General features: G+C 38.8%; 1 protein-coding gene across 2 annotated transcripts; it reads left to right on the plus strand.

The window, feature by feature from the left end:
- The first annotated feature begins 59322 nt into the window (after window positions 1-59322).
- On the plus strand, window positions 59323-230572 carry ntrk3a (neurotrophic tyrosine kinase, receptor, type 3a). 2 transcript variants are annotated; one of them, XM_018678568.2, is made up of 18 exons: window positions 59323-60131; window positions 89615-89689; window positions 92350-92421; window positions 114004-114075; window positions 139656-139810; window positions 140060-140202; window positions 140921-141065; window positions 148253-148365; window positions 148504-148687; window positions 149869-149889; window positions 151195-151241; window positions 155189-155291; window positions 183927-184115; window positions 194759-194889; window positions 206170-206342; window positions 212098-212341; window positions 218088-218246; window positions 224174-230572. In XM_018678568.2, the coding sequence occupies exons 1-18, from the start codon at window positions 59854-59856 to the stop codon at window positions 224357-224359; spliced, it is 2490 nt and encodes an 829-aa protein (XP_018534084.1). In that variant the 5' UTR covers window positions 59323-59853; the 3' UTR covers window positions 224360-230572. The 2 variants fall into 2 exon arrangements, with proteins under 2 accessions (XP_018534084.1, XP_018534085.1); XM_018678569.2 differs by lacking the exon at window positions 149869-149889.
- Window positions 230573-285267: the final 54695 nt, after the last annotated feature.

Consider the following 285267-nt stretch of genomic DNA (forward strand, 5'->3'; position numbering starts at 1 on the left):
GGAGTAAGGGTCACTGAGTATTAAAATAGAATGGGTTTATCCAAGAAGCAAAAGTGTGCTCAGTCAATTTCAAGACAATCCCTGTTAGTTTACATTTTGTGGACTGGAGTACATTTTAGCCTGATGGTGATCAGAGGTGACCAGGATATTTAGAAATCATCCTCTGACCATCCACAGCACATTTCAGGGCAGACTGACCAGAAGTTGCTCTGAAAACTGTAACGTATTCTGTGACTTCTGTGACCAGAATAGAGGTACTTTCTGGAAAAGGCACACTGCTGTTGTTTTCTGTAGATGTCACCAACGTTCAATATCGACTGAAATAGGGTCTTAAGGCTTGACATGTATTGTTATTTCTAATCTGTAGACTTACCCTGTCTCACAGTTCAATTTTTTAAACCTTTATTACATCTGACTGATATGTACTCACACTTTTTTGTAAATACATTTGTGCTTGATTGAATTCCTACAAACTTAGTTAGTATTCCAGCATGGGAGTTCTAGTTGTTTTTTTGACAGCCTGGTTAAAAATAATAAAGCTTGCACATGTGTTACATGTGCAGTCTGTCATGTGCACTATACGTGATAAGTGCTTTAAAGAGTTCTAGTGATTCATAATTCTATTCAATAACACTGGAAGACTCACATGACACACATTTTTTTAGATACTTTTCCACCTTTATTGAGTCATCTTTAGAGAATACAGACAGGGAACCTATGGTGAGAGAGAGGGAGATGATGCTCAACAAAAGGCTCTGACCTTTCACCAGGACACTAAAGGCCAGGCAATAGAGACAGATTAGAGGATGGTCAAAGATATCCAGACTTACAGTTTCTAGTATGAGTCCAATTTAAAACAAACATTTAGATACATTTAATGTACTAACCCACCCAGATAATGTTTTCATTAGGTTTTAATTGAGTTATTTTCTCAGACTTAACAAAGCTCCTCCAGAGTCAAAGAAGAAAGTAGTAGTAGTAGTAGTAGTAGTAGTAGTAATAGTAGCATGACTGGTAAACTGACTTTGGCATGTAAAATTGGTGGAATGTCACTTTAAAAGTTACAGGACACACACATACAAACAATCAGCCAACAGTGTGGGAGGAATGGAGGCAAAATTAGTTTATGGCCCCCTTGCACGTTAATCTGACCCTGAGTTTAAGACTGCAGCATCTACCATAGCCATGGACAGAAACTGTGTTACCACTGTTCTTACTACTATGATTCATAGACAAATACTATGTCAACAGCTTGCACCAATATATAGGCCTATGAATCAGCCACAAACTGGTTGCTGGTTTTAATGTCATAGCTGGATGGGTTATATATTCAGTACACATACAGTATAATGTATACTGAAAAACCAGCGATTTTAATGTTATGGCTGATGAGTGTATGTGTGTGTGTGATGAGACAGAGAGGTACTGTATGTGACTGTGACTCTACTAACCTACAGCCACACCCAGGAAACCAGCTAACTCAGGCTTAATGAATTCAAACCTGACACACACCTCAACTCAATCCCTCTGCTTTCCTGCTTCTCCCTCTAGGGAGAGTGAGACAGAGATAGAGAGAAGTGTGTATGTGAGCAGGAATGTCAGCTATGTGAACCAGTCAAGTTAGTGAGCCAACCTGTTCATGCTTTTAATCTAATGCTCTTCTCTTCTCTTCTCTTCTCTTCTCTCTTCTTCTCTTCTCTTCTCTTCTCTTCTCTTCTCTTCTCTTCCAGCTTTTTACAATGTATCACTAATTTATTTAGTATTTTCATATGACGTTTTTGTTTCCTTTAGCCTGACTTGTGATTCCCACTCCACACTTCTCTTTGGCCTCCTGAAGCTGATATTACAGTCACTGCTCAAAATGGAAACCACTATTCTATTACAAAGACAATATCTGGCATACTTGAACGAGGCGAGACTTTATGAAGACTTTATTTAGTCCTGTGAGTCACACGCCTCTCTCTGCAAGGTGCATTACATCAAGTCCACCTCACGTATGTCTGTTATGTGTGGTATGTCCTGGCCTCTAGTCGGGGTAGGTTTGTTTTGTGTGTAGGGGTGTGACAGGTGGTGATGCTGAAGGACAGGTTTTTATCTGTGTCAGGTGGCTTCATTCATTTCTGGCTGGCCTCCAGTATAACAATACAGGGTGGATCTCTCTCTCTCTCTCTCTCTGTCCCTTGTCTGCTTGTCACAGCAGGGACTGCATACCAGTGTGTCTGCCTGATTGAATGATTGTTTTATTGGTTGTTTGGAGGAACAGTGATCATTTACAGCCTAAAACCCATGTTTATGATCACACCAGTGTGAGCTTCAAGTTCATCAAAAATACACTGTTCAGCCACAGCACTAAAACCAATTAGGGATTTTAATGTTATGGCTGAATGGTGTGTATAGATATACAGTATATAGAATCTATATAGAAAATAAGAGCTGGTATAGTGCCTCTTCATATTAAAACAGGTCCCTTCAGAGAGAGATGAATTTTCCAGTGTGTGATGGGGGAAATAGAAAATGGCTATGACTTTTTTAAAAGGTTTACATTTTCTTCAATACACATTCCCATGTGCACACTGAAGCTGTTTTTGGTCAGTGTAACTGTACCTCCCGTCTGACTGTGAAGAGATCCCTTCTATGAGTGTAAGAGATGGGGAAAAAAATCCAAATCACTAAGCCATGTAAAAATGCATTCACAAGTGTAGCTGAAACTGATACGAGGAGACTGTCAACTGTAAAGATGAGCCCATAGATCATCTGCGCAAGCAACTTATTATTATGACCCACAGTTACCTTTTATTGTTGGCAATGAGAGCAAAAGAGGAAGTCAGGTGATGTAGTATTAAGACCTACAGAGCATATGTTAGGGGGAAGAGGTTGGGGTCGATTGATGCGTTGACAGAACACAGGACTGTCACACATAGGTTATATAGATGACCAATGTTTGTTTCTCATTTGGAAACAGTAGTCATCATTGTTTGTTCTAATCATGACCTTTCACAAACTTAGATACGTGTTTACTACCCTAACCATGATATGAAGGTCCTAACCCTAACTTTAACCCAAATCATGACATTTCCCTAAACCTCACCAAGTTGTTTTTGTACTTAAGCTTAACAGAACAGGACTGTTTCATAAGCTTAACCACATGTTTATTATTGTAACCATGGCAACAAAGGTCCGGTATGCCTGCCACTATTTCAGGAGACGTTCCTATAGGTCGTATCAGAGGGTAGGAACAAAGGACCTACATGGCTGTCCTGAGGCTTCACCAGTCCATGTTGGTCAAATCACGTGCAGAGCCTCAAAAGTAATAGTCTTCTTCCAGTCTGCAGCCAGTTTGGACATGAGAAACAATTACAGCCACTAGTATATCTTTTAATGTACATATGGGCATTTGAGTCTTATATTATTGTAAGTGTAAATGTGAACCTATCCTTTAATCTCCTTTGTAGGGGAAATTTCATCATCTTTTGTGCAGTGATATAAAAGATATGAATGAGCTGGTGGATATGAACAACTCACAAAAAGCGAATAATTGTTTGAGAAAGATATCTTCAAATTGACCATGCTGGTGAGTGTGGAAGATTAGGAGATAATCCTTGTATCAGTAATCAATTACTGTTATTAGTAATTATTTCCCTTATCACTTGTTTTCTAATGTTTTTTAAAAGAAGCTTGTAATATTTAGCTGTTTTCATTTTCACTTTTATTTCTCTTGTAAAGTGAGATGATTACTGTAATTGGTAGACGGCAAAAAACAAACAAACAAAAAAACTCCACTCTGATGATAGCAGAGTAATTGAAATGTTTGGGGGACAAAGTGTTGTACTGTACAGCGCGGTACAGTAGTTACGCTTTTGAAAACCAACTATTGAGACAAAGTAGTTTACATTTTACACCTGAGAACACCAGCTGGTCACATGATCCAGATACACATTCCATGCAGTCAAAACATGGGAGTCTGGAATGTCGACGAGCTTGTCTGACACCCCCACCCACTGTTAAAAGACTCACAAAGTACTACAAAGAATACAGATTTGTATGACAAATAATAATTTTTTTTTTTTTTTAAAGTACGACAAAGTCCATGAAAAATATGACAAAATAATGAGTAATAATCAACAGTAATGAATGAAAGTGGACCACAAGGTGCCACAAATAGCCTCTTTCCACTCCAGAAGTTCAACAAAACATATTCTAGGGCATCCCATAGCCTGACCTAATAAGAACTTTGTGAGATCCCGGTGAGATGTTCTTCCTTGAGTTTCAATCTTTTGAAAAAGTAAATGCAGGACTGACTATGTCTTTTTCATGGCTTGACTGATATGAGGGAAGCTAAGAAATCTGAGCCATGATGTTAAAATATCATATTACAACAATACAGTCCTCTGGTTGCTTCAGAAAAAAACAAGTATGAGAAAGGAAACAGTTCAAACACTAACTGGGGATTGTAACCTGCTGTCTTGGCCCATCTTGTTTCATCGCTGTGGTTATACTAACTGATTGTTGTTCCACATAGGTTTGATCAGAGTCAAGTCAAATTTTGATGTATCAGTAATCTAAGATGTATTATTTAACTGATTATTGTAATTCATACAACATAGTATATTATTCATATTGATTATTGTCAAAAACAACAACAGCAACAACAACAACAAGGAACCTCAAACTAAGTTGCAAACAAGCCCCTAAAATATCTCAGGTTTGTTGAAGCCCCTTCATTAATTACATTATACACAGTTGCACCTCTTGCAGAGCTGGTGCCCTTCCATGGATCTGGCTCCTGTAGTCAACCTCAGTCCACACACTATTCTCTGGTGACATCTGCTGGTCAGAGTGGTCAATGTGCAGTGTCAGTGTTATGAGATGTAAGTAGCTTGGTGAATATCTCTGAGTATTATGACATTTCATTTTACACAAATCTGAAAAAAAAGTGTTACTGATAAAGTGAAAGATGGATGGTTGTCTTACAAAATCTGTCTTTCTCTGGTCCTCTAAAGCCATCACATATAGTTCATCAATCAATTTTGTATATTCTGTATATTCTATTCTCTTTTCAAGCTCAGGTTAAGGGGTAGAGATGGTGTACACCTTATCTACACCTTATAGGACACATTATCACTGGGCTGACACCTATGCAATAAACAGCCACTCACATTCAGTCTCCAATCTTTAGACTGTGAAGGAGTTCTGTCTTGTACACAGATGAATCATAATCATAACATTTGTCCTTCTTATCAAAATGATCACATTTATCATTAACATCATAATCATAATTATCATTATTACCATTATCAAAATTTTCAGCATTTCCACCATTAACCATGACCATAATTACTGGCATCCCTGTCCATAATCGTCATCTACACTATAATCAGGATAATCTTCATCGCTTCTTTGCTGTTTTAACAGATTCCACCTCTGGTCCACCTTGAAGTCAAGTCAGTTTTATTTATATAGTGCCAATTCACAACAGAAGTTATCTCATATATAGCAGGTCTAGATTGTACTCTTTTAAAATTTACAAAGAGAGACCCAACAAATCCCACCATGAGCAGTACTAGGCGACAGTGGCAAGGAAAAACTTTCTTTTAAGAGGCAGAAACCTTGAGCAGAACTGGACTCCGGGAGGGTGGCCATCTGCCTTCAACCACACAGTGGCACCAACAGCACACAGATCTACCAGCAAAGTTACTCCACAGTCATCGGTCAATGATACAGCATTAAGATTTTTTAAAATTTATTTTTCCTTACTTGACCTCTGCGCATAATTTACAAAGACACCCTTTAATATGGTGTAGTGATACTTGCTGTAGGTTTCTATACAAATGGGATGATTTGTTATCAACCCATGGAATAGTAAGCACTGTCAGTACTGTTTGTTAATAAAACCATCCAGAATAAATGACAAGAAAACCGTTGGTTCTATTTTTCCTCCACACCCTTCACAGACAGCAAGTGAAGAGCACAGCTCATCTTGTCATATTGATTCAGCAGCCGTTTACTTTAGTGAATACTAAAAGCTCTCCAATTGCTTGTTGTAAACAGGAATAGAATCCAGGATGCATTTATCAGAGAGTAAAACCTTGTCTGTTTTTACCCTGTGTTAACATTAATTCACAGCCACAATAGCTGCTCAGTGCCAATGTTTCAACTGAAATCAGATCACAGAAAAAGAATTGTGAAAGTTTATATGAGGACATCCATTCTGCTGCTGATGCCCATGAGGAAGCACATTCTCAAAGTAAATCGAAATTCAAGCTGCTGTAGACAACAACAGTTAAGATAATTGTTTTCTCGAGTAAGAGCTGGCTGTTATTTCTGCAAAATTACTGTGAAATAAAAACAATGCATCTGTACCAAACATACTCAATAAAAACAGTGTGTACATACTGTTGTGATATAAAGGAAATCACATTCTGTTTGACATTAAAACATTTGATTTATGCCTTTTATAAACCATACAAAAAAGCTATTGTTTTTCAATTATTTTTCTCAATATGTCTTTATTCCAGCTTCTCAAATAGTAAGGATTTCACACTTTTCTTTGATATACATGGCATTAGATTATATTTAAATGCAATGCACAAGATGTAATGTTAGTCTGGCACACAGGTCATATGTAGCTACAGTGTATCTGAATAAATCAGTTAGTTTACTACTAATTTACTTTTTTTTTTAAAGAAACAAAACCATTATGTTTTCATCAACATAATAAAAAAATTGCTGTATACACAAAGCAGTAGCTGAAATATTTATATTGTAAAATATGTTAAATTCTCATTGTAAATGTTTTTCAGTAATGTTTTAGATTACAGCCTGCAAATTACAATGAAAATAATTTGTTTTACTTACAAGTAATTATAGCTATTGTTGTAAATCATTTTCCCAAATCAAATCAAACTGTGATAAAGCAGTTTAATGAAAGTGCAGCCCCATATTGTCAAAATTTATCTGGATCTATCTATCCCGCAGTAATACTCAGCTGCCTGGATGCTGTCAGTTGTTCAGGATGGTTGGTGGCGGTACATTAACATTATCTTCTTGAATGTGATAAATATAACGTCTGTGTAGGTGTGAATAGTGTACATAAATAGCTTGACAATATTTTCCCCAGAGGTTCAGCAAGGAGTAATTGGTATGATGACTGTGGGGAATCAAACAAATGTGCTGCAGTACTGACTGTTAGCTGGTATTACTCCACCAATAAAAACAATGTTGACTGTTAAAATCTATCTGAAAAGTTTTTCATTTAGTTTAGCTGAAGACTGGGGCAGATAGAAAATGGGTCAATGAACATTCTGTTTCCATGGCAACCTAGTATGCCAGAGTCCTCTAACTGGACCTCCTGACAATTATCCAAAGATCAGACTGCATTTGTTTGTTTAACTGGACTTTGGAGCCTTTGGAGACTAAACAAGGCTGAGATGGATCTCACTGCCTTTTCTCCTTGCCCCCCAGCCTCAGCCTGTCTGCTTTTTAGCATTTAGTAAAGTTAGATAATATTATAAACAAAATACCACAAAAGAAGAACTAATCTGATGTCATAAACACTGTAGTGATAACATCCTTATTTCTCTGGTTCAATATGTCAATATATCAATATGTGGAATCATGCATCCATCTATCCATTATCTATGCTGCTTATCTATTAAGGGTCGTGGGGGGCTGGAGCCTATCCCAGCTGACATTGGGCAAGAGGCAGGGTACACCCTGTACAGATCACCAGTCCATCACAGGGCCAACACATATAAACAAACAACCATTCACACTCACATTCACACCTACGGGTAATTTAGAGTCACCAATTAACCTGCATGTCTTTGGACTGTGGGAGGACCTAGAGAAAACCCACACAAGACACAGGGAGAATGTGCGAACATGCAAGCTCAACCCGGGCCCTTCTTGCTGTGAAGTGACAGTGCTTACCACTGCACCACCATGACACCCCAATCTGTAGACTCATATACAGTATGAAGAATACACATTCTTGTCCAGTTTATACCATGGCCACTTGCCAACAAAATGCAACATGTAATCGCTTCAAGAATATCAGTTGTTAATTTACACATATAACTAATGATCACACTTTCCTATTCTAAAGTACATGAAAACCAATTCCGGAGTGTCAGAATTTCTGTTGTTGGAAATCCAAAAAGAGAAATTTTACTGATTGCCATCAGTCTCAGGAAGAGACAACATGTGCTCTTGCTCACAGACACAGGCTGCCTGTCTCCCTCCCACAGACATGTTGCGCCCTTGCTGTCCCTTCGTCACTGTAACTCTTACCCATAACTTCGTATCTCTATATTATCTGTGCTTTTGGTTTTGGTCGCATTTCCTCTCTGGTCTTCTTTCCTTTCCCCTGCAGCTGTCTCTCAGATTCAGGCTTCCAGCTTCACCGTGGCTAACTTTATTTAGCTCCTCTGTTTAAGTCCTCTTTTCTCTTTCTATACTCCTAGTTGATTTGGACTTGCAGAGTCCTGCAAATATGATACACACTGAAACAAACATGCATTCATTTTTTCAGAATCTTCCAGCGGTAGGGCACCTCCTCCAAAGAGGACTCATTGATACATTCATTTTTATATTAATATCAATAAGCATGTTAATGTAGCAAATCCAATCAGTATACTATCTGAAGTCGTAATATCTGATTCGAGGGCTCTGGTTCTCACACAGCGACTGGGGCTAAATATATGTGACTTTACTAACATGGAATAAATGATAAAACAAAAATAAAGCTGTAAAGATGATCAAACTAACATGGTTAACTGACAACTGGTAAAATTATGAAAGCGATATATTAGAAGCAAATATGTTTAGGCTGTATGTATTGTATGACCATATTATTACTGAATCCTGGGATGTCTATGAATGACATTTACAGATTAAATTTACTAACTTTGGAATCAACCCAGTCATGAGCAGGTACTGGAATCTTTAGCCTATTGGAGCTGTCTTCTTCGCTGGAGACTGCTGGTGGAAAACAGAACAGTGATCTGTGTCAGCAGTGTATGGAGCCGGGCAGTTTGTAACAATCACTTCAGGTGGAGCTCCCATAGCGTATCTTATGGTTACCTAGCGACAATTCTATCAGTTTTTCACCTGCCTCTGGATGTCAAAGGCTGTCCACTCCGTTGAGCTCGGTCAGGCATTCTTTGTTAGACGAACAGCCTGCCTGGTTTTCATGCTGGTTGATGACAGAATAAGCACACTAATTACTGCACTAAATGTTTGCTGGATAACTTTAGAAAATTTGATGTTGACTAAATAAGTGAAAGTGAAATGCAGGATTATTAAAAAGAAATTGTAACAGCATAATCACACACTTTTGTTCTTCTGGCTTAATTTGTTGCTGCTTGGCTTGTAGAATACAACAAATCACTTGTGTGCATAGACAAAAGAAAAAGTTACTGGCATGTGGTGAAAGAAAGAACAAAGACAAGAGGACAGAATGACAGGGATAAATTGCCCGGCTAACGGCTGAAAGGGAAACTCAGGCCCTGTACTGTTCTATCCCTTGGGAATAATGTCACATTTCAGGGCATGTTGCAGTGATCCTTTTCTGATCCTCTCCCCTTCTTTGTCTCAGTTGGAACAAAAAAATATTTTCTTATTAGATTCTAAATGATTTAATTTAGAGTTCCCACACATAATTTGCATATTCGCCTTCCACCATAATCAATTAAGACATTACACAAGATGAGATATGGAACTAAACGGCGCTATTACTGGCAATAAAGAAACAATAAGTGAAAACAAACATGGATCATGTGTCAGCACATCAATCACAAACCTTTAAGGCGGTTAACTGATTAGACAAAATAATTAATTGTTTTGTTAATAAATGACTGGTTGTATAGAATAGTTCTTCAATTTCTCATTAAGATAGAATGATGCCTGATGGCCAGATTGCTCCATGACAGATATTAAAAACTGAAATCAAAGGTAACACTCAAATATCCCATGTAGAGATAAGGTCTTGTTGTGTAGTATAATGAACTCATTTTTATTCTGGAGTTTTGGATTGTTATTCCTATGTTGGCCTTGTGTCCATTAGGACTGATCTTTTAGAACTGGCCATTTGACCTTTGAACTGGTCATACATTCCTTGATGTGCTAATGGATAATCTGGTTTGGGAAGAAAGGCTCTTTCGTCTCTGTTTCCTGTCCAGTGGATGGGGAAGCAGGAGTGGATGCTGCTTTAGGCCATAATATTTTTGTGGCCTGTGGACTTTTAACCTAATCCAGTCTCTAGTACATGCCCGTGTACATCTCCCCCTCTATGAACTCATCGATGATTGATGCCAGACTTGTTGCTACAGCATTAGTTACATTTGTATGGTCCTCACTGAAATTATTTGTCCTTTTTCTGTTTAGCTTGGGGAAGGATAAAATGAGATGGAATCACTGTTTTTGACAAAATTCACCATATGTTTGATACTTCAGTAATTACATGTTTCATAGAACCACACTGAACCACACCTGTCCTTTCTCCGGCTAATATCTCTCACACACACACCTATGTGTGTGTGTTAACAGTGGATTTACAGAGGAGAAGTGCTACAGAGCCCTTGCACAAAAGATCTCCAGATCAGTGGCAAAACAATGTGGGAAGTGAATGTTCAAAGCCATGGTCTAAAGATAAATCTGCATCAGTAGAAGCCAAGACCTCCCCCACAACTAGCCTGCAGCCATGAGCCTAGCTGCACAGCATTACATGCTGTTTACAGCTCCTACATTTCTGTAGCTTTGAGCATCGCCTCTTCTCTGTTTCATTCTTTTACATTCTTCATGTGCTCAGCTGTTCTGTGACATCTGGAGACACTGGGGTCTGACACACAGTTTACAGTGAGAAAGGCAGTGTTGAAATCCAGGACTTAGAAAAGGAAGAGGTAGGAAACAATTCCTAGACAAAACTTAATTATCATCAGGTAGAAAATTGTTAGACTGCTGTTAAAAATATTTGATCAGTATTAACAGGATAACAGGATACAACAAAGGATGGTATGCCTATTATCAAGTCTGTGTTGATTAAAATGTGTTTTCCAATCACTCCACCAAAATGTTGCAGATAAATTAAACACAAAACAGGTCAGCTATATTCACTCAGAGGTACGTGTAAAAGCTTTAGGAAGAATACAGAGAAAGTGATAATTCCACCTTAGTATTACACTTTATTAGAAAGCAAGTCAAAGACATTAAAATATCTCAGAGAGCTGAACAATGTAGCAGGTGATGACACAGACGTGCTAAAGTCTCTACTGAGTTTCACATGACTTTCCTCCTCCCTCATATCACACGCAACATGGAGTGCCACCAGATGACAGCCTCACGTGTGTGCCTAAATACATAATGTTACCCCGTTTGTTTACTCAGTGACTGCTGATAACAAACAATAATGATATAATATGATAAAGCCTTGGCAAAAGCCTTTTGTGTTGAATGTTTGTGTTGTACATCCAAGTCCATTGGTTTATTTGTCAGCAGGATTAATGCAAAAAGAACTAAACCAATTCATATCAAACTTGGTGGAGGGATGGGGTATAGGCCAGAGAAGATATTCAATATTTCCATCATTTTCTCAGAAAATAATGTGGATATGAGAAGATCAGACATATTTATGATGTCCACATCTATGAGTTTGTACAAGTTGGTGCAGGACTGTTTGGCCTTGGTGGTGGTATGTGCAATTCAAGTTTTAATTTGGATTACTTTTAACCTAATCCAGTCTCTAGTACATGCCCGTGTACATCTCCCCCTCTATGAACTCATCGATGATTGATGCCAGACTTGTTGCTACAGCATTAGTTACATTTGTATGGTCCTCACTGAAATTATTTGTCCTTTTTCTGTTTAGCTCGGGGAAGGATAAAATGAGATGGAATCACTGTTTTTGACAAAATTCACCATATGTTTGATACTTCAGTAATTACATGTTTCATAGAACCACACTGAACCACACCTGTCCTTTCTCCGGCTAATATCTCTCACACATGACATCTTAGATGTTTCAAATGAAATCTTAATAGAGTTAAACAATGTGTAAGTGACTGATCTTAGAATGTTCAGGATGAATTTCTGTCCTTCAGCACAACATTGAACCTCAGTTGCTCCCAATGACCAGACCAGTGCCTTGCATCACAGCTCCACCACCATCATTGTGTGAGTCAGATGTGTCATGCAAATTCAAACTAAGAGGAGGCCATGTGCCCCACCAGATTTTTGATATCTAGATTTTTAATTTATTATTATTATTTTATGATATGCTGTTACAGTTACTGTACAGGTAATGTCATTTGACATTAGGAGTCAAACAAATTCTTCTAATTAGATGATTCCTCTGAAAGTGACACACCCTCTCTTCCTATGGTACGTACCAGTTGCTAATGTCCCAGAAAATAGAGCTCACAGGGTCAGTGGGACTTGCAAACCAAAAGCCAGTAAGAGTGACAATTTATCTGGATGGATAGGTGTACTGTCCCTTTAAGTACCCATAAACCTTTGTTTATTGCATTCGCTGGCAGATCCATTTTCTTTATCTTATTTGATTAAGTATCACAAGATGGGATCTGAAATTATGAGTCAAACAGTGGCTGAGAGGGTCCTGTTTCTGTCAGCATGTGACAGCATGGTCGTATGTCTTAATAAGGTGAGTCCCACGATGAGTGAATGTCTCCCACACTGTAAGATTAACAGCTCCTTTTCTCAGAGAGTTGCCTCGGATTCATCATGCATCATGATGGGCACTAAGACATACTGGATAGTAAAATAAGTGAATTAGTGTTTGATAATTAATAATAATACATTTAATGTAGGCTTTTTACCCACTCTTATAGGGAAGATAAAAACTATCAGTAATATTTAATTGTATTAATCATTGTTTAATCAATTTGTGGGGAAAGTAAAGAGACATTTTTCGGGGAAAATCATCTTCGGGGGAAAAAGGTGCTTATAAAACTACTGGTAAAACTTGGAAGGAAAAGGGATTGTGTTGTATACTATAGATGATCTTTAAATAGGTCAGTTTTGCTTAGAGTGAACACATTTTTTCTCTCTTTTAAAGATTATATTCTGTGTATTACCCCTCATTACATAGCTGAGCCAGAAACTTGTTTTCTGAAACGCTGCTTTTTCAGCAATTTTGTTGTGTTTTTTTGAAATGTGGTTGTGCTTTGTGATTTTTTCTACACATGAATACAGTTGAAAGTTGGCCACTATAGAGCCCTCAAAGATTTCAGTATAAATAGATACAACATTATGGACTAAATGTCATATGAATAAATACAATGGAATACATAAATAAAGCAAGAGAATGAAATAATTATTCAGGAATGATACAAACTCTTTCCTTTTTTCTTATTTGATCTCTTATATTTTCATTAGTCTCAAATATTCACATGGTTTTCTAAGTTATCAATAGACACATCCAGTCCACACTTGGCAACCTTGGACTTTTCAGACATGACAACAACAAGAGTTCATGTTAGTTCTAGGGTTAGGGCATGGTTACATTCAAAAGCTGATATTCTTAAATTCTATGTTTATGAGATGCTTTTTATCATGTCAATGATAATGTCAGCGATCTGCAGATTTAACTTTGAAACATAGTGTTTTCAGATACCAGAACCAAGTTTGAAATATCTGTTCCAATTTATATTCATGTCTCTGTTTCATATTGATGTTGTATCAGTGATTTTTTTAAGACAGAGGAGAGATCAGTAATCAGTAAGTAAAAAAAAGGACCAACTGTAAGACTTTAATGTTGTCTGGAGTCAAAGACAACATATAATTCAGACAAAGAAAAATATGCTCCCCCTCACCCTCCCCCTCCCCCTATAAAGACCATGGAGGCATAATTGAATTGAAGTCTTTTTTTCTGTTCTGTTCTTTTGTTTTGCTGAGCAGACAGAGACAGAGAGAAATCCCATTTCAAATTAAAATTGAATGACCCCCTCAAGCACTGCAACACACACACACACACACACACACACATACACACAGACAACCTCCTGATGGTTTGAATAGTGTTTCAATTGTAACAAAGCTCCAGGGCTTACAGTGAGTGATACATGGGACGCAGGAAAAGGCTTATATCACCGGAGAGCTGTGTGCTGCACTTTGATTTGCTCCACCCCTCCTTGCCTCTCTCTCTCACACACCGACACAAACACAATGTATCTACCTGCCAAAGGGATTGTCCTGAGGATGTGCAGGACAGGGGTAGCAAAACATAGTATCCATAAACTGAACACTCTGAACATCGTGATTACTTATCCAATCAGTTTATTTTGAATATTTCAAGGTTTCAACTGGTGCTGCTGTGGCAGCTGAAGCAGAGGAATAATAGTGTTAACACCAGATAAAGTTGATTAATATTTTCTGCCAATCATGATTGGATTCTTTACAATTACTTTTCCTGGGTAACAGATTTTAGCCATTTCTCCTCAGTGAACTGCCTCCTTGGTGGAGGTCTGAGAGCATTTTCTAGTTAGGTCTAATGTCTAGTTATAATGGATTTCCCATGTTTTTTGTGTATCTATCTAGGCAAATAAATAATTCAAAATCACATTAATATTGTAAGAAAGTGAAAATATTCAACAAGAATAGGTTAATTAGACCTAAATAAAGGTAATTCTTTTTATTTGAAATTCTGGCCCCAGAGTGTCTGCTTAGTAAAATTCTGGCTCTCGGACAGATGATGACCCCTGCCATAGAACTATGCGAAGTGTGACCTGAAGGTGGCAGTTCACAGATGCCCTAACCCTAACCCAACAAGATTTTAAGCTATAATTGCTGCCAAAGGGCTTCTGCAAAGTACTGAATTAAGGGTCTGAATACTTAATTGTCATGAGATATTTCAGATTTTGATTTTCCATCAATTTGCAAGATTTCTTAAGTGATGTTTTCACTTTGTCATTATGGGTTACTGAGTGTGGACAACACAACACAGTAAACTGTAAAAAAACATGAATGGGTTTGATTACTATATAGTGTATAATCAATGTCTTTGTCAAGCGCGTCACTGCTAAAGTGTGTCCAAATATTAACATATCTAAAACTGTCAGTGCTGAGTCTTAGGATCTGACTAGAATATCTGATAGAAGAGTTTCCAAGCTTAGTATTTACTATTTCAACTTGTGGCTCTTAGATTAATAGCTGGTAACCCTTAAACTACACACCATTACAGGTAGGATAAAAAGGCTAGTTATTCCTTTACTTGAATCTTCATACTTTCAAATAATTAAGAAAATGGTTCACTAATATATTATTTCATATTAGACTGTCCTTCCATAAAAAAACAAACATGTAGGTCATTTGTGCAAGCAGCTTATTATGGCTCATAGTTAAATTGTACTGTTAAGAGATATGTAGTGGTCATGTAAGACAGCAAATGCCCTAAAACATGTTTATGTTCGAGTGACCAAGACTTCTAGTGGCCATAGTAATTATTACAGATGCAAAAGGAGGAAGTCAGGTGAAATTATAGAGTCACAAAGTCCACAGAGGGAGGAGGTTGGGATGGATGGATGGATCTACAAAACACTGTACTTTAACACAGGAGACACTGTTTGTTTCCTGTTTCAAACAAATACTCAACGTTTTTTGTATTAACGATGACCATGATCATTCTACATCCCTACAAAAATCTTTCCCTAATCTTAACTGGGTTGTTTTTGTGCCTAAACCCAACCTAAACATTCCCAGAGCATTGTCACATCATAAAATGGTTAATTATTATTTTTCATTGATAGTGATTTTTACTAACAGTTTATCTGTGGCATTTCTGCCATAGTCTGCTTTTTATTTGTTGGTATGACAATAAAGCAAAGAGTGTTCAGCCATGCCAGTAGATCTCTGAGGTTATACTTAAACACAGGGCTTTGAGCTACATGCTAAAATCAGAATACATGATAAGATATGTTTACATGCTAACATACATGCTAACATTCTGATATTATGCATGTTTAATTATGACTATGTTTCCCATCTTAGTTTAACATGATAGCATACCAAGTAAATGGATTTGATGAGGTCGTCAGAGGTTATGCATTTCATTAGGTAGTAATTGTTCCTTTTTCCTTTTTCCTTGTTACCTTTAGGGCTTCTCTCTTCCTTCCTTTGTATCTTTGCATTTTGCTTCTTCACCTTTCATCATCATCATCACCATTGCTTTTATTTAAACTCAAATAAATAAATAAATAAATAAAAATAAATGGGTGAGGGCTCATTTAGGATTATGTAAAATAAAGTTTAAAATAACTAAAAGATACAGAGTTTAAAAGACACAAGGGTTTCATTAGCAGCCACTTCTTACACACACCCCACACAATTAACAGTCATATGGCCCAGCACAAGGACAGTTGCTCATTGCTGCTTAAATATTCATAAGGATAGTTTATGAACTGAGGTTAAAAGGTATTTCATCAGTAAACCTGCTTGTCTTAATGTGTGTGTGTGTGTGTGTGTGTGTGTGAGTGCGAGTGAGAGAGAGAGAGTCTCTAAGAGTGACCTTAACCTAATCAATAATGAAGTTCAAAGACCACATCTGGTGATGAAGTACCATGATGTGTGTGTGCACATCATGGTTTGTAATTGAAGCACAGGACAGTAGCCATGGGCAGACATCATGCAGTCACAGGGTCAGCAGTCTGAGTATTATATGGCTGTCTCCTACATGACTAAGTGCCAACAACTGGGACTTCACATATCGACAGTGGAGCCATAACCAGACAAGCCATAATCTGCTGCTGAGCAGAAGGTCACACTGCAACGATTTACTTTTTGCTTCTTTAGCTCCATTTACATGTTCACTCTGTATACTGGATGCTCATAGAGATTGTAAGCAACAAAAAAAATTATGATTTAGAAGTCTCTTCCTTCCTTAACTGAAGCAGTACTTAAGATTACATTTTTTTTCATAAATATAATTTTCATCTTATCATTTTTCATATATTTCAATGCATTAAACTAGATTAGCTAAAACATCACTCAAAATGATACATGGTAATTAGTTAGCATGTCCTATAACAGATGGAAGAAGAGGGACTGCTCCAGGTAAGGCTGGAACTCACAGCCTTGGCATTGCTTTACATGTACTATTGTATACTTCAAGTACCACGCACTAACGAATTGCACCAGTGGAACTCACATTTGAGAGCAAATTTGATATTGTAGAGTTAGAGAAGAAAAAAAAAATTAAAAAAGCTTTTACTTACTAACAGGGGCTACTTTATTTTATTTTATTTTTTATCTTAGATCACTGTATATCCTAAAGTCCATATAGTCAGGAGGGACAATAGACAAGTAAAAATCACTGCAGAGTAAATGGATACACTGTCTTACAATAAAGCTTTCCACATCAGCATTAAGTATTTCACTTTTTGTGTCACTTATATTTGGGCCTGGGGAATGACTGCAATTTAGCTGAAATTTACACAGCACATTCATTCTTCCTAAAGGATAAACTATTTCAATTTTATGTTTAATATGAGCATAGGGGCATACAGTTTAAGACTAAACCTAATGTATTCTTGCTGCAGGTTTAAGCCAAAATAAAATATATACATGTTTCTATATTTTCCCCTCATCAATCTACACTCAGTATCCCATAATAGCAAAACCAACACTGAAATTCAGAAACATTTGTATGTTTATTAAAAAAGGGAAAAACTGAAATATCACATTGACATAAATATTCAGACTCTTTGCTATGACACTTGACCATCTTTGAGATGTTTCTACACCTTGACTGGAGTCCACATGTGGTAAATTCAATTGACTGGACATGATTTGGAAAGGCATACACCTGTCTGTACAAGGTCTCACAGCTGGCACTACATATCAGAGCAAAAACCAAGCAATGAGGTCGGAGGAACTGCCTTCAGAGCTCAGAGACAGGATTGTGTTAAGGCATAGATCTGGGGAAGGCTACAAAAAAATCTACTGTATTGTGTTAGTTCCCAAGAACACAGTGGCCTCCATAATTCAGAGCTCCGGAGAGCTTCTAAAATTCTGTTTTTGCTTTGTTATTACTGGATAATAAGTGTAGATTGATGAGGGATATTTTTTGGCATATGGCTGAAACAAAATGTGAAATGAAGGGGTGTGAACACTTTTTGAATAAACTGTATTTATAAAAGTTTCCTTTTATCCCTCACCCTGCAGTGATAATGAATTCATGTGATGCCAACTTCAGTGTGGTCCAGTCTGTTCTCAGTGGATCTTATCATTGAAATAAGATCACTGAATAGCTGAAACCTAGAGCTCCTCGACAGATGATGAAGGTCAAGGGCTGAGAGTTCTCATGTGAAAGCGGCTCAGTGGTGCTCCTATTAGTTAGCTGATGATCTGTTAGTGATCCTAACAGGGTGTCAGTGTCTCTGTCGCCAGCAGCAGCCCCGGCAGATGCCATGGGTCATGGCCCTCAGGACCTGCACCTTGCTACATGTGACCTGCAGACTCTCTGAGGCTGCTGGCAGACCTCACATCCATTACAGACAGTTTTGTTATTTCTAGCATTGTCACGGGTGTATTGCTCATGTATTTTTACATGTCTTTTGAAAAGGAGAAATTTCTGCAGTTGGACAAATAAATGCTGGGTCACATGTAGGTATATTACAGTCTGCGGGGGAGAAACAGTCATCTTTATTGCATCTTTAACAGAGCAGGTTGTTCAGGTCAGCAGCAGCAGATGGTCTCAGCTGCCTGTTTGTCCAGATGGAGATACCAGATCCCTTGAAAAAAGAAACATGTGATCCTCTCTCACTTACTGGGAGCAGTGTGTTCTGATTACAACAATAAAACACTCCATTAGCATTATACAAGTTCAGTACTGCGGTATGTTCTTTTGTTTATTTCCAGATTGTTTAGTTTTTACTCATTTTGTTGTTGCAGTAGGCTTCACTGCTGTAATTAAGATACATTCGGTTATTTAGCCCATCCCATTTATCAATGAGGGTAGCCTGAACAACATACAGTGGCAAGAAAAAGTGTGTGAACCTTTTGGAATTTCATAGTTTTCTGCATTAATTTGTCATAAAATGTGATCTGATCATCATCTAAGTCAAAGGTATTGACAAATATAATGTGCCTAAAATAATAACACAAAGAAAATTCTGATCATTCATGTTTTTATTGAGAGCAACCATAAAAACCTCATAGTGCTAGTGGAAAAAGTATGTGAACCCTTGAATTAATGACCTCCAAAAAGCTAATTGGAGTCAGGTGTTAGCATACCTAGCCTTGTTAAAAAAATTAGTTAGACTAGACTAGACTAGAGCTACTTCGACTGATAAAAACCACTCAAACTTTTTGAGTTTGCTCTGCACAAGAAGAATACACTTATGTGAGCCATGCCTTGCCAAAAAGAGCTTTCAGAGGATCTACGATTGTTGATTTACATAAAGCTGGAAAGGGATATAAAGTAATTTCAAAGACTTTAGAAATTCACCAGTCTACCGTTAGGTAAACAATCTACAAATGGAGACACTTTGGGACTGTGGCTACTCTACAGAGAAGTGGGCGCACAATAACCGCAAGAGCACAATGAAGACTCATCAATGAGGTAAAGAAACAACCCCAAGTGACACCCAAAGATTTGAAGGTGTCATTGGAGCTGGCTAACATCTGTGTTCATGAGTCTACAGTATGTAAAACATTGAACAAGCAGGGTGTCTATGGCAGGACACCACGAAGGAAGCCGCTGCTTGCTAAAAAAAACATTGCTGCATGCCTGAAATTTGCGAAAGAGCACAGTGACACTCCACAGTAGTATTGGCAAAATGTTTTGTGGACTGATGAAACTAAGATTGAACTATTTGGAAAGAAGTGGAGTGGCCAAGTCAGAGCCCAGACCTCAATCCAATAGAGATGCTATAGAATGACTTGAAGAGAGCCATACACATAAGACGTCCAAAGAATATGACAGAGCTAAAGCAGTTCTGCCAGGAAGGATGGTCTAAAATTCCTCCTGAACGATGCACAGGTCTGATCCACACCTACAGGAAGTACCTGGTTGAAGTTATTGCTGCCGGGGGGGGGGTCAACCAGCTATTAATTCCAAGGGTTCACTTACTTTTTCCACTACCATTTTGAATGTTGAATGAGTGTGGTCAATAAAGACATGAAAGATCAAAAAATGTGTTATAATACCCTTGACTTAGATGAAGATCAGATCACATTTTATGACAAATTAATGCAGAAAACCATGAAATTCCAAAAGGTTCACATACTTTGTCTTGCCACTGTATACATCTCTCAATGCTATACATACAGTTCAACAGCACCACTGTCCTCCAAAATGATCATACAGTTGATTCAACACCACTCTAAAACAGTTTGCACAAAAACTGAACATTATAACCTTCATGAAGAAGGATTTATTGAAGGACTGCTGGATTAAACTGACTGAGTTTTAGCATGGTGTGACTAATAAACTGCCAACTGAGTGTATATATCATCTAAATATGTAGACCTGTAGAAGTGAAGAGCAGTTACATCCTGTTGTAGCTCTCTGAATCCAGGCAATAAGATGTTAACGTTAACATCACTCTTGCTTTGGCTGGGAACCAAACTGAGGTCAATTGCTTGGAGAGAAAACATACTAGCCACTGTATCACAGTTTCTAACAAAAGTGTCCTATTGCACACCATGCCTTATGAAGTAAAGGATGCAGGAATGTAGGTTATATCATAATGCTGCAACATTTTCTATGATTTGCTAGTAATTACAGTGATGAATCTGACAATATCAGTGTGGAAAACAAAAAGTTCAACTTTGTTTCTTGTTGCCTATGTAGGCTCTCAGTCATCCAGGATGGATGCAGGATCATAAAGGTATGTTTGGCTAAGATGAATGTAAGTTAATTAATGATTCACTTTTGTTGTGATTTCCCTTTCATCAGCGGTAGAGACAGACAGGAAACATGAGAAGGGAATGACATACAACAAAAGATTGTTATTAGTCTACCGAGAAGCCTTGTGTGTTCACCTTCTTTATAGTAAAACAACAAGAACAAAAACAAAACAAAAAAGCAACAAACTTTGGCTGAATTCATACATTCTGTTTCCATACATGTTAACATCTAATGTCCAGGAATGCTACTTGCAGTTTATAAAATCACTGAGACCTGACAAGTGTCTATGTTTGGGTCCTCCCTGCCTGTGCTCCACGCATTTGTTGTGACAACCAGTGTTCCAAAATTTTACTTCCTGAAGTTTGATAAATACAGGCCCTGTTTTGCAAGCTACTTGTGTCTGCTTAACTGAGTGGTTTAATATGCAAATGTCATAATGTTCTGATTCTGTGTGCACTTCTGTCTACACTTTTGAAAATGCAGCTCATCTCAAGTTGTTGTTGCAATAAATGTATCACATGTGTTATTGCTGTTACTGTGTTTGTTTATTTGTTTCTGATGTGCCTGCAAGCCAGTCCCTCACTAGAATAGGTCTGCATTGTCTTTTCTTAATTAACATCTTCTGCGTGTGAACAGATCTTTTTGCAGCTGGCTGAAAAGTCACATGTGTACCTGAAAGGATCAACATACCTGTTGTTTTTATCACAGTATACATTAGATTAACATCTTATCACATGCTCAAATACAAGCTGTAAGGCAAAAAATACACCCCCATTAGGTGTGGTATATATACATTTAGCCACTTTCTTTTACAATTTTAATTATGGCAACAAAATGCAGTATCTCTAGGTCATTACTACACAACAGATTAAACAAAGAAAAGAAAACTAGAGAGAGGAAGAGTCATATATAAGGGGAGGAGGGAGGGAGTAATAGTGACAGAGCAGAATATTAAGGGCAGAATGAATGAGGAGATAGAGAAAAAAAATAATAATAAGAGAGAGATTTAAGATAAATTATAGCACTAAAGGCCATCCTCTCTTCCACATACATCACATCTGGTGTGTGTGTGTGTGTAAGTGTGTGTGTGTGTGTGTGTGTGTGTGTGTGTGTGTGTGTGTGTTTGTAATGGATAGGCCACAGGGCTTTGTCCCTTATTAAAGTCATTACAAGGACATCTCCTATCCAGCTCACCACAGAAATCTAATGGTCATATTATTTGGAATACACACACACACACACACACACACACACACACACATCCTCTTGTTCCCTCTAGTTAAGATAAACCACAGCAACTGGTGCAGGAAAGAAAGTGATAAGAAAGTGATAATTAGAATTTTATAAGACAGTGGCTGAATGCATATAAACTCACCTAATGGGGATATATTTCTGGCCTTCTGGTTTGAATTTGAGTATGTGATAAGATGGCAATCAGATGTATACTTCAATACATAGAGAGAAGACGGTGATAAAGTGCAGCATCTGTTTTCAGCCAACATCTGGAAAAAAACGGAAAATTTGATAATTTTTTTTCAACAAATTGATACTGCCTCCCTCTGATCCCTCCCAATCTTCTACCACACAGATAATGTAGACATCTTTATTAAATATGCAAAGTAAGTTGTCCCAACACACCACTGTAGATATTCCTTGGTCCATGGCAACTTTTTCAAGTGTGCACCAGTTTTCCACAGTGTCTAAAGTAAGAAAAGGTTCTACTTAGTATCATGAGAGAGGACCTTCACTTTTGACAGAAACATCTTCCATGCATTGGCCTATGCCTTGCAACTGTAGGTTCAGCATGTTGAGATGTTCTGTAACCTTCGACAGTAAGCTGAGTTTCACTGGCCTTAACCAGGTCAGAATAGCTCAGCTCCTTTTCAGTCAGAAAGACTTCCAGTCATGGCAACACAATGACAAGCAGAAGCAGTGCTGAGACTTTTTCCTGACGTTTTTCTCTGCCTGTCCTGGTATTGGTATGGTATTTTGGTGCCCAACACAGATTGCAGAGTGCACATGTGGGAGGAGAGGAACAAACAAGTGGGAGTTCATTCTAATGAGTTATTGGTATTTTGGTGGAATATGTGTCTTAAATGTTGCTTAGAATATATGTCTGACAGCTATGTCTGTTTCTTGCTCTCTTTGGTGCCATTTTGGTGATTTCTTTAAAAGAAAATAATGTTTGAAATAAAAAAAAAAAACACTCCTGGATGAAGTGTGATTGTCAGCATGAAAAAGCAATGCTTAATGTGGTGAAACCAGGAATTAATAATTGGTTCTGTCCAAAAGTATGTTGACAAGTCTGCCACTTCTTATAGAAATACCCTGCCAGAGCAGAGTGCCATCACTAGTACTTGTGGACAGGTGCAAGTGAATATTATGGTGTCTTTATTCAGAAGTCCACCAGATAAACCCTGTTGAGGAAAGTATTGTTTATGTATTTTCTGACTCTGAATTGTTTCCCATGTTTAGCAAAACTCACTGAAAGGTTATAACTGCCCTCTGTAATCTAACTTTAAGTGTTAAACTTACTACTTCATTGAACTTATTTTGACACTGCCCTGGTGCAGTATGGTCTCAAACCGGTTATATTCTGATGTAATTATTCTGATGACATTCTTTCAAAACCTATTCCTTCAGTTAGTGTTTTAATGTTGGTGGAAGAAATCAGTGTCTAACATTCATCCATCCATACCAATTATCCTTAAGGGTTGTCAGTGGGCTGGAGCCAATATCAGCTGACACTGGGTGAAAGGCAGGGTACACCTTGAACAGATCGACAGTCTAATTATGTCTGACATATCACTCAACTCCATGTCTGGTGAATGTGAAGGCAGCCATCATGAGGCCATTACATTACATTCATTTATTCAGGTTTTTTCTTTTTATTCATCACTGGTCTATATGTTTGCATTGTTCACTGACTGGCTGTTTCTCATTGCTTTACCAACAATGAGATTCTTTTGAACAACTGAGTCAGAGGATGACACAGTGTCTCATACATACTACTCTGCTCTTGGGCTTCAGCAAAACAAGCCCAAGAGCATATATATATATATATATATATATCTATATATATATATATATATATATATATATATATATATATATATATATAACCTCCTTAACAAATAAATTAAGGAGGTTTGACAGTAATGATGAGAGGGGACAACAAGAAACAGGTGAACTGGGAAGCACGGGACAGCCAGGTGAGTGGTGAGGCCTGGTGGTTTGAGAGAGTAATGGAGGAGACTGAGTGGCAGTTTGCAGGTGATGAGGAGGGGAGTAATGGAGCCTGCATCACGCCTCTGCATGAGAGAACGCACAGACAGAGGGGAGGAGACAGTGGGGAAGACAGACAGGGCACGGGACAAAGGAAACACTAGGAGAATCTTGAGGTCATAGGGTGGGCTTTGACATTCGTCTGGTTATATTATTTCTTATACTCATCAAATCCCATGTGCCGACCCAACAGTTAATGTTTCCTGCTAATAAGTAATGTGTGTGCATGCAGACATGTTTTATATTAAAAACATATCAGTAAGCCACACTGTTGCATTGAGTGATATGTTTCCTCATTACAAACAAAAAAACATGACTCTGAACAAAGTGATGTATTTGAAATATATTTTGATGGAAGTTACCCATTGTATGGCAAAGTCACAGTGACACAGAATAGAAAAAGCAGGTAAGCAGGCAAACAGGCAAGTACAGAGAGTGACAAATTCAGGGGAAAAGAGAGGGCTCCTGGTAATGGTCTGCAGTATGCTATAATATTGTGACCAGTGCATTAGTGGTGGTTTGTGATGTGAAACATGCGGTGAGACTTAGAGTCTTACAGGGTGACTGTGGAATGCTACTGCGGTGCCATGAAGTCAGAATAAACCACCAGAAAGAGGTTCTAATGCCACTTAATGGGCCACAGCGGCCTCTGTGTGTATGTTTGTGTGTGTGTGTGTGTGTGTGTGTGTTTGTGTGTAAGGATGGGGCTTTTGAGGGTTGCTGACTCGTAGGCTATTGTGGTGAAGGAGCATTAGTAAATTGGGGGAAAGCATTAGTGAACAGTTAGAACTTAACAGTGGGATTTAAAACAGCGCTGGATCTGTGGTCTGCCTCCATTAACATGGCTGAATGGGGAGAGATAAGTTATAAAGTTGGTTTGGGAATGTGTGTAGGTGTGTGTGTGTGTGTGTTTGTGTGCGCGCTATGGGACATTGGAGGGTATGAAATTTGAATGTGTGTGTGTTTGTATTCCAGTGAGATGTAGGGTGGACTGCAGGCATCAATATAACAACATGTTATCTTTTTCCAACCAATAACAGCAGGGATAAAATGCCTTGTATTGATGACTTAAAAGATAAAATGACCACAGATAATCAGGTTGTCCAGGATTATTTTCCGCCTCCCTCTGCACTTTGGTCAAATTATCCAAAAATGAGAGATCCATTTAAATTAGGCAAAAACTGCTAGCTAATATATTTGAAAATCAGCAAGAAACTGAATACATTAATGGATGGGAATTAGGTTGTAGTTGTCCATTAATGTGTTGAGATAAGAAAAAAATCCATTAGAAAAGAGAAAGATTGAGTTGTTTTTACTGCAAAAATGGCTGACAGTGTCATGATTAAGGAAATGGCTGCTTCCGAACTCAAAAATTATGATTGAAGGATTAACAGTCTACAGCAGAGATGTTGCTACAGTGCAAGTTCTGTTGGTGTTTTGCCGCCCTACTGTTCTTTTGAACAATTCTGTAGCATTTCAGGGTGTAATAGGTGTGTAAAGATGCCTCCCAGCATGCACTGGGGACACAAACTAATGGATATGGTGTCCACCATATCTGTGATCCACCCAAGGACTTTGTCATTGATGGCCTAAGACCATGGGATTTGGCACCCATTAAGCATCACAGATATGCCAGAATAGAAGGAAGAATGTCCCATCCAGATGGTCCTCCATGACATTATCTCCGGGTACACAGCCCTACTTTTCATGTCCATCAGTACAATGCAATTCTCAGGATAGACCCACCCTGCACTCACATGGTTCCTTACAGTGGTGCCATGATGGCCGCATAGGATAAGTTAAGGAATGTAGACATAGCAAAAACTAGCTAGGCCCTTGTGTCTTCTTCCTTTTTTTCAAAATACATGAATAACCAACCAGCTTTTCTTCTCCAGAACAATCACAGTTGAAGGACCTTTCTGGATTCAAAGCAGGTCCCTCAACTGAAACAGACCTCCTTATAGACCTCCTTACAGTGACAGAGGCACTGCTAGAATACACTCCTTCTCATGTGCCCTTATACTCCAGGACCTCTCTGTCCACACAATTAGCTATCAGATTCTCCTCTCAATCATTAGGGGTTGGATGTCTCTACATTTCCTCTGTTTGGGTTGCCCCTGTCAGGTGACATAAAACTGGTTGTGAGAGCCAGATAGCCTAGTGGCAGTGTTTCCACAAGGCTCAGTTCTGGACCCCCTCCACATCTCAGTCTACACTAGGACATTGTGCTGCCATAAACTTTCCATTCTTTTCATTCCAAAGGTATGTAGGACATACAGCAATTTGGTAACATAATTGCTTCAGTCAATTACTGTGACAGGATGTTTCTTTATGCAGAGGTGAATGACTGATTAAGGAGACATTTTGGTCACTGTCAAGGTGAAACATGTTAGATCATTTTCACTATCTATTAAGAGGCTCATGTCAGTGTGTAATTGTTTGTTACTTTAGTCATGCTGACTGCTGTTTTGCCCCTGTCTCACACCTTCCCTTCCTGCGGAATAAAGGAACAACCCTTTACATAGCACCTTGGGGTGCTTCCACAGAAAAGCGAGGCATGAAAAATAGGGTTTGGGAGATGAAGGATGCAGATGGGTTATGAAGGAGGGAATAAAAAGGATAAAAAGACATTGTGAAATAACATAAGGAAGCCTAGAAGTGAGTGATGTAGAATGTACAGATCTGTGCTGAAAATGACCAGCTGACTGTGACTGGCTGATTTATGTATTTTTGGGATAAGCTGCCTGAAAGGGTGAGACTGCGCTCCAGCAGCAGTCCTATTCAATGCATCTGTGGCCTGTATTATTGGTCCATCTCTCTTTATAGCGATCTAAGAACTGCACTAAAGGCTCTGTGTGTCAATACTGAGATGGGCCCCCCGGGAGCATTCAAACTGCAATTTATGGATCAGGGAAAAGGCAGCGCACACTCATGTCACTATACTTGTGTGGACCTTCTAATGACTAATATCTTTATTTCCACTTTTAACCTAAGATACCTACAGTTTATGAAATAGAAAGTATCTTAATAGGTAAGGAATATAAAACTCCAAAAATATCAAATAAGTAAATAGATATATGAAAAAGTATTTAAGTATGTTAAGAACCCAGCAGTAGCAGCAGTGGCAGAGGGTGCATGGTGAGATAGTTGAAGAAACAGTAAAGTGATGGTTAAAGTTCATGTTGATCATGGGGGCTGAGGGTGGTTGGGTGGAGGTTGGCAGTGGTGGTGTAATGGAGGAAATCAGTTAGAGGCAGAATTTCCTGTTTTCTTCATCATAATGGAGGGATTCTTTCCTTTGTAGCAGACTTGTAGTCCCTCCACCTCCTGCAAACTCAGCACTACTGTTGTGTCATCTCCAAAGTTCCCAATATGATTGCTTCATATCTGGCACAGTAGTCATAAGTCAGCAATGTGCACAATAGGGTGTTCAGGACACACCCTGGGGGCCACCAGTGTTGAGAATGAAGGGGAAGGATGTAATGTTATGAAATTTGATAGACTGAGATCTTTTTGTTAAAAAAAAAAACAAAAAAAAAACCTGGCACCCAGTTGCACAGAGATGAGCTGAGTGAAAGAAATGAGAATTGTTTGTCGGGGTATGTGTAATTATCCTATTGAGCACAGGACCTAAGTCATCTATTTTTATTGAAGGCATCGCAAAAACTCAGTAAAAACAAAGACAGCGAAAAATAAGGTAGAAACAAATTCAAGTTTGAAATGAAATGAAATCACTTATGAAACAAGTTGGTCATAGTTTTTAAAGACGCAACTGACACAGATAATCCCAGTGAATTAATCAGCAAAAATATTTCAAACATTTAAATTTGCTAAAAGTTCATCTTTATTAACTTTTAGCAAAATTTTAAGTGAATCTGTGCAGTTCTATTAGTTACTGTCTACACTGTGCTTTCTCATCAGTGTAATTAGAAGCTCTCAGCTGTTAACTGAGTGATAACAGCTCTCTACACTGTGTACTGAGTGATGAAAACTGATTACATTGAAGAAAAAATTATGTGTAACTGTCTAAGTATCAGTGGAGACAAGTCAAAAATGTCTCCCTTTGGATTATGTGTGTGTGTGTGTGTGTGTGTGTGTGTGTGTTTGCAACCTAATGAAATAGATGCTGACCTAGGCTCCAGGAAAAGCTCCCACAGGGAGGAAATTGATCTTAATGGGAAGAGAAGGATGTTTACTGGGAAAAAATATTCTTGATTATGGGTATAATGCAGTCAGCATAGTTGCTACTTTATGAATCAATCTGACAGAAATCCTTTGACAATGTACATTGTTGGGAGACAAATCAGAACTCTGTTCATCTTCTTCCTCTTCTTTGACTAATCTAGTGCCATCGTCAGCTCACAATTTGAATTTGTCCAAGTCATGTTTATGACCAAATCCCTGCAACACTAAAGACATTATCATCAGCTACGGCTGTGCTTTTTGTGAAGAGCTAATTAGTAAAAGCTAGCTTTAATGCTAACATGATCATACAGCATTGTCACTGTGAGCACATTAGCATGCTGATGGTACCATTTAGCTCAAAATGATGTTATGCCTAGACTCAGCTCGCTAGCACTGCATGCTAGCATGACTGTCTGAAATCAGTCCCATCATTTCATCTGAATGTCCAAATTTTAAGTGTGAAAATATGTCCACTATACGGAGCCTCAAAATTTCCACAATGGAACAAAAAGAGTCTTTACAGTCTGAGTCTTTACACCACTTTCTGCCAACAGTCCCACAGTGCAATGCTCTGCACAATAAAAGCAGCATTGTGCAGCGATACAATGGCCCATTATTATGCAAGATGATGATGATGATTAATAGGTGTCCAGAAATTTAATAGTTCCTGTTTTATGAGGAGAGGTGGATGAATGAATGAAGGCTTGATCTTCAGTCTTCTTAGAATAGGTTTTTTGCTGATTATTTTGTTTGGCTGATTCATTCCCAATTTAACATCCAGTTCATTCTGTTACACAGATTGTAATTTGTGACTGCAACAAATGAGTACCAACTGACTCTGTGTCCAGTTACGTGGTTCATATCAATAAACCTTATTATCCTACAAAGCCCTGCTGCACAGTCTGTGCTGCACAGTATATGTGGCCTTTGACCACAGCTCAGCACAGCGCAACAACCTCTCAGGGTATATTTTTTCCTTTTGTGAATTATTGTGTGATTGAAATGCCTGCTGTAGGGTTATGGCTGGAAACAGCTCGAGGGAGGAGTGCATAAAGAGGAAAAGGAAGAGGAGGAGGATGAGGGATGAAGGAAGAGATGAGTGGAGTTGGCTGAGGCTGGAGGGGACATGGATGATGATGAAAAAAATGAAAACTAACCTGGAGCAGATTAAAACATTACAGGAATGGATGCGGTAGATGTGTGAGGAGAGGATGAGAGAGGCATTAAGAGATCTGGTTGATGAAGATGATGATGATAATTAGGGGCGGAGGAGGAAGAGCCGAGGCTGGGAGAGGAAGGCGCAGAGAAAACGAAGAAGACAAAAATGTTTCTGTGTGTGTGTGTTTGTGATTTTGTCAGGAGAGCTCTCTGGTTAGTGGTCTGGTCCATAAAAACCCTGTTAATGGCTAAAGGCTGATGGCTTTTACCGCCAGGGGCACAACACAGTCAGTAATGGAGTTCTTATATGTTTGTGTGTGTCAGTGCTGGTGTGTATGTGTCTGTTCTTTTTGATAGAACAAATCACAACAAGCATAAGTCCATTACGCACTCAATGGACTCATCTGTCCCTCTGGCTCTTTGGGGTCCCAGATAGAGAGTGAAATAATCCAATAGGCTGGATATAAATATATTTGTTTGGGCTAAAAGTACGAAGAGAGCTAAACAGATAATAGACTCTCTGGCTCTATCCCACTACCAACTAACTGGATCCCCTTAAAGGAGCACTGTGTCAAAACCAGAGTTCAACCTGCTGAGCTGTTATGGACTGAGGCTGAATGTGTCCAGTAATATCATTTGCACCGTATCTAATACTTTTATCTTGTACCATTTTGGAAAGCAGAGGTTTTCCATCTTCTGAGATGGTTCTAATGTTAATCAAATTTTTTTGTTGTTGAAACACAGCATCTCAACATTGCATTTTCAGATTCCCTGTAAGAGTTTTATAGTTGTTTTTTAAAATGTGTATTGAATAAACCACTTTTTATAGGAGCGCATTACATTGTCATATTTTACATTTGGACCTTTTCTGGAATCACCTTTGTGTATTGTTAATACATGGGTCAATAAATCCATAAATAATATACTGAAGCTTCATGCAGCAGGGCTCAGACAATTAGTTTTATTACTATGTTTAATTTTTTATTGCCATATGTAATTTTATTGAAGGCCCAGGATTCAGGTTGTATTTATTTATTTATTAAAAACAATAAATAACCAACTAGTAACTAAATAACTAATAATAACTGACAGCTCAGCAGGGACTTGCACACATAGTCTTACAGTGGCCTCCCCATTTGACGACTTGGCTGAAATGCTGCTCTGGACAATGTTAATAAACATAATGTATGTTATCAGAACATTGTAATGATTTTATAATATTTTTTATAATTGTACTAACTAACTATATACTTATTTATTTTCACATGGTGAAATAAAGTATAATGACTGAGGGGAACTCTGAAGCTGAGGATATACCAGTTGGCTCACTTCACGGGAGAACTTGACAGACTCACAGCTTTAAACAGCAGTAACAGAGTTAGCTGTTGGAATATTTTGAACTTCAAACCCATAAATCCTGTAAAGTGATGTCAGTAAATTGCAGAAAATGTCCTGCTGGGCATTTTACAACATCCTATAATAACAAATGCAAGCCAAGCTGTGAGCAGGGATATATTCACTGTACACTGTATCAGAGAGGAAGAGATGAAGCGACCAAGAGGGTGAACAAGAGAAAACAATGAAGAAAAACAAAAACTCATCATCTCCCATTCCACCCTGTTGCTTGTGTGTTTTTGATAAATGCTGCTCTCCTGAAGACTCACGTGTGCACACACAAGAGCACTTACAGATAAGGAAGGGAAATATTATTTCAAGTGATGTATCTCTCAGGTGTGATGTATCTCTCAGTATTTTTTGATTAACCTTTGTTCAACTTTAAAAGTGCATAGTTATTTATCTGTATAGTCACAGAGATAAACCGACAACAACACTGCCTGCTTGAGCTTCATTCATTAAACACACAGAAATTATTTTCCTGTTCTCGCTGAGAAACGGATTTTAAAGACACAAGAACACATATAAATATTGTGAACACATAGTAGAAGACACCAGGCTTATTAGATCAGTATTTAAAATAGGTTCTGTGATCATACAGTATATATAGAAAATGAAGGATCTAGTCAAAACAAAGAAACTAAATGGAGGTTAGAGAACCTGGGGAATTTAAAGTGAATGAAACTGAGGTAAACCTTTTCTGTTCAGGTTTTAATATATTTTGTTTTGGACCCCAGAGCAGACACAGACACCAGCTTGGAGAAAAGGTAAGTCATATTTAATGGAGACTTTAGGAGGTTTAGGGGAATGATAAGGGGGGATGAAGAAAACAGGAGAGCAGGTGGCAGCCAGGTTAGGCGGGGTTAGGTGAGGTTAGGCCAGGGAATGGTGATGAGCAGGTGAGTGGTGAGGGAGAGAGGGGCTGAGGAACCTCTAGGTGGTGAACAAGTGAATAGTGAAGAGGAGAGAGACTGGCAGGCAGTTTGCACGAGTATGGTGTGGCAGAGGGAGATAGCGAAGACTACAGGTGGTGTGCAGGTGAATGGCGAGGCTGGGGAGTGGTGACAAACAAGTAAGCAGCGGAGGCAGGCAGCAGCACTGGTAGAGGTGAGCATGCAGAACAAGAAAGACATGAAACATAAACACCAATCAGCCGTAAGTGAATAACATTGATCATCTCATTCTCATCCCACAGATGCTGGGTCAGACTGGGACCTGGGAGTCTAGAGGGGCTCTTTGTCGTGTTCCTGGAGACATTTCTGAACAGTTTTTGTGTTGTGCTGGGAACATTATCCTGCTGGGGGAGGCCCCTGACATTGGGGAGTGTTGTTGCCATTGGAGGCGTGTGCTTGGTCTAAATTATGATGAATGTTATTCATTTCAGCTGTCAGTGGTTTTAATGTTATGGCTGATAGGTGTATATATACTGCTGGCTCTTTAAGAAATGACACCCAATCGAACAGAGGGGTGCAGTGAACACTGTGGGTGAAGATAATGAAACTTCATTCTTTGAGGACAATCTCTTTTTTTTACCACAGGATGGGATAGCACATAAATGAAGGCAGGGAGATGCTCCTGGCTTGTTGCTTTACAGCAGATGGTGGAGGACTGTTGCTAGCAGTAGGCAGCCTCATTGGAAGAACAAACACACATGTAGAGACAGAGAAGTCCACTCTGTAGCATTCCAGTGTTTCCACGCTGGGCACTGTGTGCACTCCACTGCCCCTGTTAGCTGGTGTGTGTGTGTCAGACACGTCTATGTGGGTTACTGCCAGCATGAGTGGAGCTATGTGCCTTTGTATGTGTGCTCTTTAACCAGGTGAAGGGAAATGGAAATTTGTATTTAGCTGATCTCTGTGTGAAGTCTGGTTGGAAGGGACTGGTGCATTTAAAAAGCCAAAACAACAGACTGAGGAGCTGTTTTTAGAATGTACTTACTCATTTGATTTATTTATTGCACAAGATAATTTGGCCATGCACCAGCATTTTAAATTTGATTACACAACATTGCAATGCAGCTGAGTTGATCAAGGTGAGATGACTTGAAGACAGACTGTAACCCATGATGCTAAGCCAGTTAAAGTCCTGGACATGGTGCAGCACACCGGAAATCTATGATATGATGTTGCAGTGGTGGAAACAAACACAGTGAAATTCATTAGAAGCAAACATTAAAAGACAGATAATAAATGATATGTTCACAACTGTAGCAAGAGAGGGAAATTCATCAGTTTGGGAGAACCCTGTTGAGTAATCAGATTGGCTGAAAAGCCTCTATGAAGAGGTACTGGGGTGAGGTCTTACCAAAAAACCCACTATAGCTATATATAGTGAGTTATAATATTGTAATATTTTGCTCATAGAATATTTTTGCTTTTGTCAACCTTTGATGAACACCATTCACTAGTGCAAATGTGTGTAACAACAAAAAAAAAACTTTAACTATGTGAGATTACATTTAAAAAGCTGCAAAGATGACAGCTGTGACAGACACCCACTGTGCTGGTAAAATTTTATGGGAGCTTTCTTTTTCTTTTGTATGCTGACAAATTATTGATCACAAAAATTGTGTTAGACCATCACATATCTTGGTATATGGATAACAAACATCAGGAACATTTTTTTTTTCAGAAAGACAAATGAAAGAAAGCTTAAAAAAGATTCCACTGAGTTAGAGAAGCCAGCCTGGAGGCAAATTTTTCTAACTTTTGCTCTCTATATAACAGTAGAAGTAATGGTTGTCACGTCAGTAACTGTTAGTAAAGTAGCTATCAGTCTTTGACAGGTAAAGATAAAAAACTAAGGCACATTTTGGGATAACTGCCATATTGGAGGTATTCTGTGGACACAGACATTTTGCAGTAACCTCGGAAGACTTTTCTTTCATTCTCTTCCTTTTATTGGGGAAATAATATGATGTTGTTGTGTGAGCAAGTTTTTTTCAGCTTTCCCACCTGAAAAAATGGCCAAGGATTGCAGATAGAGGAGAAAGAGGTGTCAAATAACATGGGTTGCAGCAGTGAGACACAAAAACACCACTTTTCCCATTACATATCCATTCAAAACAACAGAAACCCCAAGGGGGGAAGGAGAAACAGCTCAATCTGGTCTTGTTAACACCTTGCAAAATGCCATGCAATCCCCATATCCCAACCACACAAACATTACACCCTCAGACACTGCATGCTCTGCAAGACAAAGTAAGCAGAAGAAGCCAATGAAAAACACTGCAACCAGCTGGAGAAAGTGATCACCTTGAGGAGGGGGGCACACAGCACCAGTCAGGAGCTGGCACAGACTGGATGTAACTCATGAGCTCAATGAGTACAGGATGTCTGATGGTTTCTGTAAAGATGATGATAATAAGGTAAAGTACTATATGAGTCTGCCAAATCTGAGAACCCTAATAGCAGTGTTCCATTTTTGGAGTGTTTCACACTGTTGTAAACGCAACAGTTTATTAGTTATTGTTTAGCAGAAATTAATAAAATATGAATATTAAAAATATCAATGTTTAATTATAATTAATTAATATTACAGTTTCTCACAGACCTATTCCTGAAAAGGAAAATGAGAGCCAATTCACTAATTCAGTCTTATTAAGTGTACTAACCATCAGTTTGGAAACTTGAACCTTGGAACCTTACCCTATCAATAGTTAGTAGAGGTTGAGGGATTTGAAATTCTGGTTGGCTATACTTAGTCTTGTGCAACATTAAATAGACCAGCAAAATATTGACTATTACTTCTACTACTCAGCCTGTGAAAACACTTGAAGAGTATTTTCTGTGGGTCTGGAGGAGCTCTGTCAACAGAAAGTTATATATTGGCACTGAGTTTGAAAGACAGAAAAATCTACCAGGCACAGAGGATCACGCAACATGGGGATTGTAGTAATTTGCTTGACCCAACAAGGAAATGAAAAAAAAAGAAAAAAAAGACCACTCCTGCTTTAATTTTGACCATTAAGTCTTTCTCAGGCCCCCAAGTTGATGGAGGAAAAATGCTAAATCACTGGAGGGCCCCTTTATCTCTCACTGGAGAAATGAACCAAGCTACTGATTAAATCAAGTAAAGACTATTAAAATACAAATTATGACAGTTTGAATACAGCCCATCTTTTCTTCCTTTGGTATGTAGCCATGGTGTAATCAAGATATTTAACTCTTAAGCATCTGAATATACACAAGAAAATGATAGCTCCACCTCAACCTTTAATTTCATACATCGAGACACCTTCCATTATTGGTTGAACTAAGAGTATTGACAGTGTTGATTTTCTTTCTATATGCTTGGTGGAATTCACATGAGGACAGACTACAGCACTGCAATCACCCCACTGTGTATGTGTATGTAAGTGCGAGTGTGTGTATTAATGTGCTTGTGTGTGTACTATATATGTGTTGGACAGGTTTATATTTAGACTAGTGTAGCTGCTGTGAAGCCTGCTAAGTAGCTCACTAATTGATGCAGTCAGAAGAGAATAAATGTGCTCCTACAACTGCTTCTATTACTGCTGCTTCTAGTTTTAAATTTTGCATCATGATGAATCATACAGCATTGATGTTAACATGTAAACTGTGTAAAGCTGTTATAAAGCAGTTTGATAAATGCAGCTGAAGTAATTACTAACATAACTGTAGCTTAGGTAATTATCTGTGATAATGTCCACTTCAACAGAAAAAAACTGCTTAAATGTGTCCATATACCAGTCTTAGCATTTGACTATGCAGTACAAATGAATCCAAGTAACTATCACTGCTGAAAGAACAGAACAGTCCATATACTGCAGCATTAAGGTATATTTACATTATACCTTTATATGGATAGGTAGTAGTTATTTTCTCTGAGGGTTATTTGTTTTAAACAGCCTGTATATCTCTCACAGCAACATACAGATATCTACACCACCAACATACTGATATGCATAATACAGGAAATATTGGTCACATCTGTATATGCATTCATGCCCCTGCTTGTATCCCAGCTCCCACCTACATGTATACAGTCACACAGGTATGTGTTCATCTATACAATAGTGTATGTGTGTAGATCTATACAATAGTGGCACATGGGGGACAAAGCTCCTGCTACAGTGATCTCTTCACCGTCTCAAAGAGAGACCAGATTGCAGTAGTATGAAGTTGATACATTGACTTTGTGCATAACCTGGAGTCTTTGCTGGGACTTTTTTGTGGATCATAGTAATGTATTGACCAAAACTTGTCGGTAATGACTATACCTTGATGTGCCCCAGTGAGACTGATATTTCCTGTTTTTATTTTTAAACTTCTTTTCTTAGAATACAATAGGCTTCATTGTCACTGTACAGTTAAGTACAGTGAACTTGTGGGTGCTCCACAGAGACAAACAGTACACTATAGAAGAAATTATATACAATAAGAAATACAAAATGTACACAAATAATACAAGTAATACAAAAAAATACATTAATTGTCACAATTTACATACATACAGCACACGATTGTGCAATAAACCGACTAGGACACTTTAAGGTGCGAGGTAGGATGGATTGTGTCCTTGGTTTTGTGTGTGTGTGTGTGTGAGAGGTGTGGTGAGGTGAGGGGAGCGGGTGGGGGGTGGGGTGTATGGTCAGTGTTTGTTTGCAGTCCAAATGGCCCAGGGGAAGAAGCTGTTGGTGATTCTGGTGGTGTGGGACTTGATTGACCTGAAGCACCATCAGGAGGGCAACAGGTGGTGGGTGGGGTGTGAGAGGTCTCCTGTGATGGCCCTGGTTTTCCTGAGGCAGCAGGATCTGGATATTTCAGCCTGTACAGGGAGGGCAGAGGGCAGCCGATGATTTTTTGGGTGGTGCTGATGACCCTCTGCACAGCCTTCCTGTTCTCAGCTGTGGAGCCTGTGTACCACACGCTCAGGCAGTATGTTAGTACACTCTCCACAGAGGAGTGATAGAAGGCCAGCAGCAGCTTCTCCTCCAGATTGTTTTTCCTGAGCACACGCAGGAAGTGCAGCCGCTGCTGAGCCTTCTTCACTAAGGCCTTGGTGTTGAGTCCAGGAGAGATGTGCCTGTTGTGGTTTTACTTTATGTCTTTGTGTTCTTCCCACAGTTTTGCTCTGTTTTTCCTGTCTTTTCCTGCCTTCCTCACCTGCCTGTAAGCCTTTTGTTCCTCTTGTGATATTTAATAAATCACTGAATGACTTAAGCCTTGTCTCTGTGCCTGCATTTGGGTGTATTTTCCCAGTGTTCTGGGCATCAGCTATGACAATACTGTCCTGCCATAGGGTTCAGTCAAGTGTGGGGTGTGGTTGATGTGCAAATGACCAGTTCTTTAGCTGTTGTCTGTGCATGAAATGACAAACTAGGTATTGACATGCTGTAACAGAATTCCTGGCATTAAGTCGTCTGAATATAGCTGTAGCATAAGAGTATTGGTGTGGTGCTGGTTGAAGGCCTGGTCCACTAATTTGTATTTGGTGTGAATGGGGAGACTAATGACAAAGCCCTGAGGGGCCCCAGTGTTAGTGGGTGATGTTTTATTGTATATTTAATGTTTGTGGTCTGTTGCTGAGGAAGTTGTGAACCCAATGGATGAGTAGTGGAGGATGTTAAGATCATCTGAGGCCACTGAATTGTGTTACATTTTTGTTTTGACACCACGGGGGATACTTACTGTAACAATCAATGGCAACTGCACAATTTGCTTTGATGAGACTTATGTTAAAAATATTTATTTTATATGAACCCATGCTGTGTGCTAATATAATATAAACCTGTATTATGATATATTCCATATGAAGCAGCTGGGATTTGTCTGGATTTGAAAGTCAAGTCAAGGAAATTTAAAAAGTGTTTATTCCACCAATAGTTTAGTTAGTTTCAGCACAGCTCAGTTCAGCACTGAATACTATTTAAAACTCAGAACACTGTCTGATACTGACATAATCAGCTTTTAAGTAACAACACAGAAAAGCAGAACCAATGTGAATGAACCAACCTATTATATGGGTCACCCATTTTTAGACTATTACCTGCAAATCTGGTATTTATTGGCTTATCTTCCATTACACAGACTCAGGAAGGCTTAGGCAACATTAAATAGATTTTTTTTTTCTTGCAACCTCCCCAAGAATGGTATGCCCTATAATCCCTACATTTGACCTATGGCTGATTTTTAAAAAAAAAGAAGAAGAAGAAGAGGACGAAAGCTAGATACAGCAATGGCATTTCCATTTACTAAATAACCTGAACAGTAACTGCTGTTACACAAATGCAAAAACACAACCATGCGCCACTGTCACACTGATATTAATCTGTTTTTGACACCACATTTTGGAGCAGAGATACAGTTGTGAGCAGCTTCAGCAGAGATCTCTAAAAGATGTTTTTGGAAATCTCTGACTTGTTACTGAAAATAAAATATTTGGAATCGAGTTAAACATTAAACAGTTCAAATATCTTAACTCATATGGAAAGAATTGTTAGGGCCAGAAACTTGACATATATTACATATGTATATTACATATGAATATTATTTCCACATTCACTGAGTTATTTTTTTTTTAATGATCATAGCTACCAAATATTTATTCATTTTCAGGACTTTAACCCTTTAAATGATAGTTTGTTTAAATAATGTGTCTGTTGATTTTCAGACTATTACTATCTAGGGTATGCAAATGATTAGTAACAATGTTGATTCTGATGCATTATTGTCAGGGCCCAAAAAACTGCCATAAAAATATACATTAATATGATTTTCCACTTGTACTAATTCAAACTAAATCCCAATTTCTTTACCCGATGATACTGTTTATTAATGGATCATTTTCCACACACTAAATTTTATGGAGACTTTTTTTTCTTGGATTATCACCAAAAATTATGCCATGCAAATCACTTGTTGTTGGCTCATATGGACATGCAAATATGTACACTCGCAAGTAGGGACTGGTTGGATTGGAGCGGCTGTGGCTCAGGAGGTAGAGCAGTCGCCCACCAATCAGAAGGTCGGTGGTTCGATTTCCGGCTCCTCCAGTCCATGTGCCGAAGTATCCTTGGGCAAGATACTGAACCCCAAATTGCCTCCGATGTGTCATCGGTGTGTGAATGTGTGTGCATGTGTTAGAAAGCACTTATATATAGAACAAGTGCTGTATGAATGTGTGTGAATGGGGTGAATGTGATCTGTAGTGTGAAGCGCTTTGAGTGGTCGAAAAGACTAGAAAAGCGCTATATAAGTACAGTCCATTTATTTACTCAAGTACACCCCCCCCCACACACACACCTTTGGAGCTCAATAGCCTTCCATAACAAAATATATAATATACTGTACTTTTTAGGTATAATATATTCAGATGTGTTTGAAGGCCTGTGCCTACATGTGCACGTGTGAGAGGATAGCTAGATGTATGTGTGTGTACACAGTTCTAAGGAGTAGTTTCTGAATTTCTGAATGGGGCATGTTTAAGTTAAAAAGGGATGTTAAGCTTACCCAAAGGGAAAAGGGGGAGACAGGGCAGTGCCATGCTCAGTCTGACAAAACCAGGTACTAAATACCTGGTTTTATCCTTAAGCGTTCTCTTCAGATGTAAATTTTTCTCAGACAGGCAGACAGGCAATCTAGATAAGTCCAAATACAATACTGGATTAACTTCAGTCCCATAGCAGAGCATTAAGTATGAACCTACCTCCAAGGGGGAAATAAACCCTAAGACAAAACAGCAGTTAGTGCAGATGGGTGCGACAATAAGCATTAGTGACTGATACTCATAAAGTCACATAATTCAACCAACTGTGCAACATTAAAATGTCGTGCCTTTTTTGATGTTGTAGGTTATCAAGCCATAATGCTAAGACTGATACAAGTAGACATGCAGACAATCTGTATGTTTTCATTCAAACCAAAGACTCACCAGCTCATTATCACTCCATGTTGAGGGGACAAACTCTTTAGTGATGAGAATGGTTGGGAAAAAAAACCCCTGCAGACTCTGGCCATCCCTGCTTACATTAGGCGATATGTTCAGATCAAAAATGTAAAAAAAAAAAAAATCAAAAAAAAAAAATATCACCAAATTAATTTTACAAAAGTGATTAAATATACATATGTAACATATTTAATACAACTACAGTATCTACTTTTTTGTTACAAACTACAAAAATGTCTTTCAGTGACATTTTTTTCGCCGCTAGTCTGAGGTGCGTTGTTGATGAGTGGGGTTTGGGAGGTAAAGTTAGTGCATCTGTACACTATGCTGCAAAAAACATCACTTGAGATGACAACATATTATTACTTTGGGTGGAGGGCACGTCTGAGAGATGTCGTCACGACTAATTGATTAATTGACTTTAATTGCCTTGATTAATTGACTTCAAAAAGTCATCAAAATGCCCATCCCTAGTTTTTGTCTGTGGGCTGAACAATTTTGTGAATACCATAAATTATCCTCAGATCTACATTATTGTCATACAAGTCAACATAAAAGGAGTACTCATATTTCACCATTATGTAACCAGATGAAAGTATCATAATACACAGGTCAACAAGAAGTAATCTCAGTCACTGTGAGAAACTGACAATTTATACCAGTTCAAATGCAGCAGTGATTAGATGTCAGAGACATAAGAGCAGAAATTAGCAACCAGCAGACACCAGGCTCACTCTGCCTCTTTAGAAATATGAAATGCAGTAGATGCATAGATTAGATGCAGTAGATTACATCTTTAAGGGTCGTAATGCATCAGGCCTGACATTTGGTAGACATACAACGAATAAACAGATGCTGGTTACTACAGTTTCTAAGCTGTGTCTTTTTTTAAATACTCACTGTGGAAGAAAACAAACTGAATGTTCTTTGCATCTTAAATGAGTGTGTTTACCACCATGGCTTACAGTGCATTAAGCCAGTTCTACATTAAGTCAGGAATGCTCCTGGGCTGCTGCTGGTGGTTTTAGATGCATGTGGTTTGGCCACACCCTGATGTTTTTAGCTTTTTAGCAGGCCGCAGTCCATTGGAGCAGAGCCATAGAAGGCCCCGAGGACAGATGGAATGCCCAGGACAGGCAGGAAATTAATGTTTTACTGCTCCTTTAAAAGGAAATGGACATCTATTAAAAACATTGTGTGATTTTTTTGTGCTTTCTATGCCTGTATGTGGGTGTGTGTGTTGTGGTGGTTTAGATAGAGATAGTGAGCTAGTGTCTTACAATAGGAACAACACTGGGAGCAACAAAACCTGATCCTTGTTTGTTTCTAATGTAAAATGTAACTTTTCAAATAAATAAAAATACAAGTACAAAACAATTTTAGTCAGAAACATTAATAGAATCTGTAGACTCTAAAATCTATATATCTATTTTTCTCTCGAACAAAAAGCAAACTTACCATGATTTGTTTGTAGTATCTGTAAAGCACATTAATTATTATGGTGTCAGGCAGGTCCATGACTTATTGATAAATATTTACAATTAACAGACTAGTTCCAGAAAATTGTTCTGCATTTTTTATTCATCACTGAAACAGATGGAGATATTATTACATTCTTTTCATCAGTTTTAATGTTTCTTTAGTGTCTTGCGAAAAAAACAAACAAACATCTAATTGCTGCCTTCAACAAGCTTACTTCGTTTGTTTTAACACCATTAGAATGTTCATCTGCAACCTGCTGAAATGTGTTGAAACAGTAGGATAAGTAGATAAGAGTCATAAGGTCAGTAAATTGACTCAGTAATGTCAGGTATCACAATGAATTAAAGTGTAATGAACTTAGAACAGGTGTATAATGTTGCCTACCAATTCAAACTGTTTTTGTCAGAGGAAAAATGTGTCACTTATGCTTCGGAAAGTAACACAGTCTTGCTTTAAGTTTGGATGTAGCCCACTAATCTCTCTTCTTGAGACAGGTTGAAGAGAAAACAATGCTCTAGTTCAGAGGATTGAGGTTGTTTGGACGGAAAAGAAGAAGCTCATCTGATTGCAGCCCCCATTTCCTACTCCCGTCTCTCTTTCTGCCCTTTCTCTATATACAGTACACTTCTTTCTCCCACTCTTTCTTGGCAGTATTAGTATCAGTAAGTGCTAGAGGTCTTCATGGATTTGACCCACCATCTGGAGTATAGAGTAGTATTATGCTCACACACAAACACACACGCATACACACTCACTTGTACAGACTACACAGAGTCTGGCATTGCAGGTTGTGGAGTGGGATAAAAGGAGGGATATATGAAGGCAGAGTGAAGTGAATGAATGATTTTCTCACAGTGTTGTGACTAGATTTGCAACCCCAAAGTCAGTATTAATTAAAAAGTAAAAGAAAAAAGTAATTACCCAAAGAATTACATTTTACTAGCTTACAGACTGTTTAAATAATTTAGTTGTGTCACAATTTAAATCTTGTATCAAATTATATTGTACTGCATTGTTTTTGACTGTTAATCACTATATTACTGTATAAATAAAAGTCAGTATTGGTAAATAGCAGTCTGGTGTAATTACCTGTACTCTAAAGCTCACATGGCAGATCAATGTAATGTAACAGAGTGGTGTTATACTCATCAAGTTTCTCTTTTTAACATACTGTTTTCAATCACCAATTGTTTTCCTCTTGGGCATTTTTATTTGTTTGATGTTAAGCTACCATCAACAAGCTTCCTACACATGTCTCACATTAAAAGTGTGACTTGATTAGTTCATACATAGTTTGGTTCTGCCAAATTCTTTCCCCTGTTCTAGCTTTGACAAAATAAACAAGACCCTGTGTTGACCCCACCAATTGTGGCTGCACTGCTGCACCAGGTATTAATAGCTTGCAAACCCAGTTTCTGCCTCTCAAACATAGCTGCTGTTTGCATTAGCATTAGTAAACCTGATATGTGGCAATAAACACTGATTGTATATGAACAAGATTAATTTCTCTGTGGTGTCAGTAAACACAACATGTGCCTGATGATAACTGTGATATATGAGCTTAAGAAGCTATTTAGGGATGAACAGTGTCACTGACAATAAACAGAAAGGCATTAAGGCTATGTACTGACTCTCCACTGACTCTCCTCCACGTACTGATGGGAGTTGCTAGCTCAGCTACAGAACAGATGCCAACACAGCTATATATTTTTGTATATACCCCAGGCTGGGAGAAAGTTCTAGCAGAATTTGAGGGTGTACTTGAGAGTGTTAAAAGTAATGATGGTCCAAAGTAATGGGACTTGGTCTACTACTTCAGCTCAGACTCAAATATCTCAGCAACTATTGGATGTGCAACCCATGTTACCAACAGTGCAATAAGTAGTCATAAATGATGACTTTCATAACAATAAATAGATAAACAGAAATAGATCGTTGATGACAATAAATAATCTTTCTTATCAAATTCTTTTGGTTTCTAGCAGGTTTTATATGAAATAAGAAGGATTGTCAGTCTCATTAATTGAAATGTGGGCATAACAATAAACTCAGACTGTGGTGGAGAAACAAAGAGCTGTAGTTGACAATGGTCAGAGAAAGGTTTGCATTCATCAGTGTCACTTTTATCCCCAGTCCTGGATTAATCTGGTTGGAATCTCAAGTTTCCCTTTTAATCATTTGTCTGCTCACTCACTCACTCATTATAATTAGCTAATAATAAAGCTAATTTTGCTGGATTTTCTGTTTAATTTGTTAATTTTAATTATTAATTAACATTCCAAAATTTGTTGTTAATCATTTATGAAACTGATTTTATAAGACTGTTCTGAATACCACTGTTGCATCTAAAATTCAATCTTTGCATTTCCTACTTTGCTCCAGCATGCTCAGTGGGTCAAAGTTCACCTATGTCCAACTGCTGTTGCATCTCATTTGTGTTTTAATGATGGATGACTCTATATCAGTGTATTGCAATAAGCAATACACTGATATAGAGTGCTTATTTTATATTTCATTTCACTGGCTGACTACAAACACCAGGCTACCTGTTCTGCTGCAGTTGTGAGGCAGGAATGTATGGTAATTAAACTGTACTTAGCTGTAACATTAGCTACAACAATTAATGTGCTGGTAATCAAAAAATATATACAGTATTGTGGGAGTTCAGTAATAGTTTCCACTATTGTCTGGTCTGATTTTCACTGATCTTTGTTAAATAGTTCATCCTCCTTTCTATTATTTTTATATGTATCACATGTATGATTCTAATACTGTAATACTACACACAGAGACAATGGCCAGCAGCTGCTTCATGACTTTTGAATGAATGACAAACATATTCAGAATTTATATAATTTATACACATCAAAATCTTCATTGGTTTGCAACAGTGGTTGTTGCATTTTCTATCACAAAAGTAACATTAACATTTTTTTCCCCCCAATGCACAGATGAGGAAAATGGGAGGGGACGGCATAGGTGAGAAAAAAAGCTCTTCAGATTAGCTCCACTAATCATGATAAATAGTACCTCAGTAGATACAGATGGCAAGATGCTCAGCTGGACTGATGGCCTCATGAAATTTAGTTGTCTGTCTTTGCAGCCTTGGTGCAGTTCTTTCCTGGAGCATGTCAAATTGTTTGATGTCCATCCTCGAATACTGCCTGAAGTGCTCTTTGTCCTGTCTGAGCTCTTAAATGGGAATCAGGAATCACATTTTTATGCCATTGTGGGCAACTATAATGTTGATCTTTCAGCCTGAGGTCACCCTCTGTAGTCCCTTGTCACAGCAGAGGATGACCCAGCGAAAATTTTGCATTTACTGCAAAAAAGCTGGTGCTGGAAGTTCAGTGAGATAGTGGCTACTTGCAGGTCTGGTGTAGTGTTTTAAGGTAAGTAAAAACTAATCAAAATTCATTAAGGTATTATGTCTTCTCAATGGCACTGCATGAACTAACTTCAGCTGTGCAAAAAACAGGCATTTCCTTAGGTGTATTAGCAAATTCATCAGCAGATTCTATGCACAGTTCATTATTTTATTACAGAACAGTAGCTGAGCAACACTCACAGTGACAACGTTTTTCAATATGAGATTAAGGTTAGACTCTTGTTTCACAATGGTAAAATACAGATGACAGAAGACAGATGTAATGCAAAAAGCAAAGGAATGACTGAAGAGGTAAGAGGTGAGCAATGGATATGACCTGAAGGTGAAACAAGTAGTCAGGTAATAAGAATAAATGACCAGGTTCCCTGTTTCCCTTTTTACAGTTTTTCTGTTAAGCTAAACTAACCAGCTGTTGACTGTAGCCTTACACCAGACATGAGAGTAGTATTAACATTGTCATCAAAGTGTTTTTCCAATTTTCTCACAATGGACTAGCTGAGGCTGAGATGTCATTGGTACTCATTAAAAGATGAGTATTAAAATTGCTGTGTCATCTGATTTACTGTAAACACAACCTCTCCACTCACCTTTGTGCAGTCAGGTTTGCTTGCACCAGAAGGAAAAAAGAGCCCATAATGTTTTACTAAAACCTATGAATCCCTTTACTTGAAATGAACTTACTCACATTAACATATTAGGTGGTTAATTAATTCATTCAACTTTAATGGCCTTAAAGAATGTAAAAATAATGAATGTATTGCCAACAGAGGACACAGGATCGTTCTCTCTACTCTGCAGTACTGCTGTATATAGGATGCTTTGCATCATTTTTACTTGTGTGTGCCCTTGCTTTCTCTGTGTCCCTGTTTTACATTGCCACCTGAGATGACTGAGGGATCCTTGAGGATTTTATGTTGATGCTTAATTTACTTCCTCTCGGTCAACCCCAGCTGAGACTGATGCCAAACCAGCTTATGCAAGCTGACTTCAGCCAGCAGCAGTGTGAACAACATCAGAGACGTGCTGTCAAGCAAGCACATGAAATGTGCCTCTAAAGTTTCAAGGCCACAACACTGATTCGCACCTAATGCTCTGACACAAATATAGCTTGAGTATGTTTTTCCTCTCCAGGTATGAGCCAAGACATGACACTGTTATAGACCAGCCTCTCCCAGCTGGTAAGCACTATAGCTGGAATGAAGCTGGAGTGACAGCAAACCAGCCTGACCAACTATGGGAAGTTAAAACTCCCTTCTGAGCACAGTGCAAATATATGTTTTGGTGTTAGCATAAAATAAACTAATGTGGCCATACTGTTTGCTTGTGAAAATTAAGAGCACTGGTGTTCTCATTCTGGTTATTAGCATGTATGAAAATCCTTCTCTTTCCTCAAAATACATAAGACACTGGATATGTGCCAGTGTGTCAGCACAGGATTTAATCAGTATTATTGATCAGCAATGAAGGATCACGAGAGAAGAATTTTTGTCTGGAAAATTAGACGCACCACAACATGACACATTTTCCATCATTAGCCATCAGTCTACTCTTGTATCACCAGGCACAGATACCCAAACTGAAATTCTAAACGCATGTCAAACACAGGGCCTTAGCAACAATCACACAGCTTGCTAAAATTCACCTCTATCTAAACAGAACTGTCCAAGATGCTGAATAAACTGACATAAAGTGTTTTGACCTACAACTCCATCAATCAATCTGTGGATATTACTGATAATGAGCTTCTACTTATTACTTATCCCAGATAGAGTAAAACAGTACTAGTTTTTATATCAACAGGTTGAACACGTTAAGTGCTGCATAGACAGCCATATAATGGTGAGGCTGCTGATGCTGTAACTGGATGATGTCAGTGTACTGTGCTTCAATTACAAACCTGTGTTTGTGTGTGTGTGTGTGTGTGGAGTTCTTTCTGAGAACTTGTGAGATGTTTGACTTTCTTTTGGCCATCATCAGTTATCAATACACAGTAAAATGGGCAACAAGTTGGATGAGCATACCTTTGGACTAGCAGAATACATGTTAAATGATGCTTTCTCTATCATTAGGCCCTGCAGTAGGTATCAGGCAGCGCTGTCATAAATCTATGCAGCCCTCTGCCAGGTGATTCTCTTACAATGTACCTTTAAATCCTACAGTCATCTGAGCAAAGAGCAAATTCTCTGCAACCTAAAACAACATTTTATCTGCTAAGGCTAAACTGTGGTTGCTGGCCCCACCGACTTGAATGTCTTCACCCAAGCAAAGAGCAGATTCTCTGTGGCTTGACCTCATCTTCATTGTATCTGCTGAGGTTATACTAGACCTCTGCATTTAAAATTAACTTTGTTGTTTTGTATGATGTGTCATCTGGTCACATCTAAAGTTAGAAGTGTACCTGCTCTGAATGTCCACACACAAAAGCAGAGCCAAAACTCTATTGTCATATCCTTCCCCTGGATGAACCCCACTGTCTCCCTGATCTCTCTACAACAACACTGTCTTTGTGTCTTTGTAGTCTTGATACCATGAATTGTACAAATGGAGACAGTGACCCACACTTCTGGACAGTTTCTCTTCAAAGGCTGTTCTATTAGGAAAGAGTAACTGAAAGACGGGTTTAAAGGTTGGTTGGTTAAACTGAAATTTTCTGGATTGGGCTGGAGGTGGAAAAAAGAAAAGAAATAGAGAACCTTCCTACAGATGAACTTTTACCAAACTACATTTGTTGCACTCAATTGTTCACATGAAAAAGTGACAAAGTAGCTGGTAGTACTTTCTCACCCCACACACATGGCAAGTCAGCGCATAGTGGGAGTCAGTGTCAGACTGTTTCAGAAAGTCCAAGAAGCACTATTGAGGCCAGTCTTAATCTGGTGTCCTACAGATTATGCTTGTATGTAACTAATTAAGCTAATTTGTGAGAGGGTTCTATTTTTATTAATTTAATGAGGACATATTATTAATTAAACATTTGGCAAGTCACAAATATTGATCTTGCAGTTCAGTATCCACCTGTGGTGACTACAGCATTATTTGATTTTTTTATGATTATGTTCAGACTGTCTCAGCACGTGGTTAAGATTAGGGAATGATTATGTGATGGTTCAAATTAGAAAAGGTTCACAGTGACTCAAGGGAAACTTTTGTTAATTGCTCATTTGAAACTGAGAAACCCAAAACTCCTTTTTAATGTCATACCAACATTTGTTCCTGCAAAACTGAACTGAAACACACAGTCATGTTCTTTACCAAATAATTTTATTTAAGCAGGACACAGTGATGCAAGTCTACACAGCAGAAACTGGGAACTACCTCACTTAAAACAGCTAATGAAAACAATTCTTACATTAGCATTTCACATTTACTGTATTGTTATTTTATTTATAATTTTTGCACTCATATCAACAACTAGTAAAAGTTTATGTATAGGTTAAACACTGGTTACACCATAATAAGTTTGCAAAATGAAAATGTTATTATGTTATTATGCAGATGTGGTCAGTCCATTGGAGAGGTCTCCCCATTGAATCAATTAGCTAGAAAGAAGTGAAATACAGTGCTGGAGGAGGTTTTTTAAACAACCTAGCAACCCAAAAGCTGTTTTTGTTAATGACTTATAACGGATCTATAAAGCATTAATACATTATTTATTAACCATGAATAAATCCATTAATTTTATCTTATGAACCCTTTATAAATAATGCCTATTTGTACTAATAACCATAATAGCCATATTTGCTTTGTCATAATGAGAAAGTAAATGTAATTGTTACTTAATAAATAAGTAATAACTAAAGTCTCTGCATTCCATAGTGCATAATCCTCTGCAGTCTTACCAAAGCTTTCACTTATTATTTTGTCTTTCTGTTAAATAATGGCACACTGTATTCTTTATGGCTGCTTTAAAGCCATTATTTTCAACTTTTCTCCTGATGACAGGCCGTGTGTTGTCAGCTCCACCCTCCTCCCTCACAAAGCGTCTTGTTCCTGTCCCAGCACTTGTCAGTCATCTTGATGAGCCGTCAGCTCTACTGAGGATGCCGTGAGCAGCGCCCATTCAGTAAAGCCCTCACAGGTCATTCTGTTGTTTGTGTGTTTAACTTTAGCAGGATAGAGTCAATCTCTGTCCCACGATTCCTCGGCTTCTTGTATCTTTCCCCCATCTCTATCTGTTCTCTGTTGTCATGGTAACCTCACTTGTACATAGCTATTGGAGTGCTGGCTTTGCTGACAGCCAGTATCCTCGTTCACAACTGATGACTGATCAATCACACTGTGTCTCTAATGACCAGTCTTTTCTCTCTCTGTCACTGTCATGTTGTCACACACATACACACGCGCACACACACACGTACACATCCTTTACGTTACAACACATACAGTTTTTTCATAGTTTGAACTTAACTGTGACTCTACGGTAGAAAAAGATGCATGAAGAGTCTATGAAGTCATCCATAGGTTTTTGTTTTGGTGACTGTATGTGGGTTTACCACTTATCATTGGAACCAGGAAATCCAAAAAGATATTTAAGGTGTCTATTGAATCCTCAGCTTCTCTCTCTGTTTTAGTTAGTTTGTGACCATTTGACTGAAATATTGAAGATATTAGAACCAGTTTTCACACAGGAGATAGTACGTCAACATAAGGCAGTCTGGGGTCACAAAAGCTAGCCTAGCCAGGACGTTTGAGTTTACCAGAAAGATGTGTCTGCATCAATTAATTGCCTATGGTTCCTATGGTTCCTGACCCATGTGGGGTAATGATGAATGATGTGTAGCAGGCTAACTTCAAAGAACCAAGAAAGTGTATCTTCACATTGTCATGTGTGTGGGCCACCAAATATTTCTAATGAAATTGTACATGTCTCATTGCAAATAACACTTCATTTATCACAAACTTGTACTGATAACTCCAGGCTCCTTTCATTGCAGCCACAGGCCCTATTGAAAATTGTACCAGTGACTTCAACATAACTCTGTCTAGTCTCCTAAATTCAGTTGCACCTCTGACCACAAAAACTAGACAGTCAAAGTGGTCCATGCCCTGGTTTGCCAAGGAAATACATGGTGAGTCCTAGATACTTATCTAACAAGTTTTGATATTGTATCTCTTGAATCATTGTCTAAACTAGTGTTGGCTTCTAAACCAAGACAAGGTGAATGGGACTTGGGATGGGAATACTGATGTTTTTGTCCTCATTTCCCTCTTGGCAGGGTCTTGCAGTTAACACACCTGGACACATAATTGTTACTAATGTTACAACTAATATTACTATTATCACTACTGCTTATCATTAATATGAAGCAATAGGCAACCAGGAGGTTAGATTACCAGATCTGCTGCCTTTGCCTGGCTTGAGGACAGGATCTTGCTCCAGTTTCCATATCTGTAATGGTTGGAGCCCAGTAGCTCTTCAGGCTGTCCTCACATCTGTGCCTAGTCACAGATATTATCTCCCTACTCTCAAGATCAGCCTGAGAAAGGAGTTGAACATCTGTGCTCCTCCTGTGATTGGTGCACCTCCTTGAAGGCCCAGCTGTCTGGCTGATTTAAGGTAATATTTGCCTGAGGAATCTGGTGGTTTAGCAGCTTCTTCAAGCTGTTAAGATTAATAACATCTTTGATAAATTTAAATCCAGCTCTTGCCAAAACTACAGTAGTGAAACTACTTTTTCACAATTCACTAATTACATCCTTGTGCAGACTCATTTAGGGGCACTATTTCATCTTGGAGTGAGTGCTACCTTTTGATCATTCCATCCTCATAAATTGACTAAATACATGTGTCCATAAAGAGCTAGAGTAGTTTGTGTCTTACGTGTCAAATACTTTTTTTGGTCTCTATGGGCAACTATGTGTCCTTATCTGCTCCACTGTTATGTGTGGTGCCTGAGGAGTCAGTCCCCAGTCCTATTCTTTTCTCTTTGTGTATCTGATTATCTGGGCCAGATAATCAGTTAGTTTGGTTGTTTATCACTGTTATACAAATGACACTCGCTATATTTTTCAGTAAAACCAGATGATTTTAGAAACCTAGATATTCTCCACAGACACAATGAAGGACTGATAACCTTTCTTCAACTAAATTCTGACAAAACATACCTCATCATTAGACTTAACAATGCTTAAAATTGATTTTTCACCATATTGTCCCTCTTGCCCTCTATGCCAAAATTATATTAATTAACTAATAAAATCTTGGCATTATTTTTGATCCTAAATTTAAATTCAAACTCTATGTCAACACACTGCTTCAATCCTGTGTTTTCAACTAAAGAACACTACAAAAATCAGACCACTATTATCTACCTCTGACTTAGAACATATCCATGCCTCAACTTTTTATTCACCTTGACAATTATAATGCCTTTTTCACTTGCCTTAGTCAAGCTACCCAGGTATGTCATCAGCTTGTATGAAATGCAGCAACTGGACTATTTATTAGGACTGGCTGTAGATCTCATATCACTCCTATTTTAGCCTCACTGCACTGGCTGCCAGTGAGGTTCAGGATCAATTTTAGGATTCCTCTAATCATTTAGAAGGTCCTACACAGCTTATCTCCTGCATATATTTCCAAGCTACGCGGCACTGACACTACTGAGTCGTCACTACCACCTGCCAAACTAAAAAACAAAGGTGACTGTGCTTTTGCTGCCCTGGCACCCAGACTTTAGAAAAATATACCAATGCTGTTGACTGTTTTAAACAACATTTAAAAACCCACTTTTTAAAGATGGAAACTGGTGACTGGTTGCTGTACATGTGTTATATCTGCATCTACTGACTGAGTTTAAATGCAATGTTGGTGTAAAGCACTTTGTAACCTGTGTTTAAAAAAAACTACATAAATAAAGATTTACTTACTCACTATTAACCTTTTAGGTATGTATAAAATGTGTAAAGGTAAGGTATACTTATATACATAAAAACTAGAAACAAATAGAAACAACATTGGTACTTGAACTGTTTGTGTGTGTGTGTGAATGTAAAGGGGAAGACAGTGAAAGGAAGAGAGAGGGACACAGAGAGAGAGAGGGAGAAAGGATTGTTTCTATCCATCTATCATGAAACCACAGCCTGGTCACATGCAGTACATTAACTGGCCATTAGGAATCAATGGTTCATCCATAATGCATTATGGTCATAGGTACATTAAGAAGTCATGACATTAACATCTGATTGATGCCATCTGAATGGGTGGGACTAAACCCTTTTAGCCAAAAAGGATAGTAGAACAAATATAGCTGCTGCAGCAGTGTAGTGCTTTACAGTAAAAAAAAAAATGAACTGACAACTGAGTTCTTATTTTGAGTTTTGGCCATCATTCCTTTTGGTATGACAACATGTTACTCGACAGATTAATTGCTGGGATACCAGAAAACAGTGACATTACTAATAGAGAGTTCAACAGACCCATAAGCAGTAATCACATGTATGACCACAAAATGGGAATTTAAACTTGACAGAAATGAAGGCATGATAGTCACTATGATGGAGAAGTTATCTCATGTACCATTACCTGCTGGTAGATGGCTGGATCAGCTTGGATAAAGACAAGGACATGTGTCTCACTACTCTTATGTGTGTTTTGGATCTTGTGCCATAAATTAAGTACTTCTTAATAGTAGTGGTAATTCTTAAGTCTCAGATATATCAGCTGCCAATCAGCACTGCAATGCACCACAATGCCACCTCTCAGTCTCAACTTTCAACTGTCTGCACACAATCATAGTACTGTATGACTTGCAAAAATTGGTGACTCTGTGCTAGTGTAAAAATGTAGCTAGACATTTGAATACACAAAGACAATCAATTGATTTGATTTCAAGTCTAGACCTAGGTGACCTTTTAGCCCCATATGAGCCAGTGGGCCAAAGTCTTTAGAAAATTATGCTTTTTTTAAAAAAAATATATAAATCAAGGCTGAATATTTATCATGAAGAGATCTTGTAATGTGCTCCTGGATGAGCCAATAAGCAAGATGATTTCTCAGCATTCCTTTAATTTCACAAATAACATGAGCGGGCAGCTAGAAACAGAAGTCAGCTGCAGCTTAGATACTTGTGCAAAAGAGAGGGTTTATTTTCATGATGGCTTAAAACAGAAAAAACAGGTATGAAACCATTTTTAAATCCATTTGACATAAATGTGTGTGGTAATACCATTAAACAGAAGGGCTATTATCAGTCTTCGACTCTAAAATTGATATTCACTGCTATCAGAGAATAATACCTATTCTGTATTATGCTAAACAATAAGCTATTTTACTATAGAATAAGCTGGCTTTTGCCTTGTTCTCTTTGTCCTGCAATGTGCCTCTGGTGAAACGGCTCCCATTGGAGCACCCATGGGTGTTCCACATCATGAAAGGAGGGATGCTTTAAAGCCCAGTGTGTTGCTGCAGCCTGTTGCTCTGCTGTAATGTTAGTTCAGATAGCCGTCAGTCATTTTTGATGCTCTGAAATGCAGATATGATCAAATGGTCTGGCAGCAAGCATTGGATCTGAGGCTGTGGTTTGCTTCCATTCTTAAAAGCTATAAGAATTGGAGTCAAATAGAGCTGGCTGAATTAATGGTGGACTATAAAAATGCCATATGTGTGTCAAACTCATGTGTGAAAGTCAATAGTGGTTCCAAATGACATTGAGAAGTCAGTGTTTGAAAGGTTGAAGTTGACATTCCCAGAGTACCACAGGATGACTTAACTGCACACATCTACTTTACATTTGTGAGCTGTTTTTAAAGATTTATGTCATGTCTTTAGTAAGAACCAGTGGAGTTAAGTGACAGAGAGTAGGGAAGTCAGATTGTATTGAGAGGTGCACTAACACTGTGTAGGTCCCCTTCGTGCCACCAAAGCAGCTCTGACCCATTGGGGCATGGACACAAGACCTCTGAGCGTGTCCTGTGGTGTCTAGCACTAGCACCTGTAATGAGTGTGTAATGTGTAATGAAAATGTGCCAGTCACATCAGTGAGGAAGCAAATGTAATGTTAGACCCGTGGATGAAATAATGTGTGCTGAAGTGTTGAAGAAACAGCTTGCTAAATTATTTTTGCCTCAAAATCCAAATCAGAATCGGTCAGCCAAAACAGTACCAACAGCTGACAATCATTTTATTTTAGTCTGGTTGACCACCTTGCCTGTGGTAAAAAAAAAAAAAATTAATATAATTTATCTAATTTATTTTGAAGATGACACTTCTAACACGTCTGGTCTGTCCCCATGTCTGGTCTGTTTCAAATTTTAAAACAATTGAATACAATTTGTGTCCCCATCTGTGTTGTCAGGCTGTTTGGGAGAGGCCTCTGCTCACAGAAATCTGCCGATGTTTAAAATGTGAGAAAAAGAAAAAGTTGGAGACAACAGAAAGTTATCCTTGTTGCTGCCACACAACCCCTGCCTGTGATTGCAGGCTACACAAACACAGTTGGTTACTTTGCTGAGTGATAGCCCATTACAACTCCACTCAGTCTCCTCCTGCAGTCTGTGGTCACCTTCACTGTATTTTCATGCACCCGCAATCATGTATAGTTGCTCTCATACATATTTTATCACACATCTTTCTGTTTCTGTTCTCAGACAACTGAATGAGTATGAAATTAATTGCAGCCCATAAATGCTACATGTTAACCAGCAGTCATTCCCAGGGTCCTGTGATGCTGGTGAAATCATCATCACACTGAAACACCAAGCAAGCATTTTACAAGAGTCTGGAGGCAGTTGTGGAAAAGCTCTGTTTCAAGGAGAGAGAAACATGGTTTTAGTCTGGGTGAAGGGCTGAGACTGAGAGAAAAAGATATATTTGAAAAGTTAACCTGCTTAATGCAGGCAGGTTTGTGTGTCTGACCTCACAGTGCAGCTCGCTGCGTCAGAGCATGTAGCAACATGATGCATCATGCTTGGAGGGCAAGTACCCAAACATATTTCTGATATCTAGACTCTTTTTTCTTTTTCAAAAGTATGCATTTGTGATTATTATATTAGGAGTCAATCCGTGTATCATTCGTTCATTCGTTTTTCAAAATAAAACCAAAACTAAAATCACAAAATAATGACTCGTTTTTTCAATATTTGTTTCCAGAACCAAGATGAAAAAACAGATAAGGACTTGTTTTTCCGATTTCCGATTTTGTGCACAAATGGAAAATGGAAATATCGGATACTGCAGGTGGAGGTGGTGCAGGTCCTCCATTACTACAAGTAGTAGTAGTAGTCTTTGTTTAATCCACGGTAGTGTAGATCAGATCCCTCCGCATCACCAGCACCTCAGCTGGAGGGGGTTTAATAAAAAAAAAAAAACTTCTCTGAACAAACCTCTTCTACTCTTCTACTCTTCTACTATGCCTATGCTTTATTAAGAAAATATTAATTAAATTAAAAAATAAATAAAGATTATACAATTGGTCTTCTGTTTATTTCCCCCTTTCTAGTCTTCCACAGCAGGCTGCTAAGGGGAATCCTCAAGCAGATTATTTATATGCGAGATATCATCTAGTCCCAAAATTCCAAGTTCTCAAATTCAAATTCTCATGTTCTAATTTTCTCACCATCATTACTGGCAATTCCCCTGCTTTAACTGCTAGTGATTCCCTCTGCTCCAGGTAACAGATGCCCTATCACTTTCCAAGTTCTGCTTCTGTCCTGCTTAGAGAGGGTCATGTTTTAACCTCAGGCAATCACCCCATGTTAAGCATGGTTTAATCATCGCTCATAAGGTTCTTCACAAGTGTAATCTATTTCCTCAGCATATTCAGGTTATTCATTTAGAATAGGTACTGTCAACTCAGTTCCAATGCAAAGAATCCCCTCTGCCTCTCTTCAACAATAGGCCTCTGCTCCTCCTGCACCTACTCCTCATTGCAGTCTAGATTCTGCCTCAGCTTTGGCTGCTCAGCTAGCTTCGTAGGCCGATTACATGTAAGTCTTGCATAAACTGGTGGTGGTAGTGGTGTGACAAACATTCTCTGTGGCCCTTTGCATGCTCCCCATTTCACTTTGCATTTCCTGCATCATGGCATTCCTGCATTCCAGTTGCATTTCCCATTATGGCCTTTCCTGCATTATTGCATTTTCCCACATCCCTTTTGCATTCCCCGCAGCATGGCCTCTCCCCAGAATTTCTCCTGCATCACTCCTGCATTTCCCGCATAATGGCATAATGGGGCAGTGTTGGTTCAGGAGGTAGAGCAGTCGCCCACCTACTGAGGTTGGTGGTCGTTCCCCGGCTCCTCCAGTCTGTATGCCGAAGTATCCTTGGGCAAGATGCTGAACCCCAAAATCGCCCCCGATGTCTGCGTGCATTGGGGTGTGTGTTTGTGTTAAGAAGAGCACCATGTTCATAATAAGTTCCCTATGAATGTGCGTGTGATTAGGTGAATGTGACATGAAGCGCTGCAAGTGGTCCTGACTAGAAAAGCGCTTTATGAGTTACAGTCCATTTACCATTCCACGCATTTCTCCAGCATCATTCCCACATTCCCTGCAGAATGGCCATCCCTGCATTTCTCCCGCATTCCCCACATTCCCTGCATAATGGCCATCCCTGCCTTTCTCCAGCTATCATTCCCCGGATACTGGCCATCCCTGCATTTCTCCTGCATCATTCCCGCATTCCCTGCACAATGCCATCCCTGCATTCCTCCCGTATCACTCCCACATTCCCCTCTTAATAGCCATCCCTGCATTTCTCCTGCATCTCTGCTGCATTCTCGCATCTCTTGCATCCCTGTTGCATTCCCGCATTATGGCCATCTCCCAGCAACTGCTTTCCCTGTGCATCACTATTGCACTCCCCTGCTTCATGGTACTCCCCCTTTTTTGCTTCCTTTCCTCTGATTTAGGTTGCTCATCAGGTACAGTACACCTTACTTTTGGGGGGAGATTCTTCTGCGCAGTAAAGGGTGCAGGCCACACCTTACTACTCTTTGTTGCAGTCTTCTTCCATGCTCAAGTCTATTATTCCATGCTCAGGAAAACTATCCCCCACTCTAATGACCTTTGACCTCTTTATTTTCACCAGCCCCTTAATCCCTAATAGCTCGCCTTTCTTGCCAGCATAGCTACCACTCTTTCCACCTTACCTTTCCATTGTAGCTGCTTTTTTGTGCGGATCTAAAAAGTTTGCTCCTTCTCCCATTTAACATGATGCGTCAGGTATGGTTTACCTTAATTTTTGGGAGGTAGTTTCCTATATATTGGAAGCACCACTTAAAATCTGAATGCTTCCCATGGTGATCTACTTCCTGCTGGGGTCTAAGCGCCAAATCTCTGTTTCTCCTGTGCACAATAAAATTCTATTCCAATCCAGATTCATGCATATTTTTCTTCTAAGTCTCTCCTGATTGAAATCAGTGATGAGTGTAAAGATAGGGGTGGTGTGTGTGTGTGTGTGTGTGTGTGTGTACCTAACCTCCCTAAACTGAACATCAAACTGTTTGCTGAGCCTACAGGAGGTCCTTAACCAGTACAGATTCCTCAGTGCTTTGTAGTGTGGAGGATTTTGCCTTTATTCTGAGTTTAAGTGGAGCTTTTAAAAAGCAGCAGCATCCTGAGGAGAAAAACATACACAGAGAGAAAGACAGACAAAGTCAGAGGGAGGGGAGGAGGAGGGAGTGCATGTTATGATGCAATGACTCACATCTCTCTCTCTCTCTCTGTTTTTTAGGGATTACTGACCATTACTTTACTCAAATATTTCAGCTTTTTGGACCAGAGAAAGTATGGATGAGTCTGTCAATTCTGCAGATATTATAGAATTTATTTAAAACATTCAGGAGTGAGGCTACACTCAAGTACAGAAGTCATGGGGTCTGTGATATATTGAACCTTTCCTAGCCTCTAGGTCATTAGATTTATTTGTTCATTTATTTTTGATTTTTTGTGCAAAGTTGCTAGTTTGGCCTGAGGATGGTGGTAGAGAAAAAGCTAATGGAGTGTCCAATTATTTTTGTACATTTGTCATTCATTTTTGTCAGTAATAATACAAATGTATTCAGCATGACAGCATAGTGACATTACTAAAAAGAAGTCTGACAGTGCATGTGCAGTGAAACTTGAGTAGACTGGCTTTCACTCAGACATTCTGACTTGTTAAACTAAGATGTATCTAAGAAATTGCTGAATTGCATTGCTATAACTGCCAGAGCCATCATTAATGTCACCTGTGCTTTTCCTACTATAACAAGTCAAAAAGGTGTGCTGTCAAAAAGGTCTCTGAATCCCAAGCTGGTATTTATCAGGATTTAGCAAGATTTATTTCAAAAGCAAAACATCCAGAGGTGGATTAGATAGTTATGGTAATCTGGATAAACTGTTGGCTGTTTTCTAACCAGTTCAATGGTCTGACTGTTGGTCTTGCTTGACCAAAAACAGAACTTAAGGAGAGTGAGTAATAAAAAAAAAAATAACAATGCTATCATGGAATTACATTTTCTTTTTCAAGTGTGGTATATTTGATGGTGATGATGTGAAGATGATGAAGAGAAGATCTCCGCTGACACTGTCTTACTTGCATATAGAAGTTTATTGCAAAGAAGTCCAGCATCAAAACAAGCACTGCAGTAGCTTGTGAGAGGATCCGAGCCAATATGGATCTCTCTCCCAACAGCTCTCAACATCAGTATATATATGTTAGTCGTCTTTATGATTTACAGCAAGACATTGGGCTCTCACTCAATGACCTCACTTTTTCCAAGAGACAGAGAGAAGGGAGGACAGACCCTCTCCCTGTTCCTTATATGTATATGTTCATGGCTACTAACTTAAACATGAACCCAAAGAATAGAAAGACATACATGGAGCTTCAGGCATTGCAAAAGAGTAAAAACCATATATGGAACGTCAGACACTACACAAGTTTACATGATCATTTTAATATAGTCTTGCATACAAATCCATATCTATGATTATGCTGCTCTGTGTCTGCTGGTTGTCTAAATTGTCAACATTTTGCTGTGCACCATACCAACTTCATAAGATGGTATTATGCCAATATTCTAATTGCAGTCTGTTCTGCTGCCACCAAGTGGTTATTACTGCTTTAAGATTTATCCTTTGGGGACCGGGACTATTGGATACAAATTTCACCTGAGTATCAACATAGATATATGGCTGTGGACAAAAGTGTGAAACTAGGCAGACAGATAAACAGACCATGACCAGCATTTCACTCAAAAGTTAGAAAGTCTTTCATCATGTCCCACAATCTCTGCTCCCTATCATATAAGATGTGTGGGTTTTCTGTGTGACAGAAAGCTCAAGGCAGCTTAGACCTGCAGTTAATCAAATGACATGAAATCAGATTATATACAATAAAGCTTGGGCTTTTGGGTTGTGTGGCTTCAGGACAATTATCCATTGCACTCTGCCTGGTTGGTATCCAGGTTGGTCATTTTTACAGAAGTGATGTTACAACAGACATGATTGAATGTGTGTGTGTGTGTGTTTGGACATGATTATCCATTGCGTTTTGTTCCTTATATTTCTGTGGGGTTACTGACATCACACAGTGTTCGTGTGTGCGCCCCTATTTGCACGTGCATCTGTGTCAGTTTCCACTCTGCCCAGTAGGTGGGACTTGAGGCTCGGAGGATCGAGTCTTTCTCTCTCTCTCTGCCTCCTTGCCTCTCAAAGTCTCTCCACCATTCTCACCACCTGGTACCAGCAACAGCGCTGGAGAGAAAGAGAGCGAGAGAGAGAGGTGTGTGTGAGAGAGAGAGAGAGGGAGAGAGATGGAGGGATGACATAAAGCGAAGCATAAAGAGGAAGACAAGAGAAAGGAAACCGGACTGCACGCGCTCACACCCCTTCATGTATATACTTGGAATATATTTGGGATTTTTTGCCCCTCTTGTATTCCTTCCCAACGGCGTTTTTTAATCGAGCAGGAAATCCGTGACTGGCTTCATCAAAATCTCTGACATACCCACACACACACACACACACACACACTCACATACACACACTCACATATATGGATACGCATGTACATAAAGGGGAATGTGTGGCTTTTATTTTAACATTTGGACTCCACTGAGAGAAATAAGGTGAGAACACCGGTTACGCATTTACACACCCACCTACGCGCGGAGCGGACTTTGGAGAGGATTTGAGTCATCATCTTTTTTCATTATTGCTGCGCTGCAAAGTTACGAAGAAATCTGGGGACTTGAGTCGTGACAGTATGGATGGATCTGGTGGGTTATTTGGCGCATTCGGCGCCCGTCGCCTTCCCAGGATATGGTGCTGCTGGAAGGTTTTCTTTCTGGTCAGCGTTTTCTTTCACAACTACTTGAGCTCCTTGCTGGACTGTCCGCCCACCTGCACCTGCTCGCCCACAGAGATCTACTGCAATAAGTCTGACAACAGCAAATTCTTCCCGCTGCTGTCCTTCCAGGTAACCGGGAGCGCCGGGAACAGTACCGGGAGCATTGAGGACCTTTTCCAGAACATCACCTCCATGTAAGTGCTCCTGCTGCTTTAGATTAATAGCTCTCAGGGATATAGGGATATGTTATAGCCGTGTGTCGGTCGTGTTTATTAGAGCTGTTTGTGGAAACATTCCAGCTGAGGGCACCATGATTTTGTTTGCCCATTTTTATGTTTTTAAATCAGTTTTTGGACAGAAAAATCATCTGCTCCCTCCAGTTTATCTATAGAAGAGAACAAATAATATCAAACCGGTGTCAGTAATGAGAAAAGGTTCCTTGGTTGGGTAAAAGGGAGAGATTCATGTTTTTTTAAAATATTTATTTATTTTAGTTGCTCTTTAAATTTAGGGAATTTATTGAAAAATCTACTTTAAATTACAATATGTACAAAAATTATTGTCTGTGGTGAGGTGGCCACAACCTAGGCTTTATTTTAATACTTAAATATAACTGTGGAACCATGGATTACCTTCAACCCAGAAAAACTCTGCCAAAACTCCTTATATAATGAAGTATGATGGTAATTTGGTTTTTATGTTACTAAATTACAAAGTAATGTTAAGGAAAACCAAACCATTATCTTTGTAATGCACAATGAAATAGGTCAAGTTCAGAGTGAGAATACATGAGAATGATTCAACAAGTCAGGGGTTAAATCCCGTAATCATTCACAGGAAATCAAACCGGTTTACCTTTGGTCTGTCAAGGATCTTATGAGGTTGTTTTAATCCCTCTAGTCACTCATCCCATGTAATTTTATCTTAATTTGAAATTTTAAGGAAGGTTTTAAAGGTAAGGGGTCCTGTTCCTTCGTCAGGGTTGAATATTTAGGGAGATACAGCTGAGATCTCAGTGGTCAATAAAGGGTAAACCATGACCCTAGCCATCAGTGCCAGCAAAAAATCTATTTTGCTGTCAGAAAAGTACGCAGTCATTTCTTGGTCAGGTTGAAAGCAGCCTGACCCAAAATTACTTGGTATATTCCAGTTGACATCATGTTAATCAGCTGACATATAAAACAAGATACTAGAAAAAAAGTTGGCCATTTTACTTTGGAAGATGATTAGAGAGGCTCAAGCAGCAGGAAAATAATTTCTTGACTTTGTCCCTTTAAATCATAATTTCTCCTCCCCGTCACTTGGTGCAGTATCTTCCTAAATACCTTCTTTTTTATTCTTGGATGACAGAGAGCAGCACAGCCCAAGCGCTAATAAGCCAAATAGCTTTTTCATTGGATGATAAAAGCAGTCATGACTCACTTGCTCATGAGCACAAATCTAAGTTTAAATGTTAGTTTTTTTGGGATGAACCTCCAACCAGTCATCCAGATATCCATGAAAGCCTGACATCCCCTGGTTGGGCACTGAATAAAAACCACCACAGACCTAAATCACTTCAGATATCCTATTTTCTTTGGGAAACCAACCTGAGAACCACAGACAGTTGATCTTATCTCCAGAAATCCTCCTGCCTTTGGATGAGAATGGCACAAAAACAACACTGAATAATACTGAACAGTTTGACATGTATCATGTATTTCTGTACTTTTCAGTCAGTCATTTCCAATATATAATACCCAGCTGAACACAGCGCATCTGTATTTAGTAAAGTTACAACTACTAACTAAACTATTAAATTTCATTTCATCTTTGTACCTTCCTATGCAGATGCAAATTTCCTCTACGCTGGTCAAGTTGTTAAATCAGATTATTAAAAAAATCATTTTAAGACATATTGATAACATTGACCCAACAGCACCATGATAATGTCCAATATTTTGTAATAATTATGGCGATTGTCTGTGATTTTACTGTCTAGCACTCCTGCAGTTTCAGTGTCTCCTATAAGATGTTTCCAGGCAGCATCAGCAGCATCAGTGGATGTTCACAGTAGTAAACTGATTCTGGTGCTGATACTTTCTGAAGTTAATAATCATTGAGTAGTTTTACCTGATAATAAATGTTGCCTTGAAGTGGGATCCAAAATATACAGATCAGCTACATTTTTTATGTTGCTGACACACACACACACACACACACACACATCTATATATAGATCTATATGCTATCTATAAATGCACTATTCAGCCACAACATTAAAACTGGTAACTGGTTTTAATGTTATGACTGATCAGTGTAATTGTGGTGAACTGTCCCATCATATTCCCATTGCTCCCCAGTATCTTCACTTACCATATTAAAGCTAGCTTATGTTCAGATTTATTTAAAAAAAGAAAAAAATCTGCAGTCTCTGTGTCTTCATCCTTACTGTTGTGTGTAGGATTATTGCCAATGTTTTGTCTACAGAGAAGTTTCTCTCGGCCACAGCTCACCAAGGTAACAGAGTCTATGGAAACACAGAGACAGAATTTCAAACTAAAAACATCAATTTTGGAAGATTCATACCTTATTTGACTAATTCAGACAGTGGAAGCCTTATTCTACATTATATTACATACATACATACATTATACACATGCATGAGTGTGAGTGTGTTCTTCTGCTCTGAGAGATTTTCTTATAACATCTCAACCAGCACTTGGAGGTTGTAGACCATCAGATCTTAGAGCTTGCTGCCGCCACCACACACACACACACCCTGTCTCTACTCTTCATTTTTCTATATAACTGCAATTATGTGTTAATGCACCTTTTACAATGGACAGTAAAGGCAGACAAGATGATCACCATAATGTATTCTCATGCTAGAGTCAAGTTTGTGTTGTAAAAGTGATTTGTAGAAAATGAATGACAGCATTAAGAGCCAGTATTCTTAGTCAGTAGTCTTTTGTGTGCAGTGAGATAACTGAGGCCCTTTATACTCTATAACTATATTATTAATCTATATGAAGACTTGCACCCTGGTGTTTAAAGTTCTTTGTGCTGGCTGCAAGGGTTTCTTGCTCAATTGAGAGCAGGGATTCACTTCTGCCGTCCTCCTCAGTGTCCCTCCCTTTGATACTGTCTGAAGTCTTTCAGCTGGCAGCAGTCAACACATCACTATGCATTAGGATCACACAGCACAGCAACAATTGGAAATAAAATGGCAAAATACCAAGAGCTGTACATGCAAAATTGCTGCTTGGATAAGGAGATCAGTTACATTGTCAATAAGTCTTTACAACAGGGGTGGAGAGAAAACGAAGCAGAAAAAATAGAGAACTTTGAGAGATTTTATGTGTGATAGACACTAATTATTTTGTGAGAACAAAACCTCACTTGATTATTGATCGTTTTGCTGTGAGAATTTTGAGAGAAAAAAGAAGCTGCTGCAGCAGTGATTCCTCACTCCTGTTTCCACCCACCACTGTGTGTAGGAGAGAGTAACACAGGGCTGCTTCCACACTGAGTGCTTGTTTTTCACGCTAGTCACAGAGAATCTGCTGAAATGAGTGGAAAAAACAGAAAATGAGAGGTATTCTGTGATAAGGAAGGTTTGTTTTCATTTAATGTCTTGAGAGGAAAAAGTAGGAGAGTGGTATGAAAGAGAGAGAGACAGTGAGTACTGAAGGACACAAAAACTGTGGGAGCAAATGAAAGAGAGGGTGAAAGAGAGAGGAGGTGGTATACCCTAGAAAAAAAAGATCAAAGATAAGGGAGAAATGGTGAACAGCAAGAGGGAAAGCACTGTACTGTTTGAAATCAGGACTACATACGTGGACAGCTCCGTTTTAGACACACACACACACAAACACGCACACAACCACACGCATGCACACACGCAGTGTTTCTCCATCACTTCCTTTTCACAGACTGAAACAAATAGCTGCTCTTTATTTTGTGCCTCCATTAAGGTTTGACATTTAGCAGTGAGAATGTTCAGTGGGGTGCTGCGGTCTCTGGGTTAACACATTTCCATTTGTCAGTGTAACCTCTCTCTAACCCTCACTGCTTAATATAAATAACAAGTTCAGTTTGTTTGTTTATGCTGCAGTGGGAACACGCAAGTGGTAGGCTTCCCAGAATTCTTTAATACAGCTCCCCATACACCCAAACTGTTCAGTCCTTGAACAGTGATCTGATTTAATGGTTCAACTCATTCTAACACTTACCCTCAGCCATGCAGGTAGCTTGCCAAGATTGTAGAGATACTGTAAATTCCATGGTGTCTGACTGATACAAAGGCATGGTTGATATTATCAAGTATTTGTTTAAAAAAAAAGTTTAGTCCATTAATCATTTGGCCAGCCAACAAGCAAGCAAAAATGCCAACCTTCTGCTGTTTCCGGTTTTCTCATTGTTAGGATTTTCTGCTTTTGTCATCACATCATTGCAAACTTAATTTGGATTTTGAGTGAAGACATTATCCATTTTCCACTATTATTTGACATTCCATGGATGAGCACCAGTGGATTAAAAAAGCCTAAATAATTCATTCATAGAAGAAATAATCAGTAGACTAATCAATAATGAAAATAATTCTTAGTTGCAGTCCCACTTCTTTTGTGAGATGAAATTCAATTAGAAAAAGCTTCTATGTAAAGCAACTTAGAGTAAGTAGATTTAACTTCCTTAGGATGCAGCATGACCTCTCTTAATCTTCTCTGAATTTTATAACAAAATACACCATTTGTCTGAACCCCTGACAACAATGTTGTTCAGCCCCTAGTACAGTGGGGCTGAATGGACCTCTGGTTGTGAGGCTTAAATCATTACAAAATATGTTTGAACTTAGAATTTCACTGGAACCTCAGTATGTCCGACTGCAAGTAAGAAACAATGAAAACTGGAGAGCTACACACAAGTCACATATATATTGAGTTTTACATATATAATTCTAACAGTGAGCAGCTCAGATGAAATTCTCTTTCTTTGTGTTGAGGTGTCAGAAAGTCAGAGATCTCAAAATGTGCAGAAAATAAAATACATCATTTTTGTCAGTCAGTAAACTCTTTGCACCGTATACACTTAAGCTTAAGATGTTTGACGTATTTGATGATGATAAAAGTGAGTTCAAAATGATGTTCAAATACATTTTCACTTTGTGTTGCCGCCTTATTGTTATCACAAAAAAGAAAAAAAATTACAAGTGCAAAAAAAGGCTGACCACCCTACCATTCAGCGCCTGCCACAGTAAATAATAATGTTAGCTCAGCAAAGCATGAAAGCTTCATAAGCTGTTACATAATTCAAGTTAAGTGTGTTCATAACTCATGTATTTTTAAATGATTACTATCAGAATGGTCTATAATGTAATTAACCTTATGATATTAAACAAGGTGAGTGTTCAGTGTTGTGACCTAGCCAGTCACCTTGGCTCTGTTAAGAAAATAAATAGCATGCCCCTGTCTTTTTTTGCCTTTAGGCCTAAGCAGAATGAATGAGCCAGTGCTCTTACACTATGTTAAAATATCCAATAACATTAGCAGCCATTATGCACCACGTCAATGTGACAGCCCACATCATGTCAGCTACAGAGCTCTGTGTGTGTGTGTGTGTGTGTGTGTGTGTGTGTGAAGGATTAGACAGGCTGGGTTGAGATGCTGTTAAGGCGATAATGTGACACCCAGTTTTAGTTGTCTGTTTCCTTCCTTTGGGCTCAACAGCACTTAGTGGGGAGCAGACTGAAATAATCAAAAAGACATTTTAGAATCATCTGAACCATGTGTGTCATTGTTACTTAATTTTTCATTTGATTAGGGAATTAAGAGCAAGAAAACATTCCAAAGAAGCCATAAAATGCATAACATTCAGGACCTTATTAGGGCTCCATATGGGGGCATCAGCAGTGTATGGGCCTTGTCAATATCCAAATATATATGTTAAAGTACATGTGGATGTGTTTGTCTGTCTGTGTTTGCCATGAACCATATCTCACTTGATGCATACTGGGATATGCTTTAGCCCCCTCATGACCCAGGCTAAATTAGAAATGGATGGATCGATGGAAGCTCAATTTCCAACAGATCATCCCCTATCAGATACCAAATGATGCCAGGTGTTGCTGCTGCTGTGTCGCTGCGTCAGTGCATTAATGATAATTAGCAACGTGCAACCAGTGGAGCGGGAGGAAGGAACACTGAGTGCCTGAAAGGGGCCACCATTGGCTGAATGGTAGATGAAAATGTAGATGTAGGATTGGTTTCAAAGGTGTAGGGGATGGCCATGGGTCTTTTTGCTCACTAATGCTCACATATCTTAGGAGGTCACCCATGTACACAGTGGAAAATATGACACTGAATTCATTTTTAATAATAATTATTGCTTGTATAAGAAAGAACTCGCCACATTGATGCCTAAGATGCTGTTACTGATGTCAGCTCTTTCTATGTCAGGTGTGAGTCTTGACTGGCCTTGAAGAGTATAATGATGCTGCTGCATGATCTTATAGCTTTGCTTTTTCCGATTAAAACCACTGCAACCTGCTCACACACTTAAATGACCTACAGCATGTCTGTCACACTGAGCAAATCTGTCATCTGTCACATTCTGTGGGTATCAGGTAGGAAAGTCTGGGTTACTCAGTATCTATAGAGTTTGCCATAGTTTGTGAAATATTAAATCAGTGCACTAAAGCCTATGCTATTCAGCGTCTGTGTATTCAATATTATTTGACACAGAACCTTTAAATACGCTGACATCCACTGAATATCTTACTGAGGCCATTTGATCAGATGGAACACTGTGCTGAGGTTGCTGATGTTTTTCTGTGAATTTATGTTTTGCAACGTTTTTAAAAGCTAGATGCAGTGAATTCTGGTGAGTTTTACTGATGTTGCTATATTCTCTTCACTGAAAGACAAAAAATCCCTTCACTTGAAGCAGGATTTGACTGAGAGGTTCAGGAACCATTTGTATCTATATCTGTGTTTTAGCATTATATTTCACACACAGTTGTGGGATTTGGCCCATTATTAACTCAGTCTCAGACTAAAGTCTCATTAAGAGTTACTATTTCCATTGTCAAAAATGAACCTTCCCTTTGTTTTTGTTTGTTTCTCTTTCAAGGCAACCACATTTTGGATGCTGAACTAATAACTGTGTGTGTACCAAACATCTTTTGTTTGATCACAAGTATTATTATTTTTTTTATCTACAATAAGATGCATACCATATATGACTCTTCCATAGCCAAATAACATTTTAATATTTATCATTTGCAGTGAAGAAACTATCACCTTGAAATTCATGTTAAACTGTGTCATCCAGCACCTGCTGACCAAGGCCAAACAGTCCGACTAATATAAAACACTGCAAACAAGAATGTGTCCTCCTTTTCATCTTCATGCGTTTGACAGAGGTGTTTATGAAACACATTATGACAGAATGTCAATGTCTGAGGATCAATGCTGTGCTGATCAATATTAAAATGCTGTCAATTATGAACATTTTTAAAAATTCAATGTTTTTTTTAGTAATGCACTAATGCTGTCTGAGGATATCAATAATTTCCAGAATTATAGATGACAAACAGGTCAGTGAGATGTCTGATGTGTTAGTGTTTACAAGGCCAATAGCACAGACCGCAACTCAAGGTGAGCTTTTACTGTAATTACCCATTTCTATTATATGAGCAGTTTTTGGTTGAAAACAACCTTCAAACAGAGCAGACACATTTGCAGTGCTAAACTGCTGTTATATTCACAGTCTGTGTGATTGTCTGTGTTTTTTTGCCTAAATTTGGCTTCAGTGTAGCAATGTTGTCATGTTCCCAGATCTTAGAGAAATAATGGGCAAAACTATGTGAAGTAGATGTTGTTGTAATCTGGAATTTTCCCCTGACCTTTCCCGTCACTGTATTGACACTGTACAGTGTTTGGATTGTTAGTGGTGGATTCTTTAATCTGTCAACGTGCATTTGCTCACGTTTGTAATTGAAGTGTGTCACAGCATGACTTTGCATGTGTGTGTGTGTGTGTGTGTGTAAGCATAACATAAAGCAATTAATTTTAAGGTGAAGGCTTGTTTTTAAGTCAGGAGGTTAGTTTTAGGTTACGGTAAGCATTTGGCAAGTTGTGTTTATGGATAGGGTTAGGATAATCTGTGTGTGTGTGTGTGTGTGTGTGTGGTCTATGTATTATTCATGTTGTGGGGACCTAAATCTGTATACACACTCACATTATGGAGACTTATCTTCCTTAAGCAAGCAAAAAGCAAATCCCCATGATTGAAATCATTAAATTCTAAGGCGAAGACATTTTTTATGGTTGGGATGAGGTTGGGTTTAGGTTATGGTTAGGGAAAGGGTTAGGGTAAGGCAAGTAGTAGTTAAAGTGAAGGTTAATAAGTCTCTAGGAAATGAATATAAGTCGATATAATGTTCCCTATAGGAAACTAGAGATGGAGAGAGAGAGAAAGAGAGAGAGAGATGGAAAGTGTATGTGTTTAGGTTACACTGATGTATGAATCTTTGCCTTTCATGTCAATTACTCAGTTACCCCTGCAGCCCACACATAATGAGGTCACACACACATACTGTTTCTATCACATCAGAGGACATTACATTGACTTACATTGATTATAGTGTTTCAGTCTGTGCTATCACTTCAGTGTTAATAATGGAGAATAGTTTATAGTGTTGTAATGTAAAGCAAACCATAAAGCTTCCATTATCAGCCAGGTTAGTGTATTGTTCCACAGGGTAAATATCGATTATCTTGTTCACTATAGATACCCAAGGGGCAAGTGAAAACAACGCCCCCTGTTGGGTGTGAATATTGATTGATGCTGATAGGGGGCTTACTCTTCCTTATTTTGGATTGTTTGAAACTGTGCAGACAAGTTGTGTCTTTTCTTTCAAAATAAAGTTCCACTACTCAAGCACGCAGGAATGAAATGATGAATTAAGCACTTACTCAACAGGGCTATCTTCTATCTATCTGTTGTCTGTGAGATTATACTCCCGCTTTTAGTAGTTTAAATAGTACTGCTTCTACTACTGCTGCAACTACTGTTTCTTGCTTACTTATTGGATTGCAACTGCCACAGTAGTCATAAACTGATGTAGTATTATGGTCTTTATTTTTGAGATTATTTCCTCATTAGCATCTCACCGTACAGTTAGTAACTTATATGTGACAGTATCATATGTAAATCGTGCAGCAGCATCATGCATCAAAATGTTTTCATGGGTCACACTTTCACATCTTGATATGAACGGTGTCACATCATGAAGACTCTCAGCTAAGTTCAGTTCAGTTCTTACGTTGATGTGCGTGACTGAATTAGTGAATTGTTCACTTACAGACTGTCCTTCAGACTGTGTGTAGGACAGGAGAGAGTGGCAGAGTGGTGAGTAGAGAAGAGGTGGTTGTTGTACTGGTAGAATTAGTGTTGTGGATGTATACATTACTGAATTTATCAAGACATCAAGGGCAACTTCTTAAAAATTATGATCGAATGTACTTATAGAAACAGGGACATTTTGAAATAGAATTCTGTCTTTAATAGAAGTCTGTGTCACATAGAGGCCTAGTTCTTCCAGTTATATAGAAAATTAAGGTAGATATCTGAACTGTCAGAGAACTCCAGGCTTAGTTTGTGTTAACTGTTAACAAGATTTTACCTCAGTTTGAACTGAGGGAATGTATTTGTTTTTCCGAAACAAAGCTCTTAGTTGAATGGGAATGTTTTGACCACACTTAACCAGAGGAGGCAACATTGTATTTGTGTGTGCACACCAAGATCCTGCATGTCTGCAGCCCCAACAAGCTAAGTAACAGTACTGACCAGTGGAAAATCTGCTTATGCACCGTAGGAGATCTATGTAAACATTACAACAAACCTCCTTCCCCACTCAGTCCATACTGAAATGGCAGCTCACAGCTTTGTAATGAAATGTCATAACCTGACGTCAGCACAATAAAGATGGTGATACACTCCCCTGTGAGCACTCAGAGATATTAAAACTGGTAGGGTATTGTTATTCAACTAAATATATTACCACATAATCAAAAGTGTATGAAAGAATAACATCAAACGACACCATTTTATGTTTAATTATCCAGTTCTGAGTCAAAAATCTAACTTTATTTATGGTCACAGTTTTTCACAGTAATATGGAGTAATGATTTGAAAATCATAGGAAAACCTTGAACGCTAGTCTATTTATCAGTCATTAGAAAATGACTCCCATTAAGCCCAGTTCTGTAGTAACTGCAGTGTGTGTGTCTTGGCAGATAGATGAGAAGCTGTCACACTTCGTGCTTGGCTTCAAAAACCTCTAGAGAAATTGAGTTGTCCAGCAGCACTTCCAGTCTGAAGCAAAAGCTGACATTTTCAGCTCAATTCAGAGATGTAAATGAGCACAGATTTGACTGCACTCACTGTCCACATCATGTTTCTGTGCTGTCATGCGTCACCTTCCACTGCGAAATTCCAGAGAAATGGATTGTCTAACTTATATTGAAATAAATTTATTCAAAGTCACACCTGGCTGTTGACTGCAGATTCACAGAGAAAATGAGGTCTGGCCACATGCATACAGACATTCTGCTCCTACAGTATAGGTGTGGTTGCTTATTGCTGTAATGTTTTAGCATACAATTGTCTTTCAAACACATTGGTGTAACTTTCCACAAGAAGTTGATTTGATGCACATGATTAAAAAATGGCAATAAAATGAAATTTGTACACTTAAATCTTCACATCTCAATTCATTGATATAGACAATGGATTAATTGACTTGACTGTAGATGGAAGGTGTTGCTTGTACTGATAATCCCTAAGAGAATTACCCCACACTCTGCAGTTCCTCTTAGTTCAGTACTTTATAGCAGCGAGCCTCTTTACAGTTTGGTTCAGTTTCAGCACTTAACAGTATTGTTTACAGCAGCAGCTGTTGTTAGAGTCTAGCTGGTGAACATAGTGGAGCATTTACCAGCTAAAGAGCCAGGTATTTTCTCAGGAATTTGGTGCAGACAAAAAACAAGAGATGAAAGAGCTGGACTACTGGACTTAGTATTATTGGGTTGACACAAACACCACTCCTAATGAATTGTCATGTGTCTGTGGGTTTACTGAATGTGTAAGCAACTGATTGCTATTACATTTGCGGTAACAACCTTAAAAGGTGCTAATGTAATTTGTTTGTTTTTTTTAGCTTGTTCTACTGCCCCAAGGTGGTCAAAGAATAGGCTAACATAGCTTTAAAGAAGTGTTTAAAGTTTAGTTTTGGGAACAATGAAAAAATAACCTGACCCAGAAAACAAGTGTTTACTTGTGACATGTTGATAGGAATTTGTCATTTAAAAGTTACAATACCTTAACTGCACTCACAACATAACTAAATGGTATACAATTGTTCATACTACCTTCTTTCAGTGCCTTTTATCTGTTTGGGTTTTATTCCATAGTTAGAATAACATAATAGGTTTCCTCAGCTTTACATTAGCTCAGTAAAATCTAATGTAAGATAATGAAGATCAGTACAAAATACAATTGGACATATTTCCCTAAATTATGAATGATTGATAATGGGATTTTAAGATGTTTTTATTAGAAATCGGTTTATCTTTGTGGGTCTTATGTCACAGGGAGACTTTGGTAGAGCACTTGGGAATTAGCTGATCAACTGGTTTACAGTTTAACCCCATCCACACATCATTGTGTTTCTGTGTGTTCAAATGAATGAGCGCACACACACACATACACACACACACACACACACACACACACAGTGTCCTTGAAGGACAATTCTCAATGAAAGAAATGAGCCTGGAAATCGTGCTGTAATTGCTCATCTCTGATTGCCAACACATCATCTTTAGAGTGACTCTGTGTGACTTTGACTGTGTGTATGATGGTGTCTCTGTGTGTGTATGTGTGTTTGCACACGTGAGTGCATTGGTTGCAGTCTAATCACAGTGAACAGAGAAGGCAATTTGTTCAGCCAGAACCCCTGTTGTGTTGATAAGCTGGTCACACAAACCACTGTCTGCCACCAGCTCCCTCTCTCTCTCCCTCTCTCTCTCTCTCTCTCTCTGTCTCTGTCTGTCTGTCTGGCTCCCAGCCCGCTTTAGCTTCCAGTGTGTTTAGATCCAGGCTGATTCTGGCTACAAAACAGCTGAGCCAGCCTTGGTTCACAACCCGCCTGAAGCAGGCCTCAAGCCTCCAAATACATCCAGCATTAATGCTCAGTGATTCTGGAGAACATTTTTTGTATATCTGCTCATCATTACTTTGAATGGTATTTAAACAGGACCTTGGATTTGACCAGTTTTACTTTTGAAGACCAGTAACCTATTTATGTTTCAAACCACCTCTTCTTTTTTTACTCCCCCCCAGGTCCTGTCACCTCAACAAATACACAAGCTTCCATATACCTTTTAGTTTTTCTCTCTGTATTAACATTTGAAGTGACTGAAACTCCTTTCAGCTGACTCTTTTCACCTCTCACTGCTTCCAATTCAACTGTCTCTTCAAGTCACTTGAGTGCTCTCACTTTAATTGCTACTTCAACTTTTTTCAGTTCAACTGCAACTTTAATAATTTTAGTGTGTTTACACTTCATACCCTTAAACTTTTAGAAGTCCTGTATAAAATCCAGAGCAGCATTCAGGAGCAATGCTCTCAAAAAGTTCAGTTTGGTAAATTTTATACTAACATATGATATTTTACCAAATATCATACCAAATAGTGGTGTCACTCATTAATGAGACATTTGATAAAATACAGGTATAATATGTCAAATAATAGATGCTGGCAATTCTTTATATGTTTTGGTCATTAGAGAGGTGAACACCTTCAGCTGTATATAATACTGACTGTTCAGTCAATTACACAGCCACATTAAGAATCCAGTATATGTTCTGCTGATGTTTTGCTATCAGCATTGATTTGCCTGTCTAAACCATTTCTCAGCAGGTGAAATTCCGTGCTGGTTTCCTTAAATGAAGACATCTGACCAGCCTGCTCTGACAGGAATGTTAAACTTTTCTACAACAGGCACAGACTCACCAAACATTTTCAGCTATTAGACTTTGCCTGTGCCCTCACAGCTATAAGCAAGGAAATGAAAATGCTCTTGCTTAGCCCCCCATTGTTATTCAAATGTGTTTTTTTTTTTAATTTAGTCTCATTAACGAATGTCTCCACTTTGCTCTGAGCACTACTGTGGTCCAGTTTCACTCATTTTGTTCTGTTTTGGCTTGAAGCAAAGTTGTCCATGGTTCATCCTGGAGTTTCTCATCTGGTCGAACACTTACACACAGTGTGTTTGAACACAGGAAATTATTTACCCCCCGCACACACACACACACACACATTCTGCAAAATATTTTCAAACAAAATAAAAATGATGAATCATTTAAAAAAGTCATGAATTTAATTCACTTGTACCATAAATCATAACATTATTTATTTCTTTTTTTAAAACTGAGGCTTGCCCAGTACAACTCAGCACTTCATAGCATGATACTGAATGATGAGTCAGAGAGTCTAAGGACTCCTCCACAAACAGCCACAGCAGAGTGTTTTATCTCAAACAATAACAGACATTGAGGGAGGAAAGTATACATAAGCATAAATGTATTTCCCACAAGCATACTGGCAATGATGCAGAAAAAGTCAGTGAATTAAGGAAAAATCTCACTGTCAGTGATTTTCTTGTTGTTCTTAAAACATTTATGACAATTCACGACATGAAAAGTAATTTCTCTGCATGAGTGAGAAAGGGTAACACACAATTTGAATGTGCAATGAATCTTATACATAGCTATAAGCAGGTTAGGAAGTGGTTGTAGATACAGAAATGTGTTCACATCTGAGCGGATTATTCGGACACAGCGTCAGAGCTTCAGCTGTTGTGGGTCTTTGCTGAGAGAAATTACACTCAGAGCCACATTAAGAATTAAACAGCATGTCCTCTATCATTATCTGAACATAATGTCTGGTGTCTTTTATGGACTCCTTTGAACATTTGTCAACCAGTGAGAGTGACTGATGATATAAACTGCAGTAAAGTGCTGGCCCTGCTCTGTGGAAGTTTTTCACCACAGTCTATTATTTTCAGCCTGAAACCTAGTCTCTCATTCTCACATTACATTTGTTTTGACAGTAAGACGGTGAAAACAGTGGGTTGTTTTACTTTAGTTTTTTCTGTTTTGTCAAATTGCAAATAATATTTGGTAAAATCAAAAAAGTGTTCATTTACATACCAATCACTACCAGGAAATTAGATAATTTTAACACATTTAAATGTGTTAAATTTATCATTACTTTACGCTTACATAACGCTAAAAGACGAATTAAAAAAAAAAAATAATGTTAACCATTATGTTAATATGAATAAGCAAATTTAAATTAACAGACAGAAATTTTGTCAATTTTCTTAATAGATTTTATGACTAAAAATTCAGGAGGAGCAAGTTTTTGTTTCTATTTCATTTTGTGTTTTGCCAAATTATGTGAAAAACTGCGATTTTGTCATGTTTAGTAATAAGGTTTTTAATTTTTTTCAATACAAATTATAATAAATTTCTAATATTTTTATATTATTCTTGAGGTGATATCTGTAACCTAACATTATATGTCTGTTATTTAAGGGTGGTTACTGTTGTATTTGTGAAATTGCATTTTTATATGTTTAATTTTTAATTAAATCACAATCATTTCCTTGGCAGAGAAAATCAACAGCTATACACTGTATTAGTGTGATTAGTAACCATTATTTTACAGTTTCTGATACAGTGAATGTAACACAGCTTCCCAGGTCATATTTACCTGAATTAGTGTTGTTTTGATACATACATGGTTAAAGAAAGAACCTACAGATTATGTGGTCGTGCTGATTGGTGCGTCAGAAAAAGCTTCTATGTTTTGTTCTAGAAGTCATGGACAGCCAGTGTTTTTTTGTTGTTGTTGTTGTTTAATGGGAGGCCTGAAGGCCTGATGAGAGTTGCTGAGTTAGTGCTAATTCGTTTTGTGCTTTTCACTACAAGTGACTCCTTTCACATTCACCACATTCTCATAGTTTGATATGTTGTTAATTCAAACATATTGATTAGTGTAGCTTACAATAATTAAGATATAATTTCTATAATCATGGTCACTCTCAGGCGTACGTTATGGGGCCATATTATACTAATTACTATACTTATACAATTTCTCTTGCACATATAGTACAGAAAATATTAAGGTTGCCAACCATAGAAGCATGCCCACTCATAATCTTTCTGTGGAATGTAAGACAAAGATGGCAGGTACCTCTTACAAATGTGATCATGGACATGCATTGTTGTCACATTTTGAGGACAAAGGATAGAACTGCCTCTGGCACTGCCCTCTACATTTGCTTTGCTGTTCTCAGATATCCTGACAGTACAGTTGTTACTCTATTGCAGCATTTCCCAAGTACTGTGGACATACACCATGGCCGATCTGTGCATGTGCTTCAGATGGGTCGTTGATGGTTGCAGTGAGGCCAGTAGATTTGAAATGTACAATAAGAAGGTCAGATGAAGGAGTTAAATACTGTACAAAAATATCAATAAGCATTTTGAATTAATTTTGAAATCCTAGTTTATACAGAAACAGGATAGAGGACAAGTAAGAGCAAAACATTTTTATATTCACAACATTGGTTCGTTAACCACCGTTTGCCCTTCCAAGCTTTAACTCTGCTCCTTTTTTTCCTTGATTTGTTATTTCAGAGCTGAATCCCTGATGGTAGCAGGATTTTTATTATCTATCACCCAGCTCCCTCCACCAGTTTCTTGAAGATGAATTAAAAGTCCCTTTTCCTTGCGATTACAGCTGTATGAGTCTATAGTTATGTTAGCTAAAGTCAAATTCAAAGACTTCTTTTTATCAAAATACAAAGGAAAATAAAAGGAGAAAAGCTAGAGGGAAAAAGGGAAAAGGAAGAGAAACTGTTGAAACCAAGGATAAGAGAGGATACTGGGATGGATAGAGAGATGTGAGGTAAGATGAGGCAGGAGAGGAGGAGTTAAGGTGAGAGAGTTAAAGGTGACAGAGGGGGAGAGTGAGATAAGTGAGCCCTTAAATTGGATTGCAACTTTAAATTACTGATTTAAATGTTTCAGAAGCCCCCAAATGAAGTTGAAATATGCTGCTATTACACTGAAGACTGTGGTAATTATGTTTTAAGAGCCACAGTGATTATAGTGCAATCACAGAGCAGTGCTGCAGATACAGACACAAGCTGCTATAGAATGAGACAGAGAGGCATTTTTACCATAAATGAAACTTCATCTATTGTCCACCAAGTGTTCTGGTGAGAAAAACAGAGACACCAGATTTATCCATGATGGTACTATATGGACTCTCAAAAGTTAGTAAATCAACCTGTTGGAAGGTATCATGTCATGTGTCTTTAAAAAAAAGAAAAACTGACCTCTTGACCCCTGCTTGTCATCATTTATGATTCTGAAAAAAATGTTTGTCTTATATTGAATCAGCCATTAACAGATTTAAAACAGAAACATACATTTTTGACAAACACCATAAAGATATAGTAAAAAGTACATCCCCTTAAAAAGTTGTTAAGGATGGTTAAGGACCTGGAACCAGTAGGCTTGTCTTTGACAGAAACTGTCAAGACAGTTAGCCTGAAAGAAGTTCATTTCTCAGTTAATAATGAAATTCTGAATAATCAGTCTTATTTTGGTATTGTTGTATTAAAGCAACTTTTAGTCACTTGTTTGTATGTGTCTATAAGCATTTTCTCAGTACTGCATTGATACTTCCTGTTGCTATGCAGTGGCTTGGTTACTGCTACTTTTTAATCATATGATGATGGTATTCAGGAATTCCCTAATTTCCTCTCCAGCAGAAATCGTTAGAGGTTTGTTGCCGAAGCACAGAGGTTCAGCACTGGACAGCTCCCCTGAGTGTGTTTCCTGCTGCTGAATACAAAGTAACTGTGGAGGACAGCTGATGGAATGCCCACATGGATGCATAGTGGCTGCCATGGTTACCTTGGCTATAGCTCCATTTGTTCAGCTCTTCTTTACACTAAATAAATCCTGATTGTTATCCTGTTTTTGTTAATAGGAATATAGGAATATTAATTCAGTTTCAAAACACATTCGTCTTTGTATGTAGGGATATTTATCCTTCCCTCTCTCAGTGAGAAGTCAGGACAATGTGTGGTCTCTGTTTTAGGCTGAAGAATGAGTACATGACTGAATACTTCATTTCTTCCGCTAACTGACAAAGCATGATAATTTGCATCTATGACCTTTTACTTTAAATCTTTGCATTGTCAGTACAATGGTACCGTAGCTTATTTAATCAAACGCACACTCACACAAAGTCACCTGAGATAATAGCAAAGAAGCACAGATGGTGAAAATGAAAACCAACTTTAGATGTGTTATCAGGGTATTATACTGTATTATAACTGTGAGTGGGAGAAATAATACTGAAAATAAAATTGGCAGACAATGGTGAGCAAATATGTCAATTTCTGTTTTTTCATTAGGAACTGTATGTGTTCTCACAGGACTTTGATTTGTCTGTCTGTCTGTCTGATTTGAAAAAATCTGTGTATGTTGATGGAAGCAGTTGTGCTGTATAGGGTAAGCTTTAAGTTTGGTCACATCTTAACACAGTGCTCCAAAATCAAGTGTTCAGTTGTCTCAAGGTCTGGAGACTGTGAAGGTCATAGCATAGGATTCACATCACTTTCATCCTCATTAAACCATCCAGAGAGCCCTGTGAAGTACACAGAAGCATTTTAAATTTTTCACCCAGCTGTGGAATGGAAAGAAGTAGATTTTGTATCACTGATTTTACAGTAGGATCTTAACCTATGATGACTGATTCGGGTTGAAAGTGCCAAGAATCAATAATTCCTGTCACCCTCTTCTTTTGGACAGGAACCAGTTTACCTCCTGTTAGAGTCAGAGACAGATACAGTTAGTGTAGATCCAGTGAGAGAGGAGATGAAATCACTGAGAGGAGATGAAATCACTGCAGAGATGCTACTGTCCTCATTCTTTCTCCCTCTCTGTCTTACACACACATTTCCCCAAGCTTGCTGCTGTGTTGGAATGCCCTGCAGAATCATGTAACCTCCACATTGTTACACTCTGCTGAAGGAACAGATCCTGTGTGTGTGTGTGTGTGTGTGTGTGTGACTGGAGCATGAGAAGAACAGCTCTTGAGAGAATATAAAAGAAGCAAGGTTTGCCTCTAACCCACTATCTTCCTCCCACATCACACTCTTTTTATAATTTAAAGCTTTTCATTATTAATTAAGATGATTGCTTCAAGCAATTAACTGTTCTCTTACATATTTTCCCCTTTCCCCCAAATTTGGGAATAGTACATAAGTTTTCAAATTCAAGCTGCATCCTAATGTGGTGTGCGCATGTGTGTTTCCTGTCAATCTTATTTAAACCTTTGCAGTACTTATGAAAGCCCAGAACATATTCAGTCACTATTCTCCACACATCAGTTTGACTTAACAGTCTGCAAAGGCTTTGAAAAATGAAAGCATAGCAGGATGAAAAGAGTCTCACTGCTGTCAAAGTGCTTTAAGGTAGTAACTGTATAATGTCAAAGAAAGAGGGGTGGACGGATGGAAAGAGAGGGAAGAAGACAGACAGAAGGTAAAGAAAAGTAATTGAATGTCAAAATTTCATGGGCAACTTAAGCATGTAGGTACTTTCATACTTGTCTTGATCTCTTTTTAGTCAGAGACCTTTGTCCTTCATGTTGGTTGATTAGCTAATCTGCCTTAAAATTGGTGCTTTTTCACATTTTTTAACTATGAACACAGAAACTCTTCCCTGATTTTGATCGAATTGAAGGATGGTAATGAATATGTCAACAGATAAGATTTATGTCAAAGCGTGTATAAATTAGAGCTGTAGCAGTGAGGGACTGAGCAGATAAATTCAAATTCTCCTAAATGTTACAGAGTAGATCAATGATCCTCCATCATTAACACCTCTCTAACCTCATTAAACTAAGTGTGCATGTGTGTGTGTGTGTGTGTGTGTGTGTGTGTGTGTACACGAGCTATGCCATGAAATATTTCAGCATGCTGTGTTTCTCTATTCACTGTGCCTAGATTGATAATACATCATTCCCGTTTATAAACCATGATGTGATACAGAACATGTCCATTCTAAGGTTAGTTACAAAGCTGCTGATTTATGGAACAGTTTTATTGTACTCAGTTAACCCACTTAAGTGCAAAATCTCTGCTTTAATATGAATAGGTTTGTATCAGTATAGAAAAAAACAGTGTGTGACATAGCCCTTTTAACTCTCCCAGACCTTCACTGCAGCTGCCTTCAGCTCTTGCCTGTTGTGGAGTCTCTCTGCCTTTAGCCTGGTCTTCAGTAAGTGGAAGTAAGGTAAAGCTGGAAGGATTGTAAAGGATTGTTGTCCTGCTGAATGATAAAATATTGCCCAAAGAGTTTTGATGCATTTGCCTGAATATGAGCGGAGGATGCCCCTGTATACCTCTGCATTTATGCTGTTGCTTCTGCCAGTAGTGGGATCATCATTAATTGCCAGTGTGCCAGTTCCTTTTGCTGCCATACATGCCTAATTCATAGAGCCACCATGATGTTTAACAGATGAGGCGGTGGCTTTGGGTTCTCTTTTCATCATTTGATAGAGGTTGGTTTTTGTGTCATCAGCCCAGAGAACTTTGTTCTAGATTAATTTTTATCTATGTCAAATCAACTTCTCTTTATTCTTACTTCCTCCATGGTTTTGTGAAGTATTTCCTCTTGCTCTCTGTCCAACCTCCCTGTATTTGAATATCTTTAACTCTGCCCCTCTCTGTCTTTCTTTCTCAATCATTTTGCTTCTGCCTTCATATGTCTGCATCTCCCTATTCACTTCTCTCTATGTTCTCTGCTCTTCCATTTTCCCAACAAACCTGTGTTATTCGCATCAGAAAGACTCTACGGGCCCTTCTTTAATCATGCAAATGCAATGACCAGTGCAAAGTGGTAGATCTTGGGCTCAGTGACTGTGTGAGCATTTCCACCTGCTATTTTAGTTCTGTGCTATTGAATCATTGTCGATTAAAACAGAGACTACAGCCAGTTTAACACTGACTACATCTAAAGGCTGTGAAAAGACTTTACCAATTCCCCTCTCCCCCTCCATTTTGTCTCTGTCCGTTGCTATTTATCACCTACTCAAACCTTCCAATGGCACTTCTTTCTTTCGCTCTTTGTTTCTTTGCTGGTTCAAAGCCTGCAGCTAATTGAAAGATCTGTGTCTGAAATGTGAGCTCCTCATGGATGTAGTGTGTGACATCGTCATCTTGACATGTATAGCCAGAAAATGCTAATTTAGGCGAGCTGTGGTTGTTTGGGGGAATGAACAACTGTTGACTGTCAGTACTCAAGATATTGCACATTCTTTGCAAAGGATGATCTAAGAGTGATCTGACATTTCATCAGATCTGTGTTAGAGCCATGCACTAAAAGCTTGCTGTTATGATGTCTCCATCTGTACATGGACTGGTGAGAAATCACTTATTCCTTTCAACTCTTAGTACTGGTGTAACACACACACATCAAAGACAATTTAATACTTAAACACTGTCTATTTCCATGTCAGCATGTCCTCCACAATGTTAATCTGATGCAGTTCTGTGTATCACCCCCACCATCCCTCCCACACACGCTCTCACACACGTTTGTCGATCTCTTTAGTAAATGGAGCTTCATGAATATTTAATATGTTTGAAACTAAACACAGCAATCAATTCAACTCTCTCACACCTTACACACAAACCAGAAAATGCAGATGTAATCACAACCCATTTTTCTGAGCTATCTTTCTGTCTCTCTCTTTTTCTTCCACCCATTTTCTTTCCTCTTCCACCACCCTTTCTATTTCTACCTTTTTCTCTGCCTGCCTCTCTTTCTGTTCCTGCTGTATGTCTGGCAGAATGTAAAGAGTGTGTGATAGCTGAAGATGGTGAAAGCAGTTAGTTGGCCCCAGGAGGCCTTTCTTTCTCTTAATGACAGGTTGGCTTTCTGAAAGTGTGAATACATTAGTGGAGAGAGAGAGAACAAGAAGGGAGGGGGAGGCATTAGAGATTCAGAGAGAGAAAGAGAGAGAAGTGCAGAGAGACTAAATTGATAAAGGATTTGTGAAGGACACATACAGAACATACACATAAATCTAGAAAGCAGTATTTGCAGTGAGTGCCTAGTCAGAACAAAAACACAAATCTGACTGTTAGATTTACATAGACCAATGACAAAATGACCAAATGTATCATATCAGTAATTAACAGCTTTTACTTGTACTGTGCATATAATTACATGAAAAGTGTTTGTAGCATTCAAGAATCTCCCGGTGTAAAATATCAATAGCTGACATTAAGTACTCAACCAGAATCTTAGTCTTGTTTAAACGTTTTAGACAAGGGTTTGGGCTAAGGTTAAATTTCCTTACGCCTGACCTCCAAACTCTAACTTACATGTTTCAGAAACTAAAAGTTTCATAGAAAACACTGTTACTGTGATATTCCTTAAACTAGGATGTGGCATAGCTGGAACACTGGCCTCATTAGATGTGCATCTTCTTCGTTATTGTTTTACACAAATGTCTAGGTCTAGGTTTACCAGTCATGGCTTAAACATTAGCTTATTAGTTTTTTTCAAAAAAGGATTAAATGTTGTAGTCATGTTGAAAACAACGTAAAGCACTGTTCAGTGTTCATTAATTCATTCATTATCTGTTAAGGGTCATGGGGGGCTGGATTGGGTGAGGTATCGCAAGGCCAACATATATAGACAAACAACCATTCACACTCACACTTTGTAAATGGTGTTATCTAAAAATAAAATAACTATATAAAATTAGCATAGCTACAAGCTTTACATGGTGTTACACTAGAGGCCTATGAGTTGCCCATACTGCATTTAGCATATCTCTGCTTTTCCAGTAGCACCTACTCGGCTCTACTCAACTCGACTACTCGGTTTTTAGGGTTTTCTATTAGGTGGTAGTACCTGGTACCAGGTACTTTTTTAGTACCTACTGGGCTGGGGTTCCAAGCGAGGCTGAGTCGAGCTGAAAATGTGACATCAACAGACTGCAGGCCAGGGAGTGACGTCACTGGATGAGTCATGAGAGCCACTCCTTCACAAGAATCAAACCCGCCATTTTTTTTTTTTTTTAGGCTTTTTTGCCTTTATTCATAGGACAGTGAGAGAGAGACAGAAAACAGGGAGAGAGTGGGGGAATGACATGCAGTAAGGGTCCAGCCAGATCGGGAGTCAAACTGGGGTCCACCTGCTCAGACCACTAGGGTCCACATGGTACGCACCATAACCATTTGACTATGAGGGTGCCCCAAACCTGCCATTTTTAAAACCTGGCAACAGTGAACAGCACATACAAATGGGATCACAGGATTTTGCTAGCTGCTTTGCTATGACAACCCCACCCACATTGAGGTGATACTCAGTTGTAATGGAAAATGACCGAAACGGAGTAGAGTCGAGTCGAGTAGAGGCGAATAGTGCTAAATGGAAAAGCGACATTTGATTAGCATAGACAAGTTGGCATTGGATAACACAGCTTCACTATTGATTATTGATATTCTTAGTTTGGTGTATTCATCCATCATTTTCCACTCATCTGGTTGCAGGCTAAGCAAAGTAGCCCAGTAGCCCCTCTCTCCAGCTCCTTCAAGAGGATCCCAGGGTATTCACATGCAGGCCAGTTGGAATATATAATTCCTCTTATGTGTTCTAGCTCTGCCTTGGAGTCTCCTCCCACTTGGATCTGCATGGAATTCCTCCACAGGGAGACATTCTGATCAGATGTCTGAACCAGCCTCAGGTTTCAGAGCAAACATCATCTTAGGTATATTTGATAGTTTTTAGATCTCAAGGCAAATTTATTAAGTCTGAGGCAAGGCCACAATTATAAACTTATGTTGCAAGAATTTATATGACTATTGCAATGAAATGGCTATCTAAGTAGTAATTCTCCTCAAATTCTCTAACTGTAAATGTGATACAAATGTGTCAGGTAGGTGTCACAGGCACTGGTTCTCTGTAATAATTCTGTTTTGCAATTTAAAGCCACCTGTAAGCTTCTTTCTTGGTCCTTTGTTCTGGTCCTTTCTTTCCTTCTCTTTTCCTCCTAGCCAGCATTATTGCTTTCCCTCTCTTCACCTCCATCTCTCTGGCTATTACACTTTTGAGGCAGAGTGCGTAGGAGGCTGCTGTAATGTTGCAGTTCCTTTTCTGTCCTGGCAGACAAACATTGATGGTTTGTGTGGGTGAGAGGTCTGACTCTTCACACACTGCCAAGATCAGGAAGTAAAGGGAGGAGAGGAGGAGGGTGAGACAGGGCGAAAGAGAGAGGAGGAGGAAGAGTAGGGACCAAGGCAGTTGTATTGTTGGGCATCTAAACCCAGCTCTGGGTTTGAACATCTTCCATATACAGTGGTGGAAAAAAGTTTTCAGACACCCCACGCATTTGTGAAATATTGCATCAAGAATCACTCTTAGGTCTTAAAGTGCAATTTCTTTTAGTACAGTCACAGCCAAAATACTGAACAAATCCTAAAAAAGCCATTAAAAACTTAAAATTGATTGGTTCCATAAAAATACATAAGAAATTTTGAGTATTGGGTCATTTTGGTACCAGTGATTCCCTAATGAAGGTCGTTTTTTTATTAAAAGACACAATTTTTGTTGCTGTGCTTTGTGTCTGTATAAAGCCAGCACATTTGAAAGTTCTTTGAGACAAAAATGACTAAAACAAGGAACCTAACGTGGGAAACACACCTGAAGATACAGATTCTCAGCCAGGAAGGGTACAGCTGCCGCTAGATAGTGCAGGAAGTGCAGATGCAGTCCTTCAGCAGTTGGATACACTCTGCAGTAATACAGATGAACCAACAGCTTGGAAAACAAACCAAGATCTGGACGTCCAAGGGTTTCTTCAGCAAGAAATGACCACATCCTGATCTGCATGTGCAGGGAAAACAGCCGAATGACATCACAGGAGCTTCAGCAGCAGTGGTCAAACCACCTGTACGTGGCCAACTTTTAGATCATGGCTTAAGGTCCTACAAGGCTGTCAAGAAGCCCCTGATCAATGAGAGACAGAGGTTTAGCCCGACGTCGTTGGGCCCAAGCACACAAGAACTGGACAGCCAGGAATTAGAAGAAGATTCTGTGGTCAGATGAGTCCAGTTACCAGCTGTATCCTGATAATGTGAGGGTACACAGAAGGCCAGGTGAAGCATTATCTCCAGCATGTACAGTACCTACTGTCAAGCATGGTGGAGGCTGTATCATGGTTTGGGGATGCATGAGTACTGCTTGTGTTGGTCATCTCACTGTCTGTGATGGCACATTAAACTTTGCCAAGTATTGTGCCAGTTTCGAAACCCACATGGTCCCTTCTGCATGTGCACTGTTCCGTTCAAAACTGGATGTTTCAACAAGATAATGCCTCTCGCCACACATCCAAGGCCAGTAGAACTTGGCTGCAGGAGCACTGTATCCAGATCTTAGAGTGGCCAGCTCAATCCCCAGACATGAGCCCCATTGAAAATCGGTGGTGGATTATCAAAAGGTCTGTTTCAAAGCGTAAACCAAAGAATTTAGAAGAAGCAAAAGCAGTAATTCAACAAGAATGGGGCTAGATTACCCCTCAACAGTGTGAAAGGCCAGCCAGGATTAGAGCTCTACTGCGTGCTAATGGCAGGAATATTAATTAAATATTAATTTGATGATGTGATGGTTTATTTATTTTTTGTTCCGTTTTGAACAAATTCTCTGTTATTTGTTGACTTTGATACCAACAATGTTGAGAACTGACATATTGAAACTGTCAAGAGTTTAGTTTTGTTAGTTTTTCTTTTCGAACACAAAAGAGATTTTTCCCCAAATATTTCATGATAATATTTGAGATTGTGTAAAATTTTGAGGGTGTCCGAAAACTTTTTTCCACTGCTGTATGAAGCGAGGGTTCATTGAAAAATGTGTTTTGATTCTGCTAATTCTAAAAGCTTGGATGTACTGTACAGTACACTATATTGTACATTTACAATATGGTGATGCTAGCGCTCATAGTTGTGGCGTCAAAAAACTAGTGGTTTTACAATGAAATAATTGCACAATAAATACACTCTAACAATACGTTATTTTCAATGCATCTAGCACCAAACCAATGTAAAACTGCCAACACTCAATCTGACATGGTAGAGAATATTTATAGTTTAGTTAATAATTAAATGTCACCAAAAATGAATAACTTGCCATGTAGGACTATTTATAGCTGTCTAATTCTGCTAAAACTGTTCATCATCAGCAGTATTATTATCATTATCTTCCTACCAAATTGTCTTGTGCACCAAAGCCTTTGCACCGTCACTAAACTATAGCACTATAAGGCTACAGGCTTATAATTCCTCTTTGTATATCATCCTCCCTTCCTTCACTTCTCTGTTACTCCCCTCTGTTCTTTTCTCATACCACAAATCTCTTTATACAGCAGCAGAATATTCTGAAATATCTCCATATTTAGATGCACATACTGATTGCTAGGACAGAGGAGCTGCTTTCCAAGCAAGAGCTGCTTTATTCAAGGTTTACTCAGTGGAGAGGAGTTTTAATATTTTCCTGCTCTGGGAGATTTCCAGGCATAACATTATACAGTTTTGCACTGCAGTTTTTTTTTTTTTTTTCCCTGGCATGGTTTCAAGCAAAATGGGTTCATTTAAAATAAGGTTTACTGACTCCCTCCCCTCGGAATGTTTTTAAACATCAAGAGCTTTCTTTGTTTATTTTTACTCTTATCCAAGTTTTAAGCATCAAGACTTTTTTTCTTGATGTAGTTTTTTACCTTGTCAAGTCTTTCACCACCAGAGAGCCTGTTCCTGCCTACGTGTTCTTTCGAGGACAAGAGATTCCATTGAATTTCACAAGTGCTGGGTGGGATAGCTGATTGGGTTGTATATGTTTTTGAGGAGAAAGGCTTTTTAACACTTGAATTATCGTTTCTGTCTTTTTAATAATGCAGTAGCAAAATATAAAGACAAATATAGCATAGGGCAGAGTGTGATTTGAAATCTCTATTAAGTTCTGTGCGACTACTTGCTCTCATTCACCCTGAGAAATCTGTACATCACTATAGTTGGATGAATGAGTAAACAGTTATCTGAAATGAATGTGGTCAATCTTCTGAAGACAGTAAATTTTATACCTCACATCTGGTAGCTGCTGAACTCTCTTGAGTGACTGTTAAATCGGCAACTCATTCCTAAAGTGTAGAGCACTAATTTACTCCACACTGCCTTATAAACCTGTAGTAGTGTTTATAAGTCACCAAGCACAAAAAGGATGACATTTAGGAGAAAAAGTATTTTCTCAGTATGAGTTTGATTTACTCCAGTCGAGGCTGCTACTCAGTGTGAGCTGTATTTTAAGAAGGCTGCAGTGTGTTCATTCCAGGATGAAATCTATGCAAAAAAGGAAACTTTGTTGCTGCAAGCAAGAAGGATTCAATTTATTACCAAGCAAAGCTTTTTTTGACCCTGGCTATTCTGTGAGTGATTTTATTTTAGGAGATGAAAAGCTGCTACAGTGAGTGTGCACGAGGCTGCCATGCAGAGAAAACTCATGGAAATACTTTTAGAAGTTGAATTTTAAAATGTGTTTATGTGTGTGCCTGCTCTATAATTATATCTACTGAGTTCTATTTCTGTACATGTGTGTGTGTGCTTCCAATAGGACCAGTAACTGGTGTGTTAGTGGCTATTTAGACTTTGAATTGGATAATTGATCTGTCATTCAATTAGTCAGTCAGCAGGCCCTAAGGGGGGCAGATGCAGCTGTCAGGTAAAAATGAGCTCAGCCAATCAATGCACAGCGCCCACTGCGTCTGTAATGACAGTAGTTCTGTCCCCATCAAAGGCTGCTGCCATGCAAGTCAGTTGTTCAATGTGTGATGACAGGCTGAAAAGGCCATCCCATAATGTTCCACTCTGGTGGTTTAGGGTGATCTTTGTTAACTCATCAAGTCTAGAATTATTATACTCATTATCACTGATAGATATGTCACATTAACTGAACCAGTGATAAAGCCACTGGAAATTACAATATTAGTATATGATGTGTTGTAGTGACAGATCAGAAAATACCTTAAAACTGTAGAATATTATGGGTTTACAAGACACACATTGTCCTATGTGGTTTATTAAATGCTGACAAAACCATTGAAATGAAAACAACATACCGGTGAACAGTGAAATATATTGGAAAATGATTGTGACTGTGTTATTGTGTGTGTGCATTACAACAACTGACTTCCCCTCCAACCTCTGATATTCCTGTACCCTCATTTTTCATGAAGCATTTCCCTGTTTTCATCAGATCTTTGCTTTTACATAATCAGCACTGTCTTTTAATAAAACATATTTTGTTACTTTAGGCTAATTAGTATAGTTTACTGTTCTGTACTGTCTTACTTAGAATGAAAGTCTGTTGACTGCTGGCTCCTCAAATGCTATGCTATGCCTATGCTAGCCAGCTAGTCTTTGACTGTATCTGTCTTCTGGACAGTGGGTTTCAAAGCCTTTTCTCTAAAAACAGTTATCTGCTGTTGGAGACCAGGTTGATGAGGGTGGCGTCTCTTTTGGCATTTTTTATTTATTTATATATCTATTCTTTGGTGGAGGGCATTTTGTGTGTATATCAGACAGAGACGGGGAGACAGACAGGAAATGTGGGGAAAGAGAGAATAGGGGAATGATATGCAGGAAATGGTCCAGCTGGCTGCGAGTCGGACCAGGGACTCGCTGCTCAGGGTATTTGCACCCATGCATCTTAATTATTTGGCTGGTGGGTAGCCCCAGGGTGGAGTTCTCCATACTGAAAAAGAAAACAAAAAACAAAAAAAAAGAGCTGAAAGGGGCTAAAAGGCTCTTTAGCACTGAAGAGAACAGTAGAGTTGCCAATAATTCTCTGAGTGACACCACTGACCTTACAAATGGTCATTTGATCCAAACTTACTTATAGACTTAACAATTTGACAGTTACTACCTGAATGCACCAGCAATCAGTTTGAGACATTAGGGATGCCATGGTGAAATTATTGAACACTCATTAGTAGTCTCATTTGGGCAGAAGGTGTAGTTGTAGCCTATTTGCCTTCAGGCCTATGAAGGGTCATAGATCTTTAAAGATGGTGGTTCCTACACTGGGACACAGTGTGGGTAGGAGGTGTGTGTGCAGTCTTATGCAGTATATTGAGTGATTAATGTGCACTGTATGCTTGAAGTTTGTCAGTGGTACATGTCTAAACGTTACATGGCACATGGTTTGCATGCCTATAATTGTGTCTATGTGTATGTGGTAATGTGTTTGCAGATGGCACATCAACATGAGCAACATGAGGGACACAGGCAAGCAATGACTGTCAGAGAGAGAGAAAACATGCAAAGGTGTTTTGGTCGGGAATCAATTCCAGGAAGACAGATGGACAAACAGCACCTCTAACTGATCTTTCATCTATCATGCATACCTTTGTAACCAAAACACATACACACACACACACAGAGTCAGAGCCAGGAGGAGGTCTCTGGGGGAGACAGATGTTCGGTGTGATGTGATTTGCGTCTTCTGATTTGTTGCCATCCGCTGCTGGATCCAAAATGGGCCACAACCCTGTTTCTACTGCTGGGCTCCCTCAAGGCCATGGTACAAACTTTCATGGCCAACAAACCACAGCAAGCCAGTGAATTCAGACCATGTCTTACATGAGCAAAAAATGGGAAAGAACCACAGTAAGATTAGATGAATCTGACACTGCCGCTGCCACACCAGGTAGTCCTGTAATTTAGCCTTTTATCTGTGTCACCTGTGTCTCATTAGTTCATTGGTCCTCTTTGTATATGTAAAGTATGGGTGTTGTATAGTTTCTCCCACACTCAGTGTTATGTTACTTGCTGACTACTTTGTTTCCAGTTTCCTTGTGTTTGCCAACCTTCCTGTGTCTAGAATTTTTGCCGTTCTGTCTCCTTTTGGATTTCTGCCCGTTTCCCATTGGATTTGTTTGCCTTTTGACCTTCATCACCAGCCAGTAAACCTTTGGTTCATCTTTTGTTGTAAAATAAATCAAGCCTCGTCTTGGTGTCTGCATTTGGGTCCTTTCCCTGTGTCCAGCGCATCAGCACTGAAAGAAGTGAGGAAAAAATGTGTGTTTAAAAATTAGGAGAAAAAAATACACATCGCTTCTAAGTCTTGAACTCCAAGTGCTATCGTACACATAGCACTCAGAGGCCAGTTTTAACTTTAAGTGCCCCACTTGTAGCCTGCTTTGGCCCAGTCTTTAGCCCACATGCTGTAAGAGGTCTCACAAATGGGTCTACAGCTGACGATGCTCAAACAGGCTCAACATCTAGTCCACCTTGTCCTTTTAGCCACCTTCATTGGCAGACACATATTCAATCACTACTCAGTTAATCAATTAGTCAATTAACAGAAAACAAATCTCCAATGTGAATATTTAGTTTTTCTGAGAAAATGTGATGGATATTTTTCACAGAAAATAAGCATCAGTTGCATCCATACTAATATGCCGTGTCTGTCCTTCTTTCCAGACACATTGAGAACTGGACTGGTCTGCAGACGCTGAGGGATGTGGACATGGAGCTCTACACTGGCTTAGAGAGGCTGTAAGTTGTAACATATTTCTCAATGTGTCTGTTTATCAAATGTTGTAATATTTCATTGTATCACCGTTGAAATGCCTGGCTGCTGGTAATGTTTCTCCTCATTCCTGTGCATTGGTCTAATTCCTGGAAAACATTGTTTCCCAAAGTGTCACAGCAGCATAAAAACAGATGCTCGGTGTAGATGAGAGAATTAACTTTAAACCTGGAAAATACTGTAAAAAAAAAAAAAAAAAAAAAATGGGAATCTACTAGATAAAATTAAACAAATATATATAACAAACTTTTCATAAGAAGTGTGTGTGATATCTGACAACTCTTGCAGCTTCCTTGCAGCCACTTTAGCTGGCAACTGCTCAGGCTGGCAGCAGTGCAGCTTTCCTGCATCTCCTGCAACTTGCTTGGCAAGCATGTTTGTAAATACCTTATATCTTAATACGTCACTCCCATGTCTTTCTGTTTCTCTTGTCCACGGACAAATCCACAGTTCATTCTGTGTAATAGATAAATCGATAAAAATAAATATAGGATAAAACAAATGCAGTGCCCAAAATAGTTTTATTGTACATGTTGTAAAGTACATATTGACAGATGTGAAAAAATAAAATGAAATGAAATAAATAAACCTATGTGAATCAATCATAGAATAAATAGTATCTTCTAACTCTGTTACTGTATCTATGCAAAGCTTAGCCAAGTACGGTTACTGATTGACAAGTAGCACTGTTGTCTTAAAGATTTAAATTTTATTTGAGAAGTTACACATTGCATGTTATTTGAATGTTTTCTATTGGCCAAGGTCCAGTGACAGTACAAAATAGCAAATGAAAATAGCACAAAAAGAAAAATCAAAAGAAACCTGTTGATCCAAAGAGGGGTGATGTAGAACATCTTCCACTCTGTGAAATGGCTCCAGTTTTCCAGCTGGACACAGACACTGGCTCCTCTTCCACTCACAACTAACTGATTAGAACTAAGCTGCAGGTTCTGCTGCAGCTTCATTTCACCATCATATCTGAAGCAGCTATTGTGGGAGATACAGAGAACACTAATTGCCAACAGTTGGCTGACTGTCAGACTCATTTTGGCCTTCTTTCTTAAAGCAGTTAAATTTTATGCTGGTGATTTGGTTTTTGGTTTTAGTTTTACTGCAAACAAATGAAAAAAAGAGCTGTTAAATGAACAACAGAACCAATTCAAAATGACCAGTGATAAATTTAATGGTTGTATATGACTGAGAGACATTGGTAAGACTGTGGCAAGTGGCTTTTAACTTAAAGTTATTATTTTTTGTAAATCCTGATCTCTATCCTCACTCTCTTCTTTTACCTATCTATCCCTCTCCATGTTCTCAGCAGCTGATTTCTCTTGAACACAACTTTGCAGGGGAAAATGTCCATGTGTCCTTCAGCTATATCAGGCTCTAATGAGATTCAGAGGGGTTAGATTTTAATTAAATTTGATTTGATAGGGTTAGGATTTAAACCTCAGAGTTGGAGGTAAAAAGGGAGTGAGAAGGAGTGGAGGATACTCAGAGAGAGGAAGGAAATCCATTTTGTCCTCAACTGTGTAGCAGCAGCAGCTGAAATGCTTTAAATATAGAGTTAATGTTTTGATAGCAAATACAGTATGTCCTGTGTATTGAATTTAAAGGGATAGTCTGATAATGTATCGTATTCCAAATCTCACAGATTAAAAAAACAACAAACAAACAAACAAATAAACATGTCCCAACTTTTGGTATGGTCAGTAGTATGGGTTAAAATTCAAAAGCACTGGATCATTTTAGATAATGCAAGCAATTTGTCACTGGTCACATTTCCAGAAATTCACACCCCGGGTTTGTAATTCAGACTCTTTGTTAAACATTTGTAGCCTCCATCCCGAGCAGGTATCATCCAGATGACATTTCTGTGAAATCCTCAGATTTCTTTTCTCAGAAATGACAAAACTCCCCCAGACCATGGATGCATTAAGAGAACCAGATACGATGACGCCATCCAGCCTTGCTGCAAATTTGTTGCTGTGGCCAACCACGATACTTCAATGCAATAATCTCCTGTGGCCCAAATCACCAAGTCTGATTCTGATTCTTTAAAAGGGTCCTCTGTTGACAGCACACCTTTAACTGTTATGATGGTCAATTATTAAATTTGGAATTATTCATAGAAAGCAGCTATTTGGTGGATAATAATGAGTGTTTTAGCAGAACATGAGGCTGGCCAAAGGGAGGTGTGCAAGCAAGTTTGATAAATCAGTAATTTTTTGGTGTATGCCTTCACATGGTTTATAAATGAGGCTTCTGCTCTCATCTATATGCTGGTAACAACAGACTGTTGAGGTGTCACACAAAATCCTCCCTTGTCTGGGTGTTCATTCATCACTGTCTCCAGCATTTATCCAGAATCAATAACTTGTGTTTGTAGCTTTAAAAATGGAGGGGATTTATAAGTCTTCTTTCCTACTCTGCCTTATATTATTTGTGGTTTTCTTTCTTCATCTCTGTCTGTCTTTCTTTCCCTTACTCTTTTATTGCTTGAACCATCCTCTTCGGTAATTGTTCCTGTGCTGTTCTTCCCCTGCTTTACCTATTTCAGAGTGTTGGACCTGAAAGTTATTTATCAAAGCTCTTATTCTCTCGTCTGTGTGTGTCTGTGTTAAAGCACTATTACAAAGAGCAGCCTGCATGTGATCCACGCTCGAGTCTTCTCCAAAAACCCCCACCTGCGCTACATGTGAGTACACACACACACACACACACACACACTCTCACTCACACACTCACACAAAGGTTAAGATTAATAAAATGCCTGAAAACATAAATACAAAAAAAAGTGCTCTGTTACTAATGGGTTACAAGGGCATATACAAAGACCTTGGTGTGTCCTTGTCCTTGAAAAGAGTGTGCGCGCACACACGCACACGCACACACACACACACACACACACGCACACCACACACACACACACACACACACACACACACACACGCACGCACACACACACATCAAATAGCCAAGAATTACCACTGTCAGAAAACCATTCTGATTGGTCCAACTTTTGTGGCCCTGTGCAACCTCACCATGTCACATGACATTAAAACCTTATGGAAACCACTTCTGTAACAATAGCACTTTGCCCTGATTGACTGAAGGCTGTGTAGTTTTCAGGTCTATGGTCCAAAAGCAATTACAATTACTAATATCTCTTTTTAGCATTGTAATATTGAAAATATCATGACTGTATGGTGGAGGATGTGGAGGTGAGGTGTGGAGTTGTTGATTAACCAAACCAATGGGAAGCAGAATGACTGAATATTTGGACCAAGGGGGAGGGAAATATCTTTAGTTGAGCAGGGTGTTGGAAGAGTATCACTGTGAGGAAGCGTGTGTCAATCAAATACAAGAGAACCTGTCTGTCCAAACTGACACCATGAATTTGAGTTATATTATATTTTAATCCACAACAGAATGTTATGTTAATAATTTACTTGCTATTTTTAATGTGTGTTGATCATGGTTTTCTAGCTTATACTAGTTGGGTTTGCAGTTATCATTAGTGTGAGGTCATTTTAGCTAGCTGGCTAAAAAGCTGTTTTCACCAGAAGCTATAACACTAATAATCTATTTTATACCTGTGATTACATCTGTAAAGGTTAAAGTTAGCTGAGTTGGAGATAAAAAATAATGTTAAGGATGTCATGGATGCTCACTTGTATCCAGTGGATGCAGCCGTGTTGAATTTGGACCATCTGCTGCTTTGCAGATCTCTTCACCACATACTGACTTTACAGTGTACTTTAAATGTTTCATCCAAATATTTCTTGTCTGTTTTCTGTGTAACATTAATCAAATATGGCTCTCATATAAACAGGGATGGCAAACCTCCACAGACCTCTGTGTTTTCTCTATTTGAAGCAATTGTGAACATATTGTTTATGTGGAGTAAGCTCCTCAGTGAAAGCTATTTTTCACCTACTAGTGAATTTAGTACCTAGAGTCTCTCCTTTTCTGGGCTTGTTCCTGTCTTTCTTTTTCAGTCACCTTTTCCGTATTTTCTTTCCTTCTCCCTTTATCTTTATCCTCCCCTTTTTACCATTCCCCCATCATCACTATTTAAAGTTCTCTGTAAGTGACAAAAGCTATCCAAAGTCACATGTAAGTGATAAAGCTGTATGTATGTATTCATATTTGTGTACAGTCTCATCTTTGCACATAGCATCCTATCAGTCTCATGCAATGCTGTAGGAAAATGGAAACATTGTATCTCAGGGAGTAACTGTGGATGCTTGTGCTTCTAACAACCATCTTTGGAGTCTTGGCAACTTTCGTCTGAATGATCAGAGATTGTTGTGAGCATGAAAAGCATACTGTGGTGCTATGGGAGAACATCTAGTTACCATCTGTCTTTTGAGATAACCTTAACTTCTCATGCAGGATTGCATGTGGTTACTGTTCTGTGTTTGCTCACAGTCTTCGGTATTTTAATGCTTCTCAGTCATGTGTGATTTCTTGGGAGGCATATGAATGAGCAAGTGAATGTTCTTCCCCAAAAGTGTGTGTTAAATTCATCTGGAGTTGATCTGTGTGAATGAAGTGTGGTTTTTAAAGACATCTCCACATCTGTCATTTCTCTTTCTTGATCTGGCTCTGCTGTCTTGTTGTTGATTTATTTATTTAATTTTTTGATCAACTGTTTTATAGATTTAAAACTTCTTGTGGTGGAGGCCATGTTCAGACCAACATTAACACAACATTTATTTCAATAAGACCAGAGAGAGAGAGAGACAAGGTGATAAAACTCTGGACAAACAAATGCTGGGTCCAGCAAAAAAAAAGACTGACTGGCTCAGCTGTTACTACAGTGTCATATGTCAACACACTTTGCCAGTCAAAAAAAAAAACATTCAAGAACACATTCCAGGTTAGTTAATTTGTAGCATGGACAGGGAAATTCCAACTATTTACCTTGTGTTCTTGTTGATAATTGGATATCCCTATCTTACCAGTATCTTGCATTTGTTGCCATATTTGTATCGATGTGCTCATACCCTGTTTTTGTCGTATTCACCTCTATTGAAAAGTTAGTTAGCATAGAGGCACACAGGAAATGAGGAGAGAGAGAGGGTTCAACAAAGGTCTCCTGCTGTAATTCAACAGGGGGCATTCACACTACATTTTGGATAGAGTAATAACATACCGGCACTGTCCTCTGTGGACTGAACAGCAAAAAGTTATGGTCTCATTCATTTTCTGGTATACAACTATTTGCTCAGTTTCCCATTCAGTTCTATTCATGCCCAAATAATGTACAAATTCAAGAGTGTGTTTCCTGTCTCGTGACAGTCTCCAGCTGCTCTGGAGGATTTATAGGTCAGAATTCACCTTTGTCAACTTTGACAATGAGTGGATGTGCTCGGTCAGCCAGCAGGGACACTGTTCAGAAATGTAGATGTTAGCACATTATCACATTATCAGACTATAAACTGTTCTGTTGCTCTCATACACTGTTTTCAACCTGTGATCACTTTGATCAGTATTGGTGGGTGTGTGTGCTCAGGTGTGCTCAGTTGTACTTGTGACCACACTCTGCGGTGATGAGGCTCTGTACTGTAGTGCCATGCTACATCATTACCACAGTGGGTGTAGAAAAAGCATGTTGTCACCACTAGTTGTTAGAGCAAGCCATATTATTAGATTCAGTTAAGGTACTCTTACATGATTCAGTTACACACATTTTAAACATAGCTGCTGGGTGTTCAATGAGGAGTTACACTAGGAAGGCAGAACAAGAATACAGGTTGCCTCTATTAAACTTGAGATACACCACTCTATGCAGGCACCCTGACAAACCAGTAGGAGCCACTTTGGCAGTGACTTCATCCCTCACTGGCTTCCCAATCACTAACACTCCACTGTTTGCAGAGATTGAATATGGGCCACAGAAAGCTAACTCTCCCTTCTCTCGGAGAGACGTGTTGGTCGTAGTGTTTAATGTAAATGATTAATGCCATTTTCCCTAACTTTAACCATGATCATAGTCTTTCTCTTGGCTTAAAGCTTTAGGTGACTTAACAATCCTTTACCAAAACCACTCATAAGTTGTTTGTTGATCAGTCATTTAGTCAATCAAAAGCATGCAATACCTGTGTCTGTATGTGAAAGACGTATCATTGTTTTAATTACAGTTTTATTGCAACGGCACACCAAGTCTTGACTGTGCTGTTTTTGAACTAAGCATATCTTTAATTATGCAGTCATATAAATAATGTCAGACTCAGTAAACAATGTTTTCTGATGCTCCCTGCACAGGGAGGTCAAAGGTCAGGTTTAGCTGCAGTGCAAACTCACAGTGATAGAACTGATTAAGAATCTTGCTCAAGGACACTTCAGTCAATGCAGATACTTGCTGACATGAGATGTTAAACCTAGGCCATGTGAAGGATGGTCCTGCTAATGACTAGTGTAACCTGCAGCCCTTACATATATACTTGGAATTACATTCCCTTTGTGTTTCTTTGCTGCACAGATTTATGTTCCCCTGCACTTACCTACTGTATACCACAGGCATTAGTAACATTTGTCAAGGCTGCCCTTGTGTATAAGTAAGTAAGCCTCGTTCAAGGTGAGGTGGCCCATAAGCCAGGACTTAATCTCCTCCTCCTTCAGTTGTGTGTAGGCGCTGTTATGGAGCACTGCAGCCAGACATTCATGTGTGAGTGTGTTGCTGGACATTTTGGATGTGAAAATCATCCAGAGTAATCCACTGTCATGTCTTATAATGATGTAATGATCCACTGTTTTCTTTTATCCTTTAGACTTGTGTTTCAAGTAACAGCCAACTCAAAATTTAGGTAAATCAAGCTGCTGTTCAAAGCTCAACAACCAGCCCTATTTGACAGTGGTTAAAACTACCTCCTGCAGGTTATTGGTTTGAATTGTGTTGATCCAAGGCTGTGCCAGTTGTCTCTGAAACTTACTGGCATTTCCATAGTGTAAAAAATAAAATTAGATAATAGAGTTGGTTTTACTGTGACACATCCACAGTTTCACCTGGAGTTGTTACTTGATTGGCATAGTAGCCTTATCTGAGAATAACACGCTGAAGCCCTTATCCATGCATGAGAAGAAATTTGTTTAGTTGGCAGTGAATAAAAATGGACAGTGGACAAGAATATAGACTAGAACACATGTAGACTTTTTAAACATAATATTTGCTTCACTTCTTAAGTGAAGCAATAAAGTATATAAAAGGTACAGGGTACTGGGTTATCTCCAAAGTGTCAGCTTTTCATTATAAATAGATTTGTTTTGAGTCAGCTTGTTTATTTATTTATTTAGTTTTAGTTTTTGTTGATTTTATGTTGTGCGTATAAAGCCATTTTGGAGGCCATACAGTATGTACTGGTGATATATTGGAACTACAATGTAAAATGGGTGAACCATAGAGTTTAAACGTCAGCTCTCACACACTGTCATAAATGCATAAAGAGAGCAAGCCTTGGTTTGCTTAAACATAGTAAACATTATTAATCATATAACAACCTGTAACATCTAATAACCATGACTTCACTACATGTGCTATGTAATACACATCACTCTGCGCTTTGCATGTCTCCAATAAAGACTTGATTATAGTAAAGTTTTGTATGACAGCAATCAAAATCTGTATATCATCTGTATGTACAGACCTTCTCTTCAAAATCTAAATGTAGGTATTAGATAAAAGATCAATTTTCCTTGAAAGACTTGTAGATTTATAGCTGTGCTGATACAGAGCACTGTAATTAATGTACATTGTATCACATTCTGTTTACAATTAATGTAAAATACTGCAGTTAGTGAACACACAAGTGACATGAGAAAATCAACAGCATCCATTTGCTCCTCTATATCTTGGCATCTTGTATCTTCTGGCATAGCAACTGTCTCCAAGGAAACAGTGGCCAATCAGGGCTCAGCCGGATCTACATGGGGGTGGCCATCTTACTGCTGCTGAAACTTCCTGAACAGCAGGAAGTGGGCAGATGGTGTTTATTTCTCTCTGTGTGTATGGAAATGTGGATTTGTATGTGTGTTTCTGTGTGTCACACTCCTCTTCAAACAGGTCGTTGCTTATTGAATTTAATTGAAATGATGTTAAGAATGGAGGGAAAAAAGAAAACTTCTGACTCTTCCACCCTCTGCATTTTATGACTGAACTGAATTTTTGTTGTGAAATCAAAGACAATAATAATGACATTCTGTTTAGGATATGATATAAGAGAAAACTAAATGTAACACTGAGCATACTGATAGAAAGCCTGGGACCACATTCATCAGATGGACACAAACACCACTCCAAATGAATGATCATGTCGCTCATTAACTGCTGAATGTGGAATTTAGCAGCTGTTTACTAACAAGTTCACTAAATCAGCTTAAAAGGTGATGACGCAGTGTGTTAAAGTTGTGTTCACAGATTGTTATAATGGCCCCAAGTGACCAAAAAGTTGTTAGCTAACTCACCCCAATTACCAACACTGTGGTTGTTTTGAACAATTAAATACTGCAGAAAAATGTAGCGTTACCGATATTCATATGGCAGTAACATTATAAGCTAAACAGACAGTGGAGTTATTGCAGGACTTTTGAATCAGACTGTATTAATTTCAGCTGGGTGGACTTAATAAACTGGCAACTGGTAAACAGAAAGAAAACAATGTATCCACGTAAACTTTTAAAAAGTTCCTCAAACTGTTGGCAGAGGGAGAGCACTGTTGAAACCCAAAACACAATTAGTTTGATGATGTGGACAGCTCATGACAAGTGTTCATTTGACTGACAAGTGAAACAACCATAGACTGCACTGCGTCACACCCACACAGACAGAGACAGAATGACTGACAACTTTAATCACCATGGCAACACCTGTCATTTCACAGCCCAGACAGTTCTGAAAATAGCCCATGGTAATCATGTGTGTGTGTGTGTATGTATTGTCCTCAGTGAAGAGTTTCATCTGTGACAGTCATTACAGATAATAAGCATAGACTGTCCTATAATTTATACCATAACAAGACTGGGATGATAAAAATAAAAGAGAGCTACTCGTCATAAAAAATCATGGAGGTAGTGATGATGATGGAGGTGGTGTTGATTTTGGCAGAAGTGATGATAATCCATATCTTAGTCACACATGCAGGTCATTGCCATAATATAAACAAAGTGTAAGAAGATCATACCACCAGGAGGTGTTAAAAATTTTGTAGTTTCCTCTTTAATGATGAACAGAGGCTGTGGTCAACTTAACACAATGTCACTGGGCTCCAGTGGTGACAAGCTTCGACTGTGAAAAAATGATCACCAATAGAAATGTCTCTTGCACTTATACGATAATGCACAAAACTATTCATATGCTGAGAATGTACCAAAATATGTAGCTATGGCAGGGCCCATAGCCCATAGTGGTTTCTAAGCTAAAAAAAAAAAAAAAAAAGACTTGATATAATGTCTTGATATTTCTAAAAGACAAACATTGTCTAATCTTGTTTCTACATTGGAAAAACATGATGGAACTATCTATCTATATTAGTATGATTTGCAAAGTAAGAACTAAATACATCTCAAGCAAAAGAGATATTTAGCTAAAAATGTGATATTATCCACTTTGACTAAACTGCTGTGTGTTAAATTGCTTAAGCTGAGTATCTCATTAAAGTTCTGGTAATATGGAATATGAGAGAACATATGAGTAAAGAAAAGAGAAGTGGTTCAAACATTGTGCCATATGGTACATCACACAACTCATGAAACACCCAAAGTCCTCATTTATCAGTTACAGTCTTTTGATAAATAATATTGGTGACTAGAAACACTGTTGCCATATGGTGACATCAGAGACACTGTAACTGTGCCACTGTAAAACATGTCAGTGTAAACCGATTTGTTGGTCAGTCACACACTTTGGTTGAGCACTTGGCTGTGGAGGTTCTTATTATTTTGTTACTGTAAGTTTCACTGAGAAAGTGCACAATAAAGACAATGTCAGGATCTTAATTTCTATTGTGGTGATTGACTTTTCATCTTGCACCATCATCAAGTCAAAACTTTACTTTGTACTTTGGTTTATGACCAAATACCCGCAACTAAATGGTATTGTTATAAGCCGCACTTTCTGTGAAGTACTGATTAGCAAATGTTAGCATGCTAACATGGTAAACAAAGATGGTGGTTTGGTCAAGATAACCTACCTGTATCAACATGTGACATGAATAATATGATGCTAGAATGCTGATGTAAACATGTTACTCAAAGCACTGCATTGCCTAAGCACAGCATCATCACACACACACACACACACCATCTGTCCTCACAAGTAAAGGTCAATAAACTTACAGAAGTGATCATGTGTGTGAAAACAGGGATATTGAAGTTACATTCAATTTTCCCTACACCACAAAATATATTGCACTACTGTGTATTTGAAACTTTCTATTTTGTTCTTGTGCATTGGTTGTCACCAAGCTATCTTCAAATAATTTACAGAGAGACAGGCTGCCATCCAGATTCTTGGTTACAACATGCATTTGTATAGCAAATTAGCAATGGCAGATGGCAGAAATCAGCTCCAACGTGGCAGGGGGGGCAGGAAGCATGAAATGAGACCTGAATTTTGAGAATCACTGGTATTAATGATGCCTCTGTATTTTTTGGAGTTCTGAACCAAATACAGGCTTCTAAAAAAGGTCAGCAGGGTAACAACAGAAAGTCAGTTGGAAGCTGTAATATATAACACACAGGTGCACAGAGCATTTTGAGCCCAGTGTCCAGCGCTCCTCAGGCAGCAGGCTTCAAGGCTAATAAGAAAACAAAAACACAAAAAGAGTATATCTAATATAATATATATATATATATATATATATATATATATATATATATATATGAAATGAGTGTCTTCTTTGCGCTCTCTTTTCCCCCTTCCTATCCTGAGAATAGTATGATGAGGACCATGATCTCAGCAGCTATGAAAAACAAACATTGTTACATCACCAGCTGAAAGGAGAGGAGGGACACAGATGGAGCTGGAATCAAAGGAGAATGTGCAACCACAGCTGAGACACACATAGATAGAGGTTGATTTCTTTTGATTCATGGATGGTGGTTCACTAGGAAGACTCACTGTCAGCCACTATCTCTGTTACAAGTTGACCTACTGCTACTACTAGTAGTAAGTTAAATATTCTATTTTTGTGCACCCCAAAGTAGCGTTACACCTTACAAAGTAGTTGGTGAATCCTCCTGAGTTCATCATCATTATCCAGCTATCTACCAGTTTTGTGCACCCCAAAGTAAAGTGATACAAATTGACAATGGACTTGTATTATTGGAGCTGGACCTGACCTACAGTTAGCTAACTCTGCTACTTTTAACATTAAGCATTAACTAAAACTTTGTGCAAGACTTAGATTAACATTCACTTACTGTAACAGTGATTTATTAAATAATGTATTTTTTTATTTTTGTCTATTTTTCTTTTATGTTTTTATTCGATTAAGGTACATGGCTCAAATATTATGTTATTTTACTGGAAGCTACACTGTAGATATGTAGCAAATCTAAATGCAGATATTTTCATTGCAAATACAGCTACAGATATAGATAGTGGCTTTGCATTAAATCAACAGTATTTGTTTATCATGTTGATAATAAATGAGATACAAATGTGTCCATTCATTCAAATCATTATGCTTACACAAAAAATAAATTGTCAACAAAACCATTCTCAATTAAGCAATTAGAATGCCCAAAAACGCCCATTAGCTGTTTTAAAAGCCACTCTAAACCACAGCCTCAAGGGCCTTATTGCTTTTATAAAAGAGTTACTTCAAATACCTGTCAAGGTTTGCTAAAATAAATACACAGCAGCAATAATAATAATAGTTATTATTAGTAGTATAATAATATATTTAGCGACATTGAGCAGAATGGTTGTCAAGCAACACAAATGCAGCAATACACAGGCGTAGTGGAAAGCATGCTTAAAGATTGTTGATTATTAACATTTATCTGGATATTGCCATTAACTGTGCATCTGTTGAAGTAATTTCCACGTATATTAACATTCTTTTTTGCTGGTACAGAGGTGTTTGAACATGGTGTGTGTATTTTTTTCTTCATTGCACAGTGCAGTGAAGGACCTTGCTCCAACATTGTCTCTCATTGTAGTTGGGGTGTATTTTACAACGGCTTTGGACGAGGTTCAGCCAATCATGACAAAAGATTGGAACTGTCCATTTTATACAGAACATTTAGGAAAATCTGCTTCCAAAAGTCTTTGAGTGGGCATATAATGACCGTGACAGAGACGTGGGGGAACCTTGGCACAACCAGAGATGATTAATGGAACAGGAAAGCAGACAAATATGTTTCTGCTGCTAAAGTTATGATTCTTCCCTGACTTATCTGATCTTTCCTGTTTTCTTACTATAGTTTCACCTATTCAATCCTTAGACAGTTATTCAGATTAAACAACCTGAGAGGTTCATTGGAAAAAATCAGTCTTTGGTCAAACTAATTATAACATATTCCACCAGTACTGATGGGTCTCAAGTTAACACTGCTTCATTTTAAGGAGTGACCAGGAGTGACAATGACCACACAAACTCAGATCTGCCGATTTGAAGGATAAGTCTTGTATCAGTTTCCTCACTGTCTTCAAAATGAAAGGACCCAAACCAACAATCGAATGTATCCTGCTAACAAGTAATGTGTGTGTATCCAAAGCCTGAAACATCATTGGATTCACTCTCAATAAGAAAAATAGCTTACAGCTATGGTACAGGGTTTTGCAGTGTACTTATTGTAAAATGGCCCTCATTGCAAACCACAGTGTATGCACTGGCAGCATGTTTGATGTTTGACAGGTGTGAATATTTACATATTTCATCATAGCTTTATGTCTGCAGAAACATTAAACAGTAAACCTGGGACACGCATAGAGGTAATGAAAAGGAGAGATTAAAGGAGAAATAAGATGAAAAGATAAGATGAAAGAAACAATGAAAAAGCTCTACTATAGGTCTCCAGAGGTACATGGAGGATTTACTGGGATTTACACTGGGAACATATACATTCAACTGCTGCTTCCTCCTCTGCTATACTCATACCTTTCCCTCTCTAACTCTGCTCTGAGTCATAGTGCCCTCACACCTTCCCTCTGCTCTCTATTGTGATCCTCTTCTCTCCTGTTATCTTCTTTTCACTCTCTCTCTTGTTTATCTCCTTTTTTTGTTCCCTCCTGTTCTCTTTCTGATTTTGTTAACAATTAATTAGATAAATAAATAATGAAAAAATATACCTGATGAATGAGTTTATATGATCACATCTATCTAATGCTTTTTCAGTCTTAATTCTGTTCTATGTCAGGTTTTAAATTGTCACATCATATTACAAAATGTAATGTTACAGTACCAGCATTGTAGTATATTGTAGGCTTAACTTCCTATCCCCTTATCAGCATTGGCTATGGATTTAGGTTTTTATGCCATAATGTTCAATTTAGTAATGAGTTAAGACTTGATGAGACATGATGAGTTGAAATACCTGCCAGGCAAATCCCACAAATCTCTGAGTTTCTTTGTGTTGTGAACAGTTTCTACAAGGATCAGTCCAAGCCCCTTAGTTTCACTATCAGTTTTTTGTTCACACGGCAGGCATATCCAGCTGTTTTCATCTACTGAACAGGCCACGTTCAATAGACCAAGTTTCAGTGGCATGAGCAGGGTCTGAGGACAATGAGAGTGTGATTTGAAGGATGGATATTTTTCATAGTGCTGACTCAGCACTTTAGTGTAAGGATGGTGATGTTACTCAGTCTGTTTGACATTTCTTCTAGCAACACAATCAGGTAAAAATTACTTTTGACCAATTCTTTTGTCCATGATATAAAATCTTAGGAGCTATCCCATTGTTAGCTTATATAGCACCTCTCGTCCAGTGTCAACTGGGATTGGCTCCTTCATGTCCTTCCTCTCAAAGTAGTTTCAAGCATGAGAGAACAAATAATAAATAAATAACCTTGATGTCATACCACAGCTCATCTTGCTGAATGAGATCACGAGTCAGTATAGTTTGCTGGTTTAACTTTAAAACATTAGACCTTGACCTTTTATCTTCATCTTTAAATGACACTCACACTACTTTCAGTGGTTTCACTACTTTCATCTCATATTCCTTAAATGATAGCTCATCTTCTTTTCAGTGTTTATATCTAAGGTGACCTTTTACCTGTCTTCTTTCAGTTTATGGTATACAATATATTCATGAACTTTAAAATAAAAAGATCACTACAATTATCACAGACTCTTATCTAAATTGTCACTTTATTCACTCAAAGTGAAGGTTAGTTTCCTGTAGTGCAGTAAACGTATTTGAACTGCCTCTTTTTTGCATTTGCATCGCACAAGTGTGGCACTATAATTCTGAGCTGAAAGCAATAAAAGGATGATGATATGATGTGATAAATGTACAATTTGTCAAACTGTATCATATCTGTCATCGTGATTATGATGGGAGACCACACTGAAACATGTCTGACTGCCAATCAGTAGTATTACTGGTGATGGTGAAATGAGTGGAACTCAGATGATGATGATACGTATGAATGAGAGAGTCATCTCTTTGGCCTTGCACTAATAGTCTGACTGTCACCATGGTAACTCTGCAACAGGTTGACCAGTGACCATGTCTGAGAGACCGAGTGATAAATTAAGTGAAGCATGCTGTCTGTTAGTTATATATAATCTTATTTTGCAGAAGTTTGTGTTCTTGTGTTTTAGTGTCTGGTGTGTGTGGACAGCTGTGGTCAATAAAAGAGAACTCAACCAATTTAGCATTGCACTTCTGTAACATCACTGAAATAGAGGATGCTTGGCATTTTTCCTCTGAAAATGATGAAAAAAATCCATCGTCAGAACAGTTGCTGACAGAGATTCACTCCTCTCGCCTCACATGACACCAGCACTCTATTTAACCAGGTTTCCCTGCTCTTGTTGCTTTGCAGCAAACTAAATGCTGGCTCTTTGTTGCACCTGTGTGTGCACCATGCTTAACAGTGATGGCATGGTGTACTGACACACCTTTAAGTACTCTGCTACATCACTGCAGCAAGGTTAGAAGACAACTGCCAGTCAGCAAACAGCACCTACACTTATGCTATACACTACAAACTATACAGACACCTTGAAGATGTCAAATATGTCCTGGTGGAAATGTAACAGATATTTCCCTCTGAGTTTGTAATTCTGTCTCTTTTATATTTCAGTTGTAAACTTTAATAAGCCTATATAATAATGCCTTTGAGTCTGTATCCATATCATGGTGTCTGTATGCTCTTGACTGTTGAAACCTTGCATGTTAGTGCGTGTATGTGTGTGTGTTTTGAAAGCTAATTCTGTCTCCACAGATGCACCAAGCCTATTAAATTGTGTGTGTGTGTGTGTATGTGTGTGATGGGGGAACTGTACAAAATTCTTTTGAAACAAAATTCATGAATTTTAATGCATCATTCCGTCAGTCATTCGGGGTTTTTATGAAGATTGGTGGTTGTGTGTGTGTGTCTGTGTGTGTGTGTGTGTGTGTAGGGACCCCCTGTAGGGAGTCAGATTCAGAAAGAAGTGCAGGCAGATAGAGGCAGACAGAAAGTGGTGATTTGTTGTTTTTCTTCTAAGAAATTTGCTAATTGTCATTCAAATTGCTGTGAAAACTCTCTCAAATTTGACTTGTTGAAAGCTGTAGAAGTTTTAAGAGAGGATGAAGGAGAAACCACATCTCTACACATGTACAGTACAATGTGTGTAGGTATAAATACAGCACATATGTAAAGTGTACATAGAATCTACTCTCCAGAATGTTGGATGGTCACACATTTTTGTTCCTCAGGCTCTGTGTTCCAGACATTAAACTGGAAATAGAATAATGGATATTACATTGGAGTGCCAAGTTTCATCTTTAATTTGATCAGGCTTACATCAATATAGAATCAACTGTGTGGGGGATACAGCCCTTTAAACACATAGTATCCAAATTGGAAGTAGTTGGACACTTGACTACAAAAAGTTTCTTGGGTAGTTGTGTTTCATTTCAGTGTTAGGGGTCTGAAGGTGGGATTCAGGGAGCAGGAAACCACAGGCAAACAGCCTGGAGGCTGGAGAATAGCAAAGCAAGAGACCTTGGGGGGATGGCCCAGAGGAAGAGCAGACTCTCGGTTGGGCATCCTGGGGGCTTGATATTGGCAGAGTAAGAGAGATCAAGAGGATAGACCACACACAGACTGGTTAAACTGGAAGGCCCACGTGAGTGGCCTCTGGACAATAGAGTAAGAGGAGATGACCAGAAGGCAGGGCAGACTGATGGAGCCACTCAGGAAGACAACCAGCAGACAGGTGATAAAGGCAATGTGACGAAAGCCAACACGTGGACCGTTGAGTGTCAAACAGGCTCATGGCTGAGGACATGGGAAGACGGCCTTTGGCTGTGCAGAGACGATAGACTGATGATCAGGCTGAGCCTGGGCAAGGATATCCAGCAGCTGAATTAGAGAGGTGCTGGTAGTATAAGCCAACTGAGGATCTGGCTGATAATTAGTTGGGACAGACGGCTTAGGTTTGGGTTGGGCATCAGTCATGGTGCTCAGCAGCAGAGTGGCCATGGAGCTGGGAAAGTGAGAGGACACATGTTTTTGGGATCTGTTTACTCCTGAGGGCTCCAACACCAGAATGCCACCTGAAAATGGGGAAAAAAGGTGCCTAATGGGGGTTTTCGGGGCCAGGATCAGAGAAGAAGTTTTCTGCTTCAGGGGCAAGAGCATATAGGAGAGAAGCCAAGGTTAAGTTGGTTAAGAGAAAGTCAATGCCATTCTATAGCCAGACTGTACTGTCATGGTTGGCATAGTTGGTTCAGCGATTTTAATGGAGGACATGGTGATAGTTAAGGCTAACAGACAGGCACTGTCACCAAGGGCTTGCTCATGGTGGGAATGTTGGGTCTCTTTTGTTTGGACAAAGGCACATTCATCACAGATCTAAAACTAACACCAACAAACTGAAAACATATACATATACAGATGTGCAAACAGAGATGATAATAGCATACTGAGGTCGTGCCATCATCATGCAGATCAGTTGGTGGCTCTGATGATGTCTTATTAAGGCCACACTGAGGAAAGGACAGAACAGGGAAGGATTTAGCTGTGAATTGTTTTAGCTTGATAATACAGTTCCTCCACACAGAAGGTGAGACAGGAATCTACAGCTGAAACACCTGATCAGGTCCGTTTTGGGGTTGATGTTCAGCATCTTTGCATTTAAGTATTTAAATAAAAAAAATGTTTACTGAAGTGACAGTCATCCTCTAGTTGCAGTAGTAATTATGATGGCAGGAAAAGCATAAGTCTTATGAAGTTATACACCCACAAAGTCTTAAGGAGGAGGTCAGGTGGCTGTATGGGTTGATAACACTGAACTTTAACATGGGAGACAGTTGTTTGTTTTCTGTCTCAAAATGATAGTCACTGTTGTTTCTTATGACCATAATCATTCCACTACCTATACTACCTGGCAAAAGACTCAATTCGAGTCCAGCAAATAACATTAAATGGTATAAAGGTCAGCAGTAAATTGTCAAAAGTGAAAAAGAAACAAAAGTTATGGTCACCAATAACTGAAAAATCATGTAATTTTCATAGAAAACACGCTTTTGCAGGGATTAAGAATGATGTCACCAGGTTATATTGACTTTTGGCTTGAGATAATAATGGTTCTTAGTCTCATTATAGGAAGTGTGGGTTCCAGTGTTTTTAGAGATTGACTCATACCAGGTAGTAAAAGTTGCCCCGGCTCCTCTCCTCAGAGTTCTCCTCAAAATCAAGTATGTGCAAGTGAAATGCTAAATTTGTTGGACTGCCCCTTTAATACAGCACACATTCAAAGTATGTCCTGAAGTAAAATCTCTCTGAAGCTCAATCTTTCATACGGTAGTCCATACACAACCTAACAATGCTGTACACATAAAACCATAGAGTAGTTTGAGGGTAACCCGTGGCTAGGTTTATTGCACTATACCTACACACTGTTTGTGTTTCAGGTCTATGTGTGTGTGTGAGAGAGAGAGTTATTTTTGGCCCTGAGTGTTACCACTTTGACCTTCATATACTGTAGGATTCTAACACACACATTTACATGCATGCACACACTGTCACATGTACACATACACACATTTACACATGTACACACACACACACACCCCTGTAAACAAGATAAACACACACAAACTCACACAGCCCCTGACCTTCTCATGGTCATAACTCATATCCCTTGTTGGACATTCTAAATTATAATAACACACACACACACACACACACACACACACACACACACACACACACATTTATCACATTTGGTGTGTCTGGAGTGTTTTAAATATGAAGCTGTCCTTTTCAGCCTTACTGTAGTCAGGTCGACCTTTCCAAAGGACACCTTCTGCATGTAGAGAGGGCTGAGTGTTAGGGGGAAGGCAGTGAGCTCTGGGACTGTTAGCTCCTATACACAGCCAGTATGTGTGCTATTTAGTGGATACTTTCATCCAGAGTGCCCTCCAGTGCCATGAGTGTGTACATTTATAGCAGTGGAGGGAAGAGGGAATTACAGTCCTTTTCCTGGTGTAGCTAGAGCATCACTTTGCCAACTGATCAGTGTTTCAGTGGCAAAGAAGAACCCTATTCACCACTGACCATCTCCGTGGCACCAGTACCAATACTGAACTGGTATTTATTCTTCACATGCACAGTTCAAATCTAAGCACAAAAGAGGTTAATAATAATGATCTTAATAATGCTTTTGTGTGGCATCTGTACCCCGCCTCTTGCCTAATGTCAACTGGGACTGGCCACAGCCCTGTGCAACCCTTAGAAGAATAAGTGGTGTAGATAATGAATGGATGGATGGTTCATTCAGTTTATTTGTACTGGGAATCAAGCTGGGAGCAAAAAAAAAAAAAAAAAAGGTTGGAAACCAGTGGGTCTTCATAAAGGAAAAGCGGTTATTTGACAGAAAATAATTGGAAACTATGTTGATTAATTGTTGCTTTTCAAGTAGAAATGAGAAACAACAGACAAGACAAAAATATCAATGTAATTTCTAATAGACACAGTTGAAGGATGAGGGTCAGGTGATGGGGGAGCTGTAGCAGAAAATGGCATGAAGGCACCAGCATAATGAAAACAGTCAAGATATAATACCTATAATCTATATAGTATATAGTATGCATAAATATGATTGGATTTTACTAGTCAGCTGATAACACAAATGAAACAGCTGATGCTAATGAGCTAATGCAACTGCAGTTTGGATTTGCACAAAATATTGTTGACATTCGTGTTCCCCCCACGATGAAATGTAATCATTATTAATCTAGTACCAGCATCAGGCATTTTAGAGAACAACCTCCAAGAGCTGCTAGCCTGGGTGTATTATTAATAAATTGCCACACTGTTGTGTAATAATGCAGTTGAAAGTTTTTACTTACTTAAAGAGCAACTTAATGGCAGTTGAGAATCTTGTTCCTGCTGACCTCAGTTGAAAATAGTTGGTGAACTGCCAAGCTCGTCAATATCACTTTTTTCTAACCAACCAATTCAAGTCAAGAAGATGGGACTTATGATATCAACACGTTCAACAGTGGCAGAGGAGAAATTGATCTTGGGCATGATTTCTTTCCATTGTTTAGCTAACCTTTCACAAAAAGGGAATGCAGGATGCATTGGTTTTTGTAATCTAAGTGCTTGGGAGAGGTGCTTTGAAAATTAGGTAATGAGTGCTTTCACTGCAAAACCAGAGTCCCTTAACCTCTCATCTTGCTGTGGTGATATAGATGTGTACTATAGGAACAAAGAACCAGTGTCTTCATAAGAAAACAACTAGCAGTCCTCTCATTCATTGAACATACAAGTATAAAAATATCATGTCAGAGGTCCACTGCAGCTCTAACTGATGGTCAGCACCATGGACAGCAACCCTCTGAGACATGCTTCAAATACAGCTTCTATAGTTCCAACACTAACACAGTGGGACACAACAGCTACACAAATCACACTCCTCACAAGCTGCAGTTGAGGCAGCCCATGACAATAATTACAAAGCAATGAAAGCATGATTCACAAGCCCATCTATAGGATATAGGGGGCCTTTGATGGTTTGGTGGGCCCTGAGGCTCTCTGCTGCTATATGTCCAGCTGTAGTTCTACCATTGCACAGGACTTATTTTACGCAGGAATGTGACTTACATCACATTATCAATAATAGCAGTCACTATTTACTTGTACCGAGTGAGTACATGCACATGCTTGAGCGAATATATGCAGTGTGCACACATTATGCAGGAACAGTTACATCAGAGAAACACTGAGATGACATATGCAGACTGAGTTACATCTCCATGTTATCATGCAAATGCTGAGTGTCAGTGTTAAGTGCCAGCATGCATATTCACTACATGACTATGCTCTGAATTATGAGCAAAGGCACAAATCTCTCTCTCTCTCTCTCTCTCTCTCTCTCTCTCTCACACACACACACACACACACACAAAAGGCTTTTTCCCTGAGGGCTGAGAACAAACATTAGATATCAACTGTGAGGGATGAATCATCAGCTTGTGTTTGGAGTAGTTTGGTCCCAGAGGTTTTGGGATGCTCATAAATCAACATCACATGCATCTAAGTCAAGATGCCTACACATGCCAAGAACATGCGTTGTGACTCATACACACAAACACACACAGTTTAGTTTTGTAATCTGCAGTTACTGTTATCAGTTATCAGTCACTGTCACAAATATAGTAATGCATGCACCCAAGACAGACACATAACATGTTTAGCATGAAGATTAATTCTTCTTTGGGGAAAGTAGTTTGACAAAATAATTTTAAGTCCATTCACCAACTTGGGTCAAGTGATGACAAATGAGAAAACTAAAATTGAAGGCGAAAGTCTTTGAGTTAAGTCAGTTTGTCAAATAAACAAATCTGAGTATTTCCTCCAGTTGTTTCTAACAGATGTATAGGCTTCTTCTTGCCCCTGCAGAATATGTGACTTCCCATAGAGATGCCGATCACTCTCACACACCAAATGGAACTCACATGTTTTAATTTTAATCCATCCTCAACTCTTTGATAAGCCACCTTTAGGAAATATTGAGACAGATATTAAGTGATATTTTATCATAGGCCTTAGAACAAAATTTTTGACTCCTGGCAAAGAAAATAAGACTTGCTAACACACACTGAAGAAGAGCAGCTCTAAACCATGCTAAGATCTTATTTGAACAGTTCATTCATTCTTTGTTAGTGCCTTGCATCATTTCCTCTTAGTATCATACATTGATTTATTGTGCAATTGGCAAAAAAGCCAAGCACTAACACAACAATGTGAAAGTTCATCATTACAAATCAAAGTCATGAATTTAAAATCCTACCAAAGTAAAAGTCCAGAGGTCTTGTCAGCTTCATGTATTTAAAGTATCTGCAGTAAAAGAAGGTTGTGCAGTTAACCGTTTCCTTAGTTCAGTGGTTCCCAATCAAAGGGTCTGAAGGAGTTGTGAAATGAAACTTGGTTCAATAAGTTAGTGTATTCGAATAAATGCACTTATTACTTTATACTAATGCTTTTAGCGTGAGTGTAAAATGGAATTGGGAGACAGCAATGTTTCAGGTCTGTTGCTCAGTGTTTGAGTCAGATGCAATCAAAGGAATTATTTTGGAGAGCTGGATCATTCCCCAGACACACACAGAGAGAGACATTCATCCTCTTGTCCCCATGATGCATTAATGTTGCGAGACAATTTGTAAAAGTGTGCGTGTGTGTGTGTGTGTATGTGTTTATTATCTGCCCATCTCCTGTTGACAAAGTTTGAAGGTGACTCTGGAAAGAGAATACATGTCTCTCTTGTTCTCCCATGAGTCTCTTTCTCATTCACACCATCAGTCTTAGCTCCTTTTTTCCTCATTTGTCTTCTTTCCTCCCTCTATTTTTTGTCTTTCATTTGTTATTTTTCTATTTCTGTCCCTTACAGTCTTCCTCTGGTCCAGCTCTAACCTCTTCCCTGAAGAGGACAGCAATCAGTATCAACTGCTCTAATTGCGTGTCACCACACAAAAGCCCTGATGAAAAGGAGAAAATATAGCAGCTTCTGCTTTGTTTGAATATGTGTCTGTGTGTGTGTGTGTATGTGTGTGTGTGTGTGTATGTTTGTTTGTTTGTTTGTGTGTGAGTGTTGGCATAGTAACTCTTTACAGCTCTTCTGTTCATCAGTAATATGAAAAATAATTTATTTAATCACTTAAATTTCATTTTCCTGTCAAGTAATTATTATTAATCACCACATGTAAACTGATGATATTCTCCAAGTGGAAGTGCATAAATAGGTGTAATGGTTTGTTTGTTACTGGCTATCAAACATTTGTAAAAAATATTGATAGAAAAATATGAATATTAAGTAATGAATTATTACATAATTTGATTTAATTTACATTAAATCTACCTTAGTACACCAGATAACCACTTCACTAAATCCGTGAAAACTAGGCCCAGTTACATTACCAAGTCCATGGGAAAAAGAAGACGCCTTTTCGGTGTGCTTCTTAGCAAAGTCCTGATGTTGTTGTAAAGTAAACATTATGTTGTGTCGAACTATGAATTATTGAATTATTAATTATATTCACATAACACACAGGACCTTTTGGCAACACAAGAGCATTGGTTAAGGTTAGGAAAAAACTGTGGTTTTGGTTTCATGTATATATACATGCTTTACCTTGTGCTTTCAAGCTAATATCAGCACATAAACGTAACCATAAAACAGATTACCAGTACTGTAGTTGATATAATTCAACTCAGTCACATACAAGCATGCAAGATCATTTTGACAGAATAACAAACAATATATCTTTTCAATGAATATTTTACTGATACACTCAGTATCAACATTTTCAACTTACCAGATGCATCTATTTTCAACAGTTCCTTACTATGTTATAATAAAAAATGGAATCTTGACAGCAACATATTTCCTGCAAACATATTTGCTGTAGCAATTTATCTGTCTTTAAACAGACAGGGTTGGTCTGTGTCACTGAGCTCCGAGTCCACTGGCTCCTATTGAAGACATGAATCTTCAGAAATTCAAAGTTCAGTAATTCTTTTAAACAGCTGGCCACTATAGTTTTTTATCAAACAAACAGGATGAAATATTATTTTCGTACTTGTTTTATTATTTTAGTATTTGGTGTAGCAGGATGGTGTGTGGGACTGAGTCAAAATAAACTACAGTTTGTGTATTCATGGCAATGAAGGAACAAGGAGTACAAATCTCAGTTTGAATCTCAGTTCCCAGTGAAATTTTCTCCAAACGTTTCTCCAAATAATGATAAATGAATCAGCTTCACTTGTGAGATGAGAAGCTCAACAGTGGTGACAGTGGAAGATGGGGTCACTGAATATTTACTTCATATACATTTAAGTCTGTGTAATATAATCAAACTGTCAAGTCAAGCATGAAATATAGTGTCTATCAGCAGTGTTTACTGAAGGTACAACACACACATACAAGTCTGTGCAGCTATCCTTGTTAGGACATTGCACTGACTTCCATTCATTGTAGAAAGCCCTACCCTAACCTTAACCAAAAAGTTGGTATTTATACCAGAAAACATCCCAAAGAAGGAACAAAAACATGTACACACACACACACACACACACACACAGTGACATCCCTAGACAGGAGGATTTAATAATGTTATTATTGATAATAATGAGGTGATTTTGATTCCAGTGTGTGTCTTGTTCCTCCACCACACCAGCCTGCGCACCTCTTCATGGTTTATGTTGCTACAGAGACACCTGTGTTTGTGTTGTGTGTGTGGGTTATGAGGGAAAATGAGTCGTGACTGTGTAAAGTTTACACAGTGTTGTCTGTGTGTGTTTTACAGCTGTGTATGCATGTGATTACTTCAGTGTGTGACTGTCAGTGTAAAATTATCTCCAGTCTGTGTTTGTAGACATTTGTACATGTGAATGTAATGATAATAATCACCACTTTAGATTCTAACAGCAAGGTTTACAGTAGACACCCTTTTACCTTTGTATATCGATAATGAACAGTTTTCAATTTAGACTCATGAAAGAAACCCTGAATGAGTCAAGTGTAACAACTCTGTGCTCCTGTCGTCATTCTGAAGTGCAGTTTCTGACATCTGTTTTATCTTTCTGTCTCTGTCTCACCCTCAGAAACCTGTCCAAGAATCCCAAGTTGACCACATTGTCTTGGCAGATCTTTGAACATCTGCAGCTCTTTGAACTGTAAGTTGACTCTTGTCATTTTGTTACAGCTGATGCACTGTGCCCATACTGCTCACTCTCCTGTTGCCAGCACGATTACTGAAAAAAGCTCCCAAAACAACAACAACATGCACACACACAAAAAACAAACAAACATTCTTCATCAAAAGTGAGCACAGCTGATGCCAAGCTTATTCGGGTACCCTACATGTGGTGAGTTAGACTACCTTTTAACACATAGATTCCCTGTGAGAGGAGACATTAGTATTGAACATAATTTACTATCCCTGTCACACTTCATGGTAAAATATATGTCATAGCATGAATGAAGATAGAAATTGGTTCACCATCAGTGGCATCAACAATATAATAATAATAATTACACAGCAGAAAAACAATGATTGATGTTATGATACAATCTTAGAAAAAAAGAAATAGAAGATTTCAAAACCATTTTGTTCTCTAAAATATTCACATGACAGGAGAAGGCAACAATCAAACACCCTTCTCTGTAGGAATACCATGGGTGACCAATAAGTTTGTGGCCTAAAGTAGAAGGAGATTAATTAAACACACATGTATTTCAACTCTTTGGGTCATTATGCAGGAAGTTTGAAGTTAATAATCTTTGGTATTTCCATTTCAGGTAATTGAAATTTTAAAGTCAGCACTTTCTGAGAAAATGTACAACATCAGCCTTTGTGCAGTCATCCTGCAAATGTGGATTTGAACTGGTCCAATGCCCGCCCTACTCACATGATTTGGCCCCTCAGACTACTACCTCTTCCCCAAGATGAAGAAGGAGCTCAGTTTTGACAGCGATGATGAAAAATTCATACAAATTCTTGAAATGTTACTTAGAAGTAACTTAGTTACTTAGTATACTTATTCACACTGTTGTTGGAAATTTACACTGATTAACATTTAATTTTTTACAAAAAATTCAGTAGTGGTACCCCAAATTTTAATGGGAGGATAACTGATATCAGTTGGTATGGATGGATTATGAGAGAATGGATGCCAGTGGATACTGGATACTCATATTCAGTGAAATTTTGCAGGTGAAACAGAACTCTCAAGTTCTACTGTTGGATGGAAAAGAGCACCTGATGGTCAGTATTTAGTTGACACTGGGGGTGAAGAGAAGTTGACTGACTGAGCTTCCTGCCACCACAGAACTATGTAGATACTCCGTGCCACTAAATACTACCTTATACCATACTAAATATTATAGGAAACCATCAAAGAAAGGCTGACATGTGGTTTTTGTTCTTTTAAAGCAGAGTTGGTCTGATTTGAGTAGCTTAATTTATGTGACTCTAACAAAATATCATTGTAGCCTCAGTATGCTGTCCAGCTGTAGCATACAGATCGCTTCAGACACTAAGGCCTGTTCAGTAATCACCCATGAATATTTCCAAACATTAGAATCAGTGTTCCTTCATTAATCTAGGGGCCTAGATTAAAGTCTGAGACCACTTTCCCACCTCAGTGTATTCATTTATGTATCAACAGATTTCACTGTGACATAGTAGGCTTTGGCAGAGTTTGTAAACACAGAGAAAATCAGTGGGTTGAGCAATAACACCAGTGAGTCAGCATGTCATTATAATAAATAGACTATAATAACTACTATACTCTCATTCTCATGATAGCAAGTCTTCATATCAAAGAATTAGGGTTATCTTGTCTCTTGTGGCCATAGACATCCTCAGTTAAGTAACATGCTGCTCTTCATTTCCATTTCAAAGCTTCCAGGGAAATGCTTTGTTTTTCTTTTACTCTTGTGATTATTGTGTACTTTTTTCAGTCTTTGACATAATGCTGCTGTTGCTGTGTGAAATGTCTGGTATGATGAAGAAACACAAATATGTTCTGTACTAACAATTACATTCATTCTATTTCCATTGAAAAGTATTACATGGCTGCTGTCCAGGCTACTTCATTCTCTATCCTGGTATTTTATCACAGTTTACCTCCACAAAAAGTCCCAGCTGTTTAAGATTGCTGCTCTCGAGTAACACATCTGCTTTTGCGAAAGCTGTTTTTTAACTAATCGCTCATACAATCCAGCATCCAAAATGGTTCCAATTCTGTCTGGATCTAAACTAAAGCAACATAAATGCTTTATTCTATGAACATTATTATAGTAGCTTGGTAAAACATACCATCTTTTGTATACCATACCTGATTCTTGTTCCATCAGACAGTCAGGGACAACAACAGCAGAACTCACTGAAATGTTTTTTATGCCTTGTCATCTGGCCAGATGCCAGAGAAAAATCTGAGGTGTAAGAGACAGTGAGAAGGAAATATGGAAGATGACAGCCTTTACTCGACAGATTAGAGGCTGTGGTTGGATCACAGCATGAGGAAATGCAAGGTTTGGGCCTCTTCCAGCAGAATATGCAGTGACTTTAATGGATGGGATCAGTGTGGGGTGAAGTAAATCTGAGAAAAACTTTGAATTTCAGTCTTTCATTGCAATATACCACATCATGTCAAATGATATCATTTCACATAATGCCATATGATGTCATGTCATGTGATGCCATCCACAAGTTAGCCCATCATTTTTAAGTGATATGCCTTGTTGGTTGCTGAGCTGTGATCTGCAAACTGCTGTTTGGAAAGTTAATACTCATCCATTTCAACAGCTTCTTTGACATGTTGTCAGTTATTTTGGAGCCAATTCCAAGTAAATGTTCAGTAAAATTTAAATAAGTTAGACCCTAGCAGAATTGGTGGGTTCAAAGTTGTGAAAATCACCTGGGCGACTATAACCCCACTCTCCAGCCAACAGATCTGAATCCAATGGAAGACCTTTGAGATGTAGTAGGATGGTAGACTGGCAGCATGGATATGCAGCCGACTAATCTGCAGAAATAATGTGATACAATCATGTCAACATGGACCAGAATCTCAAAGGAATGTTTCCAACAACCCGTGGAATCCATGCCATAAAGAACTGAGGCTGTTTTTACAGGAAAGGGAGGCACTATCATAGTACCACTATGGTGTTTCTACTAAAGTGCTCAGTGAGCCTATACACAGCAATGAGACATGATCATAGTCATAACAAGAATAATACATCAGATGTAAGTGTTAACCGAAGCATCACTATGCTTCGGTTAACACACTTACATCTGATCTGTTATTCTGTTATTTAAGAACATACAGCTGAGATGAATCATGTCCCTAATGAGTTCTCTGAAAGCATTCAGGGACATCCAGTATTGAGCTTTAGGATCTGTTGCCAATTATTCCATGAGAATGGAGCACTGTATCTGAAAGCTGACATTCCAAGTGTTTGCTGATGGAACCTGTTGATGAAGCCACTCTGCAGAATGGATTTACTAATTTCCACATCTTCAGAAAAATTAGGAACCTATCTGTAAGACCTATAACAGCCAATGATTTTCTCCTCTCTCACAGAGAGATGTTTTCCTCTCTCACAGGGAGAAGGCTATCCCACATTCCGATAAAGGTTGCAATGATTTGTAGTGTAAGGGTCAACAGTATGAAATCTAATTGCTGGGTGATAAATGACGTTCAGAGGTCTCAGGGTAGAGAGTGATGCATGCATACAGATGACATCACCTTAGTCTGGACTGACAGAAGAATGGCCATCTTGTGCGATCTAGGAAAACAGGCATTATTTCTCTCACTCAGTATAGATTCCACCAACAGTGAATTTTAATGGTCTTTCAAAAAATGCTGTTTGGATAGCAAACTAAAGTTCTTCAATGGCAGAGCTTATACAGTTAGACCTCAACAATATAAGACTGTGGTGGTTCTGCTGGCTGTGGCCTCTCTGTGTGAAGTTTGCATGTTCTTCCCATGTCTGTATGGGTATTCTCTGGATGGACCTGGTTTTCTTTTTCAGTCAAAAAACATTGGTTGATTTTAAATTGGCCATAGCTGTAAATATCCATGTGAATGTCTGTGTGTCTCCATGTGTCAGTTCTGTGATGAACTTGCAACCTGTCCAGGGCGTACCCTGCTTCCCAAGTGACTCCAGACCCCTAAAACCCTCTAAAGAATAAGTGTGAATAGACACTCAATTGATGGATGGAAAAATACCAGTCATCTGCATAGAGAGCAGTACTGTGTGACACCATGTTAATTATAAATATATATTTGAGATAAATGTTAGATTTACTACTGTATATATGACTGGTTCTGAGATAAGATGTGATCTTAACAGTCAATTTACTGGAGTCATTTTTTGACAGACCACATTTTCCAAGGTTGCAATGCTCATGCTCAGTTTCTTGGTATACTTAAAATAGGATTCATGTGCAAGAAATGCTGAAAACAGTAGTTTAGTAGTAGTAGTACGCCCATTCAAGTGAATGGTTTCAGACTTACTAATGACATTATTAAGTTAGCATGGGATACTTATGTAAAAAATAAATATTAGCAACACAAAAACATAATTTGTTATTTTGTTTTGTTATTAGTCATTATAGATGATGAGATAACAGGCCTTACAATTAGCAACTGAGGTTATATGTTTATTTGATATACTGGTTTGCATAATGCAGTGGCCCGCTATCATGCAGAGTATACAGTATATATACACAGTACACAGTATATGCCCATTCAGCATAGCTTACTATGTGAACATGGACCACGACAGCCAGTTATATATTGTGAATGTTGCTGCATTCATTGTCCACACAGGACTGCTTTATGTGCATTACTGCTTTACTTTAATCATGTAACATTGTTTCTGAGACAGTGTAATGTTGTATTTAACTCTGCTGAACAAGACCTTCAGGTTCATGATCTTACTGGTTCCCACTGGTTCCACTTGTTTTAACAAAGGCATGTCAGGAATGAAAGTTTTTGTTGTGACTCCAGCTGTGCATAATGTGACAGGAGCGTCACTGCCTCACAGGCAGGTGACGCTTTATTTATGTGTGTTACAACATGTCCTGCCAGCATGAGCTTGTGAAGGTGCTGCTAGCTATATTCCGGCTGAGGTATTTAAAGCAGGGCTGCTGGGATGCTAATAGATTGATATTTCAAGCTATGAGCTGGTTGAGGCTGCTGGGGCTATTTTCAGTGATATGCAGTGTGGGAGAGATGCAGCACACACACACACACACACACACACATACAGGTTACTAGAGGTCAATGCTTGCTTACTGGCTCCTGTGAGTGTTTTCAGTTCTGGGTCTGTTTGAACTATTTAAAGTATCATATATATGATACTGATATATATGATACTTTGTATATATATTTTATATATGTGTGATTTAAATTACAGTGTATTATATTTAATAATGATATGATTTCGATCCCTCTGCTCCCCTCACTCCCTAGTTTCCTGATTTCGTGTCTCAGTCAGTGTTTTCAATCTAGCCACCAAACTCAGTTTCATCAAAGCTTTTTAAATGTCATAAAAAATAAAATTCAGCTTTCCATCGGAAAGGACTAAAGGAAATAAGTGAAGTAAATGTCATGGAAAGAATCCTGCAGAAATGATGAAGTTGGAGTCTGTTAAGATAAATCCCCTGAGCCACTCTTTCTGAGATGCATAGCTTGAGGACAGCAGTGTTAGTCTTTGTGAGGACCTTGAGTGGTTGTTTCACACATGCATAGCAGCTGGATCGCTAAAGCTACTGCTATCAGACGTGGCTTTTTTCAGGAGCACCTCATTTCACCACAATCACTGCCGCCTGTTCCCCTGACCCATACACAAACACACACATGCACGCACAAACAAACCCAGTGAGAGAGCATTTAGGTTTCCATCTAATGCCAGTTATGATGTACTGAATTAGAGAAGGTTGAATGAGACAACTAAGTGTGCCAAAAATATCTTCAATGTTGAGAATAATGATAGATGTTTGACTAAGGTCCATAACGACATTCAATGGTTATGAAATATCAATGCAAAAGAATCAACTAAATGAGTATTAATGACTGTTAACCAATAACCATTAACCATTAACCTGGTTTCCTGATGATCCTACCTACAAGGTGTGTAACAATGCAATGAAATCACAATTCGGTTTGATAGATAATACAGGGCTCACGGTTTGATACACTCACGATATATCTAATGATATATATTTAACAAAGAAAAAATGAAAGCAAGCAAGTTCTTAGAGTTCTTATTTAATCCTTCTTAAAGTAAATTGCAAAAACCTTTGTTTCCAGGTCACAAACCCAGTTTCTTTTTGCATTTTTCATTTTTAAACTAAAGTCCAGATAAAATGGAAAAATAAAATCTCTTAATCTGCAGACTCTAGTGCAAATGTAATAACATATGAAAATCTCTTTTTTAAAAATTCTGAGTACCTTATTACAACAAGAAGGAAATGTATGAATAAATAATACAAAAAAGGTGGTTGCAAACAAATGTCAAAATGAGACTACAGTGGTTGTTGATGTCATAGCTCAGTGCACGAAAACTGATCTACTCATCAGTCCACCTTATACTTGCACTCCTATGATTAACATTCTAAGATGATGATGTCATTTGTAGATCAGCAGGCTGAAATAAATTAAGTTGGAAACTGTGGTGGTGACATTAAAGTAATGCGACCATGGTGTGTTATCAAAAATTTATGTTGACTTCAGAGCTTATTTTAATGCAATAATCCAAAAGCCAATGAAAAAAATCCCATTGGCTATTAGTCAAGAGAACAAGGGTAATGCTAACTACCAAGATGCTAACTTGGCCTACAAAAATACACCATCCCTGTATCATTCTATAAGACTTAAGTGTAGTGATTAACTGGAAAACTGGAAAAGCCTGAAAAGAATAATGCAAGGACTATGGACTATGGAGCTAGAACAGTGACATTAAAATTCTGACACTGAAAATAAAATTTGGCTTTGAAAACAAAACTTGAACTGAAAAAGAAAACATTGAAGTATTGAAGTATTTGTATTGGGAAAAAAGATGTATTAGCACTGACACACATATTGGCATTGAAACATGATTTTTTCATCCTATCTATTTTCAGTTACAGTTTGTCTTCACAATGTTGGTATTTTTTTCAGTGTCAGTGGTTTTCAGTTTCAACTTCCTGTCACTGTTTTGGCATGGAGGGGAGGGGGTGCTGTTTCATGTCGCCATCTGAATGTAATCTTCATTGTTAAAGACATTTACATTCTTACATAAATTTCTGTTTTTATGTCTGGCGAAGATGATCTAGTAATTTTCCCCTGATTGTGCGAAGCTAGGCTAAATACACCCTGGACCTATGTATGTATGTGCTGAACACACAACTAAAACTGATACAAATCTTTGTACTTGACTCTGAGTAAGATAGCAAACATAGTCCAGATTATGGTTCATACAGTCATTCACAAAGTGTTGTTCTCAGGTTAGCCCTGGCAGTTAATATGGTGTGTAGAATGTTATCTGGTTGTTAAAACTGCTCAATAAAAAGAATTACATTTTAAAATATAGTTATATCACATCCAGAAGTACTGCATTAAAAAAAAAAAAAAAACTAAATATAGTTTTGGAACTGAAAACCCCACTTTTTAAGATGTCTTGACTGTATATTTTCCCAAGAAGGATAATTTTAATGTCCTTGAGCATTGTTTTTATTGGGAAGAGCTAATATTCATTGCATATGTATAAAAATGTAAAGATGTTATTACTCCCTATATTTAATGAGGGAGTAACAATATAACATCTTTATTTATTTATTTTTGAAAATCACAACTTTTCGTACTTTTCACTAGCTGCAACATTACATTCAATGTTTTTATAGGTAGATATCTGTACCAAGTTGACTTCAAGGTTTTCTATTTCTGTATGATACCTGTTTTGCCTGTTTTTGATTGGGTTCAGGAAATTTGCAAGTTACAACTTTGGTTTAATTTGTTGCATACTAGATGATGTCATTTTGTTCCATGTGTCTGGACAAAATATTCATCTTAGTTCCTTAGCTCAATACACATATATTATTTCACAATTTCAAACTTTTCTGAACTAATTTCTGATATCATCATCTATTTTGCATCCATGACATGAGCTGCTAGATCCTAGGTGAGTTAGTAGTCTACCACTATAGAAATGTCAACGTGTGTGTGTGTGTGTGTGTGTGTGTCTGTGCATACTACTGCATGTCTTTGTAAGTATTTGTGTCCATCTCTCCATGGAGGATAGCATATATTCTTCTCAGAGGAGCTGTCCTGCTTTCAAAAGACTAAAATACACCCTCTGGTACTCTCTCTCTCTCTATCTATCCCATACACACACACACATACACGCATGCATGCACAGGCACACAAGCATGCAAATACTGCTGCTAACGCAGATAGCTCAGTATCATACCAATTCACATTGCACCAGTCCTCTACCCTGAGTGTGTGTGTTCTCATATACTGTGTCTATCTTTTAGTTTTTCAGGGGACCAGTTGGAGTAGATTGAGGGACTGAGCAGTGGTATAGTGGTTTATTTATTCATTTTTTGTTTGTTTGTTTTTTTTAAGGGGCCCATCAAGCAAAGGATAAATGCCATGTGTAATAAATAGTGACATGTAAGACTATTCTTGCATATTTAGTTCACCCAAAAGTTCTGCTTGACTAAAGATTGAAATATTTATTAAATTAAAATTTGCCACATAAGAAATACTGATTTTACAATCAATACTGTCCCATAGAGTAAAGGATGAGACAGCTAAATAATTATGCATTTTGGCCAAATTTCCTTATTCCTTAGTGCAGCCACACATGAAGTAGTTTCTTTGGTAAACTGTCTGATTTGTAAGTGTAGGCCAATGTGCCACCATTTTTTGTCAAGAGACAGTTTACAAATATTACTGGTCCTACACAGGCCTAATGTGTATTGAATTGGGTTGGACTAGTAAAGCTGGTTTAGATTTGGTTGTAGTATGAAAGTTAGAATCAAATTTAGCTTAAAGTCAGGGAAGGGCTAGTATTAGGCAATTAGTTGTGATAGTTGAGGTTAGGGCTAGGGGGAAGGGAATGCATTTGTACCAGGGAGTCTTCACAAATTAAGACAACAGTGCATGTCTGTTCAGGCCTAAGTTTTGTTTTAATATTTTGAGGGACACATTAAGTGGGGTGTGTGGGGATCCTGCATGAAATTTTGAGCATCAAACATTTCATTTTTTGCATTCTGCTGAATTCTTACGTGTGCCTTTTTCTGCTTCACTTTATGGTGAAAATGTTTTTATTTATGTAAAGGAAAACAAAAACTTGAGGCACCAGGTGACAATCAGAAATATAATGGAATATAATGTAGTAAGACTCAATGGCATTCTGTATTGCTTTTAAATTTTTATTCACCTATAGATCAACTTTTCTCATCTATTATTATCCCTTCAGATGCTCATATGTGTCTCAGCATGATTTCTTCTCATGTTGAAAGCTTTTTGCACATTCAGAATATATCACAAATATCTGTGTTTTGGGATGATTTTTAGGAAACATGTACAACAAGAGTACAACCGACTAAAATGCTAACCAAATCTATTAGAGAATGAGACCTTAATCCTGACTATAGTATATGACCTGTTACCTGTTTGTCTGCCTCTGCTTCTCTGTCTTCCTCTCTCTGCCTCAGTGAGTGTATAATAATTGCCTCATTCACTTCAGTTGCACTCTTCCTGCATCCTGTGATATCCTGAAGGGAGGAATTATGAATTACTCAACAAATTAAAGCTGCAAGCAGTGTTGATTAGGCCCTCACACTTTTACGCAGGTCAGGACTGCTGGCAGGATGCTGGTGCAGGATGCATTCTCACGACAATCGGACACTGTGCAAACGAGTCATTATTAAGACGTTATTCCCTGTGTGGAATGCATGGCAGAGGGCATGATGTATTGCAGATGTCTTATCACTTCCTGTGTCAACTATGTGGCACTACAGAGCACACACCAATCATGCATTTTGTTGCTGCATATCCAGTGTAGATCAGACCATGAACATTTCAGTCAGTCAGTCATCACACAAGGCTTGGCTGGTTACCAGTAGGTGGTGCTATGACTATACCAGAATATTGTAATGGAGCTGTCTTCAGGCCTGGAATCGTGTCAAACATGAAGTATGGGCCAGATTGGACAGTGCATTTGTGAGTTACAGCAACTTCCTGTTTTGTGGTGACACTTGAAAATATGCCATGTTGTCAACAAATCACGCTGCCACTCTTTTGTCACTTTTAATGCCAGATTAGCTTGTCTGCTGCTATCTTAGCTAGCAAGCTTTCATGCACAGGCAACATTACCTTAAGACTAGTTAGCAAACTAGGAAACAACACATCTAAAAATAAACTCAAAAACTTTACCCAGTGGCTCACAGCTTCAACTTCACAACTTGAGACAATTTGAGAAAAAACGTATTGGATACTATATATAATACTGGCCCTCTTCCTACTTTTTGGAGTGATGCTGCTAACATCGTGTGTGTGTGTGTGTATGTTGGGGATAATTACATTGCCACAAAAGATTCAGTGGTAGTACAAGCTCATGATTAATATACATATTTTGGGAGTAAAGACCCAGTGCCAAAGTCTATGCCTATGCATGACTATGGGCAAAAACCTAGTACAAATGCACAGAAACTCTCAGAGATAGACATTCATGCTCAGTGCTTATGAATTGATCCATATTGTTGTGAAAGAACACACACACAAAGCCCTGTCAGGGGGTAAATTCTCTCTCTCTCTTGTCAAGAAGAAAAGGAAGTAGGATAGGAAGATAGTGCTGCGAGCAGTTGCAAAAACCAGCAACCTCAGCAGTTATTCAGGTGTTTTTTCTGATTAAAGAAAGAAAAAAGATTACTTGTATAAGTATTTAATACTTTATCCATCTTTCTTCATGTGTGTCTGCATGCACTGAGTGACAGCACACTCTGCCAAGGTCTCCAATCTTTCTCAGGGGAAGCCCACATCTGAGGGAAATCCCCCTGTCTGTTAGTTTGTTATGTGCAATAAATGCTCCTCAATTTCTGGGTTTTACGTGGACATTTAATTACATTGATGAGTTATTACATACACATACTTTCTTTTCAGGGCTCGTCTCTGTTTAATTATTAGGAGACTGATGAACTGGAACATTAAACTTGTTGTGGTGTCGATGGTGTGGGGTTCCACTAAGTTAGCTATTTTCTATGCTTTTTGTGCTGTGACACAAAATGCCCACCTGGATTAAGAACAGATGGATTACTGCAGAAAGAGAGAAAACAGAAAATAGGTTTTTGTCCTGCAAACGGTAACATTCATTCATTTGTGTTTCCCATATTACATTATGAGTCGATGGAGATTGGATGAGCGGTTGCTGTGGCAACAGGCTTAAAAACAGCAGTCTAATTCTTTCATTGCTCCAACACACCTTAATCTATATATGGAGGTTTATGGCTGGCTGATGATACAACACAGAAAAACATGAAGGAGAACAGAGGAAATGGGGAAATAACTGTATGAAGCGCCAATGTAAGATTCAATAAATGAAGCACCAATGTAAGATGGACGTGTATGAGATGTATTCATTTGGCACATCTACCCTATTTTTCCTACACAATTAAACTTTTTGAATAAAGTAAATTGCTACATCAGGTTTGATGATACAAAATAACAAAATAAGAGACATCAGCAACAAATGGTGCTAGCAGAGGGCTGCCCACTGACCTGAAAAACAGTGCTGAATTCTCTTTTCTGATCTCTTTCAGTCGGAAAAAGGTTAGATGTCTTAAATCTTTTCACTCACAGACAGATCAGACAGAAAGGAATTATAGGTTGTTGGTATTCTGCAAGTATTGAGAGTATTGTCACACTGTGACATGGTGAATAGACACAGTAGTCTGCATGTGCTCTAATACGAAGTGTCCACAGTTTTCTCATGGTCCTGAACCATTAGACACAACATCATCATGACAAAGCTCCCTGCCTATTTCTAAGACCATTAGTATCTCAGTAAGGGTTGTTCAGAGGCTGAAAGGCTCTGTGAAACTGTCTAGAATATCTCCCATATCAATAGTATTAAGTATTTGTAATCACATGGAGAATGCTTGCATCCTTTCCAAGGATGTCATTATCATTACCCAAGAACTAACATCCATAAATTTGTTTGGGAAATCACAGGAAAAAAGTTGCTCCTAGTAACTCCAGAACTTCCCTGAGAAACATCAGGTAATCCAGTGATAGTTATCTGTACACCCATGGACACATTGCAACCAGGAATGGACAATAGTGAATTCTCCATGACTAACTAAAATGTAAATAAATATATGTTTTTTTAAAACATAAACATAAACTTTATCAGTCCTCACTAACAGTATAACCACAGTGCATGCCCTACAGGGGCATGCTGGTTTGTGCAGCACTTCCTGATTTTCCACTGGGTTGAAATTGTAACTTTTTATAACCAATCAATTGTAACTGGCTTTTCAGTCAAAGTTATCTGAATTGTGTGTGTTTCGTTCTGAACCAAAAGCTGATGGTAAACGCATGTGGCCTGGTACACAATACTGGAAAAAAAATTGTCAACAGATGACTATGAAGAGCATTATTATATGGCAGGAGGGCCTGGGAAATGTGTCTAAAAACATGACAAATATCTGAGCAGAAAGGTGTCATTAATAAATGTACAAAAGGCCATGAGACTGAGAGAACCCCGTACATGCATATTTGATGAAAATGTAGTCATAAAGCATTGTTTTTAAGGGCTTGTTTAATGTAATAGAGAAAAAGGATCATTTGCCATTATCACCATGAAACCCAGAGACAGGAGGCCTGGAGGCTCACATCAAAACATAGAGTGAATCAGATTCAGACTCAGTGTCATGAGTCACCTTTCAGCAAATTTGGAACATGCCCCTTTCCAGAGTCACAGCAGAATAGTCATAACAGAATAGAATAAAAGAAACAAAATGAATACACTTATGTATTCACTCTTCACTATGTATCCACTTCAAACCTTTATTGTGTTCCAAACACTTCCATTTATTCACAACTACACTACTAGATTGACAAGGAAGTCAATATAGTAACTAGAGGCTTCAACAAGTATGTAGTTATACATGCACATATTCTTATGATTGGTGCTACTCAGGATATGACTGTACCATAAGTCACTTGGCTGTTCATCTCAGTGTATACAGCTCAGTACAGACCAGTGTCAAAACTTAATGCGCGGGCTGGCAGACAGAAACTGAGCATATCATCTGTTTCTAAAATCTGAAAGTTGCTGTCCATTGGTCATGTGACCAACATCTTGCAATTTACAGTAGTTCCTAAGCGAGAGTCCCAAAGTGAAGCTGCCATTTATACTTTATATTTTCCTTTTGCAGAGGAAGATGGCAGTAAGAGAGAGTGACCTTTCAGCCTGGATTTATTTACTTTGGAACAAGGCCAAACTGTACCTGAATGTCATTAACACCTTGGATCTGATTCATATCAGATGTGTTATCTACATCACATGTCTAGATACAAACTGCGTGTCAACATCAGTTGTGTAAGGGGCCATTATCAAGTGGAAATATGGTCTTGGTAAATTCTCTCAAAGTAAGTCAGCAAACATAAACTGAGTGGGGCTTATCTGGCAAACATTTCAATAAAATACTTTAATCAGAACAGGGATATGAGTCGGCATACAAATGTATTTAGTTAATGTTAGTTTTTGGGTGAGCTCAGTTAATAATTTGCTATTTAATTTATCTAGCTTATGTAAATTTAGTTCAACCTGTCAGGAGTGAAGCCTATGAATGTTAAATGAGGCTGTGGGTGGTGTATCAGTAAAGCTGACAGACTCAGCAGTCATTGTAAGCCATTCAGCTGCTTTCTGTGGGTTAGTAAAGCAGATATTCTCCTTCATTCAGCCCACAATGCTAGTCCTGGCTGGATATCCATGTAGTGCTCTCACACATGTCAGCAGCCACACTGTCAATGATTGATTCAACACCGTCCTGGGCCTTATGGAGAACTATCCATACCCTTGAAGACTAACCACAGATAAACTGTGCACACTTACTCCCTCTTTGAGAAATGAACCCATATAAACACTGTCACATAACGCTGTCTGCAGGCTTTTTACACAGGAAAATTCTGCCTTTCAGTACTGATACTTTTACTTAGTGGGCTGATGGTTACTATATGCTAACCCAGTGTTATGTAGAAAGTGTTTGGTAACACAGTCAATATGCACATCATCAGTGTCATCATTATAAACATTACACTCGATATTGGGATGACACAGTGGTATGTCAGGCTGAAAAACTGTGTCAGCCATGGAGGTAAATGTTAATTTAGGCTCTGCAAGATATGTTAACTATATGTAGAAGTAAGTAGTATAAGTATCTGTTTATGAGGTCACTGAATATTTGCCTTTAACCATTCAACCTATGTCAGTTATTTACCTGCTGATGAAACTCAGTTTGCTCAACATTAGCTAGCCATGGTTCTGGTTAGCTCTGACTGCAGCACACTGTCTACACATGTGACTATCACACTTGCCAGTACTAAGTGGTCACTGTCAGCCATGCCCCACATGTCCCCATACCCCCTGCATCATCACATACTATGCAGCCACAAGGTCATACTTCATGCAGATGTTTACACCTCACTCATCTGCCATTTTTTAAGATTTACAGGGAGGGAGCACAGAACAGGTGAAATGAACTTCAGTCAATGAGCAATATAGTCAGTCATTTGTACAGAAAAAGGAGTTGCGATTTTACCAAATTAATATAAAACAAGAGACATGAGAAATATCACAGTGCATACTAAAACAGCTCAACTTCAGCATAAGGAACAGACATTTCCTGTATCCATAGTGCACCAGTTGAAGTGGTGGCTGGTTTGTGGCAAGTGCTCACTCCTTGAGACTGTGCAGCTGTGGTGAGTTTTGTACTTGAGGCTGTTTGTGCTGCAGCTTTTCCACATTTCTGAGAAAATTATTGCTTTTACACGAACTGCCAAAGTGATAGTAAAATGAAAAATAAGGTCTGATCAGAAATACACTCAGTGGTACAGAAAAACTGTGATTTTACCAAGTCTAATATAATGTGAAAGCATGAAACAGAATGGCATAAAAGACTGATTAAAATAATTGTAGTTCTAAAGGCATGAGAGATTATGGTGTTGTTCAGTATGAATGCACATATTTCAGTATATTAATAAAATGTTGATAGAATTCAGCTGGTGTTTCCACATGGATATGGCTGAATGTACTCTGTGAGAAAATGATGATTTGTGGATTTTGTGTCGATATTTGTTCCAGTAAAGATCAGATGAAAAGACAGTGGCACTTCAGTGCATTTAGATGAGTGTCTGTGCTTTGGATGTTAACTTTGCTTTTTGGTCAGAGAGAAAAAGTAACTCTGTTGACCACAGAGTCAGTCTCTGCTTTCATGTCTCCTCTCTATTTACACAGCTTTTCAGCACTAGTGCAGGCTTTCCCACCCAAATCTAAAATATGTCAAAATATTTTCCAGGCACAGTCAGTCTTTATGGTCAGGCCTTGCTTGATTCATGTTGTGCATCAACATCTGGTACCAGTGTGGTCCACAAGCTGGCCTGCTGGGTGGCGCAGAATAAATCCTGGGGACAAACATCAACAAAAATGGTCAGATACTGATTACTTTATGTACTACACATGCTGTAGTCTATAGCATCTCATGTGAATGGGCTATCATGCCATCAAGGATTTATTCAGCCTCAAAATAGGCCTGCACTTAGCACTATGAATGCAGGTGAAAGAACGTACGGGTGTATGTGTATGTCTTCTTAAATTGGATTTGATTGTATTTTAAGCTGCATGGATTTCTCTGAAATTGAAAATGACCTCAGTGAGCTGCTGCCTTTCATATTCAACTTGGTGTCAGTCTGTTAATGACACACTAACAAGCTTTTTGTCGTAGAATAGATATCAGTGTCTAACATCAGTGAAATGTTAAGGCCAGTTCATGGTGTCTACCCTCAGACAGACGCTGACATGGTTCTATTCATGCTAGACAGGGGGATGGGTATACAGACAAATGCAACACATGAGCAGTACAACAACAACACAGTTAGGGTTGTCAGGGCCAGCAATGCGTAAACACTGCCACAATTGCTGAATTATATTTTTATATATGTTTTTTCCCATTTATATATATATATATATATATATATATATATATATATATATATATACAAACACACACACACATACAGATTGCGAGTGGCGAGACCAGGGGCCATCCGGCAGGCCTGCGACAATGATGATCAGAGCTAGCAAACCGCAGCTTTAGCAACCAGCGGAAGCTCAAACATGTTAGTATAGATTTTAGCTGTTTTTTTCAATCCTCAATGGCTGAGGGAGGAGGAGAATTGACTCAGTTGCTGATATACCTGAAAAACCTTTTTCTAGAGGAGCTTTTCCAAGAACAGCTGGACATCGTGCTGTAAGCTAGCTGACCAGTCCCAGCCGGGAAAAGGTTCCCGCATCAGGCCTTCTTCAGCTTAATGCAGAGCCACGGAACCCCATTCGATCTGCCCTGGCGTAAAGCAGGACTGATTGTACAGTTTACCATGGCTGATTTTAAAGGGAATAGTCTCGTTGATCTCCTTGTTTTCCTTCAGCAGAAAAGTATGTGTGAGAGCATGGGTCAGCTGTCCACACTGACATGTTTAGCGGCGACTTATCAGCGAATTTAAATTTATGCGAGAAATCCAACTGGGCAGATTCGACTTTGAGCATTAGCCTCCATGGTGGTACAAAAGGACTTATTGTTGGAACTGAGGCTCACAGATAACCTCTACAACAGAGTAAACTCCTCTTGAGGAAAGAAAGGATTCAGTCTCAGTGAGTAAAATGCATTTTATTTTATTTTATTGTTTAAATCTTTGTCATTTTATTAGTTAATATTGATGCTTCTGCTGGAGATGAAGTGTGTGGCTCAGCTGTGGCAGTGTTTGGAGACCTGTTGAATTGCGTTAATTGGGATTTTATAGCATTGCTTTAGTAATGGCATTTATTCTGGCCACATGACATGTCTGTCTGTGATGTTCTGTTATACTGCATTTCTGTATACTGTCGATGGTTTCTGTAGCCGTTACGGTATTAAGAGGTGGGTCATTTCAGGTAAGACACTATTCAATACCTAGATGTGAAATGCACAGCCCGTCACTGCAACAATAACATGAGCTTGTTTGTTGTATTTGGTTGAACAAGTTACATGAAAAAGTCAGCAACAACCGCTAAGGGAAAATAGGATCAAGGACTGTACATACTGTGCACGAAGCAGAGCTCAGGTATTGGGCTTTATGGTAAATGGACTGTACTTATATAGTGCTTTTCTAGTCTTTTCGACCACTCAAAGCGCTTTACACTACAGATCACATTCACCCCATTCACACACATACAGCACATATATATATATATATATAATGTGCTTTCTAAACACACATTCACACACCTCTCTGCATTAAGCTGAAGAAGGCCTGATGCGGGAACCTTTTCCCAGCTGGGACTGGTCAGCTAGCTTACAGCATGATGTCCACACATTCACACACCGATGTGACATACACATCAGAGGAAATTTGGGGTTCAGTATCTTGCCCAGGGATACTTCGGCCCGCAGACTGGGGGAGCCGGGAATCGAACCACCGACCTTCTGATTGGCGAGCGACTGCTCTACCTCCTACCCCTTTACTAGGCACTCAACATGGCACACGTCTGAACTTAATTCTGTCAGATTAAGGCTGCAGCAGCACAAGGTGTAACAAACAGGGAGAAATGTGGCGATGTAAGTGCAAAAGTGAAAATTGCACGTAGAGAGCAGATGAGTACAGAATGGGATACGTATAAACAACAGTACAAAGAAAATGGAAAAAGTGATTGGGATTGGTAACTGTTTAGATATACCACCTATCTTTCTGCTGAAGACTATCTGATAAAACTTAAAATAAGATGGCATAAGCATAAAATATTGAGCATAAGCACTGTACATTATAGTTGTGAAGTATCAACTATCACATTTTTCTACTCTCCTGTCATTCTGTTCTGCTTGTCTGTCTGTCTATCTGCCCCAACACTTTTAATGAAAGTGAGAGGTTATTTGTGCTATATTAATGAGAGAGAGGTTATCTGTACTACAAAGTGGAACAACTCATTTACATCACACTCTCCTGGTCAGGTAGATGAGGGAGTTAATTAAGTTGGTGTCAGAGGAGCAAAGATTGCATTTGCTGAATGTCGACAGATAAACCCTGATCGACCCAGGAGATAACGACATGATTTTAAGGCCTTAAAGAATCTACTAATGAAAGGACTTTAATTATATCAGGCTTAAGGGTGCCACATAACAAGTGTACTGTAGGATGATTCACTGCTTCACCATGCTATATTCACATGTACAGTATGTTGGTGGGAATGTGAGTTATGTTAAATTACCCTGCAACTGTCCCACTTTGATATAATAATTATTTTCTGCATGATTCATTATCACTACTAGTTAACATGGAAAAAAAAACAAACAAACTTTAACACACATGATTAATACCAAACAAAACTACACCAAAACTTTGGTTGGGGTCACTCACACATGTGCTGGTAGAAGTATTTTATATCAAAAAATGACTTAGTTGCCATGGATGAAACAAGCAGAAGCCATTATTCTGAAGTGTTTGTGTATACAAGAACATTTGTCCTGAAACATGTTGTTAATGAAAAGGGAAAGAAGTGTATACGCTCAGTATATAAAGATAAGATTGTTGGTGAAGGTGTGGCCAAATACTTAACAATATTATGATCTTTCCTTAATTTCAGATGTCACCCTGAGCCAATAAAAAATTAACATTACCCATTCTGTTAAAGGGAAACACCCTTTAAGGGAATGTCATTTGGTCACAAAAGTAACCAATAAACCCTTTCATAATGCCCTTGGGAGCGACTCACGCTCCAACTAAGTCTGAGAACTCATGGTTGTCCTATGGTGAAACTCATGAATAGCTCGAGGCCCGATACACTTGCTTTAAGTCTGAAACGCTGCAGACTAACACACAGTGCATAGCACTTTGATGTTAAAACAAAAAAGTCTATGGTATTCCACAAGTTTAAAAAAATGAAACATAAACAAGATATGGCCTATGGAAGATATGGAGTTGGTACAATACATTATTATTGTTGATGATAACTTTCAAATATGTTTGCACTGACAAAAAGGTGGTGGTGTGGACTGACCTTGAATTGCACTATTGATCATTTACTGTATATCTTTATTTTATACATGACAAAAATGTACAAAGCACTCTGCTGCCATGACAAATTTTAATCGACAGATCATAAAGTGTTACTCAGATGATGCCAATAGATTAATTGTTCATTTATGATAAAAAAGATGTGTTACAGATTTGTTATTGAAGTAAAGATATCAGGACAGCTTCAACAGAGCTGATCTTCCTCGTACAGACAACACCGATGTCTCTCTAATTGAAACTCTCTCTCCTTTTGTCAATTTATAATCCTACTGTTCTTTGGCTGGCATGAAATTGTAAAATCAAGTAGTGCCACACCATGCCGTGCCTCAGACATGCTAATGAGAGCTACTGAATACAAGCCAGTAGAGTGAGAATCAGAACGCTGTGATCCTGAGAAGAGTTTGTTGCAGTTTTTGTCTTGGCTGAGATTTCATTTTTCATCAGCTGAAACACTTCACCACACAAGGCACTGTGAAGTGTGAAGTGTGAAGAGGGATAGAGAGTTGTGTGTGTATGTGTGAGAGTTCCTGGATGGAGCTTGCTGAGATGAACAGAGTAGAAGCCATAACTGGAAACTGATCACAATCGAGCAGTTTTATCTCAGTCTCCGCCTCTGCAAAACATATTTCCTATAAAAAAGTTATATGGGGGAAAACAAGCTTCATTTGGAAATTAATGTTTTTGAGGACCCCCTTTTGTTTGTTTTTTGTCTCTATCTCAGTCTGCTTTTCTATTCAAAGTAATTCAGGTTGTGTTTCAGTCCTTAGGCTTTTTTTCTGCAGAGAAAACCAGTTTGTTCCATTTATCAAACCTGTGGCTGTGGCTGTAATAATGCGTGTATTGATCTCAAGGTTGGGTATAAACAGGGGACTGTGTGTGTGTGGGTGGGTGGTTGTGTGCAATCAGCTTGGGGTTCAGATCAACAAATGTTCATTACTCTTGCCCCTTCCCCCTAGCAAACACACCAACATGCACTAGATAGCTAGTATTCATCACAGCAAGTCTGCAGGGTGGTAAAGAACCACTCCATCTCTGCTCTGTGTGTGTGCATGTGTGCGTAAAACAGTGACGGGGCATGTGTTTGGAGCTCTGAAACTGACAAAAGGTTGTAAAAGGTTGTTCGAAAAGTGACTAATGACTGAATAGATCAATGAATAACTTTACATAATTAAAATGTAGTGATAAATGAAATATAAAGCTTTATACTTCCACCTTCAGTCAGGTGGTTAGAAAAGAGATTTTCTTTTCCTATACCACCAATCAATTTATCAAGGTAATGAAATCTTTCACTCCTCTTTTTATTTTTCACTAGCTCATTTTATTTTTCCTCTCATTGCTTTTTCTTTTATGGTCTTAGCACACATTTAATCATTTACCTCCTCTCTATTTTTCCCAAGCAACCATGTTGTTGGTGTTAGTTGGTTAGCTCAAATACTTTAAGTACTGTAAAGAGTTTTGTAATTCATACAGTTTTCACAGTGCTGGTAATGTCCATGGATGGCCAGGGCAGGTACCAGTCCAGTGTGTGTGTGTGTGTGTGTGTGCGCACGCGTGTGGCATCAGTGGAGAGCTATTGGCTGTGCTGCCAGATTGGGAGGTTTTCTGCCCAGCTGGGCATCTTTTTCTTTAATTAGGAGGGTAAAAAAATTGATTTGGACATGCTGTTATAATTTGGGCCATTAGGGTGGTTTTCATCTACAAAGAGTTTGGTTACATTCTGAAGTTCTTCAAACTTTAATTTTGAGACACAGAGGAAGACAAATGAGGTGATGATTCCATATGAGGTGAAAGAGACAGGTGCATACAAGTGTTCTAAAAACAACAGGAAGTTAGTTTTTGCAATTCAACAGCTTAACTAAGGTAGGCTAAAACCTGTAGCACCTGACTGCAGCAATTTGAAATCTGAATCATAACTCAGTCAGATCTGAACTCACAGACATGGTACACATATTTTTAGATTTCCATTACTTATGATGGAAATCATGAATAAATGTCAGTGAGCTATAAGTCTAATAAATAGAGGAGTAAAATAAATGCTGTTTTCATTTATTAAAGGAAACGAATAAAGCTTTGTCAGTTTTGGGGCCATATGCATACGTGTCCATGTATGTTTGTGCAATGTTTATTCCTGTGTGTGCAAGCACAAGCACATGCATTTTAACATGCATTTGTAGTGTGTCTGACTGTATGTTTCCATGGGAAGATGGTGTCCTTCACTTACAGCAGTAGACAGTAAACTGTCTAGACGGTTATTTGTCATTCTGTCCCCTCTCAACAGAACAATCACCTCAAGTGTAACTACTTATTTTACTGCAGAAAAAAAGCCCTCTCATTCCTACTCTCTGTCCTTCACGCCTCCATGAATCTTACAGATACAGCTGTGTCACAAAACTGCCATCAGCCATAAATAGTGACATCATGGAGCTCCAGTGGAGAAATAGCTGTCCACAAATGATGTATGTGATGACACAGGACTGAGATATCAACAGAGAAATGCTTTGGGGTGTAAGCAGATCAGTTGAATAAAACACAGGAGTTATAAGTAAAAGTGAAAAGTCTGATAAGTTACATGTATTTCTAAATGTAGGGGACGGTGACACAATAATGTCTTTCTTTTTACTGAGAAACTGGCAAACAAGTGAAACCCAGGGAGATTCTGGTATTTGTCAACCTGGGTATTATTCATGATTATTATTATGGTTATTGGTTGTGGTAAGATTTTACTCAGTGCCCCAGTTGTAGAGATTTGGGGAAATATGGCTAGAAGAACAGTCACTGAGAGCAAGCTGCTACAACTTCAACAAAACAAAGTAAAGACAAAGTAAAGTTGCATAAACATTTGACTGGTCTTGTGTGGTCCCACCAGAAGAGGCACTGCAAAATTAATCCATGCACCTTAAAAAATATTTGGATCTTGAACCTTTGTGATGTAGTAACTAACTCTGATGGTTAATTAGTGAACTGCTGTAGCTAACAAGCTAACCACTAACTCACTAACCTTCACTAACTTGCTAACAGTTGATCAGCACCTCTGTACACTGTTAAATAAAAAAAAAATAAATAAAAAAGTACTGAGGAGGGAAAATAATGCTCCTCAAGCTAACATCCTTCTTATGGTCAGACTTTGTAGCTTAGCTCATTTGCCAGCAGGGCAGTAACTTCACACTGTCTATTCAACATTCACATTTGTACCATGGACTCCAGCCTTGTTGTGGAATAGTTTATATCCTCTCTCAGGTTAGCACTGTCAGGGCTGCTTGCTATTGGTCATTGCTGCAAATTGACAGGTCAGCATTCACCAAACTTGAACATTTGTGCAGATTTATTTAACCCCACAAGCAAATTCTCCTAACTGTGGCAATTTCACCAAAAAGAATATTAAGGGATAGTGTGAGCAGGCATGTGTACATGATATGAAGTAGCAAGTAGAAAATATGAGAAGCAGTGCTTGAGCTGGAACGTAAAAGGTAATGGCACTGTGAACCATGGCGACTGCACAGCTTGAACAGAGTGAGATATGAAGAGTGAAACTTGTGTTTTTCCATCAAACACTGGTGTAACTAATAACACTGTTAACTGCTGAACTGCATAGCAGGAACTGCTTGAACAGAGCCACCGTTAATGTCACTCCTGCTGTGACAAGTCAGTACTGTTGTGAAAAAGGTGTATGATTCTGATTAATTTGAGAATAATAATGAAATCATTCAAAAATCATTCAAATGCTGCAAGGCAGTCAAGATACAGGTTTGCAGTATTTTTCAAAAAGAAAATTACAGAAGTACATGATGGACAGATTTTTAACAGGCAAGAAGAAAAAAAACAGTAATGCTCATCAAGCAAACTGTCACCTTTTTCATGCCAGTTGAGTTTGCAGGCCTGTAAGCATACGGTGTTCTCAAAATATAGTACATCCTGAGTTGGTCACCAGCTAAGTCAATATCTGTGCTCACAGCATGAGCTTTCCCTCTGAATTAAACACAAGTAATGAGTAATGACATATCTGGGACCAAAGTTAGACAGGCAACCCAGCAGAGACCGAGGGCAGCCAGAACAGGTAGCGGCAATCAGGTATTCAACAGCTAGAACACCAAGAACCTGACAGCTGCATTTCAAGTTTTGAATTAATTTCAATGGAGCTGCAGTGGACTAGATCACATAGGACTTATGTTATCTGTAGATGGAGCTGAGACAGAAAAAAGAAATGTAAAAGAAGAAAGTGAGGAAGCATGTTAGCTGATTGGAAAATACTTCACAGACTACTGAGAAGAGCTGGCTGCAGAGGAAAAAAGGATGGAGCATGTGTTGCCATGACAAAATCATCATAGGCTGATTAAGCTGGTGCCAGCTTCTGTGCATGGGTATTAGAAGCTGTGCAGCTCATAAAGTTGGCCATGTGGAGGAGTTTGTATTTAGTGACCAGTGTTTTAGGTGGCTAAAATTGTTTTTGAATGGAGACACATTTGTGATAGATTTCAGGACATCAGACAGTTTGTTCCAGAGAACAGGACCAAAGTAACTTAGTGAACTTCCAAACCGAAAAATTTTTCTCACCACATTTGGATCTTCTTCCAGGTCCACTTAGAAAACCATCACCTGATGGCCTTAGAGCTGTAGGCGGACTGTGGTCAGTGAGCAGGCTAGAAGTGCACAGGGAGCCAATGAAGTGATTTCAGCACTGGAGTAATGTTGGGCTTTTGTTTATGCTTGAGGGCACCAATTGCTGCCTTTTGAATAAGCTTGAGCCTCCATAAAGGCAAAAGTAGTATGGTGATGTTATATGGGCTTTCGGTTATACTGTGCTTTAATGAGGGAATTGGATGGATGAATGGGTGTCTGGCTTGGACAACAACTACTTATCCAACAGTCACTATAGTACCACAGTGCATCACAGTCAGGTGTGGTCACAAGTAAAAGAGACCACTCAGACCCCACTTAGCTGTGATGTTAGGTTTTGTCACAGGTTTCAGAGACCTTTCAACCTCTAGAATCCAGTGCAGTTGTTTTTCCCCCTCTTTCTTCCAAAATTTAGTGCGAAGTTACCCTGCAACCAAGTAGTTCTAGTTGCTTAAACTTACCAACCCATAAGTGAAAATCAATATCTTCTTGATGAAACATTAGGACCAAAATCTGTCAAGCATCTCAGAATGTATGTCCATGTAATGAAGGTATATAATAAAGGTAACGAAGCGGTATAGATAATGGAAGGATGGATATACCTAACCTGTGGAAAAACCTAACATCAGAGCCTATGATGCACTGTGTTACAAATAAATTAATATTTTCTGTAAAAGTGTGTCGAGACTAAAAAACAGCAGTAGTAAAAATGAAAATTTTGCACATTCAAACAGCTGTTTTAAAACCGTTTGAATTTTCTCTCTGTCAGAAGGTTCCAAAAATATGTAAAATGCCAGCTGACTGATGAGAGGGTTGTATTTCAGAATGGTTAGTAGGCTGACTCATTCCACCAGAATGAATAAAATACACTTTTCACAGAAAAATGCTCCCTTGGGTTGCAGTGTTACATAATCAGCAATGTGTGAGCTTCCATGGATTCCAAGATGTTTTACACTCTCAATATGTCCAACTCTGAAGTATTATTACTATTATGACCATTTTGGGTCAGAATAGTTGAGGCCCACGACAACTGGGCTGTCACAGTGTGGAGATCCCTCTGGGCCTGCTGAGGGTCGTCCTCCATTATTTGACCTAATGAGGGTTGCTTTCACTGTCTTAGTTATGTCAGTGTTGATTAGGGATAGACCAATTATCAGCCAGGACAATTATCAGTGCCGATATTCAGAATTTTGACGCATATCGGCATCTGCCTTTTTTTTTAATCCGATAAGAGATCAATTTAAAACTGTGTTATTTTGGCTCTGATGCAGCCGCACCTCTCTGTCTGCAGTCACTACTCTGTCTCCAGCATTGTCCCATCCACAGCACCATCTGATTGGTTACACGCAGAGCCACGGCATGGGTAACAGCAGTGAAAGCTGGATGTACAGTGCTCACACACGCTGAACAACTCTGCTTTTTGCACCACAGTCTGGTGCTTCTCAATTGGGACTACTAATTGATTTAAGACTCACATTTCTGTGCAAATTTTATTTAACTTTGTTTTTACTATTTCAGAAAGCTATTTATTTATTTATTTATTTGTGTATTTATACAAAATTTTAGTTAACTTTATAAGAGATGCTGCTGACCCTGGGAAAGCTGTTTAATAAACATATGCTTAAAGGCATTTAAACAAAGTTAAGTGTAGGAGTTTGTATTATTCAAAATATCGGTCTATCTCTAGCTTTGATATGTTGTACCTGTGTAGCTCTGACATGACAAACATGCTTTGTTCCTCTGGTGAGTAGTTTGAGTGGGATGAGATTTTGCTAATACTGTCAGTGCTCTTTCTTTCTCTTTCTCTCCAGCCATTTAGAGGAGGTGGAGTTTGCCTGTGGCTGTGAGATCCGCTGGCTGCAGCTATGGCAACAGAGAGGAGAGGCGGGTCTAAGCAGCCAACAGTTATACTGTTATGATGGCTTCAGGAAGATACTGTTGCAGAACATGAACATTAGCAGTTGTGGTAAGTTTAGGGTGTGAACATTAGCACATTGGCATACACATCTTACATACATACTTTGAACTTTATGCTCAGGAACTCTGACCTCTGATACAAATTTCTATCTATCTAATCAATTACAGCTGTTTAAATGATAGAGCTGAGGTTGTGAAACAACTGGACCAGTTTTTGTGGAAACACTGTCTTTAAAAGTTAAAAATTATTCCATCTAATCCTGGCATTATACTTTCTCTTGTGTTCTCTCTCTCACAGACTTGCCTGATATCAGTGTCAGTCACAGCAACCTCACAGTCATAGAGGGTGATCGAGTAACAGCGATTTGCAACGGCTCTGGATCCCCATTACCTGAGGTGGACTGGCCTGTCAACGGCTTGCACTCCATCAATGCACAAGAGGTAGAGAGGATACACACACGTAATATGAAAACACACAAGCGCTAGACTTGTGAGCGTTGCCACAAGATGCCATCAGTTGCCTCATAAATAATTAATGTGTCTGTTGGCATCAATCATTGACATGTTTTGCAGTGGAAACAAACCACTGTACAGCAGTTGAGTTTTCCACAGAGTGGAAGTGTTGAAGTCTTATTTTATTGATTAGGTGTAGTTAGTTAGACAAGATGGTGAAATAGCAGTTTTTTCTGAAAGCAAGTGTTGTAAATGGATTGTGTGATTTCAAACTGGCTACTTGTGGCATGAGTACATGGATTATGTTCATGAATTCCACTCTGTTGCAAAACTTTCTTGACTTCCATAGTGCTAGCCTCTGCAAAGTTGAGGGCACTTCACAGTTTAATACAAGCCTCACTGAAGAAATAGTGTTCACACCAAATCGTAATAACATAAGGGTTTCTTCCCCTTCCCCATTTGGCCAGCACTGTGTGAATGCAGCATAATGCTGATATTGACACCTTTGCTTACCTTTGCTAGATGAGCATGCTGGCTAGTTAGCTAGCTACAATGTACACTTCTTCCTTTCCTTTCATGAACCGGCTCCCACACTACAATCCTGCCTGACATGTTCGGTCATTATTTGCTCATGTTCATTTTCATATGATATTATTGTACTTTAATTGTTATTTAAAATTATTATATCATCCTGCTCTCCCTCCAGGCCAGAGTCTACGACAACAACACCATCCACTCCATCAAAATAACATTGGTCAATGTGAGCAGAGATGACAACAACTTCTTGCTAACCTGCACTGCCACCAACATAGTGGGCATGACCAATGCTTCTGTCCAGCTGACTGTTCACTGTAAGTACACACACTCACATACAATCACACACATATTCATATTTGGTAAACACATACACACGAGTCCTCTTCTATTGGTTGGCTGTTACATTTTCCATTTAATGGTGACTCTAGTGTTTTCATAGTATTAAACAGGGCCATCCATCATCATTACAACCCATACACATCTGACCTACATGGAGAGAGAGAGTGTGTGTGTGCATGCTTGCAAGGGTGTGGTGTATTTGTGAATGTCTTGTCATACGCAAAGGCTTCATAAATTTTCCTGTCACACAGCGATTAAAAAGGCCACAACAGCATCACATCTACAGTATATCATACAGATGCAAATACAAATGCATGCTTCAGCTGTTGAACCCATAGTTCTGATTTTATATGAAATAATTTGTTATTTGTGACAATTATGGAGACCAAGAACTGCCCAAATCCAACAACCTTAACACTAATTAGCTTGACTTCAGTAGCTTGACATTGCCATTATATTTGGCTATATGAGAACCTTTTTTGCCGACTTAACATACATGTTTATTGAAATCACATATTTGCATTTCTGTGAAAAGCTGTTGTGTTTTTTTCATTGTCAACAAATTCCAAGAAAAGACCAAAATTTAACATGTTAGTCCATTGATTGGTTCCCACTGAAGACATAATTCTTTAAAAAAAGCTCACAAATATATAACTATTTTTTGAAAAGTCAGTAATTTCAGCAGGTCACTGTGGTTTTGATCAAGAACAAGAGGAAACAGTGCATTTGTTGAGGACTACTTTTATCTGTGGATTAATTCACTGTTGGTGCTCTGGTGATTATTTGTGGCAGCAGGACGGTGTATGTTGGACTGAGTCAAAATAAACTACAGTATGTGTTCATGGTAATGAAGGAACATGTCACCTAGTGTGTCTCACTGATGTGTTAATAGTTTCTGGACAACAACAGAGCTTTATGGAACAGAGGGATATATCAGGCTTTGGTACACATACTTGCTTGTTCATAGATGCTGGTTTCAGTCCGTTCATGGAATTTGTTGAGAACAAGAAAAAAAAAATATTGATAATCCTACAATATTGTAATAGTACCATAGTTCCATATTATTCTAAATGTACAAAGCGCTTTACAATGGAATGTGTTGAGTTACTTTCATACTCATGTAGCCCTCTTGGTTGCTCCAGCAACAGCATACACATCCTTTTCAGCCAAAATGGCATGCACCTTACTATAGATTTTATTCATGTTTAAAAATATCAGTAACATACACAATTCCAGCTGATGAGCTCTCTGTGTAATGTAACAAACTTTTAATTTTATTCTTCCAGACTGTAGTACATCACAGCTGCAGTGGAATTAGCAATTCACCACAAATGATGGCATGATTATTACACAATACACCGGTAGAAATGATCTAAAGAGACAGTCATTTGTTTAGCAATGCATCTAATCATTAGGTAAAATATGGCCTGAGCCAACTGAGATGGTTCCAACAGAATATATAATTAATCTAGGCAAATATTATACTATATACAGTGCACCATGTTCATGAGCAGTGGATTGTGTAGTTGTATGTTGCAAAAATCTATTCAGTTTTTTGATTTACTCAGTTTAGAGATGTGTCCAATATGTACAGATATGATTGTGTAAAATATTTTTGAAAGAATACAGCATCCCTGTCATACTGCTCTGCAAGCCTGTGCATGACAATGTAACACACTGATGGATGCACATCTATTTTCAGTGCGAGCTCTACCCGCACATCACACATATATCTCTCTACACCTAGAGGCTTGAATTTAAAAACACTAGGGCTCTGAGGAAACTATTTTAAGCTGATCTGTACCGGAACTTAATTTTGTGGGTAAGCAATGTGGGGCAAAATTATGCACACTACCTTCAACTGCAGTCATAGGCTCACTACATTTGATTATTGAACTTCCCTCTTATGAAGTAGTGACAACTATTTAAAGCTTGGATGGTGTAAGTGGCATGACTAGTAGCAAATGACCCATATTACAACATGCTCATCATATTGGCATTCATGCATCTGGACACAATTGCATTGCTTATTGTTTCATGAGAGGTGTAGTGAGCTCACGGGGCATGTGGAGACTGCAGTTCTAATGTAAGTGCTACTTCTCACTAATCTTATTTCTATGTGCAGTGTCCTTGCTACTTCTTGAAAGCACACTAATTGTGCATCATTGCTACAGGTGTTGGCCGGAGTTTTGGGGAGCCCTTTAGCAGCATGCAAGGCTCCAAAAAGCGGAAAATGTTGCAGTCCTGTTACATGTTCCTTTCTGTCTCCCCAGGCCAATGGCACATAATTTCACCTATTCACTCCCTGCACTGAGAACAATGTATTAAAACTTCTGACTGGTAACAGTACAATATGTGTGCTTGATCCCATTCCCACCAACCTCCTACAGGCCATAACTCACGCCATTAACTGCTAATCTTTTTGACTGTTAGTTGGGCAAAATCAGCTATTTGAATATGTCAGCAAGTGCTTTGAAAAATGGGACAGGCATTTTTTGACATTTTATGAAGCAGTTTATCATCAAACATAACTTAATTTAGAAATATGATATAGAAGTATGAGTCAATAAACTATATGCTTGTATATATAAACTGTTATCTTATTGTATTATTATTCATTCAGTGAATGAATGATATCAAGGACACCATAGAGCAGATGATTTTAGAACACAACAAATACTTACCATTTAAGTGTAGTTGGCCCATGTGTACTGTAGACTCAGTGCTAGAGATGCTCTTTTCATACAATAGTGGCAAGATAAAATTAATAGATAAAAAAGAACTGTTGTGGGTCTCAATGCAGTTGCATTACCCACATACAGTGGTGGAATTTTTTTTTTTTCGGACACCCTTAAAATTTTACACAATCTCAAATGTTATCATGAAATATTTGTGTTTCAAAAGGTGTGGCTGCATTAGACAGACACAAACAAATACAAATGATATTTTTCTGTTTATTGTTTACAAAAAAAACTAAAAAAACTAAATTCTTGACAGTTTCAATATGTCAGTTCTCAACATTGTCGGTATCAAAGTCAACAAATATCAGAGAATGTGTTCAAAACTGAACAAAAAACCATCACATCATCAAATTAATATGTAGTAGTCCTGCCATTAGCATGCAGTAGAGCTCTAATCCTGGCTGGCATGTACCCCACAAGCCTTTCACACTGTTGAGGGGTAATCCTGTCCCATTCTTCTTGAATTACTGCTTTTAACTCTTCTAAATTCTTTGGTCACGCTTCGAAACAGACCTTTTGATAATCTACCACAGATTTTCAATGGGGCTCATTTCTGGGGATTGAGCTGGCCACTCTTAAGACCTGGATACAGTGCTCCTGCAGTCAAGTTCTACTGGCCCTGGATGTGTGGCAAGGGGCATTATCTTGTTGAAACATCCAGTTCTGACCTCAACAGAACAGTGCACATGCAGGAGGGAGCTTGTGAGTTTCGAGAATGGCACAATACTTGGTAGAGTTCAGTGTGCCATCACAGACAGTGAGATGACCAACACCAGCAGCACTCATGCATCCCCAAACCATGATACTGCCTCCACCATGCTTGACAGTAGGTACTGTACATGCTGGAGATAATGCTTCGCCTGGCCTTCTGTGTACCCTCACATTATCAGGAGGAGGATAAAGCTGGAAACTGGACTCATCTGACCACAGAATCTTCTTCTAATTCCTGGCTGTCCAGTTCTTGTGTGCTTGGGCCCAACGACGTCGGGCTAACCTCTGTCTCTCATTGATCAGGGGCTTCTTGACAGCCTTGTAGGACCTTAAGCCATGATCTAAAAGTTGGCCACGTACAGTGCGGGTGGAACACTGGACACCAGTTTGGTTTGACCACTGCTGTTGAAGTGATGATGTGATGTCATTCTGTGGTTTTCCCTGCACATGCGGATCAAGATGCTGTCATTTCTTGCTGAAGAAACCCTTGTACGCCCAGATCTTGGTTTGTCTTCCAAGCTGTTGGTTCATCTGAGTGTATCCAACTGCTGAAGGACTGCATCTGCACTTCCTGGCTATCTAGCGGCAGCTGTACCCTTCCTGGCTGAGAATCTGTATCTTCAGGTGTGTTTCCTGCATTAGGTTCCTTGTTTTAACCATTTTTGTCTCTGAAGAACTTTCAAATGTTCTGGCTTCATATAGGCACGAAGCACGGCAACAAAAATTGTGTCTTAATAAAAAGCACGGCCTTCATTAGTGGATCACTGGTACCAAAATGACCCAATACTCAAAATTTCTTATGTTTTTTTATGGAATAATAATCAATTTTAGTTTTTTAGTTTTTAATGGCTTTTTTAGGATTTGTTTAGTGTTTTGGCTGTGACTGTACTAAAAGAAATTGCACTTGAAGACCTAAAAGTGATTCTTAATACAATATTTCACAAATGCATGGGGTGTCCAAAAACTTTTTTCCACCACTGTATATGGATGGTTGTTACACAGCCTGGTTCAGTCTGGAACAAAGAGTAGGTTTGACACTTAAAAGGGAGAGCCCACACACAGAAACATAAGGAATGTTTCCAAGTGTGGAAACTTCAAACTGAGGTGGAAAGGTTGGTGTATTGATAAAAACAAAATGCAACAAAGTGCAATGGACACAGACCTAGCAAAAAAATCATGACGTATGTGAAGCCTGTGTTTTGAACATCCATTAAACTACCAAAAAATAGCAGCAGACAGAGACATCAGATCTGTGTGGAGCAATGAGGAGACTGTAACATTGCTCAAATAGATTCATGAAACAAACAGAATGTCAGATTTCCATTATGTTTTCTACACTGTTTTCCACTGTTTGAGGTTTGACAAATAATGTCATCTTGTCGCACCCTCTGTCGCAGTGCTATGATGGCACTGATGGAGAATTAGTTCTTCCAGCTGTTTACAAATTCAACATGACGATCAAATTCACATGAATGCAGTGAATGGAAATGTGAATTGTTTGCTTTTTCAGTTTCAAAATTCACTTAATTCACTTAAAATTTGTGCTACATTTGAATGGAAACCCACAGGCATGTAGCAGCGACTGCCCTTTCCTATGACCCTTCCAGGTCTCTTTGAGCAAAAATGTGAAGGAGAACTGGGCTTTTGGTCTTACTTCATATAATTACATTGTTGATGTAATTGATGTGCATTTGATTTGTTGATGTACAGTACTGTGCAAAAGTTTTAGGCATTTTTTTTACTCTGATCAGTAGTATCAGGGAGGTGTCTGATCAGTCCCAGATTTATCTGCAGCAGGACAATGAGTCCAATCACACAGTCAGCATCTTAAAGAACTGTTCTCAGAGACAAGAAGAACAAGGAGTCCTGCAACAAAGCTCTGATGTCAACATCAGAGTCAGCCTGAAACTGACACAGTACTGTATCTTTATCACTGCTGTTATTGTGGTGTTTTCCCGAAAAGTTGCCTTCTCTTATTATTTGTCTGTTTTGAAAGTATGACTCTCTTTGTTTGTCAGTGCTGTTGTCTCTGTCTTTGCCTTTGTCTTTGTCTTTGCTGTTCATATCATTTTAAGGGACTTCACAGCAGCAGCAGCAGCAGCAGCTCAGGAACGATGCTCCTGTGCTACATCCTCACTGCTTCTCTGAGTGTGCTCCTCCTGCATTAGCGCCATATATCAACCCACTCAAACACTGACCATGCCATTGTAGTTTTTCAGACGTGAAAGCAGACAACTAGCTGCTGTAGTTACATCCCATTCATCCATGTCTTGGGCTTGCAGCCAATATTGTACTGCTTATTGATTCAGCAGAAAACAGTGAGCCATTCTGTAGTAAGTCACTTCAACAGAGGTAGACTTGTGTGTGCTTTACAAAAAGGCCTTACTGCATGCAGTTGAAAACAAATTGTGATGAATTACTGACAATATCACAGTGAGTTGATGCCATTTTCATAATACGGCAAATACAGGACAGGCATTCAGGGTTTTTCATGTATGTGATTACATGTTGCAAACAGAGCTGAGTGGCAGAGTTTGTTTTTATGTTCTCTGGCAAAACCAAATGCAAGAAGATAAACGGGGTGCAAACATTAATGCAGACAAACCTACTTAAATGGGTAGTACAGCAGAAAATGGCACTGCTGAAAATGGTGAAACTGAACCAGAACAGTAAAGCTGTGGACTGTAAAACCAAACAATGAGGTCAAAGATGCTATAAAGCTCTGTAGATGTGTGAGGAACTGCAGAGTTGGTGATCATTTTCTGTGGGTTTGTCTGTATTAGTCACATCTTTCACATTACGCATTGTCCTTTGATCCTTCATCATAAATATATTCTTCTTTCAGAACACTAAAGTTGTCATACTGTGTGAGACTTAAAATAAGAAGCATGGGTTTGTTGGAACCAAATCTTACACTTATATTTTTGATAGACATTTTTTATTCAAAGCAAGCGAGAGACAACATTAAAGCATCAGTGCAGTAGGAGACCTTGAAGTTGGAACTAAGTGCAAAGAGATCAAGTAAAGAAGTACAAGTTTAAATGGCTGTTTGAGGGTTATAAAGTTGGTTTTAGAGTTAGGGTCAGAATTAGGTGTAGGTAAGGAGTAGGGTCAAGGTAGGTGTCAGGGATAGACTTGTGATTTTTAAGGTTAGGGTAAGGGGCTAAGGAATGCATTATGTTAATCACTGGTCCCCACAAAGATAAGTGTACAAAGATGTGTGTGTGTGTGTGTGTGTGTGTGTGTGTAAGATTCATTTGTGGTGGAATGACTAATAAGTGCGATCCTCTTTCTCTGGTGCTGGTTTGAATTTCTCACAGTCAGCTGTGGTAAGACGATGACACTGTTGCAGCAAACAGCAAATTGTGTTTGCAGTCAGACACACTTTTGTCAGTCAACAGAGAGAAATACGAGAACAGGAGCACACACACTCACACACTTCAAATCGATTGGAACAGATTGTGATGAGACCAGCATATTAAAATGATAATCGAGGTGTCTCTCCTTTATGTCTCTGTACTTTCTCTCCTCTGGTCCTTTAATGTACTGCACCAGTACACCAAATGTAATGACAGACAATATTAGCTTCACTATACTGCAAACACATATTGACGAGTGTAAAAAAATAATATCTTTTACTGTCTTCCTGTGTTTCAATTACAAAATGAAACCGTGTTCATGTGTCCCTCTGTTCTCTTTTGTCTCTTCAGTTCCTCCCTCTATTGTGAAGCTGAGGGAGCCAGAACGCCGACATGACACATGCATAGAGTTCACTGTTAGAGGTTCTCCCCACCCGACCTTACGATGGTTCTACAGAGAAAAGGTGCCTTTGATTCATATATGTGTGTGTGTGTGTGTGTGTGTGTGTGTGCGTGGTCACATTTACATATGTATTAGGTCTTGACCTGGGTTTCATGATAGGATGTCTCTGTTTGTTGCTCTTCTGTCACTCCCCACACAGGAAATTTCCCACACTGAGTATGTGCGTCCTGATATGGATATTTACCAGGACTACATAGAGGGCTGCTTAACCTTCAAAAACCCAACACACCACAACAATGGCAACTACACTTTGGAGGCCACCAACTATCTGGGTGTAGCCACCAGTACTGTGTATGGGCATTTCCTCGACAAGCCCTTTGATGGTAAGTGTGGAATCTCTGGTGCATGCTGAGGCCATGGCATAGTATCTAAATTACTTTATCTATAGTGATTCCTCTCAAATGAAACAATCAAAAATGTACAAGTCTTCTAACATACCACAGCAGGAGATGAGGGTTTGTGTTTGACCTGTGTACAGTTGGTTGTGAAACATAACATCACTGTAGTGTGAAACAGTCCTATCATAGTGATTCTGAGGATGTTCTATAAACTAGTATTTATTAACTGTTTAGATATATGTAAGGTTTACATGCAGTTGCCATAAAAAGTACCAATCTCCACCATCCCATCAGATTCTGTCATATTTCATTCTGTTAGAACATGGGACCATGAGGCATTTTACTGACATATCAAAGAAAAGAAAAATGTGATCACATGTCTTTTCACCACCTCATTTTGACCAGATTTGAAGTCACTGTCTCCTTAAAACACATTCTTAAAAAAAGTGCGGTTAATATTCTCCTTAATATTCTCCACTTTAAAATATTATTTTTTTTATATTTATACATTTTGTTTAATAAGTTTATTGAACAAAACCTAGACCATTGCAGCTTATTCTACAGGTATATTTGTACCATCCTCACAGGTCTCCTGTCTCACTATTCCTCTGTTTTCTGAGCAGTTAACACTCTGACAGAGGAGGTCATATGCATACAGTAGATACTGTAGAAATAATTGTTTAAAAATAATGTCATTGAATCTAATCTGGGGCTTAGGCTGCTCTGGTCCACCCTCAGGTTGACACAGTGTCACAGCACTCTGTTCCCACAGGAATCAGATTCTCCCTGTGATGTCAGCCTCTTATCAGCAGCACTCTGACTGTGCACCAGATGATGTGGTGAAATAAAGCTTATATTTAGTCTAAGTGTAAATGAGATGTAGAGAATAAAGAATGTCTATATTTAAACAAGAGGTGATGATCTCGTTAATGGTGCTACTTGTTGTGTTTTGCTCTTTTCACACCTCACACCCATGCTCTGTTTCTGGTTTTACACATGCTTCTCTTTAACAATCTTCTAGCTTCTCACCATTTCAATTTTCACCCCTTACTATTCCTTTTTTCATACACACTCAAATATGTATGTGGTCCGCTTTTCCTTTTCTGTTCCGTATATTTTACACTATCTTTTCTGTCTTTCCCTTTCGTCCCTTTCCTCTCTCACAGATCCTGAAGATTATGATTTTGGTAAGCGCTTTTTATAAGAATTTCATTACAGATTGATGGTAATATTTACTTAAGTCCTGTACTTAACAGTTTTAAAGTACCTCTACATAACTTGAGTTCTATTTCAATGCTACATTAGGTGGTTGAACGACCCAACAGTGTATAAAGTCGTTACAATTAGCATCTATTAATTCATGAACCTTTAACATTTAAATGTTCACTAATTTATACATCTTCTTAATAATTCACCAATGTAATATATACACTCACTGGTCATTTTATCTGGTGCACCTATGAAATCTCATGCAGTCCAATGCAGTAGCTCAAGTTCTACAAGCAATGCCTGCAAAACTCAGTAATAAACATCCAATCAGCACTTTATTGTCCATTCTGAAATCATTTTCTGCTCACCACAGTTGTAAAGAGTGGTTGTCTCTGTTAATGTACCCTTTCTGCTCCAACCAGTCTGACCACTCTCCTCTGTCCTGTCTTATCAACAAGGCCTTTCCAACTGCAGAACAGAAGAAATACTCAAACCTGTCTGGCACCAACAGTCATGCCAAAGTCTCTGAGATAACATTTTTTGATGTTTGATGTGAACATTAACTGAAGCTCCTGACCTCTATCTGCCTCTATCGACCTCTATCTCTGTATGCATTGCACTGCAAGCAGGTGTTCCTAATAAAGTACTCAGTGAGTGTATGTAAAATGAATACCTCTCTGATAATATCAAACAAATCTGAACATTATTACCTCTTTAAAGTTCAAATTTATGGCTCAGCTGTTACAGAGAGTTAATAATAATATTCTGAAGGGGACAGTTCTGCATAAGTTTTACTGTTGATACATTATGTACACAGATATTATGTTTTGAATGACTTTGGATGCAAGATTTGAGACAGTTGAGAGTCCAGCTCAAATACTGGATATTTGAAGCTAATACTGATAGATACTTTCTAATGATAAATATCCAGGATATGTTTTTTTTCAAGATATTTGTTAATAAATATAATCAAGTAAATATATTTTACAGTTGAACAATTCACTTAACACTAACCAGTGAGTAACAACACATAAAACACAGCTGTATTAAACTTTGTTTTTTTAAACAAACATAATGCCGCCAATAGATCTCCAAGTTATATGCATATTACCTCTCTGTGTCTGCAACTCTTTGTCCATACTGCTTTATTACTGATCTCAGTAGCTCTGTAGTTTATTATATGCACTGTTTTCAGCCTCTGCATTTTCCCAGCAGAAGCAGCAGGGCAGTAAACTCTTGTGATTTTCTAACCTAGCCTGAATCTCCTTGTGTTTTTCTACCAGAAACCCCAACTACAGAGACTCACAAACCTGAGGAAGATACTTTTGGGGTAAGTGACTGAAATATTGAATATGCTGAATGTTTGGCTGAGATTTTGGCTTGTGTTTCTTCAGTTTTTCCTCAGTCACCCAGGTAAAGGAACAAAGCCAATACTCAAAAGGTCATATTTACAGCAAGGGCTGGAAAGCTTAAATTTCTAAATGCAAGAGTTGTTTTGTTCTTGTTTCTACATGAAATGATAAAATGACGAAGGTGCTTGTTGTTGAGGGCCTGCCAGGGGGTTTTCAAAGAAAAGTCTCAGTTAACTTCTTAGTTAACTAGTACTTGATAGAAGAAATTACCACTTTACATTCACATTCACAATATCACATTACTGCTCAATTTTTATGTCTTAACTGTTTGTCTGTGTGTAAACTCTGAGAGAATACAGTGGTGGAAAAAAGTTTTCGGACACACTTAAAATTTTACACAATCTCAAATATTGTCATGAAATATTTGGGGAAAAATCTAATTTCTGTGTTTCAAAAGGTGTGGCTGCATTAGACAGACACAAAGAAATACAAATTATTTTTTTGTTTATTGTTTACAAGAAAAACTAACAAAACTAAACTCTTGACAGTTTCAATATGTTAGTTCTCAACATTGTCGGTGTTAAAGACAACAAATATCAGAGAATGTGTTCAAAACTGAACACAAAATAAATAAACCATCACATCATCAAATTAATATTTAGTAGTCCTGCCATTAACATGCAGTAGAGCTCTAATCCTGGCTGGCATGTTCCCCACGAGCCTTTCACACTGTTGAGGCGTAATCTTGTCCCATTCTTCTTGAATTACTGCTTTTGCTTTTTCTAAATTCTTTGGTTTATGCTTTGAAACAGACCTTTTGATAATCCACCACAGATTTTCAGTGGGGCTCATTTCTGGGGATTGAGCTGGCCACTCTAAGACCTGGATACAGTGCTCCTGCAGCCAAGTTCTACTGGCCTTGGATGTGTGGCAAGAGGCATTATCTTGTTGAAACATCCAGTTCTGACCTCAACAGAACAGTGTACATGCAGGAGGGAGCATGTGAGTTTCGAGAATGGCACAATACTTGGCAGAGTTCAATGTGCCATCACAGACAGTGAGATGACCAACACCAGCAGCACTCCTGCATCCCCAAACCATGATACTGCCTCCACCATGCTTGACAGTAGGTACTGTACATGCTGGAGATAATGCTTCGCCTGGCCTTCTGTGTACCCTCACATTATCAGGAGGAGGATAAAGCTGGTAACTGGACTCATCTGACCACAGAATCTTCTTCCAATCCCTGGCTGTCCAGTTCTTGTGTGCTTGGGCCCAATGACGCCAGGCTAACCTCTGTCTCTCATTGATCAGGGGCTTCTTGACAGCCTTGTAGGACCTTAAGCCATGATCTAAAAGTTGGCCATGTACAGTTTGTTTGACCACTGCTGCTGAAGCTCCTGTGATGTCATTCTGTGGTTTTCCCTGCACATGCAGATCAGGATGTGGTCATTTCTTGCTGAAGAAACCCTTGGATGCCCAGATCTTGGTGTGTTTTCCAAGCTGTTGGTTCATCTGTATTTCTGCAGAGTGTATCCAACTGCTGAAGGACTGCATCTGCACTTCCTGGCTATCTAGCGGCAGCTGTACCCTTCCTGGCTGAGAATCTGTATCTTCAGGCATGTTTCCTGCATTAGGTTCCTTGTTTTAGCTATTTTTGTCTCTGAAAAACTTTCAAATGTTCTGTCTTTATATAGGCATGAAGCATGGTCACAAAAATAGTCTTTTAATAATAAGCACCACCTTCATTAGTGGATCACTGGTACTAAAATGACCCAATACTCAAAATTTCTTATGTTTTTTATTTTAATTTTCTAATGGCTTTTTTTTAGGATTTGTTTAGTATTTTGGCTGTGACTAAAAGAAATTGCACTTGAAGAGTGATTCTTAATACAATATTTCACAAATGCATGGGGTGTCCGAAAACTTTTTTCCACCACTGTATATCATCCTAATGAACATTACTTTCAGGTACCAGTGATGTATAAAGGAACACAGAAGAAAGGAGAGGAAAAAATATCTGAAAATTTAGTTGAAGAGGCTGAGGGTGCTATTTTAATCTGGGCCTTTTCTTCTCCTCTACTCACTATCAGCCATTTCCTTCTATCTGCTGAAATCCCCTGGTGGCTAGTGAGCCTGAGAGTTGGTTAGAAATGTAATTGAGTTCATCTTTTTCCTGTAATTGACTGGGAAATGATAACCGGCAAGGCTGAGGTTGTGAAGGAGCTTTGTGGCTTAGTGTATGTGTGATAATTTTTCTTTCACATATTGAAAGAAATGTCTGTGTCCACATGCTTGTATTCATGCAACTTTGAATTCAAGAGTATGTGTGTATGACATACAGATGTTGTCATATGGAATGATGAATAAAAATATGAAAAAAAAAAAGTTAACATACACCACTTGTCAAAAGGTTTAGAACACCCCAATTTTCCAGTTTTTATTTATGTTTAAGCAGTTCAACTCCAGCTGTAAACTGCCCAAGGTGAAAAAAGGGTTACGTCACCAATACCTGAAGAATCCGGTAAGTTTTTTAGAAAACAGGCCTTTTTCAGGGAGTAAGAAATTGAAAAGAATTGAAAGTTAATGCAAACAGTTACTACAGGTGTCCCACCTTTTGGTGATTACACACAATCTCTCTGTCAGTTCAATTGCACTGTTGGAACAAACTGTGTTACTACACCCTCTGATACATTATTAGGGGAATACTGTTCTGCAGTAAGTAATACTGTGCATTGCTATGAGAGTGGTGACAAAAGACATGTAACCAAGAAAGACAGACCGGTTCGTCCTATAGCAGGATAATGACCCAAAACATTAGAAGAAAACACTAGACATTACAGGCTTTAAATGATGGAGGACCAGCACAGTCTCCAGACTGGGGCTGCTCTGGGATCAATTGGACCCACTCAAATGGAAAGCAAAATAGCCTACAAGTGAAACATATTTGTGGGAACATATGTAACAGTGTGAGAACAAACTTTTCAAGCAATATTAGATTTCTATTATAGAAAGAACGTCAGAAGTATGTTCAGCTGCTAGATGAGTCAGAAATTTCTATTAAATTTAGTTCAACAATGAGCTTGATTTCTTGTTTTTGAAATCTCGTTTAGACACTGAATTATTTAGATAAAGATAACAGCTGGAAAAATTGAGGTGATCTAAAACTTTCCTATTAGGAACCCTAATCTACACTACATGATACGAGAGTGTTGGACAGAACTAACAATATACTTTTGTTAAGTTAGTTTGTTGGGTGATGCTAAAGGAAGGTCATAGAGTACATCAAAAACAATCATCCCCACAGGAGCATTAATGTGCTTGGCAAATGTAATACCTTTCATCCTGTCAATTTTAATTCTTGCATACATGGCTAAATACCACTGTGTTCATTTTCCATTGCCTTAAATGAATGTATTAATTCTGGGCCCACAAAACAAACACCACACATGAGAAACATCATAGAGTCTACTCAACAAATTCCTTTCCCGACCATCCTCTCATACCAAACCGCAAGGTTATAGTTAGTCTCTTCTTTGAATAACAAATTCCAGCAAGAACAATTAACAATAAGCATATCTCAAACACTGAGATAGTACAATCTTAAAGACTGTACTATCCTGATGAATTATTACAAAAGATGAATCAACAGTGATTCAGCAATTTTACACATACATTTCAATAAATTCTACCACAGTCCAAATGGTGTGCACTCTGTACAGTAAATCCCATTTCAGTGATTATAAAATGGCATTATGTTATATTATTACATTTCAAATTTTTACTTGAGCGTGTTCAAAATGGAAAGTGACTCATCTACTGTGGAAAGTCACTGTCCTGTCTTTAATTCTTAAGGTGTTTGTCACATACTTCCTGTTATATAAGCACAGGACGTGTGTACCTGTGATGTTTTGCCTGATTCTAGGTCTCCATAGCTGTGGGCCTGGCAGGGTTTGCCTGTGTGATGCTGGTGGTTCTCTTCCTTCTCATCAACAAGTATGGCCGACGCTCCAAGTTTGGCATGAAAGGTAGGAAGCCAGTATCTCTCAATTTCTTTGCACTCTCTCTCTCTCTGAAGATTTGCAATGTGTTTAATAGGCTTGAAGTGTGTGACTTGAATAAAGCTTAAAGATGTGAAGGTCAGTACCAGTACTCGTGGGTTAAAAGGGTGAAACTGTCAGCTTTGCCAGTATCTTCATAGTATTCAGCCATTCAAGCATAGCATGGTGGACTGAATTGACAGAAGGGGTAATGTCAGGAAGAAAAGGTTACAGAATGATTATGAGATGTAAAGACAGAAGGATGAAAAGCATGAAGGCAGGAAGCAACTGAGGAAGGATCAGAGAACAGACCAAACTGTGCAGCACTAGTTGTTGCTCTACCACTAAACAGAGCCCACAGTCAGTTACAGAGGAGAAAAAAAAAAGAATTAGCATCTGTTGTTTGTTCTAATGCCTAAAAGATCTACAGCTGTATGATTGTCCTGACAAGGACCTCCAGCAGCCATTTGTGATTTGTGACTCTTCTCTAACTGGAACAAAGGTAATATCACATTATTAGACAGCTGCAGAACTTCTCAGCGAAGACGTCAGGGTGGATGATTTTTACTGGTGGTAGATCAGTGGTTGTATGACTTATTTCTGTTATAGTGACCTGTAACATTGTGGAGGGCATTGACAAATCGAGTCAAGTCAATTTTATTTATAGCCATCATCACCTTGAACTCTCACACACAATGACCCCCACCATCAACATAACATAGACTGTGCAACATGCCTCACTCTGTGCACTTTAATATTTAACTATTTAACTGTACAACCGTCCTGTGTAATACAACACACCTGTGCAGTACATTCACATTCACACTTATACCTCATTGTATATAGAGTTGCACTGTTTTTTATATCTTTTATATATATTTTGTTTCTGCATATTTTGTATGTTTGCACTGAAAAGGAGAAGCTTTCCAATCTCGTACTTTTAGTATAATGACAACAAAGGGCATTCTATTCTATTCCATTCTATTCTACTCTTAACCCTGTTTTTACCTTACCTTCAACCTGCCAAACTAACAGATGGAGGTGTGTCCACTGCTTTGACAAGATTTAAGAAATTATAAAAGGGACAAGATGCTGATAGAACACTGGTAGAGAGCTTCTATACATTTCTGTATGATGCAAGTTATACTGTGTACTTTAATGAAATACAATTCCTCCAGGGAAAGTAAACCGAGCACCTGGACCTGTAGCAGTGCACCACTGCACATTCTCAGCTGAATGACTATAGAACATCTGATGGAACAATGGAAGATTAAAGCAGCAGCATGAAGCATCACTTACTGCCCCCCTCAGCTGGCAGCTAGGGCTGAGTGTTTGCAGACTTTAAAACTCAGAGATGGTGAAAGTAAACTGCCCACAGCACGCTCATGTTTACCAATCCAACTACTCTGAGATGGCTCATATGGGCAGATACAAAAGGGATGAGAGAAGGAAAGGATCTAGTGCTGATGAGTCAAGTTTTCTCTGGAAGGAACAGACAGTTTGGCTTTAGCTCCTCGGTTTCATTTTTCATTGTGTTTTGGTGAAAAAGATTTCCTGCGACAGCTCAGACTTACAGAATTTCATCTAGGCAAATATGTATATGCACACACACACCCACACACGTGTATGTGTGTGGATGTGTGTGTGTATGTTTGTGTAGCAGGAGCTTCAGCCATAAAGACTGCTCAAATGGCTTGTTTCAATAACAGTGACTCACGTGACCATGATATTTGTTAGTGTGACATGTAAGGAAGAACAGAGGAGCAAAAACCATAGGCACTGGTCTACAGAGATGTAGAAAAAAGTGTGGTGGTAAGATGAGTCATCCTTCATCATATCAGTCTTCATCATATTTTCAACAAGTGTCTGAGTGCATGCGTGACGTACACCAAGAGAACAGTGGGAGGCATTTTTCTGGCATGGTTTGGCGACCACTTGTCCTCTTAGAGGGGAGGGTCACTGTGAATAACTACGAAAGTGTTCCAAGTGATCACCTATATCCTATGATGAAAATTTTTTTTTCCTGATGAGAGTGGTCTTCTCCAGGATGACACAAGGGGTCATTGAATGGTTAGATGAGTATGAAAGGACAGCACTCTCAACCACCATCATCAAAACACCAAATGAGGGAATATCTTTTGGAAGAATGGTGCTCCATCCCTCCAGTAGAGTAATTTTAATTAATTTTTTAATCTGTCACCTGTTTTGGTTACGATTAGGAGTTTACTTTAGCCAGTGTAGGCTGGCTTTTATCCAACAGCAGCTGATGAAAATATCTATCCATCCATCCATTATCTATACTGCTTATCCTTAAGTGTCAGGTTTCACTGTGCCACCCTGATGAAACTATCAACAGCCAAAATGTCAGATGGAAAATATGACAAATAAATAAGTTCATTTATAACATATTAAACATTCTAATATTGTGTGACATAGAATATGTTTCCAAGACAACCAAGATAAACTTTTATTATGCAAAAGATTGGGTTTTCCTCTGCTGCTTTATTATATGTCTTTTCATGTCCAGTAGTTGGCCTAGTATATGGCCATATTGGCTGTCAAAAAAAGTGTAGTATTAATTCTAGTCTGTGTATATATAAACTCAGAGCGCTATAATGATGAGCATGACAGGACTCTTGTAGCAGTGGTACTGCTATGCCAGTGTAAAATGTTTACCATGTGACTCAGTATAACACTGGTAATTTCACCTCTCATCAATATTTTTTTAGCTGGTCCCTCATCAGTGACAGGACTTTAATTGTTTGTGCCATTAGCATAACAAGTAAACAAGTAAACAAGTAAAATTATGGAAGACATATAGGGATCTTCTAAATATAAACAGTGGTTCTCTGTGTTAAAAGCTTTTCACAGCATGTGTTGGGAACTCATGTTAATACACACACATGCACACACACACACACACACACACACACACACACACAGACCCCATGTCTTAAGGGCACACACACAGAAACACCATATCAACCATCTGTTGATTACATCCATCTGTCCATTTAGTGCCGCCTTCCAGCCAATCCACATTACTGCCTGTAGGGTGAGTGTGCACTTCCAGGCATGCGCACACACATGCATACACACACACACACATACACACACACACCCATAAGGCTGACATTTGACTTGCGGCACGCACAGAGATGAAGTGTGTTGATATGGAGTCTCAACCACTCAAAATGGATGCTTTTTAAAGAAGATGGAGCCAAGCAAAAATCTGATGATTCCATTAAGTCTCCATAAATCCTCCTCTTCATACACTCTGTTCCTCTGCTTGAGGAGGAAATTACATCTCTGTTTTCTCCTCAGAAGGAATATTGTCAACTTAATCACACTGTAATCTGCTTTTAGATCCAACAGTCTTTTAATGTCCAGAGAGGACTGAGTGATGTCTATCTGTTTGTCTGCCAGTGTTTGTCTCTCTCTCTCTCCATCTTTCTGTCTCTTTGAGGCTTTATTGACACGATAGTATCTGTCTTCTGGAGTTGAAGTCTATAATGCATCAGGCTCTACTGGTGTATCTGCACTCAGACTCAACAGTTGATAGAGTGAATGAGCAAGAACTGCCAAAGACAAGGGCACTTCTATACCGAGTGCTTTGGATTTATACAATATATTATAGTATACCATACTTTATTTCAGTGCACTTGAAGGGATGTTGGGTTGAGGAGAAAAAAAAGAAAATAGCAATTTTGCCAACTACCCACTGTGGTCCCCACCTACCACCCATCCACCAAATTTGTTACCAGTCCAGGACCCCTTAGAGAGCGATGATCAACCTTCAGGTCACAGGAAAGTGGCTGTCGTGTTTTTTGTTGAATTCGCTGGTTCCACTTTTTCAAATTGATGGCTGACATGGCCCCTGTTGCTGCTGCAGAATCCACACTGTAGGAACTTTCAAGACAACAATCAAACTCCAGCATTACATACATTCCATTCCATTACATAGCTCGTTGGTGTGACAACTGAGAGTCTCTTCGCTGAGTCCTCTGGCCCATCTCAGGGAAAAGGCTTTGAGTGTTTTAACCATTTTTTTGACTGAATCAATGGCTGTGTGGTCATTGCCATCATTGCCATCTGCCATCAATTAGGATTTTATTGACCATTCTAATTCTTTCTGGAAAAGGAAATATCTATGTAGGAGAGACAATTTTCATCTCAGTGGAAAGGTCACTAAAGCTGCTCACAGCCAAACTCAAATCCCACACTAGCAGTTTGAGCCTGGGCTTAATGCTCCCACACAGATTGTGAGAAATATGAAAATTGTCATACTGAATAAAAAGTAGTGATCAGCAGTTCATTTAATAGCCTTTTAAACCCAAATTGAGCCCCAACATATATATAGTCATGGCCAGATCAATCTGCTGGGGCTGCCTGGGCAAAAATTAGTTCTCTGCTAGGGTCTGCATCGTGTGTAATGTGTGTGTATATGCCTATACTGAAGTGTTCAGTGGTACTAGGTATCCAATTTGGGAATTTGATGAAATAAAAATTAATTCAGGAATATGCACTATATTAGCATAATATCAGCTGAAATAATGAAGGTTTCAAAATTATTTTATGGAGACAGGCCTTTAAGATCAGTTATAAAGCAAAACCCACCTTAATGTCATGTGATGGGTAGGAAAGGTAGGCCTCTGCCAGTACAAAAATTTAATTAAATACTCATTTTCATTGAGCCTCGCTTCACTGTGTCTGTATCTATGACTACGATCCAAACTTCATTCTTGACCTTGAGGACAGGAGATAACAAAATCAGGAACAGGCACCCCAAAGTCCACTCACTTGCTTCTCTTGAACATTTAGATTATATCACGAGATCCTCCCCAGCAGAATTAGAGAATTAGAGAATGACAGAGACAAGTAAAAGGGTAAATAGAGTTTGTTTTGTTCTGATTGTTGAAATACTTCTCAGAGAGGGGGTGTAATTCATTTTGCTATTCTAAGCATTGAGATGAATCATGGTGCCATGCTATTAGAGCATCAACTGACCTGAGTTGAGTGGACAGAAGTCAACTGATTTAAAGTGGTAGAATCAGAAGGGACATTAGAGGAGAAAAAGAAGTGCAGGGAAAAGTGAAGCAGTGAGAAGAAGGTGAGGAGGAGGAGAACTGAAAAAAACATTTGAGGCTGCTGAGGGATGCAGGACATCACTTCAGAGTTTATCTGCAGCTCCTCTTACAGCTTACAGCCCGGGAATTACATAAACTCTGTACTTTTTATATCTTCATCTAACTGTAACATCACTTCAGCTTGGGTCACATATTTAGGCCTTTTCTTGGAGATGTTTAGGGCCTCACTGCCAGGCAATGAAAGGTTGAAATGTTTTTACTATTTTCTTTCCTGTGGCAACTGCGTGAGTGGCTAGCCTGAGGCAAAACAGACTAGCTAAGGATATTGCCCAAGGCCAGCTGGACTGTGAAATACCACTAGAAGAAAGATTAGAATACAGCAGTGGAGCTGAGGAGGCCATCATTAAAACATTCAGAAGCTCTAACATCTTTGAAATCACAGCTTGTCTGGTTTTGCAGCCTCACAGACTCAATTTTCTTATTAGAGCCTCTTAATTAACTTCATCTCTAATTATCACCAGGTCAGAAGACTAGAGAGTGACTGAAAAGAGTATCATACAACCTAATATGCAAGCTGCTATCAAAGCTGTTACTGTGACAGGCAACAATACTGCATTGAAAGGTCATGAAAGTGTGCAGACATTAATCCTCATTGTCAGTGTGTGAGCAGCAAGTGTTGTATATTTTAGCAGACCTCCATGCACCAGAGCTCGTAAGATGTGGCCTCAAACAGATGTCTGTTCACTGGACTCCAAAGCAGTAAAATCAGTTTTTTGTGAACCCACATTTTAAAGATGCTGTTTATTTTTTCACTGTACAATGTACTGGACTGCCTCAGTCTTTCACTGGTTTTAAGTAGGATGTAATCAATTTCATGCTCTGTGTTTCTTTGCTGGGTGGTAATGAATATATATATATATATATATTCTGAATATGAAAATGCTCAATTTGTTAACTAGAACATGCAGTATGAGACAAAAGGAACACAAGGAGGCAGATTCACAATCTGTTTCAAGCTTGTTATGTGCAAGCTGGTTTGAGTTATGGTGATGAGTTAAGAGGCTGCGGTAGCCGCGATGACTATGTCCGTGGGGTCTAAGGTTTCCTCATAGCTGAAATGCAACTCTTCAAAAATGTAAGTGGATGTCAGGGCTACTGCACCCCCAGACATATCACTGAAACAGCAATCCAGTACTACAGGTGTGATAACTTTCACACAGACTGCCGTTCAGTTTCATCTGAAACCAATAGTTCATGTTGTTTCTTTATCCAGGACTGCTCCACAACCTTAACCCGTTTAATCGCAAATTTTTCCTTTTTTTCACTCCTTAGACCTCCCTAACACATAATATGAATGAATTTTTTCATTTCATGTTGGTTATATTAGTGAAAATATAGGTTTTATACTCAACAATTGTTGCCGGTGGGAAACCGCATAGACTAAATTTACACAAATTCTTCAATTTGAGCTATTTATACATATAAAAACAAGAATACCACATGTGTAACATATTATAACTAGATCAGGAGGTGCTCCTAGCATTTCCATTACAAACATTCTGCTCATATAATCACTGCACTTTATCACACTGAATGAAGTATTGCATTAAGAACACATTATTATCCAACACAAGTAAACACAAGTGGTTAAAGAGAAAAGAGAAAGTGGAGGAGAGAGCACCTTGAAAGAAGGTGAATGCTCTGGTGGCATTCTGTCATGTATTTCTCTCCTCATTCTTTGCTTTGTTATTTCTGACTCTCTCTCTCTCTTTCGATCTCTCTATGCCCCAGATCATACTACCATCTGCTCTGGTGTTTTATTAAAAACCAAACAGACTCCTCAGGGCCTGCTTTACTTATTCACACCCAAAAACTCACTAACACTGGCTCAAGCTGCATATCTGGGATCAGTTTCTGGTCTCTGTGCCCGACAGAGATTGCAGAGATTTAGGATTTAGTTTTAGTGTTTGTATTTGTTTACAGAAGTCATTTATCTGTGTTTTATTTAAGTTTGATTTTAGATTCCCATACTTGATCACATCAAGTGAGTGTAATGCAACATACGTACAGATATACGTATTGAAATATTTATCTATGACAAGTTAATTATACATCATTTTATTCTTTCTATAACTCAGATAAGCCTAGATGGCTAATGATAAATGGAACAATTCAGTTTGTGTTATTAGTATTTTTTGTTAAGACCAGGTCACCTCCAGAGACTTAATCCTCCAAACTCATTAAACTAGCAAAGCAATGTAAATGCAAAGGCATTTTCCAAGCACAACGTCTTTGTGATGCGAAGCTACTCAGACAGATCCAAAGTGCAGTTATGGTACCCATTCAGTCCCATATTTGCAGTTATAAGCCTCTAGAAATGTTACTGAACATGTTTATAATGAAGAAACTCAATGAAATATGTGCAGTGTCACACATTTAATGTAAAGTGTCACATGACCAGAGGTGTTCACTTCCTGGTTGCACCATGAGAAGAGCAACGCTGCATCAAATGTTCCAAACAAATGGTTACTAAATATGTTAGCATAAAGATAGGACAGTGATTTTTGATACACATCATCTTTAAGGTGTCTAGTATAACTAGTAGCCTTGAGTCTTCTTGGGTATGATGAGACAAGCTCTGTATACCTGGATTCGGGGATTTTCTGCTATTCATCACTGCAGATCCTCTCAAGCTCTGTCAAGTTGGACGGTCTCAACCATTTTTAGGTCTTTCCAAAGATCTGGGTTACTCAAGGACATTCACAGAGTTGTCCCTCCTGCATTGTCCTATTGGAGGTTGAACTTTTGGCCCAGTCCTGAGTGTTCTGGACCAGGTTTTCATTGAGGATATCTCTCTGCTTTTGCTCCATTCAGCTTTCCATCAAACATGACCAGTCTTTCAGACCTGTCACTGCTGTTGTAAAACACTGCCACAGCATAATGCTGCCTCCACCATGGTGTTGGGATGGCACTGGGAAGGTGATGAGAGGCGCCTGGTTTTCTCCAGATATGCTGCATAGAATTGAGGCCTAACCTGAACGCTAGCCTTCTTCCTCCAGCACTGATCAATGCATTCCTGGTGCCATGATGTCAACATTAATATTAATGTTAATATCATCTATAGAAAATGAAATAAGCGAATTGAGGGGGAAAATAAAACAATTACAATAACAACAATAATAATACTAATAAAAATGGAGTATACTTTATGTTTAAATGTAGATTCAGTTTTTTATTCATATAGTTTTACATGTTTTTGTTGCTTAATTAAGGAGGTGAAAACAATACCAAAAAGAAGGGGAAAAAAATGAAAAGAGGACAAGAAAGTGCTACATGAGTCACCTCAGATGAATGAAGGTATTTATCCTGTACATGTTCCTTAAGGAAGACACCTCATGCTCACTGTTCATTAACATTTAAATGGGACCATCAAATTCACACATAATCACACTCTTAGCTTCTTTCCTTCTGTAATTTTGATTTAAATATTGCTTTGTTACACTAGCCCTTTTGTGCACCTTACACACAAACACACAAACACACATCCAGTAACTCCCCTGACGGAGTGCTCATTGGTTAATGCTCTCAGTAGTATAAGCTTATGGGAAAAGGAACTGGCTCATTACAATTAGAATAAAGAGTTATCATCTTTCCTCCTGACTGGCTCATGAGAGCATTAGCAGAGTTCAGACAGAGGGAATATGGAATCATTTTGTGTTTTTCTCTGGCACATGCCAGAGCCTTATAGAAATCCCTCAGGCATTCTGTCCTTTTGATATAGGCCTCTAGCTAATAACTTGTGTAAATGAAAGGCAGCAAACACCCGATGTCACAGAGAATTTTTGTCTTGGATCTCCAATGGAAACCTCTGGGAATGACGCCTGTTTCAAAACAAATTAAACATTTTTGTTCCATGAAATATGGGCTGTGGGACCAGCCTTGCATGCGTGTATGCCAGTTAACATTCACATAGTTAGGGCTAGCTTGACTTTATAATTGTACTCAGCTAATCTCATCTCCAGACATTTTACCCCAAGTATATACACAAAGTATGTTTCTGTGTTCAATGGCTCTAGATTTTCTAGTTATAGTGCTGGTAAATAATTTCTCTGGGAGCATTAGTGGATGAAGAAAATGCAGGTTTCACAATTTGTTGTATAATGTTCCTTTAAATACTTCCAAAGATCCAAATTTCAAGTTTCAAAGATTTACAGTTTCTACATACATTTATAAGCTGGTGATGGCAAATGGTACCAACAACAGTCTGACAGTTTTGCCATTCTTCCAGACATACCAGGCAGGGTTATTATGCATAATTTGTTCTGAGAATAGTTCTAGAAAATCAGTTCCAGGTCCAAATAGATTGGTCACCAGATAATGCTGAGGGGTCACAAGATGATTGTCAGGAAGGGAGACATGAAGGCAACACTCAAAGTTATTTATTATTATTATTTTTAGAACTATTATTATTTTCTGACCTTTCTAAAATTCTTTTTTTCTCCTTTTCAAATATTTGTAAATGCGTCCTCTTCAAGATCCGAAAATCCATTTAAAGGTATAAAATGATAAATTTAAAAAATGAATAAAAATAAAAACAACTAGACTTGTTTTATGCATTTGGATGACCTGCATACTTAGATTAGCCCAGATGTTTCCAGCTGTTTTCAAACGTAGAGAAACACATATTTTTAATGAATATAACTGTCTATTTCATTTGGTCACCTATGGCGTCTTATCCAATTTTTGCACGTGTCAGCATTCCGGTTGCCAGAAGTGATCAAAGTAATTTTTTAAATCCAGTTTTAAGCCACATTTTTAAGACTTTTTTTTTTTTTTTTTTTTTGATCATGGTCATTTTTAATTATATATTTTAACCAGATGAAGGCTTTTTGTCATCAAAAGATGACAAAAAGATCTCAAATCATCAGAAAAACAAGCTGAGCAAACGTTAGGGGTCGCTTGGATTCACTGATTAGCTTTTGAAGAAAATGATTTTTAACGCCAGACTGCTTTATTTGGTGTTTTTATCTGATTTAATCACTGGCACTGGGTCCAATTGTGTTAGAAAGGAGGAGACCTCCTGTGGATAATTTGGCTCCAGCTAAAAATCTTCTGAGCACCTGGATCATAAGTTATCATGGAAATAGGCTGAACAAACATCAGCCGCAACTTTGCTCTGGTGAACATGGACAGCGAATCACTTTTTTTTTAACATGAACTGCTTTATTCATTTTTTCAAACAGTTTAATCACTGGTTCCATTTGTTTTAGAGAGGAGTTTACAGGTAATTCAGCTAACCAGTAAAAACCTGAACGTCTGCTTTACTGAATGCTTTCACTAGCTTTAGTTACCTGGTCTGTTTTTGAGAGGAGGGGACCTGCGTGAATATTTTGACTCCCAATATAAATCTCCTGAACGATTGACACTGAAAGAATCCTAAGTGAAAGAAACTGACTGCAGTGATAGCAATGTTGGTGAAGACAACAATTGCTATGATCCCACACTACTTCAAGCCATCAGTATGTATGTATGTCTTTTGTTGACCCCTAGTGGCAGAAGTGACATACTTGTGTTTAAATGAGGCAGTTTTGTGAAGAAACATGCTTAGACTGCTCACAGCTCAGAGACACATGCAGCCTGTAATAATGGGTCATGAGTGGACATGCCTTAACTGTAAAGGGTCACAAGCCTAGACAGCTGGGAAAAAGTAGTGCAGTTAGGATCAAAAAGGTTCATAGGAAGTGTCAGCATTTTTCCTTGTAATAAGCTCTTTTTGATGTGTATTGTGCGTAGAGTTGACATTTTAACCTCAGGGTGACACTAGTTTAAAGCTCAAGAAGTGTCCAAACTGGAAATTACTCATCCTCTGGGGGGCAGGAATGTTTTCTGTGTATTTATGACAATCCAAACTACATTTGAATTTTTCATCTGTCACAGTGGAAATTTTGGTGTGATTAAAAATGACTGCACTTCTCTCTGTTTGTTCTACATATAAAAGCTTATGTCATTATAATAATTTTAAAAGATGCTATAATCACATAAAAATTAATGTAGGGTCTTTTAATTACCTGATCCTTGTTTTATTTATTGTGAATTGAGACAGCAGTTAATCCATTCAGTATGCTGTAGACTATAAATGTAAAGCTGCTGAAAAATTTATGTTTGAGATTTTCTATGACTGCACACCCCTTTAGACTGACAGTGAAATGGAAGCAGTGGGCACTGGCATGATGCAAACAGGAGGGGTTTTTCATGGACAGAGCTGTTCTTCACAGGATGAACTGAACTGACAGAAAGGTACAGAAATTATTGCCAGACTGTAACATGTGTAATCTTTTGGGGTATGTTTGATACATTGACAGTGGTTTACCGATAAACAAATGTACTTATTTGTGTACATTTCCATCCCCAGAGCACCTCTGTTAGCTTTGCTAAAAGGACAAGATCAAACTTGTACCTACATTGTGATATACTGTATAACAGAGGGATGTTTTTGTCTGAGTTGAGCTTCTCATTCACTCACAAGGAATTATATTGTCAGAAAACTCAAAGTGACTCTAGATGTTCAGTTGTACTTCTAATTTTCAAACACTGCAGTCTTATGTTCAGCTGTGGTGGTGTTTGGATCCTATAGCAGACTGGCACCAATAAATGATAATTCATATTCATAAATGACAGAAAATTCTTGGTTAGTACACACCCTAGTGACATGGTAACATACATGCATTTCTCTCTGTTCTAAAATTGCAGATTATTGTCATGGAAACTGGCTCACAGAAACTGAAGTGCTGTGTTTTGTATAGTTTGGTGACAGCTGCAGTGTGTGTGCTGGTCTGACTCTCTCAGCAGTTTGTGCTGTTAGAGGTACACAGAGGAGAGGAGAGGTTTACTGTACTTTTCTTGGCTCTAAAGTGGAAACCTTTGGGAATGGAGGCTGACTCATAACAAACCTTACTGCCTTATTCTCTGTCACCCTGCTGTCACCTTCTGTCTCTCTTGTTTCCTACTTCTCAGTCAACCAAATAAAAACAGTGCTGGTGAACAGAACTGTGACATCCTATTTACATCCCTACAACAAGAATTGTTTCTTAGATTTTGAATGATGAATTGTGGTTAGCTATGTTAGCTCTGATAGAAGGTCGAGACAATAAATATATAAGATTATTTTGAGTGGACAATGGAGGTATTTCCTGCAGTGACTGGTCCAATTAAATATTACACTGTTCTAGGTCCAAAGTTCAACATATCTGGGTCACTTTAGCAGAAAATTAATGGGCAGTTTCCACCACAAGAACTCTTCCAGCAATAGAAAAAAACTTCACCTGCATTTTAGCTTGAGGAACCAGGGTCTAATGTAGTTTGCAGTATTAGTGCACTATAGTTCCTGCTTGGGCTGTCTTAATTGCCACATCTCAGTAATGACATAAACAGTATTTTACTAAACCTGCACACAAGATCCTGTCCTGAGCTTTTCTAAAATCTTTGAGCAATAAACATATAGATTGTAACTCTGAGTAATATTTATATAACATAGCCAGTAGTTAAGAACATGTGTAGGTGTTTGTTTAACAGAACTTATTCCTATATCGCTAAGCTTTATTTCACGTGTCATGTGACCATTAAAACAATTTCCCTACTATGTATGAACAAAAATAATCCCTTTCAATCATATGATCCATGAGCAGTGTGTGGTGGTGTATTTACCTGCAGAGACATCTGCCAGCATTTCCTTATATTTTTCTTATTTGCTGGATGTTTCTGGGCTGCAGCTTTTATGCAGTGGGTGTGGAGTCCCCAGCTAATAACAGTCTGCAGAGTGTGAGGGACTCTATAAAAACATAGCAGCTAGATTACATTGCTGTGTCTGTATCTCTCCTCATCCTTTTGATCGTATGGATGTATAAAGAGCTGCAGGTCTGTGTCTGTTTGACCATGGGTGGGGCTCATTCAAAATCAGGCAGTATAGCACTTACCTACAGGGCTGTGTGGAGGTGTGGGCATGTTTATTGTTAATGCAAACTCTATGAAACAATCAGAAAACATTTATTGCTCTCATTCACTGCTCTGTCTTTGCTCACACTGCTCTGCTCTTCATTCACTAGCTCACTCAACCACTGCTGCCCTCTCTTACTAGTTGAGCCAGGGAGGCGGGGCCAACTTTGAATGGTGTATTTACAAACAGCAGCTGACATATCCTGCATATTATACCTTTAAGTATTACATTTGAACAACACTATTATGGCTTCTCTTATTTCATTCTCTCAGTCAGATGTTTTAGGGTATGGAATGCTGTTATTTCACAAAGGCTTGTGAAACTGCCACTGTGTATGAAACTCGGGAACTCTGAAGAGGTCTACTCTCTCTAATGTTTATCTGGCTTATCCAGTTACATTAGATAGGCGTAATTACATTATTTAAAACTGTTAAGTGGAACAATGATGATTTGACTCATGAAAGCCTTTCTGAATAAATGAAGTAATCAAGCTTATTGATACGCCTGAAAGTAGGTCAGTTAGAGACATAATGTTGCTTCTAACATTTCCAATGTACTAGCCAAACTGTGTTCCTGCACCCTAAAACTGTACAGGTCAATCACTGTCCCTTTCATACCAACAGGGCTGTTGAAATTGTTGATGTTTGGTCTGGCAAACGATATGTACAGAGAGGCAAGTATTCTGTATCTTTATAGACATGCCCTAATTATGCATAAATTAACTGTAAATTAACATAATTTTAAGATACTGGCCTTACAAAAAGCTCTTTACAATTCCAATGTAGGTCATTCCATGTAAAATATTCAAAGTAAACAGAGCCTAAATAAATCTCAACGCTGTTTAAAACATTTCCAAGACATTTTTTATTTACACTAACAAATAACTATACTAAAGCTTTTGCCTCTGTTAGTGGAAACTAGAATGGATTAAAAAAAAACTCAGAAATGGTCCATTTCCTCAGCATGAGGTGAGAGGTGCCAGAAACATTCTCTATGGTTCATTTAGTTTCTGTCACCGTCACTTAACAAAAAGGAAAACAGTAGCAAAGTATCAAATGTCAATTACAGCATTATTCACTTTCATAGAATGCAATAAGGCAAGAAAACTAAATGGGTTTTATAGTGAGGGACAGAGAGAGAGAGAGAGAGAGAGAGAGAGAGAGAAAAGACTGACCAGAACCGGAGAGGAAATAAGAACACAAGCATGATTAAAAATGTCTTACTTTCCTACATCCCTTTCCTGACTGCAGGCTCAGCCTGCTCATCTGTATTCAGGAAGCAATCAGGGAAAGTGGTAAAATACTGCAGTCAAAATTCTCTGTACTCCAAATGCCCAAGATGCTCAAGGGAGACCTGAAAACAATTGAGGTATTCATTAAGTCAAAAGATAAATAAAATGATCCCTAATATCAAAGAGTAAGGTGAGAAATGAGGAATACCAAGGACAGGAATTTGGATGTTCAAAACATTTGTTTCATTTATGTTGCACATGACACCAGAAATCATCTCTCTAAGTTTTAGAACTGCATTCCTCATCATCATCTTTATGCATCTGTCTTATCATTCATAAGAGTTTTCACCCCTTTTTGTTAAAGTCAGGATCATTTACTTCCACCAAATAATTTCTCAGTGGAATTAACACATTTCTATTGCATTAACCACATGTGAAATATTTAAATTAGTTTTGCTTAGCCACATTTTTAACCGTCAGGGTGACATTGATTGTCATAAATGTTACATAGGATGATGTTAGAGAAAAATGTGTATAAGTGTTGCCTAACATTAACATCCCCAAACTCAAGTCCATCATTGGCAGCAAAACCTTTCTGGGAAATCAAGTCTTTGAACCTTTCAGAAATTCAAAGAACTGCCTTCAGCTGCCATGGACCCTTTCAACAGAGCTTTGCCAAATTCACAGATAAGAAATAATGCAATGCAGTTCTTTCTTTCTTCCTTTCTTTTTATTCCATGAGTACATGAAATCAGCACCACTTAGCACAGAATATGTATGTGAATGATATACACAGACAGACTCTTTTTTTAATGTCCATTTCCCTCTATCTCTCTCTCTTCAGATCAATTTTTCAATGTGCCGTCTTGTGATTACACAACTATTACCCGTGCTGTGCTGAAAAATTAAAACTCTCACTCATCAAACATTCACTGCACTTCCTCTCATTACTGGCCTGGCCTGGAGGGGGAGAGAGAGATGAGGGGGTGGAGGGGGAGAGGAACGATGCAGTGAGGAGTAAGAAGAGAGAGAGTGGATTAAAATGTGAAATAGGAGGCCATCAGTATTTGCATGATCATCCCTGTGATACATATGCAGCAAGGGGGGAGGCGCATACTGCAGACATACAAATGACACACAAACTGCAACTCCAGCCCACTGTGCCCGTTTGATACATACAGCACATGTGTCTGGGGCCTGAAAAAGGTGGAAACCCTTTGTACATCTGGTTCCTACTCTATTAGAGCTTACAAGAGTCCGCCCAGAAGGAAATAGGTGTTGGGAGGGGGGAAAAAACCTTTAAGAAACACTGATCAAACAGATATACAACAATCGTGACTCTTCTCACACTTCCCACTTATTGTATGTTATAAACCTGGATGTTTACCTCTGAGGATTCCTTTTATTATTAGAATCTCTTTAAAAATTAAGACTTGGTTGACCCATATGGCAGTTAAAGTTGAATGATTAAAATGCAATTTGCATGCAGTTTGAATACCACCTTGATTTGATTTGCTTTTGTACTATTAAACCTAGGAATTTCATTGTTTTGATTTGAAATTAACATTAATTCGAAATTAATTAATTTGAAATTACAATTAATTCACAGGCTCACTTTGCTTGTTCTTTTTTAGCTTCGACCAGATTTGTTTGTCCATTTTCAGGCTCCAATAACCGATGATGATAATTTCACAGTTTCAAAAATTTCTCTGATCATCATCACAACATTTAGTGAGAACTTGTCGCTGTGAGTGTTTGTCCACTCATTTAGTTTTTCCTTTAATCTGTCCACTTTATACAACTTAAGTCAGTGCCACATCTCCACAGACTGCAGCACATTGTAGAAGACTGACAACTAACAACTGTTCCCATGTTAAAAAAAAAGAGTCAATGGGTCATCAGTGCAAGTATCTTATTATGACCCATTGCTACATTTTATTGTTGTTTATTTTGACCTCTAGTTGCCATGTAACTGTAATTGGACCAAAGGAGTCTGGTGATTTAGCATAAAGCAGCCATGTTAGGAGGAGGTTGAGGTTGATGGATGAGTAAAAAAAAGCAGTTTCCACATAGGAGAGCAATGTGTCCCAGGTGAAATTGATTTAGACTTTTAACCATGACCATACCACAACCTTCACCTCGTTTTTATTATTGTAATCATGTAATATTGTAGTGATGTTTGGTAGACTCTTACAAGCCGTATTATTGTCAACATGATAATGTAAGGTCTGGTATGCCAGCCACTGGTTTTGTTGTCATAAACTGTGATGCAGATATCTTTATGTTAGGAGTATCATGTATAATCATCTCTAGTAGGATGAGATGGACAGATATCCCATGTATATTTTTTGTTGCAAATGCCACTTTTCCATTATTCATCCCACTAATGCATTTCTGTCACTATTTATCTCATTATTTCTTTATCAACAAAAAGATGTTCCTGTCTCAGTCGAGCGAAAAAGGCTTTTTGGCAGTATTAAGGAAATTAAATCAAAATTTGGCATTTCCATTCTGCCTTTCCAACTCAATTCACCATGATTCATATAAAAAGACTTGGATGGGAACACATAAGTGCTCCATCTCTGTGTCTGGCTCTGTCTCCATCCCTCCCTCTCTTGCTCTCTTGGTCTGGATTTATCACGGAGCTCTGGGATCTGTGCTGTTCTCTGTCAGAGTCTGAACCTTCACTGCTGGGAGATAAGAGGAGGAGAAGAGATTCTTCTGGGACCTCACTCTTTGCCTTCTCTCCACTTCAGTTTATATCAGTTTACTTCACTTCTGCTCATTTTATTTAAACCACTGATATGGTAACATGTCTTTATCAAACCAATTTAACATTCAATCATCTGGATTCAATAATCCAGATTATTATTGTTAGATGATCTCTAGTGGCCATAGTAGGGTGGTGGTGGTGGTGGGGGTGAATATATACACTGAGTCACCAGTTTGCCCAGGATTATCTGAAAGGGCCCCTATGGAGTTTTCTTGTAAACAAACAAAAGTTACATTTACATTCAGTCTCACTCACCAAAACCAATTGTGTGTATCCTTGCAGTTTAATGCATCAAGTTCCATATATATATAATATAAAATAATATTAAGTGCTGCATTGTTTAAGTCCATGTTTTTTAGCTAGTCATCTTCATTACCTTTGTTGGTTCATCTTGGTACATTAGTGCCACCTGTAGGTCAATGGAATGGTGTGAAACCATTGTCAGAAATATGTATCAGAATTCCTAGGAGAAAGGGTTGCAGAGCTATTGTCATTGAATAGTACAAATAAGGTGGGTTGAGTTGTTAAATTGGTACACAGCAGGTACTTTCATGTGTGGTTTATTACACCTCCTAAATCCACATCACTCAGGAAGTGGAGGCAGAGATCAAAGGTAGGATGAAGGTAAAAGAGGGAGGTTTGAAGACCTGTGACAAGTGTTACATTGTGTGCAGTGATCAGTGTAAAGTTTCTAATTGCATAGTTCAGGGCCAGAAAGGAAGTGTAGCATGTTTCTAGGACATGAATTTTGGAACGAAAAACAAATAAACAAAAAAAACATAGTATTTTTGGACATAAGAAAAAGAAAAAAAAAACATGGAAAATGTGGACTTAAAATGTAGAAACAGTGTGGTCAAGTGGTCCCTTTGACAATCTTTTTAAACACTAATATTTGGGATTACCTAATGTTTTAGGGGAGAGCTTTAGGAGACTCTCACTCTATGCGCTGATCATTGTGCTAATGTCAGAGTTTTCCCACATTCAAGATAGTAAATAAAATCAATAGTCATGCTGGACAAAAATATAAAGGTAAAACAGTTTGACAGATACTACAATTTCTCTTTACATTACATAGTGTCAGCCAGTCATATCACATAGAAAAGTTTATTTATGTTTGAATATAGCACAGTCATGTATGTTGTTATGTTGACATCTTAGGTCTGACCTCATCACTCCCTGCGGCACACATACTAGAGAGAGGGAGATTTTTAAATGATGACAGTAGATGACATCCTCTCCTGGACTAAAGTCTGAGCCTGCAGGTGGATGCATGGGTGGTGGTGTGGCTGAATAAAGCAAAGAAGCAGCTGCAGTGCTGGCAGAGCAGAGGGTGAGCTGGGCATTTGTGGCAGCTTGAATAAACTTCCAAGTTGAAAGGCATGTGTTGGATTTGTGATGCAGAGAGTGGGACCTGTCATGTGTGAATGTAGCTGACTGAACAAGTTTAGCTTCAGTGAAGCAACAAATCCTCTGAACTTTTCACTGTATTTCAGATGACACATATGAGCACTTTTGGATCTGATATCATCGATAACACTGACACTGACATGGCTGTAGTTAAGGTTTGCTAAGGTTTAGGCACCAAAATGCTTGGTTAAAGTTGGGAGAAGATTGGTTTCATGGCTAAAACCAACACTGACTGTTGGTAGGTAGAAGAAAAGGAGGAAAACAATGGTCTCCTTTGTCCAAGACACACACTGTCATCCTCTTTGTGAGGTTTTGTGGTCATGTCTTTAACAACTTTTTCTAGATACACCCCAGAGGTCTTGTCATTAACATCACTTAAACTAACTCTAACTAACCCTCTCTCGCTAAGTGCTTGACAAAATGGTTCCTTCATGGATGCAAAAACAGAGCAGAGCTAATGTTGGTTAGATTAAGACCTTGGCCAGACTAATGTTAACTCTGCTTGGAAAAAACACAGTCCTCCTCAGTCATTCCAGTCCTTGTGTTACCCCACCATTTTCAGGGGCAGGCAGAATTACTGCTGCTATGATAACTTGCCAGAGTTGCAAGAAACTTCCTTGTGCAGTACTGTATTTTGACATCTGAGAAGTGTTCATACTCACATTGGTATTTTAGCACCTTTGTAGTGAAGTTTTAGTGAGGTTTCTAACCAGACAAAAAAATAATAATTCTATTTGTGAATCCATCCACCACTGGGGTGAATATGAGTTGACAGGCTGATGGAGATAAACAGCTGGTGGAGCTAATTCTCCAGTCAGTGCCATTAAATCACTGCAGAAGTGGACAAAATGAGATGAGGTCGTTAACAGACCTCCAGTCAAAGCTCAAATAAAGGAAAAGCATGTGGGAAAACATGTAATAATGTGATGTTCCAGTTTCCTCATCACCCCACACAGTGCAGATGGTACAGGTAGATGCTAACACTTTCTGGTATGAACACCAGCACCCTCACACCAACACAGCCCCTTGCATTTTGTAAATTCAGCGGTGTTTCCAGTAACAGTAAGTCAGTCAGTCAATCAGTCAGCCAGTCAGTCAGTCAGTGAGGGAGGCAGTCATCAAGCCTCTGTGTTGGCCAGCACCACCCAGGCTGTGTAACTGTTTCTTGTTTGTTGTTTTCTCTTGTCTGTCTACATGGCACTGCTTTGCTGTCAGCCTCTGTGACATCCTCCTCCTGCCTCCAACAACCCCCACCCCGAAAGCCCAGAGCAGCAAACCAATTACGAGAGAGAGAGAGTGGGAGAGAGGAGGGTGTGGGGCAGGTTGGCGCTCCAGGCTCTCAGATGAGAACACTCTGCCTGCCTCTATCGTTTAACATCACAGAGATAGAGCGACACACAGAGAAAATGGGTAGCAAAGGGAGAGAGAGTGGAAATAGCACAAGTGCAGAGAGAGACAGGAAGAGAGGAGCGAGTGATGACGAATCAGTGAAGAGGGAGTAGAGAGAGAGAAAGAAAGAGTGAGCACTGGGGCAAAAAGGGTAAGAAAAGCTGGGAGTCTGCTGGGAGCTCAGGCCTCTCAGCCCCAGGGACACTGGGAGGTGTTAAAGGTGAAGTAATTATAAGCCATCATTTAGCAACACTGAGCAGAGTCCCACTCTGGATAAATGACATGCTATCAATTTACACACTCACCCATCCCCTGTGTAAGTGTGTGTATTTCTGCACTGCTGTGGGAACCAGTTTAAGTTTTAGACCTTCAGAGTGAGGACATGTTGTTGAGGTGAAGTCATTCTTTAGCACCCAGGTACACCAGAAGTGTCTGTGTTCAATATAGTTACTTTTCTTTCAAGCAAAATGTATATTAGAATGAAAGCTTTTTTGGCATCGTCAAAACTATCTCACCACAGCGTCAGTTTTATAGCTGTTCTGGAGCTTGTCTGTCTTCCTCAGCAGATAGAGACAGAACAGCTCGAAAATGGACTGAGTTTTGAGTTTGTTTTGACAGCTATTTCCAGGGTAAACAGTTCACTTTCATTTTTAATTTCTAAGCCAACGTGGACAAGAAGTCTTTAAAATGCTCAGAATAATGGATAAATTGAACGTCTAATGTCTTCCATCAAAGCTTGGTAACTTCATTTGCTGAAGATTATATGATATGACTTATAGCTCTGGAGTACCTACTAATTGGACACTGTGGTGTTTTATTTGTTTTTTGTTTGTTTTTTTGACAACTCCTGTTTCCAAGGTGGGCAGCTTGGCAGTGCAGTGGTTAGCACTGTCATCTCACACCAAGAAGGTCTGGGGTTCGAGCCCCAGTTCTCCCAGGGCTTTTCTGTGTGGAGTTTGCATGTTCTCCCTGTGCCTGTATGGGCTCTCTCCACATACACCCTGGACAGATTGCAAGGCCAACAACCTTTTGCACTCATATTCACCCCCCGCGACCCTCAAGGATTACCCATATAGAGAATGAATGGATGGATGCTTCCAAGGTCAAGAATGAACTTTGAATATTATATCTGTTGCTTCTTTCATTGGAGAAGGAAGGCAACAAAGAAAAGATTGTGCAGCACAGCTAATATGGTAGTATCCTCTATTTTTGACCCTCTTGTTATATCTTTTCCTTCCAACAGTGTATAGATGGCTTTAAAAGCTCCTGGTGTGTTTGTGTGGACCTGGTTTAGAATGTTGTTCTCTCTCAGGGGAACATTTTCATTTTACATCTTTATGGAATTTAGGCATGGCTGACTTAAGGTCTGTGAGATTGAAGTCCCCTGCTACAATGATTACACTAACCTCCACCTCCACTCAGCCGAGCATCCTCCATTCTGTCTTCCCTGTGCACAAAGCAGTAGGCTAGCTCAGTAGCAGCGTAAAGAACAGCAGTTCTGCCAGGTTTCTATGAAGATTAGCTGTTTGGGTTGTGTGAAGTAATCCAAATTCTAATCTTGTCCATCTGGTGGAGAGAGCTGGAGTTGGTGAGAAAGAGACTTGGCAGTGCTGGTCTGTAAGGGTGAGCCTCTAGCTTCACTTGTAGCCCGGCTCTCTTCCCCTGCTTTGGCTTCTTTTTTCTCTGTCTGCATCACCTCATGGGGGGGATGGTAGCCCTGAGGCTCTGGAATAAATCCATTATTAAAAGCATGGTCAACGTGTTTACCCTGGATATAAAGTAGCTGTGATCACTCATGTTGTTGTATGTGTGCTACGTCACTCAAAAACATAAACATAAAACAACAAGATTTGTAGGTTTGAACTAGGTGTAGACAAAGGTCATGTGAAGGTCAGGCATGTTAAACTGGTGTAAACAATGGAGCCTTTTTACAGGCAGACTGACACAAAGATGTGTCTGACATATTTATTTATCCTAGATGGTAATGGCCCAGATACTTCAGTGCTTCTGTGTGATGGATGTTTGAAGTCAGTCTTCTGCTTGATTTACATCCTTTGAGAGAGTGAAGGAGAGGGCTTATTAGAGACATACAGAGAGACAACAGGAGGGAGAGAGTGAGAGCAGATAAGCTGTCACACTCAGAAGGTGTTGTGACATTGTTTCTCCATGTGTGTGTGTATGTGTGCGTGTTTGGTAGGGTAGGTGTGAAGGTGCATTTGCAAAGTGTCTGTCAGCACAGTGATTAACAGGTTTGGGGCATACAATGACAAAGGGAGGATGAGAGGATGAGAGTTTTGAAGGAAAAGCATTTATATTGACTGTATTGGTGCTGCTATTACTGCCTTTCATATTGTATAGAAATACTTCTGGTCTCAAGTGCACATACTGACTATAGTCAGTGCTGTTCTGATCAAATCATCTTTGCCTTCCCTCACTCACAAATTAATTTTTAAGGTTTACATAACTTTGTCACCTTTGCTGAAAAGTCAGTTACTGAATAATGACACTTTGACACTTAATAATACCCCTTTACAGCAACATCTTATTTATGTTCATAGAAATACTTAATAAATCCTTTTCTTTTTCCTTGTTTTTAGATTAGTTATTAATTTGATCAGTTTTGTGACTGAAATGTCCAACACTAAGATTTAGTGAGAATACACCTCACACAATTGTCTAACAAATGTTAGGCATGTTTCAACAATATAAACATAAGATACATTTAAATTCCAGTGTAAATCTTCTGTGCAATGCACTGCGCCTCATTCAAGACATTTTAATAGATTGCATTGTTGACACTACCTGATGCTGATGAGTAAAACTGTGCTATTTGATAAAGTAATAAAGTATCTGTCAGTTTTAAGTTGCCGTTATTAAGGACCTACATGTTGATGTTTGTGTTTTTATAAATTTGTCCTTCATTAGTTTGTCCCAGCTGCTCTTTGTCCATTTGTCAGTCAAACTTGCACATGCACTTGTATCCCCATTAGCCCATGACACACTCAGGATGCAGCATGAGGCATTCCCAAGTCTGAAAGGCTGTACGGTTCCTTCTTTGTGAAGCATGCTTACATGAGGACATTTAGTTTGGTATGAGAAGACCTACAGAGAAACATTTCACACGCTCCAGTGCTCAGATCTAGCAGGGTGACGCTAACAGCTGATCAAATGATTTATGTAGGCAATAAAGTCTGACTGACTGCTCTGTGAGCCAGTAAGAAGCAGGTATTGATATTGGAAGCCTATTAGATTAATGTGAGTAATAAAGTGTGATTGAAAGACTGCGGCACCAATTGAGCACTAAGGAAAATGGAGAGGGTGGTCGTATTGTAAACTACAGCATTAATCACTGTGACCTAAGAACATTTTATTTCATTCTACAAGTGGATCCCCTGTTAGCTCCAATAGACCATTAGGGTCTCTGTGTTCCAGTAAAATAGCATGTAATTGGTTACAGATGACCTTGAAGAGTTGCTGACTACATCACTGCAGCACAGTAGCAGAGTTTGTCATTTTCATTCAACCACACAAGTAAGTGCATCATTTTAGAAGCTTAGGGTTTGTGTTTCAGCAATACTTATAATCAGTTGTTATTAAGTAATTACATCCTGTTGCAAATTGTCAAAATGTTCAAAGATTTTGTCGTGTGGTGTGTTCATCAGAGCTCCTCTGTCAATTATGTCAATTGAATTAAATCTTATGCTGTCTCTTCTCTGTAGTTACACATGCAGAAGTCTAAATGCATCCAGTCTCAGGTGAGAGAACACAGTCACACTCAGGTTCCATCATTTATTGCAAATGGAGAGTTCTGAATGCTGGTTTTGACTTCAACACACACCTGAGTCATAACGTTAACATAGCTCAAAGGAGAGGGAGCCTGAATTGATCCGAGGTGGGACAGTCAAGGAAAAATCATGAATAACAAATAACAAATATTTGTTCTCTTAATCGGTCACCACTCAGAAAGCCATTATGTTGGTTAAGACATTATGTTGGTATACCAGTGTTGTTTAGTTTTGCACTGGCAATAGGATGCAAGAAAAGGGGATGTGGACATCCACTTTAGCATAGTGACTATCAGTGTACACACTGTAGATGGTGGTAGATGGTGGGATGTTCGCTGTGACTGTAAAATAGAAAGACGGCAGCTACATGTCTGCTGTCTGTCAGAGACCAGTGTGCCTTATTCCCAGTTTCTCAGTCTGTCTGCCCATTGGTCCACTCACATCATTCAACCTCTAACCTCTGTGGTCCATGAAAACTGTCTACTTAACAATTTCAGATTTATCTTTCTGTTCTCCTCTCTTTTCCTCACATCCTCCTCTCTTCTTCCATTATTCCCTCATGTCTCTGTGTCAGTCACTCTGTCTCTGTGTCCTTGCTTATCCATTACCAGCTGACTGTTCAGCCTACATGTCATCTTGTCTGACTCTTGGCTTAAATATTAGCATAGGTTGTCCAGTAACTGACAAAGGTCACAGGTTTGATCCCTGCACCAGCCAATGTGCCCATCAACCCTTGAGTGTTTTTTTCAAGTGTCCATCAAAAAATATTGACCCCAACCTGCTCACTGAAAGTCCCTGTGGATAAAAGAGCTGCCACAAACCTAAGATGGAAATGATGTACACACAAAAACATAGAAAGAATATGTAAGTTTACTTATTTGATATTAAATAAGCATTAATAACAAATCAGTCAATTAATCACTTACTTTATTTGTCCCAGATAGATGTGTCCTCAATCAGCTTGTTAAATCATATTCGGATTCAGATCTAATTATGATGACATTAACTGTCTTTTGTCATAAATGAACCAAAACCATTCTCCTTCATTTTTTAAATGAGTTATTTACACATTTATATAAATGCTTTTATATTAAATTGTTTATTATAAGCAACAAGAGCAATTACACTTTTATTCTCAGTGGATCTAGAAAACATGTCATTTTTTCAAACAATCACATTGTAAAGCAGCTCTGTTTTTAAAGCGCAGTTTTGCAAAATAATACAAAGTTGTTTTAAAGTCTTTAAAGCAGCATACTGATAAACAGTTTTTCAATATGCTGCTCCAAATACACACATAAATCTCTTTAACATACATCCACATTCCCAAGTTGAATAAACCTGTTTTATGTCTAAATTTACTTTAATTACACCATTACCTTTCCTCACCCTCAGGATAAGCTTTATATTTACTTATAACTGTATACAAACAAACAATCAATAATAAATAAATAAATGATTATCTCTGCTCTCGTTTCAATATGGCTTTTATTTTGAAAACCTACTACCCTGCCACACTAATGAAGTGGACCACTACTCCTCTCACTGCAACACATATTAGACACACCCTTTTAAACATGGCAGTGTACCCTCAGTGCTCTGCTCACTCTTCCACTGAATGCCTGCCACCACCTCACTAACCTGAGAATGTTGTTGTTCCTGTAACATTTCACCCAGCATCCACCTGTAGGCTCTGAGTTTACCTTTCCCTTTAGGTGAAGTTAGTTACCCCACTGTCATTGCTTTTCCAGAACATACAGTGTCAGTAGCTTCTTGAACCAGTTACATTTTTAAAGCTGGATTGTTTTTTACTTCCCTGTATTATTACACAACAGTACAAAGAATGACTGTAAGTTGTAGCACATTTTTCCTTGTAACTGCTGCATCATTTTGTTCTGCGATAATCACAAAAACAACAACTCCTGGAGAGAGTGGTGGTTTCAGTATGTAATTGTATGTTACTCAGTTATGATGCATAAGATGGATATTCCTAGGAGTAGTCCAACATTACAAGAAAATATGTTTATTCACTTTCTGTCTAAGAATGATATATTCAGAGTGATATAACTACAGAGTTGGAGTCAGGATGTGGGTTGTCTAGCTTAACATAAAGACTTCTTGGGTCAAACACCATCATGAGTAAATGTACTAATGATAGAGATATAAGTGAAAGGAACAGATTTTTGTCTGAAATGTTGCTGTTATAAAGGCTTCTATGTCTGAATCCTTGAATCCACTGGTATGATGTCTATAACTGAAATCAGTACCCTTAAAACTGCTAGGTGCTCTCTGTTCATGTGTAGTATTCTATCAGAGATCCAACCTCACAATTAGTCATCCTACCACCTTCCTTCCTCCACATATCATTCTGTATTTTATCCTTTTAGTCATGGTTTCATAGGTTGATGTCTTTCGTCATGTCCTCCCATCCCCATTTCCATCAAAATCTTCCCTCCCTCCCCCACCACCACCTTATAGCCCAAATGCCTCCTTGTTTTCTGTCAGCTGTGAAGGTTGACTGTGTCAGTCGTATTAACAGCAGGCTGATATGTTCTTCAACTGGAGAATACTGCCAACTCCACATCAGTGGTTCTCAGCTGGTATGTCGACACACAACAGTGGACTTCCTGGTCTCCAGGGAGGAGGCCTGTATGGATGCATATACACATACACAATGATGAAACTGTAATAAAAATAATAAAAGTAGATATTCAGATGTTGGATCAGATGTTAATGTCTATAAGGCCACAAAGAATTCTGTCTTAAAAATTTGTGATTTATAATATATCAGTCAATCTGTCCAAATTGTGTTGAGTAAGTAGGAATGGACAGTCAATATGTATTAATGAGAAGTGAGATGTTGCCTCTGTCCAAAAATGACCAAAAGTGACCCATGAACACAATGGGGAGAATAAATTGTTGGTGGACCTGAAAACAGGTCAGCAAAGGTCATGTTCCTTTGGACCAGTCTCAACCTGGTTCCTTTCTATGGGGTTAATATGTTCCTACATTACCTGGTTTGAGGTTTCCAGGGCAAAGACAAGCAGTTCAAGTGGATATGAGACTGAAATTGCCTTTAGATGTAGAGTAGAGTAAGGACTGTGAGTGTTTGTGTGAGCTCTGTGGACTGGCAGCCTGTCCACACTGTTTACCTGCCTTCTGTAGCCTCCTGTGAGTTCAGCTCCCAGTGGACTGCACTATGTGGACTACAAAGCAGACTCCCTGCTACGCCTTACACATCACTACTTCATAGTGCTTCTCCTGACCTGCTGTGGGTATACAGGGGAAACAAAATCCACAATTTCATCAAAGTATCTACCTCAAAAGTTTCTCCAAAGGCTTTCTCAACACCCAACTCCTCATCCTGAAACTTCCTAAACTAAGACAAATTCTGATCTTAATATTTTTGCCATCTTTTAACGTCATCATTGGAAAAACAGCACATTCACTGATTTGATGGCCAAAACTACAAAAATAGAACCCCTGTTGTATAAAAGCCAGAATTTTCCTTTAAACAGATTTTTTCTGCTGCTAAGCCTCCTGTATTCATAATCCTTGTCCTCTGCCTAGTGTTCTGTCTCAACTTCTTACACATTTTCTGCTTGTACACCAGACCTTTGTCTTAAGGTTTTTTGTTTTTTTTTTGTTAAAGCTCAGTTGAAACCATAGCCTTTCCTCTGTCCCCTGAAAAAAATACTCTCTGAGAGAAAACACAATTGAGCTAAGGATAAACCCCTGTGGCAGTGATATATTTATGGGGCTGATGATGAAATGTGATAATTCATGCAGACAAAAGAACATTTTGTTAGAAAAACCACTCATATACTCTTCCAGATATTGTGATCAGTAGTGTGACGGATGGACAGATGTACATCCAATTTCATTGTTGGGTCCAAGTTAATGTTTGTGGCAAATTTTGTAGCAAGTCTGAGATCTTGTGTTTACGAGAATGGGATAGCTGTGAGGTCACAGTGATCTTGACCTTTGACCTCCAGAATCTAAATAGTTCATCCTCTATTCCAAAGGAACATGGAGAAATTCCCTTAAGATCTTACTGAGATATTTTTATGAGAATGGAACGTACAAAGTGAAGGATGGACAGACAACTCTAAAACATGTAGCGAAGACTCACAGTCAAAGTCAAGGTCAGCGTGACCTCACAAAACACATTTTTGGCCATAAATCAAGAATTAAAATTAATTAGCTTATTATGACAAAACTTAAATATCTAATAGAATGAAGTGATTTTTATTTTATAATACATTTTATAAGATCAAAAGGTCAACTTTACTGTGACATTATAACGTTCTGTAAAAACAATTTTCTGGCCATTATTCAACACCATATCTCAGGAATCAAAGGACTGTGACCATACTTCCTGCAACTTGACTTGTTGGCAGAAGCATACAACCATTAGGCAGTGCTTGTTGAACCTCTGCAGAATAATGTATCCACGTACACTGGAACAGAAAGTGTTCAAATTATTTTCATCTCAAATTGTTTAAAAGAGTAAAATTAGATTTCTTCTGTGTTTCAACCCAACCTACCCCCCTTTCCCATTCTTGTGTTGCATTCTGATTAAACTTTTTGATTAGATTTTTAATTATACAAATATGTGGTAGGTTCTGAATAAGATAAGATATATACTTTATTTATCCCACTTGTGGGAAATTTACAATATTATTATCATGATTAGTTAACTGGCTGATGGATGGAATAGATTACTAATTTCCCATCAGCCTTTGCTGACTAAATCATTAACTGTATTAGTGAAAGCATGATTTACTGAGGAGGTGACTTAGAGTCTGGCTATGTAGATGATTCACTGACCAGCTGATTAACAAGCTGCTTGAATGCTGGCTGATGATGTTGATTGTAAGTACAAAGCTGTGATCAAATTCTTAAATATATTTCCCTTTGCCTCCCTCTCATATTCCTTCCATTTATCTCTTTCTTTCTAGGACCAGTAGCAGTGATAAGTGGTGAAGAAGACTCTGCCAGCCCCCTTCATCATGTGAACCATGGGATTATCAGCCCCTGTACGTTGGATGCTGGGCCAGATGCTGTGGTGATTGGAATGACCAGGATTCCTGTCATAGAGAACCCACAGTACTTCAGACATGGACACAACTGTAACAAACCCACTACCTGTGAGTCCACACATTTAGACAGACCCACACACTATAAATGTGTTGTAATATGTAGTATCTTTATAGATCATTTTCAGGTTTCATTGACTTTTTTTCTATAAAAATGGCAAGAATTTTGAGTGGCAAAGCACCAGGTATGGATTCATCCTGAGATGCTCTGGACATTGTTTGGATGTCTTGTCTGACATGCCTATTCAGTTTTGCATGGAGGTCAGGGACAGTGCCTGTGGTGGTTCCCATATTTAAAAATGGGGAGTGGAGGGTGTGCTCCAATTTATCAGGGTATCACACCACTCAACCTCCCAGGAGACAGAGACTCCAGCTGATTGTCAAACCTCAGATCCAAGAGGAGCAATGCAGATTCTGACAGTGGACCAACTGCTTACCTTTGCATGGTCACTGGCGGGGTCATGGGCATTTTCCTATTCGGTCTACATGTGTTTTGTGGCTTATGACTATGAAGAAGATCTTGCAAGGGGCCATTATTACGAGCCCTCTGGTCATTTTAGTGTGTTTACAGTACGTTTCCATTTGGTGTTAGTATATACCAGGGTTGTCCCTTGTCAATAATCCTGTTTGTAAATTTCATGGACAGGAACTCAAGGCTCGGCCAAGGACAGGAGAGTGTCTATTTTGGGGATCTTAGAAATGTCTCTGTGCTTTTTGCAGATGATGGAATTATTTTGGCTTTGTCAGACTGTGACCTTCAGCATGCACAGGAATGGTTTTCACCTGTGTGTGTAGTGGTTGGGATGAGAATCAACACCTCCAAGTTTAGTTTTTTTGGGCACATCCAACTAACAGGTGACCCCATGTAGACTCAGAATATGCTGGAGAGACTATTTACCTAATCTTGCCCAGGAGGGCCCTAGGATCCCTCAGGAGGTAGTGAATAATTTTGCCAGGGAAAAGTTGTTTGGACTATCTTGCTTAACCTGCTGTCAAAACAATCTGACTCTGGAAAAGCAGCAGAAAATACATGGTTAAATCTGGATAAACTTTGGCTAGCTTTCAATCTGTGTGATGATCTGATTGAAGATAGACACTGATAATGGATTTCTGGATAATTTTCAGCAGTTATATGGTAAATCCTATTTCCCAGAGGCTTGTATAGACTGTGTACCTGTGTATGCACACATCTGCTATATGGACATCCACATTAAAATATGAACACCTTGTCATTTAAACAAAGATAAAATTATTATTTTGTTAATATCCAACCACATGGCCATAGTACTGCCACATAGCCATAGCACTGCAGCTCTGCCTCATGGGAGCTATAGTAGCTGAGGTTAGCTACTAATACAACTATTACATCTACATCCCTCTGTTTCTTGCTGTTTTTTCTCTTTCTGTGCCTTGTATCACTCTTCCCTTTCTCTCTCTCCTTCTCTCTCTCTATCTCTTTCTCTCTCTCTCCACTTCTGTTAATCCTGTACTTTCTCCACCCTCTCGGTGTCTCTATTGAACACAGATAGTATTCTGCCACAGCAGCGAAGCAAATCGCTTCTTGCCTTTACAGCCACATAAATCTCAACAAATCCCCTGGGAGACAATACACACACACACACACACACACACACACACACACACACACACACACACACACACACTCTCTCACTCACACACATGCATACACAAACACAGAATGACTCCCCCTCTTCACTGCACACATACACACCCACACACTACTGATGCTGTTGCCAATGGCAATGCTGATTCATCGCAAGAGTCACCTTGTGTGATTATCACCAATGATATATTTCCACTGGTGCAGTGTATGTGTGTGTGTCTCAACTAATTCTTCCTCTTCTGTCTGTGATCATAAACCAGTCATCATCTTCATCATGTTAACTCTCTCTCTCACACACACACACACACACACACACACAAAGAATAATACTTACCCTTTCCTTTTTTATTTATTTTTCCAGAGAATTGATTCTGCACATGGACGTTTCTCACATGGACATATGATTTCACATTTTCAGACAGTAATCTGTTATATCATCATAATTATTTTATTATTTCATATTGTCGATGAAATATTATTTCCATAATTTCATGTCATCTCCAAATCAGACAGTCAGACCTTATTTATGCCTGTACAATTTATCCAGCATAACATTAGCTGTTAGTTAGTCAGTATTTAGTCAGCATTGTTCCACTTAAGCATATTGGGCTAGTTTTGATGCAGATTGTTACCATTGCCCAAACTTTTGGGCAATGGCAACAATCTTTTGGTAAACTACCGTTTGGCCCAGAAGACCTATCTTTTGTTACCACCCAGGTTCACGACGGTATCAAGACAATTTGCTCTTGCAATATTGTGAAATTGACGATACTGTTACATCCCTATGGGCTATCATAATAAAACACATTTCAAATGAATTCACCACCTTTCACAGTACTTGCAAGACTTATTTTATTTTTTACGTTTTACTAGAATATATCAACTTATATCTGATATTGACAACTATAGCTGAGAATTCCATGTTAGAGGTTAATACTATAAAATTACTAACAATAAACTGATGGTTAGAAGACAAATTTAATTTAAAAAACATGTGAGAGACAGAGACATAGGGTTGAACTGTGAAACTGTAAACCTAGTAGCATATAAAGAAGAAAGGATGTTATATGGCCACATCCTAATTTATGATTCTGATTTATGGATTGTTCCATTTTAAATAGGGTGATATTTGACAAATGTGTTCTGAGCAGTTGACCTGCTTTGAGTGACCATGCCTTTCCTCCCAAGGAGGCATATGGTGAGTCACCAAGATACCAAAGCAGCACAGTTGGCACCTCAGAAAAGTACTAATTCACCAGTGTGACACTGTGTTCCGCACTTTGTGCTGACATGAAATTAGACCCCTATGTTTCCAACTCCTCGATAGCACTCCCTGAGTTGCATTCAAAGAAAAATCTGATGTAACTTCTGCGTCTTCAAATGAATATTTTTGTCCATCAAAGTTAACAGTCACACAACTCTTTTAGATGTCTCTTTTCTTTAAGTCTTTCACAATGCAACATTATCAGGCCATAAACTATACAGCTGTGCATTTCCCCCTGATGTTGGGCAAAGTGTGTCTTTTATCACCATGTGATTAGAATAATTCACGTTCAATCAATATGTGCTTATAATGCATTAAAATCACCTCTTTAAGTAAAGTGTTATTGAAATGATTGAAAGGTCCTTTTCTAGTGCAGTTTGCTCTGCTGTCCTCTCCCTCCTCAGAGCCTCTATAGCAACAATATATGTGCTGCTGGATGATGTGAGTCCCAGAGCTCATTACAGTCTCGCTAATTGCAACCCAGTGGCGGAACGGTCAACTCATTCAGCCAACTCATGTGTGGGTGTTTGAGGGTGACTGTACAGTGAAGTAACCACGCTCCCCTGTGTGTCTTTGCTGCTCTACAGTATATACCTGGTTGTATGTAGTTTTATGTATATTTTACTTGTGTGTGTGTCCACCACTCACTATGCTAAAGCCATTTCGCCATTCTTGCAGCACTGCCAGCTCAAATACAGCACTAGTAGAGGCTAGAGCTTGAAAGACTTTGACAAACAGTTAAAAGTTAGAGGTCACAGCAGTGACCTCTAGTAGTTTCATGCATGCTGTGTTGGGCCTGAGTATATTCCTGCATCCACTAAGTGAGACTCCTTTGAGCATTTGTGTATGAGGTACATGTAATGATGCTGACTGCTGAGATGCCTGTTACAGTATAGTCTATAGCATATTATTTGATATAACTATATGCAATTTGCTGTTTTGATTTGATATTTTGTCCCTCCAGTAACAAGGCTAAATGTTGTCAGTTGATGATGGTCGGCTCAACCATTGAAGTTTTGGTCCAAAGTAGGACATAACAACTATTGGTCAGATTGGCATGTAATTTTATCTGTTATTCTTGGTGTCTAGATGATAAATCCTAATTTTTATGGCAAACCCTGACCTTTCATCTACAGACACCATAAGGCAACAATTTTTATTTGGTCACAAGAAATATCAAAATCTAACAGAGAGTTTGCCATTAAATATATCTAGTATCTTCATTCTTCCAAACAGTTGGATTTAGGGTGAACCGTCTTCCTTTTGTACAATGCATGAGCTTTTCTCTAGTGCCTCCCCAAGATAACGTGTTTATTTTGTACACACAATATCATATTGTAATCTTGCACAGTCTAACAGGACAATCTCCAAAACATGACTAGTTTGAGCCCCACTGCTGTTATTATTCTACTACACTATATGGCTAAAAGTGTGTGGACACACAAAGGCTGGTTTTCATGGTTTGGTTTGACCTGTGCAAACATCTGCTGTGCACCACCCTGTTCATTTCATCAATTCTTTTTCTTATATTATACTATGACATTTAAGAAAACAGTGTTCTTGCAACATTTTGTCAGCAGTTTATGCTTGTCTCTTACCTGTTTCAACATGGTAATGGCTCTAATGCAGAAAGTTAGCTCCATAAATTAATGGTTCTCCCAGTTTGATGTGGAAGAACTTAACTGGCCTGCACAGATCCTAACTTCAGCTTCATGCAACACCTCCGATATGAACTAAAACACTGTATCTAACCCAGATCTTATTGCCATCAGTGTTGGACCTCACTAATGCTCCTCCGGTTGGATGAAAGCATTCATTTCATTCAGAAATTGTGTTCTGACTTCTTATTATACACAATAATAATAATAATAATGAGGATAATAATAATAATAATAATAATAATAATAGCAGTGTCACCTTTTAACATGCTTGTTTCTTCCTGGGAATACACAGTCTGAAGACCAATAGCCACCACCACTTAGTGACTGAAGATTTTAAGTTTTAGTTGTCATAAGCAAAGTAGCACTGAGGATAAATGCATTCAAGATACAACTTTTTAATCACCAATTATTCTTATAGAGTTCAGAGGTCTGTGAAGCTTGAACGCCAGGGGTGACATCACCTCCCAGGACACCTATTATTTTCTGCATAAGTATAGTAATTAACCCTCTCTCCTGTCCTTTTCCCTGTCCTCTATTCATCCAGCAGGATCATTTTAAATGTTTACGTACTGAAAATGCAACAAGGACTAACTGATTAATATCTTTAGAATTTGTTGTACAAAAGTGACAAATGCCCCAAATGAGCTGTCCCTCTAGGCCCCAGATTTATAACATATGCTGCTGCTCTTGTCCTGCAGGGTCCTGAGCTGAATACAGTTTGTTGTTCATCATTAGACTAACTAATATATCTTAGTGATATTATCATAGGGGGTGTAGCAGAAATATGTGTCACATAAAGCACAGTCCTAACCTCATTATGAAATATTAACAGTGTTTTGGAATAGTTGGGCTTCTCTGACTATGAGAGGCTTGTTTTCTGCCTTCTCTGTGCAAATGCACAAAAAAGCTTTACAGGATTTTGAAGTCTGATAACTATCCAACTGTATTAGACATAATTTTTGTGATTTTGAATAATTATGAATAATTTGAATAAAATTATATTAAAAGTGAATTCTAGTTAAAATACATGTTTTTCTTCTTCCCAATGTGGATTGCTGCAATTCATCATATTGGTTGCTGAGTCATTTTGGTTATATGACTGAAACTTATAATTTTTAGTATGATGTAACACAGAAGTTTGTGTTTTTCTTGCACAAATTGCAATTAATGGTCACATGAACTTTTTAAAATTTATTTATAAATAAATAAATATCTTATTTTATGACCGCTGCAGTGAATTATTCCACTGTTGGACCACTGTGAAGGTATAGGAAACAACATATTTAAAGGGTTCACTCTGATGTGTATTATACCTGCATTATGTTTATGAAAATGACCACAAAGTCAGAATAGTCTAATCTGTTGATACATAGCATATTACATGTGTTAAAACTCAAAATAAATTTAGACGTTCCACTTGTGAGTGGAGTATGGGGCTATGATTGATGTGTAAAAATGCCACTGGTTATAAAGAGAGGAAATAGATTAGAAATATACTTTTTGTGAGAGAGTTAGCATATTCACAATCCACTTTGACCCATCCACCGTCCACATCACTCCAGAAAGCTCCAGAACAACAATGAAGGCTTTGGTACGAGGAAACAACAAACCAAGTGAAAGGAGGGATTTAGAAGTCATTTGATCAACCATGAAGGTCACATTTCCTCCAACAAACTCAACCCTGACACCAGTCATAGTGAGGAGGTGACCTCCAGATGACAGAAAGGCAGTCAACCAGAGAATGAAACACAATGGCTTTTCAACAAGGCAACAAAGGCATAATCATCCAGAGAGCATCCATCAATGTAGCAGACATGTTCTTTTGTCTTTATGAAGCTGTCACATGTGTTTGTGCAGAAAGTGTCCTGTGGTATTTCAGCAGCACAGTGTGCAGTAGATGGACTTGGTGGTCATCCGTGAACCTGACCAGAGGTGATAGCAGGGAAGGTCACGACAGGAAACTCAAATCAGCAATCTGTTGAAGTAATGCAGTAATGAGGAGGATGGTGTGTCTGCCACTTGAGTTACTGCAGTCTGTTGATGGAGATCATAGTGAGAGAGGTCCCTTTCTACCAGTCAAACAGACTGGTATGTTGTCCTTGGGTTTAGAACATGATTTGCATTTTAGTAGTAAATCTGGCTACCCAAGCATTCACACCATGCACATGCATCTATCGGACATTGACCCTCATGCAACATATCTGTATTCCTATCCTCATCTTATCATCCTTTGCTGATTTTTTTTAAAGGTTTGTTCCAAGATGAATTCACCAAACTATCCTTACCGAAAACTTCCTGTAAATCACTTGATTAAGCCTGATGAATATCCTGTTCATGAATAGGTGCAAGTGCATCAGATTTGATTGATGCCATGATTGACTGCCCTAAAATTGCTATTTAGGGCTATTGGTTCTGGTTTAATTCACAAGACTGTCACCAAAGAGCAAGAGGAAGAATTTCACACCACAGAGCCTTTATCTTATTTAAATTCTCATGAAAGCATCATTTAAAATTAAATGAGGGTCTATTTTTTGGAGATAATATTTTACACCTTTTACAACAGGCACAGACTGCTCTACAGTTTTGTTTTTGGTTTTTATTTTTTATTTGTTGACTCAACAGAGAAACATTTATAGCTTATGACCATGACATAATGTTGTTAGATCTCTTCAGGAAACTTTTGTATTAAGGTGTTCATTATATTAACAGGCAAACATATCAGCTATTCACCTCAGTAGCATGAATTTATTAAATCAATGTGAAATTCTTGCTCTGGCTTTATTTGCATAAAAGTCCAGCTACAGCAGAAATTTGATTTGAGGAGTTAGCCATGGTAAATTATTTGCTGAATTTATACAGAAAACCTTCAGATAGATAAATGCTGGTTGTCATGGAAACATAATGAATACACTCTTGACACACACTTAAGATAATTCATCCATATACAAAGTGGCAAACATCTAAGCATATTCAGACAGTGCTGTGTTGATGCACACACCTGTTAGAAACACAGGTACACAAAGTGCAGTGACGTGTGTGTGCCATGCAGGTTAATTAATGCAGTTACAAATAGTTAGGGTTAATGTTGTCATTAACACTGAGAAAGAGGGGGCAGTCACCTGTGTGCAGCAACACACACACATGCACACACAGATGGTGGTGAACAGTAAGGAGTACACACTCTTTGAAATGCAATGTGCTTATGTGACTGAGGCACTGTACTCAGTCACATAAGCACACTGCTGTAAACATAGCCCAGGTGCTGGTAAATGGCAATAGACTTAGACTTAGAGACTTAGACTTAGACTAGACTTTATTGATCCCTTTGGAATGACTCCCTCAGGGAACTTAAGTTTCTAGCAGCTTATACAGACAGAATAGAAGGATAAAAAAAATAAAACAATAAACAGTAGACTCTTAATAGGATAAAAAATGCACAGTAAACTCTTATGCACAGTAAACTATTAACTAAATATACAAAATATAAATAGAATAAAATAAGAATGAAATATGTATATAACTGTATATGGCACATTAAGTGACTACCACTCCTTCCCTTCTGTCCTCTGTACTCTATCTCCTCCTCCCCCAAGTGAGGAGTTGTAGAGTGTGATAGCATGATGGACAAAGGAGTTCTTAAGTCTGTTGGTCCTACACTTGGGAAGGAGCAGTCTTTCACTGAACAGGATCCTCTGGTTGCTGATGACAGTGTGCAGGGGGTGGCTGGCATTGTCCATAATATCCAGCAGTGTCCTCATCTCTGCCACCATCACCAGAGAGTCCAGCTTCATGCCGACCACAGAGCTGGCCTGCCTGATCAGTTTATCCAGTTTGGATGTGTCCTTCTTGGATATGCTGCACCCCCCCAGCACACCACAGTGTAAAAAAAAGACGCTGGCAACCACAGACTGGTAAAACATCCACCGCAGTTTGCTGCAGATGTTGAAAGACCACAGTCTCCTTAGGAAGTACAGCCTGCCACCTGCCTCCATACAGGTGGCTGGTGTGTGTTGTCCAGTCCAGTTTATTATCCAAGCACAGCCCGAGGTATTTGTAAGAGTCCACAGCCTCCACCTCAGCTCCCTCTAGCAGGACTGGTTGTGGTCTTGGTCTGGACCTCCCAAAGTCAATGACCAGCTCCTTCGTCTTAGAAGTGTTGAGCTGTAGGTGGTTAGTGTGGCACCGTGCAACAAAGTCCCCCACTAGTCTCCGATACTCCTCCTCTCTGTCATCCCTGATGCACCCAATGATGGCTGTGTCATCGGTGTACTTCTGTATGTGACACAACTCTGAGTTGTAACAGAAGTCCGAGGTGTACAAGGTGAAGAGAAGAGGGGCCAGTACTGTGCCCTGGGGGGCCCCAGTGCTGCTGACCACAGTGTCAGACGTGATGTCCTTCAGCCTGACATACGGTGGCCTGCCAGTGAGGTAATCAGAGATCCAGTCCACCAGGTAGGGGTCCACTCCCATCCTGCTCAGTTTGTCCCTGAAGCATAGGGGGCTGGATGGTATTAAAGGCGCTGGAGAAGTCAAGAGAGAATCCACTGTGCCGTTCCTAGTCCAGATGGAGTGGGCTCGGTGTGAGGACAGAGGGCTGGCTCTGCAACACCTTGCTGTACGCAACTGCAAGGTCTGGTGTTGCACCTGGTTTGACGGCTGAGAGAGCCGCTCACGTCTTCATTAGGTGTGAGTGCCACCGTCGAGTATCGGCTCGCTGGGTCTTTGTGTTGTGACCTGGATGATGCAGGTCTTCCAGCACCTTCCCTAGACCTGCAGCCTGCAGATCGTTGTAGTGTCCCAGTTCTGCAGCCAGTCATCAGTATCATCTCATGTTGTTCTCCCTCAGCTTCTGCTCCACCTTTCTCCTGTAGCTGTCCTTAGCTTCCCTCACACAGTGTTTCAACTTCTGCTGTGCCTTCATGGCCTCCCTGTCTCTGCTCCTAAAGGCAGCCTTCTTTTTGTTGAGGACAGCCTTGACCTCCCTCGTTACCCATGGCTTGTTATTAGGGTAACAGCAGACCGCCTTGACAGGGGGGCCACGTCTGCGCAGAAGTTTAGGTACTCCGTCAGACAGTGTGTTATCCCCTCTATGTCTATGTATGTAAATTTCCCCATTGTGGGACTAATAAAGGATTATCTTATCTTATTTTATCTTATGTCCTCATCATGCGGGTTGATCAGCACATCCCAGACTGTGGTGTTATTACAGTCTCTCAAGGCACTTTCAATCTCAGGGGACCACCTCCTGATGGATCGAGTTGTCACCGGCTGCTTTTGGACCAGGGGGGTGTACAGTGGCTGTAGGTGAACCAGGTTATGATCAGACTTCCCTAGTGGGGGGAGGGGGGTCGCTCTGTATGTATCCCTTACATTAACATACAGAAGATCAATTGTCCTGTTGTTTCTAGTAGGACAGTCTACAACCTGATTAAAAACAGCCAAGGTAGAGTCCAAAGTTACATGGTTAAAGTCCCCAGAAATTACCATAAGTGCTTCGGGTGCTGTGTCTGCAGCCTTGCTGTGACGGAGTGGATCTTCTCACAGGCAGTGGCTGCATCCGCTCTCGGAGGTGATCACGTGACTGAACTCCCTCGGCAGATAATATGGCCGCAGGCTAACAGCTAGCAGCTCGAGGTCACGACAACACTAAGACTGTCTTTACGGAGATAAGTCCTGGGTTATACCAGCGGTTGTTGACATACATGATGAGTCCTTGCTTTGGCGTCTCTGTCGGCTCTCACGGCAGTGAATCCCAGCAGGTCCACGTTAGCATCCGGTACGATAATAAATATAACAATAAAAATATAACAACAAAAAATAGTTAAAAACAGAATTCTATTTTTGAAGTGTTTAGTGCAGTTGTTTCCAGAAAAGGGGGTTTTATTTTTGAACATTACACACACTTTTTTTTAACAGATTGATGGTTAGGGTGAAGGGTTTACTCCAGATGCTAATAATTTTCTGTTTCAATTAAAAGTATTTCTAAAAACTGTTCCCAAGGAGATTTGTAATTGGTTAAAAGTGAAATAGAATGATTAATGACAACAAGCTCCATCAGAATGTAAGTATTCTTGTGGCTGTGTGGTAGTATTTTGAAAAAGTGATTGTAATGGATGTTAACTCAGTCCCTCTCTGTCTCTCATAGACGTCCAGCATATCAAACGGCGGGACATTATTTTGAAGAGGGAACTCGGAGAGGGAGCCTTTGGCAAGGTCTTCCTGGCTGAATGTTACAACCTGAGTCCCACCAAGGACAAGATGCTTGTAGCTGTAAAGGTAAGAAGCAGAAACTGTGTGTGTGTGTGTGTGTGTGTGAGAGAGAGAGAGAACACTGCCAGCTGCACCTTTCTTAGCAGCTGAGAGAAAAGCAGCATATAAAAATTCATCCAGTTGATGGTACATGTGTGTTCCAGCCGACAGCAACAGTCACCTACGTCTCAGGGAGAGATGCTGACAAGCTGTTTGATCACTCACACACAGGCCAACATACATATATCCACAGCTGCTTTGTGTGTTTGTAAAGTTAAAGGCTCCACAGTTACTGATGTATGTCCATGCTTGGTTCTCTGAAGTGAATCAGCCCTGCAGTGATTTTAACTGTTGCCTTAATGATGTGTACTTTTAAAAGCTGTAAACTGGGATTAACATATTTTTTGGCCACTTGGGGGCAGGGGAAACAAGTAGTCAACATAACATTAACATTTCAATACCTTTTGAAATGATATGGTGAACTTGTTAGGAGATAGCAGGCAGTGTACAGTGGCTTTTTAGAGCTGCTTGCTGCAGCTGAAAATGACTCTATGAGAGCAGGGAGAATGAACCAGAATACTAAAGTTGTGGTCCAGAAGGCTGAACAAAGAACTGAACTCACTATGAAGCTTTGTAAAGCCAAACATTTTCTGTTTATTCTTCACCACCATAGATAGCTTTCGTATTGTTACATTGTTTTAGCACTGGCATTTAATACATTGTTTTCAGAGAAATATGGAATATTTAAAATTAAAATTCTACAGCAAGTCATCAAAAGTCAGATGCTTTGGCTTCATCTCACCAATGTGGTGAGTATCATGGTGAAAATCTCATTCCGTTTGGAATGCTTAATTACAGAGAGTTTCTAGTCAGAAATATGCAGAGACATAATCTACCACTCACATGTGCCAATTTAGTCATGAGACAGTTCCAGAGAGGTTCTGTTCACCCAGAAACAGTTTTTTAAAGAAAATGTCACAGCTTTATTTACCTGGCCATCTGAACACATTGAAGCAAAGTTTGCACAGAAAAGATGGGCTTGTGTCACAAATGTGTGCACACATTAAATCATTTGTTATCACTGTTTCAGGTAAGTAATTGACAGCAGTGCCGCACACTTAACTAAACCAGAGTAGACTGAGGTTCACGACAACTGACAGTCACCTCTATGATGTACTTCAAATCTCCACATGACGTCCACATCTGTATGAATTGTTAGAAGGCCCCTTTAAAACTTTCCATTTCTGTTTAGGTATAGTGACTGTTGAGAGGATCAAAATCATCTGCACTGGCTGGGAGGTTGAAGAGTTACTGTTTGAAACATGTCTCAAGGAAAGTTTTAATCGAAAGCAACTGGACTTAGTTGTAGTCTAGAAGATGTTTCACCTCTCATCCAAGAGGCTTCATCAGTTTGTGTTCACAGCTGACCAGGCTGGGACTGGTCCAACTGAGTCCCAGCCTGAGTCCAGTTGCTTTCGATTAAAACTTTCCTTGAGATAACTATGACCTGGATGAATGAGAATATTCACAGGCCTGTTTGAAACATGAGAATGTGGGTGTTGTACGTCCAGTGTTCCATGAGATCTTTCTTGTTATTTTGTCTACCAAAGACTCATTTTCACCAATATTCAGCACTTCAGCATCTAAATTCACACCTTAGCGCACACAATCATAGTTTGAAATCACTGCTCTGGTAGGCTATTTGATGAATCTCGAGTCTGCAGATGCATACTCCCCTAGAAAATGATTATGTATGAGACATGATGTATGCAGTGGCATTGGCAGAGCAAATGTTTCAGAAATGAAATATCAAGGTCTGACAACCATCAGTCCAGTATATGATATTAAAACTCACAGTAAAGCAAATGTAAGGCTAACATGGCATGGATTGGATTATTAACAGAACAGATTTATGTTGAGGACAGAGGGTCCACTGTCAGTACAGCAGCAATTATTAATGGAAACATGGCTGACACATTGACCTGCACCAGACAGGTGTTGTCTTAGTGAGGAGATACAGGGATTACAGCTGCAGCTTTTTAATCCTGCAGGATTTATCACTCTTTATTATTATTATGCTATTTTTGCCATTCTTACAAGTCACTCTATCTGAGATACACAGCAATCACAGCACACACACAAAAAAATATACATAGAAATATGCTTGCCAAAAACTGATCCTGACAGATACTGTGTGTGTGTGTGTGTGTGAGAGTTTGTCTCTGTGTGTGCAGAGGAATAATGTTTGTTTAACCTGAGGTGAAACTTAAGAAAGTCTGATCCAATTTTAATTTCTGCTATTGGTTGTCTTTTGAGTTCAGGTTTTGTTATGCATTGTAAGTCATGAAGGATCCTCTGGCAGCTGGTCAGCAAATTATGGAGGTGTAGATTACAAAACATTAGATAACATTAGCCCCTTTTTACACAGAGATTGTACAGCATTGGAGTTAAGAATTCCCTTGAATGTATGTGCTGCTTTTTGTTTGTTGTGAACCACAAGAAGGTGGCTTAATGCAGCACCAGTGTGCGATGTTATACAGTTTGCTGGCATCGCGGAATCAGAGGTGTGACATAATAAGAGCTGCCTCATTGTTGGTCGGTGTCTGTTGTGCCATTCCGGCTCCCCCCTCTGTGACTACCTCCCATGATGGTTGGGGCAACCTCCATTCTGTTTACACAGAACAGCAAAGCAGATTAAGGGCTTGATATTCCCACTTTGAAAAGGCTGTGTAGAAGGGGCAGTTGACAACAAGCAAAACTGTAAAGAAACTGTGTCATCTGAACTTCTTGTTAAGATGAAATGACCATTCCAAAGAGCTCCTGCCAAAACCTACACCCACTATCTGCACTGTAGATACCAACAAGTCTTTCATTTTCCCTCACAAACTCCAGCTGACTCCAGCTCAAGAACACTATTTCACAGATATTGAAAGCAGAGATACATGAACTGATAATGGCAGGAAATCAAACTGTTACAGATGTAAATGAAGAAAACATTTTCTAACAATTCTAATAAAGTAATTCTAATAATTGTTTGACAGGTTATTTCCTTTTCAAGGACCAGTGAAGTGTAGTCCAATCCCATCTTTAATTCAATCAGTAATTATGACAGCTGTAACATTCAAAGCATTAGGTGACAGGGAGGGACAATCCCCTCACTTCCACTGCAGTTAGCATGCCGTGTACCCTTGGGGAATGCCCAAATTGAAGGTACTGTACCTTAGAAATGATCATACTTCATCTCCTTTGACTGGATACGAACTTAATGTTCCCTCAGATGGGCCTTGGCAGGTAGCTATTATCCAATTTAAATGGAGACAGTGTTTCACAGCTGTCATTTTTTTCCAGGTTTGAGAACCTGAAGAAAATCTAATGACAGCCTGAGGGTGTTGATGCAGTCAGATGCAGGAAGGATCATCAGAGGGTTGGTTAAGGACTGGTCCAGTTGCTTGCCAAGTCCAGGGCCACTGACAAAGCACACACACACTACATAATGAACTCTCCCAAACCTTTGAAGGAATATCTGTGGGCTGACTGTGTAAAGCTGTGAATGAAAGGACAGAATTATACAGAGACAGGGTTATTCTCTAACACAGTATGGTAACCTCTCTACAATGAAGTTCCATTTTAGTGAAAATTATTTGGAAGAGAGGTGCACAATAAAATTATTACTGGTCTTTCTGTAACAGTTTTGGAAAGCAGTGAAAGCACAGTGTTATTCTGTTTACACGGGCAGTAGATCGGAAAATGCTCATTATGTCTGATTTTTGTGTGCATTGAGACATTGACGGCCAAACTATGAAAATAATTTGTACTAAACTGGAACAATCCTGGAACACAAAGACATTCATTAACAAATATATTTTTTAGAATCTTTTTACTACAAAGGTATTTCTCTTTGATAGTTCCACTGCAGCTCAACAGGGAACAATATATGCAGAAACAGAAAGAGGGAATTTTATACTTAATTGACTACAACTTTAGAAAATATCCAATTTGACTGAGTCAGACTACAGAAACTTCATATGAGCTTCAGATGAATATTAAATATATTCATGCACAGGAAGAGGACCATGGATTTTTTTGCCCTGTTAGTTACACTGAAGGAATCTTTTAATGTCCAGTGTGAACAGGTGGAGTGATTACAGCAAATCCATACTGTATGTTATACACGTATTTGCCATTTTATCTTATCTTTAAAATATGCTATGTAATGAAGCTTGTAAAACAGTGGTAATTACTGGATTACTGGACAAAGATGACTATTGCTTGTTAAGAGAGGAGTTGTAATAAGGTGAATTTAAATGGTACATCAATGTGAGAAGAGCTACAAATCATGCATTGGACAGCTCTATTCATATCAGACTAATTAACTACTATCACTAATTAACTGATATATTTTGTGTTAAAAAAAATAAATAATTTCACCCTTTCCTCTGAGCTACACACATGCGGTTGGAATCAGTGTGAATGATGGCATATCTCTGATGTCCACCAAGGACAACCATCTATAAAACCTAATAGATTTTATATATATGATACACTCTGTAACTTTAGCTCTTGTTCAATAATCTTCAGCATCAAAATAATTCAGTGATTGATGCCTGTATCCATGGTAACAGGGTGAACAGGAACTGCTGCTAACTAATGCAGCATGACCTTCATAGTATCTCTTGCCTGAAATGTAAAGAAATGTAGGCTAAAATGGCAACATTCACTCTGTTTATCGCACCCAAAGCACGACAGGAACCCTGGCGGGAAAATTTCAGAACATATTCATCTCAATAAGGAAAATAAGAAGATTGACAAAATCCATGAAAATTCCTTTTTTTTTGGTTGGTCTCATACTAACAATATATGTTTTAACATGACTAAGGTTCATGTGTCTCTCTCTATATTCATGTACAGATATTTTTAAAGCAAATATAGAGGGGAAAAAAATCACAATCTTTGCCTCAATACTAAATGTTAGATAAATAAAGCATTTCTATCTGTCAAATGACAGAGGTCCTTTATATATTGATTATATAAAGAAGTAGGCTCCAATGTTGGTCAGTAGAGATTACCAAATCTCCAAACATGAGCTTCTTTAATAAGCACCGTGACTGAACTGCATTCAGTCCCAGATCATTAGACTCTCCGCCTAATTTCACAGCCACTGGCCTATTGTTTCTCTCCATGAATCCATAATCAAAACGTTGTATTCTCAAATTCAGCTCCCCCACTGTAACATGTTCTTCTATAAAATATGCAAACAATAACTTCAGTTTGCACAGGGCCAACCCTTCCAAAACATCATGCATCACATCAACTGAGAAGTTCTCAGTTGTGTGGAAGTATGTCACTGAATTCAATAAGCATGAACTCTTCACACCAAAAACGTAAGGAAGAGATGAATTACGAGCCATTTCTTGACAGTGAGCAGTGATGGGTGTCTTTGGTGCGCAACACTATTTTGGGAGAATCTTCAGAGAATTCTGTTTGAAAGTCATCTTTTTCAGCCTAAATTATCGCTAGTAGCTTGTACCACGCTGCCACAAACATGACCACTGTATAGTGGAATCTCAATACCATCACTCTCTAACACTTTAATGTCTCAAACAATAGGAGCAAGAATTTCACTAAAACCGTAACATAAGATCCTGTGCATGAAATAAGGCACAAAGGTGTATGTTTGCCAAAAAAGAATTCCATTTTGGAGAGAAAATATATTGCACCCAATTTATGAATACCTTGCTTGGAACCAAGAGGATTTGCTGCCTCAAAGTCATCATAGAACACTTGGATCTGCACTGTGTGCTTTTCAGCTGAAAACAGAGGATGAGTCTTCATTAAAGATCCATCACAAATATCTCTGAGTCTTGAAACACCTGTTCCTGAGTTTTTCAACATTTCTGCAATGCTGACTTTTAAATATTGATTCCAATGTCAATAAAATTGGAACATACATGAATCTACCTTGAACAACTGTCTGATCATATGTTCCAGTCTTTTTATTTCGCCTTGTGTTCTTGAGCCAGTTACAGCCAATCTTGAGCCAATTACACATTCAGTTGGTTCTACAGTTTCCCATTTGTCTAATAAAAATTTTGATTGCTTGTATTCTGAATTAAGAACTGTGAAAGGATTCTCTAACTCCTCAAAACATGCTTCAACTTTCTTGCACATTTCAGTTTCTCTTTCATTACTAAAAACATGCTTAATGACTGGTTCTTTAGCATGCTGCTGGATATCTTGAACAATCTCTTCCATGGAATTCACTACAGAATTAACAACAGGCCTACACCTGCTGCCTTTAGATCAGAAATTACAGCTGCACAACTATTTACATGGTCTGCTGAAGATAATTCTGACTCAGCCTCTGTATTTTCAGGCACCACATCAACATACATAGCATTATTTGTGTCAAGGACACTTTGATGAGGTGAAAAGTTACCTTCTGCACAATCAACTGAACTGCTTACATGGCATTTGTTCACATGCTTTCGAAAGCCAGAGAAGCTACCAAAAGAACGTGAGCATCCCACTTGGCCACATTTAAGATAGAGTCCTGCCAGTACAAAGACAATGAATTACCTTGAGGTGCTTTACAAGGCTGTTTGGTGTACCATGGTCACTTTTGGAAAGAAAGCACTTCATTATTTTGATCTCAATGGATACTAATGCACTATTCTTGCACGCAACTCTGCAACTCTGGGAGTTTCATTTGTTTCCCCAACATCAATGTTATAAATGGTTGTTTGCAGAAAAGTGAAAAAGTTGGTAAGGGAAGAACTGTATGACGTACCAAAGACATAATAGGCCTTAAAGAGTTTGTCAAGGGCTTCCACTGAACCTGTCACCTTACATGGAAGTGCATGCTTGTCAATCACAATGTAGAAGGCGTGAATGGTGCTTCTTGTGGGTCCTTGAGCAAGAAGGTAGGGCTGACTGCTTTGGGTGATGTTGTCTAGATGCCGCTGTACACTGGTTCCAGCCTACAACAACACATTCAACAGCAGTATTTAGTGACCAGCCTCTGACAGTGGATCAGATTATCTCACTGGGCATTAAAATGGAGTTGATGGAAAGTATATTTTAAACAACTTCTTAACACACCTTTAGGGATTTGATGAGGTTATTGACAGCTTGAGATGCAGACATCTTTCCTGGTCTCTTTTGTCCTTGTGCAGATGGTGGTAGCAGATGTAGCAGCAGCAAGATAGCAGACATGTCCCAGCATACAGACCAACAAACATCAGATTAACATTATGCCACAAATACATTAAATTGGCACAATTACCTACATAACCAACAAAAGCAATTAAAACAGTCACAGTTTTTCCTTTACAACTTTTGCTTTCAGATTGGTGGGCCACCTCTCTAAGAATTTGTTGGCAGTGACCTCACCAAAGGGGAGTCTGAAATCTTGTTCTATCTGTAATGCAAAAATTCAGAACATAGAAATGAGTGATGAGTGACACTGCATGCTGCATGGAATATTTCAGTGATTCAACAAATGAAGACGTCTTACCACCTCTGCTGCTTTCTTTTCATCGTTCACCATTGAATGACGATAAATGAAGGTAGCTTTCATCTTCTCGCGGTATAGTGTCTTCATCAGCACAGTGTGTCAAAACAGCAACAGCTGCTTGCACATCCTCCTCTGATAACACTGTGTCAGCGGTGAAGGATTTGGATTGACCATAGCCTGGCTCACCAACTTAAGAAAAAACACCATTTTATTTACTCCTGCCTTAAATTCCATCAATATCATATGTAACTGATAAGTAAACTTACTTTTGGGAGATTTGCTGAGACACTTCTTTCCTCTGCAGTTTTTCTTTGAATGGTCTTCAACCGCCACGCAAGGTATCCCAAACTTAAATTTTAGGCACACTGAAGTAAGTAACAGGAAGGAAAAGGAGAAAAAAATGTTACAAAATTTGAAAGGCCATGCATTTCCTTCTGATGAGAATCATAAAGTCAACTAAGTAGAGTAAGCCTATGTCCTCACAAAATGCTCATGAGTTGAAGCTGAGGTCAATAGGTCATTCCCATTCATTGTAAGGCACAGCAGAAGCAATTAATAACTTAGGTAGTTCAGAGGGATTGTTTTTTTAATGATGAAGTAAGTGTATTGACCAAGTAAAAATTGTAAAATTGTTTTATCCTGATGTTCTAACTGACCTTCTTTCATGAAAGCATTAAATGTTAGGTCAGACAACTTAACATACTTCTGCTCCCTGCCAAACAAAACACGCAGCAGCATATTCTGTTCAAATAAACAAAGAGAAAAAAAATAATAACCAGGAAAACAGCTGAACAAAGACTTACCTATTAATGTGCTTCAGAACTGGGGTTTTTATATAAAATAGAAACATAACTGCAAAGTTAATATTTCTTAGTATCAGTTAAGCTGCTGGCAAAGATCCTTTATCAACCAGTTCTGGTAACTCATGAGTTACTGCAAATGCGTCAAGGGTGGCTAGCATCTAATGTTGCTTCATAATTTTAGCCTACTTACCAAGTACTGGTCTGCTCTTCACAATTAGCTCGATTTCTGTGAAAAAAGGCATAATTAATATACTTGAGTCATGGTTAACAAATCCATTGTGCTATCACTTAATTTATGCAAAATACACATTACTCATTAAATAAGGAGTGAAACTCTGAATCAGCACATTCCTTTGGCATTTGGCTTAAGACAATATAAGTTTACTTAATGGACACAGAGGTAACGTTACCTGCTTCTTCCGAAAGTTTGTTTACCTAGCATATAAGCTAATTAGCGATTATGAGCATACTAATAAACGATAATTTGGTTGTTAAAACTAAGCCACAAGATGCCACAAGACAGGCGGCATTATTATCATCTCATCAGCATTTAGAAGAAGATGTAGTTAACATGTTATATAGGTGCATCTTAACGAGAAGATAACGAACCTCTGAACTGTTAGCATGTAGCTGTTCGACAATATCATCAAACCGATGGGTACATGTTGCCAACATGTCCTCAGTCGTCTTTGAAACTATAAAACCCTGTTTAGTTGAGAAATAATTAGTACACGATGTTACCAGCATTTGAATGTTAACATTACTTACTTGACTGTGGTGCCACACTGGAGAAAATACCGTGTGCCGCAGAACTTCCAAGACCGCATGCAGGCACTAACCATCACTCTGTAGAGTTGAATTTTTCACTGCATGTGTACAGAACTTTACACTGACTTTTAACTCTACTGTTAGAGCTGTTTTACTTTCCATTAAGTTGTAAATACTCTGTCTAGGTTAAAATAGGTTGACTCTGAAATATTGACACTCCGTTTTTTACTGTGTACACATAAATATAATATACTCAAATCTTTCATTACAGTTTAACTAAATGGTACAAAGGCACTTTGTTAGCAGTACCATTGTGAAAGAACATTATACAAGATAGAGCAGCTGAAAGTATGAAAATCATATCAGCAGAAGACCACTCAGCATTAACAAGGAAAACAAAGGGACTGAGAGGGAAAGAGAAGATAGGTGAAAGAGGTAAATGAGAGGGTAACCATGGCAGCAGTACTGCTATTAAAGCTATTAACAGTAATCGCAGTGTTTCTACCCATTATTGTCATTCACTGGAGAAGAATATGTTTTGTGATGTCTTCTGTCAGATTGTTCATCCTCTCTGTGTCATGAATGGCTGTTGTTTTTTCTGAGTTGGATTTGTTTCATTCTGCTTTGACCCATAACCACCTTTTTGTGTTTTAAAAGAAAGCATAACTTACTGTAGTGTTAAGGAGAAGAAACAAGGGGGATTATGAGAGAGAAAACCAAATGGAGGATAAGAAGACAAGTGGAAGAAGACAAGAGTAAATGAAGGAAATCAAAGCAGGAGTAAACATATTTGTGTTTAATGTACATATATGCAAATCTACATATACTGTTGTTTATTTTTTATTATTAATAACATTTTCCACACAGAAATTAAACAGAATCAACTGGGAAGAGGTCATTGACCAGGACTCAGTGGACAACCAGGGAAAGTTATCACAAGACCAGAGAAATCATGTGACAAAGACCACATTTACACTTGAGCCAGTTCCATTCACTATTGAAGATAATGAAATGCAGTGGAAAGCTAGATGTGTCAGTTGCACTGAATTGTGAAAAGGTAATTGCTGTTACTGTTGTTACTGCAGAGGAAGAAGTTATTATGATGTATTTGGAGAGTAAATGAAAATGTCTTAATCTAATCTAATCTGGATTTTATCCAGATAAGTAAATGAGGCCTAAGACAATTTACTGACTTTTATTTATGTCACAGCAGTAACAGTTTAGCTAGCTTCAGCTAACAGCTATCCATAAGCTAACTCAAACACATGGCTCTTCTTGTACTTGATGGTATGTAGAGACATTTTTGAGTCTGTTCTCCTTGTTGCTTTGCCATTGTCACAAGGACAGAGGATACAGACCATGGAGAAATTGACAGTGAGCAAATATTTCCACATACTGCTTGCTCACATAGTTACACTATGAGAAGAGTGAATGCACTCCATCTGGTACTCATTCGTCATCTTGATCTTTCTTTTTTTTTTTTTTTCAGAGAGATAAGCATCCTACATAATGTGATAAGTGATACATGGTCCAGTTTGGATTCACTTTGCTGGTCCAGATTTGAGAAACCCTGAAATAAATCCACAGCATTCTTTGTGTTAAATAGTTTCACATTTGCTTGTCTGTCATGTTTAGTTTTGTCAGCTCTGTCAAAATTTGATTGGTGGTGTCAGGTATCATCATTTATAGCTGTGTGGAGAAAGAAAAGAGATGATTTAAAGAAACATAATTAATAAAAAAAGGAAGTTTTAGATTGCCACTGTTGCCTAGTGCTTGCTCATGGTGAAAACTGTCAAAGTCTCTCTCTGTAATTATAATAATCTAAAGAGTATGGTCTAGACCTGCTCTATATGAAAAGTGCCTTTAGATAACTTCTGTTGTGATTCGGCGCTATATAAATAAAACTGAATTGATTTGAATTGAATTGATATATATATATATATATTATATATATATATTATATTAAAGGAGAATGCAGGAGTGAGAGAGAAAGCATTCTTTTGGAATCCTTGTGATGTGATTCAATTAAAACTTTATTCAAGTAAACTATGTTGACATTATATTTTATTTTTAAAGAACCAGTGTGTAATATTTACAGGGATCCATGTATGTATATTTCATTCACTTAGATCAAAATAGGGTATCTGCAGCAAAATAGTGTAATCCTTCATCTGTTAACAGTTTGTTCATGTAATCTTTCACTCTCTCCCTTTCTCTCTCCAGACTCTGAAGGACCCCACTCTGGCAGCCAGGAAGGATTTCCAGCGTGAGGCTGAGTTACTGACCAACCTCCAGCATGAGCACATAGTGAAGTTCTACGGAGTGTGTGTGGATGGAGACCCTCTCATCATGGTCTTCGAATACATGAAGCACGGAGATCTCAATAAGTTTCTCAGGTAAATTCATCAGACAAACAACAGGTGGTGAAGGAGGAGATGGGTAGACCGGAGGTCTGTATCACAAAACAGTATTTGGGGTTAATGAACTAACTTCAGGTTTACCCCTGGGTTTTCAGGGTTACAACAGTGGTTCACATCACCATGGTAACATATACTGTACTTCTAATCTGCCCCAGGAGCAGGTTATGTTCAAAATAACAGAACAGCATGTATAAAAGCAGACTACTGACCAATCAGTTCTGGAAAATGGCATTATCATTCACGGAAGATCTTGTGGAGCTAAGTGCATGACAGGGTCTCTTATTGGCCTTTCTCAGGCATAGCAGGTTGTGACTGAAGAGTGAAAAGTGACAGAATTAAGACATTTTTTGATGCTGCCCACTGTCACACCTTTGCACTGCTGACCAATCACATAGCTCAGGTAACAACTGCTATTCCTCTGTGCCATCACTCCTTTGGATTGATCACAACACTATAAAAGTCTTTAAACATAATGAAACATGGATCTGTTGTTGAATGTTTGAATCTTTAAAGCTGAAACAGAGTGCCTTTGGAAATACACATTACATTGTGTATTAGTGTAAATTGTGTTATGTGTTATCAGCCACAAAATCCATAATTAGGTCAGTACACAATGGAGATCGGCTCTTAACTGCCTAGAGTACTTGATACATCACAACCAGTGAAAAGCAGTTTTGTATATGTGTGTTTACAGACTGTCTCTGTGCTTAGCCAGGAATTCATTTGGAATATCCTTAAAATAAAATCACACTGGAGAAACATCCAGAATCTTTCATTTCAGCTTGTAGTTTAATGAACAAGTAATATTATATTTTGTAAGTCATTAGTAGATGCTGAGAATTTGCCATAGCCAAGGGCTTTATGTCCACTTAGCATATGGTTGTTGAAGCTCAGAGTTGTCTGTATAATGCTGCCTGCACTGTCATAGACTATTTGGTATTTCATCATATTTTATCATATTTTGTATGAAAACTAACTGTGGTCAGTTTAATTGTTAAATAAGTGTAGTATAGTGCAATATTTTCCACAAAAAACTACTTATTTGAACTGTCAGATAAATGCAGTGTAAAAGTACAATGTAGCATCAAAAAGGCGTATTTAAGTAAAGTACACATTTTACTTAAATACAGTATTTGAATAACTGTACTTCCTTAGATATTGCTGCTAGCAAGCTAACACACTGCTCTTTGTGTGGCAGAGAGCAGTGTGTTAGCTTGTAGACACTGAGTGATGAATGGGCCTGTCTCTGTGAGCTACTGCAGGTTGATGCCTCATTTTGAACCTTGTCACCACAATAGAACCACCTGCTCCTTAAGTACCATTCCTTCTTCTTTTACACCCCCACTTCCTCTTCTCTTAAGGTGAAACCCCTGCTGACTTGTGGCTGGCTGTTTATGAAAAATGTTTTTAGTGAGCTGTCTTATGAAGTTATAAAGTGGGCTACCTGTTTGAAAGTTATAAATATAAATGACAGACTCCGCTCCAGGCATCAAATATTGTCATCACAGTCTATGTCTTACTGTGAGAGCCTTGTTAGAGCTGTGCCATGTGCCATACAAGTGTGTTTATGCAGTGACTGATAAATGAGCCTGTCTGATAGAGTGACAGACTGACACTGGGAGCTGTTCCACCCAGAGCAGTATGTAAAATACAGTTTGACTTCAGAAAAAAATACTACCAACGCTGGGTCTTACAGAATAGACCTACTTTTGCTATTACATGGTGATTGATGACTGGGACAAAGAAATATACAGATACAGGAACTCCCTATTGGTATAAATCAGTTTATGGTCAGAGAACTGGTGGCACCTCTGGATTTAACCTTTCAGTCTGCCCTCAGTCCCGCATGAGAGGATGAAGAAGAGGCGCTACCCAGAGGGCGTATTCTAACACCTTGTCTTGTAAACACAACTGATGGCTGAAGCTCTTCATGAGTATACAGTTGTTAATGAGAACACTGGCTATCTAGGAAAGCATATGACTGATATTATTTTCATACTCATCAAACCGGTTTTATTTCATTTATTTGATACATTTACATTAAATAAAATATATTTTTAAAATGCATGATGGCAATTTGATTAAAAAAAGATACAAAGTCTGTACAAAAAATCACAATATACCCATACAACATGAAAAAGATTAAATAATTCATGACATGATGGATTCACCATGAATACAAATGCTATATATAATGATATACTAATTGCAGCATTAATACTTTATGGAAATGTTTCCGTTTAATTGGAGCCTTGAGTTCACTCAGCTCTGGTTCAACTTTATATATTTTAGTAGTTATTTAAACATTATAAACAAGTCAAAATGGGATCAAGACATTTTGCATGTGCTTCATCAGATTCATTTGCCATATGAAGATTCAATGCTGTTTTCTACTGCTCTTCACCAGCAGTAAATATCAACTAACAACAACAGTGGCAGAGTTGCTGCCATTCAAAATACAGATTCAGGTGATAACAGCTCACCTGAAAATAAGTGTAGACTCTGCTAAAAGATAGTTTTAGCGTCTAAGTCCTACTTTCTGCAAAGAATTTTTTTGACTATAGGTCAAAATTCGGAACAACTCATAAGACAATTTCTCATAACTTTTATTCATACTACCCAGATTGAATTTGATTTCATTTTTCAGATTTGGTCTGCTGTTGGTTGACCCTGTAGCGTCTCTGTTAGCACCCTGTGTCTGTGTGTGAGTGGTGCTGTGATTGATAAATGAGGCTGCCTGAGAGAACAAAGCTGTAGACCAAGAGAGAATCAGCACAGAGACATTACATCCACTGTGTTATATGGTGCAGCTGAGGATGTCTGAGGAGACTCATTCAGTTTACACAGTTCTGTTGGATCTGTGGTCCAAACACACAGGAAACTGAGCTGTCAGCTCTGCCAGCACTCTCATCTCACACACTGAAGTTAAACAAAGGTGCAAGCAACTAAATAACCTTGCCATGGATGTGTTGGCAGAAACAGGGTAAGCAGGCAGTAACAGGCCAGTTGGTTTCTTACATAACTGAATTCATGAAACATTGTTTTGTATCAAATATGACGTATGGTTTCCTGAGGAGCAAAGATCATGATTGATTTGTCTCTAAAAGCAAAAGTTCCAACGTTTTGGAAGCAGTGATGCCCACAACTGTTTTTTTTTTCTCTGAGATAGTTTTTAGTAAGCAAAAGCACTCCCTTTAAACATTTTATTATTGTATTATTACATATCAAGACGTCTGAGCTTTCTTGTTGATGGCTTCGAGTGGCCATTACTGGAAGTTAAGCTTCACATAGATGCCCTACACACAGAGCTGGGGTCAGTAACCCCAATATACACAGAGATGTATTGGCATTAAGAAGATCCTTGAATACACCGCCTTTCTTTGTTTACACAGAACCACAAGCTCGAGTAATGCCACCCCACTGTGTCATTTTAGGTAGTATGCCAGCGTCATGAAATCAGACCTCACTGTCTGTCAGCTGTGCAGGCTCACGCTTTTTATAACAGATGTTGATAAAGGTGGGGCTATAAGGTCCCAATTTCTGCCTCTGTACCTTTTATACAGATCAGCAAAGCAGAATAAAAGTACAATATTCCCACCTTTAAGAAGGATTTCCGGGCCAGTGACTAACTCTGTCCAATAGCACCAGTCTCTGATGTCCACTGGGGATCAATAAATAAAGCATCATATAAAAGACACTCCTTCACATTTTTCCTTTATAATCATTAAAATTAGATGTTTCTCCAGGATCAAAGTGTTCCAGTCTTTCTTTGTCACTCTACCTCAGTGGTTACAGAGAAAAGAGGAACTTCTAGCAGGTAATGCAACATAAGTTTTCACAGCATAGATTCAGAGTCACTTAATGTAAGGAAATGGATGCTAACAGGGCTCAGAGCTAACTGTACAATTCTTTTTACCACCGTAAAGAAAAGAAGGGGTGACAGTAAGAGTAACATATTATTTTTTTCAATATTTACCCAAATCCCAAATCTTTCCCTAACATTAACTTGAGGGATTTTGCAGCCTCTACCTAACCACACATGGGACACAGGACGAGAGCCCTGGTCTCTGGTGTCAAAGTCATGCACTTTGTTTGCCTACTATCCACCCCAAACATCCTCCATGGTATCTGTGAGGTAGGAGAATGCAGGATATATCTGTATATTCATTAATATACAGATATTTGTGGTGTGTTGAAAACATGCAGAAAGGAGTTAAAAGTTTAAAAACTTTAATTGCAGTGTATTTTATAATGGCTTGCTGTCATTAAGTGTCCCACAAGTGAATGTACTTGTTCAAATCATGCTCAAGAGCCTTTCTCAAACATAAAAATTGTATGAATGCATGAGCAACCAGGTCACAATGTACAAGCTGTGAATTTGGAAGTCATTATAGGAAACTTTAGTTGTTTCTGAGGCCCTTACCTCACATATCTCTTGACAAGAAGTTCCCAAGCTAAGTCAGAGTCTCCACCTCTACCTGCTCACTCACTGCCAGCTGCTCTGGATGAGAGCACAAGCTGAATGCCTAAATTGTAAATTGCAGTTGGTAAGCTAATGAGCTGCATTATGTCTGCTGTGATTAGATGTTATTTGCTCCCAGGATGCTTTGCCCTGCAGAAAAGAACATCGGTACTTAGTCCGCCGCCAGGAAGTGAAGTCTGCCAGTGCTTATGTATGACTGTGTGTGTGTGTGTGTGTGTGTGTGTGTGTGTGTGCGTGTGCTTGTATGGAACAGTGTTTCAGTGAGTCTCTCTGTGCCTCGGATGCTAATTTCAGCTCAGTAATTGTGTTTCCATTAAAGTGCTGGCATCAATTCATCCAGGACACACTGCTAATTTAGCCAGCACCCATTGGCCTCCACACACACACACACACACACACACACACACACACACACACACTAACAGACTCACATTGAGCTTTCTTGGTGAACCTCCTCCATTAGAGACTTTAAGGTCAGTGAAGCTGAAAAGACACACACCCCTCTCACACACACACACTGACTTCTGGCTTCACTTTGTATTTAACTACACAGGTCATCCCAGCTCAACTCACACTCTGGCCTTCCCCTCTTTGTCTCTGTCTCTGCTTGATGAGGATCCCTTATTTTTTGTTATTGAATATGAAAGCTCAGTTCACAGAAGAAGGACACATGCACGCTTGTGTGCATGTGCAGTTAGATGCACGGGCAGTTTTCTCCATAATGGTGTTTTCAAAGACGCTCAAACATTCAAAGACTGAATGGTCAGATGCTCAAAAGAGATATCATGAGATTAAGACTGAGAAATCAATTACAAACACAGATCATGTAAAGGGTTGTGTGATTTTTGCAGCCTTCTCTCACTGTGCATCACCACACTGTGATAGCCTTGTCAGTGAAAATAAAGCTTGCTAAATGTTTACTTTAATGAATTACTGATCCTTACAAATTTCAAGGGTCTAGAAATTGATTTTCATATTGTACTAAAATGAACTGAAACCAATGACTGCCTGAAAGAAGGAAATGAGTCATAAAACTGGTTGTATGTTTTTGAAAATGGTCAGCAGTCATGTGAAGTAAACACAATTTCAACTTAATGGGCTACAACATACTAACCCAGCAGTATGGCCAGTTAAAATAAAAATGTCAAACTACATTAGACTGACTGATGGCAAGGTGGTCTCTCGAGCGTACTTTCTTTGATTGGAAATATTCCCTGTGCTCCTAACTGACTGTAACTTCCTCCTCAGAGCCCACGGGCCAGACGCCATGATCCTGGTGGATGGACAGCCTCTGCAGACCAATGGGGAGCTAGGTCTGTCCCAAATGCTTCACATAGCGAGTCAGATCGCAGCTGGGATGATCTACTTGGCGTCTCAACACTTTGTGCACCGTGATCTGGCAACCAGGAACTGCCTGGTGGGGAATGGCCTTCTGGTGAAAATAGGAGACTTTGGCATGTCCAGAGATATTTACAGCACAGATTATTACAGGGTAAGATGTCTGCCTTTTCATGCATTATACATGTTTATTTTCTTTTTCTCTCCATTTATTTCCCTAAAATGAAAAATGAATTTACAGTATATAATATTAATGTGTCATATACATGAGAAATGACATTTATTCAGTTTTTCATGGACTAACTCATAGACACTGCTGATTGGTCTGTGTGTCCACTGTGTGCAGTGATGATTCCTTAATATTTGGTGATCTCCTTATATTTCTTTTAGTGCCAGCCTCAGCCAATAAAATGAAATCAGCACAACCACTGAGACACACTGTTTCCTCTTATGTCAGCGTCACAACAAAATAGGAACTGCAACAAATTTGCACAGTGAATATTGGGGTGGGTTTGATTTCATGGACAACTCAACAAATCTTTAGGACAAGCTTGTTACTGATAAAGCAGAAAAAGCAGTCAGTTCATTCCATCCAACACTTTAGTATTGTGGGTAGTAATATACACTGCATTCTCAAGACGCTAAATGAAGTCATACCCTCAGCTGTCAAGAGTATAGACACTGTTACCACTAATGAGCAGGAGGTTATCTGCAACAGCAGTGTTCATGTGCAATTATATAGAGACTATACTCTTTTTATTTTAATTGATTGATGTATGCATATGTTGATAGAGACTGACATTGCCAGTGCTGCAGTGCCAGTGGAAATTAACTCATTTATACTGACAATGGACAGAGATGCAAATGTGGAAGGTTAGTCAGTTTCAAAATACTACACTTTGAAACTAGATGTAATTTCTTGCATTGTAATCATTATTAAATAAAAATCTGAAACAGGAAATTGTAAAAATGGAATTTTGGCAATGAAACTTGCAGAGAGCACCACAAGTGTGGCCCCCAGTAGCAAACAGGCAGTTTGCTACTGGGGCAAACAGGCAGTTTGCTACTGGGACCATGAAACTGATAATAGGGTCCCATTGGCCTCTTGGTGGTGAATTAAATTGAAAGTGAGTTGATGAAGTAGGGTCTATTTCTTTCTACAGTTTAAGATTATTGTTGGACCAGCTGGTAGGAGCGCAGCCCAGTAAATGCAGCTTTGGTTCTTTAAAAGTGGACTAAGCTAACTGTTGGAGATTTTCGTGGTCGACTTCTATTCCACTCCAATTGGTTTAGGATGATCTAGCTGCTGAGGACAGAAGATTGCTACCATGACTGGCTTCTCTAACTGATTTAGCCTGCAGCTGATTTAAGGATTTGTAATGTTTGAATGAGTCCTGGACCCTGGATAAGATGTTGCATTTCTCATGTGGGTTCCATATGGATTAAATGAAGAAGTCAGGCTGTACATTTCTTGCCTATGTAGAAAAGATTTGTCTTCATAGATGATGGTAACAGTGGCTCAGAGGGGATTTTCAGGAGACTCTCTCAGCACTGTAACTGGCTTGGTGGGAAATAATTTGTATTTAGCAGTAAATGTCAGTGACTCTGCTGAGTCCCATCCTCCTAAGTAGCTTCTGTGGACTGTTTTCTTTTTAATGGCTGCTCCAGTGTCTCAGCAGGGCCGTTGGTTGACAGCAGCAGAGAGGGCTGACTGACTCTCTTTTAATTTTAACACTTATCAACTGCGAACTGCTTCAGTGGTTCAGTTCCGTGTCATACATTACTTCTCCCTTGTTTATTTTGCCCATGTTTGCTCACCCCTACTTCAATTCAGTATAATGTAGAGTTGTTAAGATTTTGTATATTTAGGCTGTCAGTTTCAGCACACAGTCTGAAAGATGGAATGTTTTGAAAGGAAGAAAGACAAACACACAGACACACAGACACACACACACACACACACACACAAGACATCTTGTAGGTCTAGGAAGACATAATATGTTTTAAGCTTTTCATATCATCAAGGATAGAACATCATGTGCACCTCCCAAACACACAGCACATGTTTATTAGCACAGTATGTACCTGAGCAGAGAGAACATCCTGCTGGGAGAACAATGTCCTCTATGAGGCAAGGCAAACTGAGCTTATACAAAAATAAATAAATAATTAAAAAGAGGTCATATGTGTAATTTGTTGGTAAGTCACAACAAACAATAATGTTTGAAGCCCTGATTTAGTTTAAATGAGACAGTTTTAGCAGACATGAACTGGTGTTACGTGCTCCACTTTATTAGTGTTAGTGAGGACTGTGGCAGCAGCTACAGCTGTCTGGTTGATTTTTTACTGAAAATAAATGCAAGAACAAGGGATGATTTTTTTTTTTTTTTTTTTTGGGGGGGGGGGGGCACTTGGGGTAGGCATGGGCCAGTATGTGATTCTCACAGTATGATAACCTTAAGCAAAAATATAATGGTATCATCGGTATTGCAATTACAGCTCTAAAGTGAGTTATTTTGAAACAAAGAAACCAACAACCTTTTTTCCATTCAATACAATCTATTTTATTTTTAAACAACACAGAATATTTGGAACATTAGTAAACATGTATGTTGTAAGTTGTAAGTTAAAATAATAAAATATGTTTGTGTTTCTATTTTTATAAATGCAGTCCACTTCTGTTATTTCAATGCTGATGCACAAAAGGTACGACACGCTCTCTCTTCTCTCCCTCTTTCTCCGTGCAAGTCTCAAAATCACCAGCAGAGAGCCAGCAGGCTGTTTAAAAAAAAAGTATAGAAGTGATAACAAGATGTGATATCAGCCAAATTTGATTATAGTACTAAAATAAAAGCACTAATTTTGCATTATATGCATTGACTGATACCGTAGGAACAATGTGATGCGAAATATTGGTGGTTTACCTTTTTTCAAACCGCAGTATACCTTGAAACCGGTAACCAACCCATGCCTACTTGGGGGCAGTGGAAATAAGGATCAGATATCTAAATGAGCAGAAACTCTCTGTAAAGCTTTAGAAAGCTGAGGATGATAATTCTCTGTAGGTTCATCACAACAACCCCTTTCACACTGTCACACTGTTTTTGATTTGTCATTTGATACAAAAATACACATTAATGTTGAGGCACCACTGTCATCATGGTTACATATCTTGTTTAAAGTTATGGAACAATCATGGTCATGAGCAGCTGTTTCTCGTGTTGAAGTTATTTTGTTGACCCATCCACTCATCCCAGTCTCCTCCCTCTATTTACTTTGGCTCCTTAAAAGATGACAGTTAAATTATTAATTTTCATGTTCATCCTGTTATTTTTTTATTTAGTTTATCTCATGATAGGTGAGCCAAAAACCTCCTTTCCAGACACTGCACAGGCTCACACATTTCCCTAGCTGTACTTTGTCTTAGAGGACAGAATGACTTGCTGATTAACATGCGTCTGCTGTCTCCGATTCAGACTCAGACAGCCAAACTGTCAGAGGATATCATTTTCCTACAATGATTTTCTTCACTGTGCAGATTGTTTGCCTGCAGTCAGAAAAAAACTCTGGGAACTCTGCAGCTCAGACTGAGCAATTTAAAGCTGAGCCATATGTATGCCTGAATTATCTGCGTCATCCATGACTTCAGGGTCAGACAGAGTGCACACCTCTGTCAGGCCAAAGGACCTTAAGAGACCCCAGTTTTCAACATTTAACAGAATGTTGATGCTTTACAAGGATTCTGCTCATGGAACATGATCGACATTTTATTTGATAGGAAACTTAATTATCAGTTATCTTAATAATTGTAGCTTTAGCTTTAGCTTTATTTTAGATTTATTTTTTATATAATAATAATAGTTTGCAAGGTAAGAACTGCAGGAGTAAAGACTCCTAACGATGAAAAAGAAATGTCTGTATTGAATGAGTAAGAAAATATTGTCAGTGTGACACATAGATATACAACTTTTCTGCTCACATCCATGAGTGAAACAACATGAGAGGCCAGAAACAGAGAATTGGGTCTGTGAGATCTTTTTACCTCATCAATTCCCAGTCTGTCTTCTTACTGTTGTTGTTACATAGACTGAGATGTGTCCCCCATGTCAAACTGATAGACAAAACATGATGTCTTGGAAACAAAAGTAGAATTAATTCCCTAAATAAGACGATAAGAAGATAAGATAATCCTTTATTAGTCCCACAATGGGGAAATTTATAATTTTATGAGGAACCAAACAGCAGAGGTAGAGGAGGAATTGGAGAGGAAGAGTGCCAGAAGGACAATTTGTCAGCGGCGTATTGGAGGTCATTCATTATGTGAGTCTTGATTACGAGCCACATATTTAACTAAATTAGTCAAGCTGCTTTATGATTTCACAGCAGTCAGAGAGCAGGCGAGAGCAGATGAATAATGATTCATTCACTGTCTGATCTATCCGCTGTCCTATAATAGAGAAGAGTGGGTTGTACATCTTCTCATACCCTCACAATTAGTCATGTGTGATTAAAGGAAAAATCCACCCCATGACAGAGTCCACAGATAGTGACTTCCTATATATTATAACACAGTCAGCTGCATGGATTTTTATTGGATAATAATTATCTTATTGATAATGCCCATAATGAGATGTTACCAGGTGCATCAGTCAGAGGACAATGCTTTTTAAACTTCACCAGTAATTATTTGATTATATACACTTAAAGGAATGTTTACTGTAAGTTAATTTAAAATAATAGTTGTTGTTGTTAGCTGTTAGCTTGGTGAAATTAGGTAAGCTGCTTGTGGCTAAAACATAAAGCTGCATTCTATTGTTATGTTTGTACAATTAAACAGTTGGTTAATATTAAGGCAAGACTGTGGTCATAGTTACCATAGTATGGTTACAGTACAGGGAAGGTTAGGTGACTACAGTATAGCTCTAGTTCTTGGTTATAAAAGTTATAAAAAGTCAATGCGGCGTTGCAGCATGGCTGTATTAACCACTATTGTTGCATTATTTCCTCAAATACCCAGGAATCAACCAGTACTCTGAAATAACTGGGTGACTATTCAGTTAGATGACTGATAGAGAATTAAATGGCAGCAAGTTTGCTAATATAGCAGTGTTAAAGTTGTTAAAAGAAAGAGTCATTCATAACTGCAGTAGTTAGTAAATGGACTGTGCTTATATAGCACTTTTTTAGTCTTTTCGACCACTCAAAGCGCTTCACACTACAGATCACATTCACCCCATTCACATACACATTCGTATAGCACTTGTTCTATACATTAGTGCTTTCTAACACATACACACACATTCACACACCAATGACACATTGGAGGCAATTTAGTGCCCTGACCTGACTCTGTACATGGCCTGAATGAGTCAGATATGATGAACATTGTGGGTGATATACATCATGTGCTATAATCAGAGGCAGCAGATGATCTACAATATATTATGTGTCTGAAAAAGTCCAAGTTCCAAAGAGCACCAGATATAGCAATCGTTCCTATGCATTTTTAAAACTTCACACTGTGTTCTATACTCAGTGAATTCCTTGGTTTCTTTAAGGATTATGGAGGTCAGCTGGAAATTGTCAAATGTGATTTAGAATTGTACATCCTAAATCATGAGTCTGGGATTGAAGATTTGCTTGTGACTAACAAAGTAATGAGTTTGAATGAGTGAGTGCCCACATGCAAGTTTGACTTACAGATGTGTGTGTTCATTAACAAATGTGGAGGTCACTTTGAATGGTGGTTGTATCATCCCCACAAAGCATCATTTGTAAGACATTCATCATACAAATAGAGATTTAAAACTTCTCCTTTCTGTGTGTGTGTGTGTGTGTGTGTGTGTGTGTGTGTGTGTGTGTGTGTGTGTTTGTGTGTATGTGTGCGTGTGTGCACACAGGTGGGAGGTCACACCATGCTGCCTATCCGCTGGATGCCCCCTGAGAGCATCATGTATAGGAAATTCACCACAGAGAGTGACGTGTGGAGCTTTGGAGTCATTCTGTGGGAGATCTTCACTTACGGCAAACAGCCATGGTTCCAGCTCGCCAACAATGAGGTACACTATCACTTACATTTAACAACAAAAAGAGGAGTTCATATTCTATGAATTCATACATATTCCACATGTTGCATTTTTATCCATCCATCCATTATCCATACCGCTTATCCTTAAGGGTCATGAGGTGCTGGAGCCAATCCCAGCTGACACTGGGCCTAAACCCTGGACAGATCTATCATATCAGTCTATCACAGGGCTGACGTAGAGACAACAGCCATTCACACTCACATTCACACCCACAGGCAATTAAGAGTCACCAGTTTTACCTGACCTGCATGTGTGTGGACTGTGGGAGGAAGCAAGAGTACCTGGAGAGAACCCACGCAGGCACAGGGAGAACGAACAAACTCCACACAGAAAAGCTGTGAGGGAAAGCCCCGGGTGCAAACCTGGAAACTTCTTGTTGTGAAGCAACTGATTTTTAACTAAATAAAAATATACCAGATTTAAATACCTTTAACAATGCTTAATAAGGCTTAATAATGTTGACAAAATGACACAACTTTGTAAAAAAAAAAAAAAAAAGACCTGAGTTTTAATAAACAGTGATTAGCTTTTTAGGTTAACAGAAGTTGTCTCCTACTGTGTGACAGAGATTCCATATAATGATGATGATGATGTGTAAGAGATGAAGTAACATGTGAAAAGTAAGATACAGCTAGGAAGAGCACAAAGACTTTTTCTGTGGCCATTTTTTTCCATTTTCAAAAACACCTAGACCTGCATGTGAAACTGACTGAGCACTTGGCCTCTGTATTCTTTTAGATATGTTCAGGTAAGAGATTTTTTTTACCACAGCAAACATAAGAATACTAGTAAAAAAACACCTTTTTACCTGAAGAATGAGGCTTTTTGGTATTTGAAGGGAAATGTATTCTGACATTGGCTGATTGCTCGTCCTCCATCACTGAGTAATTGACTGAATTCAGGAAGAGTCCTGATATTTCTGTGAGTGGTACTTTTTGTTCCAAACCAGAAGAGGGCTGATGCTGATTCATTATGTTATTTTTGTTCTCTGGGGAAATAAAAAGGACTTTAGGTTGTAATTTAGAGTTGAAGAAATCTTACAGAGAATAAAATATACACTGTTGAATTTTATGAGGTGTCTTTCCTCTGCAAACATCACCTGTTCTGATATTCATGCACACCCTGGTTTCCACCATATTATTCGAAAATGTGAAGGAGATCTTAGTGGATTCTGTTTTTGCATTTTTATATCCCTGCGTTTCACTAGGGAGCATAGCCCTTGAGGATTGGTTTTGGTTGTGTGTATGCAGCAAAACTATCAAATGACAGAAATTCTCATTCCTTACCTGCAGAGAAAACTGAACAGCAGACTGCAAAAGACATAGATTTCATGAATCTAATCAGTGAACAGTAAAAAAAAAATACATTGGAATTTTAAAATCTTTTTTATCTGTTATCATGTTCCAATATGACAGGGTTGTCAATGTTTCACACAGCTCAGTCAATACAAAGGTCATACTCTTAGCCTTGTGTTCTCTTATGGTTTCTGTGCTGAAGATGTGAATTTAGCTGACATTGCCATGTATGATCATGAAGCAGTGTTCTTCTGGATACAGTTCATCTCTCCTGACCCTAAACCCTCAACACAAACTTACCTCTGCCCCTTAAATTCACTCTCTTTAAAAGCAGTATTTCAGATGCTTGGTGCAGATATTTTGGTCATCAGTAACTGTTCTATGTATTCTGTCTGTCTGCACTTTTCCCTACAGTTCTAAACATGGCACTGTTTACACCCTCTTAAAGAAGACCTCTGGATGGAAAAGAATGGCTGCACATAACTTTTCATTGCAATTTTTCAGGTTTTTTGCTCTGTTCAGCAGTCAGACTGTTCTGGTCAAGGTCACCAGTGATATATTGCACAAAGCTGATTCAGGCCTGAACTCCATTTTAATTCTCCTTGACTTCAACTCAGCCTTTGACACAGTGGACCACTGTTTGAATTAGCCATTTGGTCAAGGAGAAAACTGTGTTGTCATTAGTGATGCAGCTCTGGTTGACTGGTTAACATATTTGTCTAACAGGGTCTTGTTGTGCTCGGAGATTACTTCTCTGTTCATGCTCCTCTCTTTTGTGGGGTTGCACAAGGGTCTATTCTTGACCCCCTTTTATTTACTATATAAATGCTACCCCCAGAGCAAATCAAGTGTAGACATAGTGTTGATTTACATTATATTTTCTACAAAGCCTGGTATCAGTGTATCATATATTATGTGCTGCCTTAATGAAATGAAGTAATTTCCAGTAATTTCCTGCAGTTGAATGAGTCTAGATCAGAAGTAATTATAATTACACCACCTGGCCCCATTACTGACAGCAGGGACAGTCTCTTATTCAGTCTGGGTGTCTTATCAAATACTTAAAAAAGGTGATTCTTTTTAAAGTTGTGCAATCCTGCTTTGTCCAACTAAGGCATTTAACCTGGATGAGGTCATTCCTTTCATCTGCAGATCTAGAAAAGGTCATCCATGTTTTTTTTTGTCTACTCTATATTAGTCTACTGCAGCTGTCTTTATTCTGTTGTCAGCACACAAACTATCCAAAGACTGCAGCTGAATACAAAACACTGCCCTTCACTCGTTGACCTGTGAGTTTTACAATTTATTTTAAGATTTTACTGCTTTTTTTTAAGCCTTGAATGGTTAGGCTCCTGCCTATATCTGTGACCTATTAAGTCCCTATGAGCCTGATGGTTGCTTGAGATCTTCTAGCAGGGCCCTACTAAAAAATCCTAACTTGTCACCAAAGGCAACTAAACCTGTCTGAGCCACTCAGCTATGAAACTCACTGACTGAGGAACTAAGACAGGCAAACTCACTATCTTTTTTAAAATTCACTTCACTTTCACAAAATTCACACTTAAAACTCACTTTCATCTTATGACTTTTTTGTAAGTGATGACATTTTTTGTAATTGCTTTAATTATTTATCCCGCTGTAGATTCATGTTTTTGATTTATTACTTTTATGCCTCGTTTTAAAGCAAGAGAGTGAAGAAGGAAAGTAGAAATGCTTTGGTATGATTTTGATTTGATTTGGTATAGAACATACACATACACAATGAACTATAGGTGCAAAATACCTGGTGGGCCGCCGCTTCAAAATATGTATAGCGGAAACACTGCAGATATAAGTTGGCGTCTTGGTCACAGCTCAGTTATCTCGTTCGTCTGCGTACTGACATTGTCAGCCGGTTTTAACTCATCACAACACCGGTGATTTACGCTTTAGCTGTGTCTGTTCTCGCGGGGGGCATGTAGCTCTCAGCAGGTAGAACAGGTGCAGAGAGAATCAGAGCAACTCATACTGCCTGTATCGCGTTGTCGCTCTACTCTCCATTTTAGCCTATCTAAGTCTGCACTTAGTTTTGTGGTTTCTATTCACTAATTAGTTCCAGTTGCTTCTGTTTGCCGTAAGTCTGATGGCAGTTATGCAGCATTCAATGAAAATGAACACAAATGTTTCAGGCAAGGGAGGGATTGTGCCCTTTGAGTGACTGGAAAATCTTTCTGTGTCAGAAGGTTCTAAGTAAATGAAAACAAAGGTCTAAGTGCAAGTAACAGAAAATAAATTATGAATAAGAACAATATTTATATTAAAAGTAGAAAGTGAGAGCAGAATGGTGAGTATGAGTGGTTGTGTTAAGAGGAGAAGATCAGAAAACATGGAGACATCACTAAATCATAAGAAATGATATGCCAGTAAAATACTGATAGTGATTCCTGATACAATACTACTTCTCACTTTCACCCATATTTTTAAAATGTGGAAATTACTGTGATCATAGGCTGTAGCACTAGAACATGCATGCCCACTGTAACCGAATGAATGGAACTGGTAGCAGAAACGTTGCATTTGACTATGACATTGGCACTTTATTTAATGTAAAACTGCCATGTCATGGCTGATACTTGAGCCACTTTATCAGGCCATCACTAATATAATTTTAATATGTCAATGGCACAACATAGTCACCTTCACCTGTGCTGCTCTGAGCCACTACCTTCAATCATTTTTCATTCCACCTACACAGGGAAAAAAACACATCTTTACAGTTTTAATGTAGTCACAGCAGACAACTCATGCCAAACCCCAAAAGATCAGATCCAATCACCAAGACGTTATCACTGAAACATTTTTTCCTCACCTTTTATTCATGCGCCTTCATACATCGTCTCTGCAGAATGTTGAAAATGTTGGAAACGAACTATACTTTGCCGATGGTTTCTTTTAATATGCCTTTTAAATAAATAAACTAGCAAGCCTGAATGAGAGAGTAAAAATAATCCTTGCTAATGTTGCAGATGAGATCTAAAAAAAATCATCAACTAGTGTCTTTGTAGCTATAAAAAAGACCCTTTGTTTACTTTGTGAACCATAACTCAGACAGGTACAAAATATTGCAGTATTTTGTTATGACAAAAATGAGCACTTTGCATAAGACTTAATGTTGTATTTCTCTTCATACTCTTTGGTCAAACAGCCTCAGGGAGGACATTTTCATGTGGGCATTTTTAAATGGCTGCACAGTTGAAAACAAAGGGGAAATTAAACTCTTGTGAAAAGTGCTGAGCATAATGAAAGCAGAGAGCATGATGACTGAATGAGTCTCACAGAATAATGCTGTGTTTAAGATCCAAGCAGGAATACAGGGAGTTTACTGCTCTCACTGGAGATGTCATCACTGCTATTATACTGTATTCTGACTGATATAATGCAGTTATTAAAAAATGTACTGTACTGGAACAGAAAAATCAACTTAAGGCATTGTTATAACACACAGCCCTAACCCTAACCCTAATCAGACCAGACACACCCACCGTCTTTCCCTAACCTTAATCCAAAGTGCTTTTGTTGTCTAAACCACAGATGGGACCCGGGATGTGAATTCTGGCCTTTTGTATGACAGTCATGTACCTTGTATGTCTGCCATTTGTTTAAAAAACAATCGAAAACAAAAAAAAAAACACCATTGCTTTTGAATGTACTCCAGCCAAAGATCGTATTGTCACCACAATATAACTGGCAAAACAGTTTTGTATCAATTGAAGTCATTTCTGGGTTGCATCATAAAATGGTTGCGTAGACTTTGCTCAGTGGTTTAATGTTTTTTTGTTCAAGTTCATGTGCCAGTTCTGCTGTGACAACATAAAACAGCACAACATTACTTCCATTGTCTGCTGCCTGCACTAATGAATATAAGTCATGTGTGTATTAATCCTTTGTATAAACATTTGGAGAAAAAGCATCAGTTACTTTGTGGAATATTTTAGAACTGAACGTAATTCAATACCATGAATTTTAACTGTGCTATTTTGACAGCAAAATATAGAACCACCAGTTTTAACCAGGAATATTTTTACAAACAAACATGTACAACATAAACTTAAAATACAAGCCCTCAGAAATATTTTAAATATAATAATAATGAACAAAAGATATGCACATAGTGGGTTTAAGCTGTTTCAGCATGTCCTAATACATATACCACTGGCTTAAGAAAAGGGACATTGAAGTGCTACTTGGGTTTCATCTGTAGAATATATGATTTTTGAATATGCTCTACCAAATGTAATGCAATTTTTTTTGTCATTTGTAACAAATGCAGAATTACAAATAGCTTCATAGCGAGTTTGTAATAATCCTATGACTGAAAAGACTAAATGTTATGGTAATTCTTGGAATGTATCCTGCATGTCAGCAGAATGTAAGTGTACCATAGTGGGCAACTTCTAATTCAGCTCCCTAGAAAAGCAGCAGTGACCATATTCACTCTACTGACCTCTTCTTCTGCCTGTGTATTGCACTTAAAATGTGAGGGATACTTGCATAGATAAAGCTTTTCTTGGAATAAGGCAGTATGCTATTCCTTGTTAACCATGTATCTCTCTGTCTTCCCAGGTGATAGAGTGTATTACTCAGGGCAGGGTGCTGGAGCGCCCCAGGCTCTGTCCCAAGGAGGTCTACGATATCATGCTGGGCTGCTGGCAGCGAGAGCCACAACAGCGCCTCAACATTAAGGACATTCAGAAGATGCTGTTTACTCTGATGAAAGCCACACCAGTCTATCTGGACATACTGGGATAGAAATGGATACAGGGTGGAGAGAAATGGGACGTATTTTAGGATGAACTAAATCATAACTGGAATAGAAATGAGGACACTGGATCAGAGGGAAATAGATTTCCTTGGAGCCAAAGTCTTGGCTGGACTCACAACATAGTCTGTGATGGAATCATGTGAATCAGGATTAGGAATGACCTGAACCTTGCATCCAACTGCCTGACATATGAGGACTGGAATTACCTAATTAAAGTGGAATGATGCGTGTTTAGTCAGCTTAAAATGAACCGGATCACATTGCACTGCATCACATTATAATCAAAGGAAACGTCTTGGACTTTCACCTACATGGTCGGGTCTAAGCTTATGTGGTCAAGTCTTGTTTCTTTTCAAATGATCTCATGAGTATTAAGACTTGATTATGAAGTATGGATTGCATCAAACTGTTGCCCAATTGTACTGGGCTGGTGTGGATTGATTTTCTTATCCTAATAATTTAGTTACCATCATTTCCTAGCTTATGCATCTTCATTTTACTCTTTAAAGATCAGTGCAGTTTCGGTTCTATCCTAGTTTTGATGAAGCCTGACCAAGTCTGGAAGAGTTTGTTTTTGTTCTGTGTCCCCTAGTAAGTCACTCATGGGATGTTTTGGCTAGGTTTCGCAAATCCTGAATTAGAGACATCCTACTCGTTAGGCCATATTTGGCTTGTATTTTTGCCTGGTCTAGAGCTGGAGGTGCATACAATCACACAGTAAACATCCAAGACTTCCATGGTGTAATGCAGAAAGTCAGTAATCTAAACAAATCCCTGTGCTTTTTAACAATTTGGATGCGTGTATGTTCTAAGACATCTTACCCAGGCTTGTCTATTTGCCTCTAATTTTCCGTGTCTTGGACTTGCCTGGTCACCATTAATGTCGCTTGACCAGATAAGACTCAGTGCCCCTCATGTATAGCTTGAAAGTGTTAATGACAAATGTCCAGGATCCAGGATAAAATCATCATGATGAGTCTCAGCTTTGAAGTAGGCTACTAAACATGCTTGTTAATTATATCTGTTAGGGTTGGAATTATATTTATATTTAATGGCACACACATACTCACATTCCTTTTTGAGTGTGAAAAAGTTGTCTGTCTGATGGAACTAAACTGCTGCATCATTCTATTGTGGGACATTTGTTCTCCATTACTGTTCCTTAAACTGGCAGCTTGTGGCTGTGACCAGAATTGTTCTGATACAAATGTCAACAATCAGAATGAAAGGAGGACGATGCAGTTCTGGCTTAACATTAAGGGAATGTACGGTACTGCCACCCGTAACCTTTTTTTTTTTTTTTTTTTTTTTTTCAATTTTTCCACACTGTTGTTCATTAAAATGTTAAGGAGGCAAGTCAACAAGAGAGGACAGTGTGGATAAATCAAACAAGTCATGTACAGCAGCCACTGAGTTTTTAAGTGCTAGACCAATGTCAACAGGCTCCAGTGTTTTTACCTTCAAAGCCTTCATAGACACACCCTTCAGTACCCCCTCCCCCTCATGTTGCCCCACTGAGGTGTTCACTTCTGCAAGAACCTAACCAGACCTTCCAATCGTGAGCCAGGATGGCCTGAGAGTGACTGACTGTCGCCACAGATATGGACCTAAGTGCCTCCTACTTCTTTCTAAACACTGGGAACTTAAAAGAAATAGTCTTTCAAAATAAGAGCACTTTTACATTTTGTTTACCTGCTTAAAGATGTACACTAGCTATAAACTTTCCTCATTTTTCTTACAAACAAGCCTACTTTCAACAATCTGTATATTGTAAAAAAAAAATATTCAAAAACACAAATAAAATCATTAAAATGACACAGAAAAAGGGAAAAAGGGAAAATGAACAAAAAAAGCTCTTTTGTACCCTTTGCAGCTTGATAAGAACATCAAACTACCCAAGGTGAAGCTACATTTTCTGTTTTGTTTTTTTTTTTTTTTAAATATACATAATCTATATATTTTTTATTTATTTTTACTTTAATTCAAAGAGTGGACCTCTGCCATGCTTCAAAGCCATTGGAATATTCTGCCATTTGGTAGAAAAAAAACTGATCACCATTAAAAGACAAACGATTGGCAGGGAGGAGCCTTTCAAGATTGCATAAAGAGGTGTGTTTTTGTGTAGTGTGCTTTACCTGGATCCACTCTGACATCAGATCCTGGACATGATTGAGCAACAACAGCTTTATGGCAACAGAAGGTCTGAACTGAAAGGAGGACGGTGGAGCTACCAGTCCATGAACAAATCTTGTTACTTAAAGAATGTATATACTGTAAATCTCTACATCTTGAGATATGTTAACTTATTTCCGTTTCTCAAGTTTGATTATTTTTAGCTTCTTGATGTGTTGTTATATGGTTAAGTGAAAGCCAATAGATATTTTGATAATCTTTCCATTGTGATATACTGTTAATATTTACTTTATCTAGTCATAGAGTGTCATTTTAACAAGATAATCTACATTTACATAATTTCAATTCATTGTACTTTTAGTTAATCATTTGATGGTACTGTATGAGTCAGGACAGTAGGAGAAAGATGTAAAGTTAATGGGTCATTCATTTATTAACCTGCTCAGAATTAAGGTACTGCTCTAAGATCAGAGACATTCATCACGCTTAAAGAAACAGTTGAGTATTTTGTTATTTACTTTGTTGCCATAAGCCACCCAGAGTCAGATCAAAAGATTGAACTCATTTAGAACACACCTTTACTTTCTCAAGTGTGAGTGTGGCATTTACAACAAGCTAACCCCAAAATGTCCAACTGTTATACCATGCTGTTACCATAAATAACAATAAGTGTGTTATCTTTTATTTTGGCCATGCTGGGTTCATTTTTGTCTCACTTTACATTACAAATATTGTACATTGTTCATGTTTGAATTTATTTCACACTCAAAACAGCTTTTCCTGAGGTTTGTCAGACACTGCTAACACACACACACACACACACACACACACACACACACACACACACACATGCATATATATATATATATATATATATATATATATATATAAAGCATTGGGTCACTGAACCCCAACAAACCATTTGTCAGAACAGTTCCATTTGTCTTGTTTACTACATACATAATATAATAAACCAACAATCAAAAGGCAGCATTGTGTCCATTAGTTTGACACATGAAACCCATGCTCAGTCATGGAAAAGTCAACAGTAAAATGACCTTTGTCCTAAGTTTGTCCTAAAAGTGAAGACAGGTCTATAGTCCCTCAGGGTGAAAGGACTGTGAAAGGTTTAGCACAGTCTGATTGCTGTGAGATAGCTACGTGTGAGCCACGGTCATACTGTTCACCATACTGATATTTGACGTTAAAGGTGTAGCAAAGGTGTAAAATGTATCAAGATTGAATGGATGCAGATGTGCTGCCTGGGCAGAGAGTGAGAGCAAATCTGATCCCAATGCTTTTCCAAATTCTGCTTAGACTTATGTGCAGCTTTGAGTTTTTAACAAATTGTATGTTCATGTATAAATTGCAATCACAGTATCCGGATAAAATAGGGTCAAAGTTATCTCACAGCAGAGGTGCTTGTGTGAAACCTTGCCCAGAGTGCAAACCAGCCTTTGTGTCAAAGCCCTTTCAAAAACTACTGTATGATACCATTACTACTGTAATTATAAGTGTCTGTTTTATGATTTAACTGTAACCACATTAATTATATTCCATATGTATAAATATTTATGAAGATGGAGTTTTAGCAAGCACAGAAAACTCATGTAAGCTGCAGTAGCTCTTGAGTCTTATGTGCAACAACTCACTTCTTGTCGTTCACACTACAGAAAAAAAGTGTGTTGTGCATAAAAGGGAAAAAGAAACGTTTGTAAAAACACACATCAGATCAATACTTTGTGGCATATACATTGCATCTCTCTCACTGTGAATGTTTTCCTTATTTTTTTTATCTGAATGTCCTCCAGGAAGTCATGTTTTACCAGTATGGTCTATCAGGTACTCGGGAGGAGTAGCTTTATTAGAACCTCGCTCTGCATGTTCACAGGATTATTCATTCATTCATTCATTCATTACTCATGTGAAACTCCTTTCATGGACATGGCTTAGAAATCATGTATGCACTGACTTGCTTAATGGTAGACAAGAGTGTATACATATTCTGAATGTTAGATAAATCTACATTTTCTTAAAAAGTGTTTAGACTGAACATGATGCAAAAATTTATTGTGCATTATTCACTAGCGTTTGAGCATTGGAGTGTTTGTGCAGTTCGTATTTGTCCCAAACTGTAATGACTGCACAGACGTTAACTGTACTCTAGCTAGTCTTGGGGTATGCTCAGATTTGTATTTTTTTCTGAATATGTTTGTGGACAATTGGGAGGGTTCAAACTATTGCTTTTGATGGGGCTACAATCCTTTGAGCACATTCTGTCTGCTTTCACTCACAGGAACAACTGTTGACCTCAGATTTCTCTCATCACTGTTCGCCCACAATTTATCCCTCAAAACACTACCAGTAATCACTATGTGATTCTTCTGACTTGATCTCTTTTGTCATTTGTCACTCGGTTTTCCTAGTAAAACAACCTTTTAAAGTGTTGAACACCTAGCTCGTCAACCATATTTATAGTTTGAAGAAAAAAAAGTCCCAATTTAGTGAGAATACATAGTTACTTGTCCCAGATGAACTAAGACTTCTGTAGGATGTACAAAAACAGGTAACACGCAGTCCAAGGCAGCAGTCATTCAACATGTTTTCTGTTGTGTGTAAAGACTTAATCTATACGTTTCACAAAAATGGCCACATATTGTACTATTATTATTGTATAGTACTAGACTATTGTAATTATATTGTATTGCAGCATGTTTCAACCTGCTGTATAGCTACAAAATCCTTTTGTTTTGCTGCAACTTTCATATACAACATTTAACAATTTATCCTAGTGAACACATATGGCCACTGGGTAAGTAAATGTAACAAGGATTTCTTCAAATCTAAAATAATTTCACAGTGCTTCTCCATGACTGACAACTCTTCTCAACAGCCTTAATATGTACTTAAAAGATTCTCCATGTGGGGTTCTCACTTCAGTATAGAAAGGCAAAAAGTTAACACAGTGCCTCATGGTGATCTTTCTTGTGTTCATTTAGTCAGTTCAATGACATAGCAAAGATATATTTACAGAAGATCCCTCTGTGGTTACTTTGGAAATTCTCATTTTAATTCTCACAGACTCTATGTTTCTCATTAAAGCTGCACTAAGCGTGAAAATCCCAGCTGTGAGGCTGCTATAGAGAAGTGCCTCAGTGAGTTAGATCAGCCCTTCCTTTGACATATTAAATTGTATTGTCAGTATGAGAATGTTGTCTCTGTAGATGGGAAGCAATAAACTGAAAGCAAAAACTCATCTGAGAAACTCCACTGTTCAGACTCACCAAAATCACTTTCCCATGATATCCTTTGGTATGGTAAAACTAGTTCTCTGTCGACAGTCTTGTTTGGGAAGGTTTAGCCTGCTAGCCTTTCAAAACTTAAAACAAGGCAGCCACTTAAGGAACAATCACCAACAACTTGTTCAATTTTCTTATTTCTCCTGGGTTCAACAGAGCTAAAACACTACAAACCTGCTGCTGCAGTATGTGCAGGCTTCCTGGAGGACAAAACAACTCAAACTCTCAAATATTCAAAACAGACTCATCACACTGCTAAAATGTGTCCTGTATAATCACAGCCTTAAGCTTTCATTGAGTGACTCCCAGTTGTATACTTCAGTACTTTTAATGGCATAATTGTATAGGGTTAGGGGAAGCAATTCTTTTTTTTTCCCTATCTGTTGGCTCTTGACAACACATTTACTTTTCTCTTCTCCTTTCTCTTTCTTCTTTCCATGCTGTTCATTCAATCTGACTTGCTCATGCTCTCTTTCATTCTCTCCCTTTACTGTGTATCCTCCTGCATCATGTTTCCCACACAAAGTATTTAAGCTGAAAATGTTAAAGTCATCATTACTCAGTAATACATCTATGTCATTTCCCTTCTGCTCTCTCCCTCTCTGGGGAACGTGTTGTATATCCGTCTCCATACTATCATTTATAACTCTATGTATTAGAATAATTTGACAACTTATATAATGTCTTTTTAATAAGCTGAGATGTGGTGAACTTTTAAGGTGGCTCTGTGTATGATTCTGACTCATTAAAAGTTACTTCATCTTTGAATAGATGTGTCCTCCTTCTTTTTCCATCTTTCTTTGTCTTTTCTTCAGGAAGCGTATTTCCAGAAAACATTGGAAAAGTTATTTAGAGAATATATGCATTACTGAATATAAATTACCCATTTCAACTTTTAATTTGTTTTATCAGTTAATGATTACTCTGATTTATTGTGTGCTATAATACTTCAAAAATGTATTCTTTTTCTCACTTTTGAACAATTTGATGCAAGTATCTAACAAGAGCTTATTTTCCTCTTTAATCATGTTTCCTTAGGAATTAGCAATTAACTACTGGGTATATTTTACTTTAGTTTGAAGTTGCAAACTAAATGTGTCAGTTTAAGTAACTGTATTCACCTCTAGAAAAAGAAAGTACAATTTAATCATCATTTTGTGAGGGAATTCAAAACACTTGATTAAGGTTAGGGGAAGATTGTGACATACATACATTTTCTAATGATGTAGCTCCACTGTAAAGAATCTGGAAGTCATCTTTGATCGGCATATGTCCTTTAACTCACACATAAAGCAAACTTCTAGGACTGTCTTCTTTCACCTGCATAATATCGCCAAAATTAGACATTTTCTGTGTCAAAAGAATGCAGAAAAACTAGTCCATGCATTTGTTACTTCCAGGCTGGACTACTGCATTTCATTATTATCAGGCTGCCCAATCAAGTCTCTAAAGCAGGAGTGGGCAAACTTTTTGGCTAAGGGGCCACATAGGCTGGGCCACACCAGATGCATACGTATCACACATAAACATAAAAAGGGCATTACAGTGTTAATACTTACATTCACTTATAGTGGGAACAGTGTTGTTGACCACCTTTTTTTGCCAGTGCATCGAAGTCTGGTGTTAGTTTTGTTGTGTCAATTCTCAGAACAGATCTGAGGTGTTCATCACTCAACTGGGATCTGTGGGGTGCTTTGTTGGTGTTCATCACACTAAAAGTCTGTTCACACACATACATAGAGCCAGACAACACCAGCATCCTCTGTGCCATCTTCTGGATGTTTGGAAATTTGGCTGCGCTTAATGAAGCATAAAACTCATCCAGGTTAAGAGAGTTGAACTTTAAGATGGTGTCACATTGGAGATGTCAGTTCTAACTGCAACTCCTGTGGTGCCGTTTCAGGGTTTTGTGTGAAGGGACATGACACCACCTGAAGTGACTTGTCAATTTTTCCAAAATCAGAGAAATGACGGCAGAATTCTCCATGCAGGTCATCCAGTGATTTCTTGTATTTTTTCACATGTCGAGGGGCCTCTGTCAGCTTAGCCAGTGTGGGGAAATGAGCAAATGACTTGATTGACAGTTGCTTTGAAAATAAAGCTAGCTTGGTTTTGAAGGCTCTGATGTTTGTGTACATTTCATGCACAAACTGATCTTTCCCTTGTAGCTTCACGTTCAGCTCATTCATGTGTGTCAGTATGTCTACAGCAAAAGCTAAATCACAAAGCCAATCTGTGTCACTCAGCTCAGGAAAATCGTCAGCTTTCTCAAGTAGCTCCAAAAATGAGGTAATCTCCTATTTGAGCTCCCACACTCGTTGACATACTTTCCCCAAACTTAACCAGCGGACATTGGAGTGGTAAAGCAAGTCCTGGTGATCAGCGTCACTCTTTGAGAAACTCCCCTTCGGAAAAAGATTTGCTAGTCTTTGCTAATTTGAATGCCAGCAAAGAACTTGGCTGGGAGGAGAAGTACAAACAGGTGGGATGCTCATTCAAATGAGGCAGTGCAAAACCAGTCTTAGACTATGCACTCAGAATAGATGTCTCAGAAGCATGTCTATATTTGGAACAAGTCACTTTGCTACTTATTTGGTGATTTTTGTCAAAAAGATTCTGTTTAAATTTAAAAATTAAAAATGTGATTTTAATTAAAGACTCTTGGCCAGTAGATGTGTTTGAATAAATGAGTCTATATTGATCTATACACAAAACTGAGTGATCCCTACAGTGCCTGTTGTCAACAGCTGATTTAAACTGTATGAAATGTTTCTTCTTCAGTTTATTAAATCCCTTCAGCCTCTCCTGTTGCCGAAGGCAGCAGGACACACATGTTGCTAAATCTCCAGCCTCTGATTGAAGAAGTGCCATGTCACACACAGCTGTCTACTGTGTCTAATACCATTAAATCACATTCAAACATTTGGACACAAAAGAATTTGTCTAACATGTTTATCTAGCATGTTTAAAACCACCATTTTTAACCAAACTGCTGTATGCAGTGGTCTGCTCCCTGTGGTAAACTTAAAGAAACCAATCAGGGAGCAGCCTCAGGTCACATGCTTTCCAAAAATTGAAGGTGTACATACACTCTCATTTGGCTGGTGCCCTTCACACAGGAAGTATTACACAGAAATTAAACAAATACAATTTGGAACCAGTTTTTAACCCTTCTGTTGTGTTCTGATCAAATTTGACACATTTTCTCTCTAAAAATTTCAGTTAATTTCAGTTGTTTGCCACAGGGTTCCATGACTTTGTTTACACATGGCATCTGAGCACACGAAACAACTTTGGAGATTTTTTATGAATTTTTCTGTGTTTTATTGAACCTGTACACACCCTTGGTATTCCTGGTCAAAAACGACCGGTTATTAGAAATGAATGATTAAAACTACAATTAGTGTATAAAATAGAGTTCAAGCACATTCCCACACAGTTCATCCTGTTGCAGCACAATGGCTAAGAGACATGCTGTACGTGAGGCTCTGGAGTACATCTTTGACCATGACACTGATGAGGAGGAGAGAAGCCAGATAGAGATACAGAGGTGAAGAGCAAAGGTGAATAATGATGCAACACTGAGGAACTCTATGGCACCATCTGTTGTTGTTTTCAGGCCTGCATAAGAAAAAAAAAGTTGTTAATGTGTTTGGACATTACTTTGTAATATAGTAAAAAGATGTAAAGTAAAATCACAGTTTATTTTGTCATTGATCTCAACAGACAAGGTAATAGCCAATGGATTCAAGCTCCAGAGGGTTAAAATAAGATTGAGATGTTCATGAATACACTGGAGCATTTCCACATCGACTTTCACCTTGCTGCAAAAAGGACCCCTGTTGTGATGCCTTTGGCTCCAACCCCTCCATATGATACTCTAACAAAGAGGAAAGGATCTTGACTTGGGACATTCCTGCTGGAGCAAGTAAGTTCTTTTATGCACATCCTGAATAATTGTAATGACTCTATAAGAAGACAGCTAGTGACAGCCCGTTTTTTTTTAGCTGCAGGTACCGAAGAAGCCTGTCCTTCTGCTTCAGGCTGCTCCTCAGATGGCTGGTAAGACACTAACACCTGTTTTATTTTATTCATTCATTCTTAATCTATACCACTTATCTGTTGAAGGTCGCAGGGGGCTCGAGCCTATCCCAGCTGACATCAGGCGGGGGTATATAGACAAACAACAATTCACACTCACATTCACACCTACCAATTAACCTAACATGCATGTCTTTGGACACACACATGTCGAAAGGGTGCACCACTGTGCCACCCTTGTTTTATTTTATATTTAAACTTGGCAATATTTTATGTAGCAGTTTAACTGCAGGTGTGTGTGTGGTATTTGTGTATTCCTGAAGTCATGTACAGTGTGGTTAATTAATTCTTGTCATGTAAACATCCAGGACTAAGAAAATGGATGGGTTGGAAACCATTCAAGTTCTGGCACAGCACCACTCAGAGACTCTGAAGACCAAACTCTACAGTGTGTGTGGTCCTCATCTAGGTATTGTACACACTCTTCTCTGTGTATCTTTTTTGCATCTTTGCTGCACTCTTTTGTTAACATGTGCCTACTAAGTGTGCCCACTGCAGTCTTGACTGATGGTGCTGCAAAACCACAGCCATAGTTGGAGCATGAGTGCTGCTTCATGTGTTATTGACCTTTAGAATTTCTTCTTTTTCCTGTGCACTACACAGAATGGAAATATTTTCCTGTCTACTATGTGAACCACTGGTGGTTATAGGTAATTACTTACTACCTACTAGCAGGATCAGATAATCTTCCCTTTTAGTTAAGTTGGCTGAGCCCCAAGCTTTTAGGACAATTTGACTATCATTACTATGGCTCTCTCTTCCTGCTCAGAACACACTGTGAAAATCTTTCTGTCGTGTTACTGCATTTTTCTACATCCACACCTGGGACAGGCCTGACTTGTGGCAGCCCTTCTCCTGCATGCTATGTAGGAACAGTTTCCCACTTGTCTAATTGAATATTTTAGCCTTTGATAGAATCTGTCAGTACCAGTTATTTTTATTATTTTATCCACAGTCGAACCACCTTCAGAGTTATGGTCTGGGCTGTTTTGACCTATGTATTCCATTTGTTTGTGCTGTTGACCCAGTTATCATCACCATCCCTTCTACACTACATTGCATGCTTGTAGGAGGGCTGTATACCTTATTGTTATTTGGGCCTAAGGTTACTATTTCGTCGTATGTAGTTGGTTTGATGTAGGTAAGGTCTACTGATCTCCATAGTGACAGCTTCCCAGGTGGTCATAACTCTAGACTTGCTAATGCGTAGTCAACTAGTTGTCCCTGTTCTCTTCCCAACTCTGACTCTGGTTCACTCTGACTTTCTGCTGACTCCATGTCTGAGCCTGATCCCTCCTCTTCCTGTCTCCCTGTTGGACTTGTTTCTTTTTCTGACTCTTGTTTGTACCAGTCCTGCTAGTTCACTACTTCCTGCTGGGCTTGCAGGCTCATTGCTCATAGCATCATCATAGCTTCATTGTCTGGCAGCCAGTGATCAACTGGTCTGTAAATCTTTGCGGCTGTTCCTAGGGGCCAGTCACCTTTCTGTCTGCCTAGTTCCTTGCAAGGTGGTGTCACCTGCCCCTTCCTGTGGTTGTTCTGATACCCGAGGGGCAGCATCACCTGCCCCTTCCAGTCAAGAGGGAGCTGTTCTCTGTCTGGACCTCTCTTGTGGTCTTCTGGGTCATATACTCTACAGCAGTGATTGAGATAAGACCTGATGTTCTTTTTTTATTATTATTATTTTGGGGGGGCTTTTCACCTTTATTTGGATAGGACGGTGGAGAAAGAGTAGGGGAATGACATCCAGTAAAGGTCCGGCCAGACTGGGAGTCGATCCGGGGACCAGCTGCTTAGGGCACTAAGGCCCCAAACCTGATGTTCTTACCTTAGACTTTGAGAGTAGTGGAGGTGACTAAAGTAACCTTAAAGGGGCCCTCTCATTTAGGCTGGTCACACTTTTGAACATCTTAATGTAAACCAGCTCTCCTGGACTAATCCACTGTAGGTTCTCTGGGTTTTCAGCATCTCTGTCTTCTGAGGCACCTTTTACCTGTTGGAATATAGCTCAGTGCCAAAGGCAAAGCATTCACCCAGTTAAGCTTGCCTCCACTATCTGCCATTATCTTAGCCAGCTGTTGTTGAGTTGAGTACCATTAGCTCACTCAACTCACTCAGTTCCTTGATGACTGAGGATGGTACTGTTATGGGAATCTTCTCTTGAATAAAGCTCAGAGTCAACAGTTGTCTTTCTGTAGGTTTAATTCTTACATTTGCAAATGGACCCACTGCACTCCTCAAGCATGAGATGCACAATGAGTACCGAGTACAATAGATTGGTTAAATGCAAAAGAAACAAGGTTACGTCTGGAGATGAAAAGGAAAACATCTGCTGGAGACGACACAAGAGTGTAGCCCTGAGAGAAAAGCGTCAGAGATTACACAGCTAAGCAGCCCTGTACCACCCCTTGTCCTTTATGGGGCGAGGTGCCTTGTCAGCTTACTGATGTGGAAAAGTACTAAGCATGTGATATTTCATATATATATATATATATTAATTTCAGGCACAATTGTACAAATACAACACAAATGGTCATGATTATTAATAAATCACAGTTATCATGAATCATACAAGAATTACCAATACAGTACACACACCCAAACTTCTGCTTGATGTTTAACATCTTTAATGTTGTGTAAATTACCTGCGACACAAAGTGTGACTTGTTATCTGACAATATGGTATCAGGCAAACCAAACTTTGGATGAAATATTTGAATGAGCCATCTGGTGGGCAGTGAGATGTGTACAATTGTGCCTTATCACCTCCCCTGCTGTACAGTGGTCAGAGCCATGTGCATTCCTAACAGCAAAATGCAACAACAAGGAGGGCGTCACAAAAAGCCCATGGCAGCTTGTCCATAATCCTTTTCAGGACCTTCTCATGTGTTTATTATTGTCACCTATTTTAAATTGTAGGCTTGTGTGTAATGCGTGTAACTAATGGGACAGCTACAAAGTAAGTGAAGAAGCTTTTTGGAAAGTGAAAACTGCAGCTACAACTCCCTGATAGCCGGGTGGGGGTCCTGCTTCAATATTATTTAGTGTAATGCCATAATAAACTAATAGTTGTTTACCTGTTGGTGTGTCTTGCATCATCACAGCACTTGCATATCTTGATCTCTCTCTTCCTGAACCCAAATACGTATGCAGAGGCTGAGTACTGGCTGAAAAGGTAATTTACTGTGACAATGAGTCTGAAAGAAGGGGGAGCTGGGCTGAGCAGAGCAGGTGTTTTGGAAGGAGGGAGCAAGATAGGAAAACAGGAATCCACAAATCCACAGGACAGATGAATCCATTAACAGTTCAGGGAGCACCTGAGGGTATCAGAAGCAGCCAGGTAGATTCTGGAAGCAGAGGATAATCCAATTAATCAAGAAGTTTGAACGAGTTTCAAAATACTTAGCTGGATTGAGACTAACCATGTTTACAGAGTCTACAATCTGGCAGGAGGAGGAGGCTGAAGTCCGGTATTTGTAACTGAGTAGAGTAAAACCAGGTGACTAAACACCTGAGACTCCTCCTATAGTCAAACACAGACACACAGCCACACACACACACACACAGAGGAACTTGGAAGCTGATAGAGAGGGACTGACAATGCCTTTAATTCAGTTTACTATTATATGTTTTCAATAGTAGGAATCGTTTTAGATCTTTTAAAGTTTTATGCTATCATCCAGGGCAGTTTATCTCTTCCTGTTTATGCCAAGAACACTGTTTTTCCTGGCCTTAGTTTCATTTCTCTCTCTTTCTCCTCCCATACACAAACTATTTTGATCCCTCTCCTACACACACCTTTTTTTCTCCCTTACACACACAGACACGACAGACACACACCAAGCTTAAATTGTCACAGCACTAAAGTTTTACTGTTTACCTTTTTGCCACAGAGTTTTCTTCTCCCTTTTATTTCAGCTGCTGAAATCACAAATCACTTAACCGACCTGTCACCTTTAAATTTACTAACATCTATTATCCCCAGCAATTTAAACGTTCAGAAAATTAACTAAAATTGTTAGCCATTGTTTATGTGTCAGGTACTTCATGTTTGTTAGTTGACAACCTAAACAGCCCTTTAAATACCACCCCCACCTACCCTCCAACTACTCCCCTTATCCATCCAGAATACCTGTTGCGCAACTATGGAGAAATATGCAGATCACCATAAAATCTCATTGATTGACCTAAAATTGGAAAGAGATATCTTTATGGTGTTTTAATGGCTCTTTATTATTTCTAAGTACATATTTTTATTATCTATAGCATTTGGAATGAAAAACAATTTCTGTTATCAAGAATAGTAACATGTATTATGTTCGGGGTCAATTTGACCCCAAGAAAAACAAACACAATTTCAAAAATTGAAATTGATCTCTCATGGCCTGAAGAAGGATCAGAGTTTTTCCTCAATACACCTCCTTAATACTCAGAAAATAGGACCAGAGTTTTCTTAAATATATCTGTGCAATAAATGCAATAATGCGTAACTTACGATTTTTAATAATTCCTAAAACCTTTAAACACAAGTGTCTTAATCAGTGGGGATCAAACTACAAATGCAAGAATCACCTCTTGCATCCTTGAGCTCAAAGCATACATCTTAAAACTATAAACTATATTAACAATTCAAAGTTCAGTGTTTTAACACCAGTTATAGATTCCAGAAAACAACAACAACAAAAAAAGTACTGTGTTGTTTGTTGCTGTGTGGGCAACTTATAGTCTACTCTCAGACATCTATTGTAACAGAAAAGTCATTTCACAACATATGTTTTTTCTAAAAGGGGGTAGAGACATGAGAGAGCAAGACAGAGCGAGAGATGACATTGGACCATTGAAGAGCAACAAAAAGTTAAAAACTGTTTGAACATCCAAAAGAAAAATATTTCTGAATGAAATACAACTATACCCAATACCAGCGCATGAAAAAAAAAACCTCAACAAAGAAAACTGAGGAAAAACCGGTTAGCCAAGTCAGGTACAGGTACACATCAACAAATGACTGAAAGACAGTGTACCAGGCTGCACTCTGCTATCTCCTCCCTGCTTCTATTTCTGCCAAATAACTGTGACAACACCTCTACATGAATAAGGCAATGTCAGGTGTCTAGCAAACTTTCTGATCGAGTTGCAAAAGCAAGATCCTATGGACCCTCACTGTGTCAGTCACTGATAATGCAATTACATGCCCCTCCTCTCACCCTGCATGTCTTTAATGACTGACCTGATTGTTGTCATTTGATTAAACAGTGAGTAGACTGTAATATTTTATGATTGCACTTGTTAAATTTCTAAGACGCTGGGGTCACTGAAATTTTAGTAATGAAAATCCAAGTTTTTTTTTTTTTTTTTAAAGAATGGTACAAAGTGGCAGTACAAACTAATTGTGGCATAAAAGACATAATGACTCAATCAATTTAAGAATACATCACAAATTCAGAGATGAAAACTAGCAAATAACTTCTGAAACAAGATAAACTAATTAATCTGATATTTCCAGATCTAAGATTTTAAATATTGGCAAGCATAGAACAATTCACAGTGTGTACTTTTGTATGAACAACTTGGATCTTTGTCATAGTTTTGGCCACAATTCTTGTAAGCACTGATTACACTGTTGAGATCTGAGAACATGAGAACAAACTTATTTAAAATAGAAAACAAGGGTAAAGACTAAAATTATAACCCAGGCTGTTTCATTTATTAATTTCTGTTTAATGGGAGATTATTAGTGGCATTTCAGGTACATCATTTTCAGTTTGACCTCCAAATAAAGTAGTCTAAATAAAGCAAAAAACTATTTCCTTACAACCTGTCTCAGATCTCAGTAATCAAATCACTGGGATGATGTCGAAATAAGAAACAGACCAGAGAGAAATTATTCTTTAACAAACAACTGGTTTCAGTGTGAATGAAAAACTGATGATGAAAATAATATCTTGCCTTCCGTACTACCAAACACCCTTTCTTGCCCTTGCCCCAGTCCGGTCTACTAAACATTCTGCCAAGTGGTCTTCAGCACTTCTCCTCTATTCACTGAGGCACTTCCACATTGTATTGTTTTTTTGGTGACATTTTTCTCTTAACGCCATTGCTTTGAGCGCTTGTGGAACATTTGCACACACTGGCTGCCATTTTCCTCTCTCCTATCATTCTCTTCTGGTTGTTTACCCCCCCTATAGAACAGTAGTTCAGACAAGTGCATTGCAAGATGCAGGCTTAGAAAATGAAATTTGGAGGGTGATGCCAGCTCTCTCTCTCTCTCTCTCCCTCTCCCTCCCTGTCTGTGTGTGTGTGTGTGTGTGTGCATGCACTGTTACTTAGACAACAGAGAGAGGAGAGGGTGACCTCTGGGAAATGAGCCTCTGTCAGGGCAAGTTGGCCAATTTGTTCAGGAGACAACTGTGTGTGTGTTTGTGTTTCTGTGTGCACACATGCATGTCTGTGTATAAGAGCAAAAAAGTGAACAAAAAAGACAGTGGAAGGGATGAAGAAAGTGAATAGGAAAGAGGAAATGAAAGAGAAGAGAGAAGAAGTGAAGAGGATGTCAGTCTGACCAAGATGGAGAGGCGCATTCTGAGTACCATATGGTGCTCAGATGAGATAACAAAAGATGATGAGAATGGTTAGGAGAGATACAAGTAAAATTTTGTCCCTCAAAAAAATGCACCCTCTTGTTGCTCATCTGTAGTGGGTCTGGAGCAAGTTATCTAAGCTGTTCAAATGTAATCAATACTTGAAGGCTTTCACAGGTGGAAGTAGTATGACATATTAAAAGGAAATTTCATTTAAAGGAGCTGTTTGTAGGTTTTGCTATTGCTATGTAGCCAACATTAGCATTAACAGTATTAGTGGCTGACAGAATGTGGTTGTGCTGATGAAAAGTACTGACAAATTGGCTCTGGCTGGAAGTTTCACTCTGCAAGTTGACAGGATTGTTTCCTTAAGTCTGGCACACACTGGCACAATTTTTAAAAACTTAACTGATTTAGAAAATGTGAGAGACCACACAATAACAAATTATTCTTATTATTATTCTTATTCTTCTTCTTCTTCTTATTATTATTATTATTTTGCAGTTTTGTTCTTATAGTGTGTGGGGTGCAACAAAAACACCAACACAGCACACCTCACACAGATTCCATCCACTGACAACCAGAGTCTGGACTCTCAGAACTCAAAATCTCACATGGTCATATGTGACTTTAGAACAAATAAACACGTTGGACGACGATGTCTGTTGTTTTGTTGTGCTACCGTCAGCTTGCCTCCTGATTGACTAACACCCCCTTCCATGTGACAATCCACAGAGTGCATGCTCAGCTACATGTTTAATATTTATTAGGGCGGCCCCGATTGTCTTCAGAGCAGATCAGCGAGGGTAAAATCACTCTTGACACACCTCACACATATGAGTAGAGCAGAACAGCTCAAGTTGACTGTAGAATGTAGTTCGCAAGCATCACTCCATATAATGTGAGACACTGCAATTAAGCAACAAACTGCCTGTAATAATAAATTTGACAAGAGATAAAATTCAGCACACAGCAGTGGAGGGAGTTCTACATGTGTGCATCAACTAAAGCCATGCTCTTCAACTCCTGCCAGTACAGGAGTGTGGTTTCTTTGACCTCCCTCCTCTCACTTGGCAAAACAGAAATGTGATGTTCACGTTCCATGGTGCAGTAGTTAGCACTGTCGCCTCACAGCAAGAAGGCTCTAGGTTCAAACCCCAATTCTCCTGGGGCTTTTCTGCATGAAGTTTGCATGTTCTCCATGTGCCTGGATGGGTGCTCTTCAGGTACTCCAGCCTCCTCCCACCATCCAAAGACATGCAGCTTAGGTTAGTTGGTGACCCTAAATTGCCCATAGATGTGAATGTGACTGTGAATGGTTGTTTGCCTCTATGTGTTGACCCTGCGATGGACTGGTGATCTATCCAGGATGTACCATACCTGTCGCCCAAATTGTCTCAGCTGGGACAGGCTCTAGCCCCCCACAGGTAAGCAGTATAGATAATGTATGGATGGGTGAAAACTATTTATACTGCCTTGCTAGGATGAATTGAGTAACAGTTTGTAAATACATATCTTATGCACTTGCTAATGTTTTTTGTTTTGTTTTGTTTTTTAAATTAATTATTTTAGCAATTATTTAGTTGCTCTCATTGATCACTGAAATGCATGAAAGTGCTACTGCTGACAACTTGGTTATTATTTTTAGGTGTAATTCATTGCACCACAAAAACAATAAATTTGTTTAAAAAATTACCAATAAGAGTAAATCACTTTTTCTGTAGAGCCTGTAGTGTGGCTGCTATTTTAAATAAAAGTGTACTGTTGCTGTAGTTAAACTTCCTCCAGTTAGGAGTAGCTTGAAGCTTCAGGAGCGACAATTTCAAAGAAGCTTCCCCAACACTGTTTATCTGTGCCTTCATCTTTAGCTGTGTATACAGCATGAGTGTGTGTGTGTGTGTGTGTGTGTGTCCATGCCAGATGTCAGAGAGAGGTGACTTCTGGGAAATGAACCTCTGTCAAAGCAGGTAGGTCAGTTTGCTCAGGGCACAACAGTGTTTGTATGTGTGTAACCATCATTTATCATGTGAAAATCAACATCCAACCCCAGCATTTATCGCTGGTCTTGTATTTCATTAATGACTACTTTAGCGACAGAACGGCTGTCAGGGGAACCTCACTAAAGCAATAAAGTAAAACATCCCACCTTTATAAATTGCTAGTGGACAGTCACATTTTTTTTCTAGCTTTACCATACCTCTCACTAAATATATATGTATATATATATAATTTTTAATTATATATATATAATTTTTTCCATTAAATGCATTTCACCTTCATTAATAATCAGACATTGTTGCAAAGTTGTAAAAATAACACCAGAAGAGAACACAGGTGATTGTGATGGATAAGGGAGAAACCAATATTTGAGATATTTTTACCAATGCCATGCTGGTAAAAATATGCTGGGAGATTAGTTTTTTGTATTCTAACAAATACATTTTTTCAAAGGATGGATGAAAGACTCAATAAGAGGCTGCACTGAGTTAAAGAAGCTGGTGGAATAGCAGCTACCCTGATTTGTAGCAACATTAAGGCTACAAATAGCCCCTTATACAAAGCTTTGTCACAGAAAAAGGCTCACTCTATAACACAAGTCTGTTTGGTGTTTGAGTCTGGACATTAGTCTGACACCTGCATATCAGTGTGAGCAGTTTGTGAAGCTCTGATTCCCTCCCTCAAAATCCCCTGCACATGTCTGCCTCCTCTTTTTCTTTCCTTTTCTCATCCTTTCCCTCTCATCTACACTCCCATTATTTCTTCTTACTCTTCTCCTTGACAGATAAGAATGGTAGTGATGAGGGTCTCCACTGTAGACAGTGATCTGAGGATGTAAAAATAAGTGTGCCCGAACAGAAATCCAGATAACACAGTCAGAGCTGCACACTTTGTTACCACTATACATTTATCTGCAAATGACAGCATACTAATCATAGTGTACCTGACATACTAGCACTTAAACACACACATTCAAATCTTCAGAGGAATGCACTTACATGCACAGGTGGTGCTCACACATTTTCCAACAAAGAGCAGACACACATACGCAAACACTGTAATGGATCCTCCTTATCAGAATTCAGATTCATTTACCACTATCTGCCAGTAATTAAGAAGAAAGAGACAGACCATAGTGAGGGAGGATGACCTGATATCAGCCCTCCCCTGGGGGTTACAGTCGTGATGTAATGCCACCCCATGTGCTCATCAGACTGTGACAGGGAAATATAGCTGCAAGAAGCTTTATTGTGGCCTGAGAAGAGCAATATAATCAGTTTCATAAAAAGATGAAGTCAAATGAGGGGGGAAAAGGTGAAAGACAGACATGAAATGGCAGAGGAAAGAATGGAGGAAGGAATAAAATGTGATAGGTAATACGATAGAAGACAGCAAAAGAGAAAGATGAAAGCACTTGTTAAATCAAGGGTTAATCCAGAATTTAAAATCTTGATTTAATAGCCACTGCATTTAGTTAAGTGAAGTTCATTCATATCTGTATTTTTTGTCCTGTTTTTACAGTTAGTTTATAATTTCAATGTTTAAATCTTTTTTAGTCCTATTTTGTGTAAATTATGTTACCTTGTCTATGTTTTATTTTGTCTTTATGTCATTTTTATGTTTCACATAAAGCAGAGAGAATTGCCTTGTTGTTGACAGGTGCTGTATAAATACATTTCTCTTATTTTTTTAAGCTACAAGCTACTTCTCACCAGAAGTAGTTAAGCAAAGTAGTGTTTGCTGGTATATTTAGTGTCCAAATAGGGAAAACACATGCAAAAAGAGGTGCTGAGCTGAAAATGCTCCAGGATGCTAGGGGGGTTGATTATGGAGATGAATCTTATTATTTCAGCAAATGAATATCAAATTTTGAAATTTAACTACTACTGAATGTACTGTATTGAAATATTTGACTTTGAAAGCCAACTTTCTGAATTTATGTGGTTTTAGGTCAATTTCAAGTTGTGCAAAAAATATTTCCAGTATATATTTGTTGTAGGGTTCAGACTGAAAATTTACATGTCTGTATTCAAAATTCAGATGTAAAATTCAAGACAAAAACTCTCGTTGCTCAAATACGCTTGGTCCATTTCAGACACTACAACTCAAGATAGGAAATTCAGATCTGAACACCTGGGACACCAAGGAAAAGCAATCAGATCTGAATGGAATCAATCTGACCTCTGCCCTATAGGTTTACCCGATGTCAATCATGTGATCTAGGGAAGTGGATGCTTCAGTCTCAGAAAACATTTTTTCTGATCTGTTGGGTCTCTCTCTGTCATTATAATAATTAAAAGAGTATGGTCTAGACTTGCTCTATATGAAAAGTGCCTTGAGATGACTTTTGTTGTTGGGTGCTATATAAATAAAACTGAACTGGACTGAATGTCAACTAGAACTGTGCCATGTATAAAGTATAATTCATCTCAGATAGTTGGGTTCTTGATAATATGTCTTTTTCACTCTTTTGGGTGCTTTTCCATCAATTATATTCACATTATATGTATGTAAATGCATTAAGATACTAACTATAGCACACAGCAGAATTGTTGCTTCACAGTCATTTAACTGAATCAAACATGCTGACTGATCCATCAGAGATTGACAGTATTAAATCATGGTCCCCATCACATCCAGCCATTCTGATTGTTGTATATGTAGATCAGTGCAATGACTCAAAGGTTTTTAAATCTCAGTGACTCTGGTTTTATGTAAGGGTATTGACCTTGATGTTACTGCAATTACTGACCTAGCCATCTCCAGTCATTTTTGTGTTCTGTTTGAAGCACCTATTTCCACTACAAAGCAAGGAGTGAATAACTCAATTAAGAAACTCTATATAGTTGCCTCTGCAATTGTCATATTTTCTGACATCATGAGTCAAACTGCCATGTATCTCCCCTCCACCAGCTCCATACGCAACCTAGCAATAGTCAACTTTTTAGTGCACTTGACATTGCTGCTAATGTAAGGTTTAATATATTTTCCAAAAATGGGAATTGTTTAAATTTCAAGTGAACAACAGTTATAGGCAATCTATCACTGACTGAAAAGCAAAAAAAAAATCCTGCATAAAACCAGTCTTCGATTTTGGGGGTGTGTAAATGAAAACACAAAGTAATGGAGCTCTAATGCTTGTCATTCAGCACAAAAAAGAGTGAATAAAAAGTTCCCTCATGAGTACAGGGAGCAAATCATACCAATATGAGTCACAACCAGGCCTCCACCATGATCAGACAGCCTTGGCTGGTGGAAACATGAAAATCCACACAGACAAGTTTCATTCAATGTGGCACTTGCACCTGAAGTGAGCACTTCACTACTTTTCCATGATGAAAAAAATGGGTTTTTTTTTGTCTTTTTTCACATTAAAAGTTGTAACAGAAAAAAAGCTTATTCCCAGGGATCCAACATTTAATAAAGGTTTACTGAGTGACAGCATTTAATGTACAGGAGCCTGTTTTCAATAGACCTAACAAGTGGTATTGGATGATGTCATCATCAGAAACAATTGCTTATATTTGGAGCAAGCATTTCAGCCCATAGGGGCTGCACAGTGGGGCAGTGGTTGGTTGTCCCCTCACAGCAAGAAGGTTCCAGGTTCCAGGTTTGAGCCCTAGTTCGAGCCTGGGACCTTTCTGTGTGGAGTTTGCATGGTGTCCCTGTGCCTACGTGGGTTTTATCTGGGCACTCCAGCCTTCTCCCACCATCTAAAGACATGCAGCTTAGGTTAGTTGGTGACTCTAAATTTCCTGTAGGTCTGAATGTGAGTATGAATGGTTGCTGGTCTATATATGTTGGCCCTGCGATGGACTGGCGATCCATACAGGGTATACTCCGCCTTTCACCCAATGTCAACTGGGATAGGCTACAGCACCCTTGCAACCCTAAATGGATAAGCGGTATAGATAATGGATAGATGGATGGATTTCAGCCCCTGTGCAGAATCAGAATGCCAAATCAGAACTGTGTTGGGTGTCACATAACAGATCAAAGTTCTATACATAGCAAAACCAGTTAAAGTTGGACCATTTGCACAGCTAAGAGTCCAGAGTATACGGTATACTAACAGCTGGTATTAACAATAACAGTTCTCACGGATGGATACTTTTTGATGGGAGCCGGTAGCTTTGGATTGATATCAGCCTGGTGGGTTCCTCACTATGCAGTCCGCTATGACTGGCGGGTCCACATGATTCAGCTGCTGGAAGCGATACAACATCAGGATGATCATTTGCCAGAGGGAGGAAGCGGTCTGATATGGAGAGAGGCTGGAGTGATGTTTGATTCCTTAGGTCCCTCCAGACAACAGACAGCCATGTTCTTTTGCCAGGTGATACTGTTATCACCAGCAGCCACTTCACTAGAGAGGAACTCTTTCAGCATGTCCAGCTCTGATCTTAAAGTGGTGACCTGGGCAACCCTTGTCAGCAAGGACTGCCTGGGTTCCTTGCTACAGAAATACAGAAAGCTGGGATGCAGGAAGTTTATTGCCACCCCTTTTATGCATTCATTAAAATATCAACAACCCATTAATTATGAGAGACATCAACTCATTACTCAAGGTCTCACTCTGTATACCTGAGCCAAATTTGGTAATAACTGGATGAAGCTGTCCAGAGTTGTAGTGGGTTGAATTAAAACAGTCTTTGATAGTGGCAAAAAAATAATGAGTGGAATTCAATAGAATCTCTCAAACTTACAAACATTAGGCAGTTGCGGCTCAGGAGGTAGAGCAGTACCCGGCTCCTCCAGTCCCGGTATCGAAGTATCCTTGGGGAAGATACTGAACCCTAATTTGCCTCTGATGTGTCATCTGTGTGTGAATGTGTATAAATGTGTTAGGAAGCACTTTGTGTGTATAGAACAAGTGCTGTATGACTGTGTGTGTGAATGGGTGAATGTGACCTGTAGCGTCAATCGCTTTGAGTGGCCAATATGACTAGAAAAGCGCTATATAAGTGCAGTCCATTTAGATACCATCACCAGGGCTCAGTGAAAAACAATGTAAACAGAAAAAGGACAACCTCATTGATGTTGGGCATAATAATTAAGATCGGTTTTGACAGCACTGACTAATGGGTTTTGCTGGAGAGCGAGAGAGAGAGAGAGAGAGAGAGAGAGAGAGAGATTAGGTGCACCCAGTGAAAGACCAGACCACATTCTAAGATCAAGGCAGTTCACCTGGAAAATTCATCCTCTGGATAGGAATCTTTTCATGTAGACAATCTGAAAAAGCATGTCTTTTTTTGTTTCCCCCCTCAAAGTTAAAAAAACCCCACAGTCACCATTGCCACTCCTGGGCTTTTCCCAAGGTCAATGTGATAGCCTCCCCCTTTAGCCAAGGCAAACACTCTTAACGTAACATGTGAAATGTGTTGGTTGGGGTGCACTTGTGCTTGAAGGCAATAGAAGAAATTTGTGAACCTGAGTGACATAAGCTTTCTCTGCAGTAGTGTAAGGCAAACAGTAGAATGAGATGAATAGGTGTAGGTTGCAAGCCTATGAACTGTAACCATGTGTGGGCAAACCACAAGGTTTGCGTGTCGATCGTGTGAACATCCCTGAGTGTTGAGAACATGTACAAGTACACTCTGTAAACCTTAAGACACAAATTGAGAAAATAAGTTGTTGGTCTGTCTGTGTATGGAACAAAATGTCACAGTTATTTTTTATGGGGGAAAAAAACACAAAAAATGAATTATTTTCCATATACTAAATGCCATGGGTATTGGGATACGTAAATGATTACCAACAACATGGATTCTGATGCATTATTATTTTTTGGGTATTGTCAGATTTAATACTGAAATGAAAATATCAATATTATTTTTCACTTTCAGTGAATTTGATTTTTTTTAACCAACATCAGCCCTGAACATAACTACCAAATATTCAATTATTTTTAGGGTTTTAACCCTTTAAATCCCAGTTTGTTTACGTCATTCATATCCATTATCTACACTTTTATGGATTATCACCTAAGAAATTGCCATGAGATTGGTGTTGGCTCACTTTGACATGCAGTCACATACACATGCATGTAGAGACACCAGTACACCCTTCAAAGATTCAAATACACACCACACACACACACAAACACATCTTCAAAGCTCAGTAGGCTACTGTTTTTCATTTCCAGACATATACTTCATGTATGAGGTATATTAAATTATATTCTGTTGTGTTTGAAGGCCAGTGCTTGCACGTGCATGTGTGTGTGTGTGTGTGTGTGAAAGTGTGTGTATATTTAGATTGATGATGGATTTTGTCCCTTAAGACTATAACAATCTTGATTACACACTGTATTACATACATATTATAGGAGTTGAATTGAATGCACACTTTGTCATAAATCATACCATATGCATTAACACAGCCAAAATGGTTGAAAAATGTAAAATGAAATGGACAAAAAAGTGCCCAAGGTTGCCCAAGGTTTAAGTTTCATTAAATAATTCTGCATACTTGTCATGTGATATAGAGCCAAGTCACCACAACAAATCCATAATGGGCATTAACTGAACCTGTCATTCATGCATGCGCGCACACTTGCACACACACACACACACACACATATATATGCATGCAGGGTATATCTATAAGTGGAAAATGTGGTCTTGGAGTTAATATACCACCAGAAATCAGGAAGGAGTGGAAGGAGCAATGTTATCAGGTCCTCACTAGTCTCAGTGAGACTAGTGAGGACCTGATAACATTGCTCCTGATAACCTGATAACATTGCACAGCTACGCTACACTGCTAGTTTGCTGCTAGTTTGTCTCCCTCCTCCATCAGTACAACAGGCAACTTCACCTTGCAAAACAGCTGACAGTTTGAACCCATTCTGCTGCCTTTCTGCCATCGTGGACAGTTCAAAGGGGACAGTAGTAAAGTTTACAACACATTGTGCAGTGTCTAACAGCAAGCTTTCCACTATGAAGAATTACTCAATGATGCATGCAAATGTTATGATCATAATGCATAAGTAATAATAAATTAATTTGTATAGACAACAGAGTCTTTGCATAATGTTAAAGTGTGAAAGCTGTTTATTTCAGGATATATTTTACATTCTCTTGAACAACTAATAACCAATGAGGGTAAAAAACAAATCTGTGTGTCAAATCTGTGGCCTGACAGCAGAGGGGACCTGAGAGAGGAGGCTACAACAAGAGGGGTTCCACAGTGGAGGCCTGTAGGCAGATCCCTCTCAATAAAAGACTGACCACAAAGAACAGAAGAAAGCCAACTTTGATAGAATTTTCTAAAGATGTGTACTGTGCTCACTTTTACTAGCTACAGAAGCAGCTATAGACACATATTATTCCTGCGGAGACATTTTTGTAAAGAGATTTTGGCATCCTCTCTTTCTGACACATCTGTTTGAGGGTCAAGACTTGGTTCCAGGTTTAAAGTTAAAATAAGGTTCAGGTGGTTAGGCGTGGGTTGGGGTTACACATTTAGTTCTGACTGTTGAGGTTAGGGTATATCAACAAGATTATATTTTGTTGCATTATATCAACAGGAGTCCTCATAAAGATATATGCATGAATGTGTGTGCATTATTGAAAAGAGGAGATTCCTCTGTCTAGCTATTATTTTTTCCACTAAAGGAAAGCACCAATAACCCTTACTGTATGGATCACTTTACACACCCCAGTCATTTGGCAGTTTCTAATCTTTCATTGATTGATACAGCTGTATCACTTTCACTGTAACAGCCACTTGTCTGGTAAACAGAGAATATTCTCTTTATAGTGCACACACACACATACCTCACAAACATTGCTGCTACAATTGGCTCAATGGATACAATAAAAATGTAATAATATTTTAAAGCTTTTAGTTAGACAGAGTTTGAGACGATCTACAGAGAAGAATAGCAGAAATTCCCCAAATTCAAGTGTACAAAGCTTGTCACATCATACCCTCAAAGCTGCAATCACTGCCAAAGGTGCTTTACTTACAGTGCTGAGTAAAGGGCCTGAATATTTATGTCAATGTGATATTGATATATATAATAGATGAAATAATTTTAGCTTAAGGCGCCAATGTTTTTTGTTGTTGTTGTTGTTGTTGTTTTTTTTTTAAGTATGTTTACATCTTGTGCCAACAGAAAAACAAAAGTCTCCAATGAAAATTCTGTTCCTGTGAGGCAAGGTGAGAAATCAGAAATGATCACATTCCATGAAATTCAGTACCAAAAAGCACAATAAAGTCAATGACTGTGACAATAGTTCAGAATCTTTCCTGGACTCTTTAAAACAAGGCAAACAAATCAGGCCGGCAACAGTAGAGAGCCTGGTTAAGAGAACAAAGCATTAAGACAGGGACAAAGGTGAAACAGCTTGCCAGGCTCAGCTAAAGGTAAAACAACCTGCTCACCAGCACCACTAAAGCTCACTGATTAATCTGTTATATTACCTTTGTTTATCCTTTATCCATTTACTAGACTCTATCTTTGCCAGGTGCAGTGACATCATGGAATCTTGCCATCACCATGAGGGTGTTAGGCAACCAGTGGGGACTCAACTCCAACTAGACATGACAGTTGTCTGATCTTGTTACCCAATCATAAAAATAAAGTTTGTTATTATTTATTATTACGATAATAATATTGAACACATGCTTCTGCTGTAGCATATTTAACCAGTGAATATGATAGCAGGTCAGCTACAGTCACTGTTCACTATTATTATACATCCATTATAGTTGCAATGTGCTGGGGGGTAATTTGCTTTAATCAGAGCAGCTGTGAAAAGAGACATCAGGATAGTGCTTATCTTAGATCCACTTTGATCCCTTATAGCTGAAATAAATGGATCTGACCATAGCTGAGGCACACTGATTCCCCCACATTAACACAAAACCTGGCACATCTGATGAAAAAATAAAATGAAATTGAGGGCATCTTGCTGCCTTTCTAAGCAGGGAGACTGGACTTGATAACCACGATAAGTGTGACTTCATAGTCCCCCTCATATCAGTGTCTGTGTCACTGGGGTTATGCAGTATTACATTTACATGACTCACAATACCCTTGGCAATAGGCCTTACCGTAGGTAGAGGGGCTTTCAGACTACTAAATAATTCACTAATCACAAATCATAGTACAGATTTCATACCACCTGCTCCAGTTTCATATTTTGTTTTGTTAAAAATTTGATATAGGTAATATTAGGCCTCGGAGGAGCTGCCTCCTACCCTCTGTCTGCCCCCGTATCCCTCTCTCTGTTGTCTGTCTTTCTCCTGCCCTGCCTTTACTCACCCCCTATCCCAATAGACTCTCTGGCCATGGTAATGTGATGCCCAGAGTAGAACAGCATGTTGTTGTGAGGGCCCTGTGTCTTTTTTAACCCCACCCACACTCAATGATCCACTTTGAAACATCTCATAATGTAGGATGGTTTTCTGACCTTTGGACACTTTTAGTGCATAATAAGTGGTCTTTCCAAATCACTTTCAGATATTCTGACCCTTTCTTTCACAAGGCTGCAATAAATGAATAAATGATAAATTGAATTAATGCTTGATTAATAAATAACACTTATTGAAAAACAATGAAAAAGAAAGCAGCGAATCCTCACATTAACCAGCAAATTCTTGTTTTGTTTTTTTTGTTGTTGTTGTTGTTTTTTGTTAAAAAGTTAATTAACATTGTCACCAGTTATTTTTCTGCTGACTGCCAACAGCTTATGATTTCAGTAGTGAACCTGAGTGAAAATACCTTTGAATAACTTTTTACTTTTTCAGCATTGGTGTGCTCACAGATTTTGTCATTGTATATATTTGGGGGAAAAATATCACTATATTCATGGACTTTGCCATACCTAACCATGAATTTACGTAGCAACTGACCTGATCAACAAGGGAACAGAAGGCCTAAGAAATAAGTTTCAGACAGTTAATAAACTCATGAGAAGATTAAAGTTGGCCTGAGTCCAACAAGTCGGCCAGACTAACTGACAAAATTGCTATTGTCTGATTTGATTACAACTGATTTTGCAAGCTCTACACTAAGTTGTATTTCGGTTGTAGTTGGTGCTAATTAAATGAAGACTTGAGGACATATTGTACACTAAAGCATAACATCACCTGACATCATAAGGACCTTAAGATGGGTCCTGCATTACGTTGCTTTTGAGGTTCGGTCTCAAAGAGTATGGCTGTGTTAACAAAATGACCTGAAAGAGTGACAGACAGTCACTCAGACACACAGACAGTGAAAGTATCAGGCTGCTGTACAGCCAGTGCATTGTGGGTCCTGTGGTTTCTGTGCATACCCTTACTCTCTCACACACATTGTGAAACAGTAGCTGTGTTGGTGAATGGGCCTGTGGGACTGGGCAGTTAAACGACCAATTAACTGAGCTGATCAATAAAGCTCCCTCCTGACCAACCTAATTAACTGCTACCGTAACAAGAGAGCTGTTACAGCTCTGGGCATGTTTACTGTGCAGTTAAGTGGACAGCCAGGAATTCTGGGATGTGTTTTAAGAGAAGATGCAAGGGTTAAAACACATCTACAGCACCTTTTTCCTCTGTATGAAGATGAAAAAACATTTGCTGTTGTGCTCAGTGAGTTTTTAACAATAGAACTTAAAGGATTCTCATAACCACTAACCCGAGAATCAAGCAGATAGTGTGTAATCTGAGAGACTTTCAGAGGAAAGTGTCAAACTGAATACAAGAATAGAAAGCCAGTGCTTTCTTTGGATCAGCTATCCAGTACTGTATTCTGTAATCAACAGTTATCAGTGCAGCGTTAGAAATCTTGGAAAACATTGCTGGACACATTGGGAACACACTTCTACAACAACACTGACCAAATTCAGACCTACTTTAACTAACTAGCTATGCATAGGTTACATACCATGAATTCTTTCTCTGCAGCTTTTTAGTCTGTAGTGTGTTTACACTGGAAAACAGTATATTCAAAAGTCAGTATGCACACTAAAGAAACTCTGAAAACTGAGTGTACTGTTGGATATCAGTGATGGGATCACTGATCAGTGAGGGAGTGATGGATATCAGTATCACATTTTAAAACATATCTCGGGAGACTGGACCTGAAAGGAGGCTTGATGAGTTCAAAGATTTATTATTGAACAAAAAATCAAGTCAAGTAAAGTTCAGCAAAATCAAAAATGGAATAATCCAAAGAGGGGAGGTAACAGACACAGGAGAACCACAAGGAGAGAATGCAGGGCAGACACTGAGGGCAAGAACACACAACACAGAACCAGCTGCATCCACAGGACACACACAAGACTCTGACACCAAACAGGCAAGAGCCAGGACTTAAATACACTCCAGATAATTACTAATATGACACAGGTGAGGCAGGAAAAAAGGAGGGAAACAGACAAAGACAGGAATTAAAAATAATGGAAGCAAACCAGGACAAGTAACTACAAAATAAAACAGGAAACACAAGGACACAAGAGACACAAATGGGACAGAATACTAAAATCAAACCAAGAACACAGGAGATACTAGAGAAATAATAATTACCAAAGTAAAACCAAGAAACCAAAAGTCATATCGGGGACTGATCAGTCCCTCACAATGCACTTGCTGAATGAACTTCTCACAGCTGCAATAAAATCAAAACTAATTGTGGAAGGTAATAAAACAGCTTTCAGGACACCCTGGAAAACAAACAAACAAACAAACAAAATTAAATCCTCAGGTGCAGTGCATGTTTATGTCTTTGAGAAATTTAAATGACAACTAATTTATATGCCTCATTTCCTTTTAGTATGACTCAGTTAAATACTGATGTCTGTTTCCAATATAATTATTGTATGGATTGCCAGAAATTTGACACAGAAATTCATGTTGACCAGAGGATGACTCTTAATGACTTTGGTGATCCCCCACCATTTCCATTAGCATCACCAGCAGGTCCCAACTCTCTCCAGCGAAATACTTCAAAATCTACTGGATGGATTGGCAAACAACAACAGAAAAAAACAAACAACCAAAAAAGTTTTTATATACAATCATGATTCCCAGATTATAAATCCTCCTCTGAATTTGGTGATCCTTTAACTTTTCATCTACCACCATCATCATCATCATCATTATCATTATCATCATATCAAAATTTGTACAATACTTTGGTTTACTCCATCTTAAACGCTGCCTTCACTACAGAAAACTACAGCTGCAACCGTGATAGTTTAGGATATTCAGATTTTAAATAACTTTATACCACTCAAAGCCCCAATATTATGTATAAAAGTAAACCAAAGCCACGGCCAGCACATTTCCTACTCAGCTCATATACTGACACAACCCACCAACCAAAAAATTTACACAGGTGTTCTTAAAGCCCTGTGCTACACTAGTGGCCTAAAAATACACACAAAACAGTTGGACCAGAACAGCAACATTCAACACTATGAGCTCTTCAGATGACTGCTTTAAGATGAGGCTCATGGTGAACAAGGTTTCTGATATCAATTTCCCCAATAAAACAGTGATAAATGGGAAAGAAGCTATGGGAGGAGGGGCTGACACTTAAGTCTCCCCCCTTCTGTCCTATCAGCCACATCTGCTGCCACAATGATTTCCCCACATCTCTCCCTCCATCTTTGCCACTGAAAGCAGGAAATACATGAAGGTCATTGCTGGGACTGATTGGTCTCTGTAGAATTGATTGAACCAATCAGGGAACAGATTGGCTTGGTCAGAGGGTCAGAGGTGCTATCAGATGATGGCTTTTTCTGCTCTCTGCCTCTGCTGTCTGTCTGTCACTCTTTCAGGTTTTCTCTCTGTTGTGTTGCATCTCTGCTTTTCACTCTGTTTTTTTGATGTTGTCTCTATTTCCAGACTTCATTGTGAAATTCACTGACATCCCACACTCTCTGTATGGTTATTATGATGCAGCTGCAGCCATTTGACTGTCAAATGTGCAGTCAAAAACAATGCTGGACCACTGCTATGTATTGTAATAAAAATAAAATCTGAAATATATTGTTGTTTTTTTTTACTGTCAGATTTATCAGTTTTTGTCTGACTGGCAGCAGAATCTAGGTGGTGATGTTATGGTTGGCACTATGGTTTAACGTGCACTGAAGGATTTTTTTAAGGGGAGGGGACTGCCAACTGAATGTAATAATGTCATGTCTGTATGTGTTATTGGCAATAAGTGGCTGTTGGAACATCATGGCAAAAACCGACATCTAGGCTGGCTTCAATAACACACACACACAAAGCAGGATTAATGGATGCAAACCACAGTGTTTTATATGACCTACCTTACTGCAAGATATGATTCTATCATTGTCCTATTTACAGCAAAAATAGCTTGGGCACTGTCCTTGGTGCTGAAATGTTCCCTTTAGACATTCCAATATAAGCTCAAACACAAAACAATGTATTTTCTCCAGAACTCTGAGGTTGACATTACTCCATAAATGCAATGTAGGAATAGCAAAGGGAGATCACCAGGAGCAAATCATTTCACATAGCTGACACAGAGAAAGAAAAACAAGACAGCTGTAGACAAGAATTGTAGTTCCTGCTGCCCTTAATGCTTGAAGCTGCTACTACCGGGACTACAATGAGACATGAATACAATCAGAAACCAAAAAATGTTATGCCTGTAACCTATAATTCTGCATCAAGTTGTCTGGTCAGTGAACAACTGACAAATTATTTCCAGTTAGTGAATGGCTTAAAACAAAGGAAGCTAAAATTAAACATTTTTCCACCTAACACATAATACTCTAGATGCAGGCACAGACATGCAGATACGCTGATACAAAATGACAGGAATAAATTAACATGACAGCAAATGCACAGCAGCAGTGGGAAGAATAAAACCACATTTTACCTGGGTTTAGACTCCAAATGTGGCCTTGTCTTCAGGTGTGTTGCTAATGAAGCTCTTAACAAAAGATGGTATATTCAGTTTATCCAGGGTGTTTCTGTGCGAGTGCATTACAGTCAGATGTGTCAACTTTTTCTGGCACATGGCACTTTGTAGACAGGTTTCCAGTTGTCTTAGAGTAGATCTTTCTGATAAGGCAGCTGACAGTGGTAGACACAAACAAAGTTGACAACTTTACACAGCCCCCTGCTTTGTAGATGCCAAACTGAAAGAAATTCAGCCACCTCTAGGTCATAACGGAATGTTCTGTCCTTTACTAGATCATCCAGTAATATCGATGGCATTTGTGTGATCTGTCCACCTTATTTGGAAGCTGAACTTCATTTAGTCCTGACAAGTTTCTATTGGCAGCATCGATGAGCATGCTTTCTCTCTTGGCTAAGTATTTGACTTAGGGCTTCGAAAAATGATCTTTCCATCAGACAAAGAACTGATGTCTCCTGAGTCAGAGTTTCAGGTTCTGTATTGCTGCGGTAAGAGGTAAGTTGGGGTTGTGCTCATTATGGGGGGATGTGCAAGCTTCAGGCCGCTGCCTTTGAGAGCCCTAAAAAAGACCTCAGTGCACACCAAGCCAAAATATGTCCTCAAGTGTTTTGCCTGCTCACACAAGAAATCTTGGCCAAGTTTCCTCCCTCATTGCTCTACTGTGCCCTAACATCTTAAGAATGCCACATATGCAGAAATGGCATCAGTGCAGATGCACAATCAAGTTGGGCACAGCCCCAGGATGCTGCACACCACCTCTACTGAGCAAAAAAAGAGACTAAAACAAACTTTGATATTTGGATGAATCTCTGATGACAATAAAACCCTCTTGAATAAAATCATTGTCTACAACAAGTATAATTTCCCTCAGCATCTCTTGCAGAACAAAGTCTTTAAAAAAAGCTACTACAGTAGACATTTAGGGAGTCTGAACACCTTGCTTCCACACGTATTTGATGCTAGGATGGGTGTAGAGGAGGCTGGGGGGATCATCATCACAGAATACCCAGTATTGTACTGGCCATTGGGCATACTGGGGCAAACTCAGGTGCTAGTAGAATAGTGACTAGACATGAAGTGATGTCTACACACACATCTCCATCAAAATGATCCATGCAACATATTTTAATAAAGGAAGTGCTGAAGCAGGTTTTACACACAACTGCAATAAGATGAATCACATCAGATGTGTTATGGGAATCTTCTGTTCAATAAAGCACAGAGTCAACGGTTGACTTTCTGTAGGTTTAATTCTTATGTTTGCACTCCTCAAGCATGAGACGCACAATGAGCACTGAGTATAATAGATTACAGGTTAAATGGAAAAGAAGCAAGGTTACGTCTGGAGATAAAAAGGAAAACATCCTCTGAAGACTACACAACAGTGCAGCTCTGAGAGAAAGGTGTCAGAGATTACACAGCTATGAAGCTCTGTATCAGGCCCCGTCATTGATGGGGCAAGGTTCCCTGTGAGCTTATTTGATGTGGAAAAGTACTGAGCATATGATATTTTATAAGGCACAATTGTACAAGTACAGATTATTAATACAGATCATTAATAAATCACAATTATCATGAATCATTTGAGAATTTCTAGAGAAAAGCTGTGTGTGTCTCAAAATAAAATTAAGTTGTATGGTTATCATACCAAATAACATGAGTTCAGTCCAGGAGACCAGGTTCTGGCACTTATGCCTTTTATTGGCTTTCCTTTTCAGAGTTGAATTTTGTGTTGAGAATGCTAGGACGAACCAGGGGCCACAGTCATCAGGGAATACTGTTTCCATGAAAGGGTGTACATGGTCTGCAACAATGATCAGGTAGGTGGTGTGTGTCAAAGTAACTCCCAAGACCCAAGGTTTCCCAACAGAACATCCCCCAAAGCATCACACTGCCTTCTTCCCATAGTGCATCCTGGTGCCGTGTGTTCCCAAGGTAAACGACACATACACACCTGGCCATCCACGTGATGTAAAAGAAAATGTGATTCATCAGACCAGGCCACCTTCTTCCATTACTCTGTGGTCCAGTTCTGATGCTCACATGCCCATTGTTGGCACTTTTGGCGGTGGACAGGGGTCAGCATGGGCACTCTGTCTGGTCTGCGGCTATGCAGCCCCATACGCAACAAACTGCAATTTGAGCTATAGTAGCTTGTGTGTTGGATCGGACAACACGGACCAGCCTTCGCTCCCCACACGCTGATGCGTGAGCCATGGCTACCCATGACCTTGTGGCCAGTTCACCACTGTTCTTTCCTTAGACAAGTTTTGATAGATACTGACCACTGCAGACTGGGACCAACCCACAAGAGCTGCAGTTTTGGAGATGCTCTGACCCAGTTGTCTAGAACTCACAATTTGGCCCTTGTCAAACTTGCTGAAATCCTTATGCTTGCCCATTTTTCCTGCTTCTTACATATCAACTTTGAGGACAAAATGTTCACTGGCTCCCTAATATATCCCACCCACTAACAGGTGCCACGATGAAGAGATAATCAGTGTTATTCATTTCACCTGTCAGTAGTCATAATGTTATGCCTGATCAGTGTATATGGTCCTGTTCTTGGTACATACAGTTCTTTGTCAGAGTATTGTGAGTTTGTTCTTGTGTTCTGCATGTTGTTCTTGTGCTCCTGTCCCCCAGTGTGCCCTCTGGACAGTTGCACTTTTTGGATTTCATATGTTTTTGTTCTTTATTTTATTAAATCACTGAACTGTTTAAGTCTGGTCTGCATTTGGGTCCTGGCACTCACATCTTCAGTGCATCCATGCATGATTCAGTGGTTGGCTGAAGCAAGTCTCACCATCAGTTTGGCCAAGTGTGATTTTTCCTTGGCCACAGTGACTTACTTGGGCCATGTGGTGGGACAGGGTCCTGTGACTCCACTCCTAGCAAAGGTTGGAATCGTAGCTGAATATTCACAAACCACAACAAAAAAGGAACTCCAAAGGTTTTTTTGGCTTATTTTAGGTTATTATAGGAGTTTCTGTATAAACCTACTCATAGTCATGTTCCCTCTCACTGAACTGCTCAAGGCCAAGGCAAAATTTGATAGGTCAGCTGACTGTCAGAATGCCTTATATGACAATATGAAATATTTGTTACGCTCTTTTCTTGTTCTAGCTGCTTATTATTTTGAGCTGCAATTTGTTCTCCAGGTAGATGCCAGCCAAGTGGGAGTGGGTACTATTTTGCTCCAGAGTAATGATGATAATGAGTAATGTTTCTTCAGGCATACAACCTGGAGATTATACACATTAAAGGAATGGACAATGTTATGGCAGCCATGTTGACACATGCTCCTTGGCATTAACTTGTCACTAGTATGCTTTCTGAGGGTAACACGTCACCTGTTCTACTCTGTTCACCAGTTCTTGTTGTATCCCTCTTCTTAATCTGTTTCTCAGGCACTAGGTTTTGCTGAGGTTGGGTATGGCAGGTTGCACTCTGAATGGCCAGGGCAGAGGTCGTGTATTTTTTCTTTTTCTTATTTTGTTGTTTATGACAGTTTGTTTGCACATTTCTTGTTATTTCTTAAAGTTATTGACTTTTGTCATAATAAAACATTCACATTTACCATTATGTTTTGGATCCAGTTATTGAAGATCAATCTCCACATTCTCCACATTTCAAGTTGTATCAGAATAATATGCATGACAAAGTCATTCACAATGAACAGTGGAACAAAAATATGGTTAAAAACTTAAAGATGGTGTCGTCTAACAGATACATAAAATATGTTTGTTTTAGAAACACATAAACACACACATACACAGAAAGAGAGAGAGAGAGAGAGAGAGAGATAGAGAGAGAGTTCTGCCAACTCAATAAACTTCTCCCAGTTTGCATTATTGAGTTTGGACTTTGTAAGGGTTAATGGCTGTAGCAACATGAAGTCTGGCATCTATGATCAAGCTATCAGAGTTCATAGTGGGAGTGAGGTAAACAAACATGTTAAACATTCTGTACCATGTCACTGGGCCGTCACTCATGAAATGCAGTGTGGTGACTGAAGGATTTTGCTCCCTCAAATCTTCAAATACTGGCTCATGGTGAACCCAGGCAGCACGCTCATCATGGCAGCCTGTCTTTGACTGCCACCAAAGTGAAATGCCTGCACTTCAGTGGCCAATTTGCAAGCATAGCTGAAAAGTCCATGTGGAGTATAGCTTCCTCTAGGATCTCTTAGACATCTACACTGCTCTGCTTGGTGGAGCCAATTATACTGGTGTCTTGCTAGAGAGTCAAGCTTACTAATGAAGACTTTCAGAAGATCATGCCTGGTCTCAGTTTTTGTCTTCTTCACAATGTTGGTGACTGACCTATGCCCTTGCAGTCTTCTCTCTTTCCCACTGTTGCCACAAAATATTCACAGGGTGGTCAGGTAAATCAGCTTCAATCTCATCATAGCAGCATTTGGCACACAGGCAATATATGCAGTTTTTGTTCTTGAGGTCACAAGCAATTGCTATGCTAGTGTGCTATTGCTATTGCAATGATATAGTTCAGAAAAGCAACATTTTAATGATACTTTTTCTTAATGTGAAACTGGTTTATTCAGTGTTTTTATCAGTTTATCACCTGATCCTTTTGTTTTGGAGAGGAGGAGACCTGAAGATATTTTAGCTCCCAGTAATAACTTCTTGACACTGACGGAATCCTACCAGGAAAAATACTACTACTGTCTTTTATTACTGTTTTGATTGAGAGACCACTAGCAGCAGAAAATGACACATTATGAGTCTAAATAGCACCAATGAATGACAAGCAACATGGTTTGATAAGATAAGATAGACTTTATTTATCTCACTTGTGGGAAATTTGTTACAACAGCAAAAAAACAAGAGTGACAAAAATAATAATAATAAAAAAAAGATAAAAATATAATATAAAAAAGGCACAGAAAGGTAAAAAAAAAAAAAAGAGAACAGTCCAGGACAGACCTGGCACATCTGACCAGCTTATTCAGTGTCTTCCTTTCTCTCTCTGAGCATCCACAGCTCCAGCAGACCACTGCATACAAGATGGCAGAGGCCACCAGAGAGTCATAGAAAGTCCTTAGCAGTGACCTGCACACTCCGTAGGACCTCAGTCTTCTCAGCAGGTGGAGACGACTCTGGCCCTTCTTGTACAGGGCGTTGGTGTTGTGAGACCAGTCCAGTTTATTTTTAAGGTAAACACCCAGGTATTTGTACTCCTCCACGATCTCAATGTCTAAACCCTGGATATTCGCCGGTGCAATGAGAAGTGACTTCCTGCTGAAGTTGATCACCACCTCCTTCGTCTTGCTTGGGTTGATGTGCAGATTGTTTTTACCACAGTTTGAGCAAAAAAAGAACATTTAATTCAATAATGTTAAACATATCACAAGAACCTTTACAAGTCAGTACTGTGTGATTTCAACTCGTTCTTCTGCTATATTTGCTAAAGAGAGTCCTTTACATTTTAAGAAAATTGAATTGGCAGCTTGTTTATTTTATGCATCTCATCTATTTTCAATCTCAAGAAGAGAGGTGGAAGCTTGGAATTGCTGAAGAAGGTCAGTTTGCCTTTACCTTCTGTTTTCTTGGCATATACAACGTCTGTTGTACATGCCAAGTAATGTTCCATGTAGTGATGCTTTGGCCTTAGACAAAAGTCTGGAAATGTTGACTACAGCAACTGTCTCTCACCAATTCTCGTGGGCCGATGATCCCTTTGGTGAAAAAGCCCATTCTAATCATCTGAGGTTGGTGTGTTTTGTTAGTAAAGGTGTAATGAAAGTATCTGGTGACCTGCCTTAGCATATCTAGTGTGAAATATCTTTCACCTATCAAGTCTGTAAGACACAGGGACCCCTCAAGCTTGAACAATGCCCTTCAAAGTACGTATATGATGTACTTTGAAGGGCATAGTAGTATGATGTGACCATATGAAAGTGCTTGAGATTCTCTGTTAAAGGATATGCTCTTTTCACACCATAGGTCTGACTCAATCCTGAGTCCTCTCTCACCTGCTGCACCTGCTTATCACGGGAGTCTTGTCTCTGAGTTGAAAGAAAACATAACATACCTTGTGTTGCTGAGTGACACTGCTGCTTGCCATACAGAATTTGCAGAACTTGTCAACATTGAAGCTCTCCAGGAATCCTGCAAGGGAGTGAGCACCAAGATTATCAGCGGCAAGAAGCTGATGCTTGATGCCCTTCTATGGCCTTATCCAGCTCTCCTTGTGTAACGGCCAATCTCCTTACTGCATGTCCTTCCCCTCCATGCTTTTGAATCTGTGCTGGGAGACACAGCAAACCGTCTTGCAACTGCTCATATGGATTTGTGCCATCCTGAAGGAGTTGGTCTACCGGTGCAACCTGATTCAGCTGCAGGTACCACCTCATGCTGCCCGTAATGACAAGGATGCTAGCAGAACACAAAACTAGGCCTGTCACCAACTCTCTAAATCACCTCTCATCTCAGAAAAAAGTACAGACTAAATGAATGAATGAATGAATGAACAAATAAATAATGGAAGTCAAATGCAGTGTAGCATTGAAAAGTTCATTTTTATGAAATAACTGAAATAAAAGTGATGACTGCAGGGACTAAATGAGGGACATGAATAGTGTCATCCCATCTTTGTGCCGTTTATGTGGCCATGTTACTAGATTTGCTGCAAATTAGTGTAAAGGCAGGCAGGTCAAGGTTCCGGACAGCCACTGTGTTGTGGGTAGGCGTACTGCGTTCCATATCCCTTTGGGTTGTCCACCATCAATGGGCTACATTCCATTTCGACTCCACCCCGGTCTGCCACAGTCCAAAAACTACCATGTCTGCTAACAAATGGTGTTGGATAGCCCATGACTGTAACATGGGAAATGGTTAATGGAAATTCATATTCTCAAGAGTTTGGTGGCATAGTATTTAATATTAAATATTAAATCTTCGGGGGCGACCCCATAGCTGAATGGCTGGTGTGCATACCACATGGGCCTTGGTGCCCTGAGCAGCAGCTCCACGGATCGACTCCTGGTCCCTTACTGCATGTCCTTCCCCTACTCTCTCTCCCTGTTTCCTGCCCCCCCCCAATAAAGAAATAAATAAATAAAATCAAATCTTTGAAGCAGACATGCTTCTTCTCCATACCAAAATAGCTGAGGATTATGGGTAAGAATCGAAACGTAAGATAGAGAACAGTACAATAGAATCTACAAATGTAGATATTATATAATCTTTCTATTTTTCTATTTTTATTTCTATTCTTGTTTCTTGCTGCTGTAACATGTAAATTTCCCACAAGTGGGATAAATAAAGTCTATCATATTTTATCTTATCTTAAACATATATTAAAATACATGGCAGATACTTAAGAAATAGCAAACATATAAGAAACAACAAAATAGTTTCTGCATTGCGGAGTCCCAAGTGACAGAAAAAAAATATGTGGCAAGGACATGAAAGTTATTTCTAATTGAAATACATTAGGCAGAAACACACAGTGGAGTTTGATATGAATTGAGTATATACACTGGTGCGTACTTTTGCGAGAAAATAACCATATGCTCACACTCTAAAGTCTGACACCATCAAACTTTTGCCTTTTCCCACCTACTTTTTATATATTTTATGTTACCAAACTATCAGCCCTAGAAATGAAAGCATTACAATCGTGAATAGTGTTTTGGCATGCTTAAACAGTATGGACTCGTCCAGACCTCAGTACTTCCTGTTCATGTCAAACTCCAAAGAGACTGCTCAGGAGCTTAAAGGCCTGTCAGTAAAATGAGTGCTTGTTAGCTAGGGATATTACCTTTGACTCCTGCTGCTTGTGGACTTTGGAAAGAGTCATTGCTGCAGTTTGGTTAAATTACACAACTTTTTTTGTCTGTTAGTGTGAGTAGTTGTTTTTGATTTTGACTTTTTTTTTATCATCTCCAAATTATTTTTCATTTGTGCCACTGTCTCCTGTCTACACTGCAACACCTGCACTGTGAAACCCAGCCACCCTGCTATCAATTAAGTGCAAACACAGATACACACACACACACACACACACTTTATCTTCCTTTTAATAATATAAAACTACTAAAATCCATACATTTAAAATGACACTGATGTTATTTTAGACTACTAAAAGGATGATTATATGTGATTTCTGATTCTGATTCTGATTTTGGTTGGACTTAAAGATGCAGGAGTGCTTGCATTACTACATTAGTGAGTCCAAACTAAATTATTATTTTTTGCCTAATTTTACTGTTTTGTCTTTTGTATCCTCATATATAAATAACCTTCTAGCCTTTTGGCAAAATCACATAGACATTGGTCCTCAGTGTCTATGTGATTTGTCATAGTAAATTAACTTGATGGTAATTATCTGATCAGCAGTAATAATGTTCTGATAGAGACTGTGTGCTGTGTTACACAACATAATATTTTCTGTATTTTATTGCACCATTTTTGGGAGGAGGGAGGAGATGATGGTTAGAGATTGATTGTGATTTAGGTCTGTCATAAATTCCTGTGTCTGCAGGGTATAAGGAGGTCCTATTACACAATATACCTTTGTGGTAATGTGGTAATTATTTATTGATGTTATCACAGGATGCATAGCCCCTTAACATGTTGACTTGGAATAAAGAACACGAAGAGAAGTATTTTCATCTTCTAGCCAATGATTCACTTGTACAACTGCTGCAAACTGTATTGAAATATACAGTTTTTAGCTCCTGCAGGTCTGGATGTTCATTAATAGTTTAAGAGTGAGGATCCCCAGACACATGTGCCCTATCCACTAGGATGAAGACACTACACTATCCCTCATTGTGATTAAACCTAACATTACCTAAATGATTCAGGAGGACAGAGGGAGAAGGTAAGAGAGGAGAGAGGGTGAGCAAAAACATGGAAACAGAGAAAGGAATCCATTTGCTTTTTTTTCTTCCTCTGGTAGCAAAGACAACAGTGTAGAAAGAACATGAGGCACAGGAAATTGAAAATGTGATGAAAGAGGAATGCATTGCTCCACATGTGAGCTACCTCAAGAAGACAAAAGAGGAGAAGAGGAAAGACAATTCAAGTGAATTGTGCTTTCTTAGGGCTAGAAGAAAAGTCCCCACTCAACCAGGATACCAAATGTGTGTATAATTTGTATGATTCATAGTCAATGAAGAAGTCAATGTGACATCTTTTCAAATAAATAAAATAACCAGAGATCAAATGCAAAAGAATAACAAAATTTACTTAGGTGAGCCACAGAGAGAATTTTGGCAATTAGTCTGCATCAATATGAAGCATCTTCATTTAATGTAAGCCCATACGGAAACAAGAGATGGGATAAGATCTGTTGGGTATAGACACTGGTGGTGCGGAATGGCAGCCAGTGATTTACTGACTGGCTCTAGGAATGCAGAGAGAAACGTTGTTGGTCAGTGACTGATATAACAGCATAGGAGAGTGGAAGTGACAGAGAGAAATACAGGTCAGGAATATACCCACAGAGGAACAAGGCAGAGCATGAGGGAAGAGATTTTCCTTATTGAACTTCCAAAGCTTCATAAACATGACTCTTTGTTCTTATATGAATAATGTATAAAATAAGCATGTGTGAAGTGATAAATGTCACTTTAGTGATGAACCCTTGAGATTTAGTCTATTGTTTCAGTTTTCCGGTACATTTAATGTTTTGGTTCATTCTCACTGCTCCCATAGCATCATTTTTGGCCATAGCAGGCAGCTGTTTTCAGAGAAGCAGCTCTGGCTCTGTACACTCAGCCAGTAAGAACTTATCTTAATATATGACCTTAACTGGGACCTCAGTTATTATCTGGACAGCTATATGGAAGTAAACATAGTACAGCCTTGCAGAATGTTTGTACTTGATGTTAAGGACAAACATTTCATTTTTGACTGCACTGGCTTTGAGCAAATCTAATCTTACCTTTGATTTCTCAGATACATAATGGAAATTGTTTCATAATCCTAGAATTACATTTTAAATAGCTGATAAAGTGATGTAAAGTGTCAACAAGAGTAAACAAATTGCACAGAAGCACATTTTTTGAAGACATAAACCTTTTATGCAGGATAGATGGACAGTGAACAGATGACAGCGAAGACCACAGAGGACGATGCAGAAAAGGAAAATTGGAAGTCGAGGTGTGAAAAGGAGAGGGAGGAATGAAGAGGAGACGCATTGTGACCATGAGCTCGAAACAGAGAGAGAGGAAGAGCGGAAGGAAGGAAGAGAAGAGGGGCACAACAGGCAAAGAAATGAGAGAAAGAAACATGGTCTAAGAAAAGAGAGAGCAGAGGAGAGGAAAAATGGCTCCTGAGGCAGTTGGATGCCATGGCTTATTTCCGACTGTCTGTCGGTTGAGCCAATGGAACATGAAATTGAATTATCTTCTCTATAAGTTACAAAGTCAACAGAGCTGAGAGGGGTTCAGGATGGGAAAGAGTGAGAGGAATGGGAGGGGATGAAGAGAAGGAGAAAATTGGAGGAAGGTATAAAATGGTGAAAAAGAGAGGAGGGAAAGAGTAAAGAAGATAGAGAAGAATAGAGAAACTCAGCTGCTGCCGTCTCTGTTTCTCAGTCTCTTCCACAGAATGGTTGATCCACTGGCTAATTCTAGCTGTCCAACTTAGTTCTAAGAAATGTGTCATGTGTAATAGTAATCTTCAGAGTCATATGTCATGTGGACACAAAATCCGGCCTAACAGACAGAGCTTGAAATTACATCATTACCATGTAGGTGGATCAGATGGAGAACATACACTAGGGAGGATAAAAATGAAAATCTGGAACAAGGAAACTGAATGAAGAGCTTAGCTGACAGCAGACTGAAAAAAATATCAGTGCAAAGACTATAGTATAACTATTTGTTTTTTGCATATTTTTCAGTCTGTTTATATGGTCTCTGATTTTCTCCCTAAGCTTCTACCTCATTTGTTCTACATTGTTGATGCATTTTTCAGTGTCCTCTTGAAGTAGAGTGCACACACACACACACACACACACACACCACAGCATACATAGGTTAAGAGCCTGTCTCAACACACAATAACCTGTAACAATGTGGAACAAATCATATTTAATCCTCACCTACTAATAACCCTAATGCACTAAACCAGGCCTGAAAGACTAAAGGCACCCCATGATCCACTTCAATAACACACTGTATATTTACTGTCATTTAATCTGCCTGACTGTTTTAAGAAATGCACATGAAATCACTGTGAATTTGAGTGAGTATGAATCCCATTAGTCTAAAGACTACAGATGCACAATCTCTCTTCATCTTTGTATGCAATCATCTGGACATTCTTATATAGCTTTGTAGTACTCATACAGGTGATCTTTTAAAAGAACAGTTTTTGAGCTTACTCTTTGTTAATAAAGTACAGTCCAAAATGCTGATTCTTGTATAAAAGTTTAAAGACATCTCTTTGTGTTTTACTGCAAAATATGCATTAAGTTTAAAGGTATACACTTTCTTGGTATTGATAAACCTTATGCATATCAGCAGTAGTATGAAACATCAACATTTAACCAAATCCATTGTATTAACACACCAGAAGTGGAGCTGTTCTTGTAAAGTATGTCTACACTGTGTAAACATCTGATAAATGTGATCCACCACAATATCCTCTCTTATATTGTTAATCCATGTGGTGTTTGGGTCTGTGGGACCCATTTTCAGTGTTTACTAAAAGAAAAATGATGCAATCAATAATTTTTTCAACATCAGACTCATTGGCCTCGGTTCAATTTATGTGAAGAACATATAAAAGAACAAATTTTCAGTGATTTCACTGTACACCCCACTATGCATTTGTATTACATGTGTGGTGTTCGGGTCCACTGGACCCAAGGGTAATAAAAATGTGGAAATTGTAGGTGCTGTGTACCTTCACCCTGTGTTCCGCCTACCAGGGCCTGCTGTTGTTGTGCGTGTGTCTGTCTGTGTTTTGTCCTTCTGCTCGTGCTATTCCTGCACAAGGTTGCAACATTGTTACATTTCAAGCACCTACACCTGTCTGCTCCCACATTCCCACATATTTTACTCTCTGTCCTGCAGGAACCATTCTATATTTTCTCACACTCTATCCCAGCTGGGACGGGATCCAACAAAAAAAATAGCTTTGCCTGTGAGGCTCTTTATCACTATCAGTCAAGATGGCAAAAAGATTATCTGCTCAGGATGCCTTAGAAATGATTTTAGAAGACAGAGCCCGTCAGCAGCCCATCAACAGCCAACAAGTGTAAAAATATGGATGTCAAAAAACTGTGAAATATAATGGTCTTCTTGGCCAAGAATTGAGCCACCCCACATGGCTGGCAGGCAGTAAACCCGCAAAATATGGAATCAAGGTCTTGGCTGCCTGAAATGCTGCTTTATCATATGCATGGTACTTGCAAATGTATACAGGGAAGCCAGATGAAGGAGCCCCTGAGAAGAGCGGAAAGGAAATGAGAGTTGTCCTGGTCATGACACAGGGACTCAGTGGACACAACATCATATGCAATTTATGCAACATCATATTTATTTAGCTCAATCTGGGAAGAGGAAGCTGATGATGGTAGAAACAATACGGAAAAACAAGCCAGAGCTCCCACCTCATCTGTTGACAACAAGGAAGAAGCCCAGTGAATCCACAAGCCATGAACACAAGCCTTCCTGGTGTCCTACGTGCCAAAGGAAGGCAAAAATGTGGTACTCATGAGTACACTTCATGGGGATGGGAGAATCAGTGGCCAGGAGCATCAAAAACCAGTAATCATCATAGATCGTAATGAACAACATGGACAAGCTGGTGACTGGCTACAGGTGCAGGAGAACCCTACACTGGTCACTTGTGATATTTTTCAACATCTTGGACATCTAAGTGTCTAAAGCTTTTGTCATCTGGATGGTGTTGAACCCAGACTGGGACAGAGGGAAGCTCCAGAGGAGACAGCTCTTTCTCAAGGAGATGGGCAAGACCTCAAATCCAGAGAAGACAATATATCCCAAGAACCCCAGCTTCTGCATGGGAAAAAAAGTCTGTTGTGCACATTTCTATCTCTTAGTGTCCACTTGTTTTTCTCACTGGTGCTGTACTGGTAAGCAGTCCAGAATGAGGCACGCCACATCACACACACAGTGGTTCAGCCTGCTCAAACTGCCTGGACTGTCTGCAGTTTACACAGCCTCTCCCTCCATAAGTTCTTGCTGGGGTCTGTCTGCTGGCTGAAGGGGGCTGTGTTGTGGTTGGTGGGAGCCCTTTCTGGTGGAGTGAGCCAGGCAGCCAGTACCTCCATAGAGGTCAAACGGGTTATGGGTTGCTCCAGTTTCTCTCTGGCCAGTTCCTTGTAACTGATGTAACTGTTTGTAGCTGCAGTGTCTACAAAGGGATAGTGCAATGTGCAGTACCACCTTAGGGTCTTATGGTGAACACTGTAGTGCTGAATGAGCTGGTCCAACAGATTCTTATGTGCCAGCACAGGTGTGATGCAAGGGACAGCTACAGTGGATCACTCTCTGTCTTCACTTTCCTCTATGCAGTCTCACTAGTGTGTGCTGCATGCACAGTGGAGCATACTGCAGTCTCTCTTGTGTTCATCCACTTTACAAATACCAATGAGCTGTCATGTGTCCACCTTATGTTGCCTCTGGGGACACAGGTTGTCTTTTTAGTTGTCCCTGAATGTCCCATAAGCCCTAGTGATCATGTCTCAGAGGTCCTTGAAAAGTTTAAGTTAAATGTATAAATCATCCACAAAAAAGTGGTATCCCATTCCAAGGTAACCAAGTTTCACAAGGGACATCATCGAGTCATATACTAGTCCAACTCCAGTCCAAAGGAAACTGGATTTGCCAGTGTAAACACTGAAGTCCATTGTGTAGCCACTGCCACTGTTGTTCTTTGTTCTTTGCTGCCTGATTGTTGGTGTTAGTAGACAGGGTTTTCACCGTGGATTCACTGATAAAGACTTTAAAAGGCCAAGTTTATCTGCTACTGGGAATCAGTTTATGATTCAGGGGTCCTGGCTGGAAGGAATTTTTTTGCTGATGGTGGAATATCAGTACCTGTCCTTTGTGGCCATCAAGTACAGATATTACCCCCCTACCGCTGTGTACAGATAAAGCAGGGGGTGGAGTCTGCTGTAAAACTGCAGCAAATGTTCTTCTCTCCCTTGTACCTTGCAGTGTGTCACTATGAATAAAATTTGGAAAATAATGAATAAGCAACATGGGTGGCACAGTGGTGCAGCGGTTAGCGCTGTCGCCTCAAGTTTCTGGGTTCAAGCCCTGGTTTGGGGCTTTTCTTTGTAACATTTGCATGTTCTCCTTCTTTGCTGGGTACTCTGGCTTCCTTTCACCGTCCAAAGACATGCAAGATAGGGTTAGCCTCCAACCTTCAACCCATCCACCAGACTCCTATTCTCTCTTCATTTACTCTATTAAAACCCTTAATCTTTCCACTCTGTGTCCTGAGCATGGATGTATTATGAGAGCTGGTTACCAGATCGAAAATGGCGGCCATTCAGTCCTGTCAGAGTTGCTTGCCTGGCGCATACGCCAAAAAAGTTTCTGGCTTGCAGGTTTACTTCCACGTTATGAGGCCCACTGAATATGAGCAGTAGCGTTACTCCTCCTATCATTCCTCTGGGCCACGAGAATGAGTGAACCGCGTTCTGGATCTGACACTGCTCATTCATGAGTGCTATGTTAGCGGACTTCATAGATGAATAGTAAGACTTTGACAGGACTAGCCTGGAACCTTAAAAACATTGATGAGATTATACAAATGGCAACAGAAACCAACAATGAAGGTAATGATCCAAAAAGTAAGACAGTATTAAACATTAAACAAACAATTTAGTTTAACCACTAAGTCGACCAAGGAAACCAGGTTTTGTGTGTGTGTTGAGGTGGCAGTCGGGGAGGGTTTGAGGGATGAACAGTGTGATGGAAAAAAACAAACAAACCAACAAAAAACAAATACACCCTAAACCTAAGAACAAAAATATGATAACTGTTTCCTGGTCTATTTATGGGCTGAATAGCCTATATTTTTATAAAATAAAACCCATGATCAGGTTGGAAAAACTGCCAGCTCCAATTAGATCAAACTAAAAACAAAAATACATGACAACCCACAATATTTTAATGGCCGCATTAGCGGCCCTGATAGTGGCTTTTAAGAGTCTCAAAAATGTTTTTAAAAAAACAAAAAATTCCCAAAGCGGTGAAATGAACTCCATCGTGCAGAAATAGACCAGGGCTGTCAAAGTTAATCTGAGGATGACTCACCATATGATCTATCTATATCTCTCATAAATGTGGTCATCACACTGTTCACCCACTTGCGTGACTTGCTGATCCATTCCGGTTTAACAGTCCTCCACCAGCACCTTTGGGTGATGATGGAGGACAAGATGATTGTCATCTCCAGGAATTTCTGGTGGAGGTACTGCTGCTTAATCACTTGGTTTAATCTCTGCGACCAGCTCCACACCCATGATATTCCCTAGGTCATTGCTGCCACAGATGACAACAAGTCCTCCCCCTTGGACTGCTCAAAGAAGGGGAGTAGGTTGCCCCATCTCAGGCCACCCCAGCCGAACCAGTAGACGCTGCCATTCGGACCTAGGTTGGAGCCCATGTTCTCCCTGGCTCTCTCTGCCCCACGTCGGACATAGCTGTCCCCGATTATCCAGAGAGTTTGCTCTGTAGATAAGAGGTTATAAATTAACCTACCATTGTAGCCTCCATCATTTTCTGTCACCTAATGTTATTTTATTTGATTTGATTATTTTTGATCTTTGCAGCCAGCTAATCCATGGTAATGTCATTTTAAAAGAATTTTATGATAAAAATAAAAACATACCTTTTCCAAAGTTCCTTCTGCTATTTTTTTCACACACTGTACAGTAAGCGACTTTACAGTGAGTACAGTAGGTACAGTAAGGACAATCGGTTGGGGGATGGGTGTTTGATTAACAGCAGAGTGAAATTTAAAAGATGCAAAACCTTGACACATTCCTTTTTTCTCTACATCAAGCCTGCTGAACTTGTGATTGACCTTAATGAGAAAATGCTGCCTTGTGCTGCAAATGTGCACAGGAATAAATTAAAATGTGAGAACATTCCTCTCTCTCTCTCGATTTTGTTTTCAATTTTCGATTTTGATTTACTTGGTTTTATTGGCATGACGTTTTAGATCAAACATGTTGCCAAAGCATAAAATCACCAAAGCATAAAATCAATCATAAGTAAATACAACAACAACTATATAATTTAAAAAAAAATGAGGTAAAAGAGATTACAAAAAAAACCCCAACAAAATAGAATGTACTTATACATGTGTATATACATACATACACATCCTTACCTCAAACTCTGTCTCGCTTTATGACATGCTGTGACATACTCTCCTGCTTGACTTCCTCTCTCTCTCTCCCTCCGACCACTCCGGGCCTCCTTTAGACCAAATCTGGCACCGACCAACCGTGAACACATCCGTTGGATTAACTCTGAATTGACTGGAGTTCTGTTCAATCACAAACAAGAGGTGTTGTCCCTCCTTTTCCATGATCTGAACTGTTGTTATGTTTTGTGAAATTATGTTATGCTTTGTGGTTTGACCCTCAGAGCCACCGTGTTTGATAGGCCAGTTTATTTAAAGACAAAGCTAGTATACTTATACTTTTACTTATACATTTGGCAAGAATACTTAATTATATTTTCCTTAATTATATCTCATTCAAAAGATTAAGTACATGCATATGCCAAATATTCTCAGACTTCTCTGTACTTGTCAGCATAAGCCAAGGACAAGTACAAATGTATGTGAAATATTCTTGGATTTTTCTGTATATATCAGTATAAGCCAAGTACACAAGTTTAATTTTGTTGTCTATGTAAATACATAAAAAATGGATTAGAAGCATACTTACTCATTTTTTACTTTAAAAGAAGTATACTAACAGCAGACTAATAAACTACATTTTTGTAAGGTGGTGCGTTCGTGCTGCAGTAGATTTCTAAATGCTAAGACATCATTCTCGATAATAGGTGGCCATGTACAGCAGCAGGCCAGTGTATCAAAAATGTTTTTAAGACAACACTTTGGTTCCTCTCAAATTAAACTTAGCACAAAAAGTAAGGACATTTGTGTTTGGTAGATTGTAGGATAAAAGTGTGGACAAGATGCAGAGAATGCTATACTGATTGCTGCACCAATAGAGTAACATCTTTTGGTGGAGGCAGTGTGATGGAAAAACAAGGAAAAAATAGGCTTGTCATCATTGGAGGCAATCTCAATGCAGAGAGCTATCGAGATGAGATTCTGCAACCAGCGGCAATCCCATATCTCCACAGTCTGGGACCGAACTCTATCCTCCAAGATGACAACGCTTGCCCCCACAGAGCAGGGTTTATCAGAGACTACCTCCAGAATTTAGGAGTGCAGATGATGGAATGGCCTGCCAGCAATCCTGACCTCAACCCCATTGAACACATGTGGGATCAGCTTGGGCAAGCTGTTCGTGTCAGAGTGTCCAACACAACCACGTTGGCTGACTTGCGACAAATGCTGGTTGAAGAATGGGATGCTGTGCCACAGCAGTGTGTGAACAGGCTGGTAACCAGCCTGAGGAGGAGGTGCCAGGCTGTTGTGGCTGTGTATGGTTCTTCCACATGCTACTGAGGCTCCTGTTTGTTAAATGAATAAATTGTTAAAGTGCCACTATGTCTTGTTTCTTCAAACTTCAATCATCCAATCCACCAAACACCAGTCAGAGTCAGACAAGAGTCAGTGGCAGAATTAGCTGTTTGCCGTTGGCAGAGAAGATTTGGCAATTTTTTTCATGAGTGCAACCCACATACTCAGCTCTACTGCTCATCCCACAAATGCATGTTCCTTACAAATGTGGCACCATTTAAAAAGGTAATAAACAGGCTTTCCAACAGTATAAGATTTATTGCCAAGAAGCATTGTTACAACAAAGTAATAATCTACCAAACACAAATTTCCTTACTTTTTGTGCTAAGTTTAGTATTTTCTGCCTCCTGCATTGTCCTCTGATGTCTGCATGTTGGTGCTCTGACAAATGGTCATGGCACAACTGTCACTGATCTCCTCTGGCTCCTCTTATATTTGCTGCTTTGTTGAGGAGGACTGAAAACCTGGCAGCCTTTGTGGGCAGATGTTTGTTATTTTAGTGTCTGCTCTTCAGTCATCCATCTGGGGCCTGAGATTAGTGAAGTTTGCTGTGGTGTTGCCATTCTGTTCTCTCACCCTATTTAATCCACAGTCAAGACCCTGCCAGGATGAAGGTGGAGGGCCTGGTGGGTGTGAAGCATGAAGTGTTTTCAGATGGTAGAGGAGCTGAAGAAACTTGACCTGACCCAGGAGAAGACTCAGTGATAGAATCTTTGGCAACGTCTTTCATCTCTAAGGGCTGCTATACTTGTAGCTAATGATCTAACATGTCCCTCCTGCATATTAGAATATGGACATGACGATGACCAAACTAGATCTAGTTTCTTCTCATCACAATATCAAAAATTTCACCTCAGGAAGTCACATTAAGTTGAACTACTGAACTTACCCTTTTTATTCAAACTGCTATTAGAATATGAATATGATATAATATATGTATATATATATATAATATATATATATATATATATATATATATATATATATATATATATATATATATATATAGTTATATATATATATATATATATATATATTGTTATTTCTGGATAAGATAAGGTACTGAGAAAATGCTGTCACATCAGTGGTCCTGACAACATCTGGCGCTGTGGGAGACGGTTGTCTCTCCAGTAGCTCTCCAGCTTTAAACTTCCCTGAGGGAGTCATCCCAAAGGGATTAATAAAGTCTAGTCTAAGTCTAGTCTAAGTCTAAGACTATACATGTTGTTGGATGTTAATGTTCTACATAATTTTTATGGGGTTTTGTCCACAGGCTTGAACACACAGCAAGTAACTGTGGGAAGTGACAGTTTCCCAGAGATGTAAGAACCATGGTGATGGTCATTCTGAGCCTTAATAATGTAAATGTAAAAATTATTATAATTTTCATGGACTTAAATCCTTTTGGTTTCTTTTTCTGGTGGAATATTTTCGTTTTCACACATTAACATCTCTTTTCATACATGGCAGGGAAACCACATGAGAGCTTCAAATCTTCATGTTTCCTGAAGGAGGCTATTTCTTCAGAGAAATATGTGAGAAGAAATTACAATGACAGACAGAGAGCATTTGAGTTTTTCATGTTCACACACAAACACATATCCACATTATATTGCTCTTAAAATACACTAATAAAATGTACGTTATTGGTGAATGATTTGCATTTAAGGCATGGTGTAAACATACTGTAATGTTTCAGTGAACTGAGATTTTTTTAAATGGAATTTAATGATTTTTTTTTTTCTGACTCATTCAGCAGTTAAACACACTTTATTCTTTCTACAGTGGAAATTAAACAGAGCAGGCTGCTTGCCCAAACACTGTTGCAGAAGTTCCCACAAATTTGTTGCACTTGTAGTTTGCTTTGTTTTCACCTTCTGTCCATTTCCTCCCAGCTCAGTGGGGCTTAAGTCTGGAGACTGTGCTGGTTTTCCATCATTTGAGGCCACTGTCTGGTTCTTTTTTCTAATATTTTGGGTCAGTGTCTTGCTGTAAGATGAATCCCTGACCAACCAGTCTGTCTTCCTTACTTGTCATCCTGCAGTATAGTTTTGTCATAACAATGCATCACAGGGTGTAGTAACAGAGTTTGTTCGACTGTTGCCCTTGTACAGACAGAGGATTAGTAAGTAATCAGTAAAAGTTCATTTCCAGTCTTTAACTGTCCAGACTGTCCAACTGTCCAAAATATCTGTTTTTGGGTAGAACCTGACGTGGTCTTCTGCTGTTTGTTAAGGTTTGATCATTACAGTTGTAAATAGTGGTTATCTGAGTTACCATAGCCTTTCTGTGAGCTCCAAACAGTCTGACTATTCTCCTTTGATCTCTCTTGTCAAAGCATTTCCATCCACAGAACTGCTGCTTACCAGATGTTTTTGTTTTTATGATGTTTTTTGTAAATATTAACTGAAGCTCCTGATCTCCATCTGCATGCTTTTAAATGCTTTGGAATTATGATCATTGATACACAGGTGTGCCAGTAAAATAGATGAAGACAACAGGAAGGTACAGACAGACAATACCACAGAGAGAAGATAGATGCACAGCACATCAGACATGAAGTCAGATAGAAGCAGAACAAGCAAAAAAGAGACAAAGAGAGACACTTTCAAATTAAAAGTCAATTCCCTGAAAAATGAGCTGGGCTTTTTTTCCTCCCCTAAGCCATTCTGTTTTCCTGATAAAGCTCAAGCTGGGCCACTGTCATTAAAAACACCGGGAACCAGCCTTGTAATTATATGGCTTAATGATTAGGCTGCAGCAATTTAATCTACCTTATTTAACTGATAAAGCAATTGCAATGAACATTCCACCTCCCATATCTATACCACACACACACTGCCAAGTCATGTATACACATACAGTCTCACATACTGTGGATACACAATTAAATGCAGGGTCTCACATGATAGTTATGGACATTTATTCGCATTAATTCAAATAACAGATGTGGATGCATCTGTACATGCCAAACTTTTCATGTGAAACATGCAACTCATATTGAGTCTCAACTCTCCCTGTTTTTTTTCCACAGTGAGCTTGGGGAGATACATGTTGGGCAATGAGACATTTTTCAAATCATCACATGCATACACGTAACAACAACAACAAAACAAGTATTAGTAAAAACAAACAATACAATGCACGTTCCCTGTAGTAATTATAAGAGGGGCAATGTCAGGGGCTCACCTGTCTATCACAGGGCTGACATATTACAGACAACCAAACATTCACTCTGACATTCACACCCACTGGAAATTTAGAGTCACCAGTTTACTTAGCCTGCATGCCTTTGGTTTCCACAGTCCAAAGGAAACCTGTGCAGGGGAGGGAGAACATGGAAACTCTACCAGGGTGAATTGGGCGAACCAGGGCTCGAACCTTTCCTTTGGTTTTATGGTGTTGCTCCCTAGTTTATCATAATTCGACAGAATAGTATTAGGTATCCAATTATGTAAAATGCACCGTATTTGGATACAGCCATTCAAATAAAACAATAAGGCCAGTGCTGTATCATAGGCAAAGCAGGCAGTCACACTGAGCCAGACCACAACTACACATCTCAAGATCCACAGACTCAACAACAACCCACATTAGATTACCTTTCAGAAGTCTCTAACTTACTGATACTTCCCCAAAGACCTGTGAAACTGTAAAACTACATTTAAAAAAGGAATTAAATATGATTTGAGTTAGGCTTTAACAACTCAGTCTATGGATTGGTTCTTAAGTACTTATTGTTTTGTTTATAAAACTAATCTATAAATGCACTACTAGCAGAGAAATAATGATTACCATATAACATATAGCTAAAACTAAACCTGTACATTTCAGGTTTACCTTGGAATCTTGAAAAAAAATCTGTTTAATTGATTAATTTACTCATTTGATAAAAAGAACAAAAGCTGTAAAAATATACAGTGTGTATACACATAAACAGCCACATAAAGTATATACCAGCACATTTCCATCTATACTATATACTATACTCATGTATTATATAATGAAGAAGATAAAGATGCTCAGACTCTCTAGTAGGATATGAATAACTGATTCCTAAATTAAAATCACATTTCACTAAAACACATACCCACTGCATTCAAATCATAGACTGTCAAGCATCTTGAATAATAATGGTAAGGTGTCCAGCACACACACACACACACACACACACACACACATATAGGCTAGCTTTCAAATCTGTGTGCATTGGGTCATTACAATATTGCTGAGCCCTTAAGAGGGTTAGAGAGGCACCCTGGTATTGGCTGGAATTAAAGGGCTATTACACTAATAAATCACTGTAATGAAAACTTTTGGTCAGTCAATTCTGGGGAAGCTGTAATCTTCTTGGGACAATAATGAGTAAATCCTTATCTAAATGTTTACCACAGAGCAGACACTGGCCAAAAGTTAGCTTCATCAGCAGCATTCTGTGTCCTGACAGATTAAGATAGTGTTTGTCATACTGTGGGCTGGAGGCCAGAGAGGTCTGCTGCTTGTTGGGCATTTTATGATAAGATAACCAAGATGAGATAGGATGGAGCTTTACTGCAGCAAATAGTTTATAATATCCAAACATGGACATAAGCATATAAAGTTAAACAAGAATAACCAAGGAAGCATGCTGAAAAGAAATTGTAGACAAATATTTCAGTGAAGTTTTGGTGTGGGTTCAGTAAGAAAATCTTTTCACTCTCTGCCTGTATGCCTTTGTGGGTAACATTATGCTTTTTTTGTCATCCTCTCCTTCTCCTCTCACACTGTTAAAAACCTTACAGTCTCAGAGTCACTCAACTAATGTCACCATATCATTTCTCTGCTCACATTCCTTGAGCCACTCAGTCCCTGAGTGATTTTCTTAAAATATCACTCAAATTCCATAATTCAGGTCTGTCAGACCTGCTATAACACAACCTCTCCATCACCACCATCAAGGATGTTCCAGTAAATTCACCTGAATTCAATTCAATTCAATTCAATTTTATTTATATAGCGCCGTATCACAACAACAGTCATCTCAAGGCACTTTTCATATAGAGCAGGTCTAGACCATACTCTTTAAAATAGGTATTTACAGAGAGAGACCCAACAAATCCCACCAAGAGCAAGCACTAGGCGACAGTGGCAAGGAAAAACTTCCTTTTAAGAGGCAGAAACCTCGAGCAGAACCGGACTCAGGGTGGGCGGCCATCTGCCTCGACCGGTTGGGTTAAGAAGGAGAGAGAGGGGGGAGGGGGGGGAGGGGGTAGAGAATAGCGAAAGAAGAACATAGCATAACACAGGTTCCATATCAGATGTAAGATGAGGCCAGTAATACAGCAGTAGTAGTGATAGTAGTGATAATTAAAGTATTAACTGCTAACACAGCAATACAACTAATAGCAGTATAAGTAATTTCTAATTCTAGCAGCAGGTGTTGAGTGGAGTTGTAGGAGCAGCAGGAGACTTGTCATCACAGATCAGACTCTACAGCTCCAGAGGAAGAAATACCTGCAGAAAGAGACAGAAGAGGAGAGAGAGACGGAAGAGCACAATACTACAGGAAAGGGGACATATTGAGTTAGTAACATGTAACATGGGATATGAATCCATATTGAGTGTTTCCATCATCATTATCTGCTGGCTCCACTCTCCTACCACCAGTGTCCAGATTATGGTGGATCCAGTCTCCTCACCTATTACCTGTCATGCTGAAAGGTGAATTCTGGAGAAGGTTTTCTTCGAGGACCTCTCTGTATTTGGATGCATTCATCCTTCCCCCAATTCTGAGTAGTTTTGCTGTCCCTGCTGCTGATAAGCACCCCATAGCATGATGCTGTCACCACCATGCTTCATGGTAGGGACCTCAAGATTCTCCTAGTGTCTTCTGTGTCTTGTTTTCTTAGTCTGTTTTTGTCTGTTAGTGCTTGGATGGAGAGGAGAGATGGAAAACCCTATAGCACAATAAAACACACAATACCAGCTGACAAATCAACACCTACTGAAGCCCTGCTCACAGACTGCTGAAGTCCCATTCACAGACTACAGTTATAGTAGTATAGAAATTATTAATATGAAAGAAGACGTATACAGAAATAAACACTATGGTAGGATGGCAGATCATTAAAACAACACTAGCTATGGATATTAATGAAATTGGAAACAGAAATGTATTTTCAACCCTCCACCCACTCTATGTACAAAGAAAAAGCGGTATCATAAGAACTCCAGCCTGTGTTGAACCTAATACCTTATAGACACATATCACTGCGCCAGTTACACACTACACTCCATGCAATTGGATACATATCAGAGGGATACCCATTGCTTAGACAACCCTGCAAAACAGAGAAGTTTGTCCCATGAATTTGGTTGATCATTGAGCATAGTGCAGTCCAACTCCACTATGATTTTGTGTAGTAATGAATATGTATTTTGCATGCTCCTGTGCGCTAAAGGACAGAGTCACCCGTGGGCAATGCACTGGGACCATTAAAGCAAAAAAGTTTCTTGCTTCTAGTGGTGAATGATAGTGATTGAGGTCACTACATTCTATATGTACAGTGCCTCAAGATAACTTCTGTTGTGAATTTGCGCTATATAAATAAAATTTACTTGACTACATCCTGTATACCTATAAACAAAAGCTGAGAAAATAAGGTTGTTAGTCTGTCAATATGTGTATATGATAATTGAATATTTTTATGTTTTATGTTATTTTTATGTTTATTGGACAGGTTTGTGACACTGTGTAATATATACTCAAAATAGGATGACTAGAAGACTGCCAAATATGGGTGTGATGGTAGACTTACATAAGAATTAGAAGCTAATGGTGGATAATTCTCTATATGGGTAAAAGAAAGGTGGTGGCCTAAATATAATCCCTTCTTAAGGAGTAGTCAAATACGGGGTATAATGCAGATCATTTTTGGGTTTGAATTCAGTGTCTGTGTTCATGACCCAGCCTTGGTTTGCTGTATCATGTTGCATTTTACAGTAAATCTCTTGGATTGTACCAGACTCAACACTCATGTGTTGCTTTATTGTACAAAAAGTTTATAGTGTTAGAGGATGACCAGTGTATTAAATTATAGAAAAGTGTTGTAGAGTTTCTGAAGCTCTACTGGCCCATCTGAAGAATTTTCTGTGACAGTCTCATCCTCCATTTTGAATAGGCTGAGGCCCTGTAAATATCTGGTGTTGTTAAAGTCCACAATTTTAAAATTATAGAAAGATGTAATGATTTAAGCACAAGATAAATTACTCATAATGTGTACTACAATAACATGTTTGCATAATCCACATACTATGGTAAAGGGGTGGGTTTAAACAATGACTATTTAAAAGCTTGATTTTTGTGATAATCACTTTTCATATTACTAAAATGAAAGATATTAATTACTTGAATGTATTTTTCTACTGCACATGCTGTATAATGTACATCTGTTAAAACAGGATTAAAACTGAGGTTTGTAAAAAAAAAAAAAAAATCAATCAGCAGAGCACTGACAGTCCACAATTGGTTAACCGGGCCACTAAGTAAGACAAGAGGAGCAGTATTAAAAATGTTGCTCTCTCTGATGCATCTGAATGCAGTCTCTCCATGACGACTCTCACATGGCCAATCTAAGCTCCATCTTTACTTAAATGCCAATTTGGTCTCAAGAATGTTGTAATTCCCAAGGTTTACACTGATGTCAGTTTACACTGATGTTAGTGAGGATAAGAAGGCACTTCACTATAAAGCCTGTATAGTCAGAGGTTACTGAGTACATACTTGCTTTGAATCTGCTGGTGGCATAGCAAAGTGAGAATAACACATCGGTGTCTTCAAAAGGGGAGGAGACAATGACCATGTTTACTCCCCAAGCTCTGTGCATGTGTGTGTATGTGTATTATAAAGGTTGTTCTTTACAACTTTGGCTGCTAACCTCAGGCTCAGAAATAAAATCTGACATCAGTCAGGCTGCAGATAAAATCACATCTTATGAGGACATGTGAGAAAAAAAAACTAATGTCTTATATCATCTCTAGGATTCTAGTCTAAATCTCATCCAGAGGCTCTTATGAAGAAACATTCAGATTCGGTGCACTGTATGTTGATTTTGAACTTAAAGTTAAAAACAGAGGAATTGGTAGTTGGTTGTAGGCACAATGAAGCTGTATTGATTTACAGTATCTATGTTCAAAGCAGAGCCATTATCATGTTGACTGGTTATACTGAGCTCTCTTTTCTTTTGTTGAAAAAAACTGTTTACAAGAAGAAAATCCATTTAATCTACAAAAGTAGCAGTCTAGAGTGAGTGTTGGAGGTAACATGTTACTAAGTCTCAGTTTATTCTGCATTACTCAACTAATCATGTCAAATTGATTAAAGTGTCTATTATGAAAACAGAGATTCAACAGTATTGTGTTTTTAAAAGTGACCCTAACCATATTATTGTTTTAATATTGATTAAATAATTCAGTGAAAGATTGATACCATTCTCATGTCTGTGTGTTAAATATTAATAGTAGGTAACAGAGTATCCCTGTGGATACCACCCCTTGTCCTGAAGTATATCAGCTGTGTATTGAAACATTCCAGTGAAGGGGAAGACTGAATGGGCAGGAAGGTGATGAGATAAACACTGCTTAAGGTGAAGCAACTGTGCATGCTGCTAAGAAGGCTACAGGATGGCAATGTTGGTCAGAGTGAAACAAGTATGAATTAGACATGCAACAGAAATGGGAATAGAAGATAAAATTGTGTAAATAAAATAAACAATTATACAGGGAGGAAGACAGAGAAATTGTGTAAACAAAACAATAATAACAATGGCAAGGACAACAAGGACAGCCTCCAGAGTAGGTGGGCAGGAAAACTCACCAATTGAAAAGTATTCCAGTGGGTATGTTTTAAAATAGGTGGAGATTCCTCAGAATGTCCAAGGGTACATAACCAGGAGCCCTGGAAGCTCCAGTTAGTCTGGATCAACTTGGGTGTATTGAGGTTCCTTTTGCAACAGATTCAGCTTTACTTCAGTGGTTTTCTTTTGGACCAGATTCCAGGTTTCTCTCTGGTCTAGTTGGATTCTTGAAACATAATATTTTAAAGCTAACATGATAACAATTTTAACATTTGATAATACAGTCACAAGTTGAATTATATTTTTACATCACTATTGGAGGTTTGTATTTGTATTGTTTTATAATGTGATTTTTAGGTGGTGCAGTTGTAGCATACAAGAACAGAACAACTAAAAAAGAAAGAAGGAAAGCAACAACAGCTGTGACTCTACAGGTAGTAGCTATTACTGTCTTTGCTTGTTGGAGCTAATGCTGACATTTCAGCATCTACAGGTGCAAACTGCTGCTGCTCATATTTCCTGCTCTGACAGAGACTGACAAGCTCCCCCTTGTGGATCATTTCCAGCTTAAGTGGGTCAATATTGCAAACTCATGAGGTGCTTTGTATCTAAAAATAATGCATTGCAGACTGAATGGTGTGACTCACCCTCCATACCATGTGCCAATTCAGTCCCCATATTGTCCTGAAATCAAAAGTTCATATGAGTTTTAGTGATATTTAGAGAAGTTAATAATTTTGAAATGTTAAAATATTTTAAGAGTATTTAGTTTCATATTAGTAAGAGAAAACCATTAACATTTCATTGTAGTTTTAGTTCATAAAACAGTTGACATTTAACCCCTGTTTTAATCAAGACAAACTATGAAAGAATTTTGGGAACACATTACTCCCTGTTTGTTGCCACCTTGTCCTGATGATGTGGGGAGCTCAGAGAAATATCCGTCAGGCCTATTTTCAGCAGCAGTTCAGTACCAAACACAAACAGGTCAGTCACACTACAGCAGCACTGCCAACACAAGAAATCACACTGGCAACCACAGTCATGCCCAGCATCACACATTATGTCATGTTTTCTGTTTTTTTTTTTTTTTGTATGTTTTTTTTTCTTGTTTGCAGTATTTCCTGTTTTATTTTGGTATCACTTACCTCTCCTTATGTTTTCATTCCCCCTCCTGCCCTTATGTATTTCTTGCTCCTTCAATTGTTTGCCCCACCCTAATGTGTTGAACCTGTGTCTCATTGTCCCCCAGTGTATTTAGTTTATATGCCACCTACCTTTCTGTGCCAGTTCATCTTCTTTCTCAACAACACACATACAAGATCATTTTCAAGAATTTAGCTCTCTAGTGACAGATCGGTTTCTCCGTGTTTTGAGCTCAGCTAAGCCCTTTGGATATAGTTCGCCTTATGGCCTGAACATCTGTACATCTGTCCTGTATACTGAGTTGTTGCCCTCAGCAATTGATGATTTTTGAAACCTGGTTTTGTTGTCTTTAGTCATGCATTTAAGTCCTCACTTTGTGGTATCAGTCTTGTCAACCATCAGTTGTATGAAAAATGTGCCCTTCTACAGACAAGCTCTTCCATGTTTGCACTGTGGGACCATCTTTCAGTGTAGGTTGTATTATCGATAACAACTGCGCCTAAGATTATGACAGCACAGTGTAGTAAGCGCTAAGCACTATGATTTACTTAACAATAAATGAGAACAAGGAAAAGATGAGTGCTTATACAATACATTGTGCTTTCTTTCAAGTAAAAAACACAAAAGAGGGATTGTACCAGACTGAAAGTTATGTTAAGAGGTTAAAAAGAGTTAAGTTAAAGAGGACTTCTCTTCCCACTGCAAATACATGCTCTTCGAAACCAGTCAGTACCCCTGATTTCAAAGCTTTAGTTGCTCTCTTCCTCAAATTTACTCCTAAAACTTTCCTCCAACACTTCCAATCAAGACAAACTAGACAATGTTATAGCTAGCAAAAAAAAAAAGGTGGAAAATTACTAATAGCTCCATTCCTGTTGTGCATAACTGCTCTCAGTGTCCAGCCTGAAAATGTCTTAGAGAAACACTTTTTTGTTTTGGGTGAGTAAATTACATGTATAGGTTTACAAAATCTAAAATATTGATGGTATCCATATTTTTGAAAAAACAAACAAACAAAAAACAAAACAGCTTTGCAGTTTTTTGGCAAATAAGTTGTAAGAACATTCTGCAGCTGTGAAGTGTACAGATTTTCCCAAAGGCGTTGGCAGAACAGGGCAGGTCTTCCGTGTTATCAGTCTTTATAGGCCCAAAATGTTGAATGAAGGTACACAACAGAAACCAAAACTATATTGGACACTGATTTGAAAGACACATTAACACTTAATGT

This window comes from Lates calcarifer, linkage group LG10 (assembly GCF_001640805.2).
Source record: "Lates calcarifer isolate ASB-BC8 linkage group LG10, TLL_Latcal_v3, whole genome shotgun sequence".
NCBI classification, from domain to species: Eukaryota; Metazoa; Chordata; class Actinopteri; family Centropomidae; genus Lates; species Lates calcarifer.

What these genes read in the sequence shown, in the direction of transcription:
- ntrk3a (XM_018678568.2), top strand. Translation starts at nt 59,854, where the DNA reads ATGGATGGATCTGGTGGGTTATTTGGCGCATTCGGCGCCCGTCGCCTT. An exon ending in CATCTGCAGCTCTTTGAACT is followed by an intron (nt 114,076 to 139,655) that starts GTAAGTTGACTC and finishes CTTTCTCTCCAG; the next exon opens with CCATTTAGAGGAGGTGGAGT. An exon ending in CATGAACATTAGCAGTTGTG is followed by an intron (nt 139,811 to 140,059) that starts GTAAGTTTAGGG and finishes TCTCTCTCACAG; the next exon opens with ACTTGCCTGATATCAGTGTC.